Source organism: Macaca fascicularis, chromosome 4 (assembly GCF_037993035.2).
Source record: "Macaca fascicularis isolate 582-1 chromosome 4, T2T-MFA8v1.1".
Taxonomy (NCBI): domain Eukaryota; kingdom Metazoa; phylum Chordata; class Mammalia; order Primates; family Cercopithecidae; genus Macaca; species Macaca fascicularis.
The window spans coordinates 99,905,607-100,193,964 of record NC_088378.1 but is presented as its reverse complement, the minus strand read 5'-3'; the positions used below and the strand labels follow the sequence as shown (position 1 = coordinate 100,193,964).

General features: G+C 37.6%; 1 protein-coding gene across 5 annotated transcripts; it reads right to left on the bottom strand.

Annotated features, from left to right (window-relative positions):
* Positions 1-144,316: 144,316 nt before the first annotated feature.
* Positions 144,317-272,500, bottom strand: COL12A1 (collagen type XII alpha 1 chain). 5 transcript variants are annotated; one of them, XM_005552541.4, is made up of 66 exons: positions 272,223-272,500; positions 269,141-269,248; positions 261,206-261,322; positions 259,241-259,384; positions 258,731-258,790; positions 256,587-256,850; positions 256,252-256,416; positions 255,404-255,577; positions 250,914-251,204; positions 250,087-250,689; positions 247,971-248,243; positions 244,685-244,957; positions 241,284-241,556; positions 232,018-232,290; positions 222,140-222,406; positions 221,546-221,738; positions 220,300-220,421; positions 218,210-218,359; positions 218,008-218,127; positions 217,759-217,923; positions 217,040-217,186; positions 214,250-214,389; positions 213,571-213,700; positions 212,424-212,566; positions 211,655-211,784; positions 209,574-209,710; positions 208,333-208,462; positions 205,115-205,254; positions 204,741-204,873; positions 204,613-204,633; positions 203,733-203,875; positions 201,018-201,147; positions 200,150-200,289; positions 199,588-199,717; positions 198,213-198,355; positions 197,124-197,253; positions 196,051-196,193; positions 194,263-194,392; positions 192,324-192,443; positions 191,088-191,234; positions 190,180-190,296; positions 189,873-190,019; positions 189,247-189,321; positions 187,193-187,332; positions 185,237-185,360; positions 184,930-185,073; positions 183,276-183,440; positions 181,904-181,942; positions 181,669-181,807; positions 179,158-179,300; positions 178,766-178,875; positions 168,401-168,550; positions 165,822-165,899; positions 164,618-164,704; positions 163,169-163,222; positions 162,017-162,112; positions 161,432-161,485; positions 161,022-161,075; positions 156,695-156,748; positions 155,179-155,250; positions 151,536-151,571; positions 151,372-151,438; positions 150,176-150,364; positions 149,157-149,225; positions 147,539-147,709; positions 144,317-146,540 (listed from the first exon to the last, which is right to left on the bottom strand). In XM_005552541.4, the coding sequence occupies exons 2-66, from the start codon at positions 269,211-269,213 to the stop codon at positions 146,530-146,532; spliced, it is 9,192 nt and encodes a 3,063-aa protein (XP_005552598.3). In that variant the 5' UTR covers positions 269,214-269,248; positions 272,223-272,500; the 3' UTR covers positions 144,317-146,529. The 5 variants fall into 5 exon arrangements, with proteins under 5 accessions (XP_005552598.3, XP_005552597.3, XP_065399891.1 ...); XM_005552540.4 differs by having other exon boundaries at positions 144,317-145,355; XM_065543819.2 differs by lacking the exons at positions 269,141-269,248; positions 272,223-272,500 and adding an exon at positions 263,195-263,404 and having other exon boundaries at positions 144,317-145,355.
* Positions 272,501-288,358: the final 15,858 nt, after the last annotated feature.

Sequence of the window (288,358 nt, the reverse complement as noted above, 5' to 3'; positions counted from 1 at the left end):
CATATAGATTTGACTTATAAATATGGGTAGAGAGGTTATGGTTGTAGAAAGTAAAGACAGGAATACCAATGATTTGTGATTGCCTTTATTTAAACCCTGTGATCCTCTGTAAATAAAACTGATCTGAACATCCCCCTTTCCTGGTATATGTTCCATTCGAGAGTATGGATGACTCAGAGAAGCTGATTACCTTTCTGGTAGAATACATATACTCTCTAAACACTGAGTCAACAGCTTCTTTTTATTTCATGAAATAACATATTTTTAATCTGAGTCACTTAGAGGTGGATGATCCTCAGAATAGACTAAAAATCCATACGAGCATGTTGCCATGCTCATGTTTCTTCTCAAAGAGACATGCTCTGCAAAAACAACCTCATTCTCAATAAGTGTTTAATGAGTGTCCACAGAGAGCTGGATGACTCTTGCATAAAGATGATGTGGACCACCAGCATTACATGTGTATTTAGACATAACTGAAAAGACTGACATAGGACCAGCAGCACAGTCATGAGTGAAACTCAATTCTTTTATAACTCAACAAATATTAAATAAGCAAGTACTGTAATGGGGCACATGCTACATGAGAGGATCAGGGGCTGGAAGGTGGAAAGTGAGAGGTGAAGATTAAGGAGATAAAAAGAAAATGTTAATTTTTATTACATGTATCTAAGTCAGCATAATTTTTTAAATGTGAATTGCTCTCCCTACTAAACATGGAAAAATGAGTACTACTGTCTAGTAAGCAAATGTCATTGATCTAAATTCGTTTTAGATATTCTGTGTAACTTTTTATCAAAATGCTAAAGAGAGGTGGCTGAGACGTAGTCTGCAAAGAAAGCACCAGTATGTCAAGTAAATAGAAAATCCACATCGCATTCATGTGTTTTTTCTGTAAGTTGCCATGTATGGAAGGCATGTTCAGCCCTTTCACTGAGCCAATGTTCATGGTGGTTGGTTAGCTATATGGTTACTGTCTGGCTAAAATGCACTGCTTAAAGTGTTACCTATGTGTAGGAAGATTTAACATACAGAAAAGGCTCTCTACAGATAGAAATATGCAACATAAGGCTTTTGCTTTCATCTAAAATATTGTCAAAATATAAAACACTATATTACCTTAAAAATAATATTAAGAGGCTGGGTCTTGTGGCTCATGCCCATAATCTCAGCACTTTGGGAGACCAAGGCAGATCATCTGAGGTCGGGAGTTCAAGACCAGACTGACCAACACGGAGAAACTTCGCCTCTACTAAAAATACAAAAAAGAAAAAAAGAAAAAAGAAAAATTTGCCAGGCATGGTAGTGCATGCCTGTAATCCCAGCTACTTAGGAGGCTGAGGCAGGAGAATCACTTGAACCTGGGAGGCAGAGGTTGTGGTAAGCCGAGATCATGCCACTGCACTCCAGCCTGGGCAACAAGAACAAAACTCTGTTTCAAATAATAATAATAATATCAAGAACACAGAAGAGGTTTTATAAAGTTCACTGCCAACTAAACTATATTGAATAAATTAAATGTGTATCAGCAAGGACTTACACTTTAAACCTGTGCTTCTCAAACGTTAGTGTGCATGTTAAAATGCAGATTCTGAGTCAATTAGATCTGAGATGTGGCCTGAAATCCTGCATGTCTATCATGTTTTCAGATGGTGCAAATGCTCCTGTTCCTCCTCACTTTGAATGGCACTAATCTGAAAAGTATTTGTATGAGCAACAATACAAGCAAGATCTTTTCCTTGAAGACTTTAAGGCAGAATAACTAATTGGGGTGGGGAGAGGAAATGGTGTGCTTCGCAGTTAATTTTAAAATTAAGATCTCAGATTATCTGTGTGGGTGGAGAAGAAAGTTGCCCATGTTTGTTATTTAGGGAGCATTAGAAGTGCATATGCAAACTCCCCCAAAGAAAGGGGAAGAAAATGTGTCAATCATAGAGGATGGTGTGCCATCATCAGAAATTGCATTATTTGGTTTAAAACAGTGTTCCCAAACTTGACTGGAAATAATAATTTACGTGAGGTAGTTATTACAAATATAGATTCAAGCTTCTTCCAGTGTTTAAAACGAAAATGCTACTGGGAAAAGTTACCTAGTAAGCTAACATCAGTCATATTTATCCAATTGTGTTTCTTGTGTCAACCAAGGTTAGGATTGATGGGTAAGAAATTTGGATAAGGATATAAATGAGGTCATTTTGAAGGGAAAAATTAGACTGGGTAAGGCATAACAGGAAAGGACTCCTAATCAATCAAATCAGGCAAGTGAAGAAAGAGAAAATGAAAATAATAACTTTCGTTTGCCAAGAGCATACCTTGTGATGCTTGTACCTCTAAGTCTTACATGAAATAATGCCTCTGGCATTCTCAAACATATTATAATAGGGTAGTTTCTACTTTTAGCTCTATTGTACAGATAAGGAATCTGAGGCAAACCAGCTAGAAGGTAGGAGAGCCAGTATTCAAACCCAGGTAACCTGGCTCCATAGCCCCATACTTTTAACCATCACGCTAAATTTCTTCAAAAACAAACTCTGATGACTTCACAAATCTGCTTATATGGGCTAGTATCTGAGAAAGGAAATGGCTTTGAGCCAGTAACAATAATATGAAATTGACTCTTTTAAGGTCAAAAACAATCAAATATTATCCATTTCATATGCCTAGATCTACATTAAATGGTTTTGTGAGCATTAGGTGTTTCTTGGGTATTCACATTCTGTCTCAACCTGGCCTAGTTACAATGAACGTATATAAAGCTTACCTCCACCTATAAAAGTTGACACTCCAGGTGTAACTATAGACTGCACAGGGATTAGCAATGAGGTCCAATGGCTGTTTCGGGTTTCTATGATTGAGACCTAGGCAGGTTCGGAGCCTTTAATCCATTGCCATTCTCTCTCCAGAATAGCTCCATTCTCCTGAAAGTCAAAAGCACAAAGGAAGATAACCCTTGTCTCCCTAAAGGCTTTCTCAAGTAAAAGAAGAGCTGAAACAAGAAACCTTCAAATTATGAGCCTTGCTCAGCATGGCACACCATCTCAGGTTTGCCAGCTCCTGACTCATAGACCAATTACCAGCCAGAAATATGTTTTATTTGACCTATAGAATATTTTTATTTTTAAAAACAAATGAATAAATACCAGCATTTAAAATATGAGAGATATTTTACATGAACAATTAGATGTCTGGTTCCTCTTGAAACACTGGAGGACTAAGTATACCCACATCTCCTTATGACAACAGTTGGCAGAGGCTGATTAGCCAGGGGTCCTCTGAGACATGAGTATACTTTCCACAGTCACCACCAGTCCCAGTTGTCTCCTAGACCATTTTTGATTCGCTAGAGTTTGAATCTCTCTGCTCTACTGCTAGTTCCACAATGTCTTCTGTCTCCTAGAAGTGCCTCAAGCAATTTCATGATATATTTCTCCCAACAGCACCTGCCGGGGCTCTTTGTTGGAAGATGAAGGATGCCGGAACACAGACTTTGGAGGTAGATAAACCAGAGTTCAAAGATGGGCCTGATGTTTTTTAAAACTTCAGGAAATGGCTTATGTGATAACAATTTCACTCTCAAATTAGTCACAGAGGCAAGTCAGTGCACAAATTCTTTTTCATTTGATCTTTTTACAATTCTGTCTTGCTCTCACCCTAGCTTCTTCAGTTTACACAGAACTTGGTTGAACCTGGAAAATGCTTTATTGTTTCACCTTTCGTCTTATTCTCCTGCCAAGGTAGGATGTTTCCCCACTGAGCATTTGGCCTAAGTTGGGAGTTACTCCCTCCCAACATGACCAATGGTACCTAAATAAGTTTAGTAGGGGGCGGAGCAAGATGGCCGAATAGGAACAGCTCCAGTCTCCAACTCCCTGCGCGAGCGACACAGAAGACCGGTGATTTCTGCATTTTCAACTGAGGTACTGGGTTCATCTCACTGGGGAGTGCCGGACGATCGGTGCTGGTCAGCTGCTGCAGCCCGACCAGCGAGAGCTGAAGCAGGGAGAGGCATCGCCTCACCTGGGAAGCGCAAGGGGGAAGGGAATCCCTTTTCCTAGCCAGGGGAACTGAGACACACAACACCTGGAAAATTGGGTAACTCCAACCCCAATACTGCGCTTTAAGGAAACGGGCACACCAGGAGATTATATCCCACACCTGGCCGGGAGGGTCCCACGCCCACGGAGCCTCCCTCATTGCTAGCACAGCAGTCTGTGATCTACCGGCAAGGCAGCAGCGAGGCTGGGGGAGGGGCGCCAGCCATTGCTGAGGCTTAAGTAGGTAAACAAAGCCGCTGGGAAGCTCGAACTGGGTGGAGCTCACAGCAGCTCAAGGAAACCTGCCTGTCTCGGTAGACTCCACCTCTGGGGACAGGGCACAGCTAAACAACAACAACAACAACAACAACAACAAAGCAGCAGAAACCTCTGCAGACGCAAACGACTCTGTCTGACAGCTTTGAAGAGAGCAGTGGATCTCCCAACACAGAGGTTGAGATCTGAGAAGGGACAGACTCCCTGCTCAAGTGGGTCCCTGACCCCTGAGTAGCCTAACTGGGAGACATCCCCCACTAGGGGCAGTCTGACACCCCACACCTCACAGGGTGGAGTACACCCCTGAGAGGAAGCTTCCAAAGCAAGAATCAGACAGGTACACTCGCTGTTCAGAAATATTCTATCTTCTGCAGCCTCTGCTGCTGATACCCAGGCACACAGGGACTGGACTGGACCTCAAGCAATCTCCAACAGACCGACAGCTGAGGGTCCTGACTGTTAGAAGGAAAACTATCAAACAGGAAGGACACCTACACTAAAACCCCATCAGTACATCACCATCATCAAAGACCAGAGGCAGCTAAAACCACAAAGATGGGGAAAAAGCAGGGCAGAAAAGCTGGAAATTCAAAAAATAAGAGCGCATCTCCCTCAGCAAAGGAGCGCAGCTCATCGCCAGCAACGGATCAAAGCTGGACGGAGAATGACTTTGACGAGATGAGAGAAGAAGGTTTCAGTCCATCAAACTTCTCAGAGCTAAAGGAGGAATTACGTACCCAGCGCAAAGAAACTAAAAATCTTGAAAAAAAGTGGAAGAATTGATGGCTAGAGTAATTAATGCAGAGAAGGTCATAAACGAAATGAAAGAGATGAAAACCATGACACGAGAAATACGTGACAAATGCACAAGCTTCAGTAACCGACTCGATCAACTGGAAGAAAGAGTATCAGCGATTGAGGATCAAATGAATGAAATGAAGCAAGAAGAGAAACCAAAAGAACAAAGAAGAAAAAGAAATGAACAAAGCCTGCAAGAAGTATGGGATTACATAAAAAGACCAAATCTACGTCTGATTGGGGTGCCTGAAAGTGAGGGGGAAAATGGAACCAAGTTGGAAAACACTCTTCAGGATATCATCCAGGAGAACTTCCCCAACCTAGTAGGGCAGGCTAACATTCAAATCCAGGAAATACAGAGAATGCCACAAAGATACTCCTCGAGAAGAGCAACTCCAAGACACATCATTGCCAGATTCACCAAAGTTGAAATGAAGGAAAAAATCTTAAGGGCAGCCAGAGAGAAAGGTCGGGTTACCCACAAAGGGAAGCCCATCAGACTAACAGCAGATCTCTCAGCAGAAACTCTCCAAGCCAGAAGAGAGTGGGGGCCAATATTCAACATTCTTAAAGAAAAGAATTTTCAACCCAGAATTTCATATCCAGCCAAACTAAGTTTCATAAGTGAAGGAGAAATACAATCCTTTACAGATAAGCAAATGCTTAGAGATTCTGTAACCACTAGGCCTGCCTTACAAGAGACCCTGAAGGAAGCACTCAACATGGAAAGGAACAACCGGTACCAGCCATTGCAAAAACATGCCAAAATGTAAAGACCATCGAGGCTAGGAAGAAACTGCATCAACTAACGAGCAAAATAACCAGTTAATATCATAATGGCAGGATCAAGTTCACACATAACAATCTTAACCTTAAATGTAAATGGACTAAATGCTCCAATTAAAAGACACAGACTGGCAAACTAGATAAAGAGTCAAGACCCATCAGTCTGCTGTATTCAGGAGACCCATCTCACACGCAGAGACATACATAGGCTCAAAATAAAGGGATGGAGGAAGATTTACCAAGCAAATGGAGAACAAAAAAAAGCAGGGATTGCAATACTAGTCTCTGATAAAACAGACTTTAAACCATCAAAGATCAAAAGACACAAAGAAGGCCATTACATAATGGTAAAGGGATCAATTCAACAGGAAGAGCTAACTATCCTAAATATATATGCACCCAATACAGGAGCACCCAGATTCATCAAGCAAGTCCTTAGAGACTTACAAAGAGACTTAGACTCCCATACAATAATAATGGGAGACTTCAACACTCCACTGTCAACATTAGACAGATCAACGAGACAGAAAGTTAACAAGGATATCCAGGAATTGAACACATCTCTGCAGCAAGCAGACCTAATAGACATCTATAGAACTCTCCACCCCAAATCAACAGAATATACATTCTTCTCAGCACCACATCGTACTTACTCCAAAATTGACCACGTAATTGGAAGTAAAGCACTCCTCAGCAAATGTACAAGAACAGAAATTATAACAAACTGTCTCTCAGACCACAGTGCAATCAAACTAGAACTCAGGACTAAGAAACTCAATCAAAACCGCTCAACTACATGGAAACTGAACAACCTGCTCCTGAATGACTACTGGGTACATAACGAAATGAAGGCAGAAATAAAGATGTTCTTTGAAACCAATGAGAACAAAGATACAACATACCAGAATCTCTGGGACACATTTAAAGCAGTGTGTAGAGGGAAATTTATAGCACTAAATGCCCACAAGAGAAAGCAGGAAAGATCTAAAATTGACACTCTAACATCGCAATTAAAAGAACTAGAGAAGCAAGAGCAAACACGTTCTAAAGCTAGCAGAAGGCAAGAAATAACTAAGATCAGAGCAGAACTGAAGGAGATAGAGACACAAAAAACCCTCCAAAAAATCAATGAATCCAGGAGTTGGTTTTTTGAAAAGATCAACAAAATTGACAGACCACTAGCAAGACTAATAAAGAAGAAAAGAGAGAAGAATCAAATAGACGCAATTAAAAATGATAAAGGGGATATCACCACCGACCCCACAGAAATACAAACTACCATCAGAGAATACTATAAACACCTCTACGCAAATAAACTGGAAAATCTAGAAGAAATGGATAATTTCCTGGACACTTACACTCTTCCAAGTCTAAACCAGGAAGAAGTTGAATCCCTGAATAGACCAATAGCAGGCTCTGAAATTGAGGCAATAATTAATAGCCTACCAACCAAAAAAAGTCCAGGACACAATGGATTCACAGCTGAATTCTACCAGAGGTATAAGGAGGAGTTGGTACCATTCCTTCTGAAACTATTCCAATCAATAGAAAAAGAGGGAATCCTCCCTAACTCATTTTACGAGGCCAACATCATCCTGATACCAAAGCCTGGCAGAGACACAACAAAAAAAGAGAATTTTAGACCAATATCCCTGATGAACATCGATGCAAAAATCCTCAATAAAATACTGGCAAACCGGATTCAGCAACACATCAAAAAGCTTATCCACCATGATCAAGTGGGCTTCATCCCTGGGATGCAAGGCTGGTTCAACATTCGCAAATCAATAAACATAATCCAGCATATAAACAGAACCAAAGACAAGAACCACATGATTATCTCAATAGATGCAGAAAAGGCTTTTGACAAAATTCAACAGCCCTTCATGCTAAAAACGCTCAATAAATTCGGTATTGATGGAACGTACCTCAAAATAATAAGAGCTATTTATGACAAACCCACAGCCAATATCATACTGAATGGGCAAAAATTGGAAAAATTCCCTTTGAAAACTGGCACAAGACAGGGATGCCCTCTCTCACCACTCCTATTCAACATAGTGTTGGAAGTTCTGGCTAGGGCAATCAGGCAAGAGAAAGAAATCAAGGGTATTCAGTTAGGAAAAGAAGAAGTCAAATTGTCCCTGTTTGCAGATGACATGATTGTATATTTAGAAAACCCCATTGTCTCAGCCCAAAATCTCATTAAGCTGATAAGCAACTTCAGCAAAGTCTCAGGATACAAAATTAATGTGCAAAAATCACAAGCATTCTTATACACCAGTAACAGACAAACGGAGAGCCAAATCATGAATGAACTCCCATTCACAATTGCTTCAAAGAGAATAAAATACCTAGGAATCCAACTTACAAGGGATGTAAAGGACCTCTTCAAGGAGAACTACAAACCACTGCTCAGTGAAATAAAAGAGGACACAAACAAATGGAAGAACATACCATGCTCATGGATAGGAAGAATCAATATCATGAAAATGGCCATACTGCCCAAGGTAATTTATAGATTCAATGCCATCCCCATCAAGCTACCAATGAGTTTCTTCACAGAATTGGAAAAATCTGCTTTAAAATTCATATGGAACCAAAAAAGAGCCCGCATCTCCAAGACAATCCTAAGTCAAAAGAACAAACCTGGAGGCATCACGCTACCTGACTTCAAACTATACTACAAGGCTACAGTCACCAAAACAGCATGGTACTGGTACCAAAACAGAGATATAGACCAATGGAACAGAACAGAGTCCTCAGAAATAATACCACACATCTACAGCCATCTGATCTTTGACAAACCTGAGAGAAACAAGAAATGGGGAAAGGATTCCCTATTTAATAAATGGTGCTGGGAAAATTGGCTAGCCATAAGTAGAAAGCTGAAACTGGATCCTTTCCTTACTCCTTATACGAAAATTAATTCAAGATGGATTAGAGACTTAAATGTTAGACCTAATACCATAAAAATCCTAGAGGAAAACCTAGGTAGTACCATTCAGGACATAGGCATGGGCAAAGACTTCATGTCTAAAACACCAAAAGCAACGGCAGCAAAAGCCAAAATTGACAAATGAGATCTCATTAAACTAAAGAGCTTCTGCACAGCAAAAGAAACTACCATCAGAGTGAACAGGCAACCTACAGAATGGGAGAAAATTTTTGCAATCTACTCATCTGACAAAGGGCTAATATCCAGAACCTACAAAGAACTCAAACAAATTTACAAGAAAAAAACAAACAACCCCATCAAAAAGTGGGCAAAGGATATGAACAGACATTTCTCAAAAGAAGACATTCATACAGCCAACAGACACATGAAAAAATGCTCATCATCACTGGCCATCAGAGAAATGCAAATCAAAACCACAATGAGATACCATCTCACACCAGTTAGAATGGCGATCATTTAAAAGTCAGGAAACAACAGGTGCTGGAGAGGATGTGGAGAAATAGGAACACTTTTACACTGTTGGTGGGATTGTAAACTAGTTCAACCATTATGGAAAACAGTATGGCGATTCCTCAAGGATCTAGAACTAGATGTACCATATGACCCAGCCATCCCATTACTGGGTATATACCCAAAGGATTATAAATTATGCTGCTATAAAGACACATGCACACCACGTATGTTTTTTGTTTTTTTTTTTTTTTTTTTTTTTTGAGATGGAGTCTCGCTCTGTCGCCCAGGCTGGAGTGCAGTGGCCAGATCTCAGCTCACTGCAAGCTCCGCCTCTCAGGTTCCCGCCATTCTCCTGCCTCAGCCTCCCGAGTAGCTGGGACCACAGGCGCCGCCACCTTGCCTGGCTAATTTTTTGTGTTTTTAGTAGAGACGGGGTTTCGCCGTGTTAGCCAGGATGGTCTCGATCTCCTGACCTTGTGATCCGCCCGTCTCGGCCTCCCAAAGTGCTGGGATTACAGGCTTGAGCTACCGCGCCCGGCCGCACACGTATGTTTATTGCGGCACTATTCACAATAGCAAAGACTTGGAACCAACCCAAATGTCCATCAGTGACAGATTGGATTAAGAAAATGTGGCACATATACACCATGGAATACTATGCAGCCATAAAAAAGGATGAGTTTGTGTCCTTTGTAGGGACATGGATGCAGCTGGAAACCATCATTCTTAGCAAACTATCACAAGAACAGAAAACCAAACACCGCATGTTCTCACTCATAGGTGGGAACTGAACAATGAGATCACTTGGACTCAGGAAGGGGAACATCACACACCGGGGCCTATCATGGGGAGGGGGGAGGGGGGAGGGATTGCATTGGGAGTTATACCTGATGTAAATGACGAGTTGATGGGTGCTGACGAGTTGATGGGTGCAGCACACCAACATGGCACAAGTATACATATGTAACCAACCTGCACGTTATGTACATGTACCCTAGAACTTAAAGTATAATAATAATAAATAAATAAATAAAAAACAGCACTTCTACATAAAAAAAAAATAAGTTTAGTAAAACATATTAAACATATTTATAATCCGTGTATCTTCTTCCAACCACGAGCAAGACTTCAAATGTGTCTTGAAAGTAGGAAACTGATTCTTCGATTTTATGTTTCTTGGTCCTACTGCAACTTCACTTTCCTAACTGAACCTACAATAAATTTATATTCTGATCATATTGTACTTAAGTTTGTACCTACTAAAAGAAATTTGTCATTTCCTACATTGTTCTTGAGCTATTTTCTACACATAGTTTTTCAATCTAGATTTAACACTCTTTATTGGCAGGGATTATTTTTATATGTTTTTCATGCATTCCTGGGCACTTAAAACAGTATCAGGCATATCACAGGGCTTCAAATAAATACTTCTTGCTCCCTGACTCAATTTTGCTCATTCCATTTTATTTGTTTAGAATTCAATGTGGATGCTTTCATTTGATGTAATATTTCATTTATTTATTTAAAATATAGCCAATAAACAAAACATGATAAAATTGCTGCAAGAATTTTACAGATTTTCTTTGTCTTTTGTTTGGGATTTTAGTCCGGAATAAAATTTTGGTATGCTGTTCACATAGAAATGGTGCTTTAGACTGGGTGCCATGGCTAACACCAGTAATCCCAGCACTTTGGGAGGCTGAGGCAGGTGGATCACTCAAGGTCAGGAGTTTGAGACCAGCCTGGCCAACATGGTGGAACCCCATCTCTACTAATAAAACAAAAATTAGCTGGATGTGGTGGCGTGCACCTGTAATCCCAGCTACTCGGAGACTGAGGCAGGAGAAATGCTTGAACATGTACGCAGAGGTTGCAGTGAGTTAAGATCACACCACACCACTGCACTCCAGCCTGGTGACAGAGCCAAACTGTGTTGAAGAGAGAGAGAGAGAGAGGAAGGAAGGAAGGAAGGAAGGAAGGAAGGAAGGAAGGAAGGAAGGAAGGAAGGAAGGAAGGAAGGAAGGAAGGAAGGAAGGAAGGAAGGAAGGGAGGGAGGGAGGGAGGGAGGGAGGGAGGGAGGGAGGGAGGGAGGGAGGGAGGGAGGGAGAGGGAAGAAGAAAAGGAAAGAAAGGAAAGGAGGGAGGAAGAGAGGGAAGGAGGAAGAAAAGGAGGGAGGTGGGAGGGAGGGAGAGAGAGAGAGGAAAAAAGGAAGAGAGGGAGGGAAGAAGGGAAGGGAAGGGAAGGGAACTTTAGACATCGAAACATCAAAAAATGTATCAAGCCCTCTGCCTTAATGGAACTGACACCATGCCTACTCAGAGAAACACCTGTCAAAGAAGTTATTTTGGTATGATTTGCATCTACATGTTGCAAAATGGTATCTAAAAAACAAATTTGATGCATGTATTTTTATAAATGTTTATAAGCTTGAAATGTATTATTAGCATTTCCTTTCTGCATTCTTCCCAGACCCAAATGTTTACAAATAGGAGTGAAGTCAGATGTATTTTCCATCTTATTGTATAGATATCTTATATATCTTGTGATGCTCGGACACAAAGGGACAAGGACATTGCCATGTTGACAGAGGAAATTTCCTGCATCGCTTATCCTTCAAAGGGAAACTCAAAATAAGAAAATCAGAAGAACGGAGTCACATAACAGATCATAGAAGTGAAGAAAAGCAAATATAGGGAAATAAGAGTCACATGTTGAGAGAGGTAGGGGGATGAGGGAGAGGTGGATAGAGGTGGCAAGATGCAGGACTAATTCTGCAACCTACCATGTTTGTCAGGATATTCTGCTTGCCAACACTGAACCCAGGCTGGTGTGCAACCATGCTGACTCTGTATAGCTTGACTCTGAGGGGAATGGAGCCCCCAGCTGTATAACACATAGGCCCTCCACAGTCATAAAGAGACCCAACCAGTCTATACTAGTAAGCCCACATCTGCATCACCAGAGAAAGGAAGCAACATAAGAAATGTTGTAATATACCAACATGCTATTTTATAGTTGTTTGCCTTAGAGATTTTTTCCCCTATTCCAAACCAAAAGCAAGACCTTTTTAACATCTCCTTCAGCTTGGATAAAAATCCCCTTGTAATCTTTCACAAGGGTCTGAGTCTGTGCTAATTAAGGATTGTCCTCTGGATCCCAAGAGGAGAGTGGGAGAACAAAAATAATCTTGAGAGTAAGAAAAGCAGAGATTCTCAGAGGCTATGAAGAAGATAGGGTCTACAGGATCCCAAGAATACTGGGGAGCCAGTCCCCATAAAGTGCTGGAATGCCAGGAAAATATATTAGAGTGCAAATAAAATGAGCCCTAAACACCAGAACTCTCAGCCTAGGCCAAGATTCTCACCTTCACATTGGCGCAGGAGCAGCAGCACCATAAACAACAGCCCAGGCCGGCTTCATTAATGAGGTGTCAGCAACCACTCAACGTCTGAGATGAAAGCCTCTCTCATGGCCCTTTATGCCTTCTGCTTTCTGGTATGGCCTTGGGAAGGAAGAACTTCCAAAGGTAACTGAAACTGGATATGTTACATGTTCGTGGAGTACAGATTCCTAGATAGGTCTTAGTTGAGATCATTTAGATGAGTTCCATTTCTTGCTTACTTGTTTGAAGTTGCAAATTTTGTATCTTTCTACACTCAGAAGTAGCATCTGTGCCACTGGTATAAAGAGCTAGAGTTACAGAAATAGCCACGAGCACATTATCACCAATATTTCTTCCTTACAGTGACATGTATTCTTATTTTTCAGTTGGCTAATGCCAAACCTGTGGACTCTCAACAATTATCACTTGCTCCTATCCTAACAGGCTAACAGAAATATTATCTCATTCCCTTTCCTCAATCATATTTATTTTTGTTATTCAAGTCAATATAATTAACTTTATCACACCAAACAAAAAATTCTATTCTCTGACATAATTATTTTAAAATTGGTGGAAGTAATCTAATCAATCTAATATACAAATAAATGTTGCCTGAATCCACAGCCATTGAAAATACCCTTCTGATAAATGGAATTCTTTGAAACAATAACTCAAAGACCACATTAAGTACCCTCATTGCAAATAAACTATGTCACAGAGTTTAATGAGAGCCATAGGTTCATAAGTTAGACAGATAGTTCTAAGCCATAGTTCTTAAGTTATCATAAGTTAGATAGATTTTCCTCTCGCTGTTTGTACTGATGCAATATAGTCAGAATAAGAGAATTACCAAATAAACTTGAGAACAGTTTAGTGTGGAGAGCAGACTGTTGAAGTTTTAATTTTATTATTTTCCCTTGATGTTAAACTTCTTAGCCTCACTAGCATTTTACATTGATTTGTTAGTGGTGCTCTATTGTCTTGTTTGAAATCCAAAATGCTATTGACTTGATGACTATTTAACCTATGCTTTATTTGTTTCCCTGGGTTCTCCTGCTCCAAAGGAAAGGACATTGGTATAAGATAAGCCAATGACTGGTAAGTAGTACAGAAAACTCCCTGCTCTGGCAGCACGGTACCTTCAGCATAGAACTGGAATAATATTACATTAAAAGTAGAGCTTAATAACAAAATCATTTTACGATGCACCATGCCAAAAAGGAAAACACAATAAAATATGCAATGCATGCACTCATACCTATGGTCCAAATCATAATGAATGCTATGAAAATATGGATTTGGTTTTTACCAACTGATAAATAAGTGATACAATTTAGCAAACTGCCCCCTTAGAATCTCTCAGTCAAACACAGGAAAAATCCCTCTAGTAATTTTAACACAAAAATATTTTATTGGACCTAGAAACATCTTTCCAAACAGTAAGAAAATGTAAGAGAAGAGGAGAGGCAAATAGATATGGAAGGCAGGGAGGAAAGAGAGAAGAAAGGAAATGGCTATTTTGAATATTTTTAAGCATATACCATGTACATTTTTTCTTTAATATCATCTTTGAACTTTCTAACATAATGAGCAAAAGCTCTCGCCTTTCACAAGGTCCTGAGCAGTGACCTCTCACCTAATTTCCCCACATCTAACCTCTTGCTTCTCAAATCTGTCCTTTATGTGGTCACCAGTTATCCTCCCAAACAGACTGGATGATATCAACCCCATTTTCCCACATCTTTTACATAAATCCTGTTACCCAATTAATTAGGTCTAAACTTCACCAGGCATGTCCCCTTCATTTATCTACACTAATACTCACCCAAACTATCTCTCACTGTATTTATTCACATCTTCACTCCCACAAGTGAACTGCTCAGCCAAGGAGAGTACCTCTTGCATTTGACAGCCATATTAGTGTTTCTTTTCATGCTCTTTCCATAGAGTTCCTTTCCACCTTCTTTCAAAATTTCTATCCCATTATACAAATTTCTGTCATACATACTTCATGAGACTTAGAACCCACTTCTGTTTTCTTCCCACCACCCTATACCCAGCAACTAGCACAACATCTGCCATGGTCAGCACTCTGGAGGGCAGAAACAATATTGTATTTATCTTTGTATCTGGGGCCTAGTCCCACATGCAATAAATGTCCCACAAGTGTTGGTTGAATTGAATAAATTTAAATTCCACATTTTGAAATTCTACTACTTTCTCAGGACTCACCTTGGATGCAGCATTCCTGTGAACCTTGCTGGATCATGATGCTCCTATCTACTCCCTCTTTCCTATTCTCTCCTGGCCGATTTTTAATAAGCCCTATTATAGCAATTGGTTCCTTTTATGTTGCAGTATAATAGTTTGTTTATGTGTCTTTCCCCTAAAATTTGAACTAAATCTTAAGTCAGAGGCAGATGGAGTTTATTTTGTACAATTCCTCACCAGCATAGGAGCTGCTACTCCACAACCCAAGTAAGTTGAGCCACTTACTCTTCCTTGTGTCCTGGCATTTCATGTACAAGTTCTAGAACTTTCACTACTCTGGAGTCTCTTCTACTTTTTGAAGAGGCACCTGGAATTAAGTTTATTAATCTACATATTCTCTTCAATCCAGGGAACAGTGGGATTCCTTCCCATAATTGTCATATTATGCCTACCACCAGACCTGCCTTAGAAGAGCTCCTGAAGGAAGCACTAAATATGGAAAGGAAAAATCACTACCAGCCACTACAAACATAAACTCAAGTACACAGACCAGTGACACTAAAAAGCAACCACATAAACAAGTTGGCAAAATAACCAGCTAGCATCACAATGACAGGATGAAATCCATGTATAACAATACTAACTTTAAATGTAATGCCCTAATTATAAAACACAGAGTGGCAAGCTGGGTAAAGAGCCAAGACCCATTAGTATGCTGCATTCAAGAAATGCATCTCACATCCAAAGACACTCAAAATAAAGGGATGAAGGAAAATTTACCAAGCAAATAGAAAACAGAAAAAAAGCAGGTGTTGCAATTATGTTTTCAGACAAAACAGTCTTTAAACCAACAAAGATCAAAAAAGACAAAGAAGGGTATTACATAATGATAAAGGGTTCAATTCAACAAGAAGAGCTAACTAACCTAAATATATATGCCCCCAACACAGTAGAACGCAGATTTATAAAGCAAGTTCTTAGAGACGTTCAAAGTGACTTAAACCCTCACACAATAATAGCAGGAGACTTTTAACTTTCCCCTGACAATATTAGACAGATCATTGAGACAGAAAATCAACAAAGATATTAAGGACCTGAACTCAGCACTGGATCAATTGGACCTTGTAGATACCTACAGAACTACACACACACACACACACACACACACACACAAACCAGAATACACATTCTTCTCATCACCACATGGCACTTACTCTAAAATCACTCACATAATCATAAGTAAAACACTCCTCAGCAAATGCAAAAGAACTGAAATCATAAGTCTCTTGGACCACAGTAAAATCAAATTAGAACTCAAGACTAAGTAATTCACTCAAAACCATATAATTATAAGGAAATTCAATAACCTACTCCTGAATGACTTTTGAGTAAATAATGAAATTAAGGCAGAAATCAAGATCTTTGAAACTAATGAGAACAAAAATACAATGAATCAGAATATCTGGGACAAAACTAAGACAATGTTAAGAAGGAAATTTATGGCACTAAATGGCCATATCAAAAACCTAGAAAGAGCTCAAGTCAATAACCTAAAATCTCAACTAAAAGAACCAGAGAACCAAGAGTAAACAAATCCCAAAGCTAGAAGAATATAAGAAATAACCAAACTGAGAGCTAACCTGAAGGAGATCAAGCCACAAAAACCATTCAAATGATCAATGAATTCAGGAGCAGATTTCTCAAAAAAAATTAATAAAATAGATAGACTTCCTGTATTAGTATAATCAGAAGCCTTAGTAATTTTAGAGCCTCTTTCCTTTAACCATATATTGACTTTGTGATCTAAACTTTTAAAATATCTATTAAGTTATTAAGTCACTTTTTATATATTAGGAACAGGTTTCAACTGTAATTCTATGCTTTGTCTCCATCACTATTCTATTTGCTGAATGACTCAGTTGTTGAATTAATTATGAATTAATAGTTTAAAAAATCTTGACCAAATGGATATCATAAAAAGACTTTGCAAATGCCCTTCTAAAATCAAGACAGATGATAATAATGAAATTCCTCTAGTTCAATGATTCTCAAGGTGTGTTTCCTGGACTGGCAGCCGCAACAGCAGCACCTGGGAACTGGTTGGAAATGCAGATTATCTGATCCCATTCCAGACCTACTGATTCAGAAACTCTGGAGGTGGGGCCCAGAAAGCCGGTTTTGACAAGCTCTTTGGTGATTCTGACACACTAAAGTGTGAGAACCACTTCCATAGTATATCAAATGGATAATTTTTATGCTGTTCCTTCGATTTGCTATCTTCACGGTGTTTGGCAAGTCTTTCTCTATAAGAAGGAATGGCAGAGCTTATTTCCAATGTATTCCAGGTACTAGCAGGACAGGTGGTCTTTAGTAAATTCTTTAAACTGTTATACACACTCTATCCTCGTTTGTAAAATAAGCACAGTAACAATAATCTTGCAGCATCGTAGGGATAGGGAGGATTAAAGGTAGTATATCCCTAAAGGTATAATCTGTACTTAATGTCCTTAGTGCATACTTTTTCTGATCCCCTTTCCTTCTCCTTCCATTTTATTTTCATATTTATCAAATCACTTATTTCTTGATATTCTATGTTAATGACTCAATCTGATTTAGACAAAGGGGAATTTCCAAATACTTGCTTCTTATAATTTTCATTTACCTAAATTTGCATTTGGCTGTGAAGTTTCTACTCTTTCTATCCAGTGATTTTACATTTCTCTCTAGGCAATTATGTTTAAAAAGTACTTGGATGTGGAATAGATATCATGGCTAATCTTTCCATCTAGAACTCATCTTCAAAGCTCTAAGTTCATTAATATCACCTTATGTGAGGTCCACTCAAACTATAGTCAACAAATATATTGAGTCCACCCAATGGGCTTAGCAACAGGCACTGGGTATTGGGGATCTGTGGAGGTAAAACAATCCATTCCCTCACAGAGCTTCCAACAGAATGGATTAAATATATGCATCCAGCTGACTTCTTCCTCTGCATCAGAATTTATTTTTCTGATGAAGAAAGCTACCACGCAGTGACTGAAGTAGGAAAACATGACGGAACTAGAAGTGTAATTATTTGGAAGAAGAAAAAGACAGAAAAGCATGTCTCAGAATAAAAAAATCCTGATTTTTGAAACCGGCTGTTTATTAGCTTATACTCACTAGCAGGATTTCCAGTTGTAGTAAATGCTAGCTCTGCCAGGAAATTAAAGGAATATAAACTTTCTTCTAATCACTATTGAAACTACATACATTCTGTTTAGAAAAATCTTGATTAATTTCAGTGTTATAATTATTATTTTATTCAAATGCATTATCATTACTGGAGATTCAAAAGTTTTGGGAGACAGTCCAGTGGTTTCTGTGTGAGCCTTATTTGCTCAAACTCTACATATCATAGACTTCTTGAGAAAATTGTCCTGTCCATGAATCTAGCACAGTGTGCAGCCCAGGGCAAGATCTCAATAAGGGATTGTTTATAAAAAGGAGATCATAGTCTTGCAGCCAAAAAAGTAATCTAAACTGGACCTGCTGTTTCCAAGGATATGCTTATTGAAATTTTTAATGGGTGTAGATACCCTACCCTTAAGAAAGGTGGCACCAATTTACATTTTTCACTAACAGGGTAAATGTGTACACTTTCCCAAATCCTCAACGATGCCATATTTTGTAGTCTTTATTTTTTGCTACTTTAATCAATTAAATATTATAACTGGATATCCTTATTTGCATGGCATAGATGTAAAGCTGAACATTATGTTATATTTATAATGGTCTATTGTTTCTCTTTCTGTGAATTCTGTGTTCTCTGTACATGTTCTTAAAGATATACTGACCTGTTTGTTTACTGATTTCATTTTAGTTTTTGCAAATATTTTTGTGAATTCTGTGCATGTTTCTCTTTTTTTTTTTTTTTTTTTTTTTGCCTCTTTGCTCAATGTTCCTTTGTGTCCAACATCCACTAACAGAGAATTTGGTTCACTAGAGGATAATACATATATACAACAGAATATTACACAGCCATTAAGAATGATGTAAATCTCTATTTATGGATATGGGCAAATGTTCATCATACATTGCTGAGTTTATATGGAAACAGGACAAAAACTAGGTTGAGTTTTTTATCTCATTTGTATGACATGTCTTAATGTACGAGTAAATGTTCAAAGGATAGCATTTTCCAGATTTTTTGTTTCGTTTTGTTCTTCAAAAAAAAGTAGTCCAGTCTCATAGATTTGGGAAGTACTGCAAATTAAGTCTTTTTTAGAGTTTCTCATAGCACAATCAGGAATAAAAATTCTGTGGCCTACAATAAGCATGCTTAACATTGTTTAACCCAGCATATCTCAAATTTTTCATTAAAGTCTTCTACTTTAAAAAATAATCTGAACCAGCATTTTACAGAGAGCAGTTTGAGAAAGCTTGCATGGAAAACCACCTGGAAGCACACACCAAGGTGGTAGGAGTGGTTATCTCTAGATACTGAAATGTAGGTAACTTTTACTTTAATATGTTTCTCTAATATCTGAACATTTTACAAAAACATGTATTATTTTGCAGTTAGAATAATATAACAATTTTCATTTTGCAAACGAGGAAAATCTACTATGCAAGCCAAATGTAGGGATCTTAAACAATCAGTTTAACCCATTTGTCATAAGAACATTAGTAACATTTGTTTTATAAACAAAGGTGTTATCAACATCATCTGGAATTGTTTGTCCAGTCACATGGGCGGAACTGGGCTGATTCTGCCCTTCTCAGATACTGGAGAGTATGCATGTGTGTGCTCATACACTCAACAAGAAGATCTCCAGAAGCTGCTCCACTAAGCAAGTAGAGAAAGGAGATAAGATGAGGAGAGAATGGATTGACAGACAACTAGGCAAGTTGGAATTGCAATAGAAAATAGACCAGCTTAAGCTCCACCTCCCCCACACCTACCCCGACAATCAATGTTCAGCATGTGTCAATTTCCTTAAGAACTGTGTTTGTACAACCTTTCCATTCTAGTGGCATTGTTTCAAGACAGGAGGAAAGTAAGTAAGAAAAATAAGTAAGATACTCTTTGACTTTCTTCTTACAATGAGGATATCTCACTATTTGATTTACTTATTTCTCTATACATGCTAAAAGAAACTTTACCACAATCTCTAAAACAAGCTTCAACCGGAAAAATATGCCACTAAGCCTGAATAACCTGATTCCTTAGGAAGAACATCTCTTCATCAGCACCTGTGCACAAAACCAAAGACACAAGTTTTGCAAGAGATTTGCTCATATGGTGGCACTTATGGGCATTGCCTTCTTGGGCAAGCAACAACTTGGAAGGAGCAATGCTTATCCCAGCAAAAAGGTTTTATTAAAAGTGTAGGCAAACTACAAATGGTATTCATATCACAGAGGATGTTGCCAAAGGCCTCAAGGGCAGGAGAAACAGAGCAAGGTGGCAACATAGTCGCATGATTCAAGCTTAGTCAAGGTGTTATGTCGGAGTCTTTCAAGGTTACTTTATAGTTTCTAAACATCTGGGGGGGCGGGAACAATTGGTTCTGGAGAAAGAAAATACTAAAGCTAAAAATGAAGACAAAAATAAGCTTTTGGCCAGGCATGGTGACTCATGCTGGTAATCCCAGCACTTTGGGAGGCCAAGGCAGGCGGGCTTTATGAGCTTGTCAGGAGATTAAGACCATCCTGGCTAATAAGGTGAAATCCTGTCTCTACTAAAAATACAAAAAAAATAGCTGGGCGTGGTGGTGAGAGGTGACAACACGCTAGCAGCCCTCGCTCTCAGCACCTCCTCGGCCTCTGCGTCCACTCTGGAGGAGCTTGAGGACATCTTCAGCCCGCCACAGCACTGTGGGAGCCCCCCTCTGGGCTGGCCAAGGCCAGAGCCAGCTCCCTCTGCTTGCAGGGAGGTGTGGAGTGAGTGGTGCGGGTGGGAACCGGGACTGCGCACGGTGCTCTTGGGCCTGCGCCGAGTTCCCGGTGGGTGTGGGCTGGCGACCCGCACTCAGAGCAGCCTGCCCGCTGGCACCGCCAGCCCTGGGCAGTGAGGGGCTTAGCAGCTGGGCCAGCAGCTGCAGAGGATGCCCCAGGTCCCTCAGCAGTGCTGGCCCGCCAGCGCTGCGCTCCAAATCTCCCAGGGTCTCAGCTGCCTCCCAGCGGGGCAGGGCTCGGGAGCTGCAGCCTGCCATGTTCGAGCCTCTCCCTCCACTCCCCCCTCCACTCCCCTGCCATGGGCTCCCTGCAGGGCCAGAGCCTCCCCAACTGGTGCCACTCCCTGCTCCGTCGTGCCCAGTCCCATTGACCGCCCAGGGACTGAGGAGTGACGCCTCAGCACGGGACCGCGGGAAGCTCCCCTGAGGCCCTAGCGCAGGATCCACTAGGCAAAGCCAGCTGGGCTCCTGTGTCTAGTGGGGACTTGGAGAATCTTTATGTCTAGCTAAGGGATTGTAAATACACCAATCAGTACCCTGTGTCTAGCTCAAGGTTTGTAAATACACCAATCAATACTCTGTATCTAGCTAACCTAGTAGGGACTTGGAGAACTTTTCTGTCTAGCCCTGTGTCTAGTTAAAGAATTGTAAACGCACCAATCAGCACTCTGTCAAAACGGACCCATCAACTCTCTGTAAAACGGACCAATCAGCTCTCTGTAAAATGGACCAACCGTCAGGATGTGGGTGGGGTCAGATAAGGGAATAAAAGCAGGCTGCCGGCGCCAGCAGTGGCATCCCACTTGGGTTACCTTCCCCAGTGGGAGGTTTGTTCTTTCACTCTTTGCAATAAACCTTGTTGGTGCTCACTGTTTGGGTCCATGCTGCCTTTATGAGCTGTAACACTCACTGAGAAGGTCTGCAGCTTCACTCCTGAGGCCAGCAAGACCATAAACGCACCCCCCCCCTCCGCCCCCCCGGATGAACAACTCTAGACACACAGCCATAAGAACTGTAACACTCACCCTGAAGGTCTGCAGCTTCACTCCTGAAGCCAGCGAGACCAGGAACCTACCAGAAGGAAGAAACTCCGAACACATCCGAACATCAGAAGGAACAAATTCCAGACATACCATCTTTAAGAACTGTAACACCACGAGGGTCCAGGACTTCATTCTTGAAGTCAGTGAGACCAACAACCCACCAATTCTGGACACAGTGGCATGTGCCTATAGTCCCAGCTACTCAGGAGGCTGAAGCAGGAGAATCGCTTGAACCTGGGAGGTGGAGGTTGCAGTGAGTTGAGATTGTGCCACTGCACTCCAACCTGGGCAACAGAGTGAGAGTGCATCTTAAATAACCTACCACTTAAGGAAAGTTCAGTAAATCAGGAGCTCATCACATCTACCACATCTGTGTTGCAGACCCAAGCATGGAGGAGTAAAAAGTGAGAGCAGTTTCCTCTTAAGGATGTGGCCTAGGTGTTCACATCACTTCCACTCATATCCAATAGACCATGACTTAATTATGTGACCACTGCACCCAAATGCAAGATGGGCTGGGAAATGTGAACTCTTCCTGGGTTACATGTACCCCACTAAAAACATGGGGTTCTATCCCTAAAAGGAAGAATTCAAAATGGGTATCAGACAACAACTATCAGATTCTGCCACAAAGAGCCTTGTTTCCGTTATACAAATATTTTACATCTTTCAGTATAGTTTTGCAAGGTTTTCTTTTTCACGTAGAAACTTCCTATTAATTCTTAGGTATTTTCTATTTTGGAGGACTACAAATGAGATCTTCCATTTTATTTTATAACTAGTTATTACTGATGTATGAAAAGTATATACATATTGTAGCCACACTCAGTTTTCTGAATTTTCTTTTTATGTCTAGGAGGTTTTTTTTTATTCTGTTGAATTTTCTAGGAAACTGTACTATCTCCTGTAAAGAAAGATTATTTTTCAACTATTTTTGAACCATATTTCTGTTTCATGTACTATTGATTGTTAGAACTTCTAAAAAGAACTATAGTAATCAAAAAATCCCCTAGAATAGGTTTTCACTGCTCAGACTGAATGTGGCAATTGCGTTTTGTATGTGTTTAACTAACAATTCTTTAGAGCAGTTTAGATTTACAGAAAAATTGAACAGATACTCCAAAGAGCTCCCATATGTTCTGCACAGGTTCCCCTTATTAACATTTTATATTATAGGTTGGTGCAAAAGTAATTGCCATTTACTTTTAATGGCAAAAAAACCACAATTGATTTAAAATAATACTAGTTATAACTATAATAGGGTACATTTGTTGCAATTAATGAACAAATGACACATTTATTAGTAACTAAAATCCATACATAGTTTATTCAGATGTCCTTAGTTTTCACCTGATCGCTTTTCATGATCCAGGATCCCATCTAGGTTACCACATGACATTTAGTTGTCCTGGCTCCTTAGGTTCTTGGTTGTGACATTTTCTCAGACTTTCTTTGTTTTTGATGACCTTGACAATTTTGAGGACGTTATTCTCCAGACTTCTATTAGGATTTTTCTGATGTTTTTCTCTTGATTAGACTAGATATACGGGGTTTAAGAAAGAAGACCACAAATATAAAATGCCTTTTCATGTCATATCCAGGGAATATAATGTCATAACCTATCACTGTTTATGTTTACCTCGGTCACCTGCATGAAATGTGTTTGTCAGATTTATCCATTGTAATATTACACATTTTTCCCTCTTTCCATACCGTACTCTTTAGAAAGAAGTCATTATATGTAGTCTTAAAGGATGGAAAGTTTTATTCTGTTCTTAGGTTAGAATATCTACATGACTCACTTGGAATTCTACAATTTTTTTTGTTTTTTGAGATGGAGTCTTGCTCTGTTGCCCAGGCTGGAGTGCAGTGGCGCAATCTCTGGTCACTGCAACCTCCACTTCCTGGGTTCACGCCATTCTCCTGCCTCAGCCTCCTGAGTAGCTGGGACTACAGACGCACGCTACCACGCCTGGGTAATTTTTTTTTGTATTTTCAGTACAGACGGGGTTTTACCATATTAGTCAGGATGGTCTCAATCTCCTGGCCTCGTGATCCACCCGCCTAGGCCTCCCAAAGTGCTGGGATTACAGGCGTGAGCCACCATGCCCAGTCGCAAAATAAATTTATCTCTTCTCCCTCATCAAACAATTGATATGATCATTTATTCATATCTGTATGAACTCGTGCATAGTTTTTTATACTTTGAGTTACAATCCAATACTTTTTTAAAATTTTACTGTTCAACTTGTTCTAGCTTTAGCCATTGGGAGCATGTTTCATTGGCTCCTGCACCCTTTTGTCTATTGTTTGAAAATAGATAACCTCTATAAGTTTCAAAAATATTGATATATTCCTATTTTACAAAGAGTTTTTAATGTTTTGCTGTTTTTAAATAAGAAAACTGTCCTTCTTTAATACCACTACTATATGAAATATTAAAATATACAGTTTTGACATTAACATATTAATGAATTACCATTTTTAAAATCCCTTCTATTTCTGGAATAAACCCTTTTTGATCTCAATATTTCTTTCTAATATGCTTGAAACTCGATTTGCTAATATTTTACTAAACATTTTATCATTTAAACTCAAATATGAGCTAAGTAGTTTCTTTTATATTTATTTTCATTTTTAAATTTTTGTTAAATTTTTAAAATTTTGTTATCATTTAGTATCAACATTATGCTACCTTCATAAAACCTAATGAAAATGTTTTCATTTTTTCTATACTTTCAAAAATTGAATATACTGAGGGAAATAGTTACAACGTAGCAGTTTAAAATAACTACTCTTTAAGACCATTTGACTGCAATCTTTGGGAAAGATAACTAATTTTTATTATTTCTTCCAGTATTATTGAACAACTAATATTTTCTGCTATTAATTTTAATTTGTTTCAAAAAATATCCCTAGTCTCAGGTATTTCCAAATAGAGCTTGCACATATTATTCTTTTGTAATTTTCAATAGTTTATTTTATCTGGTAATAAATACCATTTTTCTTTCAAATTTGTTTTTAATTCTGCAGGGGATGGGGTTTCTCTTTTAGCTTTTTAAATCTTGCCATAGTTATAATTTTTCCCAAAGAAATACATCAATTTTATTTATCCATTCTGTATTCAAAATCATTTCTGTGTGCTTTCGTATTTATCAGTTCTTTCTCTTTTTTTCTTCCTTATGTTTGTTTTGTTGTAACATTTCTAGTTGTTAGGTAAAATATATAGTGTTTGTACTTGTTTGCATTCCCACCAACAGTGTATAAGTGTTCCCTTTTCACCACATCAATGTCAACATCTATTATTTTTTGATTTTTTAATTATGGCCATTCTTGCAGGAGTAATGTGGTATCTCATTATGGTTTTGATTTTCATTTCCCTGATAATTAGTGATATTGAGCATTTTTTCATATGCTTGTTGGCCATTTGTATATCTTCTTTTGAAAATTGTCTATTCATGTCCTTAGCCCATGTTTTGATGGGATTGGTTTTTTCTTGCTGATTTGTTTGAGTTCCTTGTAAATTCTGGATATCAGTCCTTTGCCAATGCATAATTTGTGAATATTTTCTCCCACTCTGTGGGTTGTCTGTTTACTCTGCTGATTATTTCTTTTGTTGTGTGGAAGTTTTTTGTTTAATTGGGCCCCATATATTTATCTCTGTCTTTTTTGCATTTGCTTTTGGGTTCTTGAACCCAAAAGTTCATGAACTCTTTACCTAAGCCAATGTCTAGAACGGTTTTTCCAGTGTTATCTTCTAGAATCTTCATGGTTTCAGGTCTTAGATAAGTCTTTATCTTGAGGTGATTTTTGTATAGGGTGAGAGATGAAGGTCCAGTTTCATGCTTCCACATGTGGCTAACCAGTTATCCCAGCACCATTTGTTTAATAGGGTGTCCTTTCCCCACTTTATGTTTTTGTTTGCTGTGTCAAAAATCAGTTGGCTTTTAAGTATTTGGCTTTATTTCTGGGTTTTCTATTATGTTCTATTTTTCTATATGCCTACTATATGCCTACTTTTATACCAGTACCATGCTGTTTTGGTGACTACGGCCTTATAGTATAGTTTGAAGTTCGGTAATGTGATTCCTCCAGATTTGTTCTTTTTGCCTAGTCTTACTTTGGCTATACTCGTTTTTGGTTCCATATGAATTTTAGGATTGTTTTTTCTAGTTCTGTGAAGAGTGATGGTGGTATTTTGGTGGGAATTGCATTGAATTTGTAGACTGCTTTTGGCAGTATGGTCATTTTCACAATACTGACACTATCCATGAAAATACATCATTTGTGTGTGTTTTCATTTGTGTGTGTTGTTTATGAATTCTTTCAGCAATGTTTTGTAATTTTCCTTGTAGAGGTCTTTTACATCCTTGGTTAGGTATATTCCTAAGTATTTTATTTGCTTTTACATCTATTGTAAAAGGGGTTGAGTTATTAATTTGATTCTCAGCTTGGCAATTTTGGTGTATAGCAGAACTATGGATTTGTGTACAACGATTGTGTATCCTGAAACTTTGCTGAATTCATTTACCAGTTCTTGGAGCTTTTTGGATAAGTCTTTAGGGTTTTCTAGGTAGGTGATCATATCATCAGCAAAGAGTGACAGTTTGACTTCTTTATCAATTTGGATGCCCTTTTTTTCTTTCTCCTGTCTGATTGCTCTGGAGAGGACTTCTGGTACTATTTTGAATAGAAGTGGCAAAAGTGGGCATCCTTGTCTTGTTCCAGTTCTCAAGGGAAATGCTTTCAACTTTTCCCCATTCAGTATAAAGTTGGCTCTGGGTTTGTCATAACTGACTTTTATTATTTTAAGATATGTCCCTTCTATGCTGATTTTGCTGAGGGTTTTATTCATAAAAGGATGTTGGATTTTGTTAAATACTTTTTCTGTGTCTATTGAGATAATCATATTATTTTTGTTTTTACTTTTCTTTATGTGGTATATCACATTTATTGACTTGTGATATTAGCTTGCATATGTTAAACCAAACCTGCATCCTTAATATGAAACCCACTTGATCACAGTGGATTATCTTTTTGCTATGCTGTTGCATTTGGTTAGCTAGTTGAGGATTTTTGCATCTATGTTCATCAGGGATACTGGTCTGTAGTTTTCTGTATTTTGTTATGTCCCTGCCTGGTTTTGTTATTAGGGTGATATTGGCTTCATAAAATGATTGAGGGAGGATTCCCTCCTCCTCTATCTTTTGGAATAGCTTCAGTAGGACTGGTACCAATTTTCTTTGAATATCTGATAAAATTTAGCTGTGGATCTATCTGGTCCTGGACTTTTTTTGTTGGCAATATTTTTAATACTGTTTCAATCTTGCTACTTGTTATTGGTGTGTCTGTTCAGTTTCTATTTCTTTCTGGTTTAATATAGGAGGGTTGTATATTTCCAGGAATTTATCCATCTCTTCTAGGTTTTCTAGTTTGTGTGTGTAAAGCTGTTCATAGTAACCTTGAATAATCTTTTGTATTTCTGTGGTATCAGTTGTTATACTTTCCATTTCATTTCTAGTTAAGTTTATTTGGGTCTTCTCTCTTCTCCATTAATCTCACTAATGGTCTATCAATATTGCTCCTATCTTTTCCAAGAACCAGCTTTCTGTTTCATTTATCTTTTGTATTGTTTTTCTTGTTTCAATTTCACTTAGTCCTGCTCTGATCTTTTTTATTTCTTTTCCTCTGCTGGGTTTGGGTTTTATTTGTTCTTGATTCTCTAGTTCCTTGAGATGTGACCTTAGATTGTCCACTTGTACTCTTTCAGACTTTCAATGCAGGCATTTAATGCTATAAACTTTCCTCTTAGCACCACTTTTGCTGTATTCCAGAGGTTCTGATAGGTTTTGTCACTATTATCTTTCAGTTCAACTAATTGTTTAATTTTCATCTTAATTTCATTGTTAACCTAGAGATCTTTCAGTAGCAGATTATTTAATTTCCATGTATTTGCATAGTTTTTAGGGTTCTTTTTGGAATTGATTTCCAATTTTATTCCACTGTGGTCTGAGAGAGTACTTGATAGAATTTCAATTTTCTTAAATTTATTTAGACTTGTTTTGTGACCTATTATATGGTCTATCTTAAAGAATGTTCCATATGCTGATGAAAAGAATGTATGTTCTGCAGTTGCTGGGTAGAATGTTCTATAAATATCTGTTAAGTCTATTTTTTCTAGAATATAGTTTAAGTCCATTGTTTCTTTGTTGACTTTCTTTCTTGATGGCCTGTCTAGTGCTATCAGTAGAGTATTGAATCCCGCACTACTATTGCATTGCTGTCTATCTCATTTCTTAGATCTAGTAATAATGTTTTATAAATTTGGGAGCTCCAGTGTTAGGCACATGTATATTTAGAATTGTGATAATTTACTGTTGGACTAATACTTTTATTGTTATATAATGCCCCTCTTTGTCTTTTTCAACTGTTCCTTTAAGGTCTGTTTTGTTTGATCTAAGAATAACTATTCTGGCTCACTTTTGTTTTCCATTTGCAAGGAATAGTTTTTCCACGCCTTTACCTTAAGTTTATGTGAGCCCTTATGTGTTAGGTGAGTCTCTTGAAGACAGCAGATACTTGGGTCATGGATTTTTATCCATTCTGCCATTCTGTATCTTTTAAGTGGAGCATTTAGGCCATTTACATTCAACGTAAGTATTGAGATGTTAGGTACTGTTCTATTTATCATACTAGTTGTTGCCTGAATACCTTGGGTTTTTTTCATTGTGTTATTGTTTTATAGATCCTGTGAGATTTATGCTTTAAGGAGCTTCTATTTAGGTGTATTTCAAGATTTTATTTCAAGACTCAGGACCCCTTTTAGCATTTCTTGTAGTGCTGGCTTGGTGGTGGCAAATCTCTCAGCATTTGCTTGTCTGAAAAATACCATCTCTCCTTCATTATGAAGCTTAGTTTTGCTATATACAAAATTTTTAGCTGATAATTATTTTGTTTAAGGAGGCTAAAGATATGGCCCCATTCCCTTCTGGCTTGCAGGGTTTCTGCTGAGAAATCCACTGTTCATCTGATAAGTTTTCCTTCATAGGTTACCTGATGCTTTTACCTCACAGCTCTTAAGATTCTTTCTTTCATCTTGACTTTAGATAATTGGATGGCTATGTGCCTAGGTGATGATCTTTATATAATGAATTTCCTGGTGCTCTTTGAGCTTTGTGTATTTGGATGTCTAGATCTCTAGCAAGGCTGGGGAAGTTTTCCTTGATTATTCCCTCAAGTAAGTTTGCCAAATGTTTAGATTTCTCCTTTATCTCAGAAACACCAATTATTCTTATGTTTGGTCATTTAACATGATCCCAAATTTCTTGGAGGCATTGTTCACTTTTTAAATATTTTTTCTTTGTCAGATTGGGTTAAGTCAAAAGATTTAACCTCAAGCTCTTTCTTTCTTCCACTTGTTCAATTCTATTGAAGCTTTCCAGTGTATTTTGCATTTCTCTAAGTGTGTCTTTCCTTTCTAGAACTTGTGATAATCTTTTCTTTATATCTACTTCTCTGGAGACTTTTTCATCCATATCCTGTAGTGTTTTTTAAATTATTTAAGTTGGTTATCACCTTTCTCTGCTGCCTTCTTAAGTAGCTTAATAATCAACCTTCTGAATTCTTTTTTTGGGTAATTCGGAGATTTCTTTTTGGTTTGGATTCATTGCTGGAGAGTTAGTGTGATCTTGTAGGTATAGAACCTTGTTTTGTCATATTACCAGAATTACTTTTCTGTTTCCTTCTCATTTGAGTAGACTGCATCACTGGAAAGATCTGAAACTCAAGGGCTGCTGTTCAGATTCTTTTGTCTCACAGACTGATCCTGGATGTGTTGCTCTCCCTCTTCCTCTAAGGATAGGGCTTCCTGAGAGGCAGACTGCAGTGATTGTTATTGTTCTTCTTGGTCTAGCCACCCAGCAGGGACACCAAGCTCCAGGCTGGTGCTGGGGAACGTTGGCAAAAAGTCCTGTGATGTGATTCATCTTCAGGTCTCCCAGTCATGGTTATCAGTACCTGCTCCATTTGAGGTGGCAGGGAAGTGAAGTGGACTCTGTGGGAGTCTTTGGTTATACTTTTGTTTAGTAAACTGTTTTTCTGATGGTTTTGCTAACAGCTAAGCTGTCATGTAGACAGACTGAAGACCTCTGGTTAGCCAGGGTGTTGCAGGTAGTGGAATTAGCTATTGTTTTCTCCTTCATTGGAGCAATGTTGTTCTGTTCTAAGTTGCTGTAATGGCTTGAATTGGTTGGCCTCCAGCCAGGAGGTGGCACTTTCAAGAGAGTTGCAGCTGCAGTAGTAGTGAGAGGTGACAGCATGCTGGCAGCCCTCGCTCATTCTCGGCACCTCATCAGCCTCGGCACCCACTCTGGCTGCACTTGAGGAGCCCTTCAGCCTGCCGCTGCACTGTGGGAGCCTCTCTCTGGGCTGGCCGAGGCCAGAGCAGCACCCTCTGCTTGTGGGGAGGTGTGGAGAGAGAGGTACAGGTGGGAACCAGGGCTGTTCATGGCACTCACAGGTCAACGCAAGCTCCAGGTGAGCGTGGGCTCAGCAGGGCCTGCACTCAGACTGTCCCGCCAGCCCAGGCAGTGAGGGGCTTAGCACCTGGGTCAGCAGCTGCAGAGGGTGCACCGGGCCCCCCAGCACTGGCAGCCTGCCCATGCCACGCTCGAATCTCGCCAGTCCTCAGCCACCTCCCCACTGGGAAGGGCTTGGGACCTGCAGCCTGCCATGCCTGAGGCCCCCCTCTTGGGCTCCCGCATGGCCCGAGGCTCACCGACGGGCACCACTCCCTGTTCCACAGCACCCAATCCCATCAACCACCCAAGGGCTGAGGAGTACGGGCACGAGGCATAGGACTAGTGGGCAGCTCCACCCGCGGCCCCCAGTGCAGGATCCACTAGGTGAAACCAGCTGGGTGCCTGAGTTGAGTGGGGACTGGGAAAATTTTTATGTCTAGCTAGAGGATTGTAAATGCACCAATCAGCACTCTGTGTCTAGCTCAAGGTTTGTAAACACACCAATCAGCACCCTGTCAAAACAGACCAATCAGCTCTCTGTAAAATGGACTAATCAGCAGGATGTGGGTGGGGTCAGATAAGGGAATAAAACCAGGCTGCCTGAAACAGCAGTGGCAACCTGTTGAGGTCCCCTTCCCTGCTGTGGAAGCTTTGTTGTTTCGCTCCTCACAATAAATCTTGCTGCTGCTTACTTTTTGGGTCCACGCTGCCTTTATGAGCTGTAACACTCACTGTGAAGGTATGCCGTGTCACTCCTGAAGCCAGTGAGACTAAGAACCCACCAGGAGGAATGAACAACTCCGGACGCACCACCTTTATGAACTGTAACACTCACCACGAAGGTCTACAGCTTCACTCCTGAGGTCAGTGAGACCATGAACCCACTGGAAGGAATGAACAACTCCAGACATGCTGCCTTTAAGAGCTGTAACACTCACTGTGAAGGTCTGCAGCATCACTCCTGAAGCCAGCAAGACCACAAAACCACCAGAAGTAACAAACTGCAGACACACCATCTTTAAGAACTGTAACACTCACCGCGAGGGTCTGCAGCTTCATTCTTGAAGTTAGAGACACCAAGAACCCACCAATTCCAGACACAGTAGAAGGGGGATATAATCTTGTCCTACATTGGCCAGGATGAGTACTCTAGTTTCTCAGGTGATGGGCAGGGCCACAGACCTCCCAAGACATTATGCCTTTTGTCTTCAGCTACCAAGTGGTAGAAAAAAACCATCAGGTAGGGGCAGGATTAGGTGGGCCCGAGCGCAGACTCTCCTGGGTGGGACAAACTGTGACCAGTATAGGGGGTTGGGGTTGGTTCCCAGGCCAATGGGGGTTATGGCTGCCTCTACTGTGTCATAGGGAAGTGAAGGAAAGCCAGCAGTGACAGGCCTCCCCCAGCTCACACACAGCCAGCAAGGCTAGTCTCACTCCTGCCATGCCTCCCTAATCATGCTGAGTTTATATCCAGGCAGCCTTCAAGCAGGGCTGAGACCTTGCCCCAGGCTATAAGCCTCCCTGCTGAGAAAGCAAGCAGGGCTCTCAGACCTTGCCCCTCCCTCCCTGCCCACACCTTTGGCTGTGGCTTCTGCACTCATATCTGTACTTCCTGTTCACCCCTCCTCCCTACCAATACTGGATACTGCTCAGGAAAGTTCATGCCCAGTTGAAATTATTACAAACTTTAGCTAGGAGCTTCCTTCACCTTGTGGACCCTCCCAAATTCCTCTGACTGCCTTCTCTTCCCCAAGGACCTCTGTGACATAAGGCCAATAATGGCTTCCCTGAGCTTGAGCTGAGAACTGGGAGTGCCTACAGGGCCCTTCCCATTGCTTCCTGTACTTTTATATGTTGTTCAGTCCCCTAAATCCATGCCAGCTATAGGTAAGGTTAAATCCTTCTCCAGTGACCTGGATTTTCAGGTTCTCCAGTGGGAATGTGTGTTTGGAGGCTTTTTCCCCTCTCATACGTTGGGAACTCACAGGTTTTTGGCTCTCTCACAGTGTTCACAGCAGCAAGCTGCTTCTTTCAAAGGATCTGTGAAATCTTTCTATTTTCCTGGTATGTTCCTGCAGTTGTTCTTGAAGTAAATGTTCACAATGTGAGTCTTTAGATGCTGTTCTTTCCATGAAAGTGGGAGCTGCATGTTAGTCCTGTCTCCTATCTGCTTTTTGTTTCTCCTATTCTATATTTAATATATGATTTAAAGCTATGAATTTGCTTTTGTGTACAGAGATGGCTATATCTGTGAAATTTTAATGAATAGCCTTTTCACATTTAATATTGTCTATAAAATCAATTTAGAATTAGAAATTGCAAGTATTTAGTAAGAAAATTGTAGAGTAAAATTCATAAATCTTGAGTTTTAAAAAAAGTAATCTTTTGGAATAGGTGGGAATTAGGACAAGAATGTAAGTGGTCTCTAGGGCTTAATGATACATTTTTAATTAAAAGAAATGTTGGAGGGAGCCTCACTTTAAGATGATTTAAAAAAACTGAATTTTTCTAGTCTAATTACCTAAACAGAATTGATTTGCTGACTAGTGAAGATTAGATTTTGGTATGCTCTGCCATTTATTGTAAAAGATTTTCTCTCTTGTGTTTTGTTTTATCTAATGTAAGATATAAGATGTTCTTCATGCATCTGAAATGTAATCTTTAGTTTGTAGACTGGTGGCCTTAAAAATTCTTTTGTATAATCCCCAGAAAGAAATGCATTTTACCTCACAACTCTGTGAACACATACACACACAAAAATTAAATAACAGTTTTACAAAAAAACACTTACCTTTACAAAATGCATTGATATTCAGTGGAGCCTTGAACAACAAGTGTTGTTCTCTTCCTTATGATTTTCTAAATAACATTTCTCTTCTCTAGCTTATTGTAAGAATACAGTGTATAATATATATAACATACAAAATATACATTAATCACCTTTCTGTGTTACCAGTAAGGCTTCTGGTCAACAGTAGGCTATTTGTGGGTAAGCTTTTGGTGAGTCAGAAGTTACACAGGGATTTTCTATTTCTCAGGGAGGTCAACAGCCCTAACACACAAGTTGTTTAAGGATAAACGATACTTTTATTCTGTTCCATTTTATTTTATAATTTTTAAAAATACTAATTTTGAGCCACTAGGATCAAATAATTATTTAATTGTATAAGACCCTTGGTTTACAAAACACTACTCTGGGCCTTGTTAACACTTAAATTTTTAAGCCTTATTCATTGGAAAATTACATGGTGTCACAAATTTTTTTTTTTTTTTTTTTTTTTTTTTTTGAGACGGAGTCTTGCTCTGTCACCCAGGCTGGAGTGCAGTGGCCGGATCTCAGCTCACTGCAAGCTCCACCTCCCGGGTTCACGCCATTCTCCTGCCTCAGCCTCCCAAGTAGCTGGGACTACAGACGCCCGCCACCTCGCCCGGCTAGTTTTTTTGTATTTTTAGTAGAGACGGGGTTTCACCGTGTTAGCCAGGATGGTCTCAATCTCCTGACCTCGTGATCTGCCCGTCTCGGCCTCCCAAAGTGCTGGGATTACAGGCTTGAGCCATCGCGCCCGGCCACAAAATTTTTTTTTAACGTATTTGTTTGTTTTACAATGTTGTTAATGTGTTTGATAATAGGTCTATGATCATCATTTAAATGGAGAATGGCATTACCATGATTTGTTTCTTCTACGTTTTTGTATTTTCAGAAATATACATAGTCTGTGATGCTTTCTGAGCAATAACAAAAATTGTTCAATGTGCTCTATTGTCTTACAATTCTAAGTTCCTAGAAGATGATCTTTTATTAGCACTGATAAACCTTAAACACAATGAAAGCATTGATTTTTTTTTTTCATTGTTGCCAAATGTGGCAGTATTAGCTGAGGATTTTTCCTTTGGCTTCACACAGGATCTTTCATTCTCTTCCCCAGTGGCTTGAGAGCAGGGCAGTAGAGGGAGGAAGAGACTTCAGTTACAATGTTGAGTAATCTTTGTTAAAAGGATCTGGGCTTTGAAGTTCTTGCATCAGTTTCACTCCACATGGCAAAGTATTGTTCTCTGAGATATGCTTTCATATTTTGGATCAGGCCCCAAATTCATTGTTAGTTCTGAAGTTTTTACTTCTCTCAGGGAGGGGCAGCCCTTGTTCATTGTACCTGAATCATTAATTTCCAACATGGCGACTTCCCCTAACTCCAGTCAGGGCAAATATAAGGTCACGATTCAGGTCGCTTCTCTCCAGATGGGGGAATGTAAGACAAAATTCTCAGGAATTTTTCTATTTGTCACTAGGGCTCCTGAGGAGTAGGTTGGGTTTAAGAGGCTTACCATTCCACAGTCATGTTTCTTTCCTTAGCTATAATTCTTTGAAGCACTGGGTTTTGTCCCATTCTGGTTTTAATTGCTGCTGTGGACTTTTTTATTTGTTGGAGGCGAAAGATGTGGGGGTGCTGATTTGTACTTTCTTATTTTCTTTCGGTTCATTATGAATTGGAGTAGGGATGTTCTTCAGGGCAGCTTCATTTCACTCTTATCCAGGAAATTTCTATTAAATTTTGTAACCAGCTTTATGAAGTTATTTATATCTAACTTTGTATTAACTAGTTTTTTCCAATTCAATTACTCTGCTGAAATCTAGTTATAGAATGTCTTACACATATCTAAATTAAAGGATATAGCATTGTCATTTTGAGAGAGAGACAAAAATCTGTAACCACAAATGTGATTCTCCTTTCAAAAAGAAAGTCAGTTTTGATTAAAATAAAATTATGAAGCCACTCATCTATTTATAAGGAAATTTTTAATTTTTTATTCCAATACTGTGTTCTACATATATTCTCTTTGCTGGTCAGAGAGGTTAGAGGATACACAGTACTTGTGACCTGATGAGCTAAACTAAGATCTATTTTATAACTATTTTCTGATATAATGAAATTATTTTTGTTGTTTTTCCACGATTCAGTGCATAGAAATAAGGACTATACTACTATTAAATTCATTTACTATAAAGGCCTGTTTTTAGCCATATGCACTGTAGACTTCTAAATGCTTTTCCAAAAGTTAAGAATTATGAAGTGTGATTTTAATGTGATTGTGGTAATTCATAAACCAAACAAATGTAATTTTTGAATTTTTAATTTTCTTCCCCAAAGATGTATTCTTGTTTCCACCAGTACCAAAAAATGTTACCAAAAAACTGTTAGTTCCAGTGTTTGAACAGCAGTTCTTTGTCTCTGCTGTAGCATGTTTAAAAGAAAAATTGCTTCTAAAGTCACAAATCCTGCAACACAATTCAAAACTGTTTATTCTTCAACAAGGAACCTGTAAAAGAATGTGCTATTAAACTGTTAACTTAATTATTTTCTTCTTGCTCCCCTGTATCTTATCTTCTCATCTCTTTATTTTATGCCTTTTTCATTTCATCTGAGTTCTTCAATGCCTATAATTTTTTGCTCCTTTTTCAGGGTGGTCAGGTCATTGTGCACCCTAGCAAGAACACCAAATAGCTTATAAACTTTTCTGTGATTTCCAAGATAAATCATTTTGAGCAACATGCCCTTCCATGAGCCTACACATGATTTTTTTTCTTCCATTCCCAATTGTATTTGTATTGGCCCTGTGTAAGTTTTGTTCTGTGTACTTATCTTCAAATAAGAGGATCCCTATAAAGATGTGGTATTTCCAAAAGACTAGGGAAATAGCAGGTCATTGGCCCTGCTCATTCTTCGGCTGGATGCCAGTCAAAATTCCATTTGAGGCTTACTGCAGGTTAACATGTGCAGTTTCTAATTTAATTCCCAGTGTCTTCCAGGTCTTCATGTGGTTCAGCTAAATTTAGGTGAGATTGTCTTCAAATTCCACCTCTTAAGTGTCTGATAATCCTAAGAGATTGTGCACAATTTACAATCCACGGCATTTCCTGAAATCAGGACTCTTCCTATTTTCAGACTATTTACCTCTGCTTTAAATGTTCTAGGATGCAATGATCACCTCAGTTTCTCCCTACTTCCTAACTGGTGAGAGTTGAAAACACTTGCATCCACAGAGCTTCACTATCCAAAGGTTGGTATTGGATAGTGAAGCTGTCCTGACTAGGAAGTCAGGACACCTGTGTCAACATGACTTAACTATTTATGCTAGGACATTATTAAAGGAAGATAAGGGTGTCAACAAATACATAATTTCATTTATTGCTTTAGGAAATTCCTGAAAGCAAGTTCATAAAAAAAAAAAAATCTAAGCAGCTTGCCCAGGAAATATTTTACTTATTAGGAATCATTCAAGATCCTCACACCATTGTAATTGTCAATCCTAAACTATTATGTTATGAACTTTGCTCAATTCTAACATGTTTCCACCTTGAAATACCAACTTAAGCCACTTAAGTCTGGATAACCTTTGTAAAAATCCTCCTGTGATGTGCCTCTTCTATGACACTTCTAAGATGATCAAGGTGGGCTTCTGCTTTATGGCATCAGGTCTAATAAATTTAGTTCTGATTGGTCAACAGGTTTTCTGATAGTCTTCTGAAGAGTTGACATCTCCTAGGTATATATATATCATCTTGATGAGCTCACTTTATTTTAATATAGAGAAAAAAATGGGAGAATTTTGACCTCCTCCATGAGTATGAGTAGAAGACTTATTTTTCTAGTTCTCTAGCTGATTTGCCCCAGGTCTAAATCAGAGATTAGTAATTGAGGTAGATATCTTCCATTATTTCATGTAGGTAAAATTTGATGTGGCAAAACACATTTAGTCTAGGATAATAGTTGTATTGTTTCAATCCAGACATTGGTAATATTGGTCTTTGGAGTTTCTCCAAGACTGTACAGTAGGTTGTCTACAAGAATTACATTTAGACTGTTTTCATTTTCACTACATATTTATTTTTTTAACTGTTTTAGAAGATGTTAGAAGATAGTCCATGGAGGACTTTTAGGCAGATGTCATTTTAAATCACAAATGTGTGATGCTTTTCAAAGGAAAATATTTGAGTCTATCATTCAAATTGGTCATTCATTTTTTTTTCACTTCTGTTTATTAAACTGATATTTACTGAGTATCTACCCTGGGCCAACGACTGTGAAAGGCATGGAAGATTTGTATTCCTTACCTTCCAGGATAACATACTAAAGTAGTCTATTCAATGATAGCTTTTATATATCTATTCCTTATGTGAACATAGATTTTTCTCCCTAAGAAGAAAAAAAAACTATTCCATAATTTAAAGTGGGATTAAATGTTAGTGAGGAACAAAAGGTATGAAAAACATATACAAATTATTTAAATTAGGATCAAGAGTTCTTGCCTCAAATTTAGAATTTTGAAAATGCTGCATTTCAAACAGGCTTATTTTATCATGTATTTTTCTAGAATAGTCTGGTAAAGGGTCATTTATATAAATACTTGAGAAAACTTGCAATTTGCTCCAGGCTAGAAGTGAATACTAACCTAACTCCTCCATGTTGGAAGGCAGCCCCATTAAAAAATTATAGAGAACTGGTGGTTTTTATATTTGTTGGAAATGATTTCCAAATAAATTCAATAATCATATCCTGAAATCCAGTTACACAAGGTCTATATTATGTGTACTACTGAAGTGAAAGTGACTTCTAAGAATTTTTAATATGTGCTAGTTTTCCCATCAACATAACTTATGGTCGACCGAGTTTATATTAATAGTCTACATTAGTCTACTGTTAACTAATGGCTAACAAAAAAATGAAAAGGTCGTGTTAGGCCAGATTTAGTCCTAAAATTACTACAGCAAAACAGAATTTATGAAGATATGATGGGTGATCTCACCAGTGTGCAATGATCTTGTGTCTTAATTTTTCCAGGACAACCTCTACACCAAACGTTTTGTCTTATCATTCCATAAGAACTATTCAAAATAATTAGGTTGACTTCAGGTCAAATATCATAGTCCGATTTTCTCTGTGGTATAGTTTCCATGGAGTAAAATCCACCATACAGAACTACATCTCTCACACTATAAATTCATTAATATTCCACAGAGAGTTTTATAATTGATTGTATTCAGCTCTGCTTGGTGTGAATAGTGCTGGTAGTGCTGAATAGTGTGAATGCATTTTTACCTTTTCTTGAGTGAAAGTTTTTAAAAGGGAAAGTACGAAGGACACATAAGAGTGTTGGGTGCATGTGGGGTATATGAATTAGTATTAGAGAATATTAATGAAGATAGGAGAGGTCCCAGATAAAGAGATTTAAAATATAAAACTTTATATTTTGTTATCTCAGAATTTGCCTGGATTTGGCCCTACATACAATGGCTTTTCTGCTCATGCACAGTAAGAGTTACATGTCAGTTATATACACAGTTTGATTCCATTAATTATGCTTATCAATAACTATTAAATGGAGAATAGCTCTCCATTTAATTTAGTTAGTTGCTCTCCTTTCCCTGATTATAGGGAGAAAATGTATGTTCATGATGATCTAATACCAAAGTGATTTTGGGGAAAGGAAGGTATTGTTTCCACCCCCAGAAATTATGCAAATTATATCCTGGCCTTGGGGATATTCACTGAGGCCAAGTTCCACGAGGAAAATTCCGGTCTTTGCACACCCAGCATAAAAAGCCTCTGTAAGCTGGCAAGTTCTAAGGCCATCCTGACAATATTAAAATTCAGAACAATTTGCTCAAAGAAAGCCTGAGGATTTCTTTACAACCCAACCTCTGCAATCTGACCTGGAGCTTAATCTGAAATTCCCAGTCTATCTCAGCATCAAACTATCCTTTGAAATGAAGAGACAACAGGAGCTGACACCTTTTCAGTTTATACCATCTATATACATGTCTGAACAGAAGGCAGAAATTCATGAGACATCATTAGACACTAGAAGAGGTTATAAAATTCCCATTGGCAAAGAATCTATGTGGAATGAAGTAGGTTAAAGTCTTTCTTGAGACAGGGGATGCCCCTCAAAAAGTCCCCTCTACCCTGAGAAACATCATCACCAAGCAGTGAACTCCCATCAGATGCAAGTAGACATGACAGAATTGTGCTGCCCATGGCATTGAACACTTCTATGAAGGATCTTATCTTGTATTTGTGCTTGTATTTAGTAGAACTGTGAAAATCATAATCAAAAAAGAGGACAACATGAATACATTTCCTTCTCACTACCCTGAAGAACGGCAATGATGCAGATGGCAAAACAAAATGGGAAAAAAAGCTGGAAACAAAGGAAATAAATGGTCAGGAAAGGAACAGTGACCAAACAGATAAGGAAGAGATTTATATGAAACACAAAAACTAACCCACAAAAGATCATATGATAAGCAAATTTTATCAGTGTTTCTATTCTACAGAAATGTGTCTGTGGACCCACCAAGGACAGTGAGGCCCCAGAATCTGAGATAAGGCACAGATTTAATATGGAAGTAGCAAAAGAGGATATATGTTATCTACCTCTAAAATCTTCAAAAGTATAGAATCAAGCTTTCAGTATGCAGATGTTAGTGTGATCCAGTTTGAGACCTCTCACAATAAAATATTCCTGGAAGCAGAGGGAAGATATTGGTAATGAAAGAGGTAGAGGAATTTTATTAGCCAAAGGAAAGGCTTTCTGCAACTTGGAACTCCCTTCAGGTTAAACTTCCATGCCAAATACTTATTCATGCCAAGAGCTTTTCAAAGAAGTCTGCAAGTGAAATAAAAACACCTGTCATGACTTTGGGTGAACCCTTCTGGACATTTGGCAAAAAGAGATCTTCTTGCTCTGTGGTATAGAATGCAACCAGTTACACATTGTAATTATCAAGCAATCTGTAGTGTAGAAGACCTAGTCCATGTATATTCTCCTTCCAAAAGCTGTGACTGGCCTGGCACCTAAATTGTCTCATTAAATTCTGCAGCCTGAAGCCATTCTCTATCTTTAAGAGCATGAGAGCATGTTTTCTATTTGTATGACCTAGTTGGGAAGGCTGACTAAAACAAACTGCAGCATCAGCTCCCAACCACACCTCACCACTTCCACCCCCTGTGCTTTTCACAAAGGGGTGGTCCCATATGGGAAGCCTACAGAATACCCTAGTGAAAAGTCCACATAGCAGACTACCAGGCCTTCGCTAGGAAAACTCAAGAAGTAATAAGAAACAAGTTTATTCTTTCTTCAACTTCCATGAGAAAACAGCTGCCTCAGTTACTCATGGCCAAAGTGATATGGCCCAATGAACCTGAGCAGCTTCCGTTACTCCAGACCATCAAATCTTCTTCCCCCCAAATCACCATAAAAGTCACTCCTACTGGTTGCAATTCCATAAGTAAGTTGATCAGCTTGCCTGTTCTTGGATTTCCTCATTTTTAAAAATGCTTATTTGTTTTACACATTCCATATTCTAGGTAAGCTTTCATTTGACGAAAGTTTTCTACAGCTTTATCAGTCAGGGCTATTAATTGCAAACAATACAAACTGTCATCCATTTTGTGTTGCTAAACAGAATACTTGAGACTGGATAATGTACCAAGAAAAGTGGTTTATTTAGCTCACAATTCTGTAGGCTGGAGAGTTCAAGGGCATGGCACTGGCTTCTAGTGAGGGCTTGTGTTCTACGTCATCACATGGTGGAAGGTCAAAGGGGAAAAAACTACATGCAAGGGGGCAAAACTCAGGGGCATCCTCACTTTATAAAAACCCACTCTCATGGGAACTAATTCATTCCTGTGAGAACTAACCCAGATGCTCAAGAGTGAGAACTCACTATTACAAGAATGGCATGAAGTCTCCCATGAAAGAAAATCTCCTTTGATTCAAACACCTCCCATTAGGCCCCACCTCCCAACATTGGAAATCAAATTTGGCCATATTGGAAATCAAATTTCAACATCAGTTTCAGAGGGGACACATTCAGACCATAGAAGAAACCTACTAAAAAAACTTTTAAGGAATTTATTAAAAGAATCTGGTTCATAGAACCTTGTAGGAAAATCAGAAATGAAAGGTGCACAGCCAGGAGCAACCGCTAATATCACAGTTCAGAGATACTCTGATGAAGATACCTGCAATGGAATGAATATTTTTGTGTCTCCCCAAATTTATGTTGCGATCCTAACCCCTAATGTAACGGTATTAGAAAATGGGGCCTTAGAGAAGTAATTAGGTGGGTGGGGTTCTGATGAATGAAATTAGCACCCTTATAAAAGAGACCCCAAGCTCTCTTATTCTCTTGGTACCATGTAAGAAGACAATGAGAAGATAATAGTCTGCAACTCAGAAGAGGGTCCTTACCAGAACCTGACCATGATGGTACCCTAATCTTGGACTTCTTGCCTACAAAACTATTGGAAATAAATTTCAGCTATTTATAAACTATCAAGTCTATGATACTTTTAAAATTATCTCAATATTTACCACAAACCAATGAAATGGATACTATTATGATCCTTATTTTATAGAAAATTAAACTAAGGCTTAAAGAGGCTAAATTACTGTACAACATCATAAAACTAACACATAGTGTAGCTATGACTTGAAATTCAACAGAACACAATTTTAGGGAGAACATAATGACTTCAATTTTTCACTCTTTGAGGGAGAGGTGTCTGTAAATCATCCGAATGTACATTTGTACTTGGAATCAGATAAACAAGTCTGACTGTGAGAGAAGAGTTCAAGAGAGGTAACAGGTAACTAGAATAAAATCTTTGAACAATATCATAAAAACCACTTAGGAATTTTAAACCTACACTAGCCTCTGATCCTGTTTTTATCATTAATAAGCTGTGACACTCATAGATACATGAGAATAATGAACAATACATATGATTTTCAAGGATCTTCCTTCTGACAATTTGTAAGATTCACCAGAAATAGTTTACATGTCAAAAATGAGAGAGAATTAGTCTTCTAGAAGGAAAAATCAGAGAGAAACATATCCAAACTTCAAGAATTCTTAAAATTTCCCAATCAGTCAACAATATTGTAATTTACACAAGGGAAGGAATTCAGAAAATCAACAGGCAACATAAACTTTATCACAACTGACAAGTTTTGTCCCAACCTTCAACAACTGATTTTGATAATTTTTAAATATGTTGTAGTTAGTATTGGATATGAATTCAGCCAAATCCATTTAGTCATTTGGAAAAATAACTACAAAAGTTTCAGTTACTAAAGTATACAGGTTTAGTCATTTGGGAAGGTAACTACAGAGTTTCAACATGTCTATAAGGGTCTATGATCCACTCTGTCTCCTAGCCAGGTTAAATAAAGGTCATCATGTGTAGAAGCTTGTCAATGAGTAAGAGGAATAATTTGAAATAGGTGGGAAAAAACTGGAAGAACCTGAGACAAAGAGTTAGATAGATGATCTCTTTCAGCCATAAGATATGAATCTATGATTTTTATGGTACATAAAGCTTTATTGTGGTATAATTTATGTATCATAAAGTGTGCCCATTGTAACTGTATACATTATTTTTTAGTAAATTTATGGTTTTAGAGCATTTTCATCATCTCAAAAACTTCCCTCAGCCCATATGCAGTAAATTCCTGCTACCACCCCTAATTCCAAGCAACTATTGCTTTCATTTCAGTCTTTCTTTTAACATAACTTTTTAAGAGTCAGTCATGTACAGCATATATCAAACAGTTTGTTCTTATTTATTGCTGAGAAGTGTTCCATTGTATGGCTATATCACATTTTGTTTATCTGTTCACTAGCTGATAGACAGCTAGATTGTTTCCAGTTTTGGCTATTGGGAATAACATTGCTGTGAACATTCATTTTCTGAGCTTTTGTATAGACGTATATTTATTTTCATTTCTCTTGGGTAGAATTGGGTGGAATTTCTGTGTCATATGATTCTATGATTCTAAAAGCAAAATCTAAATTGAAAAGTGATCAAAGAAAAGCTATTTTGGAAATATTAAATCAAAAAATAAAAAGTAGCCAAATTCCTGTCCTAAGCTGTCATATCATTTCAGGAGAGACCATTATTTATTTTTATGTTTTTGGTTCTTCTCGCACAGATGGTCAGCCCAGCAGAATGATTGCACACCTCATTGTAGATCCTTCTGTTTATCCTTTGAGAACAGCTTACTCTTTGCCACTTAGAGAACAAAAGAAAGCAAGAAGGCCAAACTCCTCACCAATGCCTCTTCTTTTCCTGACCTGCTTTCTCACCAGGGCTTCCTGGAATTTAGACTTATATTTTAAGTAAGCAGGACACTGGTCAGCCCTTTATGAATTTGGAAAGATTTAACAAAACTGTACAAAAACTTCTCTGGCAGTTCTCTCTGACTCCCTTGCTGCTTTCTCTGCTTACTTTTGTCCCTTAAATATCCATATTTTCTGGGGAATCTATTGCCTGACTCCTCTTGTTATTCCCGCCAAATGGTCTTCTTTACCATTCTTTCACATATCCAGGACCCCCAAATCCACTCATCCTACTCCAAGACTTACATTTGCAGCTTCCTTTTTAATCTGCTACTCAGTCACCTACTGTAACTCAGCATTTCAAGAACTGAATTCCTCATCTTCATCCACAGACCTGCTTCCCCTACTTGATTCCTCATTTTAGGAATTGAGATCATTTTCCACCCCAGTCTGCAGCATAAAAGTCATACTTAGCTTCTACTCCTCCTTTTAATCTTTCCCCACATGTAATCAAATACTACTTCTGTGAATTCCACCCTCTAAGGTTGTGTCTGGCCCTCATCTCCCTTGCAAATGCGCATGTCTCAGTTGTTGCCCTCTCATCTCTTCCCTGGATCACCCATTTACCCTGCCTGCAACTTGTTTTCTCCATCCTCGGTATAGGCTCCAGGGTCATTTTCATAGAATGAAAGTCTCGTTATGTCTCTACCCAGTTTAGAATCCATCGGGGCACCCAATCACGTTCAGAAAAACAGTCAGCATTTTAAACATGATTTCTGTGTTTTTTTTGTTTTTTTTTTTTTTTTTTTTTTTTTTTTGAGACAGAGTCTCACTCTGTCGCCCAGGCTGGAGTGCAGTGGCGCGATCTCGGCTCACTGTAAGCTCCGCCTCCCGGGCTCACGCCATTCTCCTGCCTCAGCCTCCCCGGTACCTGGGACTACAGGCGCCCGCCACCGCACCCGGCTAATTTTTTTGTATTTTTTATAGAGACGGGGTTTCACCGCGTTAGCCAGGAGGGTCTCTGTCTCCTGACCTCGTGATCCGCCCTCCTCAGCCTCCCAAAGTGCTGGGATTACAGGCGTGGATCTGGGCAAGTTTTTTAAACTCTGTGTGTCAATTTCCTCATTAGAAAAATATGGAAAATAGTAGTATCTACCTCATTGCATTATTGGGAAATTGAAATTAGTTAATTCATCTAAGGCACTTTGAAGGTTGATATTCTTCTTCATCATTATCATCATCATCATCATAATGGAAGAAATGAATAAACTATTAATAGCAATCTCAAGGCAGTAATAATTAAAATAAGAGAATGTAATTTTATTCTTCCCCTTCCCCAAGACTAGGAAGACAGAAATACATAGAGCCAATGAAATTTTGAAGAGTACCCTCCGTTAGCACGGGTGATACAGTGTCCAGGGGCAAGGAAAAAGACTATTTCAAAATAAAAGGGACTGGTGATTAGCTTTATATGTTTTAGAGAGGTCAAGAAGATAGAAAATTGAGGCAAGGTCATTTGGATCTGGGTACTGGGCAGTCTCTCAAAGAAGAGTACACTTCTAGAGAAATGGAAAGGACAGGAGTTACACTGCTGGGGGCGGAAAGGTGGAGGAAGTGCTGAGGAAACCAGGATATGGATGCAGACCAGCTCTTCAAGAGACTTGACAGCAAAGGGGACGGTTAAAGTACAGCAGAGGTGAAGGGGAGCAATAGAACGCTTATGGGTTCAATTTCCTAATCACACTGCTTTGCCAGTTTTTCCATTTGAGCGGATAAAAGTTGCCTATACCAGAGGAAATAAATGCCTGTCACCTTAGGGACAACTTCTCTATTTGCTAACCATCAGTGTCTTGCCAAGAGTAAAATGGATGACAACATTCTATGGGGAAATGTCTGAATTTTTTTTTTTTTCCCATTGCACCATTTACCTGAAGAAGTTCATTGCTTCACTATTCTTGCCACATCTTATGGTGAAGAGACAGACCTGGAGGGAGAACAAGGATGCCCCTCCCTTGCTAAAACATGTAAGGAATGTGTTAAATGTTTGAGTCACAGATATCCATCAAGACATTAGTCACTTTTACATAGCTCATCGTTATACATTGTAAGTTAAAAAATGTCAAGTATATTGATTTCTTTACTAAGTACTGAATGTTAAATTTAAAAGGTACTATTTTTTCTCATTAAAATCAACTCAAATTTCATGTACAAATAGTAAAAATAATAACGTATAAAAAGCAAAAATTAAAACATGTAATCCTACCACCCACAAGAAAGTGTTAACAGTTTAATATATTTTCAACCAGTTTTTTTCCTATATATTTACATATGTACATATATGCCTAAAATTTTCCAAAATTAATAGAGTATTTATTATAAACTTTCTACCCTGCCTTGTATCACTTGATATCAAACCATAGGTGTTTTTCCATGTTCTTAAGCATTTATTGAAAACATAACTTACGATAATTATATAATATTTTCTTTATTTTATTGGATAATTTTATTTTTGTTGAATGCATAGCAAGTTTTGTTTTCATTTTCATCTTATTTTTCACTATAAATAATGTGGCAAAAAAAAAAACTTTGTCCACTAGCATTTAACTCTAAATGTGAAAATTTCTTAAGAATCATTCCTAGCCAGGCATGGCGGTACATGCCTTTAGTCCCAGCTACTCAGGAGGCTGAGGCAGGAGAATTGCTAAGGCCAGGAGTTTGAGGCTGCAGTATACTATAATTGCACCTGTAAATAGCCACTGCACTCCAGCTTGGGAAACACAGTGATGCCCCAAAATCTATAAGAAAAGTAAACAAATAAACAAGAAAAAAACAAATAACCATATTAAAAAGTGGCCAAAGAACATGAGCAGACACTTCTCAAAAGAGATATAGAGGTGTCCAATAAACATTATGAAAAAATCCTCAACATAACAAATTGTCAGAGAGATGCAAGTCAAAACCCACAATCAGATACCATCTTACACCAATCAGAATGACTATCAATAAAAAGTCAAAAAATGACAGACGTTGGTGAGGTTGTGGAGAAAAGGGAACACTTACACACTGTTGGTGGAAATGCAAATTAGTTCAACCCCCGTGGAAAGCAGTTTGGAGATTTCTCAAATAACTTAAAACTGGATTACTATTTGACCCAACAATCTCATTACTGGGTATATATCCAAAGGAATTTAAATCAATCATTCTACTAAAAAGACACACACATGTATTTGTTGATTGCAGCACTCTTCACAATAGCAGAGACATGGAATCAACCCAGGATCCATCAATGGTGGATTGGATAAAGAAAATGTGGTACATATACATTATGGAATACAACGAAGCTATAAAAAAAGAATGAAATCATGTGCTTTGCAGCAACATGGATGCAGCTGGAGGCCATTATCCTAAGCACATTAACACAGGAACAGAAAACCAAATACCGTGTGTTCTCACTTATAAGTGAGAGCTAAACATGGGTACACATGGACATGAAGATGGGAACAGTAGACATTGGGGATTCCAAGAAGGGGAGACAGGTAGAAGGGGAAGGGCTGAAAAACTACCTATCAGGTATTATGCTTGTTTCTTGGGTGACAGGATCATTAGAAGCCCAAACCCCAGTATCACACAATATATCCTTTTAACAAACCTGCATATGTACCCCTGAATCAAAAATAAAAATAATTTTTTAGTAAAATAATTGATTTCTATAATAATTACAATAATAAGTACTCCTCATTAGACAGCACACATTGCTGTATTATTTTCCAGACATTAATAACAATTGATAATCCTACCATCAATGTGGGATGGGACTAAGCTCCCTACACTCATCCTTGCCAGCAATCCTAGTATCATTTTCCATATGATCTGTGAAATATTATCCCATTTTTATTTGCATTTTCACTTACTGATGAATTTTAATTTTTTAGTATCCATTATAGTCCATTTATATTTCTTCTTTTTATGTTGTTTGAGCATTACTTTATTGGAGCCTTGTTTTGCTTAATGATTTTTACAGCTCTCTTTGTGAGAAAAATATTAACCCTCTACCACATTTATCTTTTCATTTTGATGCTTTTTTGCTTTCTTACATAGCTAAAATGTGATACTGTTAAACTTTGTATGCCAGCATGTTAATGTAGTTTAAATATTTGGCACTTCCTCATGGCTTTTATTCTTAGAAGGATTTTTAGTCTAAATTAGATGAATTTTATTCATATTTTTCTTTCAAAACATGGTTTTATATGTAACTCTTTAACCCATCTGTAGTTTACTTTGGCATATAAAATAAGGTGATGTTTTAACTTTATATGTTCCAAATATCAGTCAATCATCACAGGACAATTTTGTTAAATTATGACCCAATAATCCTCTCTACTACTAATTTGTAGGACCACCTTTATGGATAATACACTAATTCTTCTAACTACTAAGGTGTCCTTCTGTATTTTCTGTTCTGTTCCATTGATTTGAATACTAATAATGTAACATTTTGATAACCAACTTTAGAGTATGCTTTGGCACCTGGTAGGATACTAATAGCATTTTGTTATTTTATGTCTGGCTTCCTGTGCTTTTACTTCCCCAGAGAAATAATTTGTGTCCACACTGAATTCCCAAGACATATGTAGGAAATACCATTATTTTAAAATCTCAAATGGTCCCATCCAACTTTTCCAAGTTACCCCTTGACTCCTGGAAAACAATCTTTCTCTGGTGATGAAGGGGTGATGGGCCCAAGTATCTTCCTTGTAGAGGCAACAGAAGAACAGATCTCCCTGAAGTAGGCACATATCCTGTTGAGCACACTGATTCCCAACCTATGCATTGGAAAGATGAGAATGACTAATTTTCAAAAGCAAGGTCTCCGAGTTTTCAATAAAATAAACCAAAGGAGTTTCTTCTTAGGTTTTCAGCCCTTCAGTTATAAACCTTAATTGAATAAGAAGACCATTTTTTTTCATCAAAGTGTCTAACAAAACATATTCAGTTTGCTAATAGGTCCTATAAAATAAGTTAGCTGTTTGCACTATTATTACTTTTTCTTTCCAAATTTTATTTTAGGATCAGGTGGTATATGTGCAGGTTTGTTACATGGGTCAATTGTGTGTCATGGAGGTTTGGTATATATATTATTTCATCATTCAAATAATCACCAAATGTACTCAATGTTTAGCGCCCACTTACAAGTGAGAACACATGGTATTTGGTTTTCTGTTCCTGTGTTAACTTGCTTAGGATAATGGCCTCCAGGTGCATCCACATTGCTGCAAAAGGACATGATTTCATTCTTCTTTATGACTGCTTAGTATTCCATGATGTATACGCACCGAATTTTCCTTATCCAATCCACCATTGATAGGCACCTGGGGTAATTCCATGTCTCTGCTACTGTGAATAGTGCTGCAATCAACAAGTGTGTGTGTTTGTCATTTTCATAGGATGATTTAAATTCCTTTGGGTATATATACAGTAATGGAATTGCTGGGTCAAATAGTAGTCCAGTTTTAAGTTATTTGAGAAATCTCCAAACTGCTTTCCACAGGGGCTGAACTAATTCACAATCCCACCAGCAGTGTGTAAGCATTCCCTTTTCTCCACAACATTGCCAGCATCTGTTATTTTTTGACTTTTTTATTAATAGCCATTCTGATTGGTGTGAGATGGTATCTCATTGTGGTTTTGATTCACATTTCTCTAATTATTAGTGATTTTATGCCTTTTTTCGTGTTTGTTGGTCATGTGTATTGTATGTCTTCTTCTGAGAAATGTCTGTTTATTGCCCTATACCGAAAGTCCTAGCCAGAGCAATCAGGCAAGAGGAAGAAATAGAAGTCATCCAAATGAGAAGAGAAGAAGAAAAACTATCTCCCTTCACAGATGATATAATTATATATCTAGAAAACCCCATAGTCTCTGTCCAGAGAGACTCCTAGATCTGGTAGACAACTTCAGCAAAGTTTCAGGATACAAAATCAATGTACAAAAATTAATGGTATTTCTATACACCAACTGTTACCAAACTGAGAGCCAAAGCAAGAACACAATCTAATTTACAACGGCCACAAAAAGAATAAAATACCTAGGAATAAAGCTAACAAGCGAGGTGAAAGATCTCTACAATGAAAACCATAAAACTGCTGAAAGAAATCAGAGATGACACAAACAAATGGAAAAATATTCCATGCTCATGGAGAGAAAGAATCAGTATTGTTAAAATGGCCATACTGTCCAAAGCAATTTGCAGATTCTATGCTATTCCTATGAAATTACCAATGGCATCTTTCACAGAACTAGAAGAAACTGTTCTAAAATTGATAAGGAACTAAACAAGAGCCAAAAATAGCCAAAACAATCCTAAGCAAAAAGAACAAAGCTGGAGGCATCACACTACACTATTATTTTTTAACTTATTAAGTCTCTTAACGAGTACAAAATACCAATTCCTACTCAATTTTCAAATTGATTCTCACAAATAAAATCTTTCTTTGGCAGGGGAAATTGTAGTTGAGAAGCTGTTTCTTCCTGGAAAGAAGTAGGAACACAATGGCTATTTACTAAAAATGCATAGATCTCTCAGTTTTGTGATGATCCAAAGGACAGGCCTCATCAGCTTCTTAAAGGGAGGAAAACAACTACATTTGTAGCCAGTTTGTTAAAGATTCCTTTCATTAGGACTTAGCACTAACAAATGCTTTTCTGGATATCAGAAAGCTGCATGCTTAAACCTTGCCAAGTCACTTCCTCAACTTCATTGGCTCATGCACGACCTTTAAAATTTCTCTCCCGCTAAGTCAATCCAGTCTAAACATACCACCAACTAACCATGCCTGTGCATTTCAAATGTCAGCATTCTCAACAGCTCAGTAAAAAGTGCTTTCTTATAAGGAAAACTTGGGATTCCATATTCCATTGAGGTTGTTTCCATCTAAAAACATTAATACCACTTTACTCTGAAAATAACTCTATTGGATAGGGGAATGCCACAATTTTGGCTTATTTGAGAGGTTTGGAGCCTTTCTGTTTGAAGTTGATCCAATAAACAATCTTAATCCTATAAATTAAAAAAATAAAAACATGATAGTACTTAATTGAACTGAATGAGGTTCTCTTTATTTTATTTGCAAAAGAATTGGAGGGAAATTGGTTTACTTTATTCTAAAATAATAAGCTATGGAAAATAAAGTTCCCTCTGTCTTCAAATTTTCAATTTTTACATTTATAACGTGAGAGACCTTGAAGCCATATTCGACATTTCTTTGTCTCCATGTTTAATGCCTTAGGTTAATCAGTTCACAATTTTAAGGCTCATGTCACCTATCCAAATCTTCTGGGAAGTCAACAGTGATTTGGAATTTGTTTGAATTGATTTTGACTTTACTTGATAATAAACTTTACTATAGTTTCTTCTCAAGTAACATTGAGGCAAGAGGTTTACATAAGCACTTATAGGGTATGGTAACCTAAAAAATATAAGCATTACAGAAGATAGGCCAGCTAAATGTTGAATAATCAGTTATTAGAATGAGTAGTATAGAGACGCTAGCTAAAGGGAGATCTGATGCCCAGGGTAACATGCAAACAGGCAACAACAGATGTGTATAGTGATGGGGAGAGGAGAGCAAGGAGGGAAGAGTATGTTAAAAAATCATTTTTATAAGTGATTGACAGATATACATAAATACATATTAAATGTAAATTTTATAGTATATTCAGTGCTTGTTTGGCTCCACAATTAGTCCTTAAAACAATCCTAGAATTTAGACACTACTGTCCTCAAAATAATCAGCTCTGCTGTTCAATTTAATGACTAAGTATTATTCATCACCTATGGGAATAGGGTCTAAGTTCCTGCCAGTTACCACCTCTCTGAGAGACAGTGAGCAAAACACTCTGCAGTATTCCAGTATTAAGCACCCCATGGCTTAAAATGAGCACAGTAACCTTTTCCATCAATGATTTCTAATCAAACATTATGTTGACTTTTGTGGAGCCACCAATATTGAAGTAAAACCTTCAAAGATTAATATCCTGGATTTTATCTTAAAATTTAAAAAAAAAAACCTACTGTCTTTAAAATAAAGTTGTTCTGTTTCCTAAATGTGTTATATTATACTTAATGACCCAATATCAAGAGAGAACACTTGTGGATTGAGGTGGTCTGTCCTTACTCTGACTTCCTGTCAGAGGATAGAATAAGTCTTCTCATGAGTTGTAAGCCAATATCACCCAAAACTTCTATGATATTTACAGTGGCTGGTATGCAGTCAGAAATTTCCAAATGATGTGGTTCGGACTTGTGTCCCTGTCCAAAACTCTTGTCAAATTGTAATCTCCAGTGTTGGAGGTGGGGCCTGGTGGAAGATAATTGAATCATGAGGGCAGACTTTCCCCTTGGTACTGTGTTACAACAGTGAATGAGTTTTCATAAGATCTGGTTGTTTAAAAGTGTGTGGCACTTACTCTCACCTCTCTCTTCATCATGCTCTGGCCATGTGAAGTGCTCACTCCCCCTTTGCCTTCTGTTATGTTTGTAAGTTTCTTGAGACCTCCCCAGAAGCAAAGCAGATGCCAGCATCATGCTTCCTGTATAGCTTGTGAGACCATGAGCCAATTAAACCTCTTTTCTTAATGAATTACCCAGTCTCAGGTCTTTCTTTGTAGCAGTGCTACAAAGAAAGAGAACACTAATATAAAACTGGTACCAGGAGTAGGGTATTGAAATAAAGATATCTGAAACTGTTGAAGTGGCTTTGGAACAGGGTAACAAGCAGAGGTTGGAAGAGTTTGAAGGGCCTGGAAGAAGACAGGAAGGCAAGGAAAAATTTGGGACTCCCTCAATGTTGGTCAAATGGTTGTGCCTGAACTGCTGATAGTAATATGGACAATAAAGTCCAGGCTGAGGAAGTCTCAGATGGAAATGAGAAACTCATTGGGAACTAGAGCAACGGTCATTTCTGTTACACCCTAGCAAAGAGGTTGACTGCATTGTGCCCCTGCTCTAGGAATCTGTGGAACTTTGAACTTGAGAGTGATGATTTAGGGTATCTGGAAAAAGAAATTTCTAAGCAGCAAAGCATTCAAGATATAGCCTGGCTGCTTCTAATATCCTATGCTCCTATGTGTGAGCAAAGAAATGACTTAAAACTGGAACTTCTGTTTAAAGAGGAAGCAAAGTATAAAAGTTTAAAAATTTTGCAGCCTGTCCATATGGTAAAAAAGAAAAGCCCATTTGCAGAATTTGCAGGGGAACAATTCAAGCAGGTTGCAGAAATTTAAACAACTAAAAGGAAGGCAAATGCTAGTAGCAAAGGCAATAGGGAAGGGACCTCAAAAGCATTTCAGAGACATTCACAGTAGGTCTCTCATTACAGGCCCAGAGGCCTAGGAGAGAAGAATGGTTTTGTGGGGTAGGTCCAGGGCCCTGTTGCCCTGTGCAGGCTTGGGACACTACTCTCTGCATCTCAACTGCTCCAGCTCCTGCAGTTGCTAAATGGGCCCCAGATACAGCTCAGGCCACCACATCAGAGAGTGGAAGCCATGAGTCTTGGCAGTTTCTACATAATATTAAGCCAGTGGATGTAAAGAGTGTAAGAGCTGAGAATTGGGAGCCTCTGCCTAAATTTCAGAGGTTGTATAGAAAAGCCTGGATGACAGGGAGAAGTCTGCTGCAGGGGCAGAGCCTTCATGGACAACCTCTACTAGGGCAGTGCAGGGGGGAAATGGGAGGTTGAAGACCCCACACAGAGTCCCCACTGGGACACTGCCTGGTGGAGCTATGAGACTCTGCCTACGAGCCTGTAAAATAAAAACAAGTTAGTTACTTCCAAGACACAATGAGGATATAGACATTGGGTACATACTGCCATTCCAAAAAATAGAAATAGGCCAAGACAAAGGGGCTACAGGCCCCATTCAGGTCTGACACTCAGCAGGGCAGTCATTAAATCTTAAAGCTCCAAAATCATCTCCTTTGACATCATGTCTCACATCCAGGGCACACTGGTGCAGGTGGTGGGCTCCCAAGGCCTTGGGCAGCTCCACCTCTGAGGGTTTGCAGGGTACAGCCCCCAATGGCTGCTTTCGTGGGCTGGCGCTGAATGTGTGTTGGAGATGGGGCCTGGTGGAAGGTGACTGGAACATGGGGGCAGATTTTCCCACTTGCTACTGTGTCACAACAGTGAGTGAGTTCTCATGAACTGGTTGTTTAAGAGTGTGTAGAACCTTTCCTCTCTGTCTCTTTTTCCTGCTCCAGCCATGTGAAGTGCTCACTCCCCCTTCGCCTTTTGCCATGTTTGTAAGGTTCCTGAGGTCTCCCCAGAAGCCAAGCAGATGCGAGTATCTGCAGAATTGTGAGCCTAAACCTCTTTTCTTTATAAATTTCCCAGTCTCCAGTATTTCTTTATAGCAGTGCGAGAATGGAATAATACGCCAAGTCTCCCAAGAAATAAAATCCAGAAATAAACAGACTAAAAACAGACTGAGAGGTGATCCAGATTTTAGAGTTCTCATAGGTGGACTTTAAAATAAGTGTGATTAATACCTTTAAGAAAATGGATGACAAATTGAAACTTTAATCAGAAAACTGCACTATAAGAAAAAAAATAAAATAGAAATTATCAAACATAAAAATAACTAGATTAGTAATATAGTAAATGAGTTTAATTTACAGAATGGCTGTCACTGGTGCAAGAATTAGAGAACTAGAAGACAGATCAGTAAAAAATTTCTAAACTAAAACATATAGCATATGTAGAACATGCATAATAGAATGTGAAATGTATAGGTTATAGTGAATATGTCTATGTATGTGTCATTTAGTCCTTGAGGGAAACAAGAGATAAAATTGAGCATAAATAATATTTAAAGAGTAATTATCTATCAATACTTCTTGACCTTTTGGCTAAAATCAAGTAAAGAGTAATTATTTTTATCTAGATTAACGAAGATAAAGAGAGAGAAGATTCAAATTACAAAAATCAGGAATGAAAGACGGTATTACTATAGACCTTCAGGGAAAAAAAAAAAGGATTATATGGGAACGTTACAAAGAACTGTATGCTGACAAATTAGATAGATGAAATGGATGAATTCCTAGAAAGACATAAATTTCCAAAACTAACGGAAGAAGTAGAAAATCTGAGTAGATCTGTAACAAGTAGAGAAATTTAATTATTAATTTTAAAACTTCTCAGGAAGAAAATCTCAGACCCTAAATAGCTTCCTTGGTAAATTCAATCAAACATTTTAAAAAGAATTAATAACAATTTTTCACAAACACTTCCATAAAATAGAAAGGGAAGGAACAATTTCAAACTCATTGTATGAGACCAGTGTATCACCCTGATGCCAAAAAGACAAAAATATAACAAGGAAAAAAAAGCTGCAGACCATTCACACTTATGAATATGTATGGAAAAAATCTGGCAAACTGAATCTAGTTAACTATAAGATGATTTATACACCATGATCAAGTAAGATTTATTCCAGGAGTGCAAAGTTGATTTAATATTCAAAATTAATATAATTCACCATATTAATAAAATAAGATACAAAAACTATGTGATCAGGCACATAAAAGGAATTAAACAAAATCCAACACAGTTTTCTTATTTAAAAAAATTCAACAAACTAAGAATAGAAAGAAACTTCTGCAATCTGATAAAGGGCATCTGCAAAAACCTACAGCTAACATAATCTTAACAGTAAAAGAATGAGTGCTTTCCCTCTAAAATAAAAACTAAAACAGGGATATTTGTTCTCACCACTCCTATTCAATGTTATAGTAGAGATTATAACCAGGACAACTTGACAAGATAGAAAAATAAAAGGTGGATTTTATTTCCAGATTTCCAAATTGGAATATAATAAAACTATTTTTATTCACAGAAAACAAAGCTATATAAATAAAATCCCAAGTAATTCATTAAGTGATGAAAATTGAGAATTTTCCAAAGCTAATGACAGACATAAGTCATAGATTCAAGAAGTGCAAGAAACCCAAAGCAAGATAAATATAAAATAAACTATACCTAGGCAATGGTTTTTCAGTATAAATAGCTAAAAGCCAAAGACGGAAAAATATATTTAATAAATCATATTAAAAAGACACTTTATATTTAAGGAGCAACATTAAGACTGACATTCCACTTCTGAGCAGAAAGGATGAAAACCATAATAAAACTCAATCATAGCCTTAAAATGCAAAAGAAAAAAACTGTCTAGAACTCTATACCCTGCAAAGATAGCTTTTTTAAAGAATGTGAAATAAAGATATTTCCAGACAAACAAAAACAGAAAGGTCTAAAGAAAAAAATCATAATAAATGAAATTCTCAAGCAAAAGGAAAATTCTATTATATGGAACACATAAATGTAGTAAGGAATGAAAAGCAATGGAAAGTTTTTCTTACCCTTTGGTAAAGATGTGCTTACCAAAAAGGTAATTCTATGAACCAGTAATTCCATTCTTCAGTATAATGACCCTCAAAATACATTCTAATAGGCACCAAAAATCACATAAAAAAATTTAAAGAGTAACACAAACAAAAACAGGCAAATACTGAAAAAATCAAATGTCTATCAACAGAAGAACAAATAAATACATTGTAAATATTCATACAATGGAATACTGTTCAGCAATGACAAAAATAAGCAACTCTTACCCACAACAATATGGATAAATCCTTCAAATATAAAAAAGTACATGCACTATGTCTCCATTTGTATACATCTCCAAAACATGTGAAACTAATCAGTGGTGTTACAGACCAGAATAGTGGTTACCTTATCAGGAGGGGGCAAGATGGGATTCCACTGATCAGCTTCTTGATACAAGGAGTGACTATGTAGGTATATGCCCTTTGTGGAAACTCATCCAGCCATACATTTTAAAACTGTGCACTTTATTTGTTATACATCAACAGAAAGTTTACTTTCAAAGTACCAGCATGGTGGTCATTTGCAATGATATATTATTCACTTCATGAATTTACAAATAGAAGGTTTCCAGTGGTTCTTGCAAGCCCTTGAGTAGTGGTTTTATGCTATCCCCTTGGTAGATCTCCTGCAAGTGACCCTTAAATGGTCTGAGACTATTAGATCTTGACCACTACTTCAAATGCCTGTTTGAGAGTAAAGGGCCGAGTAATATCTTCAGGAATAGCATTCGGCCTTGCTCAAGGTATTCACATTTCAGAAATACCTAAAGGGTAATTTTTCTCAAATATTTAATGTAAAAATCTTGATTGCACTGTATTGCCAGGGACAAGAAATAATTATCTTTCTTATTAAAATTGTGAAATAGGGGCCAGGCCCAGTGGCTCATGCCTATAATTCCAGCACTCTGGGAGGTCAAGGAGGGAAGATTATTTGAGGCCAGGAGTTTGAGACCAGCCTGGACAACATAGGAAGACCCTGTCTCTACCAAAAAAAAAAAAAAAAAAAATTACCTGGGCCTGATCGTGTGCACCTGTAGTCCCAGCTAGTCAGGAGGCTGAGATGGGAGGATTGCTTGAGCCCAGGAGTTTGAGGCTATAATGAATTATGTCCACACTACTGCACTTCATCTTAAACAAAAGAGCAGAAACTCTGTCTCAAAACAACAAAAAATGTGAAATATGGTTATATGTTTATGTGTATTGTCTTTAGAAGGAAATTGGGTGTCATTGAGAATGACTAACACTGATTGCACATGGATGTGGCTAATATTCACGCCAAAATATGTTATTGCTCACTGTCTTCAGGATTTGTGTTTTGTCTGCAATAGACAGGGTGGTTCCTCACACCCCAGGGTTTTGCATGTAACTGCAGGCCCCTGTAATCTTCCATCATAGAGACCCATCATTGGACCTTCCATTTGGAATTACTTTGTCCACACCCAAATTCATACTGAAGGGAAGAAAAGCAGGGAGGAAAGGAGGAGAAAGAGAATTCCATTGCTTATAGGACTATTTTTGTAGTTAATCAGGTATGTTGCACAGGCAGAAACCAGGAAACATGCCAAAGCCATTTGCTATGCCTCAGATAATCCCCTTGCTTTTGTGGTTGGGTATGATACATATCATCATCTTCAAGCTTGTTTGTTTTGGCTGTAGAAAACAAGATCACACTCTTGCAGGAAAGTCAGTAAGTGAAAGAAAAAAAAAATCATCCTTTTTCCAATTTCAGAAGAGAGCCAAACACTTGGCTGCAACTATTTGAAATTTTCTGGCTAGGGCTCCATCTTATGGCCTAAATTGTGTAGGCAGAATCAGAGGCTGATAAACCTGCCACACAGTGAGGGGATGCAAACCCCGAGTATCTTCTGTTTCTGTGGGCCAATCCCAGGCCCTCCTTTCTGCATACAAGAAAACTTTTGGGAGTGATAGATACGTTCATTATCTTGATTGTAGTGATGGTTTCACAAATATGCATATATGTCAAAGCTTTTCAAATTGTACACTTTGAATATACACAGTTTACTATATGTCAATTACACCTCAATAAACTTGTTTAAACAAAATGTATAGACCTACGTCACTAAAAACCCTCCCTGCCTAGTCCTGTAGCCATATGAATTTGCAAGAGAAGAGCATTATTATTGTATCTAATAGAGTATGGAATATATGAGGAAAATAGCAGAGGACAAACAGAAAGGATATGTAGATATCCTTCAATGCCCAGTTTAGGAATTCGCATTTAATTGTGGAGACAATGAGTAGCCTACAAAAGGACTTTTTTTTTTTTTTGCAAAAGAGTGTATGGTCAGAATTACACTTGATGAAGCTAAATTTAGTAAATTTGGCAAAAGTGTTTCAAGATGTATTGGAGAAGACTAACAGTGTGAAGATTATTTCAGAGGTTAATTCATTAAATAAAAGTTGAACCAAAGTCCTGCTTGTAAGATTTGCAAAGAGAAAATAGGGATAAGTACTGTTGCAGAAGTAGAAGAGGTGAGAAAGAAGGCAGGTTTTGAAGCCTCATGGTCACAATGGAAGTGCTTTTAAAAGAAAGGCTCATAAGAAGTTGCTTTAGAAACAGGCAGTATTAATCGGTTTAACTTCACAGAAACACTTCATTTATTTAGTAGAGATTTGGATTTACATCATTATGGTTTATATTAAGATAGCTTAGATGACAATTCACTAGTAGATCTGTGAAAGAAAGGCATGTTTCCCACTTCTCAGAAATATGATTTACACCCATTGTCTTAAATATGTTCTCTATGTGCATTATTTTAGGATTACCCAGGACTTCGGTTACTCCAAATTCCTATTTTTGCTATCCATTCCACTTTTTAAAATCAGAGCTGCCAACTATGCATGAAGTGTCTATTGAAAAGTTTATAGCTTCAATGGGAGATTAAAAAGACTGGAGTACTTTCCGAGCAGAAAGACTTCATATCCCGCCAGAAAAGATCATATTCAAATCCAACATATGTCATGGTAAAATGGATTTAAAAAATAAAACTGTATCATCCACCCTCAGGGATGAGAAAGTATATTCTATTTATGAAATAAAGAAAAATGTGTTATCTTTAAGGGAGATTAGGAAATGTAAAAAGAGCTTTTAGAAATTACAAATATGACAGCAAAAATAAAAATTTAAACATAAAATGAAAGATAAAAATATTTTAAAAAATAAAACAAAAGGATAGACAAAGAGAAAGAAGAAATAACATTGAAGGATCTAGGATGTCAGAATCTATTAGGATGTTGGAACTGATGGAAAAAATAATAAAAGAGAATTCTGCAAAACTATAAAGCACAAGGTTCCCAACTGCAAATACTCAGGACAACGAAGATTTTTAAATATCCATTCTAAAATCTCTCACCATAAATTTTTACGGGAAAAGAGATGAGTTTAAAAGTTGTCAGAAAATAAAAGTAGGTCACAGACAAGGAACTGAGAATAAGAGTGTCACTGGAGCTCTTAACAGCAATGTTAATTAGAAAATAATAGAGTGACACCTTCAAAATTCTTAGGAAAAATATTTTCAACTTAGAAGTATATGTCTCATCAAGCTATCAATATAGTGTGTGGATAGAATGGAAACAATTTCAGACATTCACGGTTTCTAATTATTTATTTCCCGTGCACTTATTGCACTATTTTTCAGGAATCTATTGGAGAATGTTCTTCACCACAATGCGGGCGGGGAGGGGAGAGAAAAACAAAAGAGACTAACAAAAAAAAAAAAAAGAAAAAGACATGGAATAATGGAATAGGAAATGAGAACTTAACACAAGAGCAAGGCAAAGAGAATTCCTGGAACTTCTACAAAGGAGAGTCCCAAGATGAGAGCTATTATCATGCATAGCACTTCTCGAAAGAAAACATTTATGCAGCCAACAAACATGGAAAAAAGCTCATCATCACTGGTCACTAGAGAAATACAAATCAAAACCACAATGAAATACCATCTCAACCCAGTTAGAATGGCGATCATTAAAGTCAGGAAACAACAGATGCTCTAGAGAACGTGGAGAAATAGGAACACTTTTACACTGTTGGTGGTAATGTAAATTAGTTCAACCATTGTGGAAGACAGTGTGGCGATTCCTGAAGGATCTAGAATCAGAAATACTATTTGACCCAGCAATTCCATTACTGGGTATATACCCAAAGGATTATAAATCTTTCTACTATAAAGACACAGGTACATATATGTTTATTGTGGCACTGTTCACAATAGCAAAGACTTGGAACCAACTCAAATGCCCATCAGTGATAGACAGGCTTAAGAAAATGCGGAACATATACACCATGAACTAATATGCAGCCATAAAAAAAAGGATGAGCTCATGTCCTTTGCAGGGACATGGCAGCAGCTGGAAACCATCATTCTCAGCAAACTAACACAAGAACAGAAAACCAAACACCGCATGTTCTCATTCATAAGTGGGAGTTAAACAATGAGAACACGTGAACACAGGGAGGGGAACCTCAAACACCGGGGCTTGTCAGAAGGTTGGGGGTTAGGGGAGGGATAGCACTAGAAGAAATACCTAATGTAGATGATGGGTTGATGGATGCAGCAAACCACCATGGCACGTGTATACCTGTGTAACAAACTTGCACATTCTGCACATGTACCCCAGAATTTAAAGTATAATAAAATAAAATAATGTATTACCACAAAATTGCCTTGTAATGTATTAATACAAAGTTGATTTTAACAAAAAGTGTGTGATCTGGCAAAAAAAAAAAAAAATTAGCCAGGTGTAGTCTTAGCTACTTGGGAGGCTGTGATGGGAGGATCACTTGAGCCCAGTAGCTCAAGGCTGCACTGAGCTATAATAATGTCATTGCACTTCAGTCTGGATGACAGAGCAGGTTCTATCTCTAAATAATCATAAAATATTTTCTACTTCCCATTTAGCACATAAATAACTTTTTTCCTTTGCTAGCAAATATATTGTGTTAGCTGATTTCTTTTTTTATCTTTTGTGAGCTTTTAAAAAACACTATAATAGGACATCAGTTGCAGAAGGACAGAAGTTGATGGCAATGAGTACCAGCAACCATGCATAAAAGTTTATATTTCCAAGGAGGCAGAACAAGATAAAATGTTCATGTTAAAAAATCAGTAAGTTATATTTAACAGTCTCCAGATGGATTTGCAAGTAGTAGTTCCATTTTTCCCTTCAGATTTCCAGCTACCATTTTGTGAAAATATAGTATAAATATATGGGTTAATTAAGCCTCAAATTTAGCTGGCTATTAGTCTAAGTTGCAGGAGTTCACACTTTTTCTCAATTCTTTCATCCTGCCTGGCTCCTGGCTGAACAGTGGGCATGGGTTTACATTGGCGATTACACACTCCCCACTAGAACTGCTGGAAACCTCACTTATATTAAAAACAGGAATTCTGAATTAAATAAGAACCACTAACTCTGACATGCTGAGAATTCATATCTGGATAAATCAGATTATCTTGTCCTTTAATTCTTGAAATTTTTAATATGTCCAATCCTCCAGCTAAAATACCATTCACTATTCTTCTATAAACCCACTTACTTACATCCTTCTATTAGAGTTGGCATATTTAGGTCTTTTGTGAATTGCAATTCTTTTTTAAGAAATCAGTAAAACTGCACCTGAGCAATAATTTCCACCACACTCATTTAAATAATGTGAAATTAATTTACATTTCATTGACAGCCTTAGTTTAAAAATACTTTTATTATTTTCTAAAAGTTACATAATAATGTAAATTTGGTCAGGAGAAATCTTTTGAATTATTTTTAAAGATGATATGCACCATCCATCAAGTGTAATCGATACATAAAAAATCTAAATTTACCCAAAAAAGCCAAGTGAAGAGAAGTACTCCCATTACAAAAGCAGTCAAACTAGGGACCTGTTAAATATCTTGTTCCTATTATGTGATTTATCAAAATGTGATTTACCTACTATATTTTCCTGCAAAATATATTTCTATATGAATACATATATTATGCTATGTCTCTTTATGCCATCATAATTAAATTGCCAAAGAAAAGCATTTATTTATTGAGTCTATACTGTGATAAATTTTATAACAGTATTGTAATGATGGAGTTGGGTAACAAAATATATTCTAAAAGTATAAATATTCTGTGCCCTGAAAAATCAAGAGGCTTCAAAATTTAGAATTACAAAAATAAATACTTACATGTTATTATGCTATGAGCAAAATATTTTTAATTACTTTTATTTAAAAATATTTACAGATACAGAGAACAAAACAAACAGGGTTGGCGGAAGAAGTGTGAAGATGTAGATCAGAGGATACAAAGTAGATGACATAGGATGAAGAAGTCTAGCGATCCAAGGTACAACATGAAAACTATAATAAAATCTTACTGTATTTGGGATTCATACTAAATCAGTAGATCTTGTGGCTCTTGTAGCACACGCAAAAAATGGGAAGCTATGTGAGGCCATGGATATGTTAATTTGCTTCATTTCAGTAGTCTTACTACTATCTGTGTCCCAGAACATCGTGTTGTATACCTTAAACATACACAATAACACTTATTTTTTAAAAAAAGAATAAATTGATTAAATAGTAATGGGATCTTCATATCTTGAAATTTATTATTGTGAACAAAGACTTGCATAGAGGTTTACTTACACACTGTGTGGAACTTATCAAATTATTTCAAGTTTAACATGATTCTGTGCAGATAGTCAGCATCTAGCAAATATTTGTCTGATGACTGATACGAAAAAATAAAGGAAGTAGAAATCATCTCTCTCTTCTAGGCACTGCATTAATTGATGGAAGACACAGAGCAAATACTAATGAAAACACAAAGGAAGACAAATGATAAAACAAATTAGGGCCTGACCTACATTTGCAACTCTATATTCTAATGAACACTGCCAGGCATCTGCCCTCTCATTTTTACCTTGCTCTTTCCTCAAGCTCACACTTCATGCTCTGGTGCCCTAGCAAGGGCTTTTTCCACTCCCCAGGATGTCCTGCCCATCTCTATCTCTTCTTCTCCACCTCAAATGCTAACTCTTTTTGCAGTATTTTCTGACTTTTCCCCTACATCTCTTATAGCACCTGAGTGGGCTGTCCCAGCACTCACCATATTGCCACCTTTATGTATTTTACAACTCTCTGTAACTGTGTGGCTCATTAGGCACTAATCTCAGTCTATCTTGACCTCTATAGCATCTGGTCCTGGGGATATAAAGCAAACCCTGCACACATCACAGTTAAACTCAGAGCGACGGGAAAAAGTTTGTTTGGACTGCAACTAAGTTAAATACTGCAGCCAGTTCTACCAAATGGAAGTTGAAGCTGAGCAGGTGACATGATAACTGGGAAGTACAGAGAACACTTTGCTGGAGTATGAGACAAGAGATATGCATGGCCTTCTGCTCCACACACAAGCATACGCTTCTCAAAACCAATGAGGGGTTTTTGCCTTGGAAGTATATTGAAGCTTCGATATGCATCAGATCATGGCAAATTGGCTCCATGAGTGAATTTTTATGATGTCTTAGTTCAGGCTGCTATAACAAATAATCATAAACTGGATAGCTTAAATAACAAACATTTATTTCATATAGTTCTGAAGGTTGGGAAGTCCAAGATCAAGATGCTAGCAAATCTGATGTCTGGTGAGGGCACATTCCTGGTTTGCAGCTGGCACCTTCTTGCAGTATCCTGACAGAGTAGAGAGCAAGCTGTTGTGTTTCTTCTTATAAGAGCAAATTTCATTCATCAGGCCCCACCCTCATGATCTAACTATCCACTCCCAAGCCCTCATATCCTAATATCATCACCTCAAGGTTTAGAATTTCAGTGTGAATCTGGGGGACACAAACATTCATTCCATAGTACATGGTAAACCCCATTTTCAAGACCAGAACAATTCACTAGTTGGATTTCCCAGTTTGTCCTAGTTCCACTAATTTGTAGAATGACTTTTACTAAACTTTTCTATATTCTGTATTTTAGAATCGTTTTCATTGCTTTAAAATTTTGATTTTGCAGTCATTTTTATTTCATAGCTTGTTTTGGATTATGTTTTGAACAAATCCCACCACCATATACTAACACTTCCCAGAAAATGTCCAAACAACAGTAAACCACTATCTTTAAATTGAATTAAGACATACAGAAAGACTTGAGTATTTTTTATTTTTTACTTTTAAATTTTTTTACTTTTTAATTTTTATGGGTACATAGTAGGTGTAGATATGCATGGGTTACATGAGGTGTTTTAATACAGGCACACACGGCATAATAATCACATCATGGAGAATGGGGCATCAATCCCGGGAAGCATTTATCCTAGTGCTACAAACTATTCAATTATACTTTTTCAGTTACTTTAAAATGTAAAATTAAATTATTATTGACTATAGTCACACTGTTATGCTATCAAATACTAGGTCTTCTTTATTCTATTATTTTTGATACCCATTAACCATACCTGCTTCCCTGACTCTCACTCCCACACTACCCTTCGCAGCCTCTGGTAACCCTCTATCTACATTCTATGTCCATGAGTTCAATTGTTTTAATTTTTAGATCCCACAAATAGATGAGAATATGTGATGTTTCTTTTTCTGTGCCTGGCTTATTTCACTAAACATAACGATCTCCAGTTCTATCCATGTTTTTGCAAATGACAGGATCTCATTTTTTATGGCTGTACAGTACTCCATTGTGTGTCTGTACCATACATTCTTTATCCATTCATCTGTTGATGGACACTTAGGTTGCTTTCAAACCTTGGCTATAGTGAACTACAGTGCTACAATAATCATGAGAGGACTTAGATTTAAGTTAATCCATTTTGATTTGATTTTTATATATGGTGAGAGATAGGGGTCCAGTTTCATTCTTCTGCACATAGATATCCAGTTTTCCCAGCACCATTTATTGAATAGATTGTCTTTATCCAGTGTATGTTCTTGGCACCTTTGTCGAAAATGAGTTCACTGTAGGTGTATGAATTTGTTTCTAGGTTCTCTATTCTGTCTCATTGATTTATGTGTCTGTTTTTATGCCAGTACCATGGTGTTTTGATTACTATATCTCTGTAGTATAATTTGACCCCAGGTATCGTGATTCCTCTAGTTTTGTTCTTTTTGCTTAGAATAGTTTTGGCTATTCTAGGTCTTTCATGGTTCCATATAAATTTTAGCATTGTTTTTTTCTATTTCTGTGAGGAATGTCATTAGTATTGACAAGAATTGCATTGAATATTTAGATTGTTTTGGGTAGTATAAACATTTTAACAATACAGATTCTTCCAATCCAGGAACCTGGAAAATCTTTCCATTTGTTGACAACCTTTTCAATTTCTTTCATCAATGTGTTATAGTTTTCATTATAGAGATCTTTCACTTATTTGGTTAATTCCTAGGTACTTAATTTTATTTGTGGCTACTGTAAATGGGAATAATTTATTTCTTTTTCAGATTGTCACTGTTGGCACATAGAAATGTTACTGATTTTTGTATGTTAAGATCCAAACATAAGATCATATAATCTGCAAACAAGGATAATTTGACTTCTTCCTTTCGAATTTGGATGCTCTTTATTTCTTTCTCTTGTCTGATTGCTCCAGCTAGGACTTCCAGTACTATGTTGAATAACAGTGGTGAAAGTGGGCATACTTGTTGTGTTCCAATTCTTAGAGGAAAGGTTTTCAGTTTCCCCCCATTTAATATGATACTAGCTGTGGGTCTGTCATATATGGCTTTTATTATGTTGATGTATATTACTTCTGTATCTTTTTTTAGAGTTTAGTAGGGATATTGAACTTTATCAAATGTTTTTTCAGCATTAATTGAAATGGTTATATAGTTTTTATCCCTCATTCTGTTGATATGATGTATCACATTAATTGATTTGCATATATTAAACTGTCTTTGCATCCCAGGGATAAACTCTACTTAGTCATGATAAATAATCTTTTCAATGTATTGTTGAATTTGATTTACTAATATTTGTTGAAAATTTTGCATCAGTATTCATCAGAGATAATGACATATAGTTTCCTTTTTTTGATGTGCCTTCGTCTGGTTTTGGTATCAGGGTAATACTGGCCTCATAGAATGAGTTTGGAAGAATTTCTTCCTCCTCAATGTTTTAAATGTTTTCTATTTTAAAAAGTTACACATCTTTGGGTCATGTCCAATCCTACACAAGCATAAAATCTAATCTCTCTGCAGTTTATAAGTGGCATACATCTCAGTGGAAGGAGAAGAGAATAAAATGACTTTTTAAGGATTTTTCAATGATTCAGTTTTGAAATAGTTTTGCCACCAGATCTTTCCTACTCCACCCGGGAAATAGGTCACTCTAGTAACCAAATTAAGAAGTAAATAAAATAAGACCTTAACAGGTAAGTTCTATTCCCTATGAATATATTTAATAATATTTATTGTCAATTTCAAGACCATAGGCTTAGTCATTTGCTACATTTACAACGACAAAATAATGTGATTTTTAATTGAACTTATGAATCATTCATTTACATGAAAGAACAAAGGTGATTATTTCCGTTTTGCATGGTCATTGTTAGGACCACTGATAGAAATGTTTTTTCCTTCCTGCTAGCAACTTGGGACACATACCAAATAAACTTGAAACAGCTTCAGATATTAAGCAAAAAACATTCAAATAAACATGCATTTATTATATTCTTAGAATTTTCAGCATAAAATGGTTCCCATTTTCAAAGATCTACATGGTAGTTAAGAAGACAAGATTCACATTAATGGCATATCCAGAGTTCAATAGAACATCTGTCCAATAATGATGTGTGAATTTGGTGAAACAGATGCTAAGCGTCTAGGAATTCAGAGAAAGTAAGACCGCCATGGCTAGAACTACAAGGAAGACTACATGGAAAAGATTTAACCAGGGTCGACGATAAAGTGTAGAATTTTGAGAGGGGGAAAAAGAGACAAATGAATAGCATAGTGTAAGGGGAAAAAAATAAGTGTGCAAACAATGTGTTGTGTACAAATCACCTGAGTACACCAGCCTGAACAAAAAATTATTCAAAATCAGGAATTCCTAAAGTATCTTCTGTATAATGCTAGATCCCAGGAAGAGAATAAATGCATGATCTGCAACCACAAGTAAAATCAAGTAAAATGGTAAGTATGAGGTCACCAGAGATTAAATGTTTGGTTCTGAATTGCCTCTGAATTGTGTGAACTTGAAACATGTTACGTAATCTCTCTTGTAAAATGGGGATACCAAGGGTACCTATTCCACAGTGAACATTAAATAAGCAAACTATTCTATTAGGACCTGACACACAATAAGCATGTATTATATGTTAATTCTTTTTAGCTGCTATGTTTTTCTTTTTAAAAAATGTGTGATCAAATAGTTTTATGAATAGATGTATTCAGTAAAAGCGCACAGGATTATTTGCACACGATTTCCCAGAAACCTTGATATAATAATGTGTCTTATAATATATCTCAAAACATTCCGAGTATCCCAAATTTAATTGACCTTTTTGTTTGGAACACAGTAGGTTTTCTGTGTAAGATTTTGGGAAATGCTGTCATATGTAACACAAGGCAAGTATGTTTAAAAGTACATCTGCCCCACAACCTAGAGTTTGTAGAGATACTGTTGACATATGAAATAATTTATTATTATCAATAATAACTAACATACTGAGTACTGTATTTTAGTCCTCCTAGCAGCAACCCTGTAAGGTAGACACCAATATTATCTCCCCTTTTTCTATATACAAAAAGCAGTTCTTAGATAAGTTATATTTGAAGGCTCATAGATCTAGTAAGTGGCAGAGCTTGGATTCATACTCAAGGTTTACAGACTTAACTGATGATTACGTGAATACTACACAGAACAATCTGTCCTTGTTTGGTGTCTTATGACCTTACCTTCTACCTCAAATTGGTTTGTCAGAAACTTTCTTCTGAAAAATACAGAAAGTATTTTGGGGTCTATAATTTTATTCATCTCCTTACAGAAATAGGCACTTTTGAAATCACATTCTAAAGCATATATTGTAGTTTTGTTGAGTTTGCAGGGGGCTTTTGTTCAGCCTTCACACACCACATGAGTCATGTTATCGCAGGGCTCAGTTACTAAATCAATTTTGGTGCTTTGAGAGTTGTGTACATTTCAGAGCCTAATGTATGCCATTTGCTTTGACTTGATGTGTGCTCCAAATTTTACGTGCTGGAAACTTAATCCCCAATGTGACAGTATTGAAAGGCGGGGCCGTTAAGAGGTCACTGAACCATGAGGGCTATCATGAGTTATCATGGGAGTGGAACTGGTGACTTTTATAAAAGGAAGAAAAATCTGAGCAAACATGTTAGCACACTTAGCCCTCTCACCAGGTGATGCTCTGTGCCACTTCCAACCTGCCGAGTTTCCACCAGGAAGTTTTCACCAGATGTTGAGCCATGCCCTTGGATTTCCCAGCCTCCAGAATTATAAAAAAATTAATATTTTCTTTATAAATTACTCAGGTTCAGGTATTCTGTTATAAACAACAAAAAAAACAGACTAAGGCACCATTTCTTTATTTTTCATTAATTTTGTTCTTTGATCATGTTCTGCTACACAACCTGGAAGATCTCTATCCCGGGAAATTGAAAATACTGACTGGCAATAAGGTCGATGACAGTCTTCCTCAAAGTGTGACCCACCACTGTCTGGTGCTAGTTCCCGAACTCTTTGCTGCTATCTAAGATTAAGTACAGAACTTGATATGATCATTTCCAAAGTTTATAGGAACTTAACCAAGTAATTTTGTGTTTATTAAATCAATCATTAAATTGGGGGTGCTGTAATTTGTATGTTTTTGTTTTCATTTTTGTTATTAGTTTTCATTATATTTACGAAGATATCAGTCTGCAGATGTAAGGGGGAAGAGTTAGAGAAGCACCAAACTAGGAGGTAGGAAGTTGCCGTAGAAAGGAAATTTTTGTCCATCCCAGTCATCTCACCACAGTATTCTCTTAAAATGCCTAACTTCCTATCCGAAAATAACTATACAAAAAAACGTATGCACTTTGGAAAGGTGAACAGAAAATGGGATGTGAAAGGAATTAAATTCCTCTCTCACCTGCTTTTTTTCTTTTTGCAATTTCCAGTAGTTTACCAATATAATTTATATAAAGCAATGAATATTTATAGGGACTAATGTTTAAAACTAAGATATTTGGGAAAAATTGCTCTGGAAGTTAAATTTCTAATCTTTTGATGTTGGTACCATGAGGAAACCATGACTTTCCACAGAATGCCCTTTGATGCTGCTGTCAGAAATAGGCTTACGACTTTATTGGATGACAGAACTGCACCGGTATGACATTTAAGTCTTTTATAGTTTACATGCAAAAAGAAGGACTAGGGCACGAGTGTGAAGGCTACATGTTGAGGGAGGCTATGACTCAAAGGTTGTGGGGTCAGAGGGAAAAAAATGATAAATCATGACATTACATACACATAGCTAATATCCAATAGCCTGCATAAAAGGAACCATAAGTCAAGGCAGGTAGACAAAACCAGTCTTGAGAAAGGAAAAACAGAAGTAGTTATCACAAATATTACATTACCCTTTCCTAGAAAAAAAATGCAATAAAATACTGAAAGAAATCACTTTGGAATTACCTATTAAAATTGCTGTGCATTCTGAGAAATTTTAATTGAGAATTCAGTGTCACGTAAGAATGAAAAAATTGAGGGCCAAAATGGTTCCTTCTATACTGTTGCAGAAAGAGATGCAAAAAACTGATAAGAAATTCCAGAAAGTCATCAGATACATTTTAGTATCAAAAAAATGAAACCTGAAAATGATAAAATTGAAATTTAATGTTTTACATTTTAAAAAAATAAGACAGCTGGGCACGGTGGCTCACACCTGTAATCCCAGCACTTTAGGATTACCTGAGGTCGGGAGTTCGAGACCAGCCTGATCAACATGGAGAAACCCCATCTCTACTAAAAATACAAAATTAGCTGGGCATGGTGGCATATGCCTGTAATCCCAGCTACTTAAGAGCTAAGGCAGGAGAATTGCTTGAACCCAGGAAGCAGAGGTTGCGGTGAGCCAAGATCGCACCACTGCACTCCAGCCTGGGCAATAAGAGCAAAAGTCCATCAAAAAAAAAAAAAAAAGACATTTTTTTTGGTTTGGTTTTAAAATTTGCTCAACTTTTATTGGCCTGTAAGTGACTTGGCTATTTTATTGGCATAGAAAGGGTTTGTATCTATTCACATGTAATATTCATCTCTAAAAATTCTGTGTATCATCTGCTTTTCTATATTCTCCCATTATATGATTATCACGTACTATTTTTTCTTGTTTGACTCCACATTCTAAAATTAGCACTTCTGTTTTCCTCACAGTCTAAAACAAAGGCCTCAAAGATATAACATTTTTGAAATGGAAAAAAAAAACAAATTATGAACAAATTATGTAGCACTGAATTCATGGGTCAAAAATATACCAAAAGTTTAACCTACATTAAGATTTCCTTCATGTAGTAGCTGTACAATATATTACTCATCTTAAGAAGTAGCTTTACTTTGAGTTCTCCTATTTGCTGACAGCTGTGTTTATACAGAGAATGGCCTTGCCAAATTATTTGTTGCCTTTTGCTGTATAAAGTGGCTTTCTCCTTAATTCAGAATGTTTTAATTAAATGTTATTCATTCCTTTACTTTTACTTACAGCTTTTATTTTCCTAAATTATCTGTTCTTTTGTTTTCTGCTATTCTGATAAGTGTTCAAGGGTTTTAAAACGAATAAAAATACAGTTTAACCCTATGTTACTGTATCCTTTCTTTTAGTAAAATCGTATTTGTTAAATGCAAGGATATGTTGACTGGACATGTAAAACCCCCTTCATGCCTGTATTATTGTAATACAACATTTTAGCTCTTCTCCACTCAAGTTTACTGTAAACTTCTGCCAAAATGCTCTTCTTTTAAGCACTTCTTCCTATTAAGTCTCTTTTCTGTGGAGAAATCTATACCAGCTGACAATTGCCTCCCATTTTAGGTCTAAATTTCTCTCCTCTATCATAATACTCAGTACAATTCTCTCCCAGCCCACCAGTCCAAAACTATCTCTTCCCCATGGTCCTGCATGTGTTTTCCACTTTAAGTAAGCATATCTTGCTGTTCAACAAACTTGGCAGCAGCATCCCTGCCTCTGGGTGGTTGTTTGTGCTGGTCTCCACCTCTGGAATGTTCTTTGACTTACTTATAGTTTGAGAGCTGCCTCCCTCTTGAAAATTTCTCTTATTGCCTTAGCACTTAATTTTTCTCTTGTTTACATATGCTGTTAATTACCAGTCTTTTCAAGGACATTTGTCATATTTCCATAATTAAATTGATAACCCATCAATTTAGCAAAAGGAACATAAAAGATTACACGGATTCCCAAAGTCTATGAATCATCATAACAGAATAAAGTTCTAATATGGAAAGATGTAAGTATAAGACTGTTCACTGTCATTCTATTTGCTGTGACAAAAGTCCAGAAATATTCCAAATGTCCATCCATAGGAGATTGATTAAATAAATTGCAGCACATTTGTGCCGTATTATATAGCAATTAGTTAGATCAAAATATTTTGACCTTAGAGAATACTCACACTATATTGCTAAGTAGGGATAGCAAGGTGCAGAGCAACATATGTATACAATGGCTGCATTTTTATAAAAACACAAAGAATAGAAAGACAGTCACTGGATTAACACCAATTACTAGGGTTGGGGAGTAGAAAATTGAAAGGAGAGTGATGGGGGAGAAAGACCGAAGTGAAATGGAAAAACATATGTGATAGTCCTTCTGCTTCCTAATATTTGGTTCTCCTTACCTTTTGTGCAGATGGAACTGTGAACTTTTCTGGCATTCTTGTGGTGGGATGGTGCCTTGTGACTAGTTCTGACCAATGAGTTGCGAGCAGAAGTGAAGTGTGGCCAGAGCACTTGATTGCCAACTAGAAACTTCCAGAGTTTCTTTCCCACTGCTTCAATGATTGTGAAAGTGATGTGCCCACAAAGCTTTCATCCCTGAGTTCCTGAGAGACTATAGAAGGACAGAAATCAGAGACCTCTGCTGACTCACCTGAAGACACGGGCAAGACATAAACTTTTCTTGCATTATGCTACTAAAAGTCTGGAGTTGTTTGTTACTGTGGCATAACCAGTCTATTGTAACAGGTACAATACAAATAGCATAAAATAGTTTTATATGCACTTTTTATTTTATACAGGCACAAGATTAAAAATTTTTAATAGCACTAAAAAGCTATAAAAAATCAATACTGCCTCACTGTTACTAAAAAGAGTTCTATTTCCCAGAAGCAACTAATTTCATGATTTTAGCAAATTTTATGACACTCAACTATATGACACCAAATGATGTGCTTATACTGTTATTCATTAATTTATCAGTTTAAATACTACTTCCTATTATTGTATATCAGGATTCTACTCTTTTTTTATATGTATATACTTTATTTTCTAGGGTACATGTGCACAACATGCAGGTTTGTTACACATGTATACATGTGCCATGTTGGTGTGCTGCACCATTAACTCGTTATTTACATTAGGTATATCTCCTAATGCTATCCCTCCCCATTCCCCACACCCCACAACAGGCCCCAGTGTGTGATGTTCCCCTTCCTATGTCCAAGTGATCTCACTGATCAATTCCCACCTATGAGTGAGAACAAGGATTCTACTCTTTTATAGCAAAATCACCATTCCCAATATCGCCAACAATAGTAACCTGACTTTACTTCCCCCATTCTCCTAATATATCAAATTTTTAGTTAAAATAACCAACTAATATTACATAATTATGAATATGTAATTAATCATTCACAGAAATAGCTATCACCCTCAAACTTTTCTTGGTCAATATGTTGAAAATCCTTTTACTTCTTATGTTTCCTGGGTTCTGTATTTCTATTTCTTACATTCTCCTGTGGTTCTTTCAGAAAAAAATACAGGACAGATAATTTTTAAAGAACTATAATTTTTAGGGAGGAAATAATTTTTCATCCTAATTTTGAAAGTACTTCTCTGTTGTTTTCTAGCTCACAAACTTTCTTGGATCGATCTATGCCATTCTTAGCTCTAGATTGAAAATATGACATTTTATCAATCTGGATGCTTTCAGGATTTTCTCTCTCCTAATAAATCTTGATGTGGGTCTTTTTTTATTCTGGACATTTGACAGGCCCTTTAATACGGAAATGCATGCCCTTATATGGATTATTTGAAATTTCTTTTAATTTTTTTGGTCCTCTATAATTTCTCTTAAGTGAATGTTGCCTCTACAAGCCTGTTGGAACTTAGACTGAGCCTCAACTTTCTGTTTCTTTTTATCTTATCTTTTTATACACCATTCTGCTTTCTTAGAAATTTCTTCAATATCACCATTCAGCACTTGTATTTAATTTTAATTTGGGGTATCATATTTTTAATACCTATGAGTCTTTTCTACTTCTCAATATTACTCTTTATAGTATCCTATTCTAACGCTATGGATGCAGTGTTTTCTCATTTCTCTGAGGATATTAACTCAAGGTTTTGCAAAAAGTTTCCTTCTATCCCTTCATTGTATTTATTTCCTTTTTACTGTTTAATTTTTATAGCCTCTATTCAGTGAAGGAGGATTTTACTGAATATTTTTTGGTCATCCTTGGATATCAGTTCATGTTTAAGAATAAGGCTTGAAAGGATAATTGGAACACTCCGTGCAGGAAGAGGTGATGAGAAGGGAAGCTTAGGAGTGGAGGGGGACAGGGAATTGTCAATTCATAGGATTCACCAGATGCATAGATAACAAGATGGATTTCTTACTGAGGCTCCTCTATCAGAATACCTTCATCCTTTCAGTTTCTCCAGAGAAGGACTCTCCAATCTCCTGCCTGAGAAATGTTTGCCTGAGAACCAGCATTCTGGTAGGCAGCAGTGAGTTGGGAGCAGTGTGGCTCACCATTGAATATAAAGACGACTTGATTCCCTTTTTCAGTGAAGCAGTTTACTCCTCCACTCCTTCCTTCCTAAATGAAGAGCCAATCTGGTTTTAGCGTCTCTGAAGAAATAGTGCAGGTTTCTACACTCCTAGAGGGGGACTCACAATGTTCCAGGAGAAAATAAGCACCTGAGAGTTTGCTTCCTATGTAAATTGTCAATTAACCTCTCTTGTTTTTAACCCCTTGATCTTTGTTGCACTTGGAACCTCTGTCTTTGGAGCCTTTGCTATGTTCTGCAGAGAAAACTCAGCTTGCTTTCCTAGGGTATCCCTTCTGGGGACACTTTCAGCTGTACCTTTCTTTTAAATCAGTTTCTACTTCTCTCTTTAATTTCTAGCTTCCAAAAACTTGTTGCCCTCTCTTGCCTGTTATCTCTTCATTCTGTCTCTTTATCCTTTCAAATTTATACTTGTTTTATTCCCTTATCATTATTTTAGTAGATTTTTGAAAGAGAGCAGATACGAACACTTGTGTTTATCCAGGGTTCTTCTGCTATGTTTATCCAGAAGACAAATATAAAATAACAAAAAAGAAAATTGCAAGCTCTTTGAGGACAGGCTTTACACCCAGTTGACCTACAGCACCTGTTGCAATAAGGGGCAGATAGGAGTTACTAAGTAAGAACTTTATTTGTATTAAGAAGACTTTATGGGTTAAACATTCGCTGAAAGTGTACTGACACTTTAAACATTGGAACAAAGAATTTCTCACTTACTGTGCAAGGGCCTCTTTCTGGAGGCATTTAAAGTAAATTTGACCAGATCTTGCTCCCACTCATCCTTCTATTTGTTTTGATTTTGAATTTAAAAAGAATATTTTGTTTAGTCTTTTTTCTTCTGCAGACATGTGTATGGGTTGGAAATGGAAAAGGGGTTTGGTTACCCTTCCTCACATGGGTTTACATGGCCTGGGAACCCATTCACATGTCCTGCCAAACCCACAGCCTGTGACACACAGAGCACAATGCTGACTTTTTTCCATGTATCTAATACCAGATAAATGTATGATATGTTAAAGATTTTCAAGCTAAGCTGTTATAAAGGACAGTGGTGGAAGGAGAAGGGCACATTTCTCAGCCATCTGTTATTGCCCCATTCCCACAGCACCGGTTCCTCACAGCCTGACACAGAGGGACTCAACAGATGGAGGAATGTGGTTTAAGTTTGCTGAGTTAATTGTACTTTTCTCTATTCGCAGCCCTCAGATTTAGACATCAGAAATGCCTGAACCCTTCATCTCAATAAACAACCCAGTTATTGCTGGAGGAGCATATCTGAGTGATGTCTAAGAAATGGATCCCTCCATTGTATGCCAGTTTCACCACAAAATTCTTTATATATGGTTCTCTTATTAGAGTAATTTTCACCAAGGGTCCAGCTTATTACAAGATATGGGATCTGTGTTGTATAATTCTTCATTCAAAACTCAGCAAACAAAGTTCTTTTCAAGAAAATTTATAACAATATTTAATCAAAGGAACATTCTTGGACTTAAAATTCCAAAAAGAGCCACAAATCCATCTGTTTCATTCTCATCTCTACCATCCTATTATTTAAAAAAAAATCACCATTAAGCAGTGGCAAGCAAAGCACAAGTGAAAGAAAGGAGAGAATGATTAATTTTCTATGCTTACAGGTACTAATTTCATTTTTCTTTACAATAATCTTAAAGGATGCAAAAAATGAGTAAGATATCCTTTCCCAAATATTTTAACTAGGTTTCAAAAAGGCCACATTTGAGGAAAATAAATTTTTTTCCATTAAAATTTTTTAACACTAATGTAACAGAGGAAGAAGGCTCTGGCATTTGTTTACTATCCACTTGGAACCAGAACTTTGATATGTCCCTTTATATAAACTATCTCATTCAATCTTCACAGCAATCCAGTAAAATAGGTATTATTGTCCCTATTTCACAGATGACAAAACTGAGACCTAGTTTCCAGGGTTGCTCAGTGAATATAGAACATAGTCAAAATTTGAACCCAAGTCTTGTTTAGTTTGAATTATGTGGGAGTTAGCATAGCATAGTGGTAAAAAAGCATAGAGTTTAGAACAAGATTACCTATGCTTGAATCTTGATTGTATCCTTTCTAAATGACCTTAGGTAAGTTGTTTTGTTTCTCTGCTTTAGTTTTCTAATCAATAAAGCGGAGATAATCAAATTAATCACCTCCCATAGACACTGTAGAAATTAAGAGAAGACCTATAAAGTCTTTAAGAACAATGCTTTGGTGGGTGTTCCAAGATGGCCGAATAGGAACAGCTCTGTTCTGTAGCTCCCAGTGTGACCGACGCAGAAGATGGGTGATTTCTGCCTTTCCAACTGAGGTACCTGGTTCATCTCACTGGGACTGGTTGGACAGTGGGTGCAGCCCATGGAGGGCGAGATGAAGCAGGGTAGGACGTTGCCTCACCCAGGAAGGATAAGGGGTCAGGGGATTTCCCTTTCCTACCCAAGGGAAGCCGTGACACACTGTACCTGGAAAAACAGGACACTCCCGCCCAAATTCTGCGCTCTTCCTACAGTCTTAGCAACTGGCAGACAAGGAGATTCTCTCATGTGCCTGGCTCAGTAGGTCCCACGCCCACAGGGCCTTGCTCATTGCTAGTGCAACAGTCTGAGATTGAACTGCAAGATGGCAGCCTGGCCAGTGGAGGGGCGTCCACCATTGCTGAGGCTTCAGTAGGTAAACCAAGCCACCGGGAAGCTCAAACTGGGCAGAGCCCACCACAGCTCAACAAGGCCCACTGCCTCTAGACTCCACCTCTGTGGGCAGAGCATAGCTGAACAAAAGACAGCAGACAACTTCTGCAGACTTAAATGGCCTTGTCTGACAGCTCTGAAAAGAGCAGTGGTTCTCCCAGCATGGCATTTGAGCTCTGAGAACAGACAGATTGCCTTCTCAAGTGGGTCCCTGACCTCCGTGTAGCCTAACTGGGAGATACCTCCCAGTAGGGGCCAACAGACATCTCATATAGGCAGCTGCCCCTCTGGGACAAAGCTTCCAGAGGAAGAAACAGGCAGCAATATTTGCTGTTCTGCAATATTTGTTGTTCTGCAGCATCTGCTGGTGATACCCAGGTAAACAGGGTCTGGAGTGGACCTCCAGCAAATTCCAACAGACTTGCAGCTGAGGAACCTGACTGTTAGAAGGAAAAATAACAAACAGAAAGGAATAGCAACAACATCAACAAAAGGGATATCCACACCAAAACCCCATCTGTAGGTCACCAACATCAAAGACCAAAGCTAGATAAAACTACAAAGATAGGGAGAAACCAGAGCAGAAAATCTGAAAATTCTAAAAATCAGAGCTCCTCTCCTCCTACAAAGGATCACAGCAATGGAACAAAGCTGGATGGAGAGTGACTGACGAGTTGACAGAAGTAGGCTTCAAAAGGTTGGTAATAACAAAATTCTCTGAGCTAAAAGAGGATGTTCGAACCTATTGCAAGGAAGCTAAAAATCTTGAAAAAAAATTAGACAAATGGCTAAGTAGAATAAAGAGTGTAGAGAAAATCTTAAATGACGTGATGGGAACTGAAAATCACAGCACAAGCACTTCGTGATGCATGCACAAGCTTCAACAGCCGATTTGATCAAGTAGAAAAAAAAGGGTATCAGTGATTGAAGATCATATTAATGAAATAAAGTGAGAAGACAAGGTTAGAGAAAAAAGAGTAAAAAGAAATGAACAAAGACTCCAAGAAATATGGGATTATGTGAAAAGACCAAATCTACATCTGATTTGTGTGCCTGAAAGTGACGGGGAAAATGGAACCAAGTTGGAAAACACTCTTCAGGATATCATCCAGGAGAACTTTCCCAACCTAGTAAGGCAGGCCAACATTCAAATTCAGGAAATACAGAGAATGCCACAAAGATACTCCTCAAGAAGAGCAACTCCAAGACACATAATTGCCAGATTCACCAAAGTTGAAATGAAGGAAAAAATCTTAAGGGCAGCCAGAGAGAAAGGTCGGGTTACCCACAAAGGGAAGCCCATCAGACTAACAGCAGATATCTCGGCAGAAACTCTCCAAGCCAGAAGAGAGTGGGGGCCAATATTCAACTTTCTTAAAGAAAAGAATTTTCAACCCAGAATTTCATATCCAGCCAAACTAAGTTTCATAAGTGAAGGAGAAATAAATCCTTTACAGAGAAGCAAATGCTTGGTGATTTTGTCACCACCAGGCCTGCCCTACAAGAGATCCTGAAGGAAGCACTAAACATGGAAAGGAACAACAGGTACAAGCCATTGCAAAAACATGCCAAAATGTAAAGTCCATTGATGCTAGGAAGAAACTGCATCAACTAGCGAGCAAAATAACCAGCTAATATCATAATGACAGGATCAAGTTCACACATAACAATATTAACCTTAAATGTAAATGGGCTAAATGCTCCAATTAAAAGACACAGACTGGCAAATTGGATAAAGAGTCAAGACACATCAGTGTGCTGTATTCAGGAGACCAATCTCACGTGCAGAGACACACATAGGCTCAAAATGAAGGGATGGAGGAAGATCTACCAAGAAAATGGAAAACAACAACAACAAAAAAAAAAGCAGGTGTTGCAATCCTAGTCTCTGATAAAACAAACTTTAAACCAACAAAGATCAAAAGAGACAAAAAGGCCATTACGAAATGATAAAGGGATCAATTCAACAAGAAGAGATAACTGTCCTAAATATGTATGCATGCAATACAGGAGCACACAGATTCATAAAGTAAATCCTTAGGGTCCTACAAAGAGACTTAAGACTCCCACACAATAATAATGGGAGACTTTAACACCCCACTGTCAATATTAGACAGATCAATGAGACAGAAAGTTAACATGGATATCAAGAACTTGAGCTCAGCTCTGCAACAAGCAGACCTAATAGACATCTACAGAACTCTCCATCCCAAATTAATAGAATATATATGCTTTTCAGCACCACATCACACTTATTCTAAAATTGATCACATAATTGGAAGTAAAGCATTCCTCAGCAAATGTAAAAGAACAAAAATAACAACAAACGGTCTCTCAGACCACAGAGTAATCAAATTAGAACTCAGGATTAAGACACTCACTCAAAACCACACAACTACATGGAAACTGAACAACTTGCTCCTGAATGACTACTGGGTAAATAATGCAAAGAAGGCAGAAATAAACAATTTGAAACAAATGAGAACAAAGACACAATGTACCAGAACCTCTGGGACACATTTAAAGCACTGTGTAGAGGGAAATTTATATCATTAAATGCCCACAAGAGAAAGCAGGAAAGATCAAAAATTGACACTCTAACATTACAATTAAAAGAACTAGAGAAGCAAGAGCAAACAAATTCAAAAGCTAGCAGAAGGCAAGAAATAACTAAGATCAGAGCAGAACTGAAACAGATGGAGACACAAAAAAACTCTTCAAAAAAATCAATGAATCCAGGAGTTGGTTTTTTTAAAAGATCAACAAAATTGATAGACTGCTAGCAAGACTAATGAAGAAGAAGAGAGAAAAAAATCAAAAGGACACAATAAAAAATGATAAAGGAGATATCACCACCGATGCTACAGAAATGCAAACTACCATCAGAGAATACTACAAACACTTTACATAAACAAACTAGAAAATCTAGAAGAAATTGATAAATTCCGGGACACATACACCCTCTCAAGACTAAACCAGGAAGAAGTTGAATATCTGAATAGACCAATAACATCCTCTGAAATTGAGGCAATAATTAACAGCCTACCAACCAAAAAAAGTCCAAGACCAGACAGATTCACAGCCGAATTCTACCAGAGATAAAAAGAGAAGCTGGTACCATTCCTTCTGAAACTATTTCAATCAATAGAAAAAGAGGGAATCCTCCCTAACTCATTTTATGAGGCCAATATCATCCTGATACCAAAGCCTGGCAGAGATACAGGAAGAAAAGGGAATTTTAGACCAATGTCCCTGATGAACATCAACACGAAAATCCTCAATAAAATACTGGCAAATCAATCCAGCAGTACATCAAAAAGCTTATCCACATGATCAAGTTGGCTTCATCCCTGGGATGCAAGGCTGGGTCAACATATGCAAGTCAATAAATGTAATCCATCACATAAACAGAACCAATGACAAAAACCACATGATTATCTCAATAGATGCAGAAAAGGCCTTTGACAAAATTCAAGAGCCCTTCATGCTAAAAACTCTCAATAAACTAGATATTGATGGAAGGTGACTCAAAATAATAAGAGCTACATAAAAACCTAGAAGCATTCCCTTTGAAAACCAGCACAAGACAAGGATGCCCTCTCTCACCATTCCTATTCAACACAGTGCTGGATGTTCTGGCCAGGATAATCAGGTAGGACAAAGAAATAAAGGGTATTCAATTAGAAAATGAGGAAATCAATTTGTCGCTGTTTGCAGACGATATGATTGTGTATTTAGAAAACTCCATCATCTCAGCCCAAAATCTCTTTTAGCTCATAAGCACCTTCAGCAAAATCTCAGGATACAAAATCAACATACAAAAATCACAAGCATTCATATATACCATTAACAGATAGAGAGCCAAATCATGAGTGAACTCCCATTCTCAATTGCTACAAAAGGAATAAAATACCTAGGAATCCAGCTTACAAGGGATGTGGAGGACCTCGTCAAGGAGAACTACAAACAACCACTCAACAAAATAAAAGAGGACAAAAACAAATGGAAGACTATTCCATGTACATGGATAGGAAGAATCAATATCGTGAAAATAGCTATACTGCCTAAAGTAATTTATAGATTCAATGCCATCCCCATCAAGCTACGATCACTGAACTGGAAAGATTTCTTCACAGAATTGGAAAAAATCTACTTTAAAGTTCGTATGGTACCAAATAAGAGTCCGCATCGCCTAGAAAATCCTAAGCCAAAACAACAAAGCTGGAGGCATCACACTACCTGACTTCAAACTACTACAAGGCTACAGTAACCAAAACAGCATAGTACTGGTACCGAAACAGATATATAGACCAATGGAACAGAACAGAGACTTCAGAAATAACACCACACATCTACAACCATCTGATCTTTGACAAACCTGACAAAAACAAGAAATGGGGAAAGGATTCCCTATTTAATAAATGGTGCTAGGAAAACTGGCTAGTCATATGTAGAAAGCTGAAACTGGATCCTTTCCTTTCACCTTATATAAAAATTAATTCAAGATGGTTTAAAAACTTAAATGTTAGACCTAATACCATAAAAACCCTGGAAGGAAACCTAGGCAATACCATTCAGGACATAGGCATGGGAAAGGACTTCATGTCTAAAACACCAAAACAATGGCAACAAAACTCAAAATCGACAAATGGGATCTAATTAAACTAAAGAGCTTCTGCAAAAGAAACTACCATCAGAGTGAACAGGCAACCTACAGAATGGGAGAAAATTTTTGCAATCTACTCATCGGACAAAGGGCTAATATCCAGAACCTACAAAGAACTCAAACAAATTTACAAGAAAAAAACAAACAACCCCATCAAAAAGTGGGCAAAGGATATGAACAGGCAGTTCTCAAAAGAAGACATTTATGCAGCCAACAGACACATGAAAAAATTCTCATCATCACTCGCCTTCAGAGAAATGCAAATCAAAACCACAATGAGATACCATCTCACACCAGTTAGAATGGCAATCATTAAAAAGTCAGGAAACAACAGGTGCTGGAGCGGATGTGGAGAAACAGGAACACTTTTACACTGTTGGTGGGAATGTAAACTAGTTTAACCATTGTGGAAAACAGTGTGGCGATTCCTCAGGGATCTAGAACTAGAAATACCATTTGACCCAGCCATCCCACTACTGGGTATATACCCGAAGGATTATAAATCATGCTGCTATAAAGACACATGCACACGTATGTTTATTGTGGCACTATTCACAATAGCAAAGATTTGGAATCAACCCAAATGTCCATCAGTGACAGACTGGAATAAGAAAATGTGGCACATATACACCATGGAATACTATGCAGTCATAAAAAAGGATGAATTTGTGTCTTTTATAGGGACATAGATGCAGCTGGAAACCATCATTCTCAGCAAACTATCACAAGAACAGAAAACCAAACGCCACATATTCTCACTCATAGGTGGAAATTGAACAATGAGATCACTTGGACACAGGAAGGGGAACATCACACACTGGGGCCTATTGTGGGGAGAGGGGAGGGATAGCATTAGGAGGTACACCTAATGTAAATGACGAGTTAATGGGTGCAGCACACCAACATGGCACATGTATACATATGTAACAAACCTGCACGTTGTGCACATGTACCCTAGAACTTAAAGTATAATAATAATTTTAAAAAAACTAACTCAAGAAATAATAATAACTTACACTGTATGTATCCTTACTTAAATAGTGTGTGCATGTGTGTGTGTGTGTGTGTGTCCAGAAATTGATGCCCCTGCTGGATGGAGATGAAGGTGAGCTCAGGGCAGGATTTGTTGCAGTGAAAGGGGTGGCTGAGGAAAGTGAAGAACTTCACACAACAATGAAAGAGTAAGGGATGGCAGATGGTAAATTCTCTGAGCTGCTCTTTGAATCTCTTCTTCTACCATTATCACAAATGCTTCTATAATTCCCACAATAGCTTCTACAATTCCCACAATACTACTCCCACAAATGCTATTCCCCGATAGCCAATGTGGCTCATGGAAACTGCCCAGGATTCTGTGTGACACAATGAATCTGGATGTTTCTTCAAATACAGCATAAGGGAATCTTGCTAAATACTTTTGGGCCCAAAGATAAACCATAATTCCTTATGTATACCCCCTTTTTATCAACACAATATCTGGAAACACAAGGAAGTTGTAATACTTGTCTATTTCCTGATAGTCACTGGCAGAAAGGAAAATATTAGCTATCAGTTATTTAGTACACACTATTAATCTCTGTATTTCATTTGTATTACTATCAATCCTCACAACAATTTGGCAGGGAAGTAGTTTTATTCCTCTTAGAAGATAAAGCAAATGTGCTCAAAAGAAACAAAACCAATGAAAAGCCAATAAGCAACAAAACAATAATGCAACTTCATGGATTTCTGAGCCCAAAGTCCATGTATTTTCCATTATACCTGATTGTGATTAATGCTTTTAGAAACCTCTAAATAGAGATGTGCTTGCTTCAGGGGCAGATTAATTGAGAATATATGTAATGTAAGGATTTATTTTTATTTAGCTGGTTTACTCTATATTCAGAAAAAATTGAAGTGACTTGAAACAAGGACTAAAAGTCAAGAACTTTTGGCCACTCTAGTAGAGTAGGAAGATGCCAAAAGTCCATCCCTCCACTGGAAACATAGATAAATTACTGGGGGGAAGAATGTTCAAAAGCAAAAAAGGAAAACCTACAGATGCTAGAAATGAAAAGAAAACTCAAAACTAGAGTCATCTATAGAAACTCCTGGAAGTCTCAGAAGTATATAAGCCTGAGAGAGGTGATGACACCACAGGCACAGGGCAACACAGAAATTGGAATTAAACTTGGAATGCAGGAAATGTTTATCTGTCCACAAAATAAGTACTAGAAAATTTCTGCCAGCTAGACTGGAAAAGCAGGAGAATGCTGGTTGAGAATTTTCCACCATTAAAAAAGACATGATTTCTCAGATTGAAGGAGCTAACCAAGAATAAAAAGATACACATTCATACATAATGTAGAGAACATTAAATACAAAAAGAAAATACTGAAAGCTACCCAGAGAAAAAGACAGACGACCCACAAAAAATACATTACTATCAAAACCTATTAAGCAAGACTAAAGCAATAGGCAGAAGAAATTTTGTAGCCCTGTGTCCTTTATTATAAAAATAAAAAAAGACTAAAAATGAAAAAAAGAAAAGTAGGCAATAAAAAAATTTTAAGAAATTAAAAGAAAAAGAAAAAACACGTTGCCCTTAAAATCAAAAGCTTTTAGAAGATGAATAGACAAAAATCTGCGGGCCATGAGACAAAGGAGAGAGAGGGAGAGAGAGAGAGAAAGAAAAAAAAGTATATTCAATATAGTTACAGAAACAGATTTTTTAATTTGTGAGAAAATGCAAATGTACCAATCTATTTATATCAATGCATTGAACATGTTAATGAAATGACTGATTCGTTTTGAAAGTAAAAATTAGCAGGGGCAGAGCAAGATGGCTGAATAGGAACAGCTCCAGTCTCCAGCTCCCAGTGCGAGAGACACAGAAGACAGGTGATTTCTGCATTTTCAACTGAGGTACTGGGTTCATCTCACTAGAGAGTGCCGGACAATCGGTGCTGGTCAGCTGCTGCAGCCTGACCAGTGAGAGCTGAAGCAGGGTGAGGCATTGCCTCACCTGGGAAGCCCAAGGGGGAAGGGAATCCCTGTTCCTAGCCAGGGGAACTGAGACACACAACAACTGGAAAATTGGGTAACTCCCACCCCAATACTGTGCTTAACCAAGGGTCTTAGCAAAGGGGCACATCAGGAGATTATATCCCACACCTGGCCGGGAGGGTCCAACGCCCCCAGAGCCTCCCTCATTGCTAGCACAGCAGTCTGCAATCTAACGGCAAGGCAGCAGCGAGACTGGGCGAGGGGTGCCCACCATTGCTGAGGCTTAAGTAAGTAAACAAAGCTGCAGGGAAGCTCAAACTGGGTGGAGCCCACCGCAGCTCAAGGAGGCCTGCCTGTTGCTGTAGACTCCACCTCTGGGTGGAGTCTCACAGCTGTCTGACAGCTTTGAAGAGAGCAGTGGATCTCCCAGCATGGAGGTTGAGATCTGAGAACGGACAGACTGCCTCCTCAAGTGGGTCCCTGACCCCTGAGTAGCCTAACTGGGAGACATCCCCCACTAGGTGCAGACCAACACCCCACACCTCACATGGTGGGGTATACCCCTGAGACGAAGCGTCTAGAGCAAGAATCAGACAGGAACACTTGCTGTTCAGCAATATTTTATCTTCTGTAGCCTCTGCTGCTGATACCCAGGCAAAAAGGGTCTGGAGCAGACCTCAGACAATCTCCAACAGACCTACAGTTGTGGGTCCTGATGTTAGAAGGAAAACTAACAAACAGGAAGGACACCCACACCAAAACCCCATTAGTACATCACCATCATCAAAGACCGGAGGCAGATAAAACCACAAAGATGGGGAAAAAACAGGGCAGAAAAGCTGGAAATTCAAAAAATAAGAGCGCATCGCCCCCTGCAAAGGAACACAGCTCATCACCAGCAACGGATCAAAGGTGGATGTAGAATGACTTTGATGAGATGAGAGAAAAAGGCTTCAGTCCATCAAACTTCTCAGAGCTAAAGGAGGAATTACGTACCCAGCACAAAGAAACTAAAAATCTTGAAAAAAGAGTGCAAGAATTGATAACTAGAATAATTAATGCAGAGAAGGCCATAAACGAACTGACAGACATGAAAACCATGACATGAGAAATACGTGAAAAATGTACAAGCTTCAGTAACTGACTCGATCAACTGGAAGAAAGAGTATCAGCGATTGAGGATCAAATGAATGAAATGAAGCGAGAAGAGAAACCAAAAGAAAAAAGAAGAAAAAGAAATGAACAAAGCCTGCAAGAAGTATGGGATTATATAAAAAACCAAATCTACCTCTGATTGGGGTGCCTGAAAGTGAGGGGGAAAATGGAACCAAGTTGGAAAACACTCTGCAGGATATCATCCAAAAGAACTTCCCCAACCTAGTAGGGCAGGCCAACATTCAAATTCAGGACATACAGAGAATGCCACAAAGATATTCCTCGAGAAGAGCAACTCCAAGACACCTAATTGCCAGATTCACCAAAGCTGAAATGAAGGAAAAAATCTTAAGGGCAGCCAGAGAGAAAGGTCGGGTTACCCACAAAGGGAAGCCCATCAGACTAACAGCAGATCTCTCGGCAGAAACTCTACAAGCTAGAAGAGAGTGGGGGCCAATATTCAACATTCTTAAAGAAAAGAGTTTTAAACCCAGAATTTCACATCCAGCCAAACTAAGTTTAATAAGTGAAAGAGAAATAAAATCCTTGACAGATAAGCAAATGCTTAGAGATTTTTTCACCACCAGGCCCGCCTTACAAGAGACCCTGCAGGAAGCACTAAACATGGAAAGGAACAACCGGTACCAGCCATTGCAAAAACATGCCAAAATATAAAGATTATCGAGGCTAGGAAGAAACTGCATCAACTAACGAGCAAAATAACCAGTTAATATCATAATGGCATGATCAAGTTCACATATAACAATATTAACCTTAAATATGAATGGACTAAATGATCCAATTAAAAGATACAGACTGGCAAACTGGATAAAGAGTCAAGACCCATCAGTTTGCTGTATTCAGGAGACCCATCTCACCTGCAGAGACATACATAGGCTCAAAATAAAGGGATGGAGGAAGATCTACCAAGCAAATGGAGAACAAAAAAAGCAAGGGTTGCAATCCTAGTCTCTGATAAAACAGACTTTAAACCATCAAAGATCAAAAGAGACAAAGAAGGCCACTACATAATGGTAAAGGGATCAATTTAACAGGAAGAGCTAACTATCCTAAATATATATGTGCCCAATATAGGAGCACCCACATTCATAAAGCAAGTCCTTAGAGACTTACAAAGAGACTTAGACTCCCATACAATAATAATGGGATACTTCGACACCCCACTGTCAACATTAGACAGATCAACGAGACAGAAAGTTAACAAGGATATCCAGGAATTGAACTCAGCTCTGCAGCAAGCAGATCTAATAGAAATCTACAGAACTCTCCACCCCAAATCAACAGAACATACATTCTTCTCAGCACCACATCACACTTATTCCAAAACTGACCACAAAATTGGAAGTAAAGCACTCCTCAGCAAATGTACAAGAACAGAAATTATAACAAACTGTCTCTCAGACCACAGTGCAATTAAACTAGAATTCAGGACTAAGAAACTCAATCAAAACCGCTCAACTACACGGAAACTGAATAACCTGATCCTGAATGATCACTGGGTACATAATGAAATGAAGGCAGAAATAAAGATGTTCTTTGAAACCAGTGAGAACAAAGATACAACATACCAGAATCTCTGGGACACATTTAAAGCAGTGTGTAGAGGGATTTTTATAGCACTAAATGCCCACAAGAGAAAGCAGGAAAGATCTAAAATTGACACTCTAACATCACAATTAAAAGAACTAGAGAAGCAAGAGCAAACACATTCAAAAGCTAGCAGAAGGCTGGAAATAACTAGGATCAGAGCAGAACTGAAGGAGATAGAGACACAAAAAACCCTCCAAAAAATCAATGAATCCAGGAGCTGGTTTTTTGAAAAGATCAACAAAATTGATAGACCACTATCAAGACTAATAAAGAAGAAAAGAGAGAAGAATCAAATAGACACAATAAAAAATGATAAAGGGGATATCACCACCGACCCCACAGAAATACAAACTACCATCAGAGAATACTATAAACACCTCTACACAAATAAACTAAAAATCTAGAAGAAATGGATAATTTCCTGGACACTTACACTCTCCCAAGACTAAACCAGGAAGAAGTTGAATCCCTGAATAGACCAATAGCAGGCTCTGAAATTGAGGCAATAATTAATAGCCTACCAACCAAAAAAAGGCCAGGACCAGACAGATTCACAGCTGAATTCTACCAGAGGTACAAGGAGGAGCTGGTACCATTCCTCCTGAAACTATTCCAATCAATAGAAAAAGAGGGAATCCTCCCTAACTCATTTTATGAGGCCAACATCATCCTGATACCAAAGCCTGGCAGAGACACAACAAAATAAGAGAATTTTAGAACAATATCCCTGATGAACATTGATGCAAAAATCCTCAATAAGATACTGGCAAACTAGATCCAGCAGCACATCAAAAAGCTTATCCACCATGATCAAGTGGGCTTCATCCCTGGGATGCAAGGCTGGTTCAACATATGCAAATCAATAAACGTAATCCAGCATATAAACAGAACCAAAGACAAAAACCACATGATTATCTCAATAGATGCAGAAAAGGCCTTTGACAAAATTCAACAGCCCTTCATGCTAAAAACGCTCAATAAATTTGGTATTGATGGAACATACCTCAAAATAATAAGAGCTATTTATGACAAACCCACAGCCAATATCATACTGAATGGGCAAAAACTGGAAAAATTCCCTTTGAAAACTGACACAAGACAGAGATGCCCTCTCTCACCACTCCTATTCAACATAGTGTTGGAAGTTCTGGCTAGGGCAATCAGGCAAGAGAAAGAAATCAACGGTATTCAGTTAGGAAAAGAAGAAGTCAAATTGTCCCTGTTTGCAGATGACATGATTGTATATTTAGAAAACCCCATTGTCTCAGCCCAAATCTCCTTAAGCTGATAAGAAACTTCAGAAAAGTCTCAGGATACAAAATTAATGTGCAAAAATCACAAGCATTCTTATACACCAGTAACAGACAAACAGAGAGCCAAATCAGGAATGAACTTCCATTCACAATTGCTTCAAAGAGAATAAAATACCTAGGAATCCAACTTACAAGGGATGTAAAGGACCTCTTCAAGGAGAACTACAAACCATTGCCAGTGAAATAAAAGAGGACACAAACAAATGGAAGAACATACCATGCTCATGGATAGGAAGAATCAATATCGTGAAAATGGCCATACTGCCCAAGGTTATTTATAGATTCAATGCCATCCCCATCAAGCTACCAATGACTTTCTTCACAGAATTGGAAAAAACTGCTTTAAAGTTCATATGGAACCAAAAAAGAGCCCGCATTGCCAAGACAATCCTAAGCAAAAAGAACAAAGCTTGAGGCATCACGCTATCTGACTTCAAACTGTACTACAAGGCTACGGTAACCAAAACAGCATGGTACTGGTACCAAAACAGAGATATAGACCAATGGAACAGAACAGAGTCCTCAGAAGTAATACCACACATCTACAGCCATCTGATCTTTGACAAACCTGACAAAAACAAGAAATGGGGAAAGGATTCCCTATTTAATAAATGGTGCTGGGAAAATTGGCTAGCCATAAGTAGAAAGCTGAAACTGGATCCTTTCCTTACTCCTTATATGAAAATTAACTCAAGATGGATTAGAGACTTTAATGTTAGACCTAATACCATAAAAACCCTAGAAGAAAACCTAGGTAATACCATTCAGGACATAGGCATGGGCAAGGACTTCATGTCTAAAACACCAAAAGCAATGGCAACAAAAGCCAAAATTGACAAATAGGATCTAATTAAACTAAAGAGCTTCTGCACAGCAAAAGAAACTACCATCAGAGTGAACAGGCAACTTACAGAATGGGAGAAAATTTCTGCAATCTACTCATCTGACAAAGGGCTAATATCCAGAACCTACAAAGAACTCAGACAAATTTACAAGAAAAAAACAAACAACCCCATCCAAAAGTGGGCAAAGGATATGAACAGACATTTCTCAAAAGAAGACATTCATACAGCCAACAGACACATGAAAAAATGCTCATCATCACTGGCCATCGGAGAAATGCAAATCAAAACCACAATGAGATACCATCTCACACCAGTTAGAATGGCAATCATTAAAAAGTCAGGGAACAACAGGTGCTGGAGAGGATGTGGAGAAATAGGAACACTTTTACACTGTTGGTGGGATTGTAAACTAGTTCAACCATTGTGGAAAACAGTATGGCGATTCCTCAAGGATCTAGAGCTAGAAGTACCATACGACCCAGCCATCCCATTACTGGGTATATACCCAAAGCATTATAAATCATGCTGCTATAAAGACACATGCACACGTATGTTTATTGCGGCACTATTCACAATAGCAAAGACTGGAATCAACCCAAATGTCTATCAGTGACAGAGTGGATTAAGAAAATGTGGCACATTAACACCATAGAATACTATGCAGTCATAAAAAAGGATGAGTTTGTGTCCTTTGTAGGAACATGGATGCAGCTGGAAACCATCATTCTCAGCAAACTATCGCAAGAACAGAAAACCAAACACCGCATGTTCTCACTCATAGGTGGGAACTGAACAATGAGATCACTTGGATTCGGGAAGGGGAACATCACACACTGGGGCCTATCATTGGGAGGGGGGAGAGGGGAAGGATTGCATCGGGAGTTATACCTGATGTAAATGACGAGTTGATGGGTGCTGACGAGTTGATGGGTGCAGCACACCAACATGGCACAAGTATACATATGTAACAAACCTGCACGTTATGCACATGTACCCTAGAACTTAAAGTATAATAATAATAATAAAGAAGGGTATTTTTCAAATAAATAACCTTAATGGACATTATAAGAATCTCACCATTTTCATTAATTTCTAATAAAATTAACAACTTTTTGAACTCTAAAAAAAAAAAAAAGAAAGAAAGAAAGTAAAAATTAGCAAAGTTGGCCCAAGTAGGTAGAAAACCTATCATATAAGAAATAAATAGTTAAGGATCTGTCCTTTTTAAAAAACACAATAATCCTAGGTCGTCTTATAGGAAATTTTTAATAGATCTTCATAAAATCAGTTATTGACATATATTTAAAACAACTTATCATATTAAAAGTAAAGTAGCCCAAATCATTATACAATGTAGCATAACTATTGCATCAAAATTAGAGGAAGACAATTATCCCACTGCAAAAGACAACCATTGTCCGTGCTTGCTGTGAACATACTGCAAAAATTACTATGTAGAATACTTGAAGATTAAATCCAGCAATTGTATATATACAATTTTATAGAGTATGCCAATAAAAGGAACTGAAGGAGAAAATATCTAAATACCTGATCATTTTAACAAATGTTAAAAATAGATAAAGTGATGAGCCATATTAACCAATTCTGATTTCTCAATTTTAAAAAACTGAGGTCAATACTAAAAGAAATATCTTTAACATCAAAAATTAGCTACAATAAACTCATAGTAAATATTATCCTCTATGATGAAAGATAAAAAGCAATTCCAAAAAGCTTGGGAAAATGTAGACTGTTCATTCTCACCTCTTTTATTCAAGAGTGTAAAGATGGTCCTAGCCCTTATAAAAATACACTATTGGAAAGGAAAAGACAAGATGTCCTTATTTTTGAATAATTTCATTGCCTATTTTGAAAATGCAACAAATGAAAACTTGTGTCTAGCATAATAGCTGGAGACAGAGCACAGCACTTCAACATTTTCTTAAACTTGGACAATAACTTACTAGAAAATTTAATAAATAAAGTGCATTTAGCCAGTAATTGCAAGAAATATGTGGAACAACGTATAAAATCTGACTAAAAGTCACTTTAAAAAATACATGGGTAAATGCAAAGACAGTATTTTTTGATAGAAAGAATTAATTTTATAAAATGTCAATTCTCAAATTATACAACTATATATAAAAATATACTATCAAGTTATAAGTTTTAAAATATATGATCTCTGCCAAAATTTTTAACAAGAAAAAATAAATCAATGCAACATAATAGAGAGTCTACAAACAAATCTGTATCATGGGTTGGACTTTGGAGGCAGAGTTGTTGTTCAAGAATCCCTGAGCCCTGATTCTGCTTTTCCCCATGATACCCATTCCAAGGAATACTAGACAGCTATTGAAAGGAATCAGATATATCTGTTTACATGTATTCACAACAGACATTCCACGAAAGACATATTGCTAAGTAAAAACTCAAGTTACATAACAATGGATTCTAACATGTCATTTGGATGTTAAGTGCGTATGATGTACATACACTTTCAAATACAAATACATGCACTCATATGCATGCAAGTGTACAGGCAAAAGACAGATATCACAAGGCAAACCAGTAGAAGTGTTCACCATTGGGAAGGGCAGGAAAATGAAAGATAACTCTTACCTTATATCTAATACAATTTTTACAGTGTTAAAATATTGTAGAATTAAATGGACTGATTTTAAAAATAGTATTTCTTAAAATAAATTATTCGTTTTTGAGGCCTCCTTTACAGAAATTCAAGAAAATCTAATGTAAAGCTCTATCAGCAAAAAGCACTAAATCACCAATGCTTCTGTCCTCATTGCCTGTTCCCTCAAGATTTGGCAAGTCTGAACTGGTTGGAAAAGTTATACCACTTCTGATTATAAATGATTAAAATTCACTTTCCATCCTTTACCTGGCTTTGTTTTGGGATAATTTCTGAGATTTGCAGCCCTTCAGACTTCCCGTTTCTGTTACTTCTTGAACATTTGATACTTTCTTTCATAGACAGGATCTTGGAGTACGATCATCATTAAGAAATGACTTGTTCTTTTGACCTACTTAAAGTGATTAAAGTGTGTCCCTTACTGAGTGTCATTATTTTGGAGTATTTTTCTTGGACATTTAGCCACAAATTTTGCTCTTCTAGGAGAAAAATTTCAAATGTGGTGTGTTTTCCAAGTAGCCCAATCAAATGACTTTGGATGAAATTCAAGAGTAGAAATTAAGAACAGCACATAATTCTACAACAGCTCTCAATTTTTATATAGTCACATGTCTTTATATTTTGTATTTTCTTTGTTCTGGTTTTGGTAGAGAAGGTTTCCCCTGTCTCTAGATAATACATAAACTCTCACAGATTTTCCTCCACATTTTTATTCTGCTTTTCATGTTTTACTTGCTAATCTATCTGGAGTTTATATTTGTGTGTACCATAAAATGAGGATTTAATTTAATTGTTTTCCACATGGCTAGCCAATTATGAAATGACATCATTTAGTAGATGAGTACTTATTTCCTACTGAAATGAAATATCAGCTTATAATACATTAACTTTCTATACCCAATGTAAAATATTTTTGCTGCATGTACTTCACTCCTATTTATTTTTCTTTCTCTCAAAATATTAGTATTTTGTTGATCATAGAGTTTTTTTTAGCATGTTAGGGATATCTAGAAAAACAAGCAAATATTTAAGCAAATATTTTTTCGATATTTTCTCTACCAGATATTGCTTGATTTGGTTTATATTCTTCAGTGATTAAACCCAAAGCATTTCACATATGGAAAAGTCAATAACTAAACTGATTTTTTACAAACCAATGACAACTATGAGATTAATTTCAAAAAAACTAGAATCCCCAAACCTGGCATCTGAAAATATCTGATATGCAAGGACCTGTCACTGTCCTTACACCTTGGACTCTGTTCTGTGTTTATTCAATGATCCTTCCATTTATAAGAACGAAGATTGTAGTATAGTACAAGTCCTAAAGCTCTTAATCAACAGTTCTGATTTACATAAACAATCTCTGCAAGCATCATGCTGTCACAAACTGAGTACATACAGGAAAGATGGTCAGAAAAAGAAAAGCCACTCAGAGTGAGACCTTGGGTCTAATACACATAAAAAGTGTCACTGAGACTAAATCCATAAATGAGTCCATGTAAAACTGAAACTGATATATTGTTTGCCCAAGCATCATATTTCCTAAAACAGTTCCCCTGAAGAAACCCAGGACGCAGAAAGACTCTCATGCTCTCCTGTAGCAATGTATTCCAGATGCAAATGAGTAACAAACTCAAGAAGTAGGCCTTGCCTGGGAAAGCTAGAAAGATTGCCGGTAAGACTGTTGGGGCAAGTTTCCCCAATTTTGTAATTCAGAAAATTGAGAATCATCATTGAGATAATTAAATGCTACTTTGTTTAATCTGTAGAACAGTGTGCATCACACATTTTGTCATAAATGGCCATAAACCAATTTGGTAATACTGGCTCAATCTTTCATAAATTAGGCATGCAATGTTTCTAAGGAAGAAATTTTTTATGATGATGCCCAAATTTAATTCTTCTTCATCTTGAAATTTACACCCAACTGTTCAGGACATTATGAGGTACACCACGTAGAAATAAGAAAGGATTCAAAAGCTTACCTACTTCTTCCTGAGTGGTGTATAATTTTTTAAACTAGAAATATCTAATATGTGTGCATATATGCTCACATATGTACATACACATTAGTAACCTACTTTGTTCTGGAATGGAGTGATGGCATTACACAAAGTTATGTAAAACACAGCAAGATAGCATAAATTGAAAATAAGTGAGAAAGAAAAAAGAAAAAAATGGAAATGGAGCAAATGTAAAAATTGGTGCCACAAATTCCAATGCACTTAGTACCGGTGAACGACAAATATAGATCTAATATTTCTAGTAAACAATGCAGTGGCCTCATATCTGTAGTACTTTTATATAGATTATCTCCCTATTATACTGCTTGCAATGCAGGTGAGATAGTCCACTACTCAAATATATATTCTAACTTACAGGTCATCTTGCAGTATGAAGCGTTAAGCCTCACAGATTATAATGTGTATACACAAAAGCATAAGAATTTATTGAATGCCTGCTATATTCCAGGCACTTTTTATCTAAATCATTTATTACTAACAAGCCATTAAGCTGCTTATCGATAGCCTTATTTGGTGTACAAGAAAACTAAAGATGAGAGAAATAAAAGAACTGACCCAAGATTGCACAGCTAGGAAGAGCCAGCACTGGGGCACGTATCCCAACCTTTGAGCCTAATGTCAGTATTGATATTGCTACATGTCAGTCCCTAAATAGCCAATGGCTTGTTTCAGACTTGATATCACCATGAGGTACTAGCAATCCAAAATTTAAGCTCCAAAAGAACTATAAAATAAATATAAACTTCCTTATGGTTGTTTTTATTACTTATATACACTGGATTATCCATTCTAAGTTTATTTTACACTTGAGATTTAACTTTTTAATAATTTTAGGTTTAGTAAACATTTCCATAATAGTAATGATAGAGTGACACCAGCAAGACGGCAAAATAGGAAGCCCTGGACCCTTCTTTCCCCCAACAAACACACCAATTTGACAACGGTTGATGGGGAATTCCCATTTGGGTACCCCTCTCTCTCACAAGGAGACAGCTGTTCTCCTTTCTCTTTCTTTTGCTTATTAAACCTCCACTCCTAAACTCAAAATAAAAAAAAAGAGTTGATGGACAAATTCTAAAACCTAGAAACCAGTTGAGAGGTTCCTGTGCCACAGGTGGGCATGAAATTACTCACATCAAAGCTGGGAGAAAAATTTGAGACCTCCAGGACGGTGCCATATGATCAGATAAAACTCAGCTCCCCGCTTCTTCCCAGGGAGGGAAAGAGGTGAACATGTTCAATGCCCCAACTTTTCTAGAGGTTAGCCTAAGGAGTAGTTGCTGTCTAGCATGTCTTGGAATGCTGACAATACCTGTCTTCTTATAGCCACGTAGGCCCAGTGAAAACCGAAAGACCGAAATACCGATTTGGGCTGGCAGTTGCCATAGTCCATAGCCCCCTCCACTGGATCAGCACAGGGTGAGATAACAAAAGTCTTCAGATCACAGTTCCTCCCTCGGGACTACCCAGAGGACTGTTTTCTGTCTAGCCTGTCATGGAGGTGAGATCTGACTTAATCGGGCCTTGTATAGGTAGTGAGAACAAAGACAACAGTGTGGGTTGGCATCGCCACAGACCCATACCTTTTCCTCTGGTTCAACACCATGAGCAGATGAAAAACCTCAGCTCTCAACTTCACCTTTGCAGGTGAAAGAGGTAGATTACATGTCCAATGCCCCAACTTTTCTGGGGATGACCCAGAGGACAGTTATCTGTCTAGCCTGTCTTGGAATACTGACAAGATCCAGAAAAATCTAGCCACCTGGAGTCACTGAAAACAGAGATGGCAGTGCAGGCTGATATGTCACCATAGCTAGGCCTTCAGCCTGGCTCAGCACAGAAGGAATGGACAAAAAGCCCCATCTCTCAGTCTCTCCCTGGGGAAGAAGAAGAAAAAAGGTGGATTATGCATCAAATGCCCCAACTTTTCAGTGTTATCCAGAGGACTGGCTTCTGTTTATGACCCAGGTTATGCTGAGTCTTAGAGCATTCATAACACCCAGCATAATCTAGCCACCTGGAGGTCAGTAAGAGCAGAGACATTGGTTTCATTTAGCACACAACTAATCACCACCTTCCTTCACCCCCTGCCCCGTCCCGTACCCAGATCCACACTGTATGAATAGGTGGAAAACCCAGGTCTCAGCTTCTCTTTGTGGAAGGGAGGGGTTGCATGACAGAGCATCCATGAGCCAACTTTTGGGGAAGCTTCCTAAGGAATGGGTTTCAGTCTTGTCTGTCTTGGAGCACTGACAGGACACAGTGTATTACAACTGCCTAGGGGGTTTCTAAGAACAAAGAAAGCATGTTGAACCAGCACAAAGGTTGGAGAGTTCTCCAGGATCTCTGGCTGGGCTGATCTTCCAGTACATGAGGCCAGTCTGTGAAGACTGGAAGAGATGACTGTTTTGCCTAATGCACAGACAACAATGCAGAGAGTCAAGGAAAATGAAAAAGAAAAATAGGGAAATACATTCTAAACAACAACAACAAAAAAAAAAAAAAAGATAAATCTCCAGAAACCAACTTTAATGAAACAAAGTTATTGTATTTGCCTGAAAGAGAATTTAAAACAGCCATCATTTGCTATGTTCACTGAGATCAGAAGAACAAAGCGAGAATTTCAACAAAGAGATTGGAAATATTTTAGAGTACCAAATACAAATCAAGGAAATGAAGAATACAATAATTGAATTAAAAAATGTGCTACAGGGATTCAACAGCAGGCTAACAAGCAGAAGAAATGATTACCAAACTCAAAGAAAGGTCCTTGGAAATTATTCAGGCTGAGGAAAAATAAAAATTAAAAATAAAGAAAGCTTAAGGGATGTATGGGACACCATACAAAAGACTAACATATGCATTAGGGGAGTTCAAGGATGAGAGAAGAAAAATACCAGAAAGCATAATCAAAGAACTAATGGTCAAAAACTTCCCAAAGCTGGGGAAGGACATGAACATCAGATCCAGTAAGCTTAAAAAGCCCCAAAAAGATAAACCCAAAAAAATCTACAAAAAGATACATTATTGTTCAATTGTCAAAAGTCAAATACAAAGAGAATTTTGAGGGTCAGGCACGGTGGCTCATACTTGTAATCCCAGCACTTTGGGAGGCCAACATGGGTGGATCACCTAAGGTCAGAAGTTCAAGACCAACATGGTGAGACCCCGTCTCTACTAAAAATACAAAATTAGCCAGGTATGGTGGTGTGTGCCTCTAATCCCAGCTACTCTGGAGGCTGAGGTAGAAGAATCACTTGAATCCAGGATGTGGAGATTGCAGTGAGCCGAGATCACACCACTGCACTACAGGCTAGGAGACAGAGCAAGACTCCATCTCAAAAAAAAATAAAAGAGAGAATTTTGAAAGCAGCAAGAGGAAAACCACCTGTCACATATAAGGGAGCCTCCTAAGATTATGAGCTGATTTTTCAGAAGAAATCTTCCAGGTCAGAAGGGAGTGGAATGATATATTGAAAGTGTTGAAAGCAACAAACAAACAAACACGAATACTATATGCAGCAAAACTATCCTTCAAAAACAAAACAGAGATAAAGTTATTTCACACAAAAGCTGAGGGAGTCCATCACCACTAAATCTGCCTTACAAGTAATGCTATAAGAAGTTATTCAAGTTGAAATGAAAGAATGCTGAACAGCAACACAATCGTGTTTAAAAAGTATAAAAACCATTGGTTAAGGCAAATACAGAGACAAATACAGAACACTGTATTATTGTAGTAGTGGGGACACAATCACTTTAAATTCCAGTTTAAAAGTCAAAAGCAATGACAATTAAAATTATCAAAAGCAACTACAACTAAAAATATGTACTAACAGATGCATAATATTACTGGATATAAGTTATGACATCAATAACATAAAGTGGGAGGGGAATATTAAAAGTGTAGAGTTTTTGTATGTGTTTGAAATTATTATCAGCTTAAAGTAGACTATTATAACTATAAAATATTTCTTGTGAGTCCCATGGTACCATAAAGAAAATACCTATAAAAGTTACATTGAAGAGAAAAAGGAATCAAAGCATATCTATACAAAAAAACAAGATACAAAGGAAGCTTGCAAGAGGAAAAAAAAAGGACCAAAGAACTACAAGATAAATAGAACATAGTTAACAAAATGGCAACTGTAAATACTTCTCTATCAATAATTACTTTAAATGTAAATAGATTGAAATACCCAATCAAAAAACATAAACCACCTGAATGGATTTTTTAAAAAAGATCTATCATAACTATATGTCCTCTACAAGAAACTCACTTTAGATTTAAGAGCAAACACAGGCTGAAAGCGAAAGGATGGAAAAAGTATTCCATGCTAATGGCAAGAAAGAGAGCAGAGGTGGCTACACTTGAGCAAAATAGACTCTGAGTTAAAAAAAAAAAAAAAAAGTCACAAGACACCAAAAAAAGGCACTGTATAATGATAAAAAGTTGAATTCACCAGGAAGATTTAACAATTATAAATATATATGCACCCAACACAAGAATACTTAAATATGTAAAGCAAACATTAACAGATCTGAAGTGAGAAACAGACAGGAATAAAATAATAATAGAAGACTTTAATACCCTCACTTTCAATAAAAGACAGAACATCCAGGCAGAAAATTAACAAGGAAATATTAAACTTAACAATGTCGTAGACTAATTGATGTAACAGACACATACAGAACATTCCACCCAATGGGAGCGGAATACAGATTCTTCTCAAGCACACAAGAAATCTTGAGGAGAGATCACATGCTAGGGCCCAAAACAAGTCTTTAAAAATTTAAGATTGTAATCATACCAAGCATCTTTTCCAACCACAATGGAATGAAACTAGAAACCAATAACAGAAGGAAAACTGGAAAATTCACAAATGTGTGGAAATTAAACAATATATTCTTAAACAACCATTGGGTCAAATAAAAAATCAAAAGAGAAATTAGAAAATATTTTGAGAAAATGAAAATGAAAACACAACATACCAATATTTATGGAATTCAGCAAAAGTAGTACCAAAAGGGAAATGTATAGTGATAAACGTCTACACTAAAAACAAAGAAAGATCTCAAATAAACGACCTAACTTTACACCTTAAGGAACTAGAAAAAGAACAAACTAAGTCCAAAGTAACCAGTAGTAAGGACATATTAAAGATTCGAGCAGAAATAGATAAAATAGAAAACTAATAGCAAAAAAATTAACACAACTGAGGGTTGGGTTTTTTTAAAAGACCAAAAAATCAACAAACCTTTAGTTAGACTAAGAAAAAAAAAGAGAGAAGACTTAAATTTTTAAAAATCACAATTAAAGAAAATATATTACAACTGATGCAGCAGAAATAAAAAAAAGATCCTAAGAGACTACTATAAATAATTTTACACCAACAAAATGAGTAACCTAGAAGAAATACATACGTTTTTAGAAATATGCAACCTACTGGCCGGGCGCGGTGGCTCAAGCCTGTAATCCCAGCACTTTGGGAGGCCGAGATGGGTGGATCACGAGGTCAGGAGATCGAGACCATCCTGGCTAACACGGTGAAACCCCGTCTCTACTAAAAAATACAAAAAAAAAAACCTAGCCGGGCGAGGTGGCGGGCGCCTGTAGTCCCAGCTACTCGGGAGGCTGAGGCAGGAGAATGGCGTGAACCCAGGAGGCGGAGCTCGCAGTGAGCTGAGATCCGGCCACTGCACTCCAGCCTGGGCGACAGAGTGAGACTCTGTCTCAAAAAAAAAAAAAAAAAAACAGAAATATGCAACCTACTAAGATTCAATCATGAAGAAATAGAAAGTCTGAATAGATCTAAAATTCGTAAGGAGATTGAATCAGTAATTAAAAACCTCCCAACAAAGAAAAGCCCAGGACCAGATGGCTTTATAAATTCTACCAAACATTTAAGGAAGAATTAACATCAATCCTCAAATTCTTCAAAAAATTGAAGAGGAGGAAACACTTCCAAATTCATTTTATAAGATCAGCATTACCCTGATACCAGACAAAGATATCATGAGAAAAGAAAACTAAAGGCCAATATTCCTGATGAATATCGGACAAATATTAGTCTTGGCAATGACTTTATGAAAGTAACAATGAAAGCACAGACAACAAAGCAAAAATAGACAAGTGAGACTACATCAAACTAAAAGCTTCTGCACAGCAAAGGGAACAATCAACAGAGTGAAAAGATAGACTTAGGAATGAAAAAAAATTGCAAGCCCTATATCAAATGAATTAATTTCTAAAATATATATAGAACTCAATAGCCAAAAAAATGAATAATCTGATTTTAAAATGAGCTAAAGTCTTGAATAGACATTTCTCTAAATAAGCTATACAAATGGCCAACAGTTGTATAGAAAGATGCTCAGCATCACTGACCAGAAAAATACAAAGCAAAACCACAATAAGATATCATCTCACACCTGGTAAGAATGGCTATTATTTAAAAAACAAAAGACAAGTGCTGGTGAGACTGTGAAGAAATTGCAACCCTAATACCATATTACTGAGAGTGCAAAATAGTAGAGCCACTATGAAAAAAGTATGAATATTTCTCAAAAAATTAAAAATAGAACTACCATATGATCCAGCAATCCCACTTTTGGGTATTTATCAAAAACATTGAAATTAGGATCTCAAATACATATATTAGTACTGCAATGTGCATTACTATTTATAATTGCCAAGATATGGAAATAACCTAAATGTCCATCAACAGATGAATGAAGAAAGAAAATGTAATATAAACATATAATGGAATATTACTCAGCCTTAAAAAAAAAAGGAAATCATGCAACATGTGAAAACATCGATGAGCCTTGAGGACATTACAAGTCTAAGTGAAATAAGCCAATTACAGAAAGCCAAATACTGCATGATTTCACTTATATAAGGTATCTAAAATATTCATTCATAATCAGAGGGTAAAATGGTGGTTTTCAAGGGAGGAGGAAATGAGGAGCTGCTAATAAAAGAATATAAAGTATCAATTATGCAAGATAAACATGTTTTGATGGTCTGCTGTACACATTGTCCCTACAATTAACAATACTGTATTTTACACTTAAAAATTTGTCAAGAGGGTCTCATGTTAAGCATTCTTACCACAGTAAAAGAATATTGAAAAAGTAATAATAAAGATAATAACAGTTTAGTCCCTTCAACTCTGATATTCCATGATTGTATGCTCCTAAATATTACATATCAGTTTACATGAATCACACTATTACTTCAAGATATGTTTTGTGTATTTCATATAAATATCTAATTTTCAGATGGAAAAAATTAAAAAGGGAGGTTCTTCTCTAATGTGTCTGGTCTCCTGATGTTCAGTTCCTTGACAATAAAGAAGAATAAAAATTTCCAAAGTAAACGTTTTATAATTGACATGCAAAATTACTGCAAAACGAAAACAAATGTTTTCTCCACCTCAGTAGCCAAAGCTATCCAACATATAACAAATAAACCATTTAACAAAATATTGCCAATATTTTGGCAAAATAACGAAAAAGAACTTAAGGAAAGTTTCGGTTTTGTTAATAGGTTTTTAAAAATCCATGGATAAAAAAGTTATTGAAATTAATCAAATGAGTAAAAAATTTAAATAAATATATTGAGGCAGAATAAATATCATATTGAAAATATAGTAGAGAATACTCTAAGTGAAAAGACAACGTAATACTATGCAAACTAGAAAGGCAAAACTCCTTATCAAGGTAAAAATAAGAAAAAAATATAATATCAAGGAATCTGTATTTCATATTGAAAAAAAGATTGTGGATCAATAAATTGTATCCTCCAATAATGTAAAATACGTAATTAGTATTCTGCTGAAAATTAAACTAGAAGTTTCTGGTACCAGATTTAATCTAAATCCTCTCACATCCTAAGTAGTCCTCAAATCTCATTCCTTGTTGAGAAAAAAGAAAAATTAAGATAACACATTTCTTTTTGACAAATACATTTAAACACCCATTCTTCACCAAATAAGCACGACTATGTTTAGTCTGTCATTAACATTGACTCTGAGTGACTGAGTGAGGCAGTCACTCAGAAAAATCATCAAGGGCCCACACTAAAAGGAATTAGAGATTATCTTAATCTAAACTACTTATTGTTGCACTGAGAAAAACTGGAGCCAGAGGGTTTTTGTGCCATGTTACACAATTACCAAGTGGCAGAGCCCAGACCCTAAACTTAAACCCATGTATCTCGACTTTTGGTCTTCTTTCCACTATGACCTTCTGAGTTCCTGTTCAGTGGAAAGAGTTCCAGGAAGGCTACAAATCATGAATGGTTGCCAACCTTGCGTTGATCATCAGGAATGAAGACCGTGATTCTAGAGAGAAGGTAGACATAGCACTACTCATAATTGTGCATGCTATGTTAGTTTTCTATTGCTGCTGCAAGACATTACCACAAGCTCAGGGGCTTAAACACATAACACACACACACACACACACACACACACAATTTATCTTATACTTCTGCATGTTAGAAGCCCAGCACGGGTCTCATTGACTAAAAGCCAAGGTGTTGCAGGGTTTCATTACATTCTGGAGGCTGTAGGGGGATGTTTGTTTCCTTGCCTTCTCTAGCTCCTAGACACTACCTGCATTCCTTGGCTGATGGTCCCCTTCCTCCATTTTAAATGCTCTCAATGTTTCATCTCTCTGACAATTCTTTGCCCACAGTCAGATCTCCTCTTATTTTGGCTATGGCATAGAACGGTTCTCTGCTTTTAAGGATTCCTGTGATTAGATTGAGCCCATGTGGATAATTCAAAATAATCTTTTCAATCTTAAGGTCCATGCCCTTAATCACATCTTCAAGATCTTTTTTGCAATGTAAGGTAACATACTGGGCATAAACATCTTTGGGAATCATTGCTCTGCCTACCATGCGGGCCCTTGGAACAATTATGCAGACAGGAACATTTTTTTTTTTCAGCCTTCCTTACTTTCTTTCCTTCACCCATCCCCTTGCCTATTTCTCTATCCCCTAACTGTTTCCCTAGCCCCTAATCCCTGGAATCCTGGTAATTATTTTGGTAAAATTCGTTGGAAGGAAAGGAAAAATGAAAGGAAAGCGAAAGAAAGATGAAAGCAAAGGAGAGGAAAGGAAAGAGGAGAGGAGAGGAGAGAGGTAAGCAAACGGGAAAGGAAGGGAAGGGGAGGAGAGGGGAGGGGGAGTGGGGGAAGATGAACAAACTTGCTAATACTCCAAAAAGGAAACAATTTTAACTTTAAATTGAAATCTTGAGACTCTAGCATCTAGAGGCCAGTGTTTACTATCACTGATGAAATTTTAGGTATAAAAGCTGGCATTTCCTTCTATTTTAAGATTAAATAGCATATTCTCCTGTGTATATATATCGTATTTTCTTTATTTACAATGTGTACATATTTCAAAACATGTTTTTGCCACAAATATATATAATTTTATTCATCAATTTTTAATGAATTTTTTTAAACCTGGGGATGGTTTGAGTGGATGGTGGGAAGAAGCACATGAGAACCCTCCAGCTTCCCTATAAGTATTCTTACATCCCACTCTATCTCCATAAGTCCATTTAGCCAGAGATGATCAAAGAATGTCTACATTCCCTTCCAACTTCTTGACCAGCAGGAAAATAATTTATTGTCTATTAGCCATTGAAGTCAGAATGGAAATTTTCAAATCCCAGAGAAAAGGTTCCCACTGTGGGTAATTAAAGCAGATAGGAACTTTCATTTCCTATTCAACCTGTCTTTCTTTTGACATGTCGGGGGAAAGGGACACTCTTAAGCTCTGTCACAGAATCATGTCTTTCAGATGCCATATTCAATATTGGATGAGGCCCTTCGATCTTCAATCCAGAAGGTCCTACTCCTGGGTTTCCATCATTCTCTCCTCTTTGCCTTCCTCTTTCTACTCTCTAAAACTCCCCAATATCAAAGAATTAAATCCTGCCAAAATGAACAGTTGAAATTTAACAAAATTGGTAAATTTCAAGAATGTTAAAATTAAGGGGAATTTACAGATGATGCAAATCAAACCTCTTCCCACAGCCACATCCCATTTTACAGATAAACAAATTGTGACCCAGAAGTCTAAATTTCTCTGAGGAAGCCCCTCTGTTGGCGAGAGTACCAGACCTTGAACCCAGATGGGATCAGGGTTCTTTGGAAAGCATGATGCTTTTATTCACCCTTCATTCCAATTCATTTGGATTTTATAATAATATCTTTATATTTGTCTCATTCACAGCTCTTTTGGCTACAAGAGACAGAAATTGCCCAAAGTCAAGTGGAAAGGATATGGGGGTCTCACAGATCGAAGGAACAGCAGGCACTGCCAGACATCATGGACACTGGGAGTGTAGACCTGAAAGCCCTCCTGCCCCTCACAGGGCTAGTGGTCCTTCACCTCTGATTCCCTCTAAAGTGTCCCCATATCTGCTTAACTTAGTCATACTTTAGTCAAGTATATAGTACAATAGTGTCACCAACTCCAACACTCTATTGTGATTTCCTCAACCCCAACCATCTGCTTCTCTGTGTCTGTGTCTCTTATTATAAATTTTGGCAAAATGAAATCTGAGCAGATAATAAGCTATGTGTGGGCACAGTTCTTTGCTCTAGGAACACAAATGAGTCAGATGTTCAGTTTTGGTTCAATCAGTGGCCACATCTGAATAAAATCTTCCCCTGCTTGGTGAGTGATGGGTTGAGGTAATGGGGGAAAGATGGATGTTATATAATGTGGATATATGATGGATATTGACTTTTAGGCCTGGGATAATTTTTACTTAACTCATTTTTTTCCTTTAGATATGAAGAGTAAGTCTTCTTTAAAGATTAGTTTCATGTTTAACCAAAAATCAAATAATTATATCCTACCAAAATAAACAATTAAAATAAACAAAATTGTTAAATTTCAAGAAGGTTAAAACTCATGGGAATTCCCAGACAATGCAAATCAATCCTCTTCCCACAGCCTCATCCCATTTTGCAGATAAACAAACTGTGACTCAAAAGTTTAAAGTTCTCTCAGGAAGCCACTCTGTTAGCAAGCGTAGCGGACCTTGAACTCGAGTATGGAACCCAGCACTTGGATGCTAAAAGACTGGGTAGGGTTGATTCACCACAGCCTTGTAAGACCAGCCTGGGTCAGAAACTGGAAATTAGTGGATGGTCTGATCCTCAGGGCCAGTCAGAGACCTGAGGCTGCCCAGAGAAGATTAAACACTGAGTATCCCATCAAGCCACAAATAAGTAAATTTCTTTTGAACCTTTGTTCGGTCAAAGAGAATCATGTTTTTCTACTAATAAAAATGGTATGTTCTCTCCTCATGTTCAAAATAAGGGATTTGTTGTATGTATTTATTTCATGTGCTTCTGAGCCAGTCAGTATCTCAGGGGGCATATAGAGGAGTTTAACTTTAGATAATAAAACAAACCAATCATCTTGGGAAATAATCTTATGTCGTATATTATTTGGCTTCAGAGTAGCCACTGACTATGCCTGACAACTTCAAAAAGGAGAAATTCTTTTGTCTCTTGATGAAGTGGCTTGGAATCGTCCCATGAAGCTTACATAAATTCCTAACAGAGATGGATAGGCATTGGTGAAAAGTGTTTAAACTTCTAACGGCACCATCTCTATCTGCTGGATCAAGACCACTGATATTTCATCAATTTTATGTCACAACAGAAGCCTGAACTAACTGGTACCATGTTTTTAACTTATTTTAGTGGTTTTTAACACTTCTTAATCTCATTCTTGTTTAGATTGTTGATGACTCGAGCCTATGAAATCTCTGCATGTCCTGGCTATAATCAGACCCTAATGCTTTCTTAAATATTATTTGATAAATAATACACATATTTTAAAAACACTTTTCATAAAGAGCTTTTCTATGAAAAAGAGGCTTGGAGTATCAGTTCAAGAATATTATTAATTTTAAGAAGACAAAATGAATACTCTCCCCAAGAAATGCCTTGAGCTGTTTTTCTGCCTTGCGCAAATCTAAAAAGAATTCCTTAAGGATTCCAGACAACAGCCTAAGTTTAAGTTCTCAGTCTCATAAAACAACTATTTTAATTAAATACAGATAATCTCCACCAACTTCAACCCTCAATTATTCAAAACTTTAAGAAAAAGGCATTAAAATTGCATTGATAAAGATGCTGAGAAACTCATGACCACGAATAGCAGAATATGAATTTTCAGTGAAAGTGATGGTTGCTGTTGCTATTATAATAAATGAGGTCCTATAGCTAGGAAGGCCTGGGCACTTTCCTCATGATGTTTAAATTAATCCATAAAACTCTACACGTGCAGTTTGTTCCACACACACCCTGAAAAATGTGACTGCAAAGGCAATGTAAGCCCATATGTCTCTAATAGTAAAGAAGGCTCCCTCCAGAATCTTTTGCAATAGCTGGGAAATGCGCAGTTCAAGATTCATAATTTGAGATAAACGGAAATGTCATGTATGCCTCTCCACAAACCTCATTGCTCAAAAACCTCTCCCCATCTTATATCTTTTGAAAAGAAAAGAAAAAAGAAAGGAAAAGAAAGAACTAATCTATGCATAGTAATGACTCTCACAGGAGAATTTCCTCTCCTGGTTATAAGAACTCCTGTCACCTTTGTATATCACAACCACTGTTGCCGGTTAGGAATCTGATGAAGAAGTAAATGTAATCATAAGTGTAAAAGTTACATGAAGTAATTTATGTCACTTTTGATTTTTAAATCCAAACTTCAAAAAAATTACTATAAATAGTTGCAGAGAAAATTATTTATATCTAAAGTAATATTAAGTAGTAAATGGAATATGCTGTTTTTTAATCAATGTATCCAAAAATTATTTCAACTAGACAGAAAGAAAATCTTATTGAAAGGGAATTAATGTGGAATAAATTCAGCCTTCTTCCAACAAACACACATCAAAAGGTAGCACTCTACATCCTTCAGCAAAGCTATCATTCCATCAAGAATCAGAGATGCAAGCATTTTTCCAGAAAAATGAATTCCATTTCTGGTCTATTATTTTGAAAAGGGTCACAACTTAGATAATATATGACAATACAGGTACACCATTATCTGACAATCTACAAGCCACAACCTCCTGGAAGAATAGTATCAGCCCTTCTGACATTTTTTAATTAACAAAAAAAATCTGTGTATATTTCTAAGTCATAACAATATACAGCAATAACTTCATAGGGATTATTTGAAGGTTTTAAAGGAATATCCGAATGATTAAGAGAGAAAGACATCCTATAGCCCAAAATGGAAAGATTTATATTATTAAAGTGACAATTTCAGTTTGACTTATTTTTCCCTGTGAGTATTTAACAAACTGGAGGAGAAAATGTAATCCAGATCGCTAATATCTTAGCTCTCAGAAACTGAAAAAAGAATCTGTGATCTGATCTGTTTCCTACTCATTGCAAAAATTAGAGCCAAGGTGGAGGGTATCTCAGACGAGTACAGTTATTTACTGAGTTATTTTCTGAAAGTACATCCATTGGCATGAGTATTTTTTTAAAGAAATATTCATAAAGTTTTACTTTCCAACATAAGAGCACAGTTTTCAAAATTGTAAGCACCTTCATAATTATAAAGGAAAAAACACTAACAGTTTTTGAAGGTTTGTGTCAGGCACTGTGCAAAATGCTTCATATGCATATTTCACTTCATTATCACAACAATTTCATTAGGCAGATATTATTTATTTTCCATTTATGACTGACACATAATAATTGCACATATTTATGGGGTACAATGTGATGTTATGATACAGATATAAATTGATCAAACAGGGTAATTAGCATATCTGTCACCTTAAACATTTGTCATTTCTTTGTGATGAGAGCATTCAAAAAGTTCCAGCTTTTTTGAAATATACATTATCATTACTTCTAGTCATTTTAATATGCAATAGAGTGCCGTAACTTATTCCTCCTATTTAACTGTGGCTTTGTACTCATTGAGCAATCGCTCATCATTCCCCCATCTTTCCTACCCTCTCTATCTTCTGGTAACCACTATTCTACTTTCTACTTCTATGAGAACAATCTTTTACATCCCACATATGAGTGAGATTATCTAGTATTTGTCTTTCTGTGCCTGGCTTATTTCACTTAACATAATGTCCTCCAGTTTCACCCATGTTATTGCAAATGAAAGGATTTCATTCATTTTCATGGCCAAACAGGATTGCATTATATATATGTACCACATTTTCTTTATCCATTCATCCATGATGGGACATTTAGGTTAATTCTATATCTTGATTATTATTAATAGTGCAATAAACATGAGTCTGTTTTTAAATGTAAATTTTTAAAATAAGCATCACCCTTTCTGACATTTCCCTAGACCTCACCCAGATTATCCCACACAAAGGACTCCGTTGGACCCTTCCTCATCTCTTAATTCTTCTTTGGGGAGGTATTTAAGAACATGAGGGTCAAACATGGCACTAAGGTGCTTTAGATTAATACATAACCACAGATAAAGTGAATGCCAAAAACTTACGGAGCAGAATCTTGGGCGAAATGCTTTAACTAGCTTATATTCAATTAACTTTGCAGATACACAAAACTACGTACCTAATAGAAATACAAGTTTGACTTTTCAGCCTTTTTGTCGCCCTCAGGGATTTTCTGATAAATTGATTTCAATCCAGGGAAGCTAAGCTAAAAAGTATTATGGCATGGCATCAGAGAGATAAAAAAGATTGAAAAGAGATTTGTTGTAATGATCCTTCTGTATCAGTCTAGGTCCTGGCAGGAAACAGATGGCACAGTCAAATAAAGAAAATATGAGGAGAGTTTAATAAAATTACTTTACAGAAGTGAAGGTAGGGCATAGGGACACTACAAGAGCTTCCAGGCTAGTATTTCTAGTTACCACTTCTAAGCCGGAAGAGGAAAAGGAAGGCAGTGGTTACTGAGAGAGCTGTGTGGAGAAAGCCATCTTATAAGAATTGTGACCCTCAGTTGAGGGATATAATCGGTCAGTTAAGAACCCACAAGGAGGGGACTGGGGGATCCTTCCCAACTTGGATCATCTATTAATGCCTCCCCATTGGCCAAACCCAAGCAAAGGAGGCTATTGATGTAATCCCAAAAGGTCACCCTGCTCAGGACAGAGTAGGGTTGAGAGTGAGAGAAAGTGACTCTGAAGAAACAAAGGTAAGAAACCCAGTACGGCATTTGTGTTACAATGCAATGGCTGGAGCAGGCCGGGCTGAGGATGGCTTAAAACTAACAAAGTATGCAGTATCTTTTGGCATAGTCCTTGGGACAGAAATATATCATTCAGATCACAAACTGGGCTGCACAAACATACCCTTGGCAGTGAAGTCAAAGGACAGGGATTCATTCACTGCTAGGGAATGTATTATTCCCAAGAACAAAAAGATCATTAATTTTGGATTTTGTTCTCCTAATCTGTTTGTAGCAACAAAATAACTTCAAGCAGACACATCTGCAGGGTGAGCATAAATTTGTAATTCCATTTCCTCAGCTGTTTTTATTACAGCACCTGACAAAGAGAAGTTTAACTGGGAAGTGACAGAAAGCAGGGAAGATGAATGTCCTTAAGATTATTACAGGTCACACGCATATATTTTAAACATTACTCCTTTCCAGAAGGTCAACGGTGTTGCTGGTTACATGTAAGTGATAGTATTTTGATATTCTTTACTCGGGCCAATAATCATTTTATGCATCCAGGAAGAAGCATTTCTCTGTATATATCCCATTGATGATAAACTATCGGCCTTGTTTGAAGGGCCTGGAATTCCTTTCCTCTCACTAGAATATCTTGAGTGATCTCAACTGAAATCCAGGATTTGTGACTGAGAAATGATATGTCACTGTAAGATTTTAACATATGGCAAGTCCAGAATATTAACCTAAGACCAGGAGTGTCTTATATGGTAATGAAAGGTATGTCGGAATATCTTTTATATTATCTGCTTGCTAGGGTTTGCAACATCTCTTTATCTCTCTCCCCATCTCGCTCTCTCTCTTTCCTCCCTCTTCCTCTGTCTCTCACTCTCTTTCTCTCATATATATGAGAGATATATAGATCTATATCTATCTATATGGTATATTAGTATTATATATATTAATACTACATATAACTATTTTTTCTCATATATATGAGAGATTTTATATATAGAGAGAGAGAAATATATGTGTGTATATATAATCTTAACTCCTTTCTCACCATTTTTTAAATTAAAAAAATAAAATTTGAGCCCTTTTTTATAATAAAGAAACTAAATTCTCATCTAGGAATTTCAGAGAAAAGTTCACATTGTACCAAAAAAAAGAAAAAGGAAAAGAAAAAAACTCTTCTTTCAAGAATCAGTTGCTTGATTTTACAAGAAAAAAAAAAGATGGTCAGAGAAAATGAGAAATCTACACTATTGCAGTCATATCAAGCACCCCTCTCGATTGCTATGAGATTAGCTCCTGGTCTCTAGAACCCAGTTTGTGACAGAGATGTCAAAGGTAATGGAGAGCATTAGACCCAGGTTTTTTCACTGGCAAATTCTAATAAACATTTAGGGAAGAAATAATACTAATTCTGCACGATCTCTTCCAGGAAATAAAAGAAGAGGGAACGCTTCCCAATTCATTTTATCAAGCCAGCAATGCCCTGATACTGAAATAGACAAAAGCATTTAAGAAAAATAAAACTACAGACCAAAACTGCAGACCTTCTAAACAGAAACCAAGTGTCAGCAAGCTACAGTCTGTGGGCTGACCACCTATAAATAAAGTTTTACTGGAACACAGCCGTATCCTTTTGCTTGCTATGACAGAGTCAAGCAGTTACATATGAGATAGAAAACATGTGTTCTAAAGGCCCACAATGTTTACTATATGATCCTTTAAGGAGTTTGCCAACTCCAGACCATCAGTGCAAAATTTCTCAACAAAATAGTAACAAGTTGAGTCTAAAACATATGAAAGCATAAAATACAACCTGACCAAGTCCACACAGGGAGAAGTGAGGCAGGGGTGTGTGTCAGAGCCGAAGGAAGGCAAGGAGGGCATCTATGCATGGGGACAAGGTCAGCAAAATCCCACACAGTGTTCAGGGCCCAAAGAGACAAACTGAATGTCTGTTTAGGGCTGCAGTGGCCTCCAGGGAGGCCTGGAGTGGGCTGCAGGTAAAACGATGAGGGTGATCATGTTCCAGGAGGCAACAGCAATGAGATAATGGTTACATACATGGGGGATTAAGAAAACAGGTAAATATACAGAGAATAATCTTCTTGTACCAGAAAGTAACAAAAAATAATTTTTAAAAATCCTAAAATCCTGAAAAAAAAGTCCTAAAAGAATTATTAGGAAAACATAACAGGCACCAGCTTGAAGGGCCTACCACTTACCAAATTGCGGACAATTTGATCATCAAAAGAAATAATGATATTAATGGAGTATAATCTATTAAATAAAAATAAGTCTTGATGAGTCCAGACTAATATAAATAAACACATACATAAATAAGTAAGAAAAAGAGAAAGCTGGTATTTAAAGTCGAACACTAATGAGTGAGAAGCAATGCTGAATTATAAAAATTATCATTTGGTAACTGGATTCATTCATTTTCACACTGCTATAAAGATATATTAAGACTGGCTAATTTATAAACAAAAGAGGTTCCATTGACTTACCATTCCATATGGCTAGAGAGGCTTCAAGAAACTTACAATTATGGCAGAAGGCAAAGAGGAAGCAGGGCACATCTTACATGGCAGCAGGAGAGAGAGCAAGGAAATGCCACATTTTAAAACTATCGGCTCTTATGAGAACTCACTATCATAAAGAACAGCATGAGGGAAACCACTCCCATGATCCAATCAGGGTCCCTCCCTCAACATGTGGGGATTACAATTTGAGATGAGATTTGGGTGGGGACACAGAGCCAAACCATATCATTCTTCACCTGGTCTCTCCCAAATTTCATGTCCTTTTCACATTTCAAAACCAGTCATGCCTTCCCAACAGTCCCCCAGTCTTAATTCATTTCATCATTCACTCAAAAGTCCAAGTCCAAACTTTCATCTGAGACAAGGCAAGTCTCTTCCACCTATGAGCCTGGAAAATCAAAGACAAGTTAGTTACTTCCAAGATACAATGGGGGTACAGGGATTGGGTAAATGTTCTCATTCCAAATGGGAGACATTGACCAAAACAAAGGGGTCACAGGCCCCATGCAAGTCCAAAACCTGGCTGGGCAGTCATTAAATGTTAAAGCTGCAAAATCTCCTTTGACTCCATGTCTCACATCCAGGTCATGCTGATGAAAGAAGTGGGCTCCCTTGGCCATCTCTGCCTCTGTGGCACTGCAAGGTACAGCCCCCCCATGACTGCTTTCATGGGCTGACATTAAGTGTCTATGGCTTTTCCAGGTGTACAGTGCAAGCTGTTGATGGATTTACCTTTCTAGGGTCTGGAGGACAGTGACCCTTTTCTCACATATCCATTAGGCAGTGCCCCAGTGGGAACTCTGTGAGGGGGCTCCAACTCCACATTTTCCTTCTGCATTCCCCTAGCAGAAGTTTTCCATGAGGGTCCCCCACTCAGCAGCAGACTTCTCTGGACATCCAGGCATTTCCATACATCCTCAGAAATCTAGGCTGAGGTTTCCAAACCTCATCTCTTGTCTTCTGTGCACCTGCAGGCCCAACACCCTGTGGAAGTCACCAAGGCTCAAAGCTTGCACCCTCTGAAGCAATGGTCAGAGCTGTACATGGTCCCTTTTAGCCACAGCCAGAGCTGCAGCAGGTGGAACATGGGGCACCAAGTCCTGAGACTGCACAGAGCAGCAGGGTCCTGAGCCCACCCCACAAAACCATTTTTCCCTCCTAGGTCTCCAAGCCTGTGATGGGAGGGGCTGCTGCCAAGATTTCTGACATGTCCTGGAGACATTTTCTCCATTGTCTTGGCTATTAACATTCAACTCTTCTTTACATACGCGAATTTCTGGAGCCAGCTTGAAATTCTCCCCAGAAAATGGTTTGAAAATTTCCAAATGTTTATGTTCTGCTTCCCTTTTAAACATAAGTTCTAATTTCAAACCATCCCTTTGTGAACACATATGAGTGAACACTTTCAGAAAAAGCCAAGTCACATCGTGAACACTTTGCTACTTAGTATTTCTTCCGCCAGATATCCTAAATCATCTCTCTCAAGTTCAAAGTTTCACAGATCTCTAGGGCAGAGGCAAAATGTCACCCTTCTCTTTGCTAAAGCATAGCAAGAATGAACTTTGCTCCAGTTCCCAAGAAGTTCTTCATCTCCATTTGATACCTCAGCCTGGACTTCATTGTCCATATCACTATCAACATTTTGGTCAAAACCATTCAATAAGTCTCTAGGAAGTTCCATGCTCTCCCATATCTTCCTGTCTTCTTCTGAGCCCTCCAAACTGTTCCAACCTCTGCCTGTTACCCAGTTCCAAAGTTACTTTCACATTTTCAGGTTATCTTTATGGCAGTATCCCACTCTGCCAGTACCAATTTTCTGTATTAGTCTGTTATCACATTGCTATAAAGATACTATCTGAGACTGCATAATTTATTTTTTTTTTTAGAAAAAGGGGGTTTCCCTGACTCATAGTTCTGCATGGCTGGGGAGGCCTCAAGAAAATTATAATTATGGCAGAAGGCAAAGGGGAAGCAAGGCACATCTTATACGGCAGCAAGAGAGAGACAGAGAGCAAGGAAGTACTATACTTTAAACCATCAGTTCTCATGAGAACTTACTCACTATCACAAGAACAGCATGAGGGAAACCACCCCCATGATCCAATCACCTCCCACTAGGTCCCTCCCTCAGCACGTGGGGATTACCATTTGAGATGAGATTTGGGAGAGGACACAGAGCCAAACGATATCAGTAGCCATGGTAGTAATAATTTGTTCAGCCAAGAAACATCAACAGATATTCATACTAGAGGCACGAGTGGGCTGGAATCCACTGTTAAATCTTCAGGAATTTTGTGAATCAATTGTTAAAATTATTAAAATTTAAATTATATGAATGTGCAATTAAATAAATTATATTTGAAATAAAGGTAATCAAAGCCCATCATTTGGGTTCCAACACCCTACTTCAGGCTATCGCAGCCCTGAGCAGATATTCATTTGCTTTGGCCCTGTCACTCTGCACAGATGCCCTCTTTACCCTGTACCCCCTTTATCCTTCCTTCCCCCTAGGTAGATGCCTACCTGACTTCTGCAGAGGTAAAACTGTCTTGTGCAGCTTTAGACTTATATTGTAAAAAGTCAACACTGCCAGAAACAAAAAGCTTTCTTTCCCAACAGTTCTAGCAAATGTTCCAGGGCTGACATTGATTGGCTCAATTCAGGTCACACAACAATGTCCCAGTGAATCAGTGAGGGGGATTTCAGATGGAATATGCTGATTGCACAGGCCAGGGCCAGGTGCTGAGCCCCAGAATCAGGCAGCTACATTAACACCTCCAGGACTACATGGTTGAGGATGAGATGGAAGTTGCTTCTCTGAAGGAACTTCAGAGAAAACCACGGAGATGTTAGAACCAGGAGAAAGAAGAATGGAAGCAGAGCAAGCAAGACAACCCTGCAGCTATCTACATATTTAGGATACAAAGGAGAGTACCTCCATCAGAAGAGACAAGCAGCAGCCATTCAGGTAGCAGAATTGTCACATGCTAATGTCATGGGAAATAAGGAAAGAGAGTTTCAAGAAAGCGGAGGAGGCTAAAAGTGTTTTATGTAACAAACATCAAGAGAATATACAGAAAGAAAAGCCTTTGTATGTTGCAATCCCTAGTGACCTTGCAGGGCCACTAGAGCAGAGTCATGGGGATGCAGGTCATAATCCACGGACTCATGACTTAAGTTGACACAGAAGAGATGGAAACAACAGGAAAAGACTTTTCATTTTCCAAAAAGTGTGGCAGTAATGGGAAGGAATGAGACAACGTGTGAAAAACGCATCATTTTTTAAAAGGGGAAACGTGATAGATTTACAGGCAGACAGGAAAAAACTAGTAAATTGTGCCACATTTTGAGAATTCTCCGAAAATTTATTCAGATAAAGGTGTTAGACAGCTAACAGACTACTGTTTGAGCTGTGTTCCAGATGATGTTACTTTTGTATTTCCTAAGTAATTATCCTCTGCTGTAAGCTGAGAGCTTATCCTATACTGTAAACTGACAGCTTGGAGGGAGTCTCTCACTCATCAGTTTCCCAAAAGAGGCTGACCCAGTACCTCTAAATAAATTAATTAGTAATAAAAAAAATTAGGTGTGCTCTGTTGAAATAGAGGGCTCAAGATTGACAAATTGCACTTGAAAATCCTTAGATTTCAAATCTTTGCTACCAGGCAGAGACGAGCTAATGAAAACAATCTAACCAAAATAGTGAAAATCCCACAAAGAGACATGTCCAAGCAATTTAGTCTCTATACTGAAACATCATATGTCTACAGGGTAAGTCATTCAATTCCCAGGAGGACATTTGCTCATTCATTTATCCATTAAATATCCGAGTGCCTACTGTGTGTTTTAACAATAACCCATCTATAACGTGGGTTTCCTTTAGTGTAGATTGAGAAGCTTTTTTGATGGTTTTTTCAGTAATATCTAAAAAATTAATCACCAGGGAACAGTCTCAGTTGGAATCTTGATATAGTTTTAAATGGGACCACTCTATGCCTGGGGCAGGAACTGTCTGCTTTTTTCTGTTGTTCTTCCTTGAGGGTAAGTCTGGTTTAGAAAATGATTATCCATTTGAACAGTGAGCATAGCTGCATGCTCAAGAGAGCCCTTCAAAGTCTCCATCTACAAAATTCTAATGAAAAATAAAAGTGAGAAACAGGTGAAGAAAAGTTCCTTAATAATAATATAACATCTCCATCAAAATTTGTGGGGTTTGAGTTTTCATTTATTCAGTGTTGGTTAGAAAATGTAAATGTGTCTCAAATGTTTCCAAGGGCACAAAAACAGACGCATAATGAGAAAGAGCTGCTGTTCTTCTGGTCTAGTGATTCCATAAAAACAAATATGTTCACAGGTCACCTAACAGACATTTTATACACAAGTTTAGCTTCCCCTTTGAACTGAGGAAAGTAGTCATCATCCTCCGGTAAGAAAGACACTTTAACCTGGTGCCCCCAGTCTCATTCTCTCCCCTCTGGATTATTGCTGCTTCTCTGTTACCCAGTTAGTGGCTGGAGGGGAAAATTCCAGAGCAGCTATGAGACCCAGGTGTGCCAGGGGAAAGCCTAAACTAAATAAATGGACATATCTGACCTGATCACACTTGGGACAAATTTAGCTCCCATCTTGTCCCCATCACCTCCACTCAAGAGACCCTTTCTCTGCCATCTGGTTTCTGTTTTCCTCTCCCAACCCTCCCTATGCCTGTCCAGTCTCCCCTTCCACCACTCTATGTTCCTTCAAAACTTTTACAAATAGTTTCTTCTGCCAGCCATACCTTTCCTCTAGGAAACTAAAATCTCCTAGTTATGATGCAATGTGCTTATCTGTGAATATAGTAAAATCCCAAATGTATTGCTTCATTGGTATGTTTTGCAAACTGCAAAATGAGCCTAAGTTTCAGTCTAAAGTTTTTGATCTTTTTTTAGAGAAACCTAATCTTTATCTTTCGTAATCTACCTAAATCACTATCTTTGGTGGATCCTGATAAATTCTTAGAATCCTAATGGAAACAACACCAATGAAACATCAAGAGAAATACCCAACATCATATATATGATGGGCACACTTTGACTTTCAGTTTAACTCTATGTTGGATTATATTATATATTATTTTGAAGCCACTATTGCTAACTTACTTTGCTTACTCACAGTTGAAATATTGAAGGGTTTATCGGTACCTATGGGTATCATCACACTTTTTAAGTAAAAACCCACTCAAACATTATAATGTAAGCCCATCATTTAAGAGGTCTTTAGAAACTGTAAGTAAAGTTTCTGAGGCACTTGGGGACTCAAGAAATTCATTTCAGATCAGCTCTCATATCTCTCACATATTACTCCTATAAAGACAACTAAAGCACCAGAATAATCAGGTGATATTTATATTCTATAATTTCAGAGAGCTAATTATTCTGGTTTTAGAGAAATAGAAGTTCCTTATAATCTATGATAACTATCAGGAAATAATATCTTACTTATATTCATGAGAAGTTAGATAATTGGTCCACCAATCCCTCTTTTGTATTTCTCTGACATAGTTTCTTCCCTACATCTCCAGGTTTTGCTGGCTTCTATACTAAAAATCAGGCCGCCTATTGATTTTCCTAAGATAATTTCTTGGTGGTTTTCCTGAGGGAAAACATGAGCTATGGATAAGGCAACAAGGAAAATGAATATGACAACAGAACAAAGTGCTGTGAATAACAATGGCATGCATACCAAAAGATAGCACACTAATAGGATGAGACATTTGGGTCTTGTTCTGATATGCCAAAGCTTATCAGAATTGAATTTTTTCACAGCTAAATTGACTCAAGCTGCCCTTGAAATGAGAATCTCTTGGAACCCTAATGTGCAGATGATGCTAGTTGGAAAAAAAAAAATACCCTGAATGAAACCAAACATAACTGATAAAACCTGGAAGAGCTTCAAAATGCAATCTGAATATCACTGGTGTTACAGAGAGCTCCTTAGCTTTGGAAGCTGAAGGATTCTTACACCTGGAGAAGTTATTCCAAGCACGGATGTCAATTAAATGATTGTGGTCACGTTTAGTGAGAATGCCCATGCTGATCTCAGTTAACCTTCTTTTCTTTTTCATGATGAATGAGAAATAATGAAGAAAATCAAATGGTGGGTATTAATTCATTTGTTCATATTTTCAAAAATTATTAAATTGCGTTAGATAACTACCCTTGAATCTTCTCATAGTTTCATCCAATATTTATTAAAATATCATATTTTGGTGAATCAACATCTTCAGCATTTCTTCAGGAACTTTTACTTCCAAATTAAATACTCAATGAAAAGTTCTCAAAATATCACTGAGATAGTTTTTCTTTCTTCTAGATTTAGTCAACAAACTACCATATTGTGGCCATCATTCCTTTTCCCACTCTTGAGCAGAATCAATCTCTGTCTCTCTCTATCTCTCTTTCTTCTCTCCACTAATTTCAGCTTTGGTTTTCTCTGCTTACTTTCCCTCCACACTCTCTCATTCATCCCCACACTTGACATTTTAGTAGCTAGCCTTTTCAGAAACTTTTAATAGCAAATTAGAGCCCTCCATAATGAATAAATCTGGTTTAATTGAAAATTTATCTGATTTTTAAAATAAAACACAAAGTAATGGTAATTTTTAAACAATCCATTTTTATGCTTTCTGAAAACTGAGGTCAAAAACATAAGATTTTTAAAAGTTCATTAGGAGTGGAACCTGTCAGAGCTTCAGGACTAAATGAACCAAGACACCAGGGCCTGAAGTGGAGCCTCAGGACTAAATGAACCAAGACACTGGGGCTTGAAGTGGACTTAGAACTCTAAGGACTCCACAAGGACTCTAGATCTTCAAGGCTACAAGTCTCAGCACATGTAGTTTAGCAATGAAGGCAACCCACTATCTAGTCGGTGACTTACTTCTCTTTGATTATAGCATTTGAGAATCAAGGAAAAGACTGCCTTCCCCCACATAAACACCTTACAATTCCAGTTCTCCCCAACCTCCCTGGGCCATTGCATCAGTTTTCCTTATCAAGAGGAAATCCAGTCTTAGGTTATATCTGGCTTGAAAGAAAGTTGTCTCTTGGTTCTTCTCTTGCAAAGATAAAATTGCCCTGAAGCACCTGAGATGGTTTCCAATTTGGCCTGCTTGTGTCTGTCTTCACTATCTAAAAATGGCAAGGCTTGTCATCCAGTCCCACTTGCCACTTTCTCTTTCAGCCATTTATGCCATATTTGATTTCAGATCAGAAGATAATTCCCTGACCTTTTTACATGAGGTGAAATAAAGCCTCAGAAAAGCCAAAGCATTTTCACAAAGATCACTGAACTAGTTTGTGGGCAATCCACTTCTAAGTCTAATCCTGTGTAGTTTTCTTAAAATGTGGCTCCTTGTGTATTATTATTCAGAGTCCCAGAAGAAATTTCTCCCAGAGAGAGTAAATGTTAACAATTTAATAGATGATTTACAGCAGTGTGAGCAAGTTAAGGAAATCTTATCAAACAATAGTGAAGCATCCAGAAACTAGAAACAGGAACTTGCTAGTGGGAAGGCACTACCACCCCCAGTGCCGAAGAGACGCAATGAGAAAACATCCTTGTGGGAGCCCAGTGAGAGCTGCAGCTGAGGAGAGGAAGACGCCCAGCAGGAGGTGCAGTGCAGTAGGACACAGCTAGCCAGAGAGGGGACATCAAAGAATAGCTGTCTCCTCCTCCCTCTGATCTCCTGCTGGTGCTTCCCACTGCCTGAACCCAACCCAAAGCCAACCAGTGAAAGATCCCAAGTGATTTATTCCTAGGACGTCAGTTTCCAGAGTCCAGGAATGGATAACAGATTTGAAGGGAGTAGGGCTGAAAGGTAGGGAAAAAGAGAATAACCAACACGCTTTTGTTTCGGCACATTTGTGAATTAATGATTATATTTTTGAAGGTATACTTCATGACAATAAAGGTCTGAATCATTCCAATTTAAAAGAGTCAGCTTAATACTTTACTTGAAATTCTAGCCTTGTATAATCTTACTAATAAAAAAAAAGCACATAACCTCCAATATTCCTAAAACTATATGACATTTTTACCTGGCCAACCAATAATCTAGCATCAGGAAATGCATGTTACTAAGCCATGTACTTTCTGACATGTAGTATGAGTTTCCCAGAGAGACTACAGACCAAACGAGAATTTTCAATGGTCCTCTTGAGAAGCTCCATGGGAAAAGCTGGAAAGAGGCCTGAACATGGAATCAACACAAGGCATTTCAATTGCCAAACTCACACTTTTCCTCAGCACTCACAGTCACTGAGTCCTATGGTGTCTCAGCTCCACTACTCCACAGACTCAAAGGACCCTTGTGACTCACCAAAGAGGAGCATCCTTTGTTCCCAGATCTCTTTGTATATCCTATTGGTCTACAGCACTATTTATCAACACTTTCTATCCTACGTCTCTAACACTCTAACAGTGCTGTCTCATTCTATCTCCTGCATATTTCCACTAACCACTTATTGTTTGTAATTTGTGTTACTAATGGAGTAAGTATATTGAACTTGCATCGTCAAATATCCACTCACTGCCATCCCTCAAATTCTAATATGATCTTCACCCCTTTCCAGGGAAAAAATGCTCCAATAATTGAGAATTACTCACCTAGAGTCTTTGAACCACATAAGTGGAAACCATTCAGACTGAAAATACCTAGGCTATATTTTGAGAGCCCCATATTCTCCAGCAAGTATTGCCAACATCCCAGACAAAGGACTTTGCCCTGGCCTTTCACGATTTGACCTAGACTGGGCCTGTCACACATGTACAATTGATACAGCTATTGGCCCCAAGAGTCCCCATTAAAAGAAGAATCAAGACTTTCTTGGCCAGCCTGCCCATATGATGGTGAAACCTTTATCTATAGAATTCATGTCTACAAAAATGTGGCAACTCAAGGAGAGCGCTAGGCTGAGTCATGATCTTAGCTGGGAAGGCTCCTGCTTCCTCTAACTCCTTTTCTTAGCCCCTTACAATTTCATTCATCTTCTACTTTCTACAATATCTGATGCCTTACAGATTCTTCCCCATTTTTTTAATCAAACTGTTTTTCAAAATTCATTTGCCCTGGAGTATAGATCAGTAATAACAACTTAAAGTGTAATCCAGCCCACCCCGCCTACAATAGCATTTGAATGTAAGCATTAATAAGGTCAGATAGGCAAGGAGCAAGATAAGTACCTGTAGAGGCTGAGATTGAACTTCAAAAGCAAAAGTCTTTGACACCAAATTTCCTGAGCTTCTGGCCTCTGCTCAGCCCTGGTTCTACTTTTGCTTTTCTATTCTGGACCTGTTTCTACTGTAGTTAGTATATTTGGTAATATTTACTATATTCATGTATTGTGTGTTATATTAGTGATATGGCTTGGCTGTGTCCCAATCCAAATCTCACCTTGAATTGTAGTAAGTTCCATGTGTCAAGGGTGGGGCCAGATGGAGATAATTGAATCATGGGGGCAGTTCCCCCATACTGTTCTCGTGTAGTGAATAAGTCTCACCAGATCTGACAGTTTTATAAATTGGAGTTCCGCTGCACAAGCTCTCTTGCCTGCCACCATATAAGATGTGACTTTGCTCCTCCTTCACCTTCCACCATGATTGTGGGACCTCCCCAGCCATGTGGAACTCTGAGTCCATTCAACTTCCTTCTCTTTATGAATTACCCAGTCTCAGCATGAGAACAGACTAATACAATTACTCAGTATATTTCCAAAGCAATTGCACCATTTTACATTCTCATCATTGTATGATGGTTCTAATTTCTCTAGATCTCTGCCAACAACTTATTCTCTTTGATTATAGCCATCTACTGGGTGTGAAATGGTATTTCATTGTGGTTTTGACTTGCATATCCCCGATGGGTAATGAGCATCATTACATGTGGTTATTGGTCATTTTTATATCTTTTTTGAAAAATGTTTATTGAGATGCGATGTTCATTTTAAATAGGTTATATCTTTTTTATTATTGAATTGTACATCTTTACATATTTTAGATATAAGACTTTTTGATATATGATTTGCAAATATTTTCTCTAATATTGTGAGTTGTCTCTTCTCCTTTGAAGGACAAAAATTTTTAATTTTGATAAATTTCAAGTTGTCTAATTTTTATTTTGCTGCTTGTGCTCAAATCTAAGAAGACTTTACTTAAAGCAAAGTCACAGAGATCCATACCTATATTTACTTCTAAGAGGTTTATAAACTTATCTGTTACATTTAGCTATAGGATTAATTTGAGTTACTTCTTGTGTATAGTATAAGGAAGGAATCCAATATCTTTTGCATGTAGATGTCCAGGAATCTCAGCACCATTCATTGAAGACTATTTCTTTCCTCATTGAATTGTCTGGGCACTCTTGTTCCAAATTAATTCAACATCAATGTACAGGTTTACTTGTGGACTCTCAACTCTATTTCATTGTTCTATATGGCTACCCTTTGTCAACACCACACTTTTTTGATTACTGTAGCTCGATAGTAAGTTTTGAAATTGGAACATGTGGGTCCTTCAGCTTTGTTATTTTTCAGGGTTGTTTTGACTATTCTAGGTTCCTTGAACTTTCATATAAATTTTAGGAGAAACTTGTCAATATTTGTAAAGAAACCAGCTGGGATTTTAATAAATCTTGTGTTTAATTTGTATATCAGTCTGAAGAGTACTGCTACCTTAACAATGTTAAGTCTTCAGATCCACGAATATGGGATGTCTTTCTATTTAATTAGGGCATCTTTAAATTCTCTCAACTTTTCTTTAACTTTCGGAATATAAATTTTCTACTTCTTTTGTTAAATTTATTCATAAGTGTTTTATTCTTTTTGATGCTGTTGCAAATGGAATTGCTTTCTCAATTTAACTTTGCTCATTGCTAGTGTAAAGAAACTCAATTGATTTTTGTATATTAACCCCAAATCTTGCAACTTTGTTCAAGTCATTTATTCTCATGGTCTTTTTGATGGATTCTTTAGGATTTTCTATATACAATATTATATCATTTGCAAATAGATATAGTTTCATTTCTTTTTTCCCAATCTGGAAGTCTTCTATTTTTTTCTTACTTAATTGCCCCGCCTAGAACCTCCAGTATAATGTTAAATAAAAGTGGCAGGAGAAAACATCTTTATACCTGATCTTATGAAGAAAGCATTTGCTCTTTCACCATTAAGTTTGATTTTAACTATGAAATGTTTATAGATTCCTTTGATAAGGTTGAGGAAGTTTCTTTCTACTCAAAGTTTGTTGTGTGTTTTTATCCTGAAGTGAGGCTACATTTTGTTAAATGCTTTTTCTGAGTATTTGGAGATGATTGTGTGTTTTTTGTCCTTTATTCTATTGATATGGTGTATTTCATTAGTTTTAAAATGTTAGACCTTTCTTGAATTTCTGGGATAAATCTTACTTGGTCAATATATAAATTCTTTTATATGCTACTTTATTTTGTTTGCTAGTATTTTGTGAGGATGTTCGCATCTACGTTCATAAAAGATATTGGTCTGTGGTTTTGTTTGTGCTATGATTTACATGTATCCCCTCCAAAACTCACATTGAAACCCAATTTCCATTGTAGCAGTATTAAGAGGCAAGGCCTTTGGGGAATTAATTAAGTCATGAGAGCATCACTCTTATAAATTGATTAGTACCTTATAAAAGGACTAGAGGGAACTAACTTAAGCCCATTTTGTACTTCCACCTTCCACCACGTGAGGACACAGCATCTGTTCCTTATAAACGGTGCAGCAACAAGGCATCATCTTGGAAGCAGGGAACAGGGCCCTCACTAGACATGAACTCTGCCAATTCCTTGATCTTGGACTTCCCACCTCCAGAATTGTGAGAAATTTCTGTTGTTTATAGGTTACTCAGTGGCAGATATTTTCTTAAAGAAGATCAAATGAACAAAGATAGTTTATTTGTTTGATTTTTTTTCTTATGATATCGTTGTCTGGTTTTGGTATTGGAGTAATACTAGATTCATAGAATAAACTGAGAATATTCTTTCCTGTTTTTTGAAGAATTTCTAAATAATGATTATGCTTCTTTATATGTCTGGTAGACATCACCAGTGAAGTCGTCTGTGCCTGGGACTTTCTTTTTAGATAGTTTCTGATTATTCATTCAATATCTTCACTTGGTATAGGTCTATTCAGATTGCCTACTCCTTCTTGAGTCAGTTTTGATAGTTTGTGTACTTGTAGAAATTATTTTGTTTAAATCATGTAATTCATGGGCATGTAGTAGGTATCATCTCTATCAATCTTTTTTCAAATTCATTAACTCTTTCTTCTCCTAGTTCAAATCTACTGTTGAGTCCCTCTAGTGGATGTTTGACTTCAGCTATTGTGCTTTTCAACTCCAGGATTTCCATAGGATTCTTTCTTATAATTTTTATTTTCTTATTGATACTCTCCATTTAAAGGGGCATTGTCATCACATCTCCCTTTATTTCTTCATTCATGGTTCCATTTAGTTTTTTTAATATATTGATAATAGCTATTTTGAAATCTTTGTTATGTCTGACCCTCATAGGTATCTGGGCCGTCTCACAGTTTCTCTTGCCTGGTTTTTCTTACATGTGGGTCACACTTTCCTATTTCTTTGCATGTCTTATAATTTTTTGTTGAAAACGGTACATTTTAAGTAATATATTGTGGTAACTCTACATACTGATTTCCTCTTCTCCCCAGGACTTCTTGTTATTGGTTTAGTGACTTAGCTAGAATATTCTAGTGAAATCTATTTCCCTTGCAGGGTGAAGCCTCTGATGTTTCTCCTCAAAGGGTATACATAGTGACTCTAAAATAACAGTTTTTTAACAGAGCTCTTTTTGACTTTCTTTCCCTGATGTCTCAATTAACTTGTCTGCCTCTGTTGGTATTACACCCAGCCATTAAGCTCCACTAATTGCCAGCTGATTTTTCTTTTGTGTTCCACAATGTCTTGGGGGCATAATTTGCTCCACAGTCTAATTCAATTCATTTCTGGCCCCATTGCAGAGATAGTTTTTGAGCAGTCTTTGAGGTTTATTCTGACTCCAGGCAGGCTTTTCTCAGCTGTCCTCTCTGGTAATCTATCTGACCTAGGGTTTATCTTGTTGCTCTAATAGAGCTAGTTGTCTCTCATAAATTACATACCACCAAAATTTCCTTTGTTTTCAAGAGCATCCTTAGGCTTGAACATCTCTACACTTTGTTCTAAATAAAGTCAATTACTTTAGGGATAACCTGGGAGCTCTAGCTCCCAGTAGACCATCTCTACCCACTACTTACACCCCAGGCAAAACTTCTGAGCCCACTTCCCAGGGCCTGGGGAAAGACAGAGCCACTTGTCTTAGAGTAAAACCTCTGCTTGAGGGCCTGGTTGAGGTGATAGGCTCTGGTCTTCTCAGCTTTCCTCTCCTAGAATGCAACCTCAACCTTGCAGGAGAGCTCAGGGTCCTGGTCTTGATAGCTTGCTGCATCAGGAGTATGGTCTCATCTGGTGAGTGGGTCCTTAATAGAGAAAGAGATTCTCTTACCTCTTAGCTTTATTTGTCTAGAATTTAGCCTCTGCAATATGAGGCTAGAGAAGATGAGAGATTTTGGCTGCCTAATCCTCTTAGGGAAATACCTTAGTCCTTGACTGGGAGCTGGGGGAGGAAAGCACCCAGTTGGTCATACCCATCTGAAATGCCATCAAACTGAGCTAAATCTAGGTAGCAAGGAGGACAGGAAGTAGCAAGAAGGAGAGCAACTCTTAGTTCAACAACAGACTCTTGCTATTCTTACCATAACACAGTAAATTCTCCTAAATAAATGTTGCTTCATTTGCTGTATGCCCTTAGGACAATTTTCAAAGACTTACAAATTAAATAATTTTCACTACTTATGATTATTTCACTGGGGACAGCATCCAAGGGATTCCTCATATAACCACTAAAGAAGTGGATTTTTTTTTCTTTGCTTCATTTTAACTATGCTGGAAGACCCTCTCCCTCTGTGCTATGGAGGCTATGAGAGAAGCACCTAATGCTGGAATTTCAGTCTGATGGGAGCAGATTTGGTGATAGATCTCAGAAGTACTTTCTTAGAGCCCCAGAAATAAGCCAACATCAGCCTAGAAGAATGTCTAAAGAGAGATCTTCCACATTTTCAAAATATAGATCTGGCCCATGATTCCATCTCAGAGCACCTTCAATTGCCAGGAAAGTAAAGGCTATGGTTTTCAAGAAAAGATTTTATGATTTTTTTTTACTTTCAAATTGAGTTGCTCTTCCGAAATTTCATTAATGCATCAAAGGGAAAGAAATGAAGGGGAAAACAGCAATTGAAAGAAAGTAGGGAGAGTAAATAATAAGCAAACAAAACCCAGGACACCTATTTGGCTGGAGTTTGATAAATGTGGCTGATAAGTGAATTGCTTCAAGGTTCTGCAGATCTATGGTAGGAGTCAAAAACCATATAAATCCCCCATATAATCTAGGGAGCATCAGGTTTGCTTCTTGGCTCTCTCGGGGACTGCCCCTGCTGTTACTGACTCCTTTGTTGGCCTATCTGCTCCCCACTATGTTACTTCGTACACCAACACAATTTCATTTATCATGCTAAGACTTGTTTTCAACAAGTAGTATCAGGCTCCTGGTACATCTTTAGTTTCTGTATATGCCCATCTGCTTCATCTTGACGTTTTAAATTTCACTGATGAATAAATTTTTGTTCTTTACAACATACACGTTATCAAAACTTAAACTGCCTAACAATAGCCTAGCTTGAAGTAATGTGCCTAAGCTCATGTTTTTTATATTACTTAATCTGAATTTAGCTTCCATGTTCTTGAGAATAATTTTAATAAACTGAGGAGTGTATCATAATGATTCAAAGTTTGGATTCTGAGTTAGAGATATTTGAATTTTAATCCCAAATTTGTGATTTATTAGCTCTGTGACCTTGAGCACATAAATCTCTCTAAACTTCTGTCCCTTCATCCATTATATGATTGTATAAGACAGATTTATAATAATTGTTTAAAATGTTTTTGAGCATTTATTATGTGCCAGTAAGTAATCTAAGTGCTTTCCATATATTAAGTCATTTAACGCCCATTATGTGTTTTGTACCACAATGGCACATAATAAAGCACTTGATAAATGTTTGCTATTATTAATTAATCAAATTAAATGTAAGCCACCCATTAACCATCAGAAATAAATATCATCACTTTCTATCACAACAAAGGCAAGACTAGCTTGGCCTTTATAGAATATAATCTTTCAACATATTTGTTTTCAGTATGTTGTAAGAATAATGAGATCATATTTTACAAAACAGATTAAAATTAGTACCATCTTTAACAGTGATAAAATGAAAATCTTTTTCTTCTTTTTGTCTTAGCTCAGATATAATCTTCTCCAAGAAGATTCTCTTCACCCAATCTCCCACTGTCCTTCACCCACCCTGCCAACTTGGTTCAGTTACTCTCATATCATCTATAATGGTTCTTTTCATATTGTTACACTCGATTTTAATCATCTCTTTAATAAGATTTCACTGCAGTATTCGCATATGAATTGCCAATCATTTTCAGTGCACTGGTGACCAAAAATGCAATAAGAAATTGGACCAGATTTTTAAGGAAGTTCCTCCCAACTCACAAGTTCCAGGAAGAGACTTTGGATTTCACATGGAAAGTACTCAGTGGGCTGCCTGCCCACAAGAATTAAAACCCCAAACAAGATCCATTTGAAATTCATGTGTCCCAGGATGGCTAAGGAGAGTGTTTTCAGTGACTAGAGACTTAGCCAAGAAGCGTTCACTTTATTTATAAGTAGGTTATTAAGCTCTAAATGTGTTGAAGTGACTTCCTAGATATATATTTTATTGACCTGTAGAACAAAATATTTGCACATGGAAATATAAGGAACAATACAGTCAATAACCACTTAATAGCCAGCCCAATTTGAGACAGCATTCAAAATACCCAAGATAAATCTACAGTAAACAACTGAATTGCGTCCAGTTTGGATAGTAAATAATTAATACCTTGGTGCCATTATCTCAACTGATAGTCTTATAAGACATTTCCTCTAGTAACAATAATCACCATTTATTGAACATATGCCTTTACTAACATGATGGCACCTAATTCTTACATGAGTTCTACAGATCAGCTTCACTAGAAGTTCTCTAGACTTGAGATATATCTCTACTACAAAATATGTCATGACAAAGATAAATCTGCTAAATAGCTGAATAACATGAGGACTGAGGAGCAATTTCTAATAAGCCATAATTTAGACATAGTAAATAGAATGTTTCTGAGAAAAGAAATATTTCTCAGAAACACTTGAGATGTATATTTGTTTCTGGGACATTTTCTCTCTCATAACAGTTTGCTGATATACTACTCATTGTAATCAATAACAAAACATCCACATGGAAATAGTCCCTGTGCCAAATATAGGAAAAAAAACAATTCTACTTATTTAGGAATTTCTATTAAATTAAAAATTACATCAATTACTATATATGATTATATAGGTTTACATGTTTATAAATGTATAATCTCAAATACAATATTGCAAGGGACTGATTTCTTACACCAACACAATTTTATTTTGTGTTTGTGGGTATAATAAATGGGTATTATACCCATCTTACGGATTAGGAAAGTAAAGAGAGTTGAGTTACTCTCCCACAGCAGCTAAAAGGTAGCAGAGTCCAGACTCATATCCAGGTCTTCCTGGCTCCAGAGCCTTGCTATTGCACTGTCAATCCTCAGGTGGGCTGCTCTCTTAGTATTTTATTCTTAAAATATAACCTTTGGCTTTACAATCTGAGAACACAATGTTATTTAAGAAACACATAATTTTGGAAAACAGACAGATTGCCTGCTCAAGTGGGTCCCTGATCCCTGAGTAGACTACCTGCGAGACATCCCCCACTACGTGCAGACCGACATTCCACACCTCACACGGCGGGTTACACCCCTCAGACGAAGCTTCCAGAACAAGAATCAGACAGGAACACTCGCTGTTCAGCAATATTCTATCTTCCGCGGCCTCCGCTGCTGATACTCAGGCAAATAGGGTCTGGAGCAGACCTCAAGCAATCTCCAACAGACCTACAGCTGAGGGTCCTGACTGTTAGAAGGAAAACTAACAAACAGAAAGGACACCCACACCAAAACCCCATCAGTACATCACCATCATCAAAGACCAGAGGCAGATAAAATGGCAAAGATGGGGAAAAAGCAGGGCAGAAAAGCTGGAAATGCAAAAAATAAGAGCGCATCTCCCCCTCCAAAGGAACGCAGTTCATCGTCAGCAACGGATCAAAGTTGGACGGAGAATGACTTTGACGAGTTGAGAGAAGAAGGCTTCAGTCCATCAAACTTCTCAGAGCTAAAGGAGGAATTACGTACCCAGGGCAAAGAAACTGAAACACTTGAAAAAAGAATGGAAGAATGGATAACTAGAATAATCAATGCAGAGAAGGCCATAAATGAACTGACAGACATAAAAACCAAGACACAAGAAATACGTGACAAATGCACAAGCTTCAGTAACTGACTCGATCAACTGGAAGAAAGAGTATCAGCACTTGAGGATCAAATAAATGAAATAAAGCGAGAAGAGAAGTCTAAAGACAAAAGAGGAAAAGAAAATGAACAAAGCCTGCAAGAAGTATGGGATTATGTGAAAAGACCATATCTACTTCTGATTGGGGTGCCTGAAAGTGAGGGGGAAAATGGAACCAAGTTAGAAAACACTCTTCAGGATATCATCCAGGAGAACTTCCCCAATCTAGTAAGGCAGGCCAACATTCAAATTCAGGAAACACAGAGAACACCACAAAGATACTCCTGGAGAAGAGCAACTCCAACACACATAATTGTCAGATTCACCAAAGTTGAAATGAAGGAAAAAATGTTAAGGGCAGCCAGAGAGAAAGGTCGGGTTACCCACAAAGGGAATCATATCAGACTAACAGCAGATCTCTCGGCAGAAACTCTACAACCAACAAGAGAGTGGGGGCCAATATTCAACATTCTTTTTTTTTTTTTTTTTTTTAATTTATTTATTATTATTATACTTTAAGTTGTAGGGTACATGTGCATAACGTGCAGGTTTGTTACATATGTATACTTGTGCCATGTTGCTGTGCTGCACCCATCAACTCGTCATTTACATCAGGTATAACTCCCAATGCAATCCCTCCCCCCTCCCCCCTCCCCATGATAGGCCCCGGTGTGTGATGTTCCCCTTCCTGAGTCCGAGTGATCTCATTGTTCAGTTCCCACCTATGAGTGAGAACATGTGGTGTTTGGTTTTCTGTTCTTGTGATAGTTTGCTAAGAATGATGGATTCCAGCTGCATCCAAGTCCCTACAAAGGACTCAAACTCATCCTTTTTTATGGCTGCATAGTATTCCATGGTATATATGTGCCACATTTTCTTAATCCAATCTGTCACTGATGGACATTTGGGTTGATTCCAAGTCTTTGCTATTGTGAATAGTGCTGCAATAAACATACGTGTGCATGTGTCTTTATAGCAGCATAATTTATAATCCTTTGGGTATATACCCAGTAATGGGATGGCTGGGTCATATGGTACATCTAGTTCTAGATCCTTGAGGAATCGCCACACTGTTTTCCATAATGGTTGAACTAGTTTACAATCCCACCAACAGTGTAAAAGTGTTCCTATTTCTCCACATCCTCTCCAGCACCTGTTGTTTCCTGACTTTTTAATGATTGCCATTCTAACTGGTGTGAGATGGTATCTCATTGTGGTTTTGATTTGCATTTCTCTGACGGCCAGTGATGATGAGCATTTTTTCATGTGTCTGTTGGCTGTATGAATGTCTTCTTAAAGAAAAGAATTTTAAACCCAGAATTTCATATCCAGCCAAACTAAGTTTCATAAGTGAAGGAGAAATAAAATCCTTTACAGACAAGAAAATGCTTAGAGATTTTGTCACCACCAGGCCCGCCTTACAAGAGACCCTGCAGGAAGCACTAAACATGGAAAGGAACAACCGGTACCAGCCATTGCAAAAACATGCCAAAAGGTAAAGACCATCGAGGCTAGGAAGAAACTGCATCAACTAATGAGCAAAATAACCAGTTAATATCATAATGGCAGGAGCAAGTTCACACATAACAATATTAACCTTAAATGTAAATGGACTAAATGGTCCAATTAAAAGACACAGACTGGCAAATTGGATAAAGAGTCCAGACCCATCAGTTTGCTGTATTCAGGAGACCCATCTCACATGCAGAGACATACTAGGCTCAAAATAAAGGGATGGAGGAAGATCTACCAAGCAAATGGAGAACAAAAAAAAGCAGGGGTTGCAATACTAGTCTCTGATAAAACAGACTTTAAACCATCAAAGATCAAAAGAGACAAAGAAGGCCATTGTGTAATGGTAAAGGGATCAATTCAACAAGAAGAGCTAACTATCCTAAATATATATGCACCCAATACAGGAGCACCCAGATTCATAAACCAAGTCATTAGAGACTTACAAAGAGATTCAAACTCCCATACAATAATAATGGGAGAATTCAACACCCCACTGTCAACATTAGACAGATCAACGAGACAGAAAGTTAACAAGGATATCCAGGAATTGAACTCAACTCTGCACCAAGTGGACTTAATAGACATCTATAGAACTCTCCACCCCAAAGCAATAGAATATACATTCTTCTCAGTGCCACATCACACTTATTCCAAAATTGACCACATAATTGGAAGTAAAGCACTCCTCAGCAAATTTAAAACAACAGAAATTGTAACAAACTGTCTCTCAGACCACAGTGCAATCAAACTAGAACTCAGGACTAAGAAACTCAATCAAAACCGCTCAACTACATGGAAACTGAACAACCTGCTCCTGAATGACTACTGGGTACATAACGAAATGAAGGCAGAAATAAAGATGTTCTTTGAAACCAATGAGAACGAAGACACAACATACCAGAATCTCTGGAATACAATTAAAGCAGTGTGTAGAGGGAAATTTATAGCACTAAATGCCCACAAGAGAAAGCTGGAAAGATCTAAAATTGACACTCTAACATCACAATTAAAAGAACTAGAGAAGCAAGAGCAAACACATTCAAAAGCTAACAGAAGGCAAGAAATAACTAAGATCACAGCAGAACTGAAGGAGATAGAGACACAAAAAACCCTCCAAAAAATCAATGAATCCAGGAGTTGGTTTTTTGAAAAGACCAACAAAATTGATAGACCGCTAGCAAGACTAATAAAGAAGAAAAGAGAGAAGAATCAAATAGACGCAATAAAAAATGATAAAGGGGATATCACCACCGACCCCACAGAAATACAAACTACCATCACAGAATACTATAAACACCTCTATGCAAATAAACTAGAAAATCTAGAAGAAATGGATAAATTCCTGGACATACACACTCTCCCAAGACTAAACCAGGAAGAAGCTGAATCCCTGAATAGACCAATAGCATGCTCTGAAATTGAGGCAATAATTAATAGCCTACCAACCAAAAAAAGTCCAGGACCCGATGGATTCACAGCTGAATTCTACCAGAGGTACAAGGAGGAGCTGGTACCATTCCTTCTGAAACTATTCCAATCAATAGAAAAAGAGGGAATCCTCCCTAACTCATTTTATGAGGCCAACATCATCCTGATACCAAAGCCTGGCAAAGACACAACAAAAAAAGAGAATTTTAGACCAATATCCCTAATGAACATTGATGCAGAAATCCTCAGTAAAATACTGGCAAACCAAATCCAGCAGCACATCAAAAAGCTTATCCACCATGATCAAGTGGGCTTCATCCCTGGGATGCAACGCTGGTTCAACATATGCAAATCAATAAATGTAATCCAGCATATAAACAGAACCAAAGACAAAAACCACATGATTATCTCAATAGATGCAGAAAAGGCCTTTGACAAAATTCAACAGCCCTTCATGCTAAAAACTCTCAATAAATTCGGTATTGATGGAACGTATCTCAAAATAATAAGAGCTATTTAGGACAAACCCACAGCCAATATCATACTGAATGGGCAAAAACTGGAAAAACTCCCTTTGAAAACTGGCACAAGACAGGGATGCCCTCTCTCACCACTCCTATTCAACATAGTGTTGGAAGTTCTGGCTAGGGCAATCAGGCAAGAGAAAGAAAGAGTATTCAGTTAGGAAAAGAAGAAGTCAAGTTGTCCCTGTTTGCAGATGACATGATCGTATATTTAGAAAACCCCATTGTCTCAGTCCAAAATCTCCTTAAGCTGATAAGAAACTTCAGAAAAGTCTCAGGATACAAAATTAATGTGCAAAAATCACAAGCATTCTTATACACCAGTAACAGACAAACAGAGAGCCAAATCAGGAATGAACTTCCATTCACAATTGCTTCAAAGAGAATCAAATACCTAGGAATCCAACTTACAAGGGATGTAAAGGACCTCTTCAAGGAGAACTACAAACCACTGCTCAGTGAAATCAAAGAGGACACAAACAAATGGAAGAACATACCATGCTCATGGATAGGAAGAATCAATATTGTGAAAATGGCCATACTGCCCAAGGTTATTTATAGATTCAATGCCATCCCCATCAAGCTACCAATGACTTTCTTCACAGAATTGGAAAAAACTGCTTTAAAGTTCATATGAAACCAAAAAAGAGCCCGCATTCCCAAGACAATCCTAAGCCAAAAGAACAAAGCTGGAGGCATCACGCTACCTGACTTCAAACTATACTACAAGGCTACAGTAACCAAAACAGCATAGTACTGGTACCAAAACAGAGATATAGACCAATGGAACAGAACAGAGCCCTCAGAAATAATACCACACATCTACAGCCATCTGATCTTTGACAAACCTCAGAAAAACAAGAAATGGGGAAAGGACTCCCTATTTAATAAATGGTGCAAGGAAAATTGGCTAGCCATAAGTAGAAAGCTGAAACTGGATCCTTTCCTTACTCCTTATGTGCAAATTAATTCAAGATGGATTAGAGACTTAAATGTTAGACCTAATAACATAAAAACCCTAGAAGAAAACCTAGGTAATACCACTCAGGACATAGGCATGGGCAAGGACTTCATGTCTAAAACACCAAAAGCAACGGCAACAAAAGCCTAAATTGATAAATGGGAAATAATTAAACCAAAGAGTTTCTGCACAGCAAAAGAAACTACCATCAGAGTGAACAGGCAACCTACAGAATGGGAGAAAATTTTTGCAATCTACCCATCTGACAAAGGGCTAATATCCAGAACCTACAAAGAACTCAAACAAATTTACAAAAAAAAAAAAAAAAACAACCTCATCAAAAAGTAGGCAAAGGATATGAACAGACACTTCTCAAAAGAAGACATTTATGCAGCCAACAGACACATAAAAAAATGCTCATCATCACTCACCATCAGAGAAATGCAAATCAAAACCACAATGAGATACCATCTCACACCAGTTAGAATGGCAATCATTAAAAAGTCAGGAAACAACAAGTGCTGGAGACGATGTGGAGAAATAGGAACACTTTTACACTGTTGGTGGGACTGTAAACTAGTTCAACCATTGTGGAAAACAGTATGGCAATTCCTCAAGGATCTAGAACTAGAAATACCATTTGACCCAGCCATCCCATTACTGGGTATATAGCCAAAGGATTATAAATTATGCTGCTATAAAGACACATGCACACGTATGTTTATTGCAGCACTATTCACAATAGCAAAGACTTGGAATCAACCCAAATGTCCATCAGTGACAGACTGGATTAAGAGAATGTGGCACATATACACCATGGAATACTATGCAGCCATAAAAAAGGATGAGTTTGTGTCCTTTGTATGGACATGGATGCAGCTGGAAACCATCATTCTCAGCAAACTATCGCAAGAACAGAAAACCAAACACCACATGTTCTCACTCATAGGTGGGAATTGAACAATGAGATCACTTGGACTCGGGAAGGGGAACATCACACGCCAGGGCCTGTCACGGGGAGGGGGGAGGGGGGTTGCATTGGGAGTTATACCCGATGTAAATGACGAGTTGATGGGTGCTGACGAGTTGACGGGTGCAGCACACCAACATGGCACAAGTATACATATGTAACAAACCTGCATGTTGTGCACATGTACCCTAGAACTTAAAGTATAATAATAAAAATAAAGAAAAATAATGACAATGCACTGTAAAAAAAAAAAAAAGAAAGAAATACATAATTTCAATTGATTTAAAAATTGTGAAACTATCCTCATTAACGACTTCTGACAGAGGTTAAGAAAATAAAACTATTCCCAGAGTTTTCCTGTTTCTATATCCCTTCATTTTCCTCCTCCACATTCTTCCATCTGACTAAATCAAGACAAACAACATTAGATGCTTCTGGTGTCAGATCCTATACAAAGGTCTTCACCATGATCCCCAAGAAGCATTTAGAAACCCAATTGCTATATTGAAACCAATTTATGGAACTATTTGATAGCAACAGTGGGGAGAGAAGACAGCATTTATTTAGTGACCAGTATGCTAGACATGTTCAAATATTATATTCTCTAACTCTGTTGATAAGAGTGAAAAGACTACAATCTACTACTAAAGGAGAAACAGGTGCTAACATTTAAAATAATGGAATGAAAACTGGAGAGAAATTAAGCAAACTTCCTCTCAACAAGTGGAACTAGAACAACCCTTATGAACTAGAATAACAACTATAGGTGAGTCTCTAATGCCTTTTCACAAGATTTGTATCTAAATTAATTTTTTAATATGGTAAAAAATATTGCTAATATTGGCATTAATCTCTCCATAACTCTAGAAGCATGAGGCCCAAGTTTTCAGGGCTCGGGAATTGAAATGTTAAGAAACTTCTTCAGATCACAGTTAGAAAGCATCGGCACCAACGTTCCAATCCAGGTGTGAGAGCAAAGTTTGCACTCCTAACTATATTATTATTTGCATTAGTAACAGGATTATGCCTACATCACCACAGATAAACAGTAAGGACAGTGCAGTGTAGTAAGAAAGTACAGATTGGAAACCTCTCTTTTATAACTGCATGACCTTGGGTAACAGTTTAATTTTCTTTGTGTTTTTTTCTCTCATCTGTACAATGAGGACAATAATACTTACAAGAATGTCTACATGAAGGTGTTGCAGGACTCTCTCCACAGCTCAGCTCAAGACGGAGTCCTTGTCACATGATCACGAAAAATTAGGCTCACATATAATTTAAGAGGGGAGAAAAATTGAATTTATTGGGCGAAAAGGGAAAAGAAAAGGAAACAGGGACTCTCCACAAAGGAAGCGTGAGAGTCGTGCAATATATGCTTCCCACTTGGCAGACTGAATTCCAGGTAACACCCAGGAAGAGGAAGCGCCAGGATCCTCCCGACTGCAAAAGGCACGAACTTCTGTGGTTCCACCCCAGTGCGCACTCCTCCCAGTGCAAAGGCCGGCTGGAGTTTCTCTGAGAACCCCTTCCCACCTGGCTATCTTAAAGGCACTTAGCACCATGCCAGGCACAAAATAGTTCGGAAGTCTATTTTATTTCCTGTCTTGAAAATATAAATGGAAAATATTTTATAACTCCATTAGAAGTTCTTTTAATATTTATATGTTCTTGCAACAATTACAATTTGCATTCTGTTCTAAATACATCTAAATACAATAACCAAGAAACTAAGAAGGTTGAAAATAAACAAAATACATTTTCTTTTATTAGAAAAATCTAAAGCTAGAAGGTATATGTAGAAGAAAAAATGTGTAAATTATGTTTGTTAGTTGGGCTCCACTTTAATAAATTGACCTTAATCAGCATGTCCCAGCGGCATTTGCTTTGAGTAATCTAAACACCAGAAATTGAAGCTGATAAATATCTCACATCTGCTTTAATTTGGCAACCCTAGAAAATGTTCTGATTAAAGGTACTTTCCATTTGGCATGCTTGTTTTATGCTATTGGAGTAACTTTAACTACAATCAAAAGCTTCAATGAGTGACAACAGTTCCCAACAGTACCTCTCTCAACAAAACACCAATTTTATAACAATTGTATTGTCTAACCATCCTGCCAGGTGTTGACTATTTGAGGAGTGGCTTGGGGAAAAAAAAAAAAAAACCTCTTTTTTATAAAAGAAGATAAAACATCCATTCTTCTGTGTGGTATTTCCTGAATACCTGAGGCTTTTTTTTTATTAATGGCTCAATGAGGCTTTGGAGCAATCTTTATACTTTGTTTTCCAGTTATGCACCTAAAAGAACAGAAGGTAAAATTTTTCCTATAGTCTATCCAATTACCCCCACTCAGGTTACCTTGAAGTTACAAATATAGAACAATATCATCAAAATAAGCCCAATTATATAATAGTCCGAAGTAAGGGATAATTAAGGCTTCTGTCATTAATGGCTCCAAAGTAAGCGATAATTAAGGCTTCTATCATTAATGGCTCCCATACAGGGTAAAACAATCCCAGAGGCATCCTTCTCTGCACTGCAACAAAGCAGACACAAAGTCCGATGACACTTGAATTATCCAACTTGCATACAGCATTCTGGTGAGTTTTAAATAGAGCGTTGTATAGCAGGAGAAAAGAGTTTGTTTCACCTGAAATCATTCTACAAATATTTATTGTGCACTACCTACATAACAGCATTGTGGGGGCTGCTGGACACACAAAGCCTGCCCTCATCAAAACCTGCCATCCAGCAGGAAAGGTAAACACTGAATAAAGTACTAGTATGATAAAAGGTATCAAAGGGAAAGTACATAGTATTAATATACATTGTAGGAATCTTGAACTTTGGAAGCAATAGAAAAGGTGTCCCAAAGAAAGTAGTATTACAGGAGCAATGTAAAGAATATAATAGTAGGGCTTGACCAAATGAAGATAGAGAATGTTCCAGGTAAAAGAAATAGTGAAGGCTCAAGACTAAGGAAGGATTGGGCAGGAAGTTCAATATAGTTGAAGAAAATCAACTGAAGAGATAAGTGAGGTATGATAATGTCAAAAAATAGGAAGAGCCCAAATCCCCGCTGGTATTTGAGTCTTGATAAAAGTTTCTGGACTAGACACCACTAGAAGAGTTTAAGGAATGCAATGATATGACCAGAACTGCATTCCTAATAATCATTTTGGCTGCTACTGTTAGAAAAATGGATTGGCAGGAGGTAAAAGTGGATGGAAGACATCAAATACAGACTCCTCCATAATCCAGACAAGACAATGGAGCCAAGGGAGAGAATGGCAGCGGGGAGGATACAGGGAAGTAAACTGTCCAGATAGGAGATAGGATTAAAAGGAGTTAGTGACTGGAGCATGGGGGAGGTGAGGGATACAGAGAAGTCACATTAATTCTTAGGTCTCTGCGTTAAACAATTGAAAGAATAGATACACTACTCACAAAGACAAAAAAAAAAATCTTGCAGAAAGGCTAGTGTGGGGAGAGTGAAGGATTTTTCCTTGTTCAGATCAAATTTGAAATACCTGTAAAGCATCCAACTGGAGATGTTCCAAGGCAGTTGGGTATACAGGCCTCAGAAGAGAGGACTGAACTAAAGATATAGTAGTCAGCTTAAAGATGATACCCAAAGCTACAGAAAGAAGTAGAAAGTTTCCCGTCCTGGCTGGAGGCAAGGTTGAGAACTATCACTCTAAGGCTATGGTTGGTAATCTATCTACATAATTGTGAAAGCATCCAGTTTACACGATAATCAGACAGAACTGAGTCTCATGCTCTCAGCCACTCCTCAGGTCGCTGCTCAAAGAAGCATTTCCTGATCAGTGTACCTGAACTAGCACACATACCATGTACACCCATTATTTTCCATCCTCCCGCCTATTTTAATTTCCTTCATAGCACTTATTACCTTCTGACTATATGCTTTGCCTATTTATGTATTGTCTTTTTCCGACTATAAAAATGAGATCCCCATAAGAAAAGAGACTTTGTCTTGGATTTTCTGTGTTCACTATAGAATCCCAGCACCATTTGAAATATATCTATCACTTAGTAAATGCTTAATTCAGTATTTGTGGAAGGAAGAACAAAAAAGGGATCCAGAGTTCAAAGAATAGGGATGCTGTTTTGATGAAGCAGCAGGAAAGGATATGTGCAGATGCCGGTGTTTTTGTAGCCTGCCGTAGAAAGGGAATGCTCCAGTTTAGCTTCATATTCCTATATGAAATAATCACTTCTATAGAAGTAGCATGAACTTTCCTGATCAGAATGGGGTACAGAGTTCTAGTTTAAAATTTTTTGGAAATAGTTGAGAACAAGGCTGGTCAAATTACTAAGCAGTGTTGGCAGGCAAGTTGAGGTTGGTCATCATGGATTTTTTCATAGACATAACAATCCGACCCAACAGGTGATTTTCCTCAACTGTGCTCAGCATCTGGGTATAGTCATGGAGATTACAACCAGCTGAGATCATCTAGAATTAGGGTTTTAATACACACTTTTGACAGGATAAAAGAGTAAGGGAATTTGGCTTATATGGGTACCAAGATGCTAAACAGTATTTTTCCTTTTGACTCAGAATTGGCCAAATAGCTATAAAGATTCTAGCTATTCTAAAGAAAATTCTTTAGAATTTTCCACCCACATTCTAAAGAAAACCATAAAGCATATTCCCACAGGATTTCTAAGAGTTAGCAGAACTGGCTCTTCCATCTAAACTTTCACTCCACCACACCCAAGCAGTCTATATTTGCAAAAGATTGAGAGTCAAGAAGAATCCACTGAAGCAGGTAATCATTGTTATATGACAGAGTTGTGGCCTTTACCCTCCATTGTAGAAAGAGTGCTTCAAACCCTCACCCAAGTGAACTGTGTGAAGGAGGTTCTAAGGGAATCAGTCATAGAGATTGAGGAGTGCCTATAAAGGCATGTTATTCTGTAAGTGGATATCTATTACACAGTAGACTTGATTACCTAGCCTACAGGCTTATGTTCTTGAAGGGAGAAACATGAATGGCACAAGGCAAGCAAAGAGAAGCAGCATTTGTAGTGGAAGGCTCCTTGCATTTGGCTTAACAAGGATGCTTTAGTCTGCTGTGGTCAAATGAACATTTGGAAGGTAGCCAGACATGAGCCATCCTGCTGGAATACTTCCTAAAATAACTTTAGGCAAGGGGAATGGCCCTTAGCAGTAAGTAGCTGTGAGGCGTTTCATGGAAACAAAAGCTGAGTGTACATTAGAAGAGGTCATTTTGAAAATAAATGGGCAGTAGATGGGGCTCCTGCAGGCTCCCTGAGACACCCCATGAGAACGGCAGTGTTTAGGCACCTGCCACATCCAAAAGAGGATTCTAGTGGCACAGGTTACGTGGAAGAAATCTTAACTCCTCTTTGTTCAATATGCTTACCCTACCTAAACCTGGAGAAGCTGCAGTGAAAGAGCTGACGTATCCAACTCTGCAGTCCAAGTCCTAAGTCTAAGATCTGGCTTTAAGGTAGAAAGGAAAATAAATACTAAGCCAGGTTTGAGATTAAAAGTTTCAATTGGATTAAGTTGGACTAGACCGAATTGCAGTACTCATGCTTAAAATCATCCAAAAGAAATGGATCTGAGGTATGATAAAAGATAGAAAAATAATATTCATAGAACCTAACTGAAGGCAGCGGCTAAAGACAAAGCTGGTTTTGTACCCCCTTAGAGTTAAGGCTGTTCAATAAACAGTGTTTTATGAGGACATGATTCCAAGCTGGATAAGAAAGGAAGTGAAGACAAGGAGGGACTGATGGATGGAAGAACATAGAAGATTCACTACATTGGTGTCATGATGAAGCTGAGGAACAGCTGCAGTGGGGTACTTGAGCAGATGAGCTGGAAGCCCCAGAAGAGCTCAGCGTCTAAATTAGTGATTTCAAAGTTGTGCCAGTTTGTAATGAATTCAAGTCCAAGCTAAGATCTTAGAGTTACTGAGTAGCTGAGGCTGAGTTATTAAAAAAAAAAAAAAAAAAAAAAGATTAGTTGTTGAAACAAGAAGGTCAAATATTGAGGACGCTGAATTTGTCATCCAATATGGATGCTGAAGTGTCCCCAGAAGACGGCAGATATGAGGATGGAGAAAAGCACTGAGAGCCACGTACTAAAGCCGCTACTGGAGGCTTTACTCTGGAGGGCAATGTACCCCATGAAAATCAGCTACTACTTTGCAAAGTAAATAGGTTACAATGATGTGAAGTTAGCGGTGAGCCTCCAATGATAAAGGCTTTTTGTAGGAGGAGGAAGACTTATTGGTCTGGAAACAGCACTGAGAAGTGAGGAGGACATGTCCCCACCTACCAACTTTGGGAGGCATAAAAAGTCTCGACAGTATTTTCAGAGTCAATCCAAGAGGTGCTGGGATTGTTCACTGTAGAGGCTGAGGATTTGGAGATGTTTGATAATAATGGAATAGGAATTCTAGGTGGTCCAGTGGGAAAGTTGGTGAGAGAGGAGGAATAGGAAATTGGCAGAGTCAAGATCTGCAGGGAAATCTGTATGCCACCTGAAGAATGTTGAGCAGGAGACATTGTTGAGTCAGGCTTGCATTTTAGATAAATCACCCTGACAGCTGTGTAGAAGACATTTTTTAAGGGGATTCAAGGCTATGGGAAGGGAGACCATTCAGGAAACTATGAATTATAGTCATGACAAGAAATCTCAAGGGTTTGAAACTGAGTAGTAATGAGATGATTAAGATATGTAGGAGCTCAACCAGCTAGACTTAATTGGATGTGAGAAGTGAAAGAAGGAAGTTTCCAAGGGCTCTCAAATTTCTAGCCTGAGTAACTTGGTGGTTGGTGGGGACAATGGAGGAAAATTATATTTATGGAGACAGATGTTCAGATCTGGACATCGCATGAAAGACTAAAGCCTTGAGTTTACCTCCACTTGTCATTTCCCCTCTTACATAGCAACAGAGTAGCTGATTTTCAGGGAGCACATGGCCATCCAGAATAAAGATAACATTTCCCATTTCCTTTATGGCTAAATGTAGCCAAATGATTAAGTTAAGGCGAATGGTATGTAATATAAATTGTGTTTGCAACTTCCAGGAGGTGTCTTTAAAAGATAAAGCATTTTCTTCACCTCTTTCTCCTTCCTGCCGGGGAATATGGATATAACAGCTACAGCTCTATTAACCACCTTGGACCATAAGCCTAACTTGGCCATGGAAATCACAGAAAGCAGAGCAGCAAGATAGAAAGAGCCCGGTTCCTTGACTTCACAAACATGAGAAATAAAGACATTTCTACTTCTTTAAGCCACTATAATTTTGTAGCTTTCTGTTACTCACAGCTGAACTTAATCCTAATAAATACCAGATGTGTTAAGTTTGAGGTGTCTGTGGAACTCAGTGAGGGGTAGGCAGTACAGCTGAATATACTGATATAGAACTAGGCAAGAGATCAGGGTTAGAGACAGGAAACACAGGTTATTCTCTAAAAAGCTAGTCCATATGATTTTTTTTCCCAATAGCCTTCGGCAGCCTGATCTAAGAGCGGAAAAGCTAATAAATGTTTACATAGATAGATATTCAGATCTAAATCCATTTTCTCACTACATGTGTAAGATAACTTAAGGATCAATATTACTTTGTATTTAAAATATTGCCTTGGAAAATAAAAGTCACTGCAGCAATTTTGTATACAACTAGCTAGTGTTGATGAGGCAGACCACATGAGGACAGTATAATCACAAACGCCTTTTTGTTAGGGAGAAATGATGATTAAAACCAAATGAGGAAGAATTGTACGTGCCAAATGCAGTGCAATAGATATAATGAATAACAAATATTTAGGGACAATTATATTGACCTTTTTTGCACAAAAAATAAAATGTAAGCTTGAGCAACTGCCCAGGCAGCAAAATTCTGTATAGACTCAAAAATGGGTGCTCATGTACTTAAGAAAATATATGTGCAAATTTCTGTTACACTTGCTAAGTCATTGTACAATAGTCTATAAAACACTCAGAAATTAGGATCCATATAAATGCTATTTGTAAATTTTGAAATCATTCCCACCGTAGACTTCATTAGAAGCTACAACTTCACATTTATTTCAGGTTGAAATAAATTTCTGAAAAATAAAAGCCCTAGTTCCAAATACACATTACACACAAGGAATTTCTTATAATGCTTCCAAATGGAAAAGGCTAGAAAAAGTGTTTCAAGTTGTTCTGTATTCTTCTCAAAAAAAGTTTGGATAAATAAACCAGCACCTATGTGTTAGATTTCTTGTAGTTTTTCTGTGAGTTTTTAAAGACAGACTATCTGTCCTCTTCTCCCCATTGTTTAATCTGTATGTGCTCAATCAAGGATTATAAAAATAATTTTAACACAGAATCCAGCAAACACAATTAAGAAGTAAATATACTATGAAAATAAACATCACACCAAGCATCTCACCTAGTTATTAATTTTGTGCTTAGTCCCTGGTTTGGATTGCCTCAGCCCCGAGTTCTCAGAACAGAATAGAAAGTGGTTAATCAGTGCATTGCCAATATGAAGAATCAAACCCACATCTAGCCAATGAGAGAAAGTACAATTTCTTTATGCCTTGAATCCACGTGGCCCTGGGACTCCATGGGGTCAGCAGCTGAGGACCCACCCATCGTCAGGCTCTTGATACACATGTTCTTCATCAAGGAGCGTCAGAATCCCCAGTGAATCAGAAACTAATCAAAATAAATTGATAGAACTTGGAAGTTTGAAAACTCCTGCTCAGAGAGTAAGATGGGAGTGGGGGAGGCCATCTAGTGATAAACTAGATTAAGAATCACAAGGCACAGAGTCTTAATCTTGTTCTGATATTAATTAGCAGTCTGTTTCTTCCCAGCAAAGCAAAAGAACTGGGTTAAACTAGGATAGTCTTGGTAGTACCTGTTAGCTTTAAAAGTGCACGTGTTGGGAATTACAAGTGAATGCTATTGAGTTTAGCAACCTGCTTGATGCCTCCTAAATGTAATGCATTCATGTATCATCTGTTCGTTTTGATCCTCATCTCCAGGAGGTATTTAATTCAGATGTTTTGCTCTGTGGAAAACTTCCTATCACTACTCCTCTCTCTTCAATTGATATTGGTTCTTTCAAACCGACATTTACATTGTTTTTCTTGATATTTAGAATGGTTTTATTGCATTTGTAAGCTGAAAAGGAAGGCATCGCTAAATGTAAAATTTTCCGTTAAGGAATTTTCCTTCTAGCAATTAAACACGCTTTTGGGTTAAGTATGGTATAGAAAAGTGATTAAATGCATATGAAATCATGTGGGTTATTAGAGATTATTTGGTTGTTTGGCGTCTCCTTGGATACGTAGTTGTTTTTCCACCAACCCACACATCCTCTATATTCCTAATAAAGCCTTTGGAATCTGTTGGGCTTTTTAAGGCTCTCACCACTCTCTTTCTATGACTTCACCGTATCATTAAAAATCTAAAGTTATTTAGCATAATTTAATAGTATTAGCAAGATTTGTAACCGTATCCAAGGATATGAACTTGTTTGTTGTAACAACCACTTGAGGCAGTCCAAAAGGCCCTTCAAAGAAAGAAACATGCCATGTCAAATTTTCAGTAGTTTTATTGAAAAATGCCTCTTTTGTTTCAGAAATAAATAATATAAGGCAGTGAAATTCACAATCTGCAGTTAAAATATAAAAGCAGCAATTCTATATTCATAGTCTTGCAAACGTTTTCCAACTGCTTTTGATAACTAAGAAATATTATATTCTGAAAAAAGTTCATACTAAATATACAACACAAACATGCAATTCCATCTCTGCAGAATAATCTGCAATTGGGCATAAATGTTAGTGTGTCTAAAACAAGGAGGTTTAAGGCAATATGGAACTGTATCCCGTTGATGCACTAACTTCATCTACATGGCTTAAGGTTGGTGGTTGTTAAAGAGATGTATACGAGCATTCTATGCCCCGGTGTATAACAGAGATAGAAGAGGAAGATAAATAATTGCAATGGAGTTGACGTTTCCCTCCTTTTTGGTTTTAGGAGGGGAATTATTTGAATAGTGGTGTAATTGAATTGCAGATAAGTATAGCAAAAGATAAACTGCCCGCTCGAAATACTCAGTAGCTCTGGGTTCCAGAACTTACTGCTTTACCTAAGAGTTTCACTGAGGCTGCCCGCTGTGCTAACTAAAGGCACACGGCATGTTCTGTCTTTGCAGCTTTTGTGAACAAAGTGTTTTGCAAGCATTTCAAGGGCAAAGGCAAAAATGTCTACAGACTGCGTGCTTGGAGCTAGGCTTCCTGCAGAAACAAGGTTCTCTACAATCAGAAAGGGTACTCCAGGATGAGCAACGCTGGAGGAAACATCGCAGAAAAGACGTACACTGCCCTATCTGACCTGTAAATGAGAATTTCAACACCTCCCCCCAGCCTCGCGGCGCGGCGCGTGGTCTCTGGTTCACTGCCCGGGTCCGTGGGACAGGGCGCGCCGCCAGCGCCCGCGGGGCTCAGGAGTCTCTTCTGCAGGCTCGTCTGCGCCGTAGTCCTCATATTCCGCCGTCCGCTCGGGCTCCACCGGCACGATGAAGGGCTCGCGCTCAGGCAGGTAGGCCCCGCCCTCGGGCACATAAGGCTCTGTCCGATTCAACATTACAGTTATGGCATGATTTGGAAGGCACATACACACAGCAAAAGCTAAATCATCACCAGCGGTGATGGCACTCCAGTCTTAATCTCATAACTATAAATAAGTTACAATGTCCCAATTACTTCCAGAGAATTTGGTGATAATCAAATAATGAAATGGCACTGTCTTAAAAAAAAAAAAACAACCTTCAAAAATCCAGCAGTAAATACAATCATTGCACAAATACCTGGGAAGGGTCAGAGACTGGACCAAAAAACTGTAAACGCAGTACCTAAGTAGGATTTTCACAAATCCCCAAGTAACTGTTCATGCCTTCAAACTCCTCAATTCAAAGAACAACTTGGAAAGATGAGGAGGTGAGGGAAAGTTTTATTGGCTCCTAGAAACTGAACTGGGGGGGTGAAAAGCAACTATCACCAGGTAATATACAGTACATGACATCTTCTGTGGCTGTACCTCACACTAACTGAGTTACAGCTGGTGGGTGAGGAACACCAGTGACTACAGCAAAACAGGAAGAAAAGGTGATTTTAAACTTTGGTTTGAAAACTGCAGTTACAAAACCCAAATGAGAGGACACGGACAAAAAAGTAACAGAGCCAGATGCCCTGAATCAGACACATCGCTAACAAGCAAGAGATAAGGAGATTCCATTTGGTGTTATTCCGGCATAGAGCAAGCGGCAGGCTTTGATGCAGAAGCTTATTGTAGAATTGTTAAGTGATTTTAGTCGACAGGATCACATACAAACCATTTACAAGCCACAATTAGTTTATTATTTACATAAGACATTTCTCTTTAACCAGGTTAATTGTTTTTCTTAAAATGGCATAGTCTCCTCTGGTTAGTAGTTTTATTATGCACCTCTTTCACAACTGAGGCTCCTCATGGCTGTGTGTTGGAACTTTTTTAAAATAATGTTTTTCTACATTATTACTGAAATGCATCAGGCTTATAAACTGACACCACTGCTTTTGTCTCATTCAAGTTAGTAAAAAGAGTCTCCACCCTCCTTTGTGATGTCGACCCGGTTCGTTAACCATTATCTGTGGTGAGATTTCCATACAGACTCATTTCCTAATAAGCACGTGCGCAAACATCTCAGAAACAGGATTTTCATGTATTCAAACTGTAAGCAGCACTGGCGACTTAGAAAATGTGTTAGCCGGAACCTGAAACAGGTCAAAGATGATAGTTTTTAAAAGTTGAATGACTAAGTAAAAAATATAAATACACATCCATCTACGTATGTAATGGTTAAAGTATATATATATATCCATATATTTTTAGTTATTCTCACATCCCATAAGGAGGTGGTAATTTAAATTTATTTTATAAAGAATTAAATTGCAATTCTGTGAATGGGTTGCATGAAATATACATTAAGATTTGTTATTACTTTTGGTCATATGTAATTATGCATTTAAATATATAGATATATAGATATTTAGATATTCAACTACTCATGCACTATTTGAAAGTAGCAAATCATATCAAACAGCAGTATCATTTTTAAAATTTGCAAGATGCTTGAGGGTGCACTAATGAAATGGTAGCCATCGACCACAGCATGACTATCTTATTTCCAGATTGGCGTATCTCCCCAGTCCTCACATCCCACAAAATCAGGTATAGGAGACTTCTGCCCTCTACAATTGTCAAACACTAGAATTTCATTAACAATCTTTTAAAACAAGTATTAAGTCCCATATTTTATAAGTATTAATTCCATGGCTAGTATGGGACAGTTAACTATGTTCAGTCGTCTACACCATATTATCACATAGTTTGCCTATAAATTAGATTTCCAAAACAATTTTTAAATACATATTCTTGGCATTTTACAGTTGTGTTTAACAAATCCCTGTTCCCAATCTTTGGGAAAAGAAAAAAAAAAAGTCAATTGAAGTTCCAAGAGAAATAAGGGGAGGTTTATGATGTGATTTGGTAAATGCAGAAACGGGGAAAAAAAGAAAATAATTCAATCCTAACAGTGAAATAATGTTGTATGCTATGGTAGCCAACACTCTTACTATATACAGTCAGAACTGAAAGAGTTGTTATCTTCAAGACATCTTCAAATCAACCTTCCTTCAAGCCTAAGGAACTTCATTTCCATAAAGTTCTTTACTTCAGGTGAATTGGAGTTCCTACAATGGCAACAACATACCTGGATAGCCTTGCCCATTGTATGGGATGCTGGCGCACTGAGACGAATCACAGTATCCAGGAGGACCCGGGGGTCCTCGGATACCTGAGTTTCCAGGACGGCCAGGGGGGCCAGGGGGACCTCTTGAACCCGTGGACCCTGGTGGACCTGTTCTGGATTCTCCTTGTGGACCTAGTGTGGAGTTAAAACAAATGTATTTCCCCTCTTGTCAAACACAACTCCTGAGGTAGCAACCAGTACTTTAAGTGGCACCTCTACTACCTCAAGATTAGACAATTTACTATTGTATGGTAAGAAAATGTTTCCTTAAGAAATACCCAATATGAACCAAGGTGTGATGGAACTTTCTTACCAATGACTCATCAGAGTTAATGCCAAAAATCTACTACTTTAAGTATTTTATCACAGAAAATCTGTTTTAATAAGAATTCAGCCAAACCAGAGATATCAGTGAGTTCTTTAGTTTGCTCCCACCCTCACAGAGAAAAGAGCACCTGAAGGAAACAGCTCTGTTAGGCAGCCACATTGAGCTGCCATCAAAAGAGGGCAGTGTCTGCTCCACACCTCCAGACTATGTGAAGCAATGTTGTTTCTGGATCAATACAGTTAACATAAATGGAATGATTTAGCCACAGGGCTGTCCTTGGTTGCAAGGGTATCATGTGCCTTATAATGAAAAAAGAAATCATTTACAACCTAGTAAACAAAATGCATCAGACAACCAGTATTCCTTTCCAAAATATAAAAATGCTTTGGGAGAACAGTGAATGAAATTTACCAATATCTCAGGCCTTTTAGTGAGGCTATGTTTTCTCAGTCTAATAGCCCCATATTGAAGACTACTGGAAAAAACAGGAAATATAACCATCTTTAAAGGCTATGAGGTCAAACAAAATAGGAAAAGAAAAGGAAGGAAGGAAGGAAGGAAGGAAGGAAGGAAGGAAGGAAGGAAGGAAGGAAGGAAGGAAGGAAGGAAGGAAGGAAGGGAGGGAGGGAGGGAGGGAGGGAGGGAAGGAAGGAGGAAAGGAAGGAGGGAAGGAAGGAGGGAAGGAGAGAGAGGCAATAGCAACCCTTTGTGTCACTAAAATTCATTTCATCATATATTAATGTTATAGTTAATGCCTAATATAACCTTTTCATTTCTTTAACAAAGGGAACATGAAAATGAAGTTATGGAGGTTGAACTTCTTGCTAAAACATATGCCATGGTAATAAGAATGCTTGAAGCTCTAGTAACAGGATGAAGTTGGCCAGGAGTGGTGGCTCATGCCTGTAATCCCAGCACTTTGGGAGGCTGAGGCGGGCAGATCACGAGGTCGGGAGATCAAGACCATCCTGGCTAACACTCTACCAAAAATACAAAAAATTTAGCAGGCTTGGTGGTGGGCACCTCTAGTATCAGCTACTCGGGAGGCTGAGGCAGGAGAATAGTGTGAACCCAGGAGGCAGAGCTTGCAGTAAGCCGAGATCAAGTCACTGCACTCCAGCCTGGGCAACAGAGCAAGACTCCGTTTCAAAAAAAAAAAAGAATAACAGGATGAAGTTGTGAATCTCTTCGGGACGGTGTGCCCTCTCAGTGTTGATACTCTTTGCCTGTTTAACGTACTAGCAAACCTACCTGGGGGTCCAGGCAGCCCCCGAGGTCCTGGAGATCCAGTACCCCTTTCACCTTTCTCTCCTGGCAAACCTAAGGAAGGAGAGAAAGAGAAAGCACAGGGGAGAAATTATCTGGAAACATGTAATTTTCATCTTAACTGATAATATTTGATTCAAGTAATTCATTTCCTTAGTGGAAGCAGAACCTAATTTTTCACAGAAGTTCACTCTTTAAGCCAAGTTCTTTCTAGACATTTGTGTAATTCTAGATTCATGGCTGAGAAAAAATTTGGCTACAAAGCAGGGGAAAAATTATTTGAAGTAAACAAACATGTCTAATGTATTTTTAAATAGTAACTAGGAACAATCATCCTGAAGAAATAGTTATAATATCTCATTGAAAAACATATTAAAGGTATTTTGTCTTTAGTAGCCCTATTAGCACAGCAGCCAAACCAGCAGAATTATAGAAACACGTAGGTTTTCTCTAGAATATTAAGTACTCCTTTGACAAAAGTGGGTACCCAGAGTCCTGAAATATCTGGAATCAAATAGTCCTATTTTTCTGCTTTTCCTTCAACTGCACTTATCTACACCATGAAATTAGAGTCAAACAAACATACAAGACCAATGCCAGACCCTGAATAAAGGAACCAAAATAAGTTAGATCTAAAACTCTAGGGCTGCCTAAGAACATTCAGTTGCTGCTCGACTCTTGCCACGGTCACAGAGAGTAATAAGATTTGGGTAGCTGATTTAGTTTGCCAAGATAGAGGTTTTCCCCTTAACAACAACAAAAGTCAGAAAATAGCATTATCTGAGATCTGATAGCATTAACTGAGATCTGATAAAGACATGCCATTTTTCTAAGACATGGATCCCTATGGCCTGTGAGTTGCCTGACAGCTCTTCGGAAGCTGTCCAAACAAGACTAGTGAAAGTAGTTTGCCTAGGTCACCTTCCAGACACCCTCAACCTGTCCCAGCTCCTACGTTTGCAAATTCCTTCCTTTATCGCAATACAGAAGCCAGAAATGCCTACCTCGTTCCCCAGGGGGTCCCTGCATCCCTGGTGTGCCCGGGAAGCCTGGCCGCCCCCCAGGTCCAGGTTCTCCTCTGGCTCCTGCACTGCCAGGAGGTCCCGGTGGACCCGGCGGGCCTGGCTGGTTGCGACTGGAGTGGTAATCATTTGGAATCTGATTCAGCATCTGATTGAATCTGTTCATCTGACCTACAAGCAGAAATAAGGCTTGTTAGTAAGAAATGCAATAAAGGAGGGATGAGAGAGTGAAACTGTTTTAGTGTCTAGTGAAATCCATCTCCATTCTGCACCCCTTCCAGGAAACAATCTAATTAGAATCCTAAAAATAAAATTAAGACAGTCTAATCATCCAGGACAAAATAGTCCCTGATAAATTATTGTTTCCACAAAATGCTGACCTATAAGCCACAAACACTACTACAAATATAAAAAGTTGTTAAAGTTTAATATGGCTCTGAAATAAAGTCTTGAGGTTTGCCAGGTGACATCACTCAAAAGAAAACCTTTTTTATAATTAGATAATTCTACAATTGTCTGTATATCTAAGGCAATGATAATCAGGTTTCAGTGCAAACTGGAATTGCCTGTGGGGCAACTTGAAAAATCTGGATTTCTGGGCCTTATCTCCAAAGACAATGATTCACTTAGCTTAGGACATGGTGCAGGAACTCTCACTTCTAACAAGCAACATAGGTGATTCCAAGGCAGGTGTTCCTCAGTACCACACAATGAAAAACATTGATTAAGCCTTCTCAAAGAGCGAGTTCTGGATTTAAGGCCCACACCAGTCTGCAGGTACTGAGCTTCATTACTTAACAGGCCTTATAGAATAAGAAGAGCCTGTGAAAAACAGAGAGGCCAGAGTTTCCTACCAAAAACAACTTTCACTGATCAAATTAATCTTCGTGAGCCCCTTCCTTAAGGTCATAAAACGACTTAAAGGTCATAACTTAAAATATCCAATGTCTTAGAACTTAAGTTTGCTGCTATTATTGTACCTTGGGTTATTATTTTATCTTAGTGACAATCTTTAAAATATCACCTTTAAGCAGATGCAAAACTGACAATGTATAAAAACAAGAGCTTATCAAAATGAAAGAGAAATCTATCTCTTTAGAAACTTTATGACCCAAACTCTGCATTTTCTGCAATTAATTTTCAAACAATTCACACAGTAAAAAGAAAAGAAACATTACCACTTATCAATTGTTCACAGACTTGTCTTGCAACTGCTCGCATCATGTTCTGGGAAGCAATGTCTCCCTTGTTAAATTAATGAGAATGATTAGCATATTAGTTCTATAATTTTAGACTTCAATGTTTAACACACAAACGTAAGATTTTTTAAAAAAATACATACCCTATCACCTTTTTCTCCTTTCAACCCAGATGGACCCTGAAAAATATGAATTGCATACATTAGAAACTGACAAACATACTCTAAAATGATGCATGAATGCACATAATGATGAAAGAGAACAAGTTCTGTTTTCTAAAGCATTAGCAAAATGACACATCACATTTATATCCATGTTACTCACATTCTGCTTTTCTATAAAAAGGAATCTAATCTCTCTCTCTCTGTCTCTGAAGCACCTCCAAAACAGTGGACAGATGTGAATTTTGTGGTCACAATTGTAAAAGTTATGGACCATGCACACTTTTTACAATGCAATTCACGATACATATGGAACTAAAATACATATGAAGATTGCCCTTGTGTTGCCATACTTTGCTTTGTATCATCATGGTTGGTTATCTCAGCTGGTTATTGTGGAACGTCCATGAGATTAGTCTCCATTCAGTCTCACTAAGAACCAGCAGGCTTTTGTGAGCTACTTAGCTCAATATATATCCCTTAACTTCATCGAGTGATTCTTTGTACATTTGAGATGAAAGAAACTGGATTGAAGCTGGAAACCATCATTCTCAGCAAACTATCACAAGAACAGAAAACCAAACACTGCATGTTCTCACTCATAAGTGGGAGCTGAACAATGAGAACACATGGACACAGGGAGGGCAACATCACACACCAGGGCCTGTCAGGGAATCAGGGGTTACGGGAGGGATAACATTAGGAGACATACCTATTGTAGGTGATGGGTTGATGGCTGCAGCAAACCACCATGGCACATGTATACCTATGTAACAAACCTGCACATTCTGCACATGTACCCCAGAACTTAAAGTATAATAACAAAAAAATTCTACAATAAAAAAGAAAAGAAACTGGGTTTCTCTCTTAATGAATAACTCAATCTAAATGATCCTACATCTAAATACAAGCATAGAATATTTGGCCCTACACTGTCATAAGCCTCTCACCATAAGAGATATTGGAAAAGTTTTCCTTAGAATACAGCAAGTTTTTGTCTTTCGGTAATATATTTCCAGGCTGCCAACTGCTATCACCGAAGGAACATCTAAATCATTGACAAATCAGGTAATATCCCATACCAAACCACTTCTCACCATCTCCATGGAAACCACCGCAGTCCAAACCAAGACTCTTGCCTGAAACTACTCCAATAGCCTCCTAACTGCTCTCCCTGCTCCCCATTTTGCTACTTTATAGTCTATTCTCCACACAAAAACCAGAATGATATTTTTTAAAGAAAAATTAGATCATATCACTCCTTTGACTCTAAGAGCCTTCCATCCCATTCCCATCACACTTAGAGGAAAATAATAATTCCTTATCATGGGCTACATGGTCCACATGATCATCTATGCCTAGCTATCTGACCTGATATTGTATCCCTCTCCATTTAACCCCCTTCACTTTGGTACCCAGACCTGTTAGATGTTCCTTTCATATGTCAGACCCATTCCTCAGCCAGGGCTTTCATTCATGCTGTTTCCTCTGGCTGAAACCCTCTTTCCATAGATCAAATAGCTTTCTCCCTCATTTCATCCCAATGTCACCTCGTCAGAGAGGTTCCTGGATGACTGTATCCAAAATAGCTGCCTTCCCACCAGCACAATCATTCTCTAACCCTTTACTCTGTTTCTTGCTTCTTCATGATACTTATTATCATGGGAACCTATATTTACATGGTTTTGTCTATATCCGCCCCCCCTCAGAATGCCTATGAAGGCAAGAACTTTGTCTTGTTTGCTGTTATATCACCTGACCCTAGAACACTGGCTAGCATATTATAGGCACTAAACCAATACGTGTTTATTAATGAAGTATTCTATGAACACCTCATGGAAACATCTCCTATAGAATATCAAGTATTATAAGTTAGCAAGAAGATATCAACTGATTATAATAGCTAATGACATAAGCTAACAATGATTAAGCCAAGCTCTCTGCTAAGACCTATATATACCTATCTGCTATGTTTGGTTTCATAAATAAGAGGAAGGTAAGATAAAATAGAGAAGAAAAAGAGAGGAAATTTGCTACTTTTGAAGGACGAGGAAAATGAAGGAGAAAAGGGAAAGTGCTGGGATCTAAATAAATGTATACCAAATTATAATTATCATAAGAAAAACTGGAGTTGTCTATTTCCTTGCCAAAAGTATTAGATTTTTGTGGAAACACTAATATTGTATTTGGAGCATTTTGCAAGTGCAGGATTTTTTACATTTACTGCTATTTTGAGATTGTTCTGATGTGATTTTTAATTTATTGGCACCCTGAGATTGTCCTATTGTTCACGATTTGTAGACATCATCTTTATTTCCAATATTTAGAGATCATATTTCAAGTAATAGCTGTAGACATTTCTTTTAGGCGTCTAGCTACAGCCATCAATTATATGAGTAATATTCTTATATAAGACACTATTGAGGTCATAGTAAAACAAAATGAAATGCTGAACGGGTAGAAAAGTTTCATATACTTACAATTGCTCTTGCAAAGTTTCTACCATGATCCATTGAGGAAAAGAGAGTAATAAAGTCACATGCTAGAGTACACACAGATTTTAAAGTATTTAGGTTGGTGCAAACGTAATTGCGGTTTTTGTCATTCTTTTAAAACTAATGTACCAGGAGTCCTTCTATCTTTATGTTGCTTGCTTAATTTTATGAACCATACAAGGCAAGCCCTATCACATAAATGTCCAATCCGAAGTCTGTCTGAAATTACTTTTTTTAAACTTGGGTTTGTGTAATTTGAACAATACTTTAAAAAGGAGAAATTCTGTCCAGAGAAAAGCCCTGATAAATTTTTGTCACTGCTAATAGTTGGACTTAATTGTCTTTAAGATAAATTTTTATATTTCAGGATGCTATTCAGACAAAAAAATGCTTAAATAAATTCACACTTCATAAACACAAAAAAGGAAAAGTTCATAAAAAATATGCAGCCCAACAGTCATTACAAATAATTGTGGATATTTTAGACACTTCAAATTCAGTTTTGGAGATACTAATTTGGAAATACCAAATATGTGTACTACTATCTCAACTACTATTTTAACCAAAATATCTGCATAAGAGAAAGTTAAATGGGGTATAAACTGGGGCAGGACAGTATTTAAAAAGTAAAATGATCAATTAAAGTTAATAAATAACTTTAATTCTGGTTCTGATGTTCTAGCCTCCTCAATTAGATAGAAAAGAACAAATGGAAAGCTGGATAATGCCACAAAAGGGTTAATATTAGCAAGCTAGGGATGGAGGCGCTGTACACCATCATCATGTATTTTTCCATCTTAAGCAGCATACCACTCCTAAGTAAAAAGAATCATTTTGCTGACCCAGCTCTGAGTGTTTATACAGTGCAGAAATATGTGTCTTGGCTCATAATCCCATTCTCCTTTTAAAGAAACCCAGTGACCACAATTTTCATCCCAGAATATTATAACAACCCAGAGAGAAAAATTTAGAACTGGTACCAAGTCAAATCCATGAGTTTAGCATGGTTTCAACAAATGCTTCAAACACATTACAGCAGAGATAACCTAAATATGACAAAGGCTTGCAGTTCTCATTATTTATTTCCACAGTGAAATGACTGTCAGTATACATGCAAGCTGTCCACTTACTGGTCTGCCATGATCTCCAGGTTTTCCTGGCTTCCCACTTGGTCCTGTGACTCCCGGGGAGCCTGGGCTTCCCTACAACACATGGAGAGGGAAGGGGACTGTTATGACAAAGAGAAAATCCCATCTAAAGAAAATGAATACAGCTTGTTTTAAAAGCGTTTAAATGAAACAACTCATAATTACACATTCAGGAAGAATAAAACCAAATTTTAAGATAACATGAAATAAAAAACTCTTGACAATTACAGTGCAATCCTTATGGACTATATAGTTTTAAAATATATTTTGAGACCAGTTGAAAAATACATGCATACGTATACAATCAGTTTCACAATTTAAGACTGTGATCCTAGTAAATTGGTTACAAAGTGGATTTGCAGAAAGCAATTCCCTTTTTTTTAAAGTTTCCTACTACAGGACCAGACAATCCTTCAAAACACAGAAGTTGAAAATTTGGGCTGGAGAAGAATTAAGAAGGTGGCCAGTTTTGTGCTAAGTTGGGCACCATGGCGGTAGAGTCTTCCCTTGTCTGCTGAGAATTGCACTCTCAGCTTAGAAATTCATTTTTCCCTTTGGAGCATTCTCCACACTTTCATTCCCTTCCATCATGTCAGCACCCTTAACCCCACCAAAATCATAAGATTTTCTCCCTGTTGCTTTTACCACAGCTTCCAGACATTTTGGTCCTATATTTAATAGAATATTTATAATATGTACTGGCCAATACGTCATGTTCTAAAGCCTAAAATTTTCTTAACATGGAATGTTCAGATTTTGTCAAGCAATCCTTTACTCCATTGATTACGCAAGTGTTAATCTCTACAGTAAACACTTAACATGAAAGTTTGCTGTGCATTTAAATCCCCCATTACCTAAAGATCTATATTTGAAACATAAATGATACAATTATTTTAACATATGCTCTTTAGTCTTCATATCCTGCCACACAGACATGGAGGCTATCCATCACCTCAAACAATTTTACTGGGATCTCACCTGGATGCAAGTATACAGACGGCAGTTTCAAAATCATTAATTTAAGTATTTTTCCCAATATCTTAAGTTGAAGACCTTTTTAGTTGTAGATAAAACTGACTTCCTCAGAACAACTGATGGCTGTTCAATAATAAATGTTCTTAAATTTTAAATGTTATAGCCACAGATTCTTAAAATTCTGTAACAGGAAATAACTGAACCACTGAGGTTATAAAACCCAACCACTCAATGCAGGGATGAAGAAACTGAGGCACCAACCAGCTAGTAGCTAGTTAGTTAGGGATTTTTTTTTCTTTTTCTCAAGTGTAACTTGATTAAACAGAAAGATTCCATATTTTAACACATCTGTTTTCTCTAGCACATTTTGATGTAGGTAAATAAAAACACATTTCCCTCAATGATATACTCCACAGCACAGATTGAATGTGCTTCAAAAGCAGGTTACCTGGCTCTTCTCTAGCAAAATGGAGTGAGAGGGTCGGGGTGAAGGGCACAAAACTGAAACACATTTAGTTCTTACCGGTGGCCCCGGTGGGCCCCTGGGTCCCATTGCACCGTCTTTTCCAGTGAAGCCCTATTGTAAAAATGAAAGTAATTACAGTTAGGGAGGTCATGAGCAAGTGAAAAGAAAAGATGCTAAACAAGTTGCTAAAGCTGAAGGCTGAAGAGAAGGATTTAGCCCAACGTGCTGTTTGGCAGGTGAGGTTTCAATATGAAGGCAAAAAGCAAAAGAAAAAAAAAAAGAAAGAAAAAAAATATTTTCAATTTAACTTATGCCTTTTACTGAATAATTAACTTCTATGCTCATTCACTTGTATAGTTATAAATAAAACAATTTTAAGAGCCAAACTAATCTTCTCTCAGGAAGGCAGATTCCCTTCATAAAGATTTTTTTTCTTTTGTAATAGCATAAAGAAGTCTAAAGGAAGATTTATACATTCTATGGAAAAATCAATGTCCACAGGTTGGCCCAGGAATGATGCAGGTGAGAGGAAAGGAAAGTTGCTGAGAAAAGCAAGTGGTATCATAAAAGATGATATTATGGTGGCAGAGTCTTCCTTTGTCTGCTGGGAATTGGACTCTCAACTTAGAAATTCATTTTTCCCTTTGGTGAATTCTCCACGCCTTCATTCTCTTCCATCATATCAGCACCCTTTACCCTCAACAAAACAGTAAGAAATCCTCCCTATTGCTTTTATCACAGCTTCCGGATATTTTAGCCATATATTTAATAGAATATTTATAATATATACTGGTCAATACATCATGTTCTAAAGCCTAAAATTTCCTTAAGATGGAATCATCAAACTTTATAAAACATTCCTTTACCAAATATGCAAATATTAAGCTCTGCAGTAAATATTTAACATGAATGTTTACTATACATTTAAACTCCCCCTTATCTAAGAATATATATTAAACATAAATAATAAAATTATTTTAACATATGCTCTCAAGTCTTCATGCCCTGCCATGCATACAGACATAGAGAAGTCTGTATGGAAAATCCTGATCACCCAATTAGAAAACTCCCTTCCTCATTCCCTGAGCAATTGTCAGACAGCTAGAGCAGGACTACTTATGTCTCCACTCCTGGTGAATTTCTTTCTTCCTCTCTCAAAAGAGGCAAAGCTAGACTGGGTGCAATAGCTCATGCCTGCAATCGCAGCACTCTGGGAGGCCAAGGCAGGAGGATTACTTAAGCCCAGGAGTTGAAGACCAGCCTGAGCAACATAAGGAGACCCTGTCACTAAAAGAAAAGTGAAAGAAAAAAAAATAGCCAAGCATGGTGGCACACACCTGTGGCCCCAGCTACTTGGGAGGCTGAGGTGGAAGGATCACTTGAGCCCAAGAGGTCAGGGCTGCAGTGAGCCATGATCACCACTGCACTCCAGCCTGGGTGACAGAGTGGGACCCTGTTTCAAAAAAAAAAAAAAAACAGAGGCAAAGCTGTCTTAACTGCCCTCCACTCAAAAGAGAGGAAATCCTCAATCCTGATAATAAGCAGTTAATTTTTGCAGTGGTCTGTCTCTCTTCATCACATACAAAGGCCAGAACTGCCTCAGCATCAGTTCACTAGGCAGGAATAGAGCACATCTCCCCACAGGCTTGATCTCTGGCTCGTGCGCCCGCATTTATATGTTTTTTTCTCTCTCTGTACAGTGCCAAATGACTTTCGCCTGGAATGAGTCATCCTGCTACCCAGTTAGCATTCACTCTCAACAGCAGATCTCTGAAATCCAGCCGAGGATTTCTGAGTCAGGTCATTTTTTAGAGATGTTGCATTCCTCTGTCAGAGATTTTTGTCTCATTTTCTGCAGAGTGTGAAAGTAATCGTTTCATCCATATTCTTGGATTTTCACAAAAGTCAACAATTTGGATCTCTTCCCGAATTAAGTATCCACACTTTTTATTAGTGCATTGACTTTACAATAGAAGTTTAAATTATTCTTTTTACTTTGTTGGAAATATTCCACTTCCCCCCAAAAAAAGACTTTTTTCAGAAACTTTTAGAGATAAGATTTCAGCTGTTTGCTGGAAGATCTAGGCCTGACTAACAAAAAACAGATCCTAACCCTATCTGATGTAACATCCGTATCACTTCTAACGGCCACTTAAGAAAAAAAATCCCTATAATATTACTTGGACAATTTGAATAAAATTTCTTCTACCCAAGTTTCTCCAACTATATAGGATGCTCTTTTTCATTTTTTATGGTAAGTATCATATTTCTAAATAATTAATCCCTCTTTAGTCAGTCTAAGAACTTTCTGATCAACCATTTCCTTTTAGAGGAAACATATTCCTAAATTGGACTGAAGAAGATTTATTGTGAAGTACTCAAAAAGGCTACCCATTATGCCATCTGCAGAACTTCGTACCACAATTTCATTTTATTCTTCAATTTTGGTGCAAGCTGCAGCAGTTATTTCCACTTCTACCCATGTGAGGGTGGCTGAGAAGACCGATGACCATTTTCATAGATACACATGTACAGATACCTGTATATGTGGTTCTTTGGTTACTTTCTAATAGCCCCCAATACTGTGCCTCATTTCAAAAATCGTCTGTGCGGAAGACGATCTCTGTATCTTGTTTCTCCCTACTTGATCCTGCTAACAAATTCTTCATTCCTCACCACAACTCTTGGCCTTGATCTCTTGTGCTTCCTTCTCTTCACTTCCACTACTGAGTTCAAGTTTTGTTTTGTTTCAGCTGAGATTCCTATCTCTCTAACTTTCTAAAATTGTTGATGCCCCACCAGCTATGCACCCTCCTTTTTGCATTAGTGGTCGTTTACTAAGCAGTAGGGAGGTACACAGGCTGTGAAGGAAAAGGGAGAACAGTATCCTGAAAAGTTCTCTTGCCCTCATCCCAGGGTGGCCTCACCACAAAGCTGGACACAGACTAGAATTTGAGAACGGAAGAGCACAGTCCCTTCCAGTCCCTTACTTTTCAAGGATGCAGTGACGCTGCCTGATGGTGATGTCTGTCTGAGCGCCAGTCCAGAAAGGCAGTGCTGCTGGGAAGTATGCTAGGGACCCCGCCGTGTATCTGCATGAAGCCCACATTGGGGTGGATGTGATGGGCACAAAGTTTCAGTCATAGCAGCAGCAAGCAAGTCAGCCCATCGCCACTTCTCAACCGCAATATTCTGGGGTTTACTTTCTAATAAAGAAGACTGACTTGTCACTCTTGTACTCTCACTGTTGTCCTTTATTGTAAAATAAGAATTAAAAAAAAAAAACCTAACGTGCCAGTCTCAAAAGAGTCAGAAGATGTATATATCAGAACTACCTCCACATCCCATATCCCAGAAAATAGTTTTCTCTTTGACCTCTGTCGTATCTCTCCCCCAAACTCAAAAGGAGGCATGGGAACAAATAAAGTTCACTGGCATATCATCTACCATTTTGTATTATCTTAGGGCAAATCTTTGCTCCCTCTGAATGGCCTGCCTCTGCCCAGCGGTGTCTTGGAGGTGTTAAGGCTAATAGATCTATGTTTAGTGACAGCTGTTACAGTACTGGCTTCCTCAGATCCTGCTGCTAGTCATATATTTTAACTAGATTGATTAATCAAAATACAAACTACTCTCAGACTATTTTTGGAACCATAAGATGCTGAAAAGTCATTAGTTCCTTTGTTTTGCGAAACTCTTAAAATTTCTGGGTTCTTTTTATTAAAGCATTTGTGGTCTCCTGTGGAACCAAATGTTTCACATCATTGATGAATAGAGCATAGAGGTCATGTTCACCATGCTTCTCATTAACTTATCCTAGAGAAGACTGGGCTTCCTGTACTGCTTTCGTGCTAAGTCAAAACCAAACCTGAAAGCTGCTACCAATAGGAAAAGTTCCTACTAAATACCAGCTGTCTACCCCACCATCAAGCCTAGAAGTGGTATCTGAGTTCTAAAGGTGTAGACAGGATGTCTTGAGTTTGTAGAAAGTGCTACGGGAGTCAAGGCTACCCTCATGGTTACAGAAAAGCTGCCTCATAACTAAGATTTTAATTTTAAGATTTAAAACAATTTGCTGAGATTCTTAAATCTCTTTTTAATCAGTTAAAACTCCTTTTCTGGACTTCTTTTTATGAATATGATACAGTAAGAAATTTTCTGAAAATTAAAATTTCAAAGACTCCCCTAGAGTCCCACCATTTTATTTCAAAGACCTTGAGATTGATCTGATGTTGGGTGGTCCACTGACATTAGCTTTGCAGCTTTCCACAAGATACATGATTCATTACCAGCCTTGCAAACTGGATTTTGAAGGGTTCTTAATTAATAGGCAACCATGTGACATCATTTCCAACATCATTATAGCCTGCCCAAGAAAACTTACTCTATCTCCTGGAGGTCCCATTGGTCCTGGTGGGCCAGGTAACCCTGGAGTTCCCTGCACAGAAGGAAACAAACAAGTGAAACATTATAATATACTTCCTGTGTGGGAGAGAATCCTTGCTCTTTTCCAAAATGTTTTTTTAATTCCAGAGACTCTGAAAAGAAACTGGAGAACAGAGTCAAGCACATTGCCAAGCATACAGGAGATGCTCAGTCAACAAGCAGATACCTGAATTGAACAGCACCAACTTGAAGGCTAAGACCAGGATATGAAATGGAAATGAGGTGAAACACATATCCAGGCTTCCGCTTTGCTACTTAACCTGGGTTCACCTTTTGAGGCACTACAAAGGGAAATTTTCAAATAACGCATGACAGGGGGAAGAAAAGGCAACTTAGAGACCAACTCACTGTTCGGCCTGGAAGTCCTGGCTCTCCAGCATCACCTTTCATCCCTTGGCGACCCTAGAGTGAGCAATGGGAAAACAGTTCTCAGGCATTTCACAGAGATTAAGTTAAAAAGGAAGACATGAGTCACTTACAAAATCTTCATCACTTCATAAATCCAGAATGAGCACAGAAGGGTATTTTTGAAAGGAGATGAATAAACCTTTTTTGAATTAGTGCTCATTTTTTAAACTACAAGTGCTGTGTTATAATTTCTACTTACAATGTTATGGGATAATTTTATATAATTATGGGATATTATACTTGCCATAAAAGAATACAGTTTAACATAGGCGATATCTACATTACTTATAAGAAAATGTTTAATGAAGTCAAATAAGTAGCAGTAATTTATTCTACACAGTTTTATATTATTACATAGTCTATTTACATATCTAAAATAACAGTCATCATAGTGACTACTATCTTGGTGACTAACCTTGTTGAACTATCTGAGAAAACATTTGATTTGGCAAAATGTAGAAAAGATTCATTTAACTAAATGTTTATCCACCATTCTTATTTAATGCAGAAAGGCTTTATGCTTACTTGCTCTCCCGGAATAGAGAGTCCATTGGGTCCCTGAGGGCCTGGAGGACCCTGGGGGCCTGGAGGACCTATGTCTCCACGAGGACCAGGGGGCCCCTAAAATACACAAGAGAGAGACAACCACAAATAATGTAATACTTTTTCAGTGCTGACATTTAGTCAGACACTTGTCATCATAGCTCTAAGACATCAATCATATAATCTTTGTAAACATTTCAGAAATCTACATCTATGAATGTATTTATTAATGTAATTTCCTTCTTCCCTTTACTATTGAAAAGTGCAATAAATTCACAAAAGCACTTCCTTTCCATAAAAGTCCTATTAGAAATAGATTTTTTAAATAAAACACATCGCATATAAAACATTCATATATTAATTTTCATAGACTTATATGAGATTAAAAGCTCAAGTCTCACTGGATTTGATTTATTTTAAGCTAGTCCTCATTTCTCTTAGACTTCAGCTTATTTCTGGGACTAAAGGATATATAAATCAAGCAAGGAAAGAAAAGATGCCCATGGATGAGGTGCCCTGTGCTGGAGCTCTTTTGCGATCTGTCTAGGTGGAAAAGGCACAACCTTGGCGTCAGGCCTGGGTTAGCATTCTAATCTTGCCCTTTCCTAACGGGGTTATTTTATCATTAATTATATTATGACCAAAAACTACATATTGTCTTCATAAAATATTCCCCTGAGAAGCTTGAGTTGTCTTACAGAAAACCAGTGTGGAGCTGGCAGAAGGGGCAGGTGACCCCTTGTGAGCACTCAGCATTTTCTTTTCTGAGACTGGTGAAAAAAGAAGCAGCAGAACTACTCCCAGCAGGCTCCAGCTCTCTAGAGGGTCTCTGCTCCCTGTGGGGTGTGTTTACCCCATCTGCTTCCCCATGTTCCGGCCAAGCCCTTAAAGATCTTCTGCAGCTTCCCCATGTGTAATTGTTACACCTATGACATGCATCCTATGCATTTCTTTCTCTGGCTTGTCTAATCCATCATTATGATATCCAGAGATAAGACAGAGGTAATTACATTACCTGAGGCACACTAAACCTGAGCTGACTTGCTCAAGATCACATCCCCGCTTTGTGAAAATTTGAACAATCAGATTTCAGCATATAGATGAAAATTTAAATGCACTCTAAAATATACTTACAACTGCCCCACTGATACCTCTTTCACCTCTGGGACCTTTAGCACCAGGCCCTCCCTAAAATACATAGAGCACATATTAGTGTGAACATAGGAAAGCAGGAAGAAGTTGATACATAAAAAGTGCTTCAAGAAAAAGTGCAATCTCCAGACAATTAATATTCTACAGTTGCTTTCAAAATATTGAAGCAAATATTTCATGTCATACAAATATGCAAGGCAAGAGAATTTCAAAACTTTGTACATTCTGAGCATCTTATTTTTTAAATTATATTTCATATTTCAAGTTTTCATTTCAAAATCTGAGGTTTGCTGGGAAAAGCAAACATACTACTTGTATACAATAAAGAGAAAAATGAGCTTTGGATTTATATGAATTACATTCCTCAGGGAAAATGATGGGCAAAAAGAAGAATATCTTCACTCTCTCAGAATATTAGAACATGTACTTAACAGGAATTCAGAAACAACTGAACAAAGAGGAAATAAATATCATAGTGACATCCAAGCATGTTACCTCACAATGACAGGGGAAAAAATCCCAACATCTCAAAAACATCTAAGTCACATCCAGGATATAATTTCATGATTATAAATATAAATCACTGTTACTAGAAAAAAGAATGGTAATTCCAGTGACATTTTGATTCTATATATGAGGAGCTGCTTTGTAATTAACCTAAAATCAGTCTACATTATTTGCTAGGACCCAGGGATAGTAAGTTTTGGTGTTCTGTGAATCCGAGCTCTTCCTATGTTAATTACATATTTTCTTAAAAGAAGCCAATGGAGATTAGAGCTATCCTCAAAATTGGCCCAGATCAGATACTGGATTGACTAAATCAAGGGGTTTCACATTGATCAATGAACTCTATCACTGCAGTCTTCAATGTTTTGCCTTGCACTTTCTTGGCCTTCCCTCCCAACCAACGAATAAATCTGGTCACAGTCTTCTCACTCAAGTTATTCCAAACCCAGAGTTTATGATATCACATGTGTTAATTACCCTCTCTCTATGTAATTCTCATGATACATCTGCTACATAAGGTGCACATGTTCTAGGTTCTCAACAAGTTGTTCTTGAGTCAGCTCTCAACTATGGCTTTGTACCAAACACTTAAGAAGCTTTCAGGAGACGTAAGGAATTTTCAGTCATGTAATTACAGATGGAAATCCAGCTTCACATCTTTAAGAAAAAAGCTCCTGAAGACTAGCCAATATTATCATTCTTGCATGGCTGAAGAAATATGTCAAATGCCAGAATCAAATATTCTTCCTGATTTACTCCATTTCAGATGTCTAAATATACTAAAAAGATGGTCTGCAATTTAGCTTGCTCTATCCTAGAAAACCTGGATGAACTGAAGCATTTTATTGACTCTATACCAGCAAATAGATAATCACTCTAAAGATTTCAAAGGAAAAACCAGAGGAACTATTTCAATTTCCTTACTGCAGGGCCTGGAGGTCCTGGAGGTCCAACGCTGTCCTGTGTACATGTGCAAGAATTTGGAAAAGCAGGGCATTTTGCCTCATCTCTCTGCAATTTTGAAAAAAATATTTGCCTTTAAATTTAGAGGAAAAAAATGCCTTCCCATCCCCACCCCCACTTACATGCACAAGGAAGTCTGTTTCCCAACTTAAAGAAATAATTTTACTTATCATTATGAATAGTCTTATGTTGAAACTTGCTGTGCTCCTTTATGTCTTTATTTTAGGCATTACATTAGGAAACCTCACTGACAAAGAAATGTTTACGTGACCACTGAGACCTCTGGTAATTTAATCCAATTTCCTCTAATCCGGTGTTAGAGACTTGTTGTGTATCTCAAATATCAATTCCCATTTGGAAAAAAAAAAAATCCAGAATTCTGTCCTCTTTCTCCATTAGCCACATTGTTTTGTCCCTCACTTCATTCAGGTCTCTGCTTAAATCTCCCCTTATCACTGAGGGCTACCATCACTATCCCTTTGCCCTGATTTGTTATGCATCCTAGGACTTTCACTCAATAATATAGTATATATGTCATTGTTAATTCGTTCTCTTCCAGTGCCTTTCACTGGAATACTCACTTTTTACTGGCTTAAAACAAGCACACAGATTGGTGCCCAGCTTATAATAGGTGCTCAATCAATATTTGCTGAATAAACAATGCACACCCTTCCTGTGGATGTATGTGGGTCTTTGCTGGTCAAAAGTTTCAAATCCATCACCAACATTCAACATTGTAACCATTAACACCTACATAGATACTATTAAAGAAAGGCCATCATCTCGAAAAGAAATACTATGGTTATTTCTACCATCTAAAAAACCTTAGTTATCCAGAAAGGTGCTGGCTTGTTCTGTAAAATGCTGATAATTTACAAGCAATAAGAGGGCTTTACAGTAAGTGGGCTTATCAAACACATTAACTCAGCAGGACTTTTCTGTTAGGGAGAATTTCCAGATACAGTCTGTGCATTCCCAGCTTGTGAGGGAGGGTTCACACAGGCACTGGCTTTTCTGTAGTAGCTGGTGAGCACCCACACGTTGCGTGTCTTTTAGCTCCATCCTGAAGATGCAACTGTGGAGTGCTACTTCCTCTCCCAGGCACAAGGGTTCATTCCTGGGAAACTGTTAAAGCCATGACAGAATTCAATTCTGTTTTACTTACCCTAGAGGGAATATCACAGCATCTGTCTCTACTGGTCCACACTGGGCTGCAGACAATGTCAAAACTCTGGATTTGGAACTGCAAACAACCAACAGCCACATCAGCTAAAGATGCATGAAAAACATTTTATATTGGCATTTCCACATTGTAACCATTGCCAACTTCTCACACAGACTCTGTCAAGGGTGTGAGCCATTGAGAGCAATGTGATCCTTACATCACGAGAAAAGAACATAAAAACATATGCCTATGAGAAAGAGATAGAAAAGTGAAACATGTATGTAGATTCCCACTCCTGATTCACTACTTTAGCCAAAATGCAATGTTTGAACATATGCCTATGAGAAAGAGATAGAAAAGTGAAATGTGTATGTGAGATTCCCACTCTTGATTCATTTATTTGGTTGAAATGCAGTGTTTGAGTTTTGTGTCATTTGTTTGTTGTGTGCTTTCTTTTTTTTTTTTTTTTTTTTTTTTTTGAGACAGAGTCCCACTCTATTACCCAGGCTGGAGTACAGTGGTGGGATCCTGGCTCACTGCAACATCTGCCTCCCAGGCTCAAATGCTTTTCGCGCCTCAGCCTCCTGAGTAGCTGGGATTACAGGTGTGCACCACCATGCCCAGCTAATTTTTTTGTATTTTTTAATAGAGGCGGGGTTTTACCATGTTGGCCAGGCTTGTCTTGAATTGCCAGACTCAAGTGATCCCCCCGAAGTGCTAGGACTACAGGCGTGAGCCACGGTGCCCAGTCTTGTGTTACTTTTTAAGAGAATATTAATTTCTATAATTAAATGAATTTCAAGCCTACACACATTTAAATCAAATTTGTTTTTTGTTTTTTGTTTTGTTTTGTTTTGAGGTGGAGTCTCACTGTTGCCCAGGTTGGAGTACAGTGGTGTGATCTTGGCTCACTGCAACCTCTGCCTCCTGGGTTCAAGAGATTCTCCTGCCTCAGCCTCCCAATTAGCTGGCATTACATATAGCTCCCACCACCACGCCTGGCTAATTTTTGTTTATTTAGTAGAGATGGGGTCTTACCATGTTGGCCAAGCTAGTCTCAAACTCCTGACCTCAAATGATCCACCCGCCTCGGCCTCCCAAAGTGCTGGGACTACAGGCATGAGCCACCACACCCAGCCTAAATCAAGCTTTAAGAGCCCACCCTTATAGAAAAGTAACATTAAAGTAAATTAAAGAAACAATTCTTCACTTATTCTACAATTGATGCTCTTCTTTTTAGAAATTATTACCAAGGGGTTGACCAATAACTTTTTCGATATCCTCAACTATTTCAAGATAGCATATATCTTATATCTTTCTATAGTTGAAAAATAAACTACTTTTGATAAAAAGTAAAAAGTTGTTTAGACAATGTTATTCTTTTAAAAACGTGATGTAATTGTTATACTTAAATGTCAGATTCAATATTCAACAGAAGGTTTGGATTTTAATCAAAATTATATTACATTTGAACTAATTGTTTCTATATTGTGGAATAAAAATTTTCCTTTTGAATCTAGAAGAAAATCCTGTCCATGAAAGAAAGCTAAATTAAATAAATAAAGCCATTTTAAAAATAATAATTATAGAAGCCAAACAGGTTAGCTTTGCTTTTAGGACAATAGGTCTATTGACTTTGATTGATTGATTGATTGATTGATTGATTGAGACAGGGTCTCGGTCTGTCACCCAGGCTGGAGTGTAGTGATGCCATCATAGTTCTCTGCAGCTGCAAATTCCTGGGCTCTAGCAATCTTCCCACCTCAGCCTCCCAAGTTGCTAGGAATACAGGCACATGCCACCACATTCAGCTGATTTTTTTTTTCCTTTTTATAGAGACAGGGTCTCACTATGTTGCCTAGGCTAATCTTGAACTCCTGGCCTTAAGTGATTCTCCTTCCTTGGCCTCTGAAAATGCTGGGATTATAGGCATGAGCAATGGTGCCTGGCTTTGAATGACATTTAATATGAATTTAATTAGCTTGGTATGATGACAACTTTAGATTTAAATTTTCCCTACTAGATAGCATTGTAAATGGGGTTGTCACGCTCTGCCTCAAACCTGAGATGGTGAAAGTTGTGAGTAATGGGGTCAGCTGGCTGCCCTACTCCACTGATCCTTTTGAGACAGACAGCCGAATGGCTCCTCTGTGAGCAAATGCGGGCTCTGGTGAAAGTTGCAACTAGTGTCCCCAAATGCTTAATATCCTGACTGCACAAATCTATATTAACAATTATTGCTGAAGAACAAAACAGGAATGATTTTCTATTTCACTGGGTATGCTGGCAACTCTTTGTGTGGTATTCTCCAATTTGATCCTGTTTCGAGATGACTGCATGGTGTTTCCTGGTGCCTTGACATCTTATTTTGTTTCTAGTAAGTAGTTAAAGCACATTATTATGTTCTGTGGACATATTTTCTCAATGTACTTCTTCCAATGTTTTGATCTGACCAAGAAATTTGACAACTTAAAACTCACTGAGAAAAACAGAATAAAATAAAACTCATGGAGTTGTTTAGAAAATGCCATTTCAATCTCAACACAAGGTACCAAGAAAAGTAAAAATGTGTAACTCACTGCGGCTGATTTCCTTTCCCCTTTAAGGAGTTTTCCAAGAATTTCATAACCATCAGTTGTTATATTTCCAGCTTCCTTGATGTCTTTTTCTATAATTTCATAGCAGTCAATGTAAGTCTTAACACTTTTTGGGGTCACCACAATATGAACCTAAAAAGATAATTTGTTTCCATTATAAAATTTCTACACTAAAAAATTAGCTGACTCTGCATAGTTCAGATCAGATTTTTTTTAAGTTTTTTAAGCTATTTTCATCCTAATTCAAAAGTCTTACTCTAAAAATCCAAGAACAGTTGGCAATGTCAATGAAATAATTCACTGATAATATGAAACTAGACAAGCCACTTAACCTCTGGTCTCAGTTTCCTACATGCACATATACATGCATAATTTCTTGTTTTCTCATTATCTACTCTTACTGAGATGACCAGAGAGGATGTAGTAGATGAAATGACTTTGTAAGCTATAAAGAGCTATTCAAATAGAGGTTAATAAATCATGTATATATTATTATATTCACTACAAGGAAATTTCAGATGTCTTCCACTAATTTTGCTAAATTCATCTTTCAGTTTGTTGTTCCCCAATCTCAGGCAGAAATAATCTGCATACCATACAGATATCTCATACAGTAAAGAAGTAGCACATGTCTTCTATAGGGATTCAACTCTGGACATCAACAGAATTAAGGATTCAATTTCCTTTTAAGGAAAGAAGTTTATATTGATTTATTTTTCGTTTGCTACTGAAGACACACAGAATGTTAAAAACTCTATTAGTATAATTAACAAAATGTTTGTATTTCAACAATGTAAAGAATGGTCCTGGGTAATCCCTGTCTGTATAGTTATGCTCAGAGTTTCTACTTATCACAGCACAAATACTCAAGTAAGCCCTTGATGATGACTTTGAAAAGTTTGGCAGCAAATTAAAAGGAACAGAAATTCCCTTAAATGTTCTCAGTCGATAAGCATAAGAATAATTTCTAAAGTATTTTTTAAACTAAATATTTTTCCCACATGGAATCAGCACCAAAACATAAGTTTACTGCATCTGTGATAAATATAAATTACATATTGCTTTTATATAAAAGTAATACATAGGTTACTAAAAATAAAGTTTAAATGCCCCCAGGACAATCAACTAATACTGAACTCAAGAAGAACACTATACTAGGATATTTTTTTATCTAATAAGAACTAAAACTTTTTGGCTCATATATGAACAACCACAGATGCAAACATTGAAAAGGCATGTGAAAAACCGCAATATCCAGAAAAATTATTTCAACATTTTTAATTCATGACAAAATTATTTCAGTAACACTCATTGAATGCTAGCCATAGAGAAACACATTCTAGAAGTACATTTTGCTATAATTTATTCAGTGTGTTTTACTGCAGTTTAAATGCATTTCAGATTTGGCCCTTTACCTGTAGATCATTGTGCCAAGTATGTAGAGTAACCAACCTATTTCCTAAATGATGTGTTGTTGATCCCAGACCAGTAGAAAAAAATAGGGAGCCTCTTGTCACTCGTCTCTCTTCCCAGACTCTGCCATTCTAGCTTTCTTTCTTATTATAAATGTCTCAAGTGAATCCATGTCATCTTTTAACCATAGAAGGGAGACACAACAAAAGCTTTTCAAGAGAATCCCCAAGAAGGGATAACTGTCCGTCTTTCCTTAATTAAACTATTTTAGTTGATCCCTCTCCTCAAAGGTCCCTCTCCCCGTCACTGTCACTGATTTCCTGTTCTTGAAATATTGCTCATTCTCATCCCAGGTTTGAAAAACTTCAATTCAGGAATTAGATGGAAAGTGAAAGAAGAGTGCTTGAATCCTTGGCTCGGTAAAAAAATGTGAACAGCTGAGAGTGACTGAAGGTGGTACTTGAATTGATGGGATAAATGAGAGTGGGCCAATGGGGTGGGGGTATTTTATACTTGGCAATTTGCAAGATGCTAGATCTTAGATTAAATTGGTTCGGCACATACACACACACACAATGGTAACTGTAGAGGTAATAGATATGTTAATTAGCTTGATTGTGGAGATTATTTCACAATGTGTGTGTATATCAGAACACCTCATTGTACACCTTAAGTATATGCAATTTTTCTATATGACATCTCAATAAAGCTGTTTAAAAAGAAAGAATTGGGGGGGGGGGAGCGGAGCAAGATGGCCGAATAGGAACAGCTCCAGTCTCCAACTCCCAGCGCGAGCGACACAGAAGACCGGTGATTTCTGCATTTTCAACTGAGGTACTGGGTTCATCTCACTGGGGAGTGCCGGACGATCGGTGCTGGTCAGCTGCTGCAGCCCGACCAGCGAGAGCTGAAGCAGGGCGAGGCATTGCCTCACCTGGGAAGCGCAAGGGGGAAGGGAATCCCTTTTCCTAGCCAGGGGAACTGAGACACACAACACCTGGAAAATCGGGTAACTCCCACCCCAATACTGCGCTTTAAGCAAACAGGCACACCAGGAGATCATATCCCACACCTGGCCGGGAGGGTCCCACACCCACGGAGCCTCCCTCATTGCTAGCACAGCAGTCTGTAATCTACCGGCAAGGCAGCAGTGAGGCTGGGGGAGGGGCGCCCGCCATTGCTGAGGCTTAAGTAGGTAAACAAAGCTGCTGGGAAGCTCCAACTGGGTGGAGCTCACAGCAGCTCAAGGAAACCTGCCTGTCTCTGTAGACTCCACCTCTGGGGACAAGGCAATAACAAACGCAGCCCAAACCTCTGCAGACGCAAACGACTCTGTCTGACAGCTTTGAAGAGAGCAGTGGATCTCCCAACACGGAGGTTGAGATCTGAGAAGGGACAGACTCCCTGCTCAAGTGGGTCCCTGACCCCTGAGTAGCCTAACTGGGAGACATCCCCCACTAGGGGCAGTCTGACACCCCACACCTCACAGGGTGGAGTACACCCCTGAGAGGAAGCTTCCAAAGCAAGAATCAGACAGGTACACTCGCTGTTCAGAAATATTCTATCTTCTGCAGCCTCTGCTGCTGATACCCAGGCAAACAGGGTCTGGAGTGGACCTCAAGCAATCTCCAACAGACCTACAGCTGAGGGTCCTGACTGTTAGAAGGAAAACTATCAAACAGGAAGGACACCTACACCAAAACCCCATCAGTACATCACCATCATCAAAGACCAGAGGCAGATAAAACCACAAAGATGGGGAAAAAGCAGGGCAGAAAAGCTGGAAATTCAAAAAATAAGAGCGCATCTCCCCCAGCAAAGGAGCGCAGCTCATCGCCAGCAACGGATCAAAGCTGGACGGAGAATGACTTTGACGAGATGAGAGAAGAAGGCTTCAGTCCATCAAATTTCTCAGAGCTAAAGGAGGAATTACGTACCCAGCGCAAAGAAACTAAAAATCTTGAAAAAAAAGTGGAAGAATTGATGGCTAGAGTAATTAATGCAGAGAAGGTCATAAACGAAATGAAAGAGATGAAAACCATGACACGAGAAATACGTGACAAATGCACAAGCTTCAGTAACCGACTCGATCAACTGGAAGAAAGAGTATCAGCGATAGAGGATCAAATGAATGAAATGAAGCGAGAAGAGAAACCAAAAGAAAAAAGAAGAAAAAGAAATGAACAAAGCCTGCAAGAAGTATGGGATTATGTAAAAAGACCAAATCTATGTCTGATTGGGGTGCCTGAAAGTGAGGGGGAAAATGGAACCAAGTTGGAAAACACTCTTCAGGATATCATCCAGGAGAACTTCCCCAACCTAGTAGGGCAGGCCAACATTCAAATCCAGGAAATACAGAGAATGCCACAAAGATACTCCTCGAGAAGAGCAACTCCAAGACACATAATTGCCAGATTCACCAAAGTTGAAATGAAGGAAAAAATCTTAAGGGCAGCCAGAGAGAAAGGTCGGGTTACCCACAAAGGGAAGCCCATCAGACTAACAGCAGATCTCTCGGCAGAAACTCTCCAAGCCAGAAGAGAGTGGGGGCCAATATTCAACATTCTTAAAGAAAAGAATTTTAAACCCAGAATTTCATATCCAGCCAAACTAAGTTTCATAAGTGAAGGAGAAATAAAATCCTTTACAGATAAGCAAATGCTTAGAGATTTTGTCACCACTAGGCCTGCCTTACAAGAGACCCTGAAGGAAGCACTAAACATGGAAAGGAACAACCGGTACCAGCCATTGCAAAAACATGCCAAAATGTAAAGACCATCGAGGCTAGGAAGAAACTGCATCAACTAACGAGCAAAATAACCAGTTAATATCATAATGGCAGGATCAAGTTCACACATAACAATCTTAACCTTAAATGTAAATGGACTAAATGCTCCAAGTAAAAGACACAGACTGGCAAACTGGATAAAGAGTCCAGACCCATCAGTCTGCTGTATTCAGGAGACCCATCTCACACGCAGAGACATACATAGGCTCAAAATAAAGGGATGGAGGAAGATTTACCAAGCAAATGGAGAACAAAAAAAAGCAGGGGTTGCAATCCTAGTCTCTGATAAAACAGACTTTAAACCATCAAAGATCAAAAGAGACAAAGAAGGCCATTACATAATGGTAAAGGGATCAATTCAACAGGAAGAGCTAACTATCCTAAATATATATGCACCCAATACAGGAGCACCCAGATTCATAAAGCAAGTCCTTAGAGACTTACAAAGAGACTTAGACTCCCATACAATAATAATGGGAGACTTCAACACTCTACTGTCAACATTAGACAGATCAACGAGACAGAAAGTTAACAAGGATATCCAGGAATTGAACTCATCTCTGCAGCAAGCAGACCTAATAGACATCTATAGAACTCTCCACCCCAAATCAACAGAATATACATTCTTCTCAGCACCACATCGTACTTACTCCAAAATCGACCACGTAATTGGAAGTAAAGCACTCCTCAGCAAATGTACAAGAACAGAAATTATAACAAACTGTCTCTCAGACCACAGTGCAATCAAACTAGAACTCAGGACTAAGAAACTCAATCAAAACCGCTCAACTACATGGAAACTGAACAACCTGCTCCTGAATGACTACTGGGTACATAACGAAATGAAGGCAGAAATAAAGATGTTCTTTGAAACCAATGAGAACAAAGATACAACATACCAGAATCTCTGGGACACATTTAAAGCAGTGTGTAGAGGGAAATTTATAGCACTAAATGCCCACAAGAGAAAGCAGGAAAGATCTAAAATTGACACTCTAACATCGCAATTAAAAGAACTAGAGAAGCAAGAGCAAACACATTCGAAAGCTAGCAGAAGGCAAGAAGTAACTAAGATCAGAGCAGAACTGAAGGAGATAGAGACACAAAAAACTCTCCAAAAAATCAATGAATCCAGGAGTTGGTTTTTTGAAAACAAAATTGACAGACCGCTAGCAAGACTAATAAAGAAGAAAAGAGAGAGGAATCAAATCGACGCAATTAAAAATGATAAAGGGGATATCACCACCGACCCCATAGAAATACAAACTACCATCAGAGAATACTATAAACACCTCTACGCAAATAAACTGGAAAATCTAGAAGAAATGGATAATTTCCTGGACACTTACACCCTTCCAAGACTAAACCAGGAAGAAGTTGAATCCCTGAATAGACCAATAGCAGGCTCTGAAATTGAGGCAATAATTAATAGCCTACCAACCAAAAAAAGTCCAGGACACAATGGATTCACAGCTGAATTCTACCAGAGGTACAAGGAGGAGTTGGTACCATTCCTTCTGAAACTATTCCAATCAATAGAAAAAGAGGGAATCCTCCCTAACTCATTTTATGAGGCCAACATCATCCTGATACCAAAGCCTGGCAGAGACACAACAAAAAAGGAGAATTTTAGACCAATATCCCTGATGAACATCGATGCAAAAATCGTCAATAAAATACTGGCAAACCGGATTCAGCAACACATCAAAAAGCTTATCCACCATGATCAAGTGGGCTTCATCCCTGGGATGCAACGCTGGTTCAACATTCGCAAATCAATAAACATAATCCAGCATATAAACAGAACCAAAGACAAGAACCACATGATTATCTCAATAGATGCAGAAAAGGCTTTTGACAAAATTCAACAGCCCTTCATGCTAAAAACGCTCAATAAATTTGGTATCGATGGAACGTACCTCAAAATAATAAGAGCTATTTATGACAAACCCACAGCCAATATCATACTGAATGGGCAAAAACTGGAAAAATTCCCTTTGAAAACTGGCACAAGACAGGGATGCCCTCTCTCACCACTCCTATTCAACATAGTGTTGGAAGTTCTGGCTAGGGCAATCAGGCAAGAGAAAGAAATCAAGGGTATTCAGTTAGGAAAAGAAGAAGTCAAATTGTCCCTGTTTGCAGATGACATGATTGTATATTTAGAAAACCCCATTGTCTCAGCCCAAAATCTCCTTAAGCTGGTAAGCAACTTCAGCAGTCTCAGGATACAAAATTAATGTGCAAAAATCACAAGCATTCTTATACACCAGTAACAGACAAACAGAGAGCCAAATCAGGAATGAACTTCCATTCACAATTGCTTCAAAGAGAATCAAATACCTAGGAATCCAACTTACAAGGGATGTAAAGGACCTCTTCAAGGAGAACTACAAACCACTGCTCAGTGAAATAAAAGAGGACACAAACAAATGGAAGAACATACCATGCTCATGGATAGGAAGAATCAATATCGTGAAAATGGCCATACTGCCCAAGGTTATTTATAGATTCAATGCCATCCCCATCAAGCTACCAATGACTTTCTTCACAGAATTGGAAAAAACTGCTTTAAAGTTCATATGGAACCAAAAAAGAGCCCGCATCTCCAAGACAATCCTAAGTCAAAAGAACAAAGCTGGAGGCATCATGCTACCTGACTTCAAACTATACTACAAGGCTACAGTAACCAAAACAGCATGGTACTGGTACCAAAACAGAGATATAGACCAATGGAACAGAACAGAGTCCTCAGAAATAATGCCACTAATATACAGCCATCTGATCTTTGACAAACCTGAGAGAAACAAGAAATGGGGAAAGGATTCCCTATTTAATAAATGGTGCTGGGAAAATTGGCTAGCCATCAGTAGAAAGCTGAAACTGGATCCTTTCCTTACTCCTTATACGAAAATTAATTCAAGATGGATTAGAGACTTAAATGTTAGACCTAATACCATAAAAATCCTAGAGGAAAACCTAGGTAGTACCATTCAGGACATAGGCATGGGCAAAGACTTCATGTCTAAAACACCAAAAGCAACAGCAGCAAAAGCCAAAATTGACAAATGGGATCTCATTAAACTAAAGAGCTTCTGCACAGCAAAAGAAACTACCATCAGAGTGAACAGGCAACCTACAGAATGGGAGAAAATTTTTGCAATCTACTCATCTGACAAAGGGCTAATATCCAGAACCTACAAAGAACTCAAACAAATTTACAAGAAAAAAACAAACAACCCCATCAAAAAGTGGGCAAAGGATATGAACAGACATTTCTCAAAAGAAGACATTCATACAGCCAACAGACACATGAAAAAATGCTCAGCATCACTGGCCATCAGAGAAATGCAAATCAAAACCACAATGAGATACCATCTCACACCAGTTAGAATGGCGATCATTAAAAAGTCAGGAAACAACAGGTGCTGGAGAGGATGTGGAGAAATAGGAACGCTTTTACACTGTTGGTGGGATTGTAAACTAGTTCAACCATTATGGAAAACAGTATGGCGATTCCTCAAGGATCTAGAACTAGATGTACCATATGACCCAGCCATCCCATTACTGGGTATATACCCAAAGGATTATAAATTATGCTGCTATAAAGACACATGCACACGTATGTTTATTGCAGCACTATTCACAATAGCAAAGACTTGGAATCAACCCAAATGTCCATCAGTGACAGATTGGATTAAGAAAATGTGGCACATATACACCATGGAATACTATGCAGCCATCAAAAAGGATGAGTTTGTGTCCTTTGTAGGGACATGGATGCAGCTGGAAACCATCATTCTTAGCAAACTATCACAAGAACAGAAAACCAAACACCGCATGTTCTCACTCATAGGTGGGAACTGAACAATGAGATCACTTGGACTCAGGAAGGGGAACATCACACACCGGGGCCTATCATGTTGAGGGGGGAGGGGGGACGGATTGCATTGGGAGTTATACCTGATGTAAATGACGAGTTGATGGGTGCAGCACACCAACATGGCACAAGTATACATATGTAACAAACCTGCACGTTATGCACATGTACCCTACAACTTAAAGTATAATAATAATAAATAAATTTTTAAAAAAAAAGAAAGAATGGGTTTAAGGAATGGAGGACAAAAGAGAGCACAGTGGGAAAAAAGGAGAAACTAAAAGAGAGATTATTAAAATAAAAAACAAAAGAAGGTAGACAGTTTGGAAAGAAAAGGCAGAGCTTTTGAGGAGAAAAAAATAGGCATTATATAAAACCCAAGAATGCAAATATCTTTCTTGGGGAAGCAAATGGTATAAAGAAGAGAATGTCAAAAAAAATTGTCTTGATTTGTGATCATTAATGACTATCACTACAGACCTCTAAAAAATATTGCCTTTCAAAAAATTCAAATAAAATGAAGCATTCCATGACAGTTGGAAATTTTAAAATAACAGTTACCAAATGGTTATCAGTGGTTTAGCAGATGATCAGATTCTCAATATCTTCAGTGGTTATGAAAGGAAAAATAAAAATAGTCCTTTTTAGCAAGTTACTCAAATATAAGTTTCACTGAGCCAAAAAAGTTCATAAGAACTTTGCCAGATTCAACATCTAAGATCAGATAAGGATCAGTTGAAGCCAGTAACACTTGCCAAACTAGAATTCGCTTTTCCGATGAGGCATTTATTTTACTTCACTTCACTATGGAGGTCTGTAAACCTTTAAGCAGATATACCATTGTACTCAGAGATTTTTGTTTTTCCTTTTTTTTTTTTTTTTTTTTTTGGTATCACTAATATGTACATTGAAGCTTCCTTGAGCTTGATGAAGACAGTCCTTTAGCATCCTTATCAAAAATCTGATTAATGAATAAGAACAACAATCTGGAAAGAAAGCAAGATTCCTCAGGAGTAGAAACAGTAAGAAATACTGCTAAATCTACTCAAGTAGAAGAAATTTCTTCAATTTTCACTTGAGAATCAGCTTGAACTGGAAACATCTGTCTTTTATGTATAAAGGCTAATCTTTCTACACGCCACACTGAAGAAATTTTAAAGCATTTGTGCAACAACTGGTATTCCTGCTAACATAATCCAATGGATGAAAAAATATCATTAAAAAGTGAATTCCTACACATAAAGGGGAAAAACACATACTGTGGCCTATCAGAGGGTGTCAGGTGAAAGGAAGGAGAGGATCAGAAAAAATAACTAGTGGGTACTATGCTTAATACCTGGGTACAAAATAATCTGTATGATAAACCCCCATGACTCATGTTTACCCATGTAACAAACCTGCACATCTTGCACACATATCCCTGAACTTAAAACAGAAGTTTTTTTAAAAAGTCCATTCCTAACCTCCATTCCTAACCTAGATCATTCTTTTTATTTCTAACGCTTCCAACTTCAGTATTTTCTAAGTAAGAAGTGCTTATTTGTCAATGAATTGTCCTTCAGAAACCTGAAAAAAAAGTTTCTACTATCTGCTGGATGTTGACATACAGAAAATTGATTAAGATAATCAAGAACAGACAATCCCTAGAATGCATCTTAGAACTTTTAATAAGATTTTCTAGAGAATTATGTTTTTAAAGAATGTGTGTTCACATAAAAATTAATATCATAAACATTTATCTTAATTATTTTGGTAGATACTGATAGTTTTTGGATTGATAAAAATAATTATTATGCATTTCACTGGCATGTTTGTACTTTTCAATAAAATACAAGCAGAAGATATATTATCAACTTTTGCATTTCACTGGCATGTTTGTACTTTTCAATGAAAAGTAAGCAGAAGAAATATTATCAATTAAAAGATCCACTAAAATTAAGCTTTGCAGACTAAATGACACAAAGATTCATAACAAAATGGTAACCAGAAAAGTAGGTGAATAATATTATATATACTATATGATTCAAATTTTAAAAAGAAATAAGAATTAAAAATATATCAAAATGTTAGTAGTTATCTCTTGATTAGTATATTGTTTTATTTTAAATATTATTTGAATTAACCAAATTCTCTAAAATACGTTTTTTTAAGATTTTATTTTTAAAAGACATAGTTATAATTCTACCAATTTAACATGACATTTTAATAAATAATAAATTTGTTTTATATTTTTTCTAGAAATAAGACTCAAATAATCTGTTTTTACCTTATGAAAACTTCCATAAAATAATGTCTTTACTTCATCTGTGTCAAATGTAACAGTTTGTACCTCGCCTCTTATATCCTTGTTAAAGAATGATAACGTCTTGCTAGAAGCTGTAATCAACATAGTGTTATTAAATCACATGCATTGTATACTTTTTATTTAAAGTATTAGCAAATGATTCTTCGAGAGATTTCTTTAAAAATAAAATAATTTCAGTTGTGATAAAATGTAATTAGGATGTTTACTGATGTGTTATACTTGGAAAAGTTCAAACATAAAAGTATATATCAAATAAATATATATATAATGTAAATTCAGAAAGTTTTTTAAAAGAGAAAAGAAAAACATAATCAAAACTAAGTATGCATGCGCCTTAAGATAAAAATTCTTACGGTCTGCAATCACTCCAACTTGTGGTTTGTAGTCTCTGTCTGTGATTTGCCAAATTGCAAAAGGGTCACTGGGAGTTTCTGGGAGAAGTCTGAATAATAATATAATCGTGTATGAAGGAGGGAGTCCATTTGGGTGTAGGTCTCTGTTGGATAAAATGAAAGAAAAAGGAGAGGAAAGAAAAAAATGAAAGGAAGAAAGATTGATTGCTTTAACATCAAGAACAGATACTCTTTTAAATCTCTGCACCAGAATCTCATATGGGTAGTATTAGAGGCTATTTATAACAATCTGGCTCCTTCTGACTTCTCCTTAGAAGGAGAAAAATTTAGGAAGCACATCAAAAGAACAAGCACTAAAGATCCATTATGTAAATTGTAATCGATTATTTCTAAATTGATAAAGTCACAAAAGTCTGGGAAATTACAAAATAGTCTTTTATCCTACTAGTAATAACTAATTTTTTGAGACACAGAGTATTATAAAATTATATGATAATTTTAGAATGATAAACATTATGACTACGGATATCATTTAAAGAGAATGAATCTTCCTAAATATACTTAATTTCAAATGTCAGCTGTATGAGATCATAAAAATGGCTTAAGGTTTTAATTTCTCTCTCCCTCCCTGTCAGTAATAGTTTTTACACTTCCAAATTTCTCCCCTGAAATCAAATAAATCACCCCCAGAGCTCATATGTTCCCAAAAACAAAATCCATTTTAAATGTGAAGGCCATATACATGTGCAAACATTTAGTGATGATAAAAGGATGTGAATTAATTGAAAGGAAATGTTTCTTGGCTCTAAGCTGTAAGGCAAAACAAAAAACAAAAAATTGGTCCCATGTGTCCCTCCAGACTTTAGTCAATCATTGTTCTGGGGGAATCTTTGAAGCAGAATTAATGGTTTTCTATCTGAGACCATTTAATAACACTTTCTCCCTGAAGGTAAGAAAAAGAACCAGATAATAAACTCATAGAAAAGAAGCTATTCTTCCATGAATTTTGATAGAGGACACAGAGCTTTCATGTCCTAATACCACACCACTAATGCCATCTTGCTTTTAAAACATATGCTCTGGGTAAGCTGACATGATGTCTTTTATATGTTCAAGAACTATCTTTATAATATTCTATGTTACAAATAATATTTTCTCCACATCAACTCATCTCTCACCTAGCCCATTTTTCTCCTTCCTTAGTTAATTAGTGCTTGTGAAAAAATTATGTAATTGCATTTATGTTTCTTTCCTTTCAGTCAAAAGTTCTGATGCTTGAGAAAACAATAGGCTGTCATAAGTTAAAATGTAGAACTCCTATGTTGAGCTGACTGGAAGAGTTAAACACCGGGTATTATGGTTCACTGAAAAACCTAGAACTCCGAGCCAACATGGTTAACCATTAAGGAGTTAGAGACTTACAATGTGGTCAAACTACAACAATACGATCTGTGCCTCTTAAAGTAAATTAGCTTTGGTTTTAGTCTGAATTTTCCATCAGCTTTCTCAGAGCATTTCATATTTCAGACATCATTTCTGAACCTGTCCTGAGCTTACAATACCTTTCTCATTGTTCTTTTCTCTCCATAAATTGGCAAACACATTTTTCAACATAAAAAGTTTTCATTTTAATGAATAAGAAATACAGATTTCAGTTATCAAACTCAGGTGCAAACATTCATGAAGTAAAATAACACCTACAGCTACACAACAGATTGCTAGAGCATCAGCCAATAAAAACTAAGTGCCAACTGTCTGATCATGGACGAGAAAAACTACCTTTCATTTTCTAGAGGTCTGAAACACTAAAAACAATGTTTGCTCTCATTCTGCACTTATTCCATCCAGTCCTCTGCACCACAGGGAGAGATGTTCAAAATATTAAGTTGCCTTCCTGTTTTAACAGCTTTTCTAGCCTTAAATTCAAAAGGGTCAGTAATATGTTACCAGCATGAGCTTCTTGGATCTGGGAATAACGAGGCCTGAGTCTTAGTCTCCTGTGTGCAAACAACTATGTAACCTGGAAACAATTAACCCAACTGTATTTAAGAAAACCAATCAGGGTCATCCATAAGCAGTCTTCCAACAATTCTAAAGTTCCAGGATTCTGGGAAGTCAGCAAATATTCCTAGAACTTTCTGCAGGTCTTAAGAAAAGGAGAACCTCGGCCGGGCACGGTGGCTCAAGCCTGTAATCCCAGCACTTTGGGAGGCCGAGACGGGCGGATCACGAGGTCAGGAGATCGAGAGACGATCCCGGCTAACACGGTGAAACCCCGTCTCTACTAAAAAATACAAAAAAAAAAATAGCCGGGCGAGGTGGCGGGCGCCTGTAGTCCCAGCTACTCGGGAGGCTGAGGCAGGAGAATGGCGTAAACCCGGGAGGCGGAGCTTGCAGTGAGCTGAGATCCGGCCACTGCACTCCAGCCTGGGTGACAGAGCAAGACTCCGTCTCAAAAAAAAAAAAAAAAAAAAAGAAAAGAAAAGGAGAACCTCCTGTTGTCACACTTACGCTGTAGGCTGATTCACAAATGCATTCTTCTGAATCCTGTAAGCTGAGTAGCTGGGGAAAGACCCTGACTCCAAAGATACTCCTTGTACAGAAGCAAAATTCTTTTCTGTCAGGTTGTACGCTTCAAGCATCTTAAAACCTTTACATCAAAAAAGAAAATATTAAATGAAGTACATTTTAATTATTTTATTGCTTAAATCTGGAAATTAATTAGCCCAAAAGTATAAATGCTTACCTGGTGAGGTGTAGCCATCCAAATAAATGAGAGGACAACCTGCAATGTACAGTGTTCTTTAAGTATGATTCACCAACACGATGTACAAATTATATATGCACAGAAAGTAGCAATGAACATATTTCAAGTAATAAATGACATTGTTCATTTACTAAAATAACTTCTCTATTTAATCCTTTATACATTATTTCTTGTACACTTCCTATGTGTAGGAGAAATTATACTATTAACCAGTGTAACACATATTTCCCTAACATTCTCTAATCCAATTGGAATTTTATAGTACTCTTAAAAATAATAAAATAGAATTAAAGGAGGAATTTTTCACATTTTTCAATAGATTTAAAGAACTTCCCTCCCAGGGAATTTTAGATTTCTGCAAAGGTAGGAGGAGCTTGTCCATCCCCAACCCTCTTCTCTGCCAAGTCTCCAAGCCTCACCCTGGCTACCAAACACCATGTAACAGTAACAATTGTGCAGTAGTTTTTGCTCTGGACCCCTCAGAGCTGAGGGTACCAGATGGCTGCATCCAGGACCACTTGGAACAGAAGAGAAACAACTCAAGCCCCCTACTCACTTTCACCAGTGCAGCTGCGCTCCGAACTTCAGCATAAATTTTCATAGTAAACCAAGAAAGTTTGTTTAACCAGTTGTTTTTAATAGAATGTTTAATGGAGAGGATTATTATATTTGTAAAGCATAGCCCTGTCTAGGATCAGGGGTCTGAACTAGCCACAGACCCCTGATCAATTATGTAGGATAAATTGCCTCCTGGTATTATGAAAGATTAATTGCCTCCATAACCTATACACCAAGAATTGGTGTTAATGGATGATGATAATAAATTGACTTAAATAATCAATCTTTGGTTCTTCACTATAGTTCAAAAGCTGAACTTGAAAATACAAACCCAAACAAACAAATGGGAATCCACTAAATTTCTGAGGAACCATTTTTTTTTCATTGCTCTCTTGAAGCATGGATGTTGACAAAACAAATACCAATTGATTACTAATGGGGAAAACCTTCATCTCACAGAAATGCCCTATGTATGCAATTTGAGGCTGAGATTAATTTAACCAAATGTCATAGGCATTAGGGTAGTGGGAAACGGATATAGTAAAACACTTTTCCATACAAGGAAATTACATATTCCATACAAGGAAATTACATATTCAAGGCTAAAAATGAACTTCTGACAAGCACACATTTAGCATGATCGCAATAGGAACAGTGATTCATCAGGTTCTCAAGTGATTTCCCAGGATCTATTTATGCACAGACTTGATCCTACAAATGATATAGAATTGTCTACTAAGTAATTATTTTTCAGAATAAGTGAGGTTATAGATCCATGTTGACTGTGACTTACTTGAAGTGGCAGTTTCACAAACAAATGTAATAAGATTGTCTTCGATCTTCTCAAAAGATTCAAAGTCGTCCACAATGAACACGTGCCGTTCACTTGGTTTGCTGGCAATGTTGGCAAGCTCGTTGTAGTCGACATCAGCCACACCAACTACAAAGACACTGAACCCTGCAAAGTAGAATTTATAGAATGAATCACATATCTCTTTTTCTGTCCTTGTTGTTAGAACAATGCAAAAAAATTCTTATCAGAAATGATGCTGCATTTTCCTACTGTACGCAAGTCCTTTTATTTGACATGAACTCTCTTTAATAAATACGTACTTTTTCCAGGTCTTTCTATTTTCTGGCTTAAATAATTCATTTAATTTGATTTCCTAAGATAAAATCCCAACAATTTAAATATGAAGATTTTAATAGCAGAAAGACTTCATGTAGTGCACACTGCCTTCCACAGATCCACAGTCCTGATACACACATGAGTTCTGCAGCCATTAATATTTTAAGCTTATGTGACTCAGAAGTTAAGAATGGGCTCATTTTAAAATCTGGGTTCCTGAAACTGATTTTCTCAGGAAACTCAGGCTCAAAGGCAGAACTTTGGCCATTTTGAAAATGGCATCTACAACTCTCACTGGCAACAGACAGGCTATGACAAATAAGCAAATTTAGGCTGTGACAAATAAGCACACTTTTCACTCTGAAAGCTAAATTTGACATCGGGGGAAAAAAAGCTATATAAGGAATTAGAAATATATTTAGATATAAATAAGGTAACATAAGAAGCAAATATTTATAAGCCCAAAATTAAATCTACCAGGAGTCATAAACATGCAGAAATCTGTGTAAAGTGTATAACACAATGGCAATACATTTTATAAAAGATCAGCAGGAACAACCTCTATTAAAAAAAGACAATATGACTTAGCACTAATCACAACTCATAATTCTAGCCAAAGAATCTTGCATGTACAGATGACAAGTTCCATGTAATTAAATACTTTATAATTTACTACAACAAATTATGCATAAGATTCTCTCTAAAAATATATCCACCTCAGACCTTGCTTGGGACAGCAGTGCGTAGGGGGGCTGTTAATGCAAGTACTGGAAATACCTGCTTTCACCTCTAATGATCTTAAATAACTAATCCAAAGGACAGTGTTACCAGGAGGCTCTCAGTATATTTGACTGCCAAGATCTATCCCAGAGATGACTCCCTAAGACCTCTATTCCTTGCAACATATCTTTTAGCAATCATTAAGTCTACATCTGCAAAGATATGCTAAAGCTAAAGGCTTCCTTTTTTCTCTCCTTGCACAGGAAGCAGTATCAAGATTCATTTCTGCTATGGCAGGAAGCCTGCTCTAGCATCATCTCGTTATCATTGCTTTCTGTAGCCTTCCAGCCACTATGGGAAAATGTGGTTTGCCCCTTGTCGATCCTGAACCACATCTTATACAAAGAATACACCATATCATTTTGAGCAGTTGCAAACCATTCCATAATTAAATGTAAATCAGCATTACAAAGGTATACAGTGCAGAGTGAAACAGAAACAATAAAGCAACATCAGCAAATTTAGTCTTTTGCAATCATTTGTGGAAATTTAAAAATGTTAAAATTGCAAGTGCAATCAAATTTATGTATGTGCTTGCCTGACTGCTGGATGACCAAAGCCACCTTCTTGACCTCATCCTGGGACCGACCATCTGTGACCACAACCAACACCTTAGGGACATTCTTCCTCATGCCACTCTCCCAAGTCAAGATTTTCTCCTTGATAAATGTGAGGGCCTTGCCTACAGAATGAGGCGTGGAACATTTTAGTGTCAACTCAGTGAAAACTACCCCAATGCCATTAGTCACATCCAACTGATAAGAATCTAGACATTAGCATGAGATAATACACTCAGTTCTGCCACTACAAATGCTTGGAGAGTAAAGGTCTACATATACACGTACCCGTTCTTGTGTTTCCTCCTCTGTACCTAATATTCTGGAGGGCCCCAAGGGCTAGGGCCTTGTCATTGTATGTGTTCAGCTTGAACTCAGACTTGACCTCATCGCTGTATTGCACAAATGAAACCTGAAGGAAAATGTGGTTTAGCAGTAAGCATAAGTCATCTCATTTTATATTTCAATCTTCAAATGATTCTCTAGCTGCAGAATAAAGCGGGAGGCGGGGGGTTGTAAAAAGTATCTCAGATCTGATAGAATATTGTAAGCTCTTTATAGCTAATATTATAACACCTACTGCACTTGTCTCATTAAATTCTTTATTTTTCAATCTTCAATGAAATTGTCATAACTGACGTTAATAATGAAAATATACTATATTCATGTTGTGCCTTTCTCTAGGACATAGACAGGGAGGAATAAAGCTGGGGAGTGGTGAGGTCCCAGGATTAGACATGAGAACATACCATCTTGAATCCAAATGTTGGTTAAACAGTTGACTCAGCCCACTGCTGCTTCTCACTGACTATATCGGTTCTTTACGGCAATATAAAAATGTCATGTGTGTGATTGTAATCATCCCTCATCACAAACTCATCGAAAATGGGATTTAGTGGAAAAAGTACAGGCTTTGTACTCAGGATTCACTGGGTTCAAATTCTAGCTCTGGCATTTAATAGCTATGTGACAATGGATTTTTTTATCAGTAAAATGAGGATAACTATACTTACCTTCTAGGATTGTTTTAAAGACTAATAATCCTGTATACAAAGTAACTGGTACATAGGAGTTAATAAAATATGGTAGCTATTTTTTGTTAGAAATACAAATTCCTAAAAGGATGAAAAAAAGCTTGCTTGTTGAATTAATGTGGTTAAATTAAGAATATAACCACATTAAATTTAGAATATAACTAGGGTGAATTTTTACTCTTCTTGGGTTGGATTAAGGTCCAGAGGATTACTTGAGGATTTGAAATTTAGTATACTACTATTCCATAAAAGACGACATGTTTTGCTGATGAAATTGTTTGTGGTTTATTTCAAAATATCTTATTTTCATGATGCCACAGTGATGATCAAACTGCCAAAATAAAGAAAATTCAGCAAAGAAATGGGAAAGAAAAGGAGGAGAGAATTGTTTTTTAAAAAGATAGTCTCTTGCTTTAAGGAGTCAATGATTTAGATAGAAGAGTAGACAGAAGACAGCACACAATTAATGACAATATGAAGTGATATTTGTTGTAATGCAGCAATATAGACAAAATACTTCAAAAGCATGGAATGGGTAAAGCCATCATGGCGCCTTACCAGAGGGGGTGGAATTTTAATTGGGTCTTTTAATTGGGTTAGGGTTACATGATGATTTATTCTTTGAGGCCTCTCTTGGAAATACAAACTTCTCTAAGTACTTCAGTATAACAAATATATTTGGAGTGATTTCAGAGCAAGATAATTGGTAGTTATCATTTTAAAAAAGCAAATGAAATATGCTTTAGCTCAACAACGGACATTCTTCTGGTCAAGGTAATTATCTGCAAAGTAATGATAGAGGCAGCAAGTTCCGCACACTCACTCCAGTCACTGTTTATCACTGATTCTTCTAACTTCACAGAGCATGAAAATCACAAAGAATTTAATATCCAGAACTTTGGATGAACTTCTATAGAAATGTGTCATGGTTGGAAGCAGGAAGTTAAGAGTCAGAATCCCCTAAGTTCTCCAACAGGAATATCATCTAATCAAAGATAAAAACTAATAAACTAATAGAAAAAACATTTATTTTTCTATTTATTTATCATTTACACCCAATTCCCTCCCAAAAATACATGAATAAAGGAAATAGTGAATAAGAGAAAGTCAAAATTGAGTTTGTATTAAAAAGACTTTTTACTTAAAAAGAGAAGTTCAAAGGAAAGGCAAGACATCACAAATGAGTGGCCACCGGTGGAATGACACTCACCTGAATCCCAGCAGGACTGATTTCATCAAAGCCTCCCACAGTATTGAAGATGAATTTTACAACTTTGTTAAAATTATCATCCCCGATGCTCCAAGAGGCATCAGTCAAGAACACAATATCTGCCTTGGCCCCTTTGCATACTACAAAAAAAGGAAAGCATAAGAAGCCCCAAATCTCATAAATTCTTTCATTTAAATGAAATCACATAATTGAAAATATAGTAAAACACCTTGCTACGCAAAGTGTGGTTCTGCAGCAACAGCACTGCCTGGGAGCTTGTTAGAAATGCAGAATGTTGGGTCCTACCCCAGACTTCCTGAATCAGTACCAGCAGTAATAAGATGACTCATATGCACAATAAATTTAAGAAGCATTGGACTAACAGATCCACAATACCTGCTCTGGAATTACTCCATTTGTTTAGATCCATTATGCAAAGATACAATCTTACCTCACGGAACTCTTCAAGTAGTTTTGAACAATAAATGAGAGGAGAGGAGAAATCAAATAAAAAGTTTGGAGATTTGGAATATAATTATTAAAGATTGACTTTATGCAAATAGGTCCTTTTTTTTTTTTTTTTTTTTTTCTTTTTTGAGACAGGGTCTCACTCTGCCTTCAGGCTGGAGTGCATTGGCAGTCTCAGCTCACTGTAACCTCCGCCTACCAGGTTCAAGCGATTCTCCTGCCTGAGCCTCCTGAGTTGCTGGGACAACAGGCACGTGCCACCACACCCAGCTAATTTTTGTATTTTTAGTAGAGATGGGGTTTCACCGTATTGGCCAGGATGGTCTTGATCCACCTGTCTCGGCCTCCCAAAGTGCTGGGATTACAGGAGTGAGCCATCGCACCTGGCCAAGTCCTTTGTAAAATTTAAATTAAGCCACTAGAATCATATGTAGGAAAGAAGATTTTTATTTGAATATCTAGACTTGGAGGTTAAGAAAAAAATCTAAAAACAATTAACAAAATTTTAATTTATAAAAACTTAACATAAAGAAGTTTAACACTGAGAGTGAACCCTAATGTAAACTATGGACTTTGGGTGGTGATGATGTGTCAATGTAGGTTCATCGGTTGTAACAAATGTACCACTCAGACGCGGGATGTTAATAGTCGAGGAGGCTGGGCATGTGGTGGGGAAGGGCAGTCTGTCTCGGAGATGAAAAATCTCTGCATCGTGCCTGCAATGTTGCTGTGAACCTAAAACTACTCTAGAAAATAAAGTCTATTTAAAAAGAAAAAACTTATTTTTAAACCAAGATTATTTACTGAATTTCTTTCTATATCTAATTTAAAGGAACCCATTATTATTTTACCCTACAATATTACACTTTTAATTTTTAATTTTACTTATATAATAGGTTTAATAAAGTTGTAACATTCTACATCCTTCTAAGATAAAATAAAAATATATTTAAAATCTGAAATATTTTCTATTAAATGCTGCAAACAGCATATGAGAAAAGAATAATCCAGTAGTTATTTAACTAAAATTTAGCTTGATAAAGTGCTAAAGAATTGCCCTCAAATGCTGAGAGACCAACCTTAATAAATCAGTATGTCGTTTTACCAGTTCACTGCAAGTTACAATTATCTTTCACATTTTGGTGAATGGAAAATTTTTTAGCTTTGTGTAATCCAGGGAACTTCTCAGGTTGGACACCAGGAATTTTAAAGCCAACAGCCTCAAGGCTTAGGTTGTAAATATAGCCAAAAGGGTTCACAGTGCTTACTAATGCCAGCAGTTAGCAGAAAGAAATGTCCACCATGTAACCATGGATCATGGAAGACCTAAATCTGTAAAACTGAGGAAACAGACTTCTAACTGAAGAGCTGGAATAATTTATGACTGATTTTATTTACATCAAAATGTGCCCAGAGATGGAGAGAAACAAATTACTGGTAATCTTCTCTTTCAGTCTAAAAACTCTTCAGCAGCAATAATAAATCAGAAATGTTCTATATTAATTGTAAATGACGTACATGCAGCATAAATAAGAAGTCTGTAGCTCCCTATCAGCTGAATGTATTGCCTATTTAGCTGTACTTACCATCCCGGGCTGGTGGAATGGTGGGAGGGGGAGGAGGGGTGGGTGGCTCTGTAGGGGCTTCTGTTGGTTTCACAGCTAGAATTTAAAAATAATAATTATAAAAACACACCATGTGCACATTTTATATCCCAGAAAGTAAATTTTAAGAGCGATTTAAATCCTGGATACCAAATCAAGTCATACAAAATGAGACACCACCGTCATCAGTACTAACATACTAGGGATTTTATTCCATCCAAATTTGGTGTCACTGGTAGTCATTCAACATCCACTACAGCTACAGAAAAAAAAAAGATCTAAAGGGAAAATGTAAGGCCTTCAGATAGGGTCAAATGAGCAAAAGTCACTAATATGAATTCACCTTCTCACTGTCAGCGAGAGCCATCTCTCCCTCCTTTAGCCCTTCCTCAAAGTAGCCCCAACTCGATAACAGGGACAACTTGCAATTGCTACAGAAAAAGGTCCTGAACCAGCTTTAGACTCCACATTCAGGAACTCACCATCATCCTATCATTATTGCTACCCTTGGGGAGAGGTACCTGCACAGGATTCACTTAAGTCTTCCTTACCTAGAGCATTCTATTCTAAAGCCTTATGAAGGCTTTCCAGATTTCTCAAAAACTTACTGGTATGTTCTTTAACAGAGACTCCTGGTCCCTCGAGATTTGGTGTCTGCACAAAAACAGTGACACCATAATCAGTGTCTGGTGAAAGGCCAGTGAAGCAGTGACTGGTTTCTGATCCACGCACTGTAATTTCTTGTCCCCTGGTTCCTGATTATGACAACAAAGGAAAATGCCAGTGTCATCATCAATTATATTTCAAGACAATTTTATATATCATTGTTATAAACAAAATGGTATCTTCTTTACTGAAATTTAAAATGTTTCCACTACATGCTACAGATCATTTTTTTCTTTTTTACACACGTACCATCTGCAGGGCTTAGTTTCAGCCTGTAGGAGGTGGCTGCCCGGTGAGCTGACCATTTGACACAGAATGTATCCCACCCAATCTGGTGAGTTTTCAGATCTGTTACATTTAAATATACTATAAAATAAAGAAAGAAAGAAAGAGATTCACTTTGTAAATTAAAGCAAAAAAATATACTTTTAATCATAACACAATTTTCAAACTTTCACTGTGGCTGAAATAAAGTTCAAAATCATAATATGTTTCCTTAGAAGAAACACACATGAATCGTATTTCAAAATGTGGTACTGCCAAAATAGACCCCCCTTTCTATCACTGATTTTCAAGGAAAGGAAATTCCGTATAGTCCCTCTCACAACTAAGAATTTAAAAAACTTCTCATGGAAAATAATGAAAACAGTCTCTAAAAGGCTATCTGCTAAGTCATTAAATAGTTATCAAAGCAATGCTGTCATTAAAATATATCTGTGGACTGAATCACTAATCATGATTCAATAATTAAGTCAAATTAAATCAATGGATTTAGGTAATATATATCTTAATATCAAATGTAAAGAAGAACTAAGTAGCATCACAGATCTAATTTTACAGGTCATTCATGGATAAAATGATAATTTCTATAATTTTTATCTTTTAAAATTCAAAATATAGTATTTTATGTGAAATACACAAATTTCTCATCATATACATTTTTATATACTCAATTATAATATTTATGTATTTGGATAGGTATTTTGTCTACCCAGACACAAAATAGCCTGCCTACATAATGCTGAGGAAACATGTATAATTACATTATACATGTATAATTACATTATACATGTATAATTACAGTAAAATTAGAATAGGCTGACCTGGTAATTTCTACTACACTTTTTCTTACAACCATGAAAATATCCATGACTCACATGTAGTGCCTTGATCTGTCAAGGGGACACTGAGTCCAGAATCATATTGAGCATAAACATTCACATCGTAGGTGGTGCTGGGATTGAGATTGTGTAAGGTATATGATGTCATCTCTCCAACAAAGGCTTCCATGGGCTCATTGGAACCTTTATTAACAACCACAAAAATACACAGAAACATGCCATCACTAGCATGAAATTCTGCATAAAATTAAAGATCCTACAGTCAAAGGGAATCATGAACACCATTAATTCCATAGTCCTCATGCACTTACTCAGTGGAGCACAAGCTACATTATATGGCAAATATGAAACTATAAGCAGACACTGATTTCTTCACCCTCCTATTTTCAAAGCACAGCACAGCATTTGGAATATAGTAGGTATATAATCAATGTTTCTTTAGTGAATGAATTCTCAAGCTTCTTTCTCAAGCCCTATTTTGCCAACATAGTGTTTTGCATATAGTAGGTGTTCAATTGACACTTTTTCATTTATTGTAGAGACGATCTAAGAACTTCTTTCTTGGACCTTATTCCACATACTTTGGCTGCTAAAGTCCTTAGTTACCAACCCCACTTTCTTTTTGAAGTTCTTTTTCTATTTCTTACATAGGTTCAAATTTTATTTCCTTTCTCTCGCCTTCTCTCCTTCATGTTTTTTCTAGTTCATACTCTTCCTGGATATATAGAAGATGCCCTAACAAATTTGGTACGAAGAGCATTTTTCTTCCAGTTTCGCTAAGCATATAGACAGAATATTAAAACAAAAATAACAAATAGTTTAATCAAGGTGATATTAATTTAGGTCAAAATTTCAGAGGGGATTTGAAAGCAAGACTGTCATGAATAAACTGCATGGAATCTATGTCCAAAATAAAATAATACCTGGGTATAGTGGGGAAAATACAGAGGTATAATGATGGAATATTCATTATTTCATGATCATATAGGATGTCTGAAGACAGGCATCTTTGATTTGTGCAACTTTATGAACCAAGTTAAACATTTTAATCATGACATTTAATTAGAATCTCATCTATACCTATAATAACAATGGTATTTAAGATAATTGGCTTAAAATGTTATTGCCAAAAACATTGCCTTTGGTGACAGGAAACTTGGTGTGATACCTGAACTCTCAGGAGAACCTAATAGTGGGGGATGAAAGAGAAAATACCCTGATATGCAAATAACCCTCCAAAGCATTTCTATGATGACAAAGGCACTTCCTTACCCACTGGCTTATATACAATTTTATATCCAAGAACTGGAGAGGGTGAAGGGTCCCAGGACACCCTGAATCTTGTATACCATTCATCAGAGATGTGTATGTTCTGAGGAGGAAGGAGTCCCACTGAAAACAAACATTGGCACACATTACTGACCTTTCATTGGCACACAGGGAGAGCACAGAACTTTAAAAGTATTGGTAGGAAAGCCCAGTGGGAGCAATTTCATAATATTCCATAATGTCTTTATCCGGAAAACAAATAAAAGGCATTGAAGTATTCAAAAACTGCTGAATAGTTTTCCAAATTTAAACAGCAACTGAAATAGACTCAAGAACTAGTGATTTCCAGAACAGCCTTCTCAGAAGGAAGCAGTATCCAGAGCTGAAACGTTCTATGACTCAGGATTATAGAAAATAAAAGAGATCTCAAACCATTTTTAGAATGTCATAGATTACAGATTGTTAGAAACAGAAAGCAATTTAGAGACTATCTAGTCCAACCACTTCATCAAATACATAAGATATTATTTGCCCAAAACCACACAGCTACCTAATAATGCTTTTTCCCTATACCTCTCTATCCTCCACCAGCATTACCTAGAATGCTTCCAGAGATACTGCCTCCAAGCCCACAACTTATAAAATCAATACTGTTTAGGTAACATGTTAAGTAGTTGCTGAGTTTACTATTCACAGCATTACGCAAATAATGAATCTAACTTGAAAAACATTTTTTTCATAAGAGAAATAAAACATGACTTTGGCCCTTCCTGGAAAATATAAGATCTAGTTTTTAAAAATCCATTTTGATAAGCATGAAATTCTGAAATATGCCATTTTCCCCAGGAAAGTCCCAAAATACAGTCTAAAATCTGAAAAAAATTTAAAAAGTGAGGTTGTTAAAATCATCTTGAGTCATGTGAGTCTCCACTGACTCAGTCCTGTAGACAACAATATCAATAAATAGAGATTCTTGACCTTGAGAGACTGAGCTGAGTCAACTCTAGTCCTGCTTTTCGCTTAGGAGCTTTCAAATGTCACCTCTTTAAATTCTGTAATATTGTCAAGATCATTTAAGCTCAAAAAGACTTTTGGCAAGTGACTGCAGAAAGAAACCTGAAGTCATGTTACTTAAGTAGATTTTTGGTGAATGAAGTATAAAAGAGCAATGCCAGTATCTACCAGTAACAAAACTCAGATCTAGAGTTCATCCTACCTTTGTGCTTAACTAGTGACTCTCAGCCATTGCTGCACATTAATGAGAACACCAGCAGGTCCAGCTCACACCTCACACAGTTACATCAGTATCTCTGGGAGTGGAACCCAGGCATAAGTATTTTTAAAGCTCCTCAGGTGACTGTAGCAAGCAACCACCTTAGAAAATTTTTAAACCCTAAGAAATTACCACCAGTATAGTGTAAAAATGGGTCTGAATGTTGATAATTCTATGTAAATTGCTTGGTACAATAAAAAATACATTTTTCTTTTTAGAAAAAGCTAAATTTGTACATAGAAAATGATTGCTGATCATCTCACTTCTGTATTTATGACTTAAGATTCAATCACAATGGAATATTTCTTACTGATACTATATTGACTTAACAATTATAACCTTAACTGACACCATACCAATTGAAACATTATTCAGAGAATATGCAGTGGTTTTCCAAAGAAGAACTAGAACTATCTTAAGCAAATAAAAATATGCAGATGGTCTTCTTTTTCTTCACTTAGTGAACCATTAAAAAGTTAAAAACAAATTCCTTTCACATGTCATCATTTTGACAAAATTTAATGTCTAATACAAATAATACCATATTAGTGTGGTATTTGAGATATACTGGTAAAGATAAAATTTTGAGGTTTTAAAAGGTAAAAAAGCAACATTAAGATCTTAACAATTTCAAAGCAGAAACAAAAAGGGGGAGTACAAAACACTTACCAGTTCTTCCATTTCCTGTTAGATGGCCACCATCTCCATCTTCATAAACAGCAATAACAGTAATTTTATATGGAGTGTCAGGTTGCAGGGGCTGCAGTATTACATTATTTCTTCTGCCTGGGACTGTGGTCTATAAAGGAAGTTAAATTATAAATGTACTACCATCTAGAAGACTTCCAGATCAAAAGACAATATTGTTTTATGTATTCCCATAAACAGTAATAGTAGTTTTTTTCACATTTTATTTTTGCTGCACAATGCTCATGACAAGAAAAACTATCTTCACTTCTTCTCTGCAGCATAGGAGAGTGGTTTTAGAGTCAGACAGATCTGGGTTCAAACCCCAGATCAGCCACTTAACAGCCATGTGACTCAACATCTCTGAAGAAAACTGTATTAAAAGCAATGCCATGTACAGCACTTCAGAACACCTTACTGAGTACTCCAGCACTCAGTAATAAGTTTGTTTCCTTCAGATCTCATCATCACATGTTCTGCTTTCATGTACAAATATGTACCCAGTACCCACTGCGGGCCAGGCACAGTGGGACAGGTATTAGCTACTGAGAATCCACCGCTGAGCAAAAATTGACGAAGTTTCTGGCCTCAAAAATATCAGTTTGGCTGATACTAGTTAGCTGAAAAATATGGGAATACATTCAACTACCTCTTCAAAGAAGAAATGAACCAGACATCTCAATCTTTCTAAGCCTATGTTTTGTTTCTACAAACAACATGGATAAGGTATGCCAGTGAATCCTGGCCTGGAGTCCTATAACTACAAATGATAAATTGTATTCTTAATGTTTTCAGAAAGTAAAGGGAAATTACTTATTTGCCCATGGCAAGGTTGCACAAACACTAACCATGAGTTTCTCTGCTTTGGCAAACTAACTATAGTAGTACTGTTTATCACATTTTGATCAGAAACTATAAATGGTAGTTACATGTGTTTCTTATTAATAAAAGTAGGGACTTGAATTAAAGGTTACTATATCAAGTTCCAGTAGATGAAATATTTCATCACATGGGGCTCTGGGAAGGAAAATTATCTAAGACAATCTATGTGGTAAAAAGATGGCAAACCACAGACCTAATTTACAATCAACATCTTGTGCAATATTGTGCAAGCATATCGCAGCAATTAATCACTAAATTTCAAATAAAGTAGTTTTTCCATTTTTCCACTCATAACAAATAGATGTGCATAGTGAGGGCTATGAGGAAGCTGTCAGAAACTTGAATCTGGTTCTGGAAAGACAAACTATGACACTCAAAAAGTTTGAAGCTAATAGGAGAGTATGTATATTACAAAACTAATGTGTACCACAAAATGTTAAGCTTAAAGAAAAGAGAGATCAATTAACACTGGAATATTTAAGGGAGACCTTGTAGAGGAATTAGATTTGAGAAAAGGGTAAGATTTGGATAAATACACTATTTGAATATTAACTTAGACATTCCAGAATGATAGGTATCATATTTCACTAAACTTGGTTCCTGTGGTGTCATTAGGTGGTTAGAAATGTTCAGTTAATCATGCGATAAGATAGTTTTCCTATCTGTCTTTAGAATAAAAACGAACCCAAAGACAGTGCTTCTCTGTGGTATGGGAGGCCAGAAAGACTAAGCACCCTTGAGTGATCCCAAAGTCATGTCAGAGAAAAATCATAAAGTGTGACTATCAAGGACTCAACTATACTCACAGCATACCTCTAAAGAAGTTTAACTTCACCGTCCATTCAGCTAAGATGATAAAATGTGCCAATAAATGAGTATTAGACTTACATATTCATCAATTGGATCACCAACAGTGGGAGAATAGATGATCCTGTACTGCTGAACTGGCCCGTCAGCATGATCCCAGGCTACCGAAAGGCTATTGGTTGTTTCACCAAACACTCTCAGGTTCCTTGGTCCACTCCGTGGTACTAAATAAATAAAATACAATAGAGTTTGTTGTCTGCCTGTGAGCATTACCTAGGCCAGATTAAGGAGGTTTCTTGCATGTGTTTCACTCACCATTCACTCGGATGTTTCCTCCCATATAATAAAATACACATTTATGGTTTTAACGTGTAATCATAAACAGTGTATTTCAGAGCTATGGTTACATGCTGAACTTTCAGTGACCTAGAGCTAGCTTTGAAAGGTAGACTAGGCCAGGCGCAGTGGCTCACGCCTGTAATCCCAGCACTTTTGGAGGACGAGGCGGGTGGATCACGAGATCAGGAGATCAAGACCAACCTGGCTAACCCGGTGAAACCCCGTCTCTACCAAAAACACAAAAAATCAGCCGGGCGTTGTGGCAGGCGCCTGTAGTCCCAGCTACTTGGCAGGAGAATGGAGTGAACCCGGAAGGCGGAGGTTGCAGCGAGTCGAGATCGCACCACTGCACTCCAGCCTGGGCGACAGATACAGGCTCCGTCTCAAAAAAAAAAAAAAAAAAAAAAAAAAAAAAAAGGTAGACTAGGAAAAAGGAGAATTATTTTAACCACTATAACCATATCTATTCGATAAAACATAACGACTAAACCCTCACATTTCCAAAGTCCCCATTTGGTAAGAAGACTCACTGCAGACTAGAAAGAGGGAAAAAAGGAAGATGCAGGGTAGAAGAGGAGAAAAAGGGGAAAAACCCCTCCTTAACTCATGTCCCAAATGAGAACACGAACAGATGAAGTTCACGTCACACAAACAACAGTCACAGACCCAGTGTTTTCGCCTGGAATGTGAAGGTAGGGGATCCCAGGCAGAAAGCACCCATCTCTCACCACCCCGCTCCCACCCGTCACTCAATCAGAGAAGCCCTGCCTATCTAGCTACAAGGGAATGGAATGGAGAAAGGATTTCTGCCTCACGCGTTCGGCCCTGGGCAGGGCTGGGATTTCCCTCTCCATCTGAGTATAGAGCCACAAGGTTCACGGAATAGAGTGTGTCCGGAATCAGCCGCTCCAGATGCACCATGCGTGTGTTTCCTGGGACCACTATCTGCAGAGGAGGAAATGCCAAATTCTGCCTGACAACTCAAATGCTTACCAAGTCTTCAGTTAGTCATCACAATAGTATTTATAATAAAATGTTGAGCCCAGCCACATCAGAAGCCAACTGTGCTTCTCCATGAGATCCACCCAGACCATATCACTAAACAAAATTTGTCCTCAGAAATTCCCTTTCCAAAAAAAGTGACCTCATCCTTGACCCTTAGTAGCTTCAGTTATCTCCATTTATATTTATTATAAAGATTCTCAAATATAACATGCAAGGCTCATGATATTTCCTCAAAAAACATCCTGCATGTTAAATACACACAAGAATGGGGACTCTTACTTGTGGTGGGGGAGATTTTGTGTTGAAATAGAGACTCCATGCAATGCATACAGGTAAAGTTGTCTTAATATGTTCTACCATACAGGGACATGAAAATCAATGTTCTTATCAAATGCATATATTATTTATAATTTGTTTATCTTCATCAACATTGTTTATTTTTGCAAAGACTTATAAGTTAAATTAGTTTATACATTTACTTTCCCATAGGTATTCTGATACTATGCTAATTGAAATTAGCAATTTCTGATTTCTAAATTGTTAGCCTACTTACAAAACTGAATAATGTTATGAATTAAAGATAGATTGGGCAATTTGTAAGAACTAGTGAAGGTAAATTTTAAAATATTTTCATAACAAAGACATATTGACAAGGTCTAGCAATTATTTACATTTATTACTGGGTTTTTAACCCATCCAACTAATTCACATTTTCCCAAAATTCTTTTTATTCTTACTAATCCTATAATTAATACACCTACCTCAAGTCATCAAAAACAATAATTTAAGTATTATACACCGGCATGTTTGTGGTTTGTGTTCTCCCAGGTTATCAAACATGACACAAACAAGTGACTACATTCATCAGGAAATGCAGTTTCCATGACAAAATTACTTACAGATTCTGAGGGTCTTGTGCCATCCACAGGGGAATACACAACGCGATACTGCAGCACAGGTCCTGGTGCAGGGTCCCAGCGAACATCGAGGCTGTTAGGTGTAGGATTGTATACTTGGACATTTCTTGCCAGTCCTCTCATCACTGAGGAAATGAAGGCCAACATCTATTTCTTAAGTCTGTTTATATATCTCAAGCTTTTGTATCACTTTTCCAGAACCTACATTCTGTAACAGGACAAAATGCTATCTTCTTTATATTTCTAATTACCTACACGCAAAGGCAGATTAAAACTCTCCAAATCCAAATTTAGTTAAAGTTAGCAAGTATGGCCTTTGTCTATAAGGAAGCAACATTGTATTCAATTAAAAACAAGTTAATAAAAGTGGTGGAACTGGATTGGCCATAAAGGGTCATGGGATAGAGAAAAGAAATAGGAAAAGTAGTTTCAGTTTTCCAATATAGGTAATGGAGAGAGGAAGAAGAGACATTTTTTAAGAGTCTGCCTTCTAAGTAAAATCTGACAACAGCCATTAAGCTCATCTGATTTGGTCAGCTAGTTACAACCATTCATTACTTCTTCATTTAACAATTGCTACTCAATATCTTTGTGATTAACAGAAAAGGTAAAAGGAGAGAAAAATAAGATATACCCAGTTCTCAATTAAGTGCCCCAATAGGAACTTAGAAAAACCTACCAATTAAATTGATGTACTAATTCCAAACTCTAATTTAACCAATAACATCATCTTCCTAGACCACTAATCTTTTACCAAAAGAAGACATCCATGCTTGGTTCCTTTTAACCATCAGCAAGTATATTTTTAAAGCCAAAGAAGTATTTCTAAATCTGCACAAAAGCCTTTAAGCAATACTTAAAAAAAAAAAAAAAAAAAAAAAAAACAGTAAAACCACTATAAACGGCTTTCTAAATGAAAGCATACAGATTTTAAGATCAAAAAAGCACTTCAACAAACAAACTAAAGACATATGAAATTAAGTAATGTGCCGAACAGATTTCAACAATTTGCACTATGAAAGCCAATTATAAACAGTCCTTCACAACAATTTATAAAGCATAAAGCAAAGCTCAATGAATTTTTGTCAATGAAAGAGATTAAGCAAAGTAGCATACTGATGATTATATGCACTTTTACAAATCCTAAAATTATCATTTCAAAAGAAGATGCTATTATAGATTTGTTATTTCACAAAATGTTAACATTTGGTGTTAGGAAGGTAAACTATGGCTAATTTTTATGTTTTTAATTCTATCACACCAAATTTTCCTAATCCTCTTTAATGGGCCTTTATGGCCTTTATAATGAAAAGCAACATTTATGATGAAAAATTAATTTTTTGGCCTTATTACTTACATGTCCTTCCAGTATCTGATGTGCGTCCCCCATCACCTTCAGTATAAACGGGAACTACCGTCACAGTGTACGAAGTATCTGGCTGGAGATTCCTAAGAATGGCATAATTGGTATTCCCGGGGATTGGAACCTAAATATTTTAATAAAACATAAAGCACTGACTTGAAAAATCTGTGAAAGAAATAATAATTCAAATAATACAATAACAACTCAAGACCAAGTCAAGAAGCAGGTTCTGTAATATTAGGATGTAATAATGTGCCCCCACGTGACCTGTTACAAGAGGTTACATATTTCCCTATACCCCTCCAACCACCCAATACTCCCCATTTAGAACTTCCCAGAATGGCTACTTCTTCCCCTGACCAGGGGGAAGAATCCTGGTCCCAATCCCTGTTACCCAGGCTCTGAGGCATCAACTATTTACCCTCTATCAAGTCTTATTAAATGAATATGAAATTCTTCACTCTAAAGTAAACTGGTTAACTCCTTCAGTTTCACTTTTAAATCACTCAGCTACCATTTAAACATATTAGCATTTTTTACTACAAGAAATAATTACCAGTTCCTCTGGACCATCTGCTGCTGGTGCATAGAAGAGCTTGTACTGACGAGGATTTCCCTCTGCATGGTCCCAGCGGACATTCAAGGTGCTGGTAGAAGGGTCATACACTCTTAGGTTCCTTACAGTGTTTAGAGGTTCTGAAATGCACAGAAATCCCATCACAGTATAGTGCTAACAATCAAGCACACATGAAACACAGATTCACTGATATCTCCCAGGCACCCTAGAACATAGCAGGTACCGCACAAACATTTGTTGAAGTAGTGAATAAATGACACATACTGTGTCTGTGTCAGTCTGATGCATATGTCTCATCTATCCACATGACATTTTTGTCTTAGAGCATCTTTCTATCCTAGAAAGTAACATCTTTCTCCACAAATAGAGACAAATAATTCCAAGCAAGGATGTTAAAAACTATTAATATGGCCAGGCACAGTGGCTCATGCCTGTAATCCCAGCACTTTGGGAGGCCGAGGCAGGCAGATCACTTGAGGTCAGGAGTTCGAGACCAGCTTGACCGACATGGTGAAACTCCATCTCTATGAAAAATATAAAAAATTAGCCAGGTGTGGTGGTGGGCACCTGTAATCCCAGCTATTTGGGAGCCTGAGACAGGAGAATCGCTTGAACCCGGGAGGCGGAGGTTGCAGTGAGCCAAGATCATGCCACTGCACTCCAGCCTGGGCAACACAGCAAGACTCCGTCTCAAAAAAAAATAAATAAATAAACTATTAATATTCTTTGTAAATGAATTTTTAAATATTAGTAAAACTTTGTGTCACCCCAGTGTTTCCAGATAAAGAGATGATTCCATTCTAATAGTAGCTATTAAAGAAGCTATAGGAACTCAGGTTTCACTTACTGGTCTTGCCTCTTCCCGTCATCCGACCTCCTTCACCATCAGGATACAAAGAGGATACGGTGATAGTGTAAGGAGTGTCTGGCTTCAGTTTCTGCAGGACCACACTGTTCTGCCGTCCTCCTATTGTGGTCTTGAGTAAAAAGGGTCTTGGTAAGTGTTAGCCTTGCTCTCTCCATCTCACTAATCTGTTAGAAAAAGCTCTTTCTACAGGGAAGCTGTTTGAGACCCTTGTCCAGTTCTAGAATTACGAACCACAGCAAAGGTTTAAAATACATCTTATGGTATAATTTTAAATGTAAAATATGCACCTCAAATCATAAAAAGAATTCCAAGCTTTAAACTGGTGACCCCAAAAAGATATTTCAACTTGCTAGCCACCAGCACTGTAAAATTTCATCCAAAACACATTTCACAGAACTTCAAAAAAAAAAAAAAAAGGCATTAATCATAAGTGAGCTACAAAGAGACTTTAAGATACCAAAGAATTGCATAATTTTAGAGGCTCCACACCACTTAATATTATTCTTACTTTTTTAACAGATGTTTTTATTTGCTTTACAAACACATTAAAATGATTCAGCATACAGTATAAAGCTCTTGGTGTTTCCCCCAAGAACACTGTCACTCTAACAGCCTTAGTTGTGTTAACAACATGACCAGACTTTTGCCAGGCCACACTCGATCAGGGGTTTCCAGTTGTCTCCATCATACCAGCCCAGTGGTATGAAGCTTTTCAATTTATTCTAATTATGAAGCTTAAAGTTTTTATTCGTTACTTAAGGCCATCTAGCTATCTTGTTGAAAGAAAATTTGTACAATTTATTAACAGTCTACGGAATTCAGATGTTTATGTCATACTAATTAAAATCGCATGAAAATGGCACACTGCCCAAAATGAGTGCACATGTAGATGGCTGGATGTGCTAGAAGAAACCAGATGTTTCCAACTTAGCACCCATCCACTCAAGTAGTCTGAATTCCAGAGAAAAACCCAGTGAATCATGGTCGTCATCCTCAATATGGACAAACTGAACTACCATGGCTAGTTTTAACAAATTTCATATTTGAGGTTATGAGAGAAAAGTATCAATAACAGTATAAGCCATTTTGATAAAAACCTGATGCATAACAAATCTGAAAGCCTACTTAGGAGAACTGCCCTTATGAGTAAGCAGAGGGGCATCTACCTACCTCTCCCATCCAGCTCCCCAAAATAATTCTAGCATCAGTTATTCATCATTGTCATGATTTCATGGACTAGCATTAAAATCCAAGTACCCCAAAGACTAACAAAGCTTAAGGGCTTCATACTTTCCAGAGGATAAGTTTATGAGACTCTTTATAATAACAAACAGCTGGAAGACAGTAAAAGAGACTCAGGAGAAGCAGCTGGAACATCAATGTTCCCAAGATAGGAAATGCTAAGAACAAACTTCTCCTGACTTGTAGTTTTACCAAAATCTGGCATGCCATAGAAAAAAAAGAAGTTCCGTTTCTGAATTTAATATATCAGTCCATCTAATTTGTCTTATCTTATTTTCATATAAAAGTCTATTGATTACAGTTGATATTAAGTTTATTAATGATAATCTATTTACCTAAAACAAACAAATACTCAGTCCAAATGCATCATACTACCTAAGACTGGAGCTATAAAAGCCTCAAAAGACCAACTCAAAGTCACAGTAGAGATGGGAAGGTTTCTGATTCGGCTAAGCTTACTAACTGGGTACTATCAGAGATCTTTAACCACAAACCTTAGATTAATGCCAACCTCTACCTTGGCTAATACCTCTAAACTGATAAGAGATATGACCCATTTGCTTGAGCTTGGCAAGTCAGATGATTAAAGGTTAATAACACATGTGTCTCTAAGGCTGTATATAAAAATATTATAGCCAAAAAAGTCAATAAAACTCTGTACCTCATCAAAACTGGAGATTTATTTTGAAATAAATCAGAAAACATAATCATACCTATGTAAAAATCATGGGGCTTCCTGACCTAGGATAATACATGCAGTTCTAATTATATAGTTTACAAAAGGCAAAGTTGTAGAAAGCCCCAAACCACAGAACTAAAGTAAGGGAGGTAAAATGGAAAAAGGTTCTCTTAAATAATGAAAGACTAGGAAGAGAAAGAGGATGAAGACTGAGTTTACAGTCCTATCATCTTTCTTGGGGACTTCCATTTGGATAACAGAAAAATGAAAAACAGTGTAAATTAGGTTAACAGGCTTCCATACCTAGAAACACCAGATCTAGAAGATAGTCTATGACATGCAAAAAAAAAACAAGGAAAAAATCAGATAAATAGAAAATAAACATTATAGGTAAGTTTAGCAAACTTTCAGCACTTGATTAAGTTAGAGAGAGGAATGGAAGGTCGACACAGATACAAAAACTATCTGGATATCTTCGTGGATAATCTAGCACTAATAGTTTTTAAAGGAACTATGGATGCATTGAGGCACATGCCTCATGCTTTGGGGCTATGAGGAAGAGCAACTATCATCTCTCATGAGAACATCCATTGAGTCTCCATGATGGCACTCCACGTGGAGTGCCAGCTAAAGAGTCAGATGATCCATCCAATGCAATAAATCTTAATATCCCTTAAAAAGTAAGTATGACTAACTAAACACTGAGGGGGAAAAAGAGTTTGAAAAGAAATGGGTAGAATTTATCCAAGTTATAATTTTTATTTAAAAATTACCGTTTGCTCATTGCCTTCCCCTGTGGAAGGCTGATAAGTGATCCTATATTTCTGCACACGACCACTAGCAGGATCCCACTTAACAGTCAAGCTGTTAGATGTTGCATTGTACACTTGAAGGTTTCGTGGGCCACTTTTGGGAGCTGAAAGAAGGTTGTTGAAAAACAAAGTAAGCAGACAGAACAATGCCTCCCCCTAAAATATATACAGCTCCCAAGGCAACCAGAGAATTCTATGCCTCTGGGTTTATAATTAAATTTGACCCCCTAATAAAAACGGTTATTGATTCTTAAATGACTCCTTAGTATGGACTTTCATTTTGTTTCTGTCCCCACAAACATGACATGTAGAAGTTCCAACTTCCAATATGATGGTATTTAAAGATGGGGCCCTTGGGTGATAATTAGGGTTAGATTAGGTCATGAGGGTGGGGCTGCCATAATGGGATTAGTCTGTGTAAGAAGAGACATGAGAGAGCTTATTCTCTCTCTCTCCACCATGTGAGAGAGTGAGAAAGTGAGAGAGACTGAGAAAGGGCTGGCTAGCTATAAGCCGGGAGGAAAGCCATCATCCAGAAACGAATTGAATAGCACCTTGGTCTTGGACTTCTCAGCCTCCAGAATTGTGAGAATATAAATTTCTGTTATTTATGCCATCCAGTCTAATCTTTTGTGATGGCACCCCAAGCTGATCAATACACTCCAAAACAAGTAGTAGCAAAGCAAAGTTTTTCAAGAAAAGCCTACTTAAAAGAGTTCTCAATGAACATCTTAGGATTTAAAAGCAGATAACCTATTTATAATGTATTTTATGGTACTTTTCATTCATACATTCATTCATTATTTGTTCATTCAAACAATTCAGCAAATTAAATTCTTACCTTGTGTTGTTAAGATAGGCACTAAAAGAAAACAGAATTTGGGGACACATTACTAATATAGCTATAGCCCTATTTTTTAAAAATTAACTTTAAAATATCAATGTCCTATTTGAAAGCTAAACACCTACATGTGCGCTCGCTGCCAATCAGGTCATCACTTTCTGACTCATCAGGATAGATGGCAGTAATGGAAACTTCATAGACGGTGTTGGGATTCAGGTTTTCGAACATCAAAGTATTTTCATCTCCATTTAAGATGGTCTTGGAGAAAGAGGACAAAAACATATCCACGCAAAAATAAGTCTCCACTTACATCATACACACTCAATGTCAGTTTGTTTACATTATTTAGCCAGATGTTCCTCCTGCTCTGATGCATGTCATGAGCTCAAATGTCAATAAATGCTTATTGACAACAAAAGTAATACTTCTTTAAAGTAAGCTTCCTTACCAATTAAATGGGACATGAAAAACAAAGAGAAAGATAAAGAGAGTTAACTACCTCCATCTTATCTGAGCTTCCAAAAGGTGCCCAAGTTATTCTGTAGAGAGACACATCTGAAGCTCCATGATCCCAGGTCCCTCTGAAACCCTCTGATGTTACTTCAGTAATCCTTAGGTTTGTTGGGGCTGGCACGGGTCCTATCATGAGAAAAGGCAAGCAGACTAAGTTTTTGAATGTGAGCTACAAATGCAATTTAATATAATAAAACTTCCTTGTTTTATATTAATGGACATCTGAAAACTGATTGAATATATTGCTTAGAACCAAATATTTTACCAATTCCTAGAGCTCTGAAAACTGCAAGCATTCTGTGGATATAATACGTTATTAAGGATATTCTATTTAAATGATGATTTTTTTAAGATACCATTTAGTACCTTTCTCCAACTTTTTAAGAATCAAATCAACACCATGAACTCTTTTACACAGCAATACACAATACACAAAGCACAAACTCGGCCTACATATCAGAGTTAATGGACCTTCTCCAGTCTATCAATAACCCCAGAGACATACATAGACTCCAGGTTAAGAAGTCCTTCTTAACTAAGAATGTCATAAACTAGGTATGCTAACATATTATACATTAAAGATGATTCTCAAGGAAATAGTTATTCATTTATTGTTCATAATTTGTTGTTCTGATACCCAAAGGAAATAGTTTCATTTTTATTTTTAAAAACCACACATACCACCGCAGTTTAAAAATGAGAATGTCTGTCTAGCTGTAAACAACACTAAAGTATTGCACTCTGACAATTGATTAGAACATACATACATACTGCTACACATACAGTGAATTCCAATCTAGGAGTATTGTCACAGGAAAGGAACTCTGAGCATGTTACGATCCAGGTAACACACACACGTAGCTTCTTCCTATAGATCACCAACCTTAAACATGACATGAAACAGAACATGCTGACCCTGGTCAGACAACTGAACACCTGGAGACCCAAATGACTGCTGAAATCCCCTTTCACAGCCCCTCCATTGACCAGGTCCTCTGGCTGTTTTGCAGCACAAGCATTTTTTATGTCTGCCACCATTCCTGAGCTTTCATTGTCACTTATTTCTCTCTTTATTTGGTAATCAAAGCTAATTACACAAAACCCAGAGCCATTAAAAATTTGTTTTAATAATTACAATGAAAAGGCCCACTGAGATAAAGAGAGTGGTACTATTTCCACCAGCACAACTGCAAAACAAAGCAGCTATTAAGAATGTACTTTAAACGTATCTGAAAATTATTTGGAAATCTTAAGGTTTGAAAATATATAATAAAAATATTAATCTACTATACTAAATTACCTGTCTCACTAGCCTTTCTTCCTGACTTCCTTTTCTGTTCACTACACCTGTTATGTTATTTTTATGCAAAGCTGTCAGTCTACTGATGCATATGCATCAATTCTCAGCTCCAGCTATGACCCTTACCAGGTAAGAACTTAAGCCAAGAAAACAAATGAAATTGCTAAGAGATCTAAAATGGTAAGAAAATAGCAGAGTCAAAAAGGGAGAAGTAGATATGTCTGAAGTTAAGAAGCAGGTTATGGTCGGGCGCAGTGGCTCAAGCCTGTAATCCCAGCACTTTGGGAGGCTGAGGCAGGCAGATCACAAGGTCAGGAGATCGAGACCATCCTGGCTAACATGGTGAAACCCCATCTCTACTAAAAATACAAAAAATTAGCCGGGCAGGTGCGGTGGCGGGTGCCTGTAGTCCCAGCTACTCGGGAGGCTGAGGCAGGAGAATGTCGTGAACCTGGGAGGTGGAGCTCGCAGTGAGCCTAAATCAGGCCACTGCACTTCAGCCTGGGCAACAGAGTGAGACTCTGTCTCAAAAAAAAAAAAAAAAAAAAAAGCAGGTTATAACATTTGACAAGATGCCCTAATTAGGTATAGGCAGCTAGGCACTAAAAAACATGCTATTGAGCCTTTAGTGAGGAATTTTCTGGAAAGGAGGAAAAGGTTCCAGACTATAGTATCAGTCCCATCAATAGATTACAGGATGTGGCTGGGCAAGTTGCTTAAATTCTCTAGATCTGTGCTGTCCACTATGGAAACCACTAGCCACATGTAGTTGGCTATTGAGCACTTAAAATGTGGCTAGTCTGAATTGAGATGTGCTCTAAGTGTAAAATACACACTGGATTTTGAAGACCTGTTACAGAAAAAAGGTAAAATGCCTCGTTAATAATTATTGTACCATATAATTATAGCTAATGAAATTATAATGGATATATTTGGATCTACTGGGTTAAATAAAACATTATCAAAATTAATTTCATCCATCTATTTTTGCCTTATTTAATGTGGACACCAGAAAATTTAAAACTACATATACAGCTCCCATTATTTTTGTTTGGAACACTGCTGGCTCTAGGCCTTAATGTTTCTTTACTGCTATTTGCATTATGTAATGGGCTGAGCACTGGATTAAGTTATTATGTGTCAGGCACTGGAGATACAAAGTTGAGCAAAACGTCTCTTCCTTCATTAGGAGAGAGCAAGGGGGAAGTAGAATCCATAGCAAAAGACCAACAGGCAATAATGATTGCATTAAATACTATGGAGACACCACAAGAGGGAGAGGAACGGACATCTCCAGGAGCCGCAGGAAGCAGGGTCTGGGCAGGCTGCCTGTCTCCCCCCGCACTCCACTCACAGTGCAGTAACCCCTTCCTCTGAAATCTGACAGCACACAATCTCAGTGCCACCTGATCTTCTTTACATGATCTTATGTATTCTCGATTAATTTTTTTCTTATCTCCACAACTAAATCATGAACCAGTGAGGGCAAAGACGCTTATATTTTGTTACCCTTGATAACACTTCACGTATAGTAAGATACTCCAAAAAAATTTATAAATAAAGCATCTTTTCGAAAGCAAATGTGCAACATATGTCAAGAAAACTTGCCCACCCCACTACACATACATGCACACACATACACAGGTGCACATCAAGTAGTTGTAGTTCGAAGATAAATTAATGCCAGGGGCTGATGGAAAGTATCATAAAAGGAATGGATGCAAAGATAGAAGATGGGACACCTTGTTCCAAAGAAAATAAGTGAAAAACAATCTATGAATCCAAGTATTATTAAATGTCAGCAAAGGTAGTAGCATTAAGAAACAAAATGACCCAGTAAATTGAGTTACACATGCATGTAAAGTGTTATTTCCCATTATCAATGGAGCAGGAGCACAACTCACGGGTAGTTTCTTGAGCAGTCACTGGAGGAGACTCCCCCTCATCATGTACTGCAGAAACGCTGACTGTGTACAGGGTCTGTGAGAAGAGGTCTTTGAGGGAAGTGCTGGTCTCTGATCTGTCCACCTCTACCTATAACAGTAACAGAGCAGTGGAACTACTTTTACAAAGGGTTTACTTTTGATATCTCTCTGTTGTTTATTTACCTGTCAGCCTAAGAATATAAAATCTGTGATCAGAAAAGAGTAGTGTTTTCCAATTTACATGAGAATCCAGAAACTGGACACAGTTTAAGTATTTCCAAACTGGAAAAAAAAAAATGTATGTACTAGACCATACTGCACATGATTGTCTAGAAAATAATGACTGCCTATGTATTCAAACAACCTAACCATTTTTCCACCTGTTTCCCTTTATATCACTGCATTATTTGTTTCAGCAGTGGTCTCTTATGCACTGCATTATTTCATTTGCTATGTACAGAACCTTGTGAGATCCACTTGCCATTGTACCCCTTTTAAATGAAAATGCAGAATGAAATAAATGTGTGCACCTGTATAAAGTAGCTTTTGGATAATCCACATATGACCAGCAGAACCAGTAACTGAGTGCTTGGAGAAATGACTCCTATGTTCCAAAAATGCCTCTGAGATTCTGACATTAACAGTCCCTCAAGCACACACAAGTTTTGCTGGTTCGTGAAGCCCTTCTAATTTGCGTAACTTTGAATCCAGTCATCATGGAACTCCCAAAAGAATACTCCCAAAAGGACACCCCTCTAACAATATACTCCTCCTTTCTCTGTGTCTCTCTGTATACTCCTCCCTTCTCTAGTGTCCTATCTTCCTGTTATCTGACAAATTCCTCCTCTTCATCGCTGCATCCTCTTGCTACCTCTTATTTTTAGAAACATTGTGACATTTTCTAGTAATTCTTAGAATAGGGAGCCATATAAGGAATCTGGATGAGGAGGAAATACCATTTAGATTTGATAACTTTGTATCTACCAAGGGATGATGTTTTTGAGATTAATATCACACAGCAAAACATTTCTGTTTTGACAAGACAGTCCAATATATTATTGATTTTCAAAAACTGCTTTATTAATATCACAAGTTTTCAACACTGTGCCAACAAAGTGACAAGTATTCAAAACATGCTATCATCCATACTTGATAAAGCTCTTTTTTAAAACCTACTAGGAAAACAAATATTGTCATATCTACTATCATCTTCAACCTACCTCTTTGACATCCTCTTCCGGTGTTTTGTATCGAACAATATATTTACGCACTTTTCCAGGCACAGGTTCCCAAAAGACATTCATAGTGCTGTGAGTCACATCTCTGAGTTTCAGATCCTGAGGTCTGGGTAAAGGCACTAGAGAGGCACGAGATATTAAATCCAGATGTGCTTCTCAACCACAAAGCTCTAAAGCATCCACATAAGCTTTCAAGAAGTTGTTTGGGAAAATTTAAAGGTGTTTGGCAAAATAACTGAAACAAATAGCTATGATGATAAAAGTACCATGATTCTATCAGATAGACTGAATTCTTCTTAAGAAGGTTTTCCAAAAATAGAATATATTTAATTTTCTGTTATCACAAGGTTATTATAAGAGTAATTATATGTTACTCTTCTTCCACACTATTTAAACAATCTCTTGCTACTCAATCCCATAATAAATCATAATTCATCATAAATATACAGCTCATGTTTCTTTTTCAGATATTTAACTCAATTAAGACAGAAAACTAAATCAATAGAGTTATGCACCCTTAAGAATGTGACAGAAAAAAAAGTTACAGAGTGAAGAATGAAGATGAGCCAACATTAAGCATCCAATAGGCTTATATGAAAACCCAGACACCTAAATTGTTAGAAGAAAATCCAAATGATAAATGCTTACCAAATCTAACATAACTTTCCATTAAAAAAGGGGGAAGGAGAATAAGGAATGAGGAGATTTTCTCTGGTAATATGAGATGTATTTTGCTCTTTCCAGCTGCCCATTTGACTAGTTTAACTTGTAGAGACTCTTTCTGGCTCTCACTCTGACTCTACGTCTGTCTTCCTAACTCTCTAGCTCCACTTCCACATTTCTGCGCCTCCATCTCTTCAACGTTTTTGTCTTGTGCATCTCTCTCTGCCCTCCCTTCCACTACTGTTCCAATCCAGCACCACACCCAAGTTTGTGACCATATTTGTTTTTAATCTCACTGTGACTTTGGGTCTCCTCTCTCAGCACTTTCAGAACATGCGTCTATCCCTGGCTGACTCCCCATTCCTTCCGTCTGCCACTATCCCATTTTCACAAAACCACCAGCCCCAGACAGGATCTAACATATAAAGGAGGATTAATAAGTATTTGTTTGTTGTCAATTAATTTACAATGACCCATCCTGTAGAGGATCTTTCTCTTCTCTGCCCCATCATGCTCTGTTTCCTTAGTCCCTTTTTCCTCCTTAAAGTTCCTTCAAAACTCTTCATTTTCTCAGAAGTGTGGGCCAAGACTCATTAAATTTAAGCCAACTTATCTATCCCAGCATGTCAATCTCCCCAGGCATGAAGCAAAATACCAGCTGGGTAAGGCAAGAAGCTTAAGTGTAATCATTATCACTCTTCAAGAAAAAAGCACCTAAATGCTTAGTGAAACAAGACAGAAGTACACAAAAGGCTGACCAACACACACAAGAGAAATGCAAACCAGGAAGGAGTCCATATGGTCTATGCTGCATTGTACTATTTCATAATGGCATTCCCAACATCCAGCCCAGTGACTGGCATATAATAGGGGATCAATATGTCTTTGCATTGGGTAAATAGATTAATTCACTTAACGGAAACAGACTTATTCATATGTGCCATAGAGTTTCTACATCAACAAGAACTTGGAGCACCTTGATATTAAACCTGATGTCTTCCTCCAAAATAACACTCACTCAACATTCCCATTCTCATCAATGCTATATGTCATATTTCATGGATCTAGGACAACATCATTCATAAGATACACCATTGTCTTACACTGTACATCCTAACTGGCACCTAGCCAAGAGCAATAATAGTAAGATACCATTGATTGTAAAACACCTTAATTTCAGGCATGTTAAATGTGAAAAAAATACACATCCTAGAGTCAATTTGAGATGCCTCTATAAATCTAGAATTGAGATATTTATTCTCAAATTTGATTGCCAAAAGTAATAACTCTGTAACTTTATATATAAAGTATCAAATTATTGTTAGCATCACATGAAATAAATTCTAATGAACATTAGGTTCACAGCAATAAGAAGGGAAATAAAACTAGCAATAGCTTACAGGTGACTTCCCGAACAGTGACGGGTTCACTAGTGAGGTCGTGCAGGACAGCCTGGACTGTGACTGCATACTCCGTGTTGGGAACAAGGTCAGTCAGCTGCATGTCATTCACTGTTGGCCCCAAACGCATCTGCACATGGATATGCACAGCAGAAATAAGATGTTCAAATCAAACTTTTCCATTTATCTTTGGGATAGTCAATTGAAGTCTATTTGTACTAGATTATAATACAGCTTGTATTTTTCATTTATAAGATTACATTTCCTTTTCCACGATGATTTTTTCTTTTTTTTCTTTTTTTTTTTTTTTTTTTTTTTTTTGACAAAGTCTCGCTCAGTCACCCAGGCTGGAGTGCAATGGCTCACTCTCAGCTCACTGCAACCTCCACCTCCCAGGTTCAAGCAATTCTCCTGTCTCAGCCTCCTGAGTAGCTGGGACTACAGGTGCATGCCACCACACCCAACTAATTTTTGTATTTTTAGTAGAGATGGTTTTTCACCATATTAGTCAGGCTAGTCTTGAATTCCTGACCTCAGGTGATCCGCCCACCTCAGCCTCCCAAAGTGCTGAGATTATAGGCATCAGTCACTGTGGTCAGTCCACACCAATGTTTTCTAAAATGTGTTGCAGACCACAAACCTACTTTTCTATTTTTCCATTGTGTAAGTAAAGTTATAAATGAGTTCATAAGTAACTGCAGTATAATAGGCACTATAAAGCTATAAAGTCTTGGGAAGACCCAATGTTAAAGAAACAAACATCTTTTACCTCTTTGGGTGTTGTTGGCTCTGTGTCCTTAACAGGTTTGTATGACAAGATGTAGCCAGTAGCTCCTCCCACAGGCTGCCACTGCACATGCATGGTGGTAGGGCCAACATCATAAATATTCAGGCTGACTACAGGCACTGGCACTTCCAAAACAGAAAAGCAGACCATCAGTCTAGTTCCTTTCATTCCACTTTCATTTTTAACCATTGTTTCCTACTCAATTATTGATATTTGTATATACTAGACAGTGGGTTACTGTGAGAAATCAACAAGAGTTAATATAATCCTTCCCATTGCCCCAAAAAAATCCAACTTGCATTGCTCATTGCACTTCATATTCAAGACTACATGTTACCACTATTTTATAGAGGAAAAATGTTAAAGTTCAGGCTTCAAATAACATTCCAGTGAGTCTATACAATAGATACCAACTTCCTGATACATTACTCTCTTTTTCTGGAACATCACTAAGTTGACTATTTCTATTCTTCAATCACAGAACTTTATATATATGTAATCAACACTATTTTTCATATTTCTTCAAAAAATAAGTTTAAAATAAGAACATTATACATTAATAACTGGAACACCAGAGATTTATAGGCTTCTTGAAGATATACCCATGAAGCAGAGAAAAAAGTTTACAGTCTCCCTATAACACCCATATTGCTTCCAATTATTTTTTATTCAAAGATTGAGTTCAAAGTTTTAAGAAATTATTATATTAATCCTGCCAGTTATAAAATCCATTATTTCTCACTTCCTATAGTCTAATATAAAGGGATATAAGAGAAGAGACAAGGATCGAAAACTTGAGCAGTACATAAAGTCATTTCTTGCTCTAGAGAGTGATGCTTACTCCTTCTTCTTAAAAATGGCTTTCCTTCTTCCCCCTAGAGCCCAACCAAGAAGCAAGAAGAAGGAAAGAATATTTATTCCACAGTGGGGCTCCACAATGGAAGGAGCAGCCAGTAGGAGTAGAAAACCACTGAGCATTTTCTGGGCACCTGCACAAAGATGGCACTCAGTAAATATTTATAGAATGAATGCTGAATAAAGAAATTATTTGGAAGGTAGGCAAAAATGGGCCATCATGCTTTATGTTGGGAAAGAAAGCAATGAGAAACAATTTTCTAATCTGACTTACAGGTTTTTTCTGTGCCCTTCAGAGGCTCACTATATTCATCTTCTACCACAGAATACACATTGACAACATACTCAGTTTCAGGCTTCAGATCTTTCAGCACTGTGCTGGTTTCCATTCGACTCACATAAAACTAGGGGGAAAAATTAAACAGATCAACAACGTATGTATAATCAGTTCCCTTTTTCCTACAATACTTACAAAATAGTTAACTTCAGTGAGCTTAGAAACTATATTTTAATTAGGCCATTGTCTTTTGTATTTGGAAGCTATCAGATTACAATGAGATCTTGGACAATTCATATAATTTTTCTCCCAGCTGTTCTTTATTTGTAAAATTAATGGGTAAAAATAGATCATCTTTAATGTTCCTTGCCAACTCTCTGATTCTACTACAAATTCATAAATAAATCAAGCATCTTCTAATTAAATTTTAATGAAAAAAACATAGTGATATTCTACAGTTCTTAAAAACCGTAAGAATTTAAGCAAAGCTCTTTCCCTTTAATTAAAGCCAGATGGAAGTGCCTGTCTAGCAAAGTCAAGAATAGAAAGCACTATTCTTGACTCATTTCTGGCCCCTCTTCATCCCTCTTGCCCCTCACCTAACATTATTCTCAGAGCCCTAATGAGGAGGACCCAATCTCAACATAAGGAAGAAGCTGTAGGTGTTCCTACTCACTTCTTGACGTTTCCCTCCAGAAACTGGATAGTATTCCACCTTGTATCGATCCACACTGTCAGAAGGTGGTGTCCAGCTCACTCTAAAAGAACGATGGGTTCGCTCAGAAATAACTAAGTTAGAAGGTGCTTCCAAATCACCTACACATGGAAATAAAGGGTATACACTTTTCTCATTATTGTAGAAAGGTGACAATATTTGAAATTACATTGAAACAATATTACGCTCCATATTCTAAGCTTTCACATACTTCTTTTCACATACTAAGTAGCTACAATAAATCACCTGTAAGACCTCTATGCATAGGTAACTAAAAGGTTTTTTATCCTTAGAAGATTAAAACATGAGCTCGTTGTCTTTCCTTAAAACTGATCCTCCTGTTTCTTACAAACTTTACCAATTTACAGGTCACTGAGACTGAAGACCCGATATGGTCTGGCTGTGTCCCCACTTGAATCTCATCTTGAATTGTAGCTCCCATAAGTCCCAAGTGCTGTGGGAGGGACCCAGACGGAGATAATTGGATCATGGGGGTGGTTTCCCCCATACTGCTCTAGTGGTAGTGAATGTCCCACGAGATCTAATGCTTTTATAAGGGGTTTCCTCTTCCCCTTGGCTCTCATTCTCTCTCTTGCCTGCCACCATGTAAGACCTCCCATGTTCTTCTTCCATGATTGTGAGGCCTCCCCGGCCACATGGAATTGGGAGTCAATCAAACCTCTTTCCTTTATAAATTACCCAGTCTTGGGTACGTCTTTATTAGCAGCATGAGAACAGACTAATACGAGATCTCTGAATCACCTTTTGATAGTTCCTCCTCTCTCTACCCTTGTACATATAATCAGTAAATAAGAATTTAGGTCCTGACAATTTAGCTTCTCCATTGTCCCTATCACTATTGGCACCACACAACTTCCCTACCCTCATTATCATTTTGTTTCTATATACTCATGTCTTCTCTCCTTAACTAAAGGTTATGCTCTGTGAGGACAGAATTGATTTTTCATTCATTCTATTCTCTAACAGGATCTAGTTGTATAATAAAGGAAACTGACAACTGTATCACTGGAGAGAATGCAAACAAACACGTGTTTTTCAATCTGGGAATATCCTACCGCCTGTGATTGTACTCCCTGTGGGTGGACATAGGTGAAATGACTAATACATAACAGTATCTTGAATAAATGCTGATGAAAATAGAAATATTAAGCTCAGTATGTCTAACAGGAAAACAGCCCAAATAAAAATTAAAAGAGAAAAGGATTAATTCAATAACTCCATAAGCATAGCAAATCATTCTCATATAAACTCTTTCTACTTTTTGTGCAAGCCAAAACTGGGGAAAGCCTTTCCATTCTTAGTATCTTCACTTTTATTGTACTTGGGTAAGAGTCAAACCTACAAAATTATCAAGCAATTTTACTGTCTGGAAAACTAGAATGAATGCAACTATTACATAGTTCATTTAAAAAAAAAAAAAAAAAAAGCAAAACAGATAAAGGATGTTTTCATCCCCACTCAAAGTTCTGTCCAATGGAATAAAACTACAACTCTCTCAGCTAATCAAGAGCCAGAAGCCTACAAATTCTGGCTGCCAGGCTGGTCTATTTCTCCAGGGAAAAGGTCAATCTGTTGTTCAAAATTCAAAAAAGAAAATCTGCAAAAGTTAGGAGAAAGAAACCCAAGAGGGAACATTCAAATAAACATACCCCTAGCATCCAGAGCAAGTGAACCATTTCTATCACTTTATTTCTTAAACTTATTCCAACTTTTCCAAAACCAAATTAAATTAATGAAGGACAATTTTACCATAATCTACATGTACTTAAATAAAATTTTTCTTACATAATAAGAGCCATAATTTTTATCAGTAATTTTTAAAAAAAACCTTTAAATTTGGTGATTACCATGTTTTGTCCCATGATTTACACAGAGAGTAATCATTATGCATCATCCTTTGTTAGTATAAATCCAGCTCTATAATTTTATCTCAATATCCTAATTCCTTAGCTATATCTACTTTTTTTAAATACCCCTAAAAACGTCTTTAAACATTTGACCAAGACTAAGTAATTTTTCTCCAGATCTCAGTTTCTTCACTGGTAAAAAGAAGTTATATAATTTCTAAATGTCTAAACTGTAAAATTGTAGCTTCTCTTCATATTTAGGGATTATAAGTGTAAAGTTTCAAATCTGATCATCTATAATTGAGGCAAAGCAAATCAGATATAAAGACTGCTCTTTTATTCCTGCTCACATTAGGAAATCAAAAAAAGGTACCAAAACTGAGGAAACCAAGAGTCTGGGAACAACCATCCAATAGCAATGTAGCAACTAAATGGAGTGAAGATGCTTTACAAGACAACAGGTATATCCCAGAAAAGAAAGCATCTCTCTTTCCGTGTCTTCCTACCCCTTCCAATTTATATATATATGTTGTGTGGGGGAGGGTGCAAGTATGCGGGATATAAACTAAATATATCCTCAAATAAACTAGAAGTCATTGAGGTGCCATCACGAGAAACAAATCAGGAAAAAAAATCTGGGACTAAAGCAGTGATTCTCAACTGGGAACAGTTTTTTTCTGCAGCAGACATTTGGCAACAACTGAAGATCTTTATAGTTGCCACAATTTAGGGGATGCTACTGACATCCAACCTGCAGAGGCCCTTCACACTGCCAAACATTTTATAACGCACAAAATAGTTCCCTCCCCTTCACCCAAAAGAATAATTATTTGGCCCAAAATATCAGCAGTGCTGAGGGCAAGAAACTCTGGGCTAAACTTACCTGGACCTTTGACGCTGTTACACAAATTAATGGTGAGATCATCCACTATCCTGGAGAGTGACTCAAAATCTGCCACATTGTATGCATGGGTATCATCAGGATCAGTTGCAATCATCTTTAATTCGACTTCATCAGCATTTTTAATACCTTCAAAAACGGATATATACAAATTAAAAGCACTTTTCAGAAAAAAATTAATGGAACAAAGCAAATGATTTACGGCTTTCTTCATTCATGGCTTCTTTCGGTCAACTATGAAGGTTTAATAATTAGCTAACTAAAATATACATATTATTTTTCTCAGTAATAAAACAGAAACAAAGGATAATACAAACTGAAAGCTCTTTTAAATTGGCTTCTTCCAGATGCATGTAAGCACCAATTTCCCACCAAAAAGTGTCTCTTCAGTGTCTTTTCTGGAATGTAAAATAATGGATATCAAAAATAAACATGGTTCTGTGGAAAACCAAGTAGGAGTTTTTCTGAATCCTATTAATAGCACATTTTTCTTCCTGATCTATTAATTTTCTTTTAAGAAACCATGTAGTTTTGGCCCAATATAAGGAGAAAAAAAATGAATTAACTTCCTGGAATATTATTTTGATAAATTATGTGATAGAAAAAAATGTTTTCATGCTTCAGATACAACTTTTAACTATGAAAAATACCCTCAGCACGTTTGTAACCCCAGGGGCATCACTGTCCTTTTTAGTGCATACCAATAGCAAACAGCTCCACTCCCTCATCCTTGAGTTTCTTTGAAGGTGCCTCAACATCATCTTGTGATTTTCCATCAGTAATGAGCACACCAATTTTTCGAGCTCGAGGTCTCATGCCAGCTTGGGTCCTGAAGCTCTGTTGGCGAATGAAATTCAAAGCCATGCCTAGTGGGATTTTTAAAAGAGAATCAGTCACATCACCATTCAGCCACAAACCTTGACCAGAAGCATAAGCTGAAAGAGACTCACCTGTGAGAGTATTGCCTCCTTTGTATGGTAAGTTTGCCACAGCTTGCAACAAGCTCTTCTTGTCTCTGTGAGCATTTAACTGCCACTCTGTTCTGGGATCCCCACTATACTGAGCAAGAGCTAAAATGACACCACTGGCATTAGTGCATGCGAAAGAGCAAGATAAAAATGTCTAAATGGCTCCAATGTTGTCAGAACCTACCAATTTGTACTCTTTTGGGGCCAATGTCAAAGACTTCCACAATACGAGAAATAAAGCTCCTCACGGTTCTAAAATTTGCCCGGCCGATGCTCCATGATCCATCCACCAGCAACACAATGTCTGCCTCAGCTCTGGTGAGACACTCCATCCCTGACATGGCAATCATGAGACAAGACAGTAAGAAGCAAATTGTTGGCAAGGGTACTTCCTTGTCACACCTCTGCCACTCCCTGGATCCTCAGTGTTGCCTGTCTCAGTACTATAGTCTAGCTCAGTGATGTGGAGTACGAGACTCTGAAAATACGTCCATCTGATTTATTAACCTCAATTAACAGTCTTAAGAATCAGCAGTTCCTCCAAAGATTATTTCAATGGCCAATCTTTCCTTTATCTTTGACTTGATTTCCTGCCCTCTTTCATAGAACCTGGAGACTTGAATTAAGCCATTGTTGAAAATTTGATGGGCTCACAAACTCAAAGGCTGAAATAAATAAATGGGAATGTATAGCTGTCTAACTATGAAGTACTAATAACTTTAGTAAAATGGTAATGTGGTCAAACCATTAGATGTTGCATTCTTCTGCAATATTTAATGGTCATAGCGGACAAGAATGAGATGGACTGATAAAACATGTAAACTAAAAAAAGGTTTTTGTGAGCCAAAAATTAGCTTTTCAAATAGCTAAGCTGTTAGGTAACTACCTCATGTATATGAAGGGTTAGACACATAACTTTTAAAATTATACCTTTTTGAAGTAAAGATATATTTTTTAAACCCTGATATATTATTATTTAGCTATTAATCATTTGAGTTTATGGTCTACTATGAATAAAAATCAGGTAAATATAGAAGGTGAAGTTTGCACATTTAAAGAATCAAGGAAGAAGGAAGATAATTTAGAAAAGTATGCAAACAAATATACAAATTGAGAGCTATAGAGACAAGCACAAACATTGATACAAAGGAAAAGCTTTGGAAAGAGAAAATAATCCCAACATCCTCAGTGTACAAGCTACAAAATAAAAATATAAGTCAGTTAATATCATCATAAGAGAAACAATAGAACATTAATGCAAAACAGCAAGAATTGACACTTGATTTTGTCCACATCCATTTTTTTACTGTTCTCCTTTCCAAAAGCTTGTATTACCACTATAAATTTTCCAATTTATTACAAGGGTAGCATTTGGTCTTTATATTACAAAAGAAATCATTGGAAAAAAATTAAATAATGCTCATCACACTATAAAATACAAATGTGTCACTCACATATTATATACTGTATCAGGATTAAGGATTCCCAAATACTATCCCAAGGAAATAGGCCCTTACAAGCCTGCTCCTGCTCTACCCAGATCTACTCTTTTTTAGCAATAGTGAAAAATATCAGAAGTAAACTCTGTCCACCACCTCCCTCTCTAAGAATGTTAAAAACTAGCTTTATGTTCATAAAGGCTGTAATTGCGGCAGGGACAGAAAATCTAAGGGGCTTATGTTACCATTTTGTTTCCCAAGTCATAGTTGCCCACCTATTTATGTAACCTAACACTGCTTACCCAGCCCAAATAAATCATTTCTGCAATGACTTTTACAAAAGAAAACTGCATCTTAGTCACTAAAAATAGAAAAAGGTACAATATCTACATTTAGTAAAAACTCATCTTTAAATAATAGAGCTTAATTATGTAATAATGCATAATTTTAAAATTGATATTTAAATGCATTAATAAATTTAATGTGTAATTTTAACTTATGCGTTATTACATAATTTTAAATTACTACATTAATAATTACATTACTCACATAATACATTAATAATTACACATAGTACTCTTTTAAAAATAGATTTATGTAATAATTTAAGTATGAAATAATGCAATGCTGATAAAAGAAGTATAAAAAAATACTGTCAAAAAGCATGCTTGACTGGATGTTTGAAGAAGTGTTTTTACTAAGTATGTAAATTATTGAAATAAATTTTAGTGTAAAATTTGTATCACTGTTTTCCATTGTATGATACCCTAACAGTTCACATTTGAAATAGTTTCCTAATGTTGTTTTCCTGGAGGAATGTAACTCAATTTCTTACCAGAAGATAAAATTGGCATTACAGTTGTGTCGGAAAGGGTTGTCATTTCTTGTCCAACAAGTGGTGAGCTTTCTCCTCCATCAAACATTCCAAAAACATTTACTTTATAGGTGGTACCAGCCCTAAAATGTTAAAGTATACAGCCTGTGAGAACCATAGGCTCAAGTGGTAGCACTTTTGTTTTGCTTTGTTAAAGACATTGATCTTGATTTCTAAGCTTTCACTATGAAGAGTTTATAGGGTACAACATTATAAAAGAAGAAAAATAATTTCCACCACTTTCTCACTTAGCTTACCCTGTGAGGGAGGTGTCAAGAGAAACTAGACAGCAAGCGTTCCAGAGAACACTAGGAATTCACAGCACTGGTTTCTGTCTTGCCTTTCTAGCAGATGCAGAGTCTCTACCCTGCCTTTCAGCATGTCAGGGAAGGGTCAGACTCTTCATTCTTACTGTTTCTAAGCAATGGGCTTTAAGAAAATAATTGAAGTGCTGTACCTTGCAAGGTAACATAAGACAATGCCTCACACAATGCCTGACACATAGGAAGCTCAATAAATTTTATCCTCCCTACTCCGGTAAAAGTAAATCACAAGCATTTTATATAGATTTCTATAGTCTTGAATGAATGATTGAAAAACAAACTTTCCAAAAGACTACACACAGTAGTTCATCCTTTTTACTGTAATGAATGTAGGGTGCTGTTCAAACTGAAACTTCCTTGTTTCTCACTGCACAGCCTGGAGCTGGACCTTTCACGAGCCCAGCCTTGCCCTCTCCTGCCAGCTGGCACCCACGAGGTCCTGCCTTCTTTCTCCTGTATGGCATACTGGAGGGGGATTCACACTCAAAATTTCAGCATGAGTCCCTCAAACCTTGCCAAAAGGTACAGCAACCCCCACACTTCCACATGGCTACAATTTCGGTGACATTGTGTAATAAGAATGTTAATTTTTTAAAAGCAGGGTGTTATTGAAAACCCCAATTCTGGTCACTTAATAACAAACAAAAATTATTAAACATTACAAAAAATCCTGCTCAGGCCTAAATTCTGTTGCTGACCCCTGAATCCTAACTTCAACTCCAACAGCACCAAGCATAAGAAAACAGCTTTAGCTGATTTTAAATACTTTGCTGGCAAACAGACATATAAGTGATATTTGTGTAAAGCCTACTAATTTACATAAGCTATTCAACCTTTTTAACAAATTAATTTCATCCTTTGAGACAAACCTAGTTAATTCCTACCTAAGTTCCTCCAAAACAACCGTGTTGTCATAGGGTCCAACCACTAACTCCCCCAGTCTTCTGTCATCCCCCGTAGGGTGGAATGTGACTTTATAACCCTTCACTTCTCCAGGGGCAGGCTCCCAAGTCACTCGGAAGCTTGACATGGTTGGGTCAGATGTTTTGAGGTTTCTGGGAGACTTAAATCGAGAAGCTGTAAAGACAAAAATATTTTTTAAATATTATCTATAAGACTAGGCTTTGGGGTTTCTTTTTTATTAGCCCCACAAAAATGCATATCCATAAAAAGGGTTTAAGTCTGGTACCACAAAAGAGCATGTTCCATAGAAGTCCTGATAACAGAATGCTAGCTAAGTAGAAGTGTAAATAATTCTCATAATTCAGATTAGATTTGCATGAGAACATTAACATGTAGAATCATTTAACCAGGAACTAGATTGGTAAAAATAACATGTTAATTAGACATTGTCTAATCATTATAATTTAACTTATTACAGAATCAGTTTTAAACATTTACAAATGAAGTGGACACACAAAGTCATCTTTTAAAACATTACCTTCTCTCCCCCTCAAAACGTAACTGTTATTTCGTACCTGTTGTTCCTGATCCTTGCCTAAGCTTTCCTTCTCCTGTCTTGTAAATCGGAAGAACTGTGATGTCATATGTGGTCTGTGGCTGAAGTCGCTTTAACACTGTTGAAGTGACTGTGGGGGGCACCTTAGCAACCATTTGCCTCCCTCCCCCATGGGGGCGATAGACAACACGGTAGTTGACGACTTTCCCTGGAGCTGGTTTCCACGTAACTCTCATTGTGCTTTCTGTTTCTTCATCTACTTTCAGAGTTTTGGAATCTTGAGATACTGTGAGATAAAAGGAAGATTCAACTGTATACCATGTTGAAAAAAAATGTATGTTCACCTCTTCATTTATGTGAAAAGAAACTCTCTGTGGCTTCTTAAATATGTACACTGTTCCATTGCTTAGCACTGTAACCTCTCATAAATTCATGATGGCGTGTGAGCCTAATCTCATTGAGAGCTCAGCAAGATGTTTTCGTTTTATCTAGCTAATACTAAAAAATGGAAGTTCATATTGCAGAGATTTCCTATTTGCCTTCTAGAGACTTTAGTAAAGAAAACATCCGTTTCCGGAGATAAGGTTTTAGAATTTTTATTATATTTCCATCTGTAAAGAATTTATCCAGTAATAATGCTGTGGAGAATACTAAAAATTATGAATTCAGAGTTGAACATTTTACTTGGACTTTTTCAGAAAAAGTTGCAATCCGTAAATGACTAGCCAGAGTGACTGTAGTTAACACCATTCTTATGATTGCCATGCACATCTCAGACTATGAGCACAAAAGAATAGGAAACTAACACTTCAAAATATCTCAGGGGCTCCAAAGATAAACTGGTATGTGCTGAATATTTCAGAAAGCACTATCTGTAAATAGTGTTTGCTTAATATGTAATCAATAATATGTAATTATTTATTAAATTCTCTTTTGCTAATATTTCACAATTATTAATAACTCTATATGAAATAAGTAATCAGCATCCACAAATAACCTACAACATCCTATTTTTATACATAAGTAGAGTTCATAAGCAGGACCATTTTATTCAGTTCAATAATCAATGTTCAAAAGAACATAAACATGTTCTACAGTAAAAGATTAAGCTAAACAAAATTCAAAATCAGCAAAGAATCTTCCTGATTGTAAGAGAAAATTTCATGTTCAAGTGGTCAAGAGCCATTTGAAACAACTAAGAAGCCTGAAAAAAAAAAACTAAGAAAAATAAAACACAATAATTTTCAGACACGATATCAGTTGGCACAGGACACTCATCCCTAAGAGAGATAAGGAACAAAGGGGAATAGGTTCTGTGATTGCCCAGCTATTGCCTGGAATTTCCAGTCCCCAGTAAAAGAAAGGGGAATCCAGATGGAGCCTGGTGGCCTCCCTTAATTGTCAAGAAGTTGTTGCAAGTCTGGAGAGCCCAAAGCAACCAGAACTTGAAGAATAGAGTACTGTAAATGAGAGAGTGCCACAGAGAAAATACTTGAGTCTTCAACCTAGGATAATCAGTGCGTATGCGTGAGAAAACCACCCACAACTAGGGAAAAAACCACCCCAAAGGAGCCCAGGGAACAATTTCTTGAGCTCACACAGGGTTAGAATGTTCCCCCTACCCAGAAGAGAAAACCTCACAACTCTAGGGACATCATGTAGGGTATTTAGTAGGTGATTGTCTCAATAATGGGGCAAAATTAGTCCTAAACTGAAACAGTTTAAAAGCGAGTGTCAGATCAAACTATTTCCAAGTAACTTAACCGTATTCCAGAATAAAACTTAAGAATATTTATATGAACATAAAAACATCTAGCACCCAAGCAAATAAAATTCACAAAATCTGACATCTAATAAAAGTTACAAAGCACGTCAAAAAGGAAAAACTTATGACCTGTATCATGGATTGAACGTCTCCCACCACTAAATTCACATGTTGAAGTCTTAACCTTCAATGTGATGACATTTAAACATGAGGCCTTTGTAGAGGCAATTTGGGTTCAATAAGGCCATCAGAGTGAGGCCTTAATCTGATCGGCTTGGTGACTTTATAAGAAAAAAACGAGACACCAGAGTTCTGTCTCTCTCTTTCCACATTCACAGCCTGAGAAAAGGCCATATGAGGACATAAAGAAAGGTAACCACCCACCAGGAAGAGAGCCCTCACCAGAAATCAAACCCTGCCAGACCTTAATCTTGAACTTTCCAGCCTCCAAAACTGTGAGAAAATAACTTTCTGTTGTTAAAGTCACTCAGTCAATAGTAATACCTTTTGTTATTGCAGTCCAAACTAAGACAACACATAATAAGAAGAAAAATCAATCAATAGAAACAGAACTAGAAACGACATATATTACAGAATTTAAAAGGACGTTAAAACAGTTATTATAACTATATTTCATATGTAATAATGGTAGAAGAAAGATTAAGCATTTTAACTAGAGATATAGAACATATAAAAAAGACTCAAACATTTCTAGAGATAAAAATAATATCTAAAATGAAAAACACACAAGATAATATTTACAGCAGATTAGAAAATATAAAAAATGATTAGTGAACTTGATGGCATGATAATAGAACATGAAACACAAGGAAAGAAAAACAATTTTTTAACGAACAGAGCATCAGTGAGCTGTGTGATAACTTCAAGCAGACTAATATATGTGTAGTTAATTGGAGTTCCTGAATAAAGTGGGGGTGTAATAAATAAAATATTTGAAAAACTAATGGGATGGACTTGTTCAAATTTTATAAAAACCATAAACTCACACATTCTAGAAGTTTAGTGAACCCCAAACACAAGAAACATAAAGAAACTATACCAAGACACATCATAATTAAATTGCTTAAAATCAGTAATAAAAATAAAATCTTTAAAGAAGCCATATTTTTTTTAAAACACATAATATGTATAGAGGACAAATATAAAAATGATAAAGTAGGTAAATTCAATATATGGTTATGATGCTTATGAATTATGCTTCTGAGAGATGAAAAAATATCATTTCAATCAAAATTATATTGGCTGCAATTTTTATTTTTAGATTTAAAGAAACTAAGAGAACTCTCAGCAAAGTCCATTATTTTCTGGAAATACTAAAATTTATTTAGATTAATCATCAATTCGCTGTTATTATTCTCCAGGTAAGTGAACTATTAAAAGGAAAAAAGTTTACATATATATAAAATATATATTATTATATAAAAATATATATGATATAAACATATATATATGTATTTCCAAACAAAAAAATCTAAAGACTTTACCTGGAGGTCTGAAAATAGTACAAGAAAGAATAGTATATAGAAAAATAATCTATTTGGATTATTATCATTACCAGTTGTCACAAATATCAAATAAGTTGATGGGTGTCTAACAGTTTTCTAGAAGTGGTTGTGCTACAGTAAGTTTTCTCTGTGTCGCTCGCGCTGGGAGTTGGAGACTGGAGCTGTTCCTATTCGGCCATCTTGCTCCGCCCCCCTACAGTACGTTTTCTCATCTTTTGTTTCATCTCTTAAATTTTTACTCAGTGGAACAAGACATTGTCTCTCTTACAAAATTTTTAAACCAATTTCACACAACTCAGAATTTAGAAAAATAAAAAGTTAAATTTTATGAATATTGATTTAAAAAGAAACTTAAGTTTCAAAAAAATGGGATACCAAGCTTTAACATGTTTCAAAATTTAAACATATTAATAACAGCCAAAAGTGATATGTCATACCTTGATATGCCTTAATGACCTCACTTACATTCCTGCCTTTTAATTAACTCTTTAAAATGAAGAAACGGAAATGAAATACAGTACAGCATATCTCATCCTAGTTTTAATAGTAAACTGGATTTTAGGGAGAAAAAAAAACAAACCCTTGTTGGTTTCCCATAACCAAAGAGTAAGAATTTTTACATCATTGATTGGATACCACACGCCATTAAATGCTGTTACACCCTCTCACATTGTAAGTTCTTTTCATGTGTTAGTAACTATCATGAGAAACTTTCAAACACCCACTGTACCACTGCTAAGCCAGCTGCCATAAATTAGAAGGGCACTAGAAAGTGTCCCTTCTGCTGGCTTTCTAACCCCAATTCACGATTTTCATTTATCAATGTATTCATTTCATTGTATCAACAGTCTGCATACCATGTCCCTGAGTTTCAGGTGAAAGCAATCTTAAAGACGTTCCCAGAATGCCCTCTTGGAAGCATATGCGAAACTCTAGGAGCGTAGGCTAGGAGTTCTGCTGAGTTATCCTCACCTTAGGATTCCTCTACCACCTAAACAGCAGATCTCACTCAGATTTCTGAAAATACTTTCTAACAACAACAAAATGATGGTAGAACAAAGAAAAATCCATGACTTCTTTCTTATTTACTTAGACATTTCAGCAGTTTTCACATACAGTTGCCCTTTGGTATCCATGGGAGATTGGTTTCAGGATCTCCCATAGAAACTAAAATCCTCACATGCTCAAGTTCCTGATGTAAAATGGTGTAGTATTCACACAAACCTATGCACATCCTCCCTAATACAGTAAGTCCTCACCTAATGTTGTTAAATAATTTCTTGGAAACTGCAACTTTGTACAACTGACATAAGGAAACCAATTTTCCAGAGGTTAATTGATATAAACAAGAGTTAAGTTCCTACATCATATTTCTGATCACAAAAACATCACCAAACTTCTCAATAAAAAACACTGACGTATGTGTGAGCTCTATATACATTTCAGAAAGAAAAATGAAAACCAGTAACATAATTATTCACCCATTTATTCCAGTTAAGGATCACAGTGGACACAGCCTATCCAAGTAGCTCAGGGCAAAAGGGAGAACCCCATCCTAGGCACCCACACACACACACCCCCACACTCACTCAGACTGGGACCATGTGGACGTGCCAGTTCACCTAACGTGATGTGGGAGGTAACTAGTGTACCTGGAGGAAACCCACATAAACATGGAGAAGATGTGCAAACTCCACACAGATAGTGACCCACACCAGGAATCAATTCTTTTTTCTCATCAATGTTATGATATTATTCAAGACCCTGCTGAACTTCAAATCATCTCTAGATTACTTATAATACAATGTAAATGTCATATGATTATACTATATATTTATTAGCATTATTATTTATTGTTGTATTGTTATTTCTTAATGCTTTTTAAAAAATACTGTCTATCAGCAGTTGGTTACTTTTGCACATGTGGAACCTGAGAATATGGAAGGGCAACCGCGACCTAAAAATGAACACTTCATTCCTGCCAAGCCTGCTCCTTCTTCAAAAGAGGCTTCCCACAACCAGTATCATACTGAATGGGCAAAAACTGGAAGCATTCCCTTTGAAAACCGGCACAAGGCAAGGATGTCCTCTCTCACCACTCCTATTCAACATAGTATTGGAAGTTTTGGCCAGGGTAATAAGGCAAGAGAAAGAAATAAAGGGTATTCAATTAGGAAAAGAGGAAGTCAAATTGTCTCTGTTTGCAGATGACAAGATTATATATTTAGAAAAACCCATCGTCTCAGCCCAAAATCTCCTTAAGCCGATAAGCAACTTCAGCAGTCTCAGGATACAAAATCAATATGCAAAAATCACAAGCATTCCTCTATACCAATAACAGACAAACAGCCAAATCATGAGTGAACTCCCATTCATAATTGCTACAAAGAGAATAAAATACCTAGGAATACAACTTACAAGGGAGGTGAAGGACCTCTTCAAGGAGAACTACAAACCACTGCTCAAGGAAATAAGAGAGAAAACAAACAAATGGAAAAACATTCCATGCTTGTAGATAGGAAGAATAAATATTGTCAAAATGGCCATACTGCCCAAAGTAATTTATAGATTTAATTCTATCCTGATCAAGTTATCATTGACTTTCTTCACAAAATTAGAAAAAAACTTTAGATTTCATATGGAACCAAAAAAGAGCCCATATAGCCAAGACAATCCTACTCACAAAGAACAAAGCTGGAGGCATCACACTACCTGAATTCAAACTATACTACAAGGCTACAGTAACAAAACCAGCAAAGTACTGGTACCACAAACTTAAAGTATAATAAATAGACCAATGGAACAGAACAGAGGCCTCAGAAATAACACCACACATCTATAACCATCTGATCTTTGACAAAATTGACAAAAACAAGAAATGGGGAAAGGATTCCCTATTTAATAAATGGTGTTGGGAAAACTGGCTACCCATATGCAGAAAGCTGAGACTGGATCCCTTCCTTACACCTTATACAAAAATTAACTCAAGATAGATTAAACACTTAAATGTAAGACCTAAAACCATAAAAACCCTAGAAGAAAACCTATGCAATATCATTTAGGACATAGGAATGGGCAAAGGCTTCATGACTAAAACACCAAAAGCAATGGCAACAAAAGCCAAAATTGACAAATGGGATCTAATTAAAGAGCTTCTGCACAGCAAAAGAAACTATCATCAGAGTGAACAGGCAACCTACAGAATGGGAAAAAATTTTTGCAATCTATCCATCTGACAAAGGGCTAATATCCAGAATCTACAAAGAACTTAAACAGATTTACAAGAAAAAACCAACAACCCCATCAAAAATTTGGCGAAGGATATGAATGGACACTTCTTAAAAGAAGACATTTATGCAGCCGACAAACATATGAAAAAAAGCTCTTCATCACTGGTCATTAGAGAAATACAAATCAAAATCACAATGAGATACTAGGTCACACCAGTTAGAATGGCAATCATTATAAAGCCAGGAAACAACAGATGCTGGAGAGGATGTGAAGAAGTAGGAATGCTTTTACACTGTTGGTAGGAGTGTAAATTAGTTCTACCAATGTGGAAGACAGTGTGGTAATTCCTCAAGGATCTAGAACTAGAAATACCATTTGACCCAGCAATTCCATTACTGGATATATACCCAAAGGATTAGAAATCATTCTACTATAAATCCACATGCACACGTATGTTTATTGTGGCACTGTTCACAATAGCAAAGACTTGGAACCAACCCAAATGCCCATCAATGATAGACTGGATAAAGAAAATGTGGCACATATACATCATGGAATATTACATAGCCATAAAAAAGGATGTCCTTTGCAAGGACACGGATCATGCTGAAAACCATCATTCTCAGCAAACTAACGCAAGAACAGAAAACCAAACACCGCATGTTCTCACTCATAAGTGGGACTTGAACAATGAGAACACACGGACACAGGGAAGGGAACATTACACACCAGGGCCTGTAGTAGGGTAGGGAGTTAGGGGAGGGATAGCATTAGGAGAAATATCTAATGTAGGTGATGGGTTGATGGGTGCAACAAACCACCATGGCACATGTATACCTATGTAACAAACCTGCACGATCTGCGCGTGTACCCCAGAACTTAAAGTATAATTTTAAAAAAGTTAACTTGGGAAAAAAAATAGGCCTTTCTGTTCATCAATGTTTAAATCAACCAATTAGCCAAGAAATATTGAAAATTTCTTAGATGCTCATCTTCTGAGATACAGAGGTTTATTTAGTTTCTGCCACCATATTTGCTTTCAGCGACAACACATCTCTTGTAGATATTTTAAATTCCAAACAATTATTTGAAGCCTCCAACTTTTTGGAAAAAGACAAAATGGAGGATAATTTTTGGAGAAAAAAAATCCCTCTAAATACATATACTTCTATAATTTCTCAGCCACATGAACTGTATCTTTACTCCTACAAATAAATTCAGCTCTATGTGTCATATGTGACCTAAGTTTACAATACAGCTTCTCTTTACAAGTGAATTTCCTCAAAAATAGAGAATGAATTTCTACCACGTTCTTAAACTACATCAGCCAATATATTCCAGACACAAGATTTAATTTACTACCAATCATGTGAATATCTGAGAACTATATCTTCTCACATATTTAAATTTCCTGTAAAGAAGTTGATTTTTTAAAATCTGGTGAATTAAGATACAAATTTAAACTTGAACATCCAACTGAGCTTGCAAATGATAAAAAGAAAATGAACTTAGACACAAAGATTTTAGTTTAAGGACAATTAAAATCAGGATATAGGACTTAACTGAAATTGCTCATGGCACTTCTCCCTCTCTCTTCCTTTGCCAGAAAAATCACCAAATTCCTCTACTTCTTTTTTATAGAAGGAAATGCATGAATGCCCATTCTTTCTCCTTTTCCTAAAACCTTCCCAAAACAAAAGGATTAAAGTTTTCTCCTACAAATGCTTAGAAATGCCCATGCTTAACAAATGACATTTGGTTTGGTTTGGTTTGGTTTGGTTTGGTTTGGTTTCAATTGTTTGTTTTTAATAGATTTTATATTGTTTTAGAGCAGTTTTGGTACAGAGATTGAGCAGAAGGTACAGAGATTTCCCATGTCCCCTTTCCCACCTCCACACATGCACAGCCTCCCCCATTATCAACATCCTTCACCAAAGTGGTACATTTGTTACAACTGTTGAACCTACACTGACACATCATTATCACTCAAACAAATAAGCTTTCAGGAAAGTGAATTAAGATATCCTGACACAAGCCGGGCGCGGTGGCTCACGCCTGTAATCCCAGCACTTTGGAAGGCTGAGGCGGGTGGATCACAAGGTCAGGAGATGGAGACCACGGTGAAACCCCGTCTCTACTAAAAATACAAAAAATTAGCCGGGCGCGGTGGCGGGCGCCTGTAATCCCAGCTACTCTGGAGGCTGAGGCAGGAGAATGGCGTGAACCCAGGAGGCGGAGCTTGCAGTCAGCCGAGATCTCGCCACTGCACTCCAGCCTGGGCAACAGAGCCAGACTCCATCTCAAAAAAAAAAAAAAAAAAAAAAAAGATATCCTGACACATCCTTCACCAGCCAGGTGATTATGATAGGTCATTCATAATTATTTACCAAAAAAAAAAAATATATATATATTAGTGAGATTGAGGTAAATCTGAGCCACCAGAAAATTGAATGGACTTTTGATTTGACCTTACCAAATATAATAGGAATAAAGAAGAAAGAAAGAAAAGAGAGAAAGAAAGAAAAGAGAGAAAGAAAGAAAGAAAGAAAGAAAGAAAGAAAGAAAGAAAGAAAGAAAGAAAGAAAGAAAGAAAGAAAGAAAGAAAGAAAGAAAGAAAAGAAAGAAGGGAGGGAGGGAGGGAGGGAGGGAGGGAGGGAGGGAGGGAGGGAGGGAAGGAAGGAAGGAAGGAAGGAAGGAAGGAAGGAAGGAAGGAAGGAAGAAAGAAAGAAAGAAAGAAAGAAAGAAAGAAAGAAAGAAAGAAAGAAAGAAAAAGAAAGGAGGGAGGGAGGGAGGGAGGGAGGGAGGGAAGAAAGAAAGAAAGAAAAGAAAGAAAAGAAAGAGAACTAAGTTAAGTCTTGGTTGTATGATAATCATAGTTTCAATAGCCACCCATCATTTATCAATCATCTCTAAGTGGCTAGGTACCATGCTGACTGCTTTGTATACTGTTATTTTATATAATCCTCACAACTCTAAGAGACAAGATTTATTATCTGCATTCTACAGATTAGGAAACTGAGGCACAAAGAAGGTTAAGTTCTTGACAAAGATCATGCAGCTTTACAAATGTGGCTGAATTCTCTTCACTTCATAGCTTCTGGTCTTTTTAGTAGTTGGGTATTCTACTTAGTCAATCATTGCACCAGGAAAAAAGACAAATATAGGTAGTGGAAAGAGATTTGATATTTCCAAATTTGATATATTTTTAGATACCTACTCGGAATTAAAGCCAAATTCTTTAAAGATCCTAATTCCTCAGACTTCATTTATCATGTAAAGAAAAAAAATTCAAGTGATTAAACTGCATTGTCACTTGAGCTGATAACTATTGGGTAGCACCAACACACACCCAAACACACCCATAATGTTACCTACATTCAGTTGTGGCATCTCCAGTCAAAGGTTCTCCTTCTCCACTGCTGTAAGTGGCAAATATTGAAATTCTGTATTTGGTCTCTGGCTGCAGATTTTCTATCATAGTATGGATTGCATCTTCAGGAAGATTTTTCTCTCCAGTGTCAACATCATCATAAAGTGATTTCCATGAGACCCTGTAACCGCGAACCATTCCTGGAGCAGATGTCCAATAAGCCCCAATTGATGTGTCAGTGATGTCTTTAGTAACTAAATCTCGAGGAGAACCACGTTCTAGAACAGAAATTAAAAGGGAATCTTTTTAAAAAATATCTAGTAGTTATTTACGTATTAATATTCATTGATCCTGGTAGAGATTCTGACTTGCTGGACTCAAACTCAGTTTATCTAAAATTGCCCATTTCTTCTTTCTGAGTTGTCCATCCTATTCTGTCAGTGGAATAGATTGATGCAATAAAACTTTAGAATTATATTTGATTTCTACCTCTTAGCCTTGCCACCATATGCCTACTTAGATAATCTTATCCTTCAGGACAAGTTTGACATCCAAATTTGAGGAAGTATTTGTCTTTAAAAAAAAAATTCCAAGGGAAAAAAACTGTATCTAAGTCCCAGAATTTTATCACATTTTAGTTGGCCTTGTGGCATGGCCCATTGTTCACAAAGATCTTTATTTTGTTACCATGATCTTTTCCTCTCTGATCTAATTTAAATAAACTCATTTTCAATGCATGATTTACAACAACTGCAACAATCTCATATCACTTACAAAACTTAATTCCAACAACTGTTTCTTGGTGAAACTTGTATTTGCTCATGAAGTTTAAAAAGTAGCAGTGCAAACTTTCAATATAACTTAACCCTAACAAAACTAAAACAACCAATTCTTCTGGAAAACTTAAAAGTGATTAGTCACCAAAATAAAACATACCACTTGTTCTAGCTGATCAAAAATGTCTGCTACTAAATTTTGGTTCTTTCATTCAAAAAACATACAACCCAAGTGGAAAAATATGGAAACCTCAACTTAATAGGAGGCACAGATATCTTTCAGTAAAACCCTCACTCTCCACATTTTAGATGTAAGATAAATATACAGGTCGCTTTATATTGGCTACCTTTACTAGGCTTTATGCCACAGTATGACATAAATACAAAACTCTCTGCTTCCCAGCATACGTCTTACCAGTAATTGTTGTATGTTCATGCAAATGATATATATTGCTCTTAAAAGAATTTTAAAAACTATTATTTTACTTAACTCAAAGAGTAAAAATGAATATCTTAAAAGTAGTCATAATTTAACAATTAAATTTCAACACAAAACGTAAAGGTAACAATGAATGAAAAAGAAATCTAGGTGGACAAAAACATATCATATATGCTTGGATTTAGAGGGGAAAAAATAAATGAAACAGAAGCTGGGCAGCCTACCAGACCCCAAGCCCAAATGGAAAATTCTAACTCCATTAAAAATAACTTTAACTGCTGACAGCACATCTCATCCCTGGAAGGAAATTAGTTACATATTTCACTGCAACAAAGAATACTTATTTTTAAGAGCACATTGAATTTTTTCCCTCAGCTCTTGAGGCTAATTCCCATTTGAAAGTCTTCTTTAGGTGTCTTTACTATGTAAATGGTCATACACCTTTATTTTTTCTCTACTTGGAATATAAAAGTACAATTTTAAACTGTTTGTTTTATTTGGTTTGGTTGTGGGTTTCTTTGTTTTGTTTTTTATCTGTTTTGATAATTGATATCCCAACAACTAGTCTGTAAGTTTTAAATGTACAGCACGTTTTTTGTTTGCTTGATATACACCATTTTCAATATGTGCCTTTTCTTCTAAATTTCCTCAATTGTAGTCAGGACAGCTATTGTGAAATGACCTTGTTTGAAAGCAATTTTGCATTTAAATAAGCTGCATTAATGACGTTTCAAAAAAGTATCAGACAAATAAGGTTAACTAGAATGTGGGAATTATCTTTCCAATTAACACTGGGGTGGTTTTAAAACAATTTCAACTTTTATTTTTCCCAAAGGTTTTGCTTCTCAACCTATTTTTCTTTCTACAGCGCTAAATTTGTGACATTGTTTATTTCCATGACAACAGACATCAATCTCATAAACACAGGCTAATGATTTCACTGTGAGAAAAATAATAGGAAGAGAATTGTGGTTGAAGCAAAAATACATTCACAAAGATATTTCTGGGCTTAAAACAAAAGGATCTAAGATCACAAGACTTGTCTCCCTATGGATTTTAATCAACTATTTTAACACTCTCAAGACTATAAAACTAGAACAAAATATTAGTAAAACGCAATGAAGACCTTTCCCAAGGTTTATCAATATTCTAAAAATAATCTACAACAGCAATTTTTAAGATGCAAATTAAAAATCAACTAAAGAATATTTATAAGCTCTAATTAATGGCATGACAACACTATTTTGAGTGAACACTGAGTAAGTTCTCAGTCTCAGAAAAAACTCACTAAAAATTGTAGTTTCTCTCTGTGGTATATAAAGGCAGGCACTGTCACTACAACATTCCATGTTAGTGACACAGCAACATAGACTCCAAAGAAAGGAGAAAGATAGTTCAATCAGACACCACAATTGAGAAGATAAGCTGCTTCATATGGGTTTCTTACATGTCAATCAGTCAGTTTGATAGGAATATTCCTAAATATTAAATCTATACTGCTCCCCAAACACATTGATAATTTTTTTTAGGGAGGAGGGCTGACTATTCTATCTGTTATGTTACAACCAGGAATTTTGAGAGTAAGTTGTACTCATGACAAGTAAATGTATAGCCCTTGAATTTTTAAAACATGAGATCTTGGTTTGGCCAAACATTATATTACCAAAAAATGAAGCAAGTGCATTGCGCCCTGTGGTACAGTTGGCAGGATGGAAACTGGCAAGTGGCCGAACTTGTCTTGGGGCCAGGTGTGCAACCATCTGAGCAGGTCATCAACAGCCTATGTCACCTCCTGGGGCCTTGGGGCCCACAGCAGCAAAATAATTGGACTGGACTTGAATCGATAAACAGAATTGCCTGAAAAACCAAAGGCTGGACCCTACCCAAATCAATTAGATTGGAATACTTGGGGATGCACCTAAGTACTGGTGCTTTCTAAACATCTTTTAAATCTGCCCTGTGATTCCAAAACCTCTACAATTCTTTATTCTTTCCCCCTTTTTGCTCTTCTTTCTACTTCTCCTCTCTGAGGTCTAGAGAAGCATTTATTGGGAGGTATGCTGGGTCAGTGTGGGAAGGAACCTCAAATCTGCTTTCACATAGAAGCAGTGCTCCTTCAAAATAAAGACAGGTATGGTGAAGGTAAACTGGTCAAAATCATTACACACATGATGCTCTATAGGACTGCTGGATGGTTTGTATTTTGTGTGGTTATATTGCCATGTACAGAAAATCACTGCTTTAGGTGGAAAAATAATCTCAAGGCTGACCCTCAGAGAACAGAGGAGATGATTTAAGCTTTTTATCACATCTCCATGGACACATGTGGGATATTCACTGCTCTCTTCTCCCCTCCACCTTGTTTCAAAAGGAAATGGCTCTGAACACACAGGAAATGGCTCTGAAACAGGAAATGGCCTCTTGTTGAAGAGCTGAGCACATTTTCAAATGAATGAAGTTCTAAGTGTTACCTAGCAAGGCATTTACTTGGTTCAATACATTGTCATTTTTGTCCTGAATCTAAGGAGCTCCAGACATCAGTAACTACAGGAAGAAATTATCTGACTTGTTTTGGTTTAGTTTGGTTATACTGGGTTTAGGCAAGAGTCCCTTTTTAGAGTACCTAAGAGGGAATAGGAAAGAGAGAGTGAGAAGTAAAGATGTGAGAAGACTAGTCTGTAGGCCATCTCCGGGAGAGGTTACTGCTCCTCAAAAGGAGAAAGCATAGAAACAGTGGCAGTGAACAGAAAGCAACCCTAGTAGACGTTTTGCCATGTAGTCACTACCTTTCCCTGAACCTAGATCTACTTTTGCTCTAGCAGAGGCTCCCTCCCTTCTGAGGTCCTCCTCTTTCTTCTGTGCCCCAGGGTTTACAAATATGTGTGTTACGGTGCTGGGATTTGTTTAGGGTTTTTTTGAATACTATTTAGTCTCATACTACTTGCTCTCTTCTGTTCTGGATATATGTCTGTGCTCTCTCTATTAATTTTATCTCTGGTAATAGAAATTCTGGCAATCATTTCAAACAAGTCATCATCTACAATGATGATATTCCTTTATTCCCATTCCTTTGATTCTATCTTGACAGTTTCCCTTACACTTTATTCTTCCTAGCATAGTACCAGTATAGGTATAAATGTCATAAGTTTAAAGGTATAAAACTCTATCAGGTTTTGAAATTTGGCTACTCAGCATTTCTGTCCTTATTATAAAACTTAGTTACATCTATTCAAAAGTCATTTTTCTAGTGTGTGCTTGCATGTGTCTCTGTGCTGCTGCTGTGGTAAGTCATTCAGACAGGTCTACTTCTTACGATCTGAACATCCTGAAGGAGTTGATTCCTACACTGCTTTTTTCCACATACCAAGCCAAAGAAATAATGCCTCATTTAAGTAACTTTCCTATGTTTCCTTACCCCTTTTCCATTTTCTTTCTGAAAAGCAAATTATCATCCAATTCAAATATAATTATAACACAAATTAGCCAATGATACATGAAAAATTAATCATCATGAAATAAAACTGTATTTCATCTTATAGATTGTTCCAGCCAGCTTTCATTGAGTTTCATATACCACTTTCAAAAATAGAAGTTAAATTGAAAATGTAATGTAAACTCTCTTCTAAATCAATTTGTCTTTTCCGTTAGAGCTCAGCTCAAAAGTCATCCAACTTTCCACAGCAATACAGAAGATCTGCTTCTGGATATTGTTCATGTGGAAATACATTTGATTTACAACCAATGAATCAGAGCCACCATTCCAAAGGACAAAGTTCACTATTGATAAGTTAACTCAGCTACTTTAAGCTATACACAGTTCTTAAAAACATCTTAGCAATTAAATCACCATTCAACTTCAAGGTTGGCTTGAGCAAAAAAGTGTTTCTTCCATAATTATTACCTCTCCACATTGATTTCAATTTTTATCTGACAAGCAATTAATTCACAGGAAAAGGAAATAGAAATTACTGTTTGGTGACTGTGCTAAAGTTCCCTGGCAACGTCACCGTTGTTTTACCCAGAATGTATGATTTTTCAAATTATGAGACAGCAGTAAATCAGTGAAAACACAGAGGCCTTGTTTAGTCCATCTTTAAGGGCCTCATGTTACTCAACATCATGCAGAATTCCTGAGATGTGCTAAAAACCTCATTGTAACAAAATGTCAACTGAATACACTTGGTTTGATCTGTAGGAAGCCATTCATATCTAGGACGTTGGCAGGTTGCTACAGCAACTGAAACAAAGGAAATTCTAAAAAGTCATATTTTCCGTAGCCAAAAAAAAACACTCAAAAATTTAACAAGAAAACATATTATTATCAAACTGAAATTCTCATTCATTTGTGGCAAATCTCTGAATTAAAATGGACATTATTTATTGAGAGATTTATAAAAACAGATTTTCCTCCAAGCACTAACAGCGGCAATTAAAGGTTCTTTCAAGACTTGAAGTGCGATTACATATACAGTAGTGTTTTTGTAATTATATTGTCTAACTGCTCTAACAACAACAACAACGGGGGGGGGGGGGAAACAATGTAAATCAAACTTAATGATGTGTGCTCACATTCCTCTGAAGTTTGGATCTGAAATAGTAATAAACTCTGCCTTTGTGACTCTATTGCCTACAGTACTACAGCCAACCATGAACTTCCCCAACGCCAATGCTAATAAATCTCTCTTCCAGCAACAGGGAATTTTCTGATCATTGGCTGCGTTTCAAAAAAAGTAGTAGGAAACAGATTCAAGTTAGGGATGGTTGTAGACCACACTACATATTTTTTTAAATACAAAACAACAACAACTTTCTTTCCTTTTGAATTGAGAGTCATAACGCATTTGAAGTAATCTATAAGATGCCCAACCTACAGAATGCTCTTGCCGGCTGACACCATGCCTCTGGATAAAGGAAACATTCCTTCAAGTTCTGCTCTTACCACCTCCTCTCCCAAGAGAAAAACAGATTAGAAAAACAGCAGCCCTCAAAAGCAGTTGCCTGGCTCTGTTTCTGGGCTTTCCACTCCCTGCATTTACCATCATATCCTATTCCTGTATATGGTATGTGGATTTGGCTGAGTTAATACAATAAAATGAAATGGAATAACCAGGGGCAAAAATCTTCTACTATTTTCATTTAGTCACAACTATGCTTTCACATATTTGTCAAGTTTACCACACATAATGCAATGGGATAAATATGTTAACAAAATCAGGCTGGAGGCCCTTTTGTTAATCCTTCACTGCAGTAAAGCGCTTTAGCATAAATGAACAAAATGTCCGTTGTAAATTATTACAATTTAGTTAGGAATTAACTGTATTTTTTAAGCAAGCTGACAAATTATCTAGCTTTCCTTCTTCTCAGGAAATAGAAAACAATAGCTTTTAAAATTTATTTTACTCTCTATGTATTTCCCTTAGAGATTGTTTCTGATCAAAGACACGCGTGTGTGTGTACACTCGCACATGCGTACAAGTTGATAGATTTTCGATACCACTTGTGAAGAGATATAATATTATAAACAAATTATACATCTGGCTTACAAAAATCACAGCCTAGTAGAATGTGCTTCCTGTAAAATTAAAAAGTACATTTTGTTAAATGCAATTTTTAATATATTATTCTTGGCAAAAAATGCCTTAATTTTTAGAATTGGGAAATTTTTACTGAGCATAAATATATATACATATTTTTTAAGCAAGAAAGCACAAATGAATACGAGAAGGTTAAAAGGCACAACCAGAAGAAAAACTATTAAATTATTTCCAAGATACTCCTTATAAAGAAGAAATGTTCACAAATACAATCTATATCTATCCTGTAAAAAATAAAGAGTGAAAGTTTGTCCTCCAAAAATATCTTATGAGTAACCTATGCTAAAAGCTCGTGGAAAGCATATGGAGAAACAGAACTTCAAAAGGTCCAAAGAAAAGGACAAATTTCTCCAAAATTCTGGATGTTGCCCCAGATTGTAAAGATCACATGCTTTTGTTGTTTGGATTATGTCTGTGTATTTAAGGCAATTTCTGTTTCTACTATTTTTTCCAAAACTTTTGTGTCACCGATTATATTTGAAATACTAAAGCTATACAGTTGACAACATGGGTTTGCACTGTGAGGGTCCACTTACATGCAGATTTATTTCAAGCAAATGCAGACAAAAAATACAGTATTCACAGGATGCAAAACCCATCTATATGCAGAGGCCGACTTTTCATATATACAGGTTCCCTAGGCCCGACTGCAGGACTTGAGTATGAGAGGACTTTGGTATATGCAGCGGATATTGGTATATGCAGGGGTCTTGGAACCAATCCAACCCCCCCAGCCCTAAGTATACCAAGAGGCTTTTAGATATCAGATCTAAAGTTAATAAGCTATGTCCTCTTGATGAATTTTGTAGACATATAGTATTTCACAGTTTCCAATGAGTTTCACTTACATTCTCCCGTTTGATCTCAACAATAACTCTGGGAGGAAAGAGGGAGGATAATCATCCCTTCTTTATAGATGAATAAACTAAGGCCCAGAGGGGTTAAAGGTTTACTCCAGGTCACACAGCTAAGTAGTACAACCAGGTCTCTTCTAGTTGTAAGTAATTTACACACTGGTACCTAATCTTTCATTTAAATCTTTTTCTAGAAACAGATTTCATGGACTATGGAAATTTAACTCTTGATCACTATCATTATTATTATTATTATTATTTTTTTTTTGAGATGGAGTTTCATTCTTGTTGCCCAGCCTGGAGTGCAATGGTACAATCTCAGCTCACTGCAACCTCCTCCTCTCGAGTTCAAGACATTCTCCTGCCTCAGCTTCCCAAGTGGCTAGGATTACAGGCATGCGCCACCATGCACAGCTGATTTTTGTATTTAGTAGAGACAGGGTTTTACCATGTTGGCCAGGCTGGTCTCAAACTCCTGACCTCAGGTGATCCACCCGCCTCAGTCTCCCAAAGTCCTGGGATTACAGGCGTGAGTCACCATGCCTGGCCAATCACTACTATTTTGATTAGTATTTTTAAATTATTTGTTTTTCATTCTTAAGTCTTGAAGTTTCTAAGAACTGCCTATTGTATGTCCTGTCTCACTAATTACAATATCTACAACCTTCCAAGCTCCTGGATCCAACAGCTTTGATGGATATTTTGCTTAGTCACTGTGATTTCATATTAGAAGATACTTCAGATTCCTTTTCTTCCTATAATCATTTAAAATAAGCCATATAAAATATAATGATAAAGAGAAGGAAAGCTATTGCTGATAGTCCATGTAGGCCCCCAACTATAGGACTGAGTCAACCTCATGGGATTTTTAGCATTACAATCCATTCTCATTGCGGTTTAATTAGATGTGTATTTTCTCTCCCTTACAGTATTCATGTAGTAGCTGTGTTAAGTTAAACCTGAGCTGTGATTATATCTCAAAAGATCCTAAAAAATGTAAAGGTCTCTGACAATTAACTCTAAAGAGCCAAGGAAACCGCTCCAGTATTGTTGATGTTTCTTACTAAGTACTTTATCACAATCACTTTGAACATTTAATACAGAACGGAATTTCAGAAATTACGTAGAAAACAAATAGAAACTTGGGTTCTTATATTTCTTGAGCTTTTATGCATGGTGAATGAAAAGAGCACTTGAATGGAAGTCAGAAAATGGTTCCTATCTGGACCAGAAAGATAGAACTAGCTGCATAAACTTGGGCAATCCAAACCTTTTTACATAGATGTTTCCCAAGGTCCCTTCCCCCTCTGAATGTCATACACCTATTCTCCTTTCAACCAACCCATGGAATTATAAACACATTTCTTTGGCCTTATTATGCATCCAGCTCCCCAAGGCACTTCTTAATCAAGTTTAATTTTTTCAGCTGCTTACATTCTACATCTCTGAATAACAGACAGCTTTATGGTTATTTATTTTTCAATATATATTCTTTTTAAGAGAAAGGATTGCACACTTCTAGATTCATTCTCTGAAAACATTTTAAGCTTCCTAGAGGCAGCACCGCAAACAAGTTCCTAGATTTTCAGAAAATATGATGGTAATTACCTTCAAGTGTTGTTCCTTCACCAAAGAGGGCATCTCCAGCCCCAGACGCATACAAGGCTGTCACAGATAAGGCGTATTGTGTCCCTTCCTTCAATCCCCGCAGCACCGTATTGGTTGTATCTCCCCTCACAGTGACCTCTTGAGTTTCACCCCCTGCCACTGGGGTATATGTGACGAGATACTGTTTCACTTTTCCTGGTGCCCCACTCCAAGATAATTTCATAGTAGACGTCGTAGGGTCAGAAACTCTTAAGTCTCTTGGATTCCCTCTAACTTCATTAAAAAATGACAACATCATCAAAACCCATTATTTAATAAAATGACTTGAAAAACATTTCGTTACTTTACATATGCATGTGCACTACAACAAATTTATACCCTGGGTGAGACTATGACAATTTTTACTCTTTACTAGCCAACAAAGCTAAATCAGACCTTATATGTTAGTAGAAACAAGGGGAAAGATATCCAGTCCCTTTTCTGTTTTTACAAAGGTTAAAATCTTCCAAGTAAAATATTTCATGTTAGAATATTTCCTATAAGATAGTTTCCCTGTATTTCCTTAAAAGTGGAAGAAAGCATTATAAAATGTATACATGTTGATTAGTATTACAATGCAGACTTTAATTCCTTTAAGAAATCTTCAGTAAAAACAGTTAATCAGTGTAATGCTATGAACATCTAAAGGTAACACCCAGGAACTAATTCTGATATAATAAAAATGATAAATTATAAACATAATGCTGTCCCTAGAGGGAAAAAAAGTAAGAGGAAAAAAACAGCTCAGTGAGACCCAGCCTTGGGTATAAATCCCCAGGGACCACCCCATCTTTTTGTAGCTGTGATGTTTGCTATTTCATGACTTTCCTTGTAGATTGGTCATGTCCTCTTTGAAGGTTCCTAAGGAACCGAGTCCTATGTCACTCTCCACTGAGCATATAAAAGCCAGCCAGTTTTACTCCAGAAAATAGAAAGATGAAGAGGTATTGGGTCACATTATGGTGCCCAGCACAAAGAGCCCTAGACTCTCAGCAAGAGAGAAAAACAATGAAGTAGTCACACTTCACCAATGGAAGACAGGAGGAAGAAAGCAGGTAAAAGAGAAAGCCTCTGTAGCAGAACAGACTATTGAGCTAGGTTGCAGGGGGAAGAGAGGAGAGTGAAGCAGTGAAAGGAGGGAAAGAGATGCAGTGGGAGGAGGGAGAGAGATGCAGTGGGACGGAGGGAGAGAGATGCAAAGGGAGGAGGGAGAGGGATGCTGTGGGAGGAGGGAGAGTGATGAAGTGGGAGGGAGGGAGAGAGATTCAGTGGGGGGGGAGAGAGATGCAGTGGGAGGAGGGAGAGGGATGCAGTGGGAGGAGGGAGAGGGATTCAGTGGGAGGAGGGAGAGGGATGCAGTGGGAGGAGGGAGAGGGATGCATTGCCAGGAGGGAGAGAGATGCAGTGGGAGGAGGGGGAGAGATGCAGTGGGAGGAGGGAGAGGGATGCAGTAGGAGGAGAAGAGATGCAGTGGGATGGAGGGAGAGAGATGCAGTGAGAGGGAGTAAGAGGGATGCAGTGGGAGGAGGGAGAGAGATGCAGTGGGAGGAGGGAAAGAGATGCAGTGGGATGGAGGGAGAGGGATGCAGTAGGAGGAGAAGAGATGCAGTGGGATGGAGGGAGAGAGATGCAGTGAGAGGGAGTAAGAGGGATGCAGTGGGAGGAGGGAGAGAGATGCAGTGGGAGGAGGGAAAGAGATGCAGTGGGATGGAGGGAGAGGGATGCTGTGGGAGTAGGTAGAGAGATGCAGGGGGAGGGACAGCAGTGGGTGGTGGGAGCATGATGCAGTAGGGGAGGAGGGGGAGTGATGCAGTGAGGGGAGAGAAATGCAGTGGGAGGAGGAAGAGGAATGCAGTGGAAGGAGGGAGAGTGATTCAGTGGGAGGTGGGAGAGTATTGCAGTGGGAAGAGGGAGAGTGATACAGTGGGAGGGAAGGCAGTGGGCAGTGGGAGCGTGATGCAGTGGGGGAAGAGGGAGAGTGATACAGTGGGAGGAGGGAGAGTGATGCAGTGGAAGGAGGGAGAGTGATGCAGTGGGAGGAAGGAGAGTGATGCAGTGGGAGGAGGGAAAGGGATGCTGTGAGAGGTGGGAGAGTGAAGCAGTGGCAGATGGGAGAGTGATGCAGTGGAAGGAGGGAGAGTGATGCAGTGGGAGGGAGTGCAGTGGGCGGTGGGAGCGTGATGCAGTGGGGGAGGAGGGAGAGGAATGCAGTAGGAGTGGGTAGAGTGATGCAGTGGGAGGGAAGGCAGTGAGACAGAGAAGGGTGATGCAGACCAAGCTATAATGGATACTCCTTGTAAATGTCTGCAGTAGGGCAGTAAAATCCATAAACTCAGATTCACCATTTATTAGCTGTGTGGTCTTGATTTATTATTTAATTTCCTCAGCCTTAATTCTCTTATAAAGCTGAGATGATAATAATAACATAAACACTATGCAGGGATTAAACAAAATATATGAAAAGCCCTTTGTACAGAACCTGGCACCAGACAGGTACTCAGTAACTTTTCATTATTGCTAATGTGTTCTTAGCATTATTATTGCTAGTTTAAAAACATTAGAGCTAGGAAATAAAATAAAAAATTATGAATGTCTCATTTTGCCCCCAATGAAATAACATATTAAACATTAATAATTTCAACAAACAAACATCAGAATATATCCTGGGATCCTAATCATCCCATCTAAAGAAAAACAAGTTAATGTTTAAAAATCTTTCTTAAGAAGTAAAATACAATCTATTTCAATGGTGCATAGAAGTTTGATTTTTAATTCTTAGCCATCCTTCAATTCACATTGAAACATTTAATAATATTATTTTTAAAAGAATATTGAGACTATATCCTAGCATTTAAATTCTATTGACGTGCATGGTGGCTCATGCCTGTAATCCCAACACACCGGGAGGCCAAGGCAGGCAGATCCCCTGAGGTCAGGAGTCTCAGACCAGCCTGGCCAACATGGTGAAACCCTGTTTCTACTAAAAATACAAAAATTAGCTGCGTGTAGTTGCACGCGCCTGTAATCCCAGCTACTTGGGAGGCTGAGTCAGGAGAATCGCTTGAACCCGGGAGGCGGAGGTTGCAGTGAGCCGAGCCACTGCACTCCAGCTTGGATGACAGAGGGAGACTCTGTCTCCAAAAAATTAATAAATTAATTAATTAAATTTATCAACACAAGTAAATAATGTCATGATTAAGTAAAAAAAAAAATTAAACTTAAGTCTAAAAGGACTATGGTCTAACATACTCAAATAATTGAAACAAAGTGTCTCATGAGTTTTTTATCTGGATAGTTGTCTCAATTTTCCCCTCTAGTCTAAGAGTTTGGTTGTCACCATATGATAAGCATATTTCCTCTACCTTCTTCAGTGGCTGCGTTTCCAGTTAATGGAGAACCAGGTCCCGAGAAATATTCAGGAATTACAGTTACTTCATATTTTGTGTCTGGAATCAAGTTCTCCAGCGTTCTCCTCCTCTGATTGGGTGGGGTGGTAACTTCTCTGCTTTCTCCACCAGCAACTGGTCTATATATAATTCGATATCTTAAAACTCTCCCTGGAGCTTGAGTCCAAGTAATTTTAAAACTATCTGTAGTCTCATCTGTCACCTTTAGGTTTCGAGGTGCTCCTTTTACTGAAATAAAAAAACAAAAACAGATGTTAAAACATAAATTGACTTTATATGAAAAATACAAAAATTACTTTTTTATTACTAAATTATACCATTTCTCTAAAGAAATCCATGAGCAATTTATTTGCAAACATCCCGGTTTCTGCATTCATTTAGCCAGAGATTAATTAAATTCTGAAATAGCAAATATGAATTCTACAATATCCAGAAAGAAACTAAGTACTGTTAATTTTTTAATTACATAAAGATGTATATAATAGTAAACTTTTAAAATAATAAATATTCTATCAAATGCTAAATTTATACTGCTATAAACTTCAAGAATAAAAACAATTCATTTCTTTGAATATAAGCAGCCAAGACTTTCACTCTTACTACATTTTCTCACGAAACTAGGAAAATAACACCTAACACCCGGCTCTACCATGTCTACCCACCCAACCAAATTGTCTTATCCAGTCAGTCCCACACTAACTTTTTATCTGTATAGTCACTTGACTTGGAGAATAATTGGACCATACGCAGGATGGAACAAGCAGAGAATTGGTACCTAATGAATGCTCATTAGATCTACATCTTGAAGCTAAGGTGCACTATGGGTAACACCCACAGACTCATAATTTTAAATGCATTTTTCATTAAGCCCAAATGAGAACATCATTTGGTTTTGTGTTCAGTAAACATGTTTAAATGACCCTCTTGCTCAGTGGGGCCAACTGTCTCTATAGACAATATATTCAGGAAAGATGAACTAAAGGTCTTTGTCTTCTCAGTCCACTGGGGTGAAAGCCTCATACAACATGCCTGGCATGTATCACACAGACATTTAGAAGTTTACTTAAATATTCAACACATCAATAGATCACTCCAGGGAGAAAGAAAGGAAGGAAGTATATCTCTCTAGAAGAGAAAGGAAGGAAGTATATCTCTCCAGGAAGGAAAGAAATGGTACTTGGCCAACTTACACCCATGATTCATTTTGTATTGGAAGGAAAAAGATTAAACAAGTCAGAACAAATCAGCAGATAGACTGATGGGTTGGAATCCTAGCTCTGAAGCTTAATAGATATGTAATTCTGAGCCGTAGATTATCCTAGCAGCAAAACATGACTATTTATAGGATTATTTAAGTGGTTAAATGAGATAATCTATGGAAAACATTTAGCAGAGCATCTGACACAAGCAGAAGCTCTATAATTGTTAGCTTAATGAAAGTATTACATTGGAAACTTTCTTATCAACTAAAAAAAATTTAAATCCCAGATTCCATTACAGACAATATAACTGAAAAGACATTACCCAACTCCATTGTAGTAGCCCAATGACCAAAAACTAGAGTGTGTATGAATGGAGTGACTTCTACTCAAAAACCCTGAGACAAGTCCTCTCTTGAGACAGATTTCCCATTCCCCTCCCAAAATGCTGAAGAGAAAGGGTCAGGGTCATTGAGTAGCAGTGTGAGCATTACAGGAAAAGCATCAGAAAGTCAGAAATATCTGAGTATGGCCTTCTCGCTTATATGACCACAAAAGTCATAAGATGAAAGGACTTCTTAGACCATTTAGTTTATGTGGTGGCCTTCAGGAAGAAATATACGTAAACCATGAAAAAAAAAAGAAAAATAGCAATCTTATCTGAAAAAATGTTTCAGAGAAAAAAGATTCTCTAGCTTTTATCAGTATAGTATGCCAATATGTACCACCCCTGTCAGCAAATACTTCTTTATAACTATCTTAAATTCCTCACACTATTCTCCCAGGGTCTTTACCTCCTATTCCCAGTCAAAAGAGGAAACAACAATTGACATCTATTGTGATACTTTGCTATGCTAATGTTAAAGAATAATTGCCTTGCCTTAGTCTGCCACTAACCAACTTAAATTGGTGCCCTTAAATGTCAAACGTAACAAAGTGTGTCCAAATATATTCAACTCTATCCAGTAAGCAGTACATATGTAAACATATACTGCTTAAAACATTTGGCAAAATTTGCACACCATGTTCATAGCAGCAATATTCACAAAAAGTAGATGCAGCCCAAATGTCCACTGATGAAGGGAGATAAACAAAATGTGAAGCAGGGCGCCATGGCATATGCCCGTAGTCCCAGCTACTCAGGAGGCTGAGGCAAGAGGATCATTTGAGCCTAGGATTATGAGGCCAACCTGGGTAACATAGTAAGAACCCCATCTTAAAAGATATGTGGTGCATACATACAGTGGAATATTATTCAATCATAAGTAGAGAGGGCATTCTGACACACGCTACAACATGGATCAACCTTGAGGACATTTACGATGTGAAATAATCCAGGCACAAGACAAGTACTGAAAGAGTCCTCTCAAGTAAGGTAGTTAATCAGAAGGAATTCTGTCTCTAATTCCTAGAGACAGAAAATAGAATGGTGGTTTCCAAGAGTAGAGGGAAGGAGGGAATGGGGAGTTATTCCTTAATGAGTATAGAATTTCAGTTTCACAAGTTCTAAAGATGGATGGTGGCGATGGTAGCACAACAAGGTGAATGTACTTAATGCCACTAAAATGTGCACTCAAAAAATGGTTAAAATGGTAAATATGTTATGTATACTTTAGTACAACTTTTTAAAAGAATATAATTAATTGATAATATACTTATTACCAACATATATACGTGTGTGTGTATATATATATTTGCCATAACTCCGTAAGTACAGTAAACAATTTCTGAAAGATTTAAGACATGACATTCCTGAAATGTGGGACCAAAAATGATGGATAAGCAGTATTTCAAAAGTTAATTCCATAATTATCAATAGTTCTCTAGGTCTCTTAACTTCAAATTCATCAAAAGAATTCTAAGGTTTTTTACTTAAAAGTTATTTTTCTCTTTCTAAAAAGATTTATGAAAAGCTGTCTTTAAAAGATGCCAAGTCTTACAAAGGCACTGGCAATTCTGAACTATAAAGCAGATGGTTATTAACTTTGTACTGCAATAAATCATTCATTTTTGAAAAACAGTGGCAGAAACCCCCATCACACCTTCTTCGGTGGTCTCCTCTCCAGCTAAGGGAATGCTGAAGCCATCCTCATACTCCGCAGTCACATTGACCAAATACAGGGTCTCTGGCTTCAGGTTGCTGAGAACAACACTGGTGCTCGATGCTGGCTCCACCACAGTGACCTCGTCATCCCCAGTCGCTTCCTTGTAGGTGATGTGATATGAAAAAACATTTTCTCCAGCTGGAGACCAGTTGGTTTTGAAACCATAAGAAGTCACTTCTGAAAAACTAAGATCCTTTGGAGGGACGTAAGCTATTTAAAAAAAAAAAAAAAAAAAAAAAAAAAGTTAAAAATGTTTGAATCTATAAAACAAAACCGTAACCAATATTTAAATGTTTATAAAATGGGTTATATTAATTTGGGAGAATGGTGCTCATTGAGACCACTGTACTGAGTACCTCATCTACATTTGACCATTGGGAGAAAGCCCACCCCCCAACTTACAACCCAGCAAGAGATCTTGATTATTCACCTTGACTATCCATAATACTAACTTCTGCTATTTAAATGAGTGATGAAATTTGAATGTGACTTTTGAGATTCTTAAAGCAGTAGCAATAGAATGGCCTTGCCCACAACTGGAATATTTAAACCATAGCAGACCAAAAATGAACCATCCACATTTTCCCATTCATCCCTGGTACTTGGATATTAACCTTTGGTGGTTTTCAGACAAATATTTCAAAGTAAAAATTAAGGAATTTTTCCCAACAACAAAATGTTTATTAAATTAAGCAGTTATTAAACCAAATCATAGAAAGAGACAATATTTAACACATACAGTATATCCTTAGGGGGCACACAATCAAAATGGAGAAACGAGACAATGCAACATTATTAACAACCATAAAAAAAAAAAAAAGCAGGAAGGTCGTGGGGGCTAATGCCTATAATCTCAGCACTTTGGGAGAATGAGGTGGGTGGATCACCTGAGGTCAGGAGTTCAAGACCAGATTGGCCAACATGATGAAACCCCATCTTTACCAAAAAAAAAAAAAATAGAAAAATTAGCTAGGCATGGTGGCATACTCCTGTAGTTCCAGCTACTGGGGAGGCTGAGGTGCAAGAATTGCTTGAACTGGGGAGGCAGATATTGCAACGAGCATAGGTTGCACCACTGCACTCCAGCCTGGATGACAGAGTGAGACCCTGTCTCAAAAAAAAAAAAAAAAAAAAAGCAGTACATAGGAAAGCCAACTGATGAAAGTGATAGCATGATAGTGCTAAGACAGTTACAGTTGAGGAAGGCTTCATGAAAAGGATGGGATTTTTTTATTATTATTATACTTTGAGTTCTGGGGTACATGTGCAGAACATGCAGGTTTGTTACATAGGTATAAACGTGCCATGGTGGTTTGCTGCACCCATCAACTGGTCATCTACATTAGGTATTTCTTCTAATGCCATCCCTCCCCCAGCCCTCCCAACAGGTCCCAGTGTGTGATGCCCCCACCCCCGTGTCCATGTGTTCTCATTGTTCAACTCCCACATATGAGTGAGAACGTGCAGTGTTCGGTTTTCTGTTCTTGTGTTAGTTTGCTGAGAATGATGGTTTCCAGCTTCATCCACGTCCCTGAAAAGGACATTAAACTCAAGGGATGGGACTTTTAATTAAACATCGAAAAGTAGATCAGGCAAATGAAGAAAATTCCAGATGTGACAAACGATGCCCAAAATGATCCAGGAAATGCATAAAAAGAATCCAAAGGTGCAGGACTATATTCTCATCACCTTTGAGTTGAAGGACCCAGCTCAGTATCCAACACATAGTGAACACCCCATACTTGGGACTTGGATTCTAAATGACACATACATATGATAAAACTTGTTCCTAAACCTGTTTGAGGATCTAGGAACAGAAACATCTCATGACTCTTATGAGTAAACAGCTTTTTCACCAACCAAAATATGAACCATACCCAGGAGAAAGTCATATCTCAGAGCTAAGTAAACTAAGTTCAATAGTTTTCAATAACGTAGAAAAGTTACTTTTTCTTGTCTATAAAAAGAATTGAAGAAGCACATAATCCACAATTTTAGAAACCAAAATGCTTTGTTCATGAAGAAATAACTTTTACTCTCAAAGTCTACTAACCTTTCTTCTTTATAGCTGCCAATTCTTGCTCAATTCTAAGGCAGATAGACTGCGTGAGTTCAAAAGATATCCTCTGAAAAGCATCAAAATCTTCCACTGTGAACACATGGGTCTCTGCGGGAGGAGAGGCAATAGCTTCTAATTCTGAGCGAACAGCATCTTTCACACCAACTGCGAAGATTTCAACATCTGAATTCCTTAGTTTTATCGCAGGATCTCTGAAAGCATCTGATGATTTCCCATCCGTGATAAGAATCATGACCTTTGGCACATTGCTTCTTGATCCCTTGCTAGGCACAAATATTTTCTCTCTGACATAAGTCATTGCTTTGCCAGTATTTGTAGATCCTCCTCTGTAAGGGAAGGTGTTTATTGCTTCAATTATATCTTCCACTTTGGTGAATTTTTTCAAAGTGAACTCAGTATGAGGATCCCGGCTGTATTGGACAAGACTAATCTGGACCCTATTTGGTGAAATTTCAAAACTTTTTACAAGAACTTCCAAAAAGGCTCTAACTTTAACAAAGTTTGCAATCCCAATGCTATAGGAGCCATCAACCAAAAACACAATATCGGCTTTTATATCCACACCACGTGAGCATTCTGTAAAGAGAAAAAATGTACATTAAACTTCAATACATATTCATAATTAAAATATACATATCTAGCTTGCTTAGTAAGCATGCTTCTTAAAAAAAAAAAAAAAAAAAAAAAAAAAAAAAAAAACTACTGCAAATATTTCATTCAAAACTAAGTCCTAACAAGTAAGGCATTCTGTCAAACAGACCTCCACATATTCCAAACACATGATGCACACATTAACTCACCCACTTGTACTTTCATTGGCTGAGTCTTCTCCATTATTGAGATGGGTTCACTGGATGTCATTCCCTTCATGGCAGAAACACTGATCTGGTATTCTGTGTCTGCTGAGAGGTCACGAACACTGAGCGTGGTTGTCTGAGGCCCCACACTCAGAGCGTGCTGTCGGCTTCCTGCTGTCATTGGTGTGAGGATGACTTTGTAGCCAGTCACTGGACTAGCAGATGGATTCCAACTTAGCTTAACGTATTTTGAAGAGACTTCCACGGCAATCAAATTTGAAGGAGGCTCAACAACTAAAAAGTTACAAGCAGACAGTGATTAATAACAGTGAAATGTAACCTTATTAATTTAGTCTTTAGGTTTGGACCTTCAAATCTCCTTATTCAAATTAATCCTGAATACATTGAAAAGAGTTGCCCAATACCCTCCTCAGTCTCCAATTTCACATGTCCCTATCAAACCAAAAGTGGCTCGACACTTGGCTTTTAGTCAAATTGCTGAGAAGTTAATGGAATAAGAAAGTATTTGGAAGAAATTAATGTTGGGACACCTCAGGCCTAATTCTTCTCTGAAACCAAGATTTCCATTCTGGTTTTAGTATTCACTCATTGTCTTCATTCTCAAGTACCAAAGTAGGCACTTGATAAATATTTGTTAAATCAATGCTTCATTCAATTCTTTATGGAATTTTTCTCTCTTAATGACATCATAAAAGTGGAATCTTTAAAAGATACTTTATAATATGCCAAGAAAGATAAAGCATTTAGTAGTTCTTAAATGACAAGTTCTTATAATTTTAAACAATTTTATTTTCACTAGTTTCAGGGTAAGAAAAAAAGTTCAACTATGTTCACAGTGCCACCAAACAGAGGGGAAACAATGACTTATAACATGCATATTGACACACACATATCAATCCTCTAAAAAATGGTGATCCTTACTCAACATAGAACATAGTCATGCATTTGACTGTTAATATAAAGTATTTTAAGATATTTCAGATGATATCAAAATTCTGGATTTGTCAATGGAATCAACTTCCCAGAAGATATAGTTCTAAGTTTTTACAAATCAACCTGCAAAAAGTGTGTGTAAAAAGGCCCAAATTTACACATCACCTCCTCAAAAAAAAAATCAGATGTAGCACACAAAAATGATGTTTATACTGAATAGGCAAAAGCTGGAAGTATTTCTCTTGAAAACTAGCACAAGATGAGGTTGCCCTCTCTCAACACTCCTGTTCAACATAGGATTAGAAGTTCTGGCCAGAGCAATCAAGCAAGAAAAAGAAATAAAAAGCATCCGAATATAAAGAAAGGAAGTCAAACTACCCCTGTTTGCAGATGACATAATCCCTCTAGAAAACTGCATAGTCTCAGCCAAAAAGCTTATTAAGTTGATAAACAACTTTAGCAAAGTCTCAGGATATAAAATCAATGTGCAAAAATTGCTAGCATTCCTATACACAACAACAGTCAAGTTGAGAGCCAAATCAGGAACGAACTCCCATTCACAATGGGAGTTGTGAATAATAGAATAAAATACCTAGGAATACAGCCATCTAGTTAGGTGAAAGATCTCTACAAGAGGAACTACAAACCACTGCTCAAAGAAATCAGAGATGACAATGGAAAACATTCCATGCTCATAAATAGAAAGAATCAATATCATTAAAATGGCCATACTGCCAAAAGCAATCTATAGATTGACCGCTATTCCTAATAAACTACCATTGAGATTCTTCACAGAACTAGAAACAAGTATTTTAAATTTCATATGGAACAAAAAAGAATCCGAATATCTGAGGCAATCCTAAGCAGAAAGAACAAAGCTGGAGGTGTCACACTATCTGACTTCAAACTATATTACAGGGCTGTGGTAACCAAAACAGCATAGTACTGGTACAAAAACAGACATCTAGACCAATGGTACAGAATAGAGAATCCAGAAGTAAGACTGAACACCTACAACCATCTGATCTTCAACAACCCTGACAAAAACAAGCAATGGGGAAAGGACTCCCTATTCAATAAATTGTGCCCAGATAACTGGCTAGCCATATGCAGAAGATTGAATCTGGACCCCTTCCTTACACCATATAAAAAAAATTAACTCAAGATGGACTAAAGACTTAAATGTAAGACCCAAAACTGTCAAAATCCTGGAAAACAACTAGGCAATACCATTCAGGACATAGATTTCATGACAAAGATGCCAAAAGCAATTGCAATGAAAACAAAAATTGACAAATGGGATCTAATTAAACTAAAGAGTTTCTACACAGCAAAAGAAACTCAAAAGAAACTACCAACAGAGTATACAGACAACATACAAAATGGGAGAAAATTTTTGCAAACTATGCATCCAACAAAGGTCTAATATCCAGCATCTATAAGGAACATAAACAAATTTACAAGAAAACAACACACAGCCCCATTAAAAAGTGGGCAAAGTACATAAACAGACACTTTTCAAAAGAAGACATCCATGTGGTCAACAATAATACAAAAAAAAGTTCAACATCCCTGATTATTAGAGAAACACAAATCAAAACCACAATGAGACACCATCTCACACCAGTCAGAATGGCTACTATTAAAAAGTCAAAAAATAACAAATGCTGGTGAGGTACTGGAGAAAAAGGAATGCCTATATACTGTTGGTAGGAGTGTAAATTAGTTCAACCATTGTGGAAGACAGTGCAACAATTCCTCAAAGAACTAAGAACAGAAACACCATTTGACCCAGCAATCCCATTACTGGGTATATACCCAAGGAATATAAATCATCCTATTATAAAGATACATGCACACGTATATCCACTGCAGCACTATTCACAATATCAAAGACTTGGAATTAACAAAAAACCCCATCAATGATAGACTGGATAAGGAAAATGTGGGACATGTATACCATGGAATACTATACAGCCATGAAAAAGAATAAGACCATGTCCTTTGCAGGGACATGGATAGAACTAGAGGCCATTATCCTTAGCAAACTAACACAGGAACAGAAAACCAAATACCACATGTTCTTGCTTATAACTGGGGGCTAAATGATGAGAACACATGGATACATAGAGAGAAACAACACACACATTGGGGCCTATTGGAGGGTTGAAGGTAGAAGGAGGGAAAGTATCAGGAAAAATAACTAATAGGTACTAGGCTTAATACCTGGGTAACGAAATGATCTGTACAACAAACCCCCCTGAAACAAGTTTATCTATGTAACAAACCTGTACATGTACCCCTGAACTTAAAAGTTTAAAAAATGAAAATAATTTTAAAAATATATATATATTTAAAAATTATGTTTCCGTAAAAAGTAGTAGGAGGGAAGCCACAGAGATGCCACATGGAAATTTGGCCAAACCTGAGGGATACAGAGGCAGTACAGGCTAGTCCAGCAGAAGAGAAGCCTCAGGTTAGTCCAGCAGAAGAGAAAAGACACTAAAGAGAAATGTGAACACCTGTGATGCAGCCCCAGTCCCCTCCTACACAGGGAAAGTTCCAACAGTGGCAGCAAAAAAGTTTGGCCTACCCTTGCATACATGCAACTGCACCCCAGGAAGAATTAAACTGTTTAAAAGATTGAGTAGAGAGAAATAATCAGAGAAAAGTAGAGGTGAATGAGATGGATTTTATAATAATACAAAGCAAAAAGGATGGACATTAGACAGTAAAACAAAGGAACAGATTGAGAGCCCATGAAGTAATGAGAGGTTCTGAGACAGAATTAGGACAAATGAACATTTTGACAAAATGTTGAGATTGAAGATTAAAGAGTTTGTATGATTAAAGATGTCGCTATTTAGAATTTATGTTTAATCACTTAATGATTCTCAGCCTGAGAGGAGAACAATGATGGAAAAATATAAAGGCTTAAGGTTGTTATTTTTAATGTTCAAAAGGATGCTTTTGAAATGTCTCTTCTTTCTCCCATGTATTTAGAAGTAATAACTAATAGAAATGAGAGAATTTTCTAATGGAATGATCACATTGACTGACCTTTGAAATATTCTTAAAAGCTTTCAAAACATTACACAGAGTATAATAATAGAAAACCCTTGTCCTTAGCCAGTTAACAGAAACATTTTTATTATTTTAAGTTGCAAATGTCTTTCCAGCCCATCAACGTTTAAATCAGAGTGCAAGATAATTAAAGCAAGTACCATAATAGCATAATCAGACATTCAACGTACACAAAAGAGTCTTAAACAAAAGAGTAAATCATAACTTGTCACTCCCAAAAAAAAATTTTAAGAACTTTGCAGTGATACATTTTATTGAATGTTCCACTGGAAGGAAAAACAATGCAAATGGTATCAACAAGTTGAGTTGCTAAAAACAATGCAAATGGAGTATACAATTGGAGAATCACTGGAAGAAATATTTAAGTATGTCTACTTCTAAGATAACTATAAAACTATAAATACTCAAACAATGGAAAAGACTAACACATGGGGAATACTACACAGTCTACTCACCTTCTTCTCCACTAACCAATTCGCCAAGTTGTTCATCAACACCTGAGCACACCTGGGAGATGATCTCATTCTGAATATCCACGATTGCATCAAAGTTGGCCACATTGAAAACATGGTTCAGTGAAGGTGTGGAGGCAATTTGTTTGAGTTCTTTTGCATCTGCAGCTTTAATGCCTTTGAAACAAAAGGATAAGGACATATTGAAATGGGAAATGTGCCAATTGACTTGGAGGAGTTCGTTTTCCCTGTCTTTCACAACTGAAGACATATTCAAATCATTATTAAGTCATAAGCCAGATTGCTTTGCTTCATAACGAATGTGCAACTGCACAGATGACAAAAACATTTTGTAATTTGACATAGAGTGGCCAGCCAAAGAGGAAAACAAATGGTTAGTTAAACAGAGTGGGCTTTCATCCCAACCATACCATCATATGTCTTTGCCATCTGTAAAGATAATACTTTTTTCTTCCAGAGTCCTGAATAAGCTGGAGCCCTCTGAATTCTTCAAGTATTACATAATATAGGAAACACATAAAAAACACTTAATGATAATACAAGGAGGATCTTTATTAGAATCATTGGTCCAGCATTCTTTGAAAAGTAGAGAGCTGGCAAAGAATGTGAATACCACCTTCCTAAATACATATGCTAAGGGAGTTATATAAGGGAAATAGATAAGCAGAATTTTTACTTAAAGACAATTTAAGTCTTTAATATTACACTATAAAAATGCAGTAAACACTTCTAATAGCATCCTTCCTTAAGGAATCAATATTTCATCTTCCTAAACATTAAGCATACTGCAGGAGTTGTAAAATGGAAATAATTAACTGAACTTAACCTACCCAAGGAGAAAACTTCAACTCCAACATTACGAAGCTCTCTTGCTGGAATTTCCACTTCATCCTGGGATTTTCCATCCGTAATAATAATTGCCACTTTAGGAAAGCCAACTCTTGCCCCAGCAGATTCCGTGAAAGTATTTTTAACTAAATAATCAATGGCATCCCCTAAAGGGAAAAGAAACATGTTCATTTACTCTGTACTACACAATTTTTCCGAAGTCAAAAACTATGCGAATAATGTCAAAAATATTTAATATGTAATAGGCAATGCGTCATTTCTTTCTGAAACGGACATTTCATTTATTTTTAACTTTAAAGAAATCTGTAGAACATACCTGTCATTGTGTTGCCACCTTTATATGGAATTTTTTTTATTGCAGCAAGAAGCTCATCCCTTTGGTAGTACTGATTTAAGTTAAATTCAGTCCTGGTATCAGAGCTGTACTGAACAACTCCAACTCTTGTCTTCTCTTCCCCAATATCAAAAGCAGACACAAGAGCAGCAATAAAGTCTAAAATGTACTTGAAATTATTTCTTCCCACACTCCAAGAGCCATCCACAAGGAAAATCAGATCAGTCCAGGCACTGACAGAGCATTCTGTAATACATTTGATATCTTTTTAAATGATGCTTTATTAAATCAGCTCATCAATACATGCTAACATTGCAAGAATGTCAGCTCCTTAAATCATTCTGTTCATTAGAACATATTCACCGATTGTTCTTCACCCACATGCACAAACGAATATACAGTTTTACTAACAACACACAGAAGCATTTTCAATGCCTTTATCAAGATGAATTCATGGAACTAGATGTCTTTAAATTGCTATATAAGACATTATACAAAAAGAGACAAACAGATCTATAACCTGCTCTCCAGGGGCATAAAGTCCAAGTATTCGTGCTATCAACCTATCCATTTTTACAAACTATACCCTCACTCTTCTTTACAAGTCCAAATTTTATAAAACATTTAGGAGTCACACAAAAGAAATACAAGCAAAGGGTTTTTATTCCTTGGTATTTATCAACAAATAAATACAAAATAATTGCTGCACCATTCAAGGAAGTGCAGTTGAGTTGAAGACCTAATTTGTTAATATTCTATTGCACTTTTCAATATAATTATCTAAAGTTTGTATTAGGGTTACTCTAGAGGGCTAAGGGAGCCTAACAGAAGTAAAAACAAGCATAAAATTATGCAAAATAGCCAAAATATCTAGTCCTAATTATCAATATATTTAAATTCGACAATTAAAACCTACTTTTAGTGAACAGAGAGGGTAAACAATTATTTTTATTCAAAAGTTAAAAATCCATGTGGTATTCTGAAATTATCAGAATACAATGATCAGCTTTTATAACTGAATATGTTATCTTTCCTTCTTTCTATGGTAGAGGTCAAGTTGGTTTTATGAAAATCTGTATTTGTAATGCAATACCAAGTGAATTTTCTGAAGATGACTTTGTCCTTGCAGTCAGTTGGTAGGTAATAAAAGAAGTATTTGGCTAGGAAGAGAAGGAGAGGGTGCTGGAAAATTTTGCAAGCCAAATACAAGTTGTATTCTTAAATAAGTTTTGCACACTATTTAATAGGTCAGTTCAAGCCTATTAAAAGGTCAATACTTGGCATAATACTTCAATTTAAAATCAGTACTAATTGTTAAAAATATTAGCATCTGAAATAATGATAAACAGTGGTCTGGAGGGAATATTTCCAGATAAAGAGACCTTTATGTTTATAATCTTTTTATTGTCATTCTAGGTCATAAATCCAAGTTTTAGAAGGTGACAAAATTAGAAGTCCAAGAAACCCCTTAAGGATCTATCCCCATAAGTCAGACAAAGCAATATAAGACAAAAGGAGGCTAATAACTGCAAGATCTAGACTAAATAAAATTGCTTTCATCTGATTACAAATGCACCAATTTATAAGAGGTGTGTTATAGAGACTCTGAAAAAGGTTACAACTTTTTCAACTAAGGCCATGTAAATAACCTAGAGAGGAGCATAACATACACATAGATTTAGAAAAGTATTTTCATGACAATTGTATTGCTTTGAACACTAGCTGAGGGCATCTCTCTCATGTTCCAGCCTTGTATTTCTCATATATTCCTAAGTACCACCTACTGCTATCAGTTTGTCTTTGAGAAACGAGCTGAGTCCTGAAATATGCTTTGTTTTCACCTATTGCCAAAATCCTGCAGGAAAGGTTGAACACACACAATTTCAAACTCTCCCATTGAAAAGAATATCTAGTAAATAGAATGAAAAACTGGCTAGAATGTCAGAACTTAGCTTATAATGGCTTAGTTATACATTATTCTTATATTGTCTGTGCTCCTTCTAGATAAAGCTTATAGAAATTAATATAGGAATAAGATCAATCTATGTATATAACTGGAACATTTGTTCTATCCTACATTTATTCCTTCCATGAATCTAAGCAAAAATAGTACGAGAAACACTCACTTTGTATCTCGGTTTTTCCAGGTTTTTTCTCCACTGGCTTTGTCGAACTACCTGTTTGAACTAAGTTAAAACTTTATTATTACAAAAGGAAATGAACCCAAGCAGACATTCTCTTTAAAATATAATAAATATATTATGTTAGTTTTTGCTATTGTCTCTTAAAAGTATGGCCCTGCCCAGCTGGTCAGAGAATACTGCCAGATAATCATTCCCTTGCAAGTAAGTTATTTTAGTGATATCTTTGAGATATTTCAAAAAGATATTCACATTGTTGTCCAGCAAAGTTTAACATTTTTAATGGTCTTCATTTATAACATTCCTGCTGTTTCCAGAGACCAGAGTTATAAATCAGGAATGAATTATTCATGTCCACTAATAACTAGGATAACAGAAAAAATAGTTAGTACTGGTATAAATTAACTCTGTATCACAAGAGATTAAATCTGAAGTAGGAAAACCTTTCTGCAAAATAAAAAGGACACAAGTATTTTAATTTATATGTATGCTTACTTGTTAGTTGTCCTATAACTGGTACACTTTCTTCTACTTCATCATATGAAGTTATTGTCACCACATACTCTGTTTCAGGTACAAGTTCTGACAATAAAGTTTCAGTGGTACTAGCTGCAAGGGTAAATTCTTTAGTAGGCCCATCTGGAAATATAAAAAGGGAAAATATGAATGCAAGAAAACATTTTTCACATATAACACAACACAATATACTGTAATTCCCAGAAGTACTCAAAATCTGAAAAATTCAATATATACATTTTTTTCAGGACACTCAAACATTATTTTTTTTACTGCCTTCCAAAACTAAAATTTTGAATTTTAGAAATTTAATAAATGGACTGGTATTTCTTTTGTTACAATCATATTTAATACTTGTTTGAGAATTCAAGACTTTTCTAGTTTAAAGGTATACCAGAATATCAAACTAAAAATCTATCATTGGTTTTGGAGACTAATGGGAGATAACAGTTTTATAAATGCAAAAAAAAAGAATTTAATTTTAAATTATGCATTGGAGGACAGCAGAGAGAGAGAAATAAGAAATGAAAATAAACTCAAGGAAAACAAACCCCAGAGGTTAAGACCAATCTCTAGTAGGAAATCTGTGTAGAAGCAGTGCATATTCCATTCTCAAATGGCCACATGCCTTAATGGGTAACATTGACCTCTGCATTGACTTAAGCAGGTATCAAATATTTCAAGGTCCAGTATACTAGGTGTTTACTTATATTTTGGCAATTATGTACTCCCTTCTAGATTCTGTTAATTCTCAATTCAATCAGGAAACATGTTGGTTCCTGGGAATGACGTGCCTGATGATATTTTTAATTATATTGTTTTCGTCAAAATATAAATAATTAGAAAAGATAACAGGTGCAATAGACCACTGAAAAATGCTCTTGGTTTGCAGGTGGAATATGCAAAACCAACCAAGATCCCCAGAGGACATCAAGACACTCAGACTCTGCCAGGTTGGGTAGTCCCAGTGCCAGTTTTGGAATTGCTGGGTGTCAGTTATTCCCAACATCTGGAAACTGGATGGACCCTGTTAGAACTGATTTTCTGCTTTGGAATGAATAAGGTAACTGCAAATATATTTGGGGAGAAAGATTCAAAGAGAAAAAAGTAAATTTTTGACTCCTTTTTAAGTTTTTAAATCATCTTTTTTAAAAAAGCTATATTTCCTGGTAAATCGATATGTAAAATCATTAATATTTTTAAAGGCTAAAAGATAAATAAACACAGTTCTAGTAATAATCTGTATTGACATCTTCCATCTCTACTGTCAGCCAGTCAAGACTTCTTCTTACCATTTAGCCAATGTTAGTAGAAATGGTCATTTTCTCATTCCATTTTAGAACTAAAAATTAATCAATAGAGTTTGGTTCTCCACATTTTGGCAACATTATTAACACTAAAGACAATGCTTGAGAACAAGCAAAACAAGTTTTGTTTTCCAAGGATTCAGCCTAGTGTCTACAGAATCCACCTAGCCAAAGTAAATTCTTATCTGTCATCATGGTTATTTACCATTATCACAGAATGATGTTTCCTGGATACTGAAATGTGTAGGACACTGGGTAAGGTGTAACAACTTACTTCATCAACTGATACTTTAAATGCTGAAAAGATTAAGTAATTCAAGAAGAATGCCAAGGAACAAGGATTTGATTTTATAAGATCAAAGATTACTAACAATATTTTGATCAGTAAAAATAGAGTAAAATTTTAATAAGAACAGCCTACCACAGCAAAACATGTTATACTCAATAACATTAAAATATAATAGTGGATACTAGGCTGGAAATCTGAAACCTGAGTTCAGCAAATGTCTGGTGACATGGATCAAATCCCTCAGGCTTCCTAAAGCTCAGCTTCTTCATGATGAAATGGGAGAAGAGGTGGAGATTGAATTATATCATCTTGATGCTTCTGTCCTAAAACTCCAGTCTCAAAACTTACCTGTTGTAGGGTCCACCGTTATTCTGTAACCCACAATTGGATCAACTGGTTTTGCCCATGACATATGAACAGTATTTTCATCTATAATTTTAAAATTCAAGTCTGAAGGTGGGTCAACTGCAAAAGAGAGAGTTTATATTATTAAGGTTTTCAATGTCACAAAATGGTCAATTTAATTAACAAAGAATTGTGTTAAGCAAAGCTTTCTAAAATTGTCTTTGCATAAATTTGTTTCCAACAAATATAAAAGATATGTTGTTGGATAAGAATAAAACTAAAAGCTGACAAAACATCAGAGAGTATACATATTACAGAAGACAGCACAAAACACTTTTGATTCTTGAGTTGCTAGGTCATTCAAGAATGGCCAGCAAAATCAAGCATAATAGAAACATATTTGGATATAAGTACATACAAGTACAATGAAATCACATATAATAACCACATATGCAAACAATTCACATAACAATTAAAGGAATTTTGATACATGCTGAGTGCATTTTGAACAAGCATGCTAAATCACAACCTGCTTACAACCAGAGAAGTTAATTCAAAACATTGACATAATACGTTTTTTCCCATAATATGGACAAGAATCAATGATGATTTTGGTTCATTCTCTGCATTATTTGCCTTGTAATTATTCATTGTTATTTGATAAATCTCAATATGTAGCAGAGATGAAAAATATATTTTAATGAAAATGAGGAATCATGGGAAACAGTTATATCTGACAAGGAAATATACATTTAAATGTATATTCATATTCATAGGCAAGTATTCAAAAATAAGTGATGTTAATAATTTGTAGGTATATAAATAGTGATATTCAAAAGTTTATAAAACTAATATTCTGCCTGTTTACACCAGCTTGCTGAATGTTCCAGGGTGTAAACCAACACTATTATTTCCTTTGCAGCAGGTATACTCCATACTAGAAAGGGCATTTTAGATTAAAATGCCAGTATGGTCCTTTACAAAACAATGGTTAATTATGAAAAGACAACATCAATGTATATTTATGGACATTTATTTACAGAACTTAAAGAAAACAGTGAAGAAGGATCAGTGATCTGAAGACATGACTGCGCATAAAAACTTGGAAAAGTCAATGACAGGAATAACTGAAAAGTACAGAAAGAAATAGTTTACATACAAAACTGTACAGTATCATGCATGTGTCAATGAAATGTTGACTTGTTTTTAGTTTCCCACAATGAACAAAAGCCTCCATGTACAGTAGTCATTACACAAAGACGTTTCCTAAATATTTTATAATGATATTCTCTCTACAATGTTCATGCCTCATCATGCAGCATTGTACTGACTCACTGTCAGTGCATGGTTGATGAATTAAAAAGTATTACTCTTGAAACAGGTCAACGAATTAAGATGACTTTCAGCCACACTCTTCTTAAAATGTTTTAGTCTGAAAGTATTCCTTGTGAGTCAGAATTTTTGCATCTGTTTTGAGAGATTACAATTTCCTTTTAGGTTTTTCCAAAGGTCAATTAAAATACACTAGTAGCCTTGAGACATGAGTCACAGAATTTAACTGGGGTTAAAGATTTATGTAATATTAATAACATGTTTTAATGGAAATAATTAAGCAAACATTTGCTTTAGTGGACTGCTGCCTCCAACTATAGGAAATGGCTTTTTATTTTTATTGGATACACTAGTATTGGAATGAATGTTATATTCTTACTATCCATACACAGGCAGTGAGATTAGACTATTAATCTACATGCATAGTTTAATTACTCAACATTCTTCGGTCTTTAATCATATTTTGAGGTTTAGCTGTACTTATCACTTAGTATAGCATGCATGCAACAGATGTTAATAGGACAACAGGCATTAAGAATATCATTATAAAATATTGTTCCAATAGCAATGGCTCAGGACAAATTTAATGCAAAGGCAGACACAACTGGCCTGAGCATGCTTTTAAAAAAAATCAGTACATGGAAAAACAGTACCACCAACCTTGGAAGGAAAATGACCTGAAGCAGCGGACACTAGGTTAAAACTGCTGAAGGGCAGCAGCGGCCCCCCTTGTTGATATCCAAATGACCAGGATTCCAGATAAACTGAAAAATTGACTGTGGGGAAAAGTCTTTAACATTTCAGAGGATCTTGAGGTGTTCATAGAAACTGCGGTATGTGGGAATCAAAGTAGGAAAGAATGGCCAACCCGCATGGGTACAACAGAGAGCCTGCTTGACTTTTCTTCTGGCCAATTTTATTGCATATACAGCTTTTCAGGCTTGCCATTCTATTTGTACATTTGTTTGTTTTGTTTCATGAAAAAATAACAATAAAGCAGATGTGAGTGTATGACCCATGTTAACATAAATCAATGCTAAAAAATGTACGTTATTAATTTTGAAATATTTTATTTTACATAAAAATAATTCATAAACACCATCACATATCACAGAGTCTAAGTGTTCCCTAAGACAATGCTGATAATGCTGATGCTGGAAATTTTCTGGTTTTTTTTGTTTGTTTGTTTTTGTTTGTTTGTTTGTTTGTTTTGAGACGGGGTTTTGCTCTTGTTGCCCAGGCTGGAGGAGTGCAGTGGTACAACCTTGGCTCACCACACCCTCAGCCTCCCGGGTTCAAGCGATTCTCCTGCCTCAGCCTCCTGAGTAGCTGGGATTACAGGCGAGCTCTACCACGTCTGGCTAATTTTGTATTTTTACTAGAGATGGGGTTTCTCCATGTTGGTCAGGCTGCTCTTGAAGTCTCGACCTCAGGTAATCCGCCCGCCTTAGCCTCCCACAGTGCTGGGATTATAGGCATGAGCCACCATTCCCAGCCCAGAAATTTTCAATTATGTACTAGCTGCATATGGATTATAATTACAAAGAGCCATAGATGCATAGGATGAGAATCCGAACCAAGAGAAACAGAATGAAAATTATAAATAAATAACAATCTTACATATATTCATAAAACCTGAATACTGATAGTGAAGAGACTAAAATTTTAAGTATTTTTATTCTCATAGTTTAATTTCATATTTACAAAATAATGTTTTTTGTTATCAAAATACTATGCTACAAAAGGCTCATTCTGATGAGATTCTTGTTACATAAACTTTTGCTACATAAATCCTGTTACATAAACGGGATTTAGGACATTTTGGGAATGATAATAATAGCTGACACTTACTGACTGTCCTCTATAACAGGCAGAGAGCTGGTTACTGTGTTGCCGCTTTTTTCCTTGTAAGAACCCAGTGATGGGCCTTATTATCCCTGCTTTACAGATAAATCAGTGAAATTCAGAGAGATAACACAGCCAATAGGCAACAACACTTGGATTCCATGGTCTGACTACAAAAACACACAGTTTTCTACTGTACTAGATTAGATGCAAAGTAGAAGAAATATTTCCATCAAAAATTAACTTTAGAAAACAATATTTATAAGTAGTTGCTTTTAAACCATTTATGCCTGAGGTTGCAATTTTTTGAATTTTTGTAATCAGACCTTGGCAATGACCTTGAGCAGTAGGATATAAATAACTCCCACATGCTTAGCATTCCAATAATGGAACACTAGACATAAATGGGTTTAATATATACATATTTTAATATATACATATATTTGTAAATATAAACAATATTTATATGGAGCTGATTTATATATATACATGAATAATTATATGTGTATATATTATACATATTATGTATTATTATACATATATACATAAATATGTGGTATTCAGTTATCCCCAATTCAGATATAGATGGAATTTGGTATATTAACTTTATACACTTGTTCAAGCATTTAAAACTAAAGTGTCCATCTTGATATATAACTTTTTGAAACATTTTTAATAGGGCACCCAAAAAGGGGCTATGTCCAAGAAATTACCAGCCACTGCAGAGATGAATGAAGAGAAGGATGGATAGACAGGTGGGAAAATGGATGAGCGGGAGTAGAGGAGTCTAATAAGTATTGGTAAGTATATACAATGTGCTATAGATAAATCAAAGCTAATAATACACTACTAAAATATCTTGATGAACTAGTAAGATCTTTAGTTTGATATCTGTGATAACAACACTGGAAAGGATACTACCTTAATAGTAGAAACCCTGACAAGTGTGCAATATGGATGAGTTAACCATATTCTATAGGCATTAATTTATGTTTGCCAAGCAAAGTTAGTATAAATTTAATGATCTTTGCCATGATATAGAAATTCATTTCATTTGAGTTTTCAAGGTACCATAAATAATCAGTTGAAAAGATAATGTTTTAGAATAAGCTACAGATTATTTTATACACATTATAAAATGTGTCCTCTCATCAAACTTTCTGGAACAACCAGTTGTTAAGCACAAAGAAAGCACAGTGTGACCAAACCAGCACTAACCTAGGACTAGAAGACTGGGGTCTTGTCTGTTTTTCATATCTAAGTAGGTGCATTAGTTGACCAAGTGATTCAGCCTCTCTGGGCCTCATTTTCTCATTTGGAAAATGAGAGTAGAATAGATGATCTCTATGTTAGCCTCTAGTTTGAAATTTCTGTTATAACACAAATTAGACATAGGATTATAGAAATATATACAAAGTAGTCTCTTAACCTAGACACAAGACAAAGCTATAGCCACAACTCACAGATGAATTGATAATATTCAATTGTTTATTATATATTATAAACTATAAATCAGACTAACCAAAATTAACACTCTGTTTTTCACAAAACCTGTGTTCATCTCTAATCCTAGATTAATTAGAAAAGTGTCCAACTCTCAGGGAACACTGGCCATTAACCTTTAAATGCAAAGTGTTAAATTTTCTACAGGATAATTAACACACTGTATGATACATGAACCAAAAATAATTCATACATTCTAGGCCACTCAGATATGGCTGATAAAGTCTATGCAGTGATACAGTTGATAAAGTCTATACAGTGGCTAAAAATTATAAATACTGAAGTGAAAAAAATCATTTCCACTCTTATTTCTATAGGACAAGATAACATAGTATGAAAAATATAGCTCCTAATACAAATAAGCAGGAGAAAAACAAAACAAAAATATTACCACTATAAAAAGGAAGAAATGCAAAAAGTGAATGCCAAAACATTTTAATTAATGTTTTCAAAAAGGTATTGGGTTTTTAATATACAAAACATTAAGGTCATAGAAAATGGTGATAAAATAGTATGAATGTAAGAGTGCAAGTATGAGTCATGAAAGGAAAAGAAACGTAACTGTGGCTACTTTAGGATTCAGATTGAAATGGCATGGTACCAAATAGAGTCTAGAGTCCCAAGTTGAAATTTTGAAATGCCCCCAACAGAAATATTTCAAAGAAATTCTGGTCCCAGCCCAGCGTCCCCAGAAAGGCTTTGGCCACAAATTTTGTTAGCCCTTCAAAGGCTCCTAGCACCACTTAGGAGTCAACACTAGAGCTGTGCTGTCCAACACGGGAGCAACCAGACATGTATGGCTATCAAGCTCTTGAAATGTGGCCAGTACAAAATAAACAGTGCTGCCTGTAATCCCAGACTTTGGGAGGCTGAGGCAGGTGGATCGATTGAGGCCAGAGGTTCAAGACCAGCCTGGCCAACATGGTGAAACCCCATCTCTACTAAAAATGCAAAAATTAGCCAAGCATGGTGGCAAACCCCTGTAGTACCAGCTACTCAGGAGGTTAAGGCATGGGAATCACTTGAACCCAGGAGGCAAAGTCTGCAGTGAGCTGAGATCAAGCCACTACACTCCAGCCTGGGCAACAGAGCGAGACTCTGTTTCAGGAAAAATAAAAATAATTTAAAGAATAAACTGCACTGCAAGTATAAAATACACACCCAATTGTCAAAGACATAGTACAAAAAAAGTCAAATATCTCACTAATAATTTTCATATGGGCTCCATGATGAAATAATTTAGGTTAAATAAAATACATTATAAAATTTAATTTATCCTGTTTCTTTTTCCATTTTGAATGTGGCTACCAGAAAAAAAAAATGTAGGTTACATATGTGGCTTATATTTGTGGCTCATACCATATTTCTATTTGACCATGCCAAACTAGAGAATAAGGTCAAAAAATGAATCCTATTAAAATATAATTATTAAATACTAACTTAAGGAGATGGGATACAAGAAAAGACACAATTTAAGAAAGCAAAAAAAGAGCTGTACCATATGGAAATAAATACAAATTTAAAAGATAAAATATAATATGGGAATAATCAGAAATGTAGATAGTAAGCTGTTCTTTTTAACTGCACTTTGCTAACCAGCCAATATCTAATTCCGAATCAATTTTTTCCACTTACATCATTTCCAGCCTAATTCTTTTTCTAAGAATTCTCAACTCTTTCTGATTTTCAAATAACTATTTTCTTAATGAGCAATAAATGGGCCACTTCAGTGAATTATCTAAAAATATCTGTAGTAGGGCCTCCAGAAGTTCCTCAAATAAAATTCCTTCCTAACAACGACATAGAAAGGAACATTAAAAACAACCTCATCTTAATATTACTTCACAGAGGTCACTCTGAAAAGACTCTACATTCATAAAATAGTTATCAGCTAAGAAAAGTCAGCACCTTTCTGTCACTTTACTAAACATGCCATACATTTTGGAAATACTCTGCTTCCCCTAATCTATTTTTTTTAACCTGTAGTCTCGAAGTAGAAAATCAAACACTATAGAAACCTTGAAAACCTCGGCATAATCATGCAAACGACTTTACTTTCTCACAGCCTCTAAAAAAGCACAACTCAACCCAGAACTTCCACAGCTGTCACTTGCAGAAGTGTTTTTTTTTCCTCCCTTAACTTCATCAAGGGTATTTCTTTATTGAAAAAAAAAAAAAAGATATCTTTCATGACATTACCCCATTTACCTTGCAGAATAAGAAAACTAATTTTTCAGGTCTCCAATGACAACTGAAGGACCACAGAAGTCGCCATGGGGTTGACATATAGACCTGGCTTGTTTAATGAACACTGAGAAATTAAGACATCAAGCGCATACAACCAACATAATTGGGTGGGACATCTAACAAAAGCCCTCCACTTCCTAGAGGAGGAACCACAGGGCGCCGTTTTGGAAACCCATCTCAGAGCGCCCCACCGCCTCCGCGGGGAGGTCAGACGCACCGGGCTCTCCCAGAGGGAGGCAGAAGGGAGCAAGGGCAGGACACTGGAGGTGGTGCCCAGCAACTCCGGTGCGCGCTCGCTTCCCAGGCTGGAAACCTTGGCCCAGGCTCAACCTGTCTGAGCTGGGCCAGTCCAGGCCACGCGCCTTGGAGCCCTGCGAACCAAACAGGGACAGCCGCGACCCTAGGTCAGGCGAACACCCGGGGTGCCGGATCTCCGCTTGCCAGCCATCATCCCCTAGGGTGCTTGGCTGCTGGCTCATCTGCCCGCACCATCCGCCCCGCCGACTGAGCTCCCCACAAAGCACACAGAGGCGCAGAGCCAGCGCTGTTGGAGTCTTTTATTGTGTTCTGTCACCGAGGTCGCAGCCCCGAGCCAGGTGGTTCGTTACTAGCCAAGCGAGCGAGTGCGCCCGCTCTTCGGGGCTCCTGGGTGCCACCCGGAGGTGTCCTGTTGGTTGAGATGATTAGAGCCGTCGCCCCCTCTCGGGTGGCTGGTCCTCTCATCAGGCAGCAATGCAGGTGGCAGTGTGGACAGCACACCGCAGAGACAAGCTCAAGAAGACCACACAGCACTGTATGGAATGCATTAAGCAGAATGCAAAAGAGCTGGACCTGAGAGCTGGGAAATGGACAAACCTCAGGAGAAAGGGGCGTTTCTCTGGAGGAGAGAAACCACCGGAGACAGCACGAAGCGCAGGGAAAACAGAGCAAGCAATAAAAGCAAGAAAGATGTGTTTTTTCCTTTCTCGAATTTTGCATTGTCACTTGGAGAAGGGGAAGGGAGCCTTTTACCTTCTGCCTCAATGGAAGACAGGAGCAGGGCCGCGCCCAGGGCGGCAAGCACTGGGGGAAGCCTGGTCCGCATCCTCGGCCTCCGAGCTTACAGCGGCATGAAGAGCTCTGCGGGAGGAAGCAGTGTAACCGCATCAGAACTGGGTCTGGGCAGGCCTTGAACCAGGTTAGAACTGGAGCCTGGACCTAGTCCAGAACCCGACCAGATCTGCCTTAATAACCACAGGGCCTACTCCAGCACATAATGGGCCTATTGTGAAGCAGTGGAAGTCAAGTTCGTCTACAGAAGTTTAATCATGGCCCTAGGAGGAAGTTCAAGTTTAAAAAGGGTCCTGTTCTCCTGGAGACTGGTCCTGCTTAGCATCCCGGGTGAAGGCCTTACCAGCCCCCACATGATTTCATCCTGCCTGGGTAATGGCTAATTCAGAGGTCATTTTATCCTTCACTCAACTAAATATCTCTTCCAGCTGGGGATTTTATTTGGCTGCTTTTTCCTAGCTGCTGAACTTTTTAGGTAACTGTATTTTAGTGGTCTCAGGGTAATTTGGAAAAGTATAATAAACCTTTTTAATTCTCTTTTTTCTTCATGTTGTTCTGCTTTCAAATATGCAGCTCTTTAAGATCTGAAATGGATTATACAGAAAAATGTAAGGCCCAGCTGAAACCTGACCCTCCTGCTAACTGTGTTGTTTTCACATCTGATAAATCCTTTACCTGAGATGAGGGAAAAACAACTCCAAAATACATAATAACAAAAAAGGCAGCAAAATGGAAGAAGCAAGACACTTTTGTCTGTTTTTCCAAGGTGTTTTTAAATAAAAATTATCAATAATAATCTTTGTATTTAACTGTTTGTTTAAGCTGGAAGATTATAAGTATATATGCCCCAGAGGAGAATATGTTCTGTTCTGATTTTTTCTAATTTTGTAATTACATTATTAATTCCTTAAAGACAAAGAATCTTATTCATCTTTGTGGTTTCCCAGGACACAGTAGGTACTTAACCCATGTCTACAGAATGGAATCTCCTAAAATAGTCTAAGGTTCAACCCAAAGACAAAAGCTACTAGCAAGGAACTGAACTGGGAAGCTGCCAGTGGCAAAACATAAAAAGAGTTGAGGCTGAGGTACATAAATTATTGTAAACCAACAGCCTAGGCCTCAGGAAAAATGGAGGGGGATAGGAGACTGTCCTGCAGTGGGAATACAAAAATGAGCCAAAGGTCGAGGCCTCTTTGAGAAAAGAAACTGACAATCTCCAACGATGACTTTCCAAATTATTGGCACAAAGCATGAGGGCAGCTTTCCTCAGCCTGTGTGTAAATTGCATTTTAAATGTCTGATGAGCAGGCGTGCCAAATTGCCTAGAGCTCCTTTTTATGAAGCCAAGATTAAAATTTTGGCACTGCCCTAGGTATCTAAGGGGTCTAGCAATTTCTTTCTTCCTAATTAACAACTGTTTGACATTTCTAACCCTCTTCGACATCAGTGAAAAGCAAGAGGTGAGACTGGGCCATTGTTCCAATCTTCTGGCCTTAACTTTGGTATAATAATTTCCAACTCAGTTGGCAGTTGTGATTGCGAAAAGTTAAAGGCGAACAATCGACCCACCGAAAAGCTGTGAGCAGATTTTTTTTTTTTTTTTAACAGCTGAACTCAACAAAAATCTGAGTAGAAACACTTTTGCTGGGTCTCGATCGCCTCCTGTCGGTTTCCCGACTTAGCGGCAAGAATGAATCATCTCGCGCCGGGATACCGAAACGCAGTTAGAGCTCAGCCAGCCAGCCAAGCATCTCGTCCATATGTTTTAAAAAAGAAAATGCTTTCTCTCCTTTTTAGCCAAAACATTCATTTCAATGCTTAGCAACAATTCATTGAGCATTCTCAGACATAAATATCTGAAAGCGGCCGCCCCTACGTGGCAGCGAGGATTCCCTCACTTCACCGTCATGAATAAAAATGAGTCCATTGGGGTGGGAGTTGGGGCTAAGTTGACTCGCCCCTTCTGCCAACTCGTCCCCTCCCAATTCCCCGCTGGAAGAACCCAATTCCTTAACTCCCGCGTCAAGTTAAAAAGAAAATCTCTCACACACACACACACACACACCGCTGCGCGTCGCCTACCTCCTCTCCCACCCACCACCACCTTGGCATTAGCCAAAGTGGAGCTTAGCATTTATTTCCTTTCCTGTCCCATCCTTCCCCAGCATTCATTAGAAGACTACCGAGTCCGGGTCGAGAGTCTCCCTGGCTCAGAATCCCAGGGAACCCTGAACTGGTCACTGGAGGGCTCCCGAGGACGCCCTCTTGGAGGTACCTGTTCCGCTCGGTGAACCAGTCGGGCGCCCCACGCTCTCTGATCCCCACAAGTTTAATATTTGAGTGGGAAAACGCAGCAGAGATCTCACAGACCCGGAATAGGGCCTCCACCAATGCACCGGGAGGGAGTCGGAGAGGGGCTTTCTCCTGGAGCTGGGGAAAGTCCGCCAAGTATGAGTACCCTAGTGCGGGCCTAACCCTCCATCTCGGATGCGCTGAAAGGTAGGGGAGGAAAGGAGCCAGAACACTCCACTTGGAATCTGTCTCGAGATGCCACACACACCCATGCAGCCTCGACGAGCTGCAGAGCACTCAGCGGGCCCTCCAAAGAATTTCGCACCGTGCGTCATGAAAATACCTTCCCAGCGCCCCCGCCGCAAGCCTGCCCTCCCCGACAAAGCCACAGCCGCGAGATAACCAGGGCCCTGCCGCCCCAGAACCCGGCGCGCCCTCCATTGAAATCGACAGCATCCACAGATGAAACTCCTCTAGAAACGGAAACACTGAACGGGATGCTTTGCGCGCACAAAACCGTGCCCAGCTCTTAAGAAAAGCAACATTCCCCTCTCCCTCAAAAACCCCCCAAAAATCACAAAATCCCAGTATACAAGGCGAAGCTCAAGCCCATGTACACTATTACAAGTCCAAACTGTCCTCGCCCAGGATTCTTCACCGCTCCAGGCAAGGTGCAAGCTAGACGCCGTTTTCCGAGTTGTCTGTAGGAATGATGGGGTAGGGGAAAGGGGACAGAAACCAGGCTGACCTGAGACGGCGGCGACAGGGTGAGGTAGAGGCGGCGACGGCGGCTTCCTGGCGTCGGAGAAGCTGGTGCTCGGTGTGGCCCCCACACGCCCCGGCGATAGGCGCTGCGCTCCAGGAGCACCTAGCGGCCGCCGAGGCGTGGGCAGCCGCGGGGAAGTCCAGTAGGAGGAGGAGAATCCCAGGAGGAGAGGCGGGCGCTGCAGGACGAGTGGAGACCGCCTGAGCCTGCAGCTGCCGGCGCGCGGACGCGTCAGGGGCGGTTCGCCTTCGCCAAGTGGGAAGAGACTCTGCGCCGCGGGCTACTTAATAGAGGGCTGTTCCCAGCTCTCAGTTTACTCGGTTACGAAACGCCTGAGAAGGTGGACGGCTGCCACGGGGTGATGTATGCTCCTCCGGCGGTGAAGGAGGTCTACTTTTGGGAACGTGTGCATACTTTGAGCATTCCTTCGGCGTGAGGTGGCGATCGCCGTAGTAGCAGTACCCCGCCGGGGGGCGGGGAGAAGGGAGGGAGCAGAGAGGGGGACAGCCGCAACCTGGTTCCCTGCCAAGGGAAGCCGCGTACTCTGCCACTTGGGGCGGACTGGGAAGCTCGGGTTTCCCTATCCCTGCGATTTCTTTAATGAATTTTTCTAAATTAAGAACAATGGGAAGGGGAGCGACTCCCATTTTCAGAAATGCAAGGATGCGTAACCCATTCACCCCCGCTCCTGCCGATCTCCATCCTTCATCATCACCACCTCCACCTTCCTCCCCCTCTGTCCTGGGTGCACTTAAAACCGATTTACAGGATTTCCATTAACTAACTGTCTGTACACGCGGCGCGCCTTCTGTCTTTTTCAATCTCCGAGCGCGATTGGAAACCCGGACAGCCGCCCGCGCGGGGCTCAGTGATGGGATGGCTTTCCCAGTCCTCTTTCACTCGCCTGGTGCTTCAGGACGGAACTGGGAGGCTTACGTTGAGCCAAAAGAGAGGGAGAGGAAAGCTATGAAACCCAGGGGTCCTCAGAATAGGAAGCCGCTCAGTAACAAGTTCCATCCACTGCAGAAACTTCTCACCCGGACCAGAGCGAAACCTGGCCCCGAGCGGAGGCTTCGGACTGAAAGCTCTGCCCTTAAAACCTCGCGGGGTCAAAGGGGCGAAGAGGAGTAAGTTTGAAACCCCAAAGCACCCCTCCACACACAATACTGGAGAAGCCAAATAGGCGGCTGATATTCTGCCAACACCGTCGCCTCTTCTTAACAGCCTCCTCCATCCTGGCATCCTACCCCTTGTTCCTGGGCAGGAGTCTGGTACTAGGGTTGCCAGTTTGTACAAGGCGCACGGGAGGAAGCTTCAAGCACTCACACCAAGAAATCAGAAAAATGCTACTGGAGAGATTCCGATTATAACGTCTGACCTCAGTACAGGCCCTGCACCGTTTTGGCCTCTTGAAGCCCAAGGGTTACTCCCGTGGCTGGTGGGGAGAGGGGGCTGGGGGAGCTTTGAACAACAAAGGAACAGGGTGGGGCGCAAGGGAACAGCGGAGCTGCTTCTCTGGAACTGACCGCCCGCCATAGTAGAATCCGAGGGCATGGCCCCAATGTAAACCTCTCTTCCCTTTTGGCTCTGACGTCTGCAAATTTGGCCTTCCCACTCCACTGGGTGCAATAGCCTCCAAACTTGCCTTTCGAATGATAAGAACTTGTAGGGAGCTCCCCTTTCTGCACATCTCCCCACACACAAAGGCTGCCCTCCGCAGGAGCCGGCGAAAGCAACAGAGAAGACAAGAGGGAGACAATGAAGACAAATAGGAATCGCCGCCTCTGCACATTCCCCAAGCACACAGCCCACTCGAAGTCCAGCTGGGCAGCTCGCACAAAGAGCCTACACAGTGCACAAGCTTTTCCCCCTTCAAAGCCTCACAACCAGGATGTCTGACAAACCCCTAGTGCGTGAGCGCGTCCCAGGGAGGGAACACCCGACTTTCTCAACGCTGCGCCCAGTCAGGCTTGCAGCCACATTGCCCTGGTATCACTGAGCCCCGAATTTGTCGACAGCCGGCGTCTGCACCCAAGCTAGCCCTTCACTTGCCTCCCCACCCAACACGCAAAGAGCAGGGAGCCCAGTCCAACCAGGCTTACAGACCGCGCGTGGACTAGTGGCAGCCGCAAAGACGGAGCCCGGGAGCAGAGAAGTCCCTCAGGCCGCCAAGCGGGCACCCAGTAGGACTGCGCCCTTGGCCTGCTCCGCGGCCTAAAACCGCCAGGGAAGCCACCCAGACAACGACACCCCGTCCAGAAAGGAAAAAGGAAAACTGCTACTTTGCACGCCAGCCCAAGCTGGCTGGTGTTTGCATTTTGGCCCAGATGTTTGTTCTCTTTCTCTCTCTCTCTCTCTCTCTCTCTCTCTCTCTCTCTCTCTCTGTGTGTGTGTGTGTGTGTGTGTGAGAGAGAGAGAGAGAGAGAGAGAGAGAGATGGCGGTGTTGTTGACTGAGGAGCATGTAACTCTGAATGTTGATTTTTTGTTGTTTAAAAGGGAACTTTTGTTGATTTGGCTCCGAGCTGCTAATGCATCTCTCAACCCCGGAGTTGCGCAGTCACCCTCCGGGGATCCAAATACAGTCACGGGCTTCCGTTTCCTGCAGCTGGAGGCCGCAGACTGGGTGGAAAAGGCATCTGTCCCCGAGGGCGCGCACATTGCCCTCTCCAGCCAAGAGCAGCTTACTGGGGACCCGCGTGGGCATCTTCTCTTGCTCGAGGCATTCTTGTTCACATACTTGGATTTAACGTATCTGAAAATAGTTGCTGCAAAGGAGTGTAGGTAACACAAACCACCACCTGCAAACGTCCTCTCTAGTTCAACAAAAAGGATTCTTACGCAAAACTTCCAGAGTAGGATGAGAGGAACAGGAAGGAGAGGACTCCCGGGTTGGGGACCACACAGATTCCTCCAGAAACTAATTCAAATACACTCATTCCCCAGGGACACGAGTGCAATTCAAATATGTACAAAGAGGCACTCCGGGGTCCTCCCCGCGTGACGTTGGCGTGTTGGTCCCCTGGGGCCTTTACGCTAGACTCCCAGTATGATAAACGGTAAAGAACGGGTAACCCTCTTCCATCCTTCCCCTTTCAATGGTGCATCCAGATCCTAATACCCTTTGGAATCCGTTGGTGATATTTATTGACTGGGGAATAGCCGGTTGGATTTATTCCGTTTGGTTGCTCTCTGTGGCTTTTATTCCTCTGGCGATATCACGGGATCTGCCTCCTTCGCGCTTCCTCTGTTCAGCTCCCACCTCTTCACCCTCTGAGTCCTGGGCTCCCGGCGGTTCCGACACTCAGATTTCTTGTCCGACAGCGCGATCTAGTGGTCAGCGCTAACCCTGGCGTGGGAGGTTAAAGTTACAGAGAGCGTGGAGCTGGGAAGTTGCTGACAGGCTTACAAGTCTTGGGGTGAGTTTTTATAAAAAGTCTCATTCATGTATTTGATTCTCAGAACTGAGAGGCGGCAGGTTGGGAGAACGAGTGGGGAGAGGGGCATCAACTTTCTTCATGCTGTTTAATTAACTGCCTACAGAAATTCTTGCCCCAAGGCTTCTAAGCTCTGCTCAAGTTTCTTCAAAGAAAGGGTGAGTTTACAAGGGAAGAGATACTGATTTCAGGAAGAAGTTAATATTACAGAGCGCCCTTAACTTCTGTAATCTTAACTTCTTCAGAGGCATTGGGGGCCTCTTCACTGATTTGTTTGAGGTCAACCTAGCCGGCATTCCTGGCAACAGGTGAGACAGTTTCTAGAACACTTCCGTTGCAGGTTCTGGCTGATTGGTGCAGAAGGAAGGGGAAACCTCGTCTGAACGTGAACTATTTGCCTATCTCTTAAGGCTGGCCCCAGCGTGAGTTGTGAGGGTCTTGAGTGAAGAAAGCTCTCACAAGCCCCTTGGAATAAAAGGGTGAGGAGAGGAGGTAGTACACCAGCTGCTCTGATTCTCAGAAGCAGAGAGACAGCCTGACCAGCAAGAGTCAAAAACTGTGTGTCTGAATCCTCTTCTTTCCATCCCTGTGTGCAAGTCAGATCAACATACATTTAATGAGCACCGTCTATTTACAGTGCCAAGCTCAGAGCAGCTGACACAAAGACAAGTAAGACAAGGCCTTGCCATCAAAACTCTGTCAAGTAACAGCTGGGACACCTGAAGCAACTTCATGTATGTGGCCTATTTAAATCTCCCAAGATCGTGGGCTCAGAATGTTGTAACATTAAAAATGAGAAGCCATAGACAACCACCCTCTCTGCACTAGCAAAGCTTAGGAATCCTGAGACCAAACCATCCTGAAAGGAAGGAAGGAAGGAAGGGGACGTGCTGCATTCTTGCCTCTTTGACAAGTTCTGCTTCTTTACAAAGGACTTTGCAAGTACTTCACCCAGACCATCTCACCTGTACTGAAATAACCTCCCCTACTAGCGAATGAGCAACTTTGGAGCAGAAAGCAGAAACTGCATCATATTTCGCTTACTATGGAAAGTGGTAGCTCAAACCTCATATGACCTCAAAAAAGTATAATTGCTTCAACCTAAAAAAGCTGATTGTAAACAAAAAATAAAGCTGTGATTGCACAGGAAACTATGACATTTCAAAAAACACTGTATCCACATAAAATAACATCTCAGCATAAATCATTTAGATTTAACAAGAGTCAAGTGCCACTGGGAGTTGATTTTCCAGTTAGCTCTGACCTCCTTGAGCAAAAAGTAGAAGATAGAAGGAAATTAATTAATTTAAGAGCTAAGAAAACAAACCACTGCCACTTCTTCCTTTGTTTCCGTAAAATTCAGTACCGTTTAAATCACACCACTACAGGCATCTTGCAATCTATTTGCTTTGGAACTATCAAAGTAGCATAAGGTGGAGAATTTCTAGTCAGGCCACTGTTCTGTGTGTCAGCAGTCAGTATGTGTATACTTAAATACACTTTCAGACTGATGGAAAATATGAAGAATCGCAGGAATCCATTTTTCAAGATTTGGTCTTGGCTTTTAAACTAATTACCTAGTCAATTGAAATGCGGTAATAATGAAATCATAGTCAGAAGATGTTTATTTACTCTCAGTAGGAGCCCCTGTGTAGGGTGACATGTAACCTGACCAGGTCTCCATGTGATAACTCGTTTTTGTTTTGTTTTGTTTTGTTTTGTTTTTCTGAGACGGAGTCTGGCTCTGTTGCTCAGACTGGAATGCAGTGTCGCGATTTCAGCGCACTGCAACCTCTGCCTCCCAGGTTCAAGCAATGCTCATGCCTCATCCTCCTGAGTATCTGGGATTACAGGTGCGTGCCATCATGCCTGGCTAATTTTTGTATTTTTAGTAGAGAGGGAGTTTCACCATGTTTGCCACCATATTTGGTCTGGAACTCCTGACCCCCAGTGATCCGCCTGCATCGGCCTCCCAAAGTGCTGGGATTAAAAGCGTGAGCCACCGTACCCGGCCTGATAACTCATTTATGTATATTTACTAATTCATTCAGCTACATGTATACAATACTGACATCGATATATTTAAAGCAGACAAGAACCCAGATTTTGAAATGCTCCTAAATCTAATGTGGTTGCGCCCTCTGGTGGAGAAGAGCAAAAGGATGTTATCTGATCAGACTGGTTGAATCATTTTTATTCTAAACACTCATTCTGCAAATGCTGTTACTCTAGTCATAATATTCACTAGGAATAGCGGGAGATTTTTTTTGTAAAGGCAAACCAAAAGAAGTCCTGCCCATAAGAAACTTATAGTAATGAAGACCAGAAATAAACATACGTGAAAGCCAAATATGACTCAAGAGAAGTTTGGAGACAGAGGATAATTGAAAGCTGAAAGATCAATGTGAAAAATGATTTGGGGAAAAATAGATGGTTATAGGAACAAGATAAATGACATCACAGGAAGCAATCAGTTCAACGCAGGACGTGCAAACTTCCGAGGGATAATCTACAAGATTTATCCTGAACCAGTTCCTCCACAAATCAATGACAAGAAAAAGGAGAAAAAAATAGATTGCTATGAAAAAAATAGGAGCTATAACAACCAAATAATAATAATAGTTATCAATAAATATGAAGGATCTGAGATTTTATCCTACGTGAAAGCTAACAAGTTAACCTGTTGTAGTTTCATGGGTACTGACAGAACACACAAGGAATCAAAAACAAAGGACTGTATGGCTCACAGTAATTCACACCAGTTTCTCAAGCCCCAGTTCCAACAGGGCGATACAAGAAGAGCTAGGTGACCCTTGCAAATGCAGTGGGTTGCATTATAGGAATGGAATCTGAGCTTGAGATCTTTTATGAGGGCAAAAAGGCTGCCTGGCTTTTGCCCCGGAGAGACGCATTATTTTTGTTACACTGGACAGTAAACAAACTTGCCCTTCGCTCTGGAGACAGAAATGATCACTGTCTTCCAAAGTCGTTAGTATGCAAACACCCTTGAAGAGATCATCTAAAGTGCTGGCAGTCAGAGCCTCTGCCAACAGACATGCAGAAACATGAGAGACTTGTGGAGAAATATCTCCCAACAATAAGAATTGTTAAAAGTTCATGGGCAGGAGAAAGCATTATATGTTGAAGTGGTCCCTGAAGAATTTCTAGGGAAGGAAGACTTCAAAGGACTAGGAGTGAGCATTCTAAGCACAAAATTCAAAATGAGAACTTGAAAACATAGCAAAAAGCAGGAAATGTGTTGGGCAATAAATAAAGTACAGTGGTTTTAGCAGAATGTTTTTCAATAAAACTGGAATAGTAATGGGGCTTAAAAGTGGCTGAGAGCCTGGACTTTATTCCTCTGAATATAGAAATAACTATAATTTACAGAGCACCCACTGTATTTCAGATACTACACAAAGCATTGTATATATGCCAGTCCATGAAATTTATTTTTTATCTCTATACTATAGATAAAGAATCTCATGAGGCAAGTCCAATCTGGCAACAGGGCTCAGGGTAACTTGCTAGGAAGACAACCTGCAAGCAAGCAGACTGGGGCAGGGGGTACCAGAATCCAAGGAAGAGACACTAAGAGTCTCTGTATGATGCTCACAGCAGCAGCATGCAAAGAGAAAAATGGCTGGCTTTAGGAAGTAAAGACGAGACAGTATCTAAAGATGATGGAGCAAAGCCGGGTGACTGAAAGAATGATGATGGCGCCAAAAACATTAGAGAAGTGAGGCAGCTGAGTCAGTTGTAGGGGAACATGAAAAATGGCTTTAGACGTGTCTTATATGTGATCAAAATCCTTGGATATTTTTCCTAGTAAAGTTTATTGGACACTCTCTGTTATATTAATACAATATGAATAGTGTCTCAGGTTCAAATACAGATTTTTTTAGAGTGATATACTCTTTTTTTCCAGAAATTGCAAACCACAGAAAACTACTAAAAAGACATATTTGCACTCTGTGCAACAGGCAGAGTTATTCAAAGGGAAAACAATGGCATTGTTATTTCTTGGCTCTCCAGCAAGCTTGTTCTTGGGTGGCTGAATGCATAACACTGCATGTGATGCAAAAAGCAGCTGGGAAATGCTTAAAAAATTTTCTCCAACCTCCGTCTATCTGCTGCTCAAGCATTAGACTCATCAAGACTCTGGGACATAAAGTCCTCACTCATTGTTTAAACTGAGAAAATTATTTCAAACTCTCACACAAGGTCTACTTTTAAAAAAAAAAAAGGTAGTTTGTAGTTTTACTTATTGAAGCTTATTTTCTTGTATTTTTGTTTCTTTCTTGGTAGCAATGGCTTTAAAACAAAACCACTAATTGCCCTCAAAATACAAGTTCCTGATCTCTGATGTTAGGAACACATAAGGCCATGTTCACATCAGGGAAGTAGAGTTAGAAAACCAAGTATTGAGGATTGAGTTTGTTTTAATTAACACTTTTTTGAAATGAAGTCTTGTGCCTTTGTGATTTTTATCACTATTGATGAAAATGAAGTTGAAATGACTCATCTTGTACTTTCTAGCAGTGGCGAATACTCATTCAGATTTTTACCCTGGAACTAAAGTGAGGGTCTTGACAGACAAATAAAGGATTTTTCCCCATATGGCTGTTGTGTGGGCCTTGTGATGCCTCAGTAATACTCCTTCCACCTCTGCCGCACCCACTGTGAGGCCACCATGTGACTTGGGGTGGTGCTGACAGGTCTCAAGCCAGACTGCACAAACAAAAATCACTAGGGGAGACTGAGAACATCTGAACTAATAATATCTGAGGGCCAGCCTCAGACAATTAAATCTAACTCTCAGGATGGGGCCTGGGCATCTGTATATTTTTTAAGCTGGCTGGGTAATTCTGATGCTCAGTGAGGGTTGACAAACATTAGTCTAAGCCTTGTCACCCAGAAGAGCCAGAGGAGTCATCTATTAATAGAACTGGCAGATAAGAAGGACTAATCAATCACCTGTAGGACACACAGGTCCCCAAATCAGTGATTCAAGTGGGTGTTTATTGGTTCAGCCTAACTACTAGCCAATAGTAGTTAGGAAAATTATTTTGAGGAAACTTGCAAACTGAGAGGAAAAGTTGATGGGCTGGGTAATAGAGCCAGTGTGAAACTCAGGCCTGTCTGCTTCCCAAACCTCCACCCTCCCCACTTCCATGTTACACCTGGGAGGAATCTAGTTCATTATTGTCATTGACTTTAAGGTTTGTTTATTTATTTATTTGAGATGGAGTCTGGCTCTGTCGCCCAAGCTGGAGTACAGTAGTACGATCTTGGCTCACTGCAACCTCTGCCTCCCGGGTTCAAGCGATTCTCCTGCCTCAGCCTCCCAAGTAGCTGGGACTACAGGTGTGCACTACCATGCCTGGCTAATTTTTGTATTTTTAGTAGAGACGGGCTTTCACCAAGTTGACCAGACTGGTCTCGAACACCTGACCTCAAGTGATCCTCCCGCCTCAGCCTCCCAAAGTGCTGGGATGACAGGCGTGAGGCACCACACCTGACCTGACTTTAAAGTTTAAATCAGACAGAAACATAGTACAGTTTCATTTCCCAAAGGACACTCAATATGCTATTTATTTCTTGCTCTTACTAACATTGATGCTAAAATATATATCCAAATATGAGAACGTTTTGCTTTATTTCTTCTCAGGAAATACAGGTAATATTTTCTTACTGTATTTATACTCAACAGATTAGTTGCATACTTATAAAGAAAGCAATGAAATTGTGATACACCTGATCTAATGATTATAGAAATTATCACAGTGACGGAACTTAAAAGGACCTTAGACTTCCTGCAACCCATTCCCTTGTTTCACATTTGCAAAACCTGAATAGTGACAGGAGTACAATCTAGATGCCAGCTGCCTGGCTCATCTTCCTTCCACTATTCCAGACACCCTATTCCTGGGCATGTCATGAATTTTGTAAAACATGTTAGAACTCACTGCCTCCCTGTCTCAAGACTGAGGTTAGAATACAGCCATGGAAGGCTGCCGCCTATCACAACATATCTGCATCTGCAGTCTTTCAAAGTCAAAGCAAAACAAAACTTGCCACAATACATGAGGACATATGCCACTACATGTGCCTGGCCCACCCAGCACTCCCAGTACAACTGACAGAGCTGCTAAGACCAGATGCCTCAACATCATTAGTTCCTGCTTCAGAGGGAGGAAGAGGGGAAGGTTGCAACCATGCCTAGTACTTAGGAGCATCAGACCTGTGTCCACAGGACAGTGAGTGCAGGTGAAAGGGCAGACCCAGTACAGTGGATTTGTGTCGTGTGACAGGCAACGTCTGCTTACTTCCCAAGCCCACCTTTGCATCTAAGAGAACATTCCCTCACTCATTTTTAATTGCCCCTCTCCTAAGAGTGTCCACAACTGGCACTCTTCTTCATCAGAGGTTTCTTCTACTAGTAATGGAAAACAGAAATAACAGGGACCAAAATTCTCATGAGAATCAAGAGGTAGGTCGTCCAAAGCTGATCCAGTTTTCTGAAGTCCTCAGACACCCAGGTTCCTTCTATCCTATTATTCCACACATGAAGCCTCATTTCAGGGTACCGCATGGTCCAAAATGGCTGTACCCACTTCAGAGATGATGTATGAATTTCAGCCAGAAGAAGCAAAGGACAAAAAAAAACAGGGGGAGAGTTTCAAATGGTGGTCTTTGCTGTCTTTTGAGGAAGGTTCTCACAAGCTGCTCTTTGACAATTGCAATTGTATCTCTTTGACCAGAACTGAGTCACATGGACACATCTAACTGCTAGGGAGAAGTGTGGAAATTTCTGGCCACCCATGTGTCCATCTAAAAATCTGAGGTTCTGTTACTGCGGAATAAGGAGAAAAGAAAAATGACTCTACTACTAATAGATAGAAATCCAATGGTAAACATCTGTATTCTCCTACACAAAGCGAAATGTTCAAAGTGCTGGGGCAGGGGACAGATAAAATGATACTAATTCATAGTGATCGACGAAAAGATATTCTGACAGATTAAATGTAAATTATACAATATAATGAGAGGAATGCCACTTTATTTATTTTAAATGCATACCAGAATTCAAAATGATGCTAACAAACATTGTGTAGTAGAGGCACCAATGTAAAGAATTGCTCCCAATATGTATATAGAATACAAGCTCAGCTTACATTGCTGATACCTCAATAAATCCCTATAAAGCACTTAGACACTGTCTAGTCAGTTCAGGCTTCTATAACAAAAGTACCACAGACTGGTGGCATCCAAGATCATGGTGCTGGCAGGTTCAGGTGAGGGGATGCAAATGGCCATCTTCTTATATCCTCACATGGCAGAGACAGAGAGAGAGAAAGGAAGCAAGCTCTCCCATATCTTTTACTTTTATTTTTTCATCTTTTTATTTTTTAGATATAGGATCTTGCTATGTTGCCCAGGCTGAAGTGCAGTGGCTGTTCAGAGTCACGATCATAGTGCACAACAGCCATCTTGTCTCTCAAATGCACTAATCCCATTCATGAGGGCTCTGCCCTCATAACCTAATTATCTCCTAAAGACCCATCTCCAAATACCATCACATTGGGGATTTCAACATATGAATTTGGAAGATGAAGGACACAAACATTCAACACATCGCAGGAACATGTTTCCTTTAAGAAAGTAAATCTTTTATGTTTATACTACCAGTTTGATTGATTGGGACTTTTTTTCGTGGATCCCTTTCTTCAGCAGATAGTGATTGGTCACCTTTTGTGGACTGCTGTACTGGGCACTTGGCAGCTAAAAAGCAAGCTAAGCCATGTCCTATTCAAGGTGTTGAATACTCCTGCTCTCTGACATCAGTTTTAACAAGATTTTAATTGGAATTTGGACTCATTCCACTTAGTCTGAAAAACAAGCTGCCAAGCACAAGGCAATCTCCTTTGCACTATGGTCTTCAGAAATTCGTTAACTCCTGGTCCTCATGCTTAACATAATTTGGGGATAGCCTTTACTTAAAAGAAAAACCATCCTGTGAGCTGGGTGGCCTATGAAAAGAGAAGGTCCCCAGAGGACAATGGGGCCATGGAATCATCATTGATGACATCACTGCATGGACGTGTGTTTTCCCTAGCGAATCATTTACTCCATTAAAAAATTCATAACAAACCTCATTTCCTCTTTCCTATCATACAGGGCGTTGAAAGGATTACATGGTATCTTTTTTATAAACAAGTACTATGCTGGAAAGCAAAGAAGGCAAAACAAATACAGCAATAAATAGAAAGGGAATATAGGCTTCCAGGAAAATGTAGGCATCTTATAAATGACTGACTGAAATGCTCTCATGAAAACATGCTTGTGCTTATCTTGTAGACAACAAATAAACCACAGAAGGACTCCCATATCATCTCAAAAATTAAGAAGCCTCCTTCTAGAACTTCAAGTTCATTGAAATGTATTGTAAGAATTCTTTGACATATCCCAGAATCTGAAACTGAAGGACACATCCTACTCACATCTCAGGCTTCACAGTTTTGTCCTCTGGGTCTGAGACGGATGGCCATAGAAAGGAATTTATGAAGGTGCCACAGATGATCTACTCCAAAGTGTGTAGGATGGTTTAAGGGGGCAGAAAAGGAGATTAGAATCTGAGAGAAGCATGCCATTGATGTGTTATATACAGAGTAACAGTCAGAAGAGGGTTAAACAGAAGAGAATTAAAGGGAGGGAAAGCAGTTTTTTAATTGACCAAATAAAAGAAGACACTCGTGAAATACATATATTGCACTTGAGTACTTCTCGAGGCAATGCCCACAATAGTCCTTTAATGCAGATGGAACTAATGTTATTTCCTAAGCATTCCAGATTTTTTTAATCTGATGTTTCAAGTGGAGGTTACATGATTTTCTTAAAGCCACATAACTAGAAAGTGGCACAGCTAGCTCTCAAACCCAATCTACTGCCACAGCTGGCAGAAGACCAAAGCAGGCTTCTGGTTCTGGTGTCCTCCCAGATTGGTTGTTCGTCATTTGCTGTATCCCTCCCTCACCATGTCACTCTGCTCTTCCCATCTTTGGCTCCCACTCAGGAACCCCTCCAGCCTGCTGCCCCTGAACTCAGACTCCCCATACTCTGAATGGCTGTTTTCACACGACTCTTAGCAAGGCCATTGAAAAATCATCCTCATAAACTCTGATGAAGTAATCCTACCAGAGCATCTTGGTAGGGACTTTGAATTCTAACAAGCATCTTGAGAAAACGTTACCTGAAAAAAGAAAGACACTGTAATGAAGGAATTCGAAGTATCACTAACTAAAAAGCAGAGGAGTTGCTTGAAAAAGAATAAATCCTATTCAACATCTTTCTACTCTGGCAACCAGAGAAAGCTAGGCCTTAGCACATCTATCCATTTATTTTTACATATTTAAAAAAAAATTATAGCTGACAAATATAAAACCAAAAATCAAGTATGATTATATTTATATTCATTTTAAAAATACTTATGAACTGGAAACGACAGATACTGTGTACAGATCTGTAAATTACAATCACTTTGGAAAAGCTTAGCATCTTACTATCAAGTTAAACACATGCTATTGAACCCAGAAATTCCAACCTTATATATTTACCCAAGATAAATGAAAATGTATGCATATATAAAGACCTATATGTGGAGTCAGTTGTGTTGGCTCACACCTATAATCCCAGAAGTTTGGGAGGCCAAGGCATGAAGATCGCTTGAGGCCAGGAGTCAGAGACTCCTGGGCAATGTAGCAAAACCCTGTCTTAAAAAAAGAAAAACAAACAAACAAACAAAAAAGAGTAGATGGGCATGGTGGTATGAGCCTGTAATCCAAGCTCTTCAGGAGGCTGAGGTGGAAGGATCACTTGGGTCCAGGAGTTAGAGGCTGCAGTGAGCTATGATCATGCCACTGCACTCCAGCCTGGGGGACAGAACAAGATCCTGTCTCTAAAAACATAAATAAATAATAAAGACCTGTATGTGAATGTTTATAGCAGCATTATCCATAACAGTCACAAACTGAAAACAACTCTAATGTCCACCAAATGGGTGAACACATTGAGACCATGCAAACGCTGGGTACTACCTAGACATGAACAGGAATATGAAAAGGAATAAGCTACTGATATGTGCAACATGGATGGGTTTCAAACACATTATGCCATGTGAAAAAGTCAGACACAAAGGAATGCATGCTACAGATGATTTCATTTATGACAGCATAGTACTGGCAAAACTATAAAGAAAGAAATCAGAGCAGTGATTTTTAGGGACTGGAGATGGGGTAGGAGATTGACTGCAAAGCAGCAAATGCAACTGTTGGCACTGATGAAAATGTTCCATATGATAAACGTGGCATAGTTACAGGACTATATACATTTGTCAAGTCATTAAGTTGTACAATTTAAAAGGGCTAGTTTTATTGTATATGAATTGTCCCTCAAAAATGTAACTTTAAAAGTGTATTAAGGAAAAAATGTTTGAGATTTTTTGAATCTCAGTTCTGAGAAAAAATGTTTAAAAAAGAAAAAGAGGAATTTATTGCTTATTTGCTGTAAAACAGACACTCCAGGAATATAAAAATGAGGGACATAATTCATGACTTCAAGGAGTTTATAATCCAGGGGAGAAGAGAGCGGAACAAACAAAGCCACAATCTTGAGTAGTAAGTGCATGTAGAGGTATACCCAGCAGGCTGTAGGCACACAGTGGGATATCTAAGTCAGATTTCTGAAACTGACAGACTCCCGAAATGAAGGTGCTTCAGCTGAGCCATGCTTCCATAGGAGTCAGTCAGCCAGATAAGAGAAGGACATCCTTAGCTAAGGAAGTAAAAATTACAACAGAGATAAAGATAGAATTCATGGATCAGCTCTAGTTTTGAAAATTGCCAAAATGAATAATGTAATGAATTTAAATGAGAAAATATATACAACATGACAGAAATTACATTCTATGGCAGTGAGACGTATTAAAATGTGAGTTCTTCTTTCCACAGAAGTGACTGATGAGCTTGAGAATCCTGAAAACCAAGTTTATAAATGAACAGGACTATTACATACTAAGAATAAGCATTTCTTGCTTTAGCATGATGACCTATTCTTCAATGACTCAAGGATGAACGCAGACTTCACTGATCTGTTCCATTTCTAATATGTACTACTTTGCTACTTCATGTCCTGTTTGCTTCAATTTGTTGATTACATGGTTTAACTCAAACTTTCTTCTCTCTATTGTTTTCCATGTTTAAAAAAAAAAAAGCACACAAAACCCTAAAAATCTGGTTGTCTGCCATGTTGTATGTATCATCCTGGCACATATAGACATCATTGAGCAGGATATGTTACTTCCTGGTACAAAAGTCCATTCCCAAAGAGACAACAAAAGCAGGAGGTCTCTTATTGCTCAGAATACTGGGGTAATGGAGATAATGCATTTTCTAGTAAAACATGAACTTAGAATTTAATTGTCAAAATTTCTCCCTGATTTGAAGCTGATTCTTTTTAACAAAAAAAAAATATATATATATATAAACTTTTGTTTATTTAAAGACAGGATCTCACTCTGTTGCCCAGACTGGAGTACAGTGGCAGGCTCATAGCTCACTGCAGCCTCAAACTCTTCAGCTCAAAGGATCTTCCCACCTCAGCCTGAAGAGTAGCTGAGGCTACAGACATAAGCACCATAGCTAGTTCATTTTTTTTTTTTTTTTTTTTTTGTTTACTTTTTTAAAACAAGGTCTTGCTATGTCACCCAGGCTGGTCTTGAACTTCTGGCCTCAAGCAATCCTCCCAGCTCGGCCTCCCAAATTGCTGGGATTACAAGTATGTGCCCCTGCCACTGACTATTTTTTACTTAGTACAACTCTGGAGCCACAAAAATTACAAAGCACTAAGGACAGCACCTGACACTGAGTAAGTGTTAGATAAAAATTAGCTGTAAATGTCAGGATCTGTTTGTAATGAACGTATAGAATCTTATATCTGCAAAGGATATAATTTAATCTAATCTTCTCCCCCATCCTCCACCTCCCCCACACAGATAATCATTTATAGTACTGGTAACGTAGTGGGGAAAAAAGGTGAATTTTATAGAACAGTTCTATACGAAAGCAAATAGCATTTAATAAAATGCTTACAAAATAAGAAAATATTTTTGTGGGTGTGTGTTTTCTTTTAAAAATAGTATTTATTCCACTAAATTCTATTTTTTTAGGCCTTAAAGTTTCTGTGGCAAATAGCTTGTCAATATGCTTAGTTAGTTCTGCCTCTAAATACTGCAACATTTTATGTACATTTTTTTCTCATTTGCCAAAAAGAGATAAAAATTGGTGTTCATATAAATGATCGTTCCCAAGCTTTCCAAAGAGGAAGTTCTATTTTATATGCTTATTTGTCTAATCTTTAATCAATTTATTTTAATCAGGCAAGTTTTCTAACAAATTGCCTGCATTCTTGGTTACAAAACAAAATTACACATGCCTTTTCCAGTTTTCAACGGCGGCCATTTCAAATTCACACATCAGTACGTCAAAGGCAACTGGCTTTCTTTTATAAAATCAATCTTATTTCCAAGAATGTCACTGAAAACTGGGCAAGAACACACTAAAAATAATCTGCTTTCTGTATAGCTTTTAATGTGAAATACAGTTTAAGAAATACCATCATGTTGT

Coding starts and splice junctions, on each gene's coding strand:
- COL12A1 (XM_005552540.4), bottom strand. CDS start 269,213: ATGCGGACCAGGCTTCCCCCAGTGCTTGCCGCCCTGGGCGCGGCCCTG. Junction 205,255..208,332: donor GACTGCTCAAGAAACTACCC/GTGAGTTGTGCT, acceptor TTCTCATGATAG/GACCCGTGCCAGCCCCAACA. Junction 191,235..192,323: donor AATTGTATATAAGCCAGTGG/GTAAGGAAGTGC, acceptor TTGTTAATAAAG/GTTCCAATGAGCCCATGGAA.